This window comes from Anoplopoma fimbria, chromosome 8, assembly GCF_027596085.1.
Source record: "Anoplopoma fimbria isolate UVic2021 breed Golden Eagle Sablefish chromosome 8, Afim_UVic_2022, whole genome shotgun sequence".
NCBI classification, from domain to species: domain Eukaryota; kingdom Metazoa; phylum Chordata; class Actinopteri; order Perciformes; family Anoplopomatidae; genus Anoplopoma; species Anoplopoma fimbria.
Window position 1 is genome coordinate 4,051,826 of NC_072456.1, and position 288,358 is coordinate 4,340,183.

General features: G+C 40.4%; 2 protein-coding genes across 2 annotated transcripts in view; one reads left to right on the forward strand and one right to left on the reverse strand.

Annotated features, from left to right (window-relative positions):
• Positions 1–4,250: 4,250 nt before the first annotated feature.
• brinp2 (bone morphogenetic protein/retinoic acid inducible neural-specific 2) lies at positions 4,251–133,266 on the reverse strand. The gene is made up of 8 exons (XM_054602845.1): positions 132,878–133,266; positions 93,507–93,697; positions 89,293–89,474; positions 74,514–74,619; positions 56,512–56,748; positions 13,082–13,304; positions 6,773–7,079; positions 4,251–5,072 (listed from the first exon to the last, which is right to left on the reverse strand). Exons 1-8 carry the CDS (start codon positions 133,264–133,266, stop codon positions 4,251–4,253), a joined length of 2,457 nt encoding a protein of 818 aa, XP_054458820.1.
• A 131,836-nt stretch (positions 133,267–265,102) lies between these two features.
• astn1 (astrotactin 1) overlaps positions 265,103–288,358 on the forward strand; it is a 407,842-nt gene continuing 384,586 nt past the window's right edge. Inside the window, exon 1 of the mRNA XM_054603250.1 lies at positions 265,103–265,849. Within this exon, the coding sequence (XP_054459225.1) occupies positions 265,522–265,849 (328 nt within the window). The 5' untranslated portion in view covers positions 265,103–265,521. The remainder of the gene's footprint in view (positions 265,850–288,358) is intronic.

Sequence of the window (288,358 nt, forward strand, 5' to 3'; positions counted from 1 at the left end):
AAAAAAAAATGACTCTCAAGATGTCTGTCCATGTCCCTGCTTTATTATACAGTCTCACTGCTGCTAAATATGATGCAGTGTGATGGAAGGGAGTCCTGCAATAAATCCTACCTTTTATTAAGGTTGTAATGAGAATTTTTTTGGGTCACTGTTTAAAAAGAGGTGTTTATTTAACTTTATGGTCCATCCATTACAACACAGATCAACAGCAACACAAATTATAGCCTTTGAAATGGACATATTTGTGTTATTCATATGCACCCAATTAAAAAAAAGCATTTATCTTTTATTATTTTGAGGTAATGTGAAATTGTAGTTATACTACCGTAAAGAACCTCAGAGTTATCTGTCTTTTAACTCTTATATAAAGCAAATTTCAAGGACAGACTTTTTTCATTATGTAACATTTCGAAAAACAGGCAAATCCTGTCTCGATGCAGAAAAACTAGTTCATGCATTTGTTACCTCTAAATTAGATTACTGCAATTCGTTATTATCAGGCTGCTCTAATAAGTCTCTTAAATCTCTCCAGTTGATCCAGAATGCTGCAGCATGTGTTCTGACAAAAACTAAGAAAAGAGATCATATTACTCCGGTATTAGCTTCTCTGCACTGGCTCCCTGTTAAATCAAGAATAGAATTTAAAATTCTTCTACTCACCTACAAAGCTCTAACCGGCCAGGCACTGTCTTATCTTAAGTAACTAATAGTTCCATATTACCCAACTAGAGAGCTGCGCTCCATCAATGCAGGGTTAGTTGTGCTTCCTAGAGTATATAAAAGTAGGATGGGAGCCAGAGCCTTCAGTTATCAAGCTCCTCTTCTATGGAACCAGATTCCAGTTTCAGTCCGGGGGGCAGACACACTCACCACTTTTAAGAGTAGGCTTAAGACCTTTCTTTTTGATAGCACTTATAGTTAGGGCTGGCAAAGGTTCGCCTTGGTCCAGTCCCTAGATATGCTGCCATAGGCCTAGTGCCGGGGGACTACCTAGGATACACTGAGCTCCTCTTCTCTCCCTTCATTTTTATGTATTCATGCACTGACTTTGCTTCTTCCACGGAGTCCTTGTGCTTTCTCGCCTTGCAGGTTTCCAAGAATCGGGGTTATATCTGGACCGTGGTTGTGCCTCCTGCTGTGGCCCTGCTGACACCCACTGCTACTACCATTATTATTATTAGTCACATTACCATTACTATTCCCTGTAGCATTACGCTTATTGGCTTTGATTCTACCCTGGAGTCTTTGTGCTTTTTCACCTCGCAGGTTTCCATGAATCGTTGTGGTACCTGGACCGTGGTCGTGCCTCCTGCTGTGACCCGGCTGACACCCACTGCTACTCCGATTATTATTATTAGTCACATTACTATAACTATTCCCTATATCATTATTATAATTCTACTATAATCATTGCTGCTGTTATTATAAGTAGTCTTCATTTTTTCCTTCGTTACTCTGCTTACTACTCTTACTATATGAATAATTTATGTCATATACATTGAATGTGTTGTAGCTCTGTTATGTTGCTCATTCTGTACACATGACATCTATTGCATTCTGTCCATCCTGGGAGAAGGATCCCTCCTCTGTTGCTCTCCCATAGGTTTCTTCCTTTTTTCTCCCTGTTAAAAGGAGTTTTTTCCTGTGCCGATGTGAGGGTTCCGGGATAGAGGATGTGTACAGATTGTAAAGCCCTCTGAGGCAAATTTGTAATTTGTGATTTTGGGCTATACAAAATAAACTGAATTGAATTGAATTATATGTCTAAGAAAAAAAAGCTAATTGAAATGTACTGTTCTCACATATCTACATACACAAAATCCAATTCCCTCAACACTGACTCAGTTTGTTATGCAGGGATTGAAAGCTATATTAACTGATACTGAATTACATCAATCTGATTTTATTTATTAATGTCAAATGTAAAAAAAACACCCACAAGGTTGTGGATATCTATACGTTTCGGTCCGCTCAGGATATATCCAACAAAAAACAGGACTTTGGTTCAGAAGACTGCTGTGTCCCATGCAAAACTAAAAGTAAAGTACTCTTGTCACCTCACTTGCTAGTCATGTAAGTGGTTAGTCAAAGTTGATGTCAACCACACTCTTTTCCAAAAACGGAGTTGTTTTGATGCCGAAAACCTAACTTTCTGGCGTTTATTTTGAAAAGATACCTGTAAGGAGCATATATTTACACACTCTCATTGACGTCCATGACGTAGAGTGTCATAGTTTGAGGTGTAGGGCCACTGAACAAGCTGTAATAGTTGACGCATTGGTGTGAGATTGTGTGTGCCATTACTGGACTTAAGCATATTAGTTAATATCAATGAATATCAACTTAATTAATCACTAATTATTAAAATACACATCTGTACTTTGAGTTTTTGGGTGATTTTGTGTTAAACTTACAATTTAATTTAATGTTGAATGAACCTTGAACTGCACTATATTCCTAGTAAATCTGGCCCTGTGTCTCATATTACATAGCAAGGACAACAGAAAAAAAATCTGAATATAGGCTGCCAACATAGCACACATGTTTTAACACTGAAGATTGAAAGCAGACAAGAAAGAGGATCCCAAATAGATAAACCACTTTGTTTTTACTTAAGCAAGCTGAGCACAGAATAACTGCTGAAAATGACATACAAGGTTTACTGACTTTCAGTGAGAAATTAGTGAAGTAAATGGAGAATCATATCAAGTATCATCCCGGTAGGTAGGCAGCTCTCAAGAGTACCATCGCTGCACTGCAGAAACCTTGTAGCTCCAGTCGCCGCGGTAACCGGCAGCTGACATTGGACCCACACGTAAAGAAATAAACAAAATGGTTTCATTGAACTGAGACTAAACCAAACCATTAAACATCTTTTTAAAATCCATAATAAGATCCACCAGGTTCAATCAGTTACTGAGAGTTTGTCTAATTAGAGTTAAAAGGATTTTGCAGAACAATTACAGTACGCGAGTACTGGTGTGCACTGTGAATAGTGACTCAAAGTTTCACAACACCAAATCAAAACAAGTAGCTGCAGAAAGTGTGACTGGCATTTACATGGAGAAAAAAAGCTACATTACCACGTATTCTGGAGAATGTGTCTGTTGTTCTGTCTTGGTAGAAATATTGTAATATAAAAAGCAAAATACAGCCTCCGCTGGGAAATCAAACACAGAAACTAAATGTGCTTCTTATCTTAACATTGACTCTCCATATAAGGCATGAGTTTGTTTTTGTTATAAACATTTTTTTGGTCTTTGCACTCGGTTATCTAAAAAGCAATGTGCACTTGTCCACACCTGGGGTTAGATGGAGCGTTATTTACAGCGCTATTTCCTCACACCTTTTTTGTTCCATCAGAAGAAGTTTTTCGCCTCCTCCAAAAAATAACTCAACACTTAAGATAGTTCCCCATTCAGTTTGCCAATGTGTTCACCTTCTTTTGGTATAGACACACCACCAAGGACAGAACATCACTAACAGGCTTCTCACTCGGATGTTAAGCATAGATACTGTACTTACATGTTTTCAAATGCCAGATAAAATGGAAGGCAGGGATTAAAAAGAAATATTCAAAGACAGTAACTGGGTTCAGGATTATCAAATTTTAAACTGTTAAGCATAACATAACTCATTCACCACATATATAATATTATCCCGTTTTTCCCCTTCCCACGAGATTGTTCAGTAGCCAAAGAAAATAGGGTTAGAAAAGGGGATATCTTCTCTTCCATTTACTCGTTTTTGAAGACCCCTTATGAGTTCCTCTTTACATATCAAAACCACCTTTATCTTTGCAAGGCAGATGTCTTAGGTATACTTAATGACGTCGGCGCTCTGAGGTTCCAATCAAAAAAAAAACTGTCTATGTGAGGGAGTCTCTTAACTCAATCCAGTCGCACAGTTTGCCAAAAGCAAGGCAGTAATAGCAAAAGTAAGCCTCCAGGCTTGTACAGTAGAGCTTCTGAAAGAGTCCAAGTATCAGCTGCTCTCTCAAAAGTCCACAACATCACTCCACTGTTCATCAAAGGGATCTGGTAGCAATTTCTGATAGAAGTATGACAACAGAAAATCAGCCAAGAGTAATTGTGAGAAAAACCCAGCAATCAGCCTTCAGTGTTGGATGTTGAATTTATCCAGAGGCTTTGGGTCCACGAGGCTAATTAAGTTGTACCTCCGCTGTTCAGTCTAACAGCAACTCCACTTTCTATCATCACTTCCAGAACCTGACTTGTATGCTAAGCTAGCTAGCTGCAAAGCTGGGCCAGCTCAGGTTCAGGAGTGGCATTGGGAAGCTTGGAGTTGAAGATCTGCAGAGAGTCCTTGATGCGTGCCACCTCTCCAGCAGACAGCTTGAGCCGGTGGCGCAACAGACAAGAGAACAGGTCAAAGGGCTGCGGTGCTGGTGGAGATAACCGGTTGATCCGGTCCCTCATCTCCAACAACATCAGAAAGGCGGCATCCTGCGTACCCTGCGTGTAAGGGTAGTCCAGCTGGAGGATCACATCCTTGATGCCCTCGGGGTCAAAGTGCATGCTGTATCCGAACACTTTCAGCGTGTTGATCTTCATGTACCCGAGGTTGGATGTCTGGTCGTCCAGGTCCAACGGTTCATAGAAGAGAGTTTCGTTCACTGTCGGATCATCTGTGAGTATGCGGCTTCGCAGGTAGATGTGCACTGTTTCAAAGAAGGACTTCCATTTGTTGCCCAGAGTCAGTGTCCAGTTGTAACACTGTGCCGTGACGACGGCGTCCAGTCGAGTTCTCTCCCAGTCGGGGAAGTCAGGCTGGTTCACTGGCATGAACCAGCTCTCTGAGTGACTTCCCCCGAAAGGATTGACATAAATCGCAGGCACGGGCTCCAGTGTAGAATTCTTAGTCAAGCAAATCTGAAAAGAAATGCCCATCAGCATGTGGATGAGGTTGGACTTATTTTTGTTACTCTTAAGCGTTAGCAACATTCTCTTCCTCCAGGCGGGATTGAACCAACTCCCCAGGCGGACGTCGTTGCTGATGTAAATGGCGTGCACCTCGATTCTGCTGTCCAGTCGTTGAAGCAGGTACTTCACCTGGAGAAAGATTGAACAAATGTGTGATCACATTCACTCTTACAGGTAGACAATTAATAATGGACAGATCAATAAAGGAGCAAAACCACCATTTAGTCCATTTCATGGAAACATGGTGTGGCTCGTTTGGGCAGTTGTAAACGCACTAATCATATTCTTGTGCAAACTAAAAAAACAAGTCCAAGAGCCCTTGCAATAGATGGTCTTGGACTGTTTTTTAAGGGAACCCTAGGACGCTTCCATTGCATTGAGAACATAACCCAACCCAATTGCAACAAATGAAACAAAACATGCGTTTATTGGAACGTCTATGGCGTTTTTTTGGGCAGTTGAGAATGCAATAATTATATTCTGATATTGACCAAAAGAAACAGTCCAAACAACTTTTGAGAGCTGGTCTTGGACCACTTTCAAGCGAATCCTTGTGCAATTTGATTTCATTGGGAATATAATCCGACCCAATTGCCGGAAGTGAACCAAAATTTCAGTATTAATGGAACTCTGGTGCGGTTCAAAAATATAGTATCAAAAATACTGGTGCGGTTCAATGCCTGGTGTGGTTTGGTATGGCAGTTGTGAGGCATTAATCATACTCTGGTGCAGACCAAAACAACTGTCCGAGACCGCTTGCAAGAGGTGGTCCCGGATGAGGTCCACAAAAATAGTGCGGTTTATATGAAGTAATTTGAGATAAACTGGAGGAGAAGGGGTTCATGAGCAAGTCAAATTGAGAAAAGTGATTCACTGCAAAGATGGGACAGCTCTCGAGACGAGAAAAATGAATTCACTCCCTGGTACACGCCCTTCAAGCAAATTCAAATGTTTATTTGCTCGCTTTAATTTGTGCAATGTGAAACCAAACCAGACTAAATAGCAAACAAAACCAAAAGTATCGTTTTCACAATAAATTGGACTAGCCAAACTGGACTATGACTTGTAAAGCCCCCTTACACATTTTGTTTGTGTGACCTATTAATGCTACATAAAAATACTGATATCAGCTTTTTAAAGCAAAACATTGAAACCGTTTGATGTTGTTCTGCCCAGCAGTCTATCAGAAGGATGTTGAGTGATTATAAACATGCATGAATGCAAGAATCCGATTAATAAGAAGATCAATAATAATATTTTATGACTCCATTGGTAAATGTCCATATATATTTGCTGCTAGCTGCAGAAAAGCTTCTCTTATCTAACTGCAGACACCGTTAAACAGACACTGAGCCAGATCTAAATTTAAAACTCCCTTCTTGTGTCCCTTAAACTTGTATTTTCTTGACTGAACTTTATTTTTTCTAAGGGACAGTGGACATGCTTTGATTATTGGCTTGTGTGCGTATCTTTGGATGTTTAATATGGTCTGAGACAGTGAGAACTAATGACACAGAAAATGAAATATGGTCTACTTATAGGGCCAATTTATAACGCCATTTTTTTTTTTATTTCAGAGATTGCAGCATTTTTGCAGCAATGTAGCATCAATTTTAGAGCTACAATAATAGCATTTAGTTTGCTACTTTGTTTTTTCTTTTTTGAACATATAGCTCAAAACGCTGTATGTTTTGAGCTATATGTTTTTTTCTAGGCACAAAGAAACCAGTAACAAATTTGCCATGTTTTTGAGTGTTATTGGTGGACTGTATTATTTGAACCAAAGACATTTGAGAACCAAAGAAACACATATTAAAATCTTTGAGAACCTCAGCATCCGGCATGTCCAGGTCAAAGTTCAGATAGTGATCCAGGGATGCGGCAATGCTCGGCCTGCAGGATCCGAGATGGAGGAGGTTGCCGTGGTGACAGGCTCCGCAGCGGGTGGCGTTGTCGGCGGCGCAGGAGGAGCAGGATGTGGAGGAGGTGCCCACCACGCAGGGAACGGCTCCCTGGCAGGTGGGCTGCTCTGCAGGGCAGCTACAGCTCTTCACCTCCTCGGCGAAGGAGCCCAGCACTCCGTGCTCATTGCAGTAGAGCAGAGACTGAGCCCTGCTCCACCAAAACCCGACGGGCCTGCAGAGAGGGGAGAGAAAAAAAACACAATGATGTGTTGTGTATACAGCACAGAATATTCAAAGAGAGAACTCACCAGGATGAAAAAGAGTCTTTCACTGCCCTGTTCGGTTGAATGTTCAAGTCTGTTTAATGTTCTGACCACATGATGTTTAAACGTAAAAAAAACCATAAAGCTTTTATATTACTTTTTACTTTAAATTTTAATAATTTAAACGACCAATATGTAATATATTTACTGTATTTAATTATAAAACGACCATGATATGTCACACCATTCTGGTACAGAAAACCTTTTTTCATGTCTTGGCCTGTGTGAGCCCTCCCACAGCCTATTTCGAGTCCTGGGTGTCCAGATATGAAACAAATTGGCATGCAAACAGGGCATGCTGCAGCAATTGGAGCAAGCACACAGACTGGATTCTAGAGATCAGCCTACATTAGGAAGTGTGTGTCTTTGTTGTCCCGGCAAAGTGTAATGTTGTGAAGGTTCAGGGTCATCAACCTGGCAACCTGCGTGAACTTCCAGTCTGGGGAAGGGGGGGAGGCAGGGGGAAGACAATTCCCTCCAATATTTTGAATTTGGACTGCAGTACCAGTTTTAAACTCTAGCTGTCTGTGTTACATATCATATCCTTTAGCTGAGACTATTGCTGAGTTATATTTGGTGCTTATCCAATTAAATTAAGAATGGGGATGTCACGGCATCCTGGTGGCCTAGAGGTTGTATCAGGCAGCAACCTCCGGTTCTGAGAAGTGAAGTCAATGCAGAAGTGCCTTAACCCTGCATTCTTTCAAATGACCATCAAGGCCGACTCCTCTGGTTGCAAAATAAGTCTGATTGTATAGAAATCTATGAAAAAATACCCTGTTTCTCACTTGATTTATTACCTTAGTTAAACCCAAGATGGAGACGGCTAAAATGCCTAACTCGAAGCCTCATAATGGTAGTCCACAAACCAATCGGTGACGTCACAGTGACTATATCCACTTCGTATATACAGTCTATGGGTTGAAGGCACTGGCAGTGTAGAGAGATGTGGAAATCATCCTCCTGTGCCAGAGCCAGAAAATGAAGTGTTTCTGTAAGTTGACAACAACCTGTACGGCTTAACTTGAAGAGTAATAGTTTCCCTTCTTTCTGAAATGAAATGAAAAGATACCAATCATATGTCTGGAGTTGGGAGGCTACCAGTCCAGCTTATCAAAGACTAGAAGCAGGGGGAAACGTCTAGTTGTATGGCTGTATGTTCAGTTACATGATTTGTGATTACATTTTAAGGGATGGATTGTGCTGCAGTAAGCTGTAAAAACAGATGTGCACAATTCCCAGTAAGTGTTCAAGCTTTGATTGGAAGGTTGACGTATTTTTCTCATTTTGCCATTGACATTTCATCTTTGAAAAGGGATAAACACAAAAATGCAAAACAACCCTTAACTTCTATTTCATGTCACAACAGAAAAACAATTCAGCCTGTTTTTAATGTAATCATGTCACAGTAAATCCATAGATAAAAAGGAAATATACAGTAAACTGTTTTTTCTTCCATAATTTGGTTCCTCACCTCAGCTCTTAATAACTTCTCAATATTTTCTGTACCTCATTGCAAAGTGCTATTTTCATGGTGGTGGAGGGGTGGCGCCTTTTCTCCATTTTACATCCCATGTGCTTCTTCCATTCTCTTATCCTGTCGTGTTTTAGATTCTTCTAAGATGCATAAACTTAGTTAAACACCAAATTTAAAGGGGACGTTTATGAAAAAGCTTGGATAAGAGCCTTAAACAACGATTTGCCTGTAGACCACACTGATGTTCACCCCGTGTGCATCCCATTTTCCATAGGTGTAAATGTAATTTGCAGTCTGCTCAATATTACTTGAAAATTGGATTGTTTATCTGTGGCAATTTGACACCTTTTTTCCCGATTTAGGGTAGGGTGAGTGTTTGGTATGACTGCAGCGAGAGATGAAAATGCAGACATACATAAATTACCATCCACTTTGGCACGGTAACAGCAGCAACAAGTTCAGACTGGAAATTGGCTCTGCAGAGAGATTCTATCCCCGGGCTAAGTTTAGGAAATCACACACAACATTGCCCAAATGCTCGAGCAATTCCTTCCCCTCAGGCCTATGTAAATAGACAAAAAAAAAATGAATAATGATAAAACAAATGGGTTTGTGTAGAAGAAAACTGGAGCCTTTGCGGCTGAGCGGCCCCTGATAACGCCTTGTTGCTTGTACGAACTGGATTATGACTCTTGAGTGACGGGGGTGAGACGGGGAGCGAGAGAAGGAAAAAGGCGACACAAAGGTGACTAAAGACAGAACGTAGAGTGCAGAGTGCAACAAGAGGGAAGAAGGAAAATGACTGTCAGGGAAATTGAAGTCCTCTGTAAACAAGTGCCGGGCTGTCAGTCGGGGTGAGGACTTGATTACAGCGTGTCACGCGTGGTACCGCGTACCTTACCACAAAAATGCCTACACCAACCGGTAACTAGACCCTTCATCCCTCTCCCTCTCTCTTAGTCTCCAACCTGCCTTCACATCTCTCTTCCACATTCTCTTACTTTCCGTCCTTCCTCGTCTCACCTGCCTTTTCCCCCAGAACTTGTCTTCATTTTACCCTGTCTGCGCAGCAACAAACACAGCCAAGTTACGACAGCTGAGTGAAGCTTGCGAGGGTGTTTTGTTCAGTCGAGTCAACCGCAGCTGTAGAATTGACTCTGGCAAAAGGGAGTCAGTCAGCCTGTCAAATTATTAGTAGATGGTGGTTTCAACAACACTGTTTTTTTTGGTCAGTGCCGCTGCAGTAGCAGCCTGGTATGTTTCCAAACACCGGCGCATTTGTGCATTACAGTTTTTCTCAGTTGTTAACACACAAAAAGCGAAAATTCGGCACAATTTGCACAACCTTCACTTCATGTACCAATCGCTCGACCCAATTTGGCACTACTTCACACTCCCTTATCTGCAATAGACTCTGACTTTCCTTCTTTACACTCTGATGTCAATTACACATCACCTTGTTGTCAAAACACTACACACAATGTTCAGTTGTTGCACACACTTCTCAAGTAAAATCTCAAAGCATCAACCTACAACACACAAATATTCAAATCTCTAAACATTCAGGTCTGTTGAGCAATTTGCAATCAGGACTGCAGCATAAAAGTGCCTTGAGCCTCTGTTTTGTTTGGTGAACAATGGAGAACTTTGAAGAGATCGACAACCAGAGAAGGAGAGGGGTAAGAGTGAGAGGAGGAGGAGGAGGAGGAGGAGGAAGAGGAGGACAAGGAGGAGGAAGAGGAGGAGAAGGACAAGGAGAAGAAGGAGGAGGAGGAGGAGAAAGAAGAAGGAGAACGGTCATCTCTAATGAGATTCGGGCCACTGTGGTAGACCATGTGCTCAACCATGGTTTGAGCATGAGGGAGGCTGGCCAGAGGGTCCAACCAAATCTCAGCCGCTTCACAGTTGCTGCCATCATTAGAACCTTCAGGATGGAGAACAGGTATGAAATCTATTTGCCTTGTGTACTGTAATACTGCATATCAATAGAATACAGTGTGCTCACAGTATTTGTATTTTGCAGGACTGAAAGAGAACCACACCGTGGAGGAAGAACACACACTTTCACAGCCGAACAGGAGACTGAAATTGTAAATATGGTTCGTGAGAACAACGCTATCACACTCCGACAAATACAAACTAGGATCCTGGCTGACCACGCTACATTCAGGAACGTCCAGACCGTCAGGCCGGTTTACAGTACTGTACTGTTCTCTGTGTGTACTGAAATAAAACTTTTTTTGCTGCATATTTGTGTGCTGTTTTATGTTTGACTATGAAAAAAGTAAGCCTACACTGAGACATTTTACAAAAGGAGAAATGGCTCATTCTCCAGAGTCGTTGTCATTCATATGATGTGTTCCATTTCTATGATTGTGTTTTCAATTTTGCACTTCAGTGTGCTGTAAATGCTTGGTAGTGTGCAGCAAATGCTTAGTTGTGTGTACTCAATGAATGGTATGTGTGTGTCATTTGAAAATATGGCTGTGTGTACCAAATGAAAACACAAGTTCCATTTTGTGAACAGTTAAGAGATTTGATGGCAAAGAGTCATCTTGCAAAGGGAGTGTCAGGTTTAGCATTTTGTGTGTGAGGTTTTCAGTTTTGTGTGTGCAGTTTTGAGAAAGCCGTTATTGTTTTGAGAAACGTGTGTTAACAATTGTGAAAAACTGTAAAAACGTCTTGCCCAGTATTGCGAGGAATTACAACCAAAATGGATGATTCTGCATGTCACAGTTTACACTATCAACAGTCAGTGCAAAAGTATAGGAAGTAGTGTGCCAGCAACAAATCAAATAAAAAATAAACGTTGTTTGTCCATTGTCTCATGAACAACACATACAGTACCAGTCAAAAGTTTGGACACACCTTCTCATTCAATGGTTTTTCTTTATTTTTATTTTTATTTTTTTCTACATTGTAGATTAATATTGACATAGAATTATGTGGTAAACAAACAAATGCTCAACAAACCAGAATATGTTTTATATTTTAGATTCTTCAAAGTAGTTGAATGAGAAGGTGTGTCCAAACTTTTGACTGGTACTGTAGGAATGCATTCTGTCTTGATGTCCCTGTCAGCGGGACGACATCATCCGTCTGTCTTTCAAAGCTTCAAATCTTTGATGAAAAATCAATTACTTTAATGGATTTACAGTTCTATGGTAACGTTACGTTTTAACATCGTGGTTGGGGTCACAATGACTGCTTCACTAATAGAGCTGCACAAGTAAATGCAGTACGGCCTACTGACATTTTTGGGCAATATTTGTTTAAGGAGTGTGTGTCCAGATACCATTTTAGATAAAAAAAATTGTAATGCTGCATGCTACAGACTTAAGGAAATAACTTAACCCGAACCCTAACTTCGGTACAGATCAAAAGAAAAATCACACTGTAAACTTTTACTATGTTTTTCAATGTGAATGAGAGTACTGATATCCTCTTGTATCACAAATGAAACAAAGGTCTTTCACCCAGGAGACCACTGTTCGTGCCTTGTGTTAAACCTTAAGAAACGTTAAATTATTTAAATTTACATACGTTAGTTAACTAGAAACCCAAACCATAATTTTTCTAAACCTAACCAAGTAGTTTTGTTGCCTAAACCCTAGTGACGCCAAGTAGTTCTGACCAAGTATCTGTATGTTATGAGATGGGAATGAGAACTGGTTTATTTACAGTATCTAACTGACATTGCCTACATAAAATATTGATGGTAATTCCTTTTGCATGAAGCTGTTTCTCGGCCACTCCATCTGGGAATGTTGTGGGTCATTGATACAGATGATTCCCTTCAGGTATATGCAGGCTATAGCTATGTACGTAGTGTTGCTACTACTCTTTCATAACACACAGTTAGACTACTGTACAATCTGTTGACAGCAGCGACAGCCCAAAGCTGAAGCCACAATGCCAGCAATCTACAAATACATGTTATGGATGGGAATCGGCTTAAAGGGAGCAATTGTGTACCCCTCTGGCATGTTTCCCACCTCTCCCATGTGTATCGCTTTTGGGGGTTTTAGCTAAATTCAAAGCTGAGCTCTTTCCAGATAGATGGCTCCCGGTTTCCCCAGTGCGCCCCACTTGAGGTTGGCTGTTAGAGAGCCTACAGCTGTGATGAATCAGCACACGCAGCCCAGAAAACTCACAGTATTCAAAAATCATGTCTTTCTTCAGTTTTGGGATCAGTCCATTGGTTTGTTTGTCTGTTTGTCAACAGGATTAAGGAAGAACTACTGGCCCAATTTTCATTAAACTTGGTGTGTAGCGTGAGCCGAGGACAATTCAATTGAATTTTGGACCGGATCTGAATCGCAGGGCAGATACCCCCTTTATTTTTTTTGTTATGGAGACAGCCTTGGAGGAGGTTGCCCTCTCCGAGTGCCCTTCTAGTTGGATTTGTTTTCTGTCAGTGTATCAGTGAGTTACCTCTCTCTGGGCAGACTGATGCGAGGGTGTTTTGGGCAGCGTTTGCTCAGGGTGAACAGTTTCCTGACGACCTTCTGGGCTTTGCCCAGGACCAAGGCGGTGCTGGACTCCAGCTGGGCGTAGCGCTTCTGGAGGGCCAAGTCAGTCGACCAGAACTTAGCGATCGTAGACACGTTCAAGAACCGGTCAGAGGGCAAGCGCTTCAGCAGGGCTTTGAATTCATCTGCAGGGAGTACAAGGGGGACAGAAAGGGAAGGTGGAGAGAGAAAAAATAGAACAAATTGAGATGAGCTTTAGTCATTTAGATGTTAACAATACTCTTTTTTTTTTTTAGCAGACCTATTTACCACGGTCTATTCTATCCCCAGTGGCATGCAGAGATAATGACTGAGGAGCTGGAGGAGTTTCATCTGTCACTAGGATAAAAATACAAGAAGCTATTATGTTCTAATGAATTGCCAATACAGAGTAAACACCTGTGCCTTAGTCTGCCCTTTTACTCATTCACCTCACCACTAGAAGCTCATCGTATTCACAGTAGTGTCATTTGCATCATTGTCATTTAGAAACACTAGCTGTCTGACGATTATACGGTATGGTAGCACGTACAGATGGGAATTTTTCTTAAAAGACCCAACTAGTTGGGATACAATCCATAATCACAAGCTTGAGAGACCATAAACGGCATGAAATAACATTGCGAGAGTTTAGTGGGGTTCCACCCTGAAGAGCAAATACCCCCAAGAAGAGAAATACAAAAACATAAATAAATGGTTTTAGTTTCAGGCAGAGGTTTTTCATTTTACGCAAACCTCTGCCACCAACCTCCAACAACACGTCAGTCAAAACCATTACTGCATCTGGATCAAATTTATTTGTAATGGCGCTTGAGCATGGGCATGAAATGTAGTAAATTCAATAAAATGCCAAAGTCAAACTGTTGTACAAACATAGAGCATTAGATGACGGGTCTTCACAAGTTAAAGACAGAAAAATAGACAATCATTTTATCACCTTTTATGAGAAATGAATATGTTAAAAGGGGCACACACTTTCATTAGACCTGCCTGGTAAATGCCACCTTACCCAGAACAGTTTCAAATGACAGCACTGTCAGATGGTTCTGTGCAACAAACAATCTGGCGCTTCAGGTTCAGAGACTGCTTAAAATATGGATGATGTCACTGTGACGTCATCCATAGGTTTCTGAAGAGCCGTTGTGAAGCTCAGAGTGGCAGTGACGATACAACCTAACTCTAAAAATGGGCAAATGGCTGGATCTTTGCTAAAGATGAGGAGACAGCTAGCAGCAGGAGACAGACCCCAACATGCCAGTCAAAGCGGCCACGCTCTTAATTATCATAACCTCAAGTTAAAAAAAATGCAACCCTGGTACAGTTGTTAGAAACAAGGATATTAGCTATAAGGGCAAAACTGTTTTCTTATACCAGGCTGTAAACGTGTTTATTCCTGCTGTAAAGTAGGCCATTTTAACAATAAGGTCTTTGGCGATTGACTCTAATTGGAGCCAGCCCCAAGGGGCTATTTGAGTTTTGGCACTTTTCCCCCTTGGCATAATCTTTTTCAGCATCTGAGGTTGACTCTTGGTCAGGTTATGGTAAATGTCCAAACTTTCCTCTCCATGTTTTTTTTTTCAAGAAGAACAGCTAGTGGAATTTTGATGTTAAAACAAAGGACAAGTAAAATGTGTGTTATTGAATTCCATTCACACCAAATGGGTGTGTATAAGGTGCGTTTTGTTTTTCCTACTGTAAGTGAGCTTTAGCTTTTAAAACAGGTGAATATTCCCCGGGATTGAAATGTAAGAGCCCTGAGCTATTATTTGAAAAAGAAGAAAATGTTCCAGGCTTTATTGGCCTCATGCTGTTCTGAAAATGTTTCAAATGTTCTGTTCTAAAACTTTAGAAAGTTATCCCTGATGGGTACCTTAGTCAGATCTGCACTTACTCTGTTGTACCAGACATATGGACATCTACTGGCCCAGCCAAACCGAGGCGAGACATTCAACCGGTGATCAAATCAAAAGGATATGTGTGAGTGTGTGTGTGCTGAATCTCCAACATAAAAAAAGACCATTTGAGTAAATTACACTGAGGATAACACTGGCACAGAAGACACAGCTCGTACCCCACACTGGGTTTGCCAAGAGTGTTCCGGTGTTCAGATCATTGGAGTTCTATTATGAACCAGAGGGCAAATATTATGCCAGTACGAAGCCTCTGGGAAACTCAAAACCTATTATTTCCTTTTCTCCCAAAGCCTGCTAAGTGAGACCTTCTAGGATTGTTCTGGGTCTGCTGGAGAATCCCATTCCCATGTGCTGGCATGTGTTGGCAGGGAGACAGTGAGGGAAATCTGCAGCCAAGCCGACCCGAGCTGAGCCCAACTGATGAGACTCAAGCCTATTACAGTGCTCGGTGATCCCAGATGACATGAGAGTCTGTCTCCCTCCATCCTTCTCTTCGTCAATGTCTACCTCTGTTTCTCTTCTGGACTGAAGCAGGTCGGGGTTGTCTCGTTGTCTCTCTCTCAAGCTGCTTCCTGTCTGTCTTTTTCTGCATGTGTTGTTACTCCCTCATCTCTCTCTCTCTGAAGCCTCTCTGTACGGACCTGAGGCTAAATTAGTACGGCAACATTAACTTTATCACTCTGTTTGCTGGCTTCATTCCTCAGATGGTCCACTTTTACTGTTTGTTTAATGTCACCTCTACTGATCTTCACGAAGCATTAAAAGCTACACTGAGCTGAGCGTGCAGAGTTCATTGTTTGTACACTGTGCTTGTGTTTTTTGTCCCTCAAACACCTCCATTTTCAGGTCAAATGTCCTAATGCAGGCCATGGGAAAGTTGCTGAATACACATTTATGGCCCAGAACAAAAATGTGTCTCTTTTCAACTGCTATAAGAGACGAAAGATTCTTCAGATCTGAGTTGAAATGATGAGGTAAAGAAGTGGAAGAAAAAAAAAAGATCAGCTATGAAAATGATGCACATGAATACGTTTAACTTTCTGACATTGAAGTTTACAAATGTATTTTTGTATTTTGATTGATATAGCTATCATTTTTGGATTCTGAGTTCAAATTAATTTTGTATTGTATACGATTTTCTATCTATATTCACTATTTTGAAAATGGTCTGTGATATTCAGCTTTCATTTAGTTTCCGGTTTTACTTTTATTCCAAGTTTCAACGTCAAATCTAAATCTTCTAGATTTGTTGTGCTGAGATATTTTCCTAAGTTCAGGCTTGCATAAATGGTATCTTTGGAGACATAAAAATAACTTTTGTGGATTTGAGCAGAAGTAGTTCTGGATGATGGCGCCATGGCGGTCGGGGAGACTACGTTTTTATAAAGCAAATAACTCTGTTTAAATCATATCTACCAAAAACTTTTCCTAGACATGTTTTTTTTTTATGTCAAATTGAAGCCTAGAAGGCACTTAAATAAAACACAAGATTTCTGAGCATTTATTCCTTTGAACACATGGGTCATTAAGGCTGCAGTTGTCATAATACACATTATTACCATAAGGTCCATCTCATGTTATACCATTGTGCAAAAACCTCAGATCTACCTCTGTTTGGATGACAGTCTCAACCCAAGGCATCAGGACTTGCTAGATTTGTAACAATATTTCAATACAGAAAATGTACAAATAATCACTGAAAACCTCACGTGTCAGATTTTTTGTTATGGATTTATTTAACAAAGTGTCCCAAACGCAACAGTTAGACTGCGAGCGAGAGACTCACTTTAGCCGAGAAACTACGAGTTATTAAGAATATCTATACGATATACTTTGGCCTGAAGCCTACAATATCATAGGCTACAACTTATATATTAGTGTTGTTGAGTTTTTGCATTGTAAAGCAAATTTATCTGTTTGGACAGGAGACTTGCTGCAGCCCTTAATAAATTTATAACAAAATTTGAATATTATAAATTGGCATGGCACATCGAAAAAGGTTGACAATCATTTCTAGCAACTTCAACAAACAAATGCATTATTGAAGTGCTTGTGAACACAAACGATGGAATTAATTGGGGCGGTTGTAGGGGAGCTAAAACCATGTTGCCATTATTGTTCTTTCCTTTAAATATAGAAATACAACCTGTTATCCACAGCTACTCTGTTCCAATATGGCTGCCCAAACGGCAGATAACCTCATCTGAAACCCTCTTATTGGTAATATAGTTATCTCATTAGAATACCCCATGTGATTTCCGTTTGAAAGTTGTTGTTTTTCCTCAGCAGAGACATGCAGTGGGCCAATGTGACCATTAGCCGGTGAGATCAATGACTCGGTACGCCTCAGCACGCTCTCCTTTCCTCCGTCTTCATCTGTCTTCCTTTTTCCCTCCATCAGTGATTAACAGAGTGGCACATACACATCCACCAACCACCTCCCACCCTATTCCTTGTGCTTTTTAACACTCCCTGCGCATTATTCCGCTCTCTCTCTCTCTCTCTCTCTCTACTCACACACTTTCGGAAGTAATCATTAGCGCTGCCATCATGCTGGAGGAATTTGTCTGTCTGTTTTTCTGCCTCTCCTGACATTTATGACTCTGTGTCCCAAATTTATGGACAATTTGGCTCACTCAAAATCTATCAGGTAAAGAGGCCATTTTTTTCCCCCACGTAGTGAGTGACCACGCCGCCCTAGAATCTCCATCTCTGTGCTCAGTTAGTGATTCATAACATCATCAAGCAGAGGCGACAGCTAAGTGACTGGCTGTTCTGAAGCCTGTTCATTTAACTCCTTACAAGGACGTGGGATATTAGGAAGTCGGGATTTGAAGAGGCATTTACGGTGTAGTGGAGATAGAAGTCCTCCAAACTCAACAACTGTTTGGTTTTAGCCAAGCCAGTAGTGTGGCTCTAGGGATAATAAGGGCGGTCAGTCTGTCCATCTCTTTGGTCAAAAGTTTAACTATTGGACAACTATTCGATGTATTGCTGTAAAACATTGGGACCGCCATTTATGTTTTATGCCAGGTTGTTAAATCCAAGAATTGGACAACTATTGGATGTATTGCTGTAAAAAGTTGGGACTGTCAATCATGTCCCACACCAGGCTGTGAAGTCCAATTTTGGGTGTATTGGCGTTACAAGTTCGGACAGACATTTATGTCCCACACCAGGATGTGAAGTCCAACTGTAGGATGTTTAGGTTAAAAACATTAGTTAAAAACATTTATGTCCCACAGTAGGCTGTTTTCAATCACTGTTGGTACTTAAAAAAAACATATAGCACTGTAATCGTATAAAAAACCCACGTTATCATGAGCCAGAACGTGCAGGTCTGCCTCCAAGGAAGTCAGTTGATCCAGTATAAATAGCAAGGGTGGATGAATGGGTCAAACTAACACAGGACTTTGACTCAGGAGACTGCTGTTCCTGTCCTCAGTTAAACCAAAAACAAAATTAAACTTTCTTTTGTTACTTATTTTAACCCAATCCACTATCTAACCGGTTAGCTTTTTTGCCTCAACAGGCTCAGCCCTGTCGCTCATGTTGGATATTCATAGACACTTGAAAAATGAAAAATAACTTTTCCTAAGAAATTAGACGAACCTTGTACCAGGACACATTGCCCACACACTCTGCGAGTTTATGTCTTACCAGTCATTTCAGTGTATAATTCCTTATTAATTTATTCAGCCCAAGTCAAGCACAGACAGCGCTCTTATCCTATTGAAGGATTTTTCGACTAATTATGGAAGATGTGTCCGGAAAAACTGAAAGTCTTTAGAGGATTACGGGCTAATCTAAAAGAAAAGGCTTACTTTATTAAGAAGCAACTGTAATTAAGAGCGTATTGTGATGAATCACCGACTACTGAAATAAAAAAGAAAATGTTTTTTTTCCCCCATTTTGACTTGATGCTTTTTGTCCGTCTGTTTTGTCACACATTTCAACATGTACGTGTATATGTATGCATATACACACACACACACACACACACACACACACACACACACACACACACACACACACACACACACACACACACACACACACACTCACTAAAATAAACAGGGATTTGGACAGTTGATCATTAATAAAAAAAATGATGTTCTGAATGTTATCCTTTTATTCTGTTATTGTCATCTGTAGGGGTTGTTTGAATAAAAACACACAATTTAAATGATTGAAAATCTTGAATTGTTATTTAAATGTTTGCTTTGATTAAACCTTTTTTGGTGGGGGCATTAGTAATTTTAATGACCAATTATAAGCTGCTTAGAGCTAGTGTTAGGAAGTTAAACAGGTCATAATTCTCTCTCCTATACCTATTTTACATTGCTGCGAAAACATCTCCTTCGAACAACTTGATTTATTCAAAGTTTTGCTCAAATCTACATTTTACAAGATTACGTTTGAACACATCATGACAGCGTTATAACATACCTTTTTGCCCAATACTCATTTTTTACTGAGTAGAACTTGAACGCATCATAACTTGTGTTAACCAATGACCTTATTTCAGGTATCTTAGCAAAAGATTTGAGACGAGGGAACCAGAAATGCTGGGTTTCCGGGTTTAGGACCCATCCTGCAGCACTAAAGCGACGCCATTTAAACGACACAGATAATTCCACCAAACAAAGCTTGTGAAATTTAAATTCAATACATGCCGTTTCCTTCCTGTATCCTTCTCATGCAGCCCACTTCAAAACTATTTCATCAATCGGTCCAGTGATGACAACTTGTTTGAATTGAAAGTCGGTGTCCGTTTGGATCACGAGGGTGGAGGCCTCAGCGGAGATCCTACACTTCGTATGAGCTCCACTGAGGCATTCTGTCTGATCTGAATTCTGAGCTTGTCTTGTCGTAACAACGTTCACCTTCCTTTGTGGGGATAATGTTAATCTCCAAGTGTACATATTGGTTTCCTGCCTGGTGTTTGTGCTTATTTAATCACATTATATTGCAGCATCAGACGCTCTCTCATCCCTGTATTCAGAATGCTTTGAAAAGACATATGTCTACCTTGCAGTTTCTTCTTCTACAATTTTTTATGCTGTGTATAATTAAAATATTCTGTAACATTTACACAAATCAGCTCTAACCCCTTGCATACACTCACTGTCAGCGTCACTGTCACAGCTGAAATTAGAATTGATGGGTTTTACAACTGCCTGTCATATGTAGCGGCGTGAACACCGCTGCCTGGAACATCTCCTCTCTCTTAAGCAGCCTCTTTTCTTTTTCTTCTCTTTTTTTCTGTGCAGTGCCCCTGTCTGCCAGTCACATCTCAGATCCTCTCATTAAATCCCACATGATTCCTCGCAACAACAACTTCAATAATCGCCTTCCTTCCCCCCGCTCCTTTAACTCAGTTGCAAACATGACAGACAATAAGGTTGGAGTTGGGATGTCTGCAGGCGAGCGCCGCAATGCTCCCCCCTCCATTCCGTAGTGACGCCGGCTGGGAGAGACGGAGCGGAAAACAGAGGGTCCAGAGCTGTCGAGTGAGCTGCTATCTCCATCACTTCAAAGTGTCTGCGCCACATTAAACGCACCATCCATCATACGGCGCTGACACCGCTCACACAATAGTTAGCGGGCAAGATTTTGTGTCTGGCAGTCTCTACAGGGTCACTGTATTAAAAAACTAGACTTGGGGAGCTCTTTTGAAGATCTTTCAGAACACTGGCTCAATACTTAAAAAAAAAAAACGTTACTTACCATGAATCCTAAGTATATATATATATTCATTTATATATATTTATACCCTATGGATACGTACAGTATATGCTAGCCATTGTCACACATAAAAAACAAACATACAAGCAAAAATGATATATAAGTATTATTTTTCCATTTTTATATACATATTTCTTTTCTAAATAATTAATATATTTGTAGAAAAAGATTATATTTTACTACCCTATGGAGAGGTACAGTACATGCTAAAAATTGTGTTAATGTTAAAAGCGTCTATTGTCATACATAAACAATTAATAAGTAAATTGATATATCTTTAATATTTTTTGAAATATCATTTTTATTTATTTATATTATTTTTTTAGTACCATACGGATACGAACAGTACATGCTGAAAAGTATAAATGTTCAGAGTGTCCATTGTCACACATATATCTGTAAATCCTGTCAAAAAGCTTAAAGAGAGAGAAAAAGAGTAGAAAATGGTCTTTTTTCATTTAGTCGTGAGTGATTCATCACAATACGCACTTAATTACATTTGCTTCTTAATAAACTAAGCTTTCTGTTTTCGGATTAGCCCATAATCCCCTAAAGGCTTGTAGTTTTTCCAGACACATCTCCCATAATTAGTTGAAAATCCTTCAAGAGGACGAGAGCGCTGTCTGCGCTTGACTTGGGCTGAACTCATAAATTTAAAAGGAACTATACGCTGAACTATTTATTATTGATGGATGAATTGAAGTTGCATTTATCCCTGCAGAGGCGTAGGGGAGACTTATCAAACATGCTAGAGCTGTGTTTTATCATGTGCATTAGAAAGAAGAACATATATATACCCTCATGATAAGAATTCCATCACAGGAAGTGACTTATGTAGTAATGTTCATTTATAAATCCACTCATTTTGTATTTGATAAAACTAAAATTAGACTTCCATTACATTTGAAATTCTAGCAGCACTACTTCAGAGCCTCTACATCAGCATTGCCTCTGAATATGACCCGACTGACTCTTTTTCAGTCATAGATCAAGTGCTGGCCTCGATTTGAGCGTCGTATTTTTAGAACACCATGCTCCAAATGCAAAATGTGGTCAGTGCATTTACATAGAGAACATTAATGGAGGTTGTTGGAGGGAAGCGGTGGGAGTAAAAGTTCATGCCTTCCACAGTAAAGCGTATGCAGTAAAGATGTCTAACTTGACTTTGGGGTTGTATTGATGCGTTTATTACATCCAATGTATTTGCTTTATGACGGATTAAGACACAGTAGCATAGCCTGTTTCAACTTTGAAAGGCTGCAAACATTGTGTTTGACGTTCTATATCTGCAGCAAAAAGTGCACTTTTTGCCTTTTTTAGATAACTTCATAACCCTGAGTTCATATAATATTGGAAGAGGTAGATATGTTTGTTGTTTTGCAAGTCATAACTAAATTATTTCTTTTTTTACTAAAAAAGTTAGAGGGAAGAGAGCTTACTAGACCTCTTGAAGCCCCACTCCTCAGCTCTGCTAGAGGCTACATTAGCCGCTACTATCATCTTTTTTTACGCTACTATCATAATGTACCCCATTCTCCAAACCCAACTGTCGGCCGTCCATTTGCATTGTGGGTAATGCCAGCGCCAGGTCTTGACTAGCTGGAAGAATGCGTGGAATATGGAAGACGATATATCTGGTTCTGCTGCATCAATTTTTTTTATCCTTTTTCTTGTTAAACTGCCCATTGTGAGTCAGACAGTGTTGTTTAGTTTAGTATTAGTTTGACTGATTACATTACTACGTAATGTTGATGACAAAGTTTTTTAACGAGATATGATATATAATACCAACGAAAATAATATTATCAGACATAAAATAAAAGAAAGAAAATGTGATTTTGTGGAGATGCGTATGAGTGTGTGTGTTTGTGAGTGTGCGTACATATGTGTGCATGTGTCCTGTAGGTCTAAAATCTGTGTAGGACTTAAAATGTGTGACTTTGGCATCTCAGAGTGTTAGTATTAAAAAGACACAACTTCTGACAACTGATTAGGCAAAAACAGCCCATTCACTGTTAAGTGGAATCTAGATTGTTTTATTTTACCATGAATAAAATGCTTGCTAGATGCTGTAATCACATAAAAACAGTTACCGGCACACCGTCCACTTAAGTAGCACTACTTCTACCTAAGTAATAAAAGTGTTTATTTGCTGTCCTGCTATGTCAGCCAGTCCCCCTGGTTGAGCCAAGAGGACACCGTGTACCCTCATTCAGATTCTTCACCCGGATCACTAAGCTCCAGCTTTCAGTGGAATACAAATGGACCAAATGACAGCCCAATTCCCTCCACTGTCAGGCGTTGCTGCGGGGGTTGAGGGTCTGGCTCTCGAAAGCTAAGGAATTGTAACTTTGGGCAACTAAAACCCACAAAAGACAACCTACTTTTCACCGGCATGGCATCGTCCTGAATGAAACTGAAGCGTGTCTCGGTAAAGCCTGACATGTCAACATCACACACGGAAAATCCAAGCGTATGTGACATATTCCCACGTCTCAAACACCTCCCCACGGCGTTTCATTCTCATTTCACAGACGTGACACTACACGTCGGGGGGAAGCAATGCTATCAGAGTGTGTGCTCTTATTGGCCTCTTGTGGGTGATTGTAACACGAGAAAAAAAAAATGCTCCAGTGTCGTGCAGCCACAGAGTCATAAAGAAGATCAATCTCAACTAGGAGCGCCGTTTTCCCTTCTCGTTCAAGGTTGGTGAGGGGGCATAAAAAGCCTTGTCTCGACGTAGGAAGGCAGAGAGAAATGTAAAAAATAGTTTAAGAGTGTGAAAGCCAGAGTGAGGATCACACCAGCCAGCGTGGCATCCTTGTGGGGTTTAGAAATCCATAAAACAGGCTGGTTACAGCTCCTCTTTGCTGAGGAATGACTTGATTTGTATGCACATATTAGGGAAAATGTTACTTTCATTACACAAGTTGCATATTTGCAGTCGTTAAGTCGTATAAAACGCCGCTCACACTAAATCACACAAACACACAATTCTTCCGAAAGAGGCGTTGTTATTCAGGTCCCTGTGAAACATCGCTGAGTTAATACTGCTAACGCACTGAATGTGAAGCTCAGTAGAAGCATTCAGAGCCCTACAGCCTGTTTATACAGTTTGTCAAATGTCTACACTGACTGCGAGGCTTATTTCACAATCCCAACCTGATTATGTAAATCTGTCTAGTGCCTTAGATAATTATTGTCAGTGCCAGTGAGTTTTTGCATCTGTGTGAGTTTGCTTGTGACTTTATGAGCATTGTGAGTGCTAGGGTTGAAAATCAACATTAATTCCAAATTTAACAGAAACCTTTTACAAATTTCCCCCCTGGGGATCCGGCGGAAGTATTTCTGATTCTGATTGAGTGGTAAAAAAATACCTTTACTTAAATAATCATCAATTACATATGTGTCCACGCGGCTTCTATCTTTTCTGTCCCTGAAAACGTACTTTGCGCAGCAGATTGTACGAGATTGTGCACAAATCAAGGGATCAAGTGTCACACGAAAATCCGGCCAAGTAATTTGTCTGTGACCAGGTAGCAAACTTTGGTTCTTTAGAGTGAAGCCGATGCGGAAGTGTCTTAAAACTAGCATTCTCTCTACTGACCATCAGGGGCGACTCCTAAAGAAGTCTGATGGTACGGAACTCTATTAGAAAATGACTCTACTTCTGACTTGATTGAGTCCAATAAGAACTCAGCAGCCTCACTGATGCAAATGGCTGAATCATAATTAATTTCGTTACAATCAAAAGTTCAAACATTCTCTTGGTTCAGCAGAGCTCAAACTGTATATGAACATAATTTAAGTCTATTCCCTAAAATGTTTGGAGAAAACTCAGTCCTTCCACAGGCACATGGAACTGCTTTAAGAATGAATAAGGTTCCACTCAGACTCAAGTCAATTTGGGGGTTGAAGTCTTGCATATAAGCCTGTATGAGAGTTGTGATGAGATGAGTGAGCGACTGATTCTGGGTATAGTTTTCTATCTGACAAGCATCAATACCGAACTCAAAAACAGGAATGGCATCTGTTAATGAGGCCCAAACTTACTACCTTAACTAGGTACCCTGCAGAAATAAAAGAAAGAATGTTTAAAGTAAGGTTTTCTTAAAAAAAACAATGTATAGACTCTGTCAATCATCCCTTAGGACCAACTACAAGTGTGTGGCAGTGTCTGTCCACTGCCTGTATTTCCTTATCTTGCTAAGCAACCAATTAAAACCTATTGACCTGGTCCCAAATCGTAATACAAGAGGAGGCTACAACAATTGGTGGAAACAGTGGCGGAAAAATAAAAAATGTAGAGCCGTGGTAGAGGGGCCAACTTTGAGTCGTGTTAACAAGCCGCAACCAACAAATCTTACTCATTCCGCATTTAAAAATCTGTCAATTTAACTGCAAGTATAGGTACAGAAATGAAGTAAATAGCAATATCTCAGCAATATCTAACTAAGTTGCAAATATAAGTGTTAACAGTGTTTGATGATCTTATCCGTCCAAGATGGAACCATTCTAATTGTTAACAAAAGCATTGCAGTAGATCCGCTCCATAACTGCGTAATTCGTTAAATTGATCATTTGTCATTTCTAGCCATTTCTAGCCTTGGTCAGCTTAAGTTACTTATTGGGGCGGCTGTGGCACATGAGGTAGAGCGCTTGTCCCGTAACCACAAGGTTGGTGGTTCAAACCCCTCTACCAGCAACATGCCGAGGTGTCCTTGAGCAAGACACCTAACCCCAAGTTGCTCCCCGGGCGCTTCATTGCAGCCCACTGCTCCTCCGGGATGGGTTAAATGCAGAGAAATAATTTCCCCATTGTGGGACTAATAAAGGCTTAATTATTATTATTATTATTACTTTGGTGTCTCTCTCCCTCCATGACTCACCAATTCTCGTGTATAAACCAAAAATAATCTACTTTCTCATTTCTAGCCCTGGTCAGCTTAAAGTTACTCACTTTGGTGTCTCTCTCCCTCCATGACTCACCAATTCTCTAAACAAAACACAGAGAATAAACCAAAAATAATCTACTTTCTTAAGGATCCTCTACTTTCAACCATTCCACCCTTCAGTGGAACCCAACACAGTAAGCCTCAGGACCCCCGTAACTTCCTTTAACTTCCTGTCTGCATGAGCAAAAATCCCTACTTTTCCTCCTCACCGCGGCGCTGTATTATCCTCGAGGGTCAAATTCGGCTGATCTCAGCTGAAACAAACACCTAAGGAGGTCACCAAGCCTTTAGCATAGCTGTTTGAAGATGAACTACCTTCCCAACTCCCGCCGAGAGATCAGAAATGGATAATGGAGTTAGGCTAACACCGATGGGTCAGGCGTTAATATCTAGCAAGCTATTTTCAAGCTGCTTCCACCTGAGGGAAAAAAACCTTGCTATTTTATTTATCTGTGGAGAGGGCTTGCAGAGCACATATGCTCTTTACAGCAATGTTCTGCTTCACGATTGCACGGTTAGGAGTGGAAAAGGCAGCCTCGCTTGTTTGGCTGCCAGGAGCTGCCCAGTAAAACCACAGCTTTTCTACCGTCGGCCAATAAGCAGCTCCGAGCTCCCGGAGGTTACTCGGGGATGTTCTTACAGCAGTTGCTAAAAGAACGGGCCTTTGGTTCACTTCAAATGACATCAATCGTGATTGAGATATTGACTGTGTTGTTTTTCTGGCAGGCTATAGGGTGTCGCTGCGGCGGGGGGTAAAAAGGAGGCTATTTGGATGAAGGATGTGCGGAATCACTGTCAGGCAACACTGAGTTCTGTGATATGGAAATGTTAACAATTCCATACTTGTCTTCAGCTCCTTTAATGCCACTGCTTCAGACGACGCTGGCATTTTAAAAGACACGTCTTTTATGTGTGCCAGGTTTACATCTTTGATTCAAACTGTATAAATAGTTCCAAAACACAATCAATCTGTATTCCAATCAAGAAATTTAAATGTAACTGTTTTTATCACAAGTCAGCCGCAAGAATGATTTTCAAAGTGCCAAACCTAACATGTCATTTTGTATAGTTTTTTTTGCTTAGTTTCACTTAACAACATTTACAGCCACACGTTTCAAACTGATTCAAACTATGACACTAACCCTTGAGAAAATATGTTTCCCTCGAAAACTTAAGTTAGAATACAGTTTATTTAACACAGGCTGGATATCACGGTGAAACAAACGATCAACCCTATAAATCGCCGGCCTATGTGCTCTGTAAACAGAGGAGACGTATTCATTCATCACTCCCTCGACTCTCTTTACCTGTAGGAGCTTGTGTACCTTCTATTTTATAACTACAGAGACAGACTGCTCTTTTGTTCCATTACCCAATTCATCATCTATTTACTTCCTGTCTCTTATTGTTATTTGCTTGTTTATGTTTGCTCTTTTATGGTTTATTCTTTTTATTCTGCCACCCTTAGCCAACAATACCCAATATTCAATCAGGCATGATTAGTCATCAATTAACATTTTTTATACAGCATGCATTGTGCATCAGTGAATGGCGATCATTTTGCTGCCATGCTCGCCCAAAGGAATCTGGAAATTGCGCCTTAACTTCCTTTTCAGCTGTAATGAGGATTTTTTACCGTAGGTCTGTTGGGTTTGGCTCGTCAGCATGTGAGCAAACCCCGCAGCAGCCTTTCCCATTATTAATAAAGGATAAATGGAGGACAGGTGCACGATGGCGAAACCCCTACTTAACCGGTGTAAGGCATTCCTTAACATGCAGACCTCAGACGTTAAGGGGGAGCCATTCCGGGGTCTGATGGCTTTGCCTAATAAGGGGTGCATTAACCTTCAATGCTCCCAAGGTCTCGGATAGCAAAGGGAACCCAGATGGGCCGGTGCCGCGTTTGCCTGCAGACAGATGGGTTTTAACGGTGCACCCGCTCAGGCTACAAATGATTCCCGAGTTAGAGCAGCGCTCTGTTTATGTTTTTTTTAACACCTTTTACATTATCGCCGAGGTTCCTTTATGTGTGAAGGTTATGAAGCCAAATGGATAAGTAGGCGATTCTGTGTTGTCAGTGTTTTACGGGAACGGCATCACCGAAAATGATTTACAGTTGGAGTCACTTTACATGCTAATATTTAGATTTTACAAACTGCACTTTCAATAATTAAATAAGACCTGCAATATGTTCAGTTAAAGTGACAGGAAAACCATCGTCAAATTCCTCTCCTGCAACAAACAAGAAGACTCCATCCGGCTTTTCTTCACGTAATTTATATTTAATTCAACAATTCGACTGGGCTCTATTGATCGCAATGTCAACTAGTTGGTTTTTCACTTTCTACTTCTGCATGGTTTATTATTCATGGTCCCCAGAAGATGAATTCCCTTATTATTTATCTTGAACCACCGTGAAGTATTTAATGTTTCAAATGGCTCAACATGTGAAATGTCTCAACAACTATTGGTTTGACTGCCATGCAATCTGGTGCACACATTCATGTTCTCCATAGGATGGATTTCTATAAATGCGGTGAACCCTGGCTTCCCATCAAGCAACATAGTCAGGTAAAAATGACGTTGCCAACTCTCTACCTGCATATTTATTGCCATTTTTTTTTCAATATTTATTGGTATTTAGGTGTCCTCTCATCTTGAGGTTTAACTCATGAACAACTCACTATTTAAGTGCTTGTGCACATATGGGTATCTGGAGTGCCTCACCAACCTACAAACTGGGAAATTTGTCAACCCAGTCAGTTTTTTGTGGACTTTCTAGATCAGAAAGCATCGATTCAACAAGCCAATCAGATTTGGCTTCCCCTTCCTGCAGGTTCATTAGAAAATACCGCCCCAAATCTGAGTATCTCCATCCACTGCTTGAGAACGACCGTTGCAAAGGTGCGCTATATTTTTCTCGCAAGCCAATCAGAGCAGACTGTGCCTTTTGGGGAGGGGGTTCTTAAAGAGACAGCCGCTTTATTGGGGCGTTTTAGACAATGCATACAGGTATATTCAGATAGACAGTACAAGACAAACATTTTTAAACATTTAAGCCTGTAGAAACCAGAAATCCAAGTAAGAACCTGAAAATAAGCATCATATGTCCCTGTTAAAAGGAATGATTGAAATATAGAGGGTGTTGCTGTGCAGATTGTAAAGCTCTTTGGACTGTATGAATAAGTACACGTCAGTAGTCTTTTTCACCTAAAACGCTTTTGTGAGTAGTAAGCAAGTCAATCTTGCAACTAAATGAACTCCAAATATTTCATCATGTTTCAATTGTTGCTGCTTTCTTATCGACATCAAGGTCTATACGCAGCATTTCCTTTCCCCCTCCCTTGTGTTTCAAGTGTTCTCTGAAGCATCTTCTTCCCTGAACTGACTCAACACGCCGAATAATACGATTTTCTCCTCGTTCCGCCGAAAGCAGAGCCATTTTGTTTTTTAATCCTTGAGAGCGTTCACCTTGTGATTCCTACAACCTGTGCTTTTTGAAAATTACTATACCTTTGAACGCACAAGGTGAAATCACTCCCTCGCTCGCACTCTGTAGTTTTATATTTGATGTTTTTCTATTAACCTCTATCTGTTGCTTGATAGTAAGGCTTTCACAGAATGCTCTTGAATCCCCAGCAACCCCCCACAGTCAAAGGCGTTGAAGTATCAAAAGACGCTAATGCAGTCACAGTTTGCCTCCGCGAAAAACACTCAAAGGCTGCTTACACAAACCACAATAATCACCCTCTTTATCCTTGATGGTCAATGATATGGCGATGGAAGCGTTGACAGCCTGAATGTGCACATGCAATCCCGAGATGCCAAATTGAGCCTCTGATCAAAGCGAGTCTATTTCCCGCAGTGCTGGCCTTGAGGGTGTTCTGTAGGAAGCCAGTCAGCAATTACAGGTGAGAACGTCTTTCCTCAACGAATTGATTGAATGGGCTAATAAATCTTTGTTCTCTCAGTGCAGCAGGAGCAGCTGAGATGTTTTTGGGGCCCAGGGCAAAGTAAAGGTTGGAGATGTTTACAAGAGGCTTAGGCTGTGCCGAGCTCTCCTGTTCTCAGGCAAAAGGGAGCCGCTTTGTTCCCCGCAGGGGCTGGAGGGGACCATTTAAATAGATTGGCCGAGATAGAGATTGCTGTAAGAGATTTGGCAAGCAGGTCAGTGTCGGTCACTCGGGGGCCGAAACTTGTGCCGTAGGATTGAGACAGACTTTCCTCCCTCCCCACCACGCTTAACCTTTTAACACGGGGAAATAATTAAAAGTTCCAAATGAAGAGGTCCCATTGTGAATTTATGAATAGCAAATTTGGTCCCAATCATCCCCGACCAATAAGGTGTCGACTGCTAAAGGTGAGTGATGAGGGGTCGTAAATGTCTGATGTCATCTGGTATGAAATGAAAAGGTGATCGCCGTCCCATCACGATGACTTGTGGCTGCTGGCTGGCCGGGGCTGAGTTACATGGCTGATGTAAACAGATATAAAGCGTTTAATGAATCGGCTGCTTCGTTAATGAAATCACAGCTTAACTGAGTGGCTGAGACACTAACTGTTTGAGCTGTCTTTATAATGGGTTTCGGCTCGAGATGGAACAGGCATTGAATGTAGATGACTCGTTGGTCTGCTCCTCATGCTAAAGCTACTTTGGGATACTTTTAAACAGTTATGGAACAGTCTTAAAGTGGCCCTATTATGCTTTTCCACTTTTTCCCTCTTCTTTAGTGTGTTATATATTTTTTTTTACATGTAAAAGGTCCGTAGAGTGTAAAACTTGAAGTACACGCCTAAAGGAGTTACCCCCACTAAGGAGTTATTCCACTATAGAAGTGAGTCAAATCAGATCAAGAGTCATAAGAGTGACTATTCTGATCATGGGTTACACTTCCTCCGCAGTTATCTCCTCAACTGTGTTGACAGCTATAGAATTCTGGTCTTAATCATATCTAACAATCAAAATCTTGAACCCTGAAGCTAAATCTTATCAAATTAGTGGTCCTTGACATGAAAAAGGTTGAGAACCACTGCTCTATAGGACCTCACTTTACGTCACATATGTAACGAAGGCCTACTTAACATACAAATGTACCTTAAGTTCCCTAATAAACTTATTTTAACCCAAACCGTGACCTTCAACTAAACTTACCCAAGTAGTTTTGTTGCGTTTTTGTTTTGTTTGTTTTTTTCCTTTCACAATGATGAAAACAAAGTGTTTAAAGCTGCGGGCTTTTTTCCAGTAGAAAATGTCTCGTCCTGCACCTTATGTTAGGTAATTTTGGTAATTGTTTTTAATTGTTTGCCTGATTACCTCACAGATATCCTGTGTACTGAACCTGTTTTATAAGTAAAGACAGTTTTTACTGCACTTTATCCTGCCCTCTGTGTCGTGCTTTTGCGTCCTGTTTTTTCACTGTGGTTCTGCCAGTCATATCAAAAACGTAAAAAATCATTTTTATGATGCAGGATTATACAGGTGCATTACTCACATGGCACGTTAAAAGTAGTTGCTCAGGGAGACTACTACTCACAACTTATCAGGCTACAGGGATACTTTTGTTCTATGAAAACTGTAGATCTGAGCCTTTGTCTCAGAATAAACTGCATCTATTTGAAATATGACTAAAGGTGTATGTTCCCCTGTCTGACTCTCAATCTTTTCACCTCATAAAAGTTCATTCCAGAGAGGACGCACTTTACAAGGCCCTGAAAAGAAAAAGCTGTGGAGGCCCGTTAATGAGCACCTCATTAACTGGGAGGACTGTCTGCATGGCCGCATGCAGCTGTGACTCACACTAACAAACTAACACTCACACACACATGCACGCAGATTCAAAAACGCAATTACACAAGGTTGCAGACACACACACACACGCACACATGCTGTGATGACATTTCATATGATGTGTGTCTGTGTTCTAATTGAGTCTCCAGAGATTTCTGTTGGCACATGGCACCAGAAAAGCCTCGGTCCAGCCGGTCAGGCCAGCAGATAGAAACACACGGCAGCAACGACGAGTGGTGCAACACACCCTCTGCACAAGGTTTGCTTTTCAGAAGAATTCCCCGACCCTACCAGATGGAGTTTTGTCTAATTTGACCTTTGACCTTACACATCTAGCAGCTGACAAAGAGCAACATTTAGACGTGTTTCTAGCCACCCGATCAATATGACTCCAATATCTATTCTCTTTCTGCTCTGAATTGGTCTCCACCAACTCCCGTGGATATGATCTAGTAATTACCCTCTCTAGTAGCTCCGCCCAGGTGTGCTGCATTGCTCAACGAGGTGCACCTGGCCTTGGAAGGAAGTGCTTAAAAGCTGGTGTGAGGACTGCTGGTCTTGCTGCCTCTGAGCTAAGATTTGTGTATTGTCTTAATTGAATGTTTTCAAGGTAATAAGTCCCATGGGTTGGATTGTTTTAAAGATGTTTTCTGTGGTTGGCTTGGGTCAGTCGTGGAGTGTTGCTAGCTAGTTGCTACCTTTTGTTCTCCATCTCTTATTGCTGGGCAGGTGGTGTAAAGTGATTTTTTTGAGCCGGAAATACAACTAAATAATAAGCTAGAAAGGTGCAGTATACCAATGCTGTATTGTGTGATTGCTTGAACACAACCCACACTGTCGAGACACCAATGGGCTGTAAGGCGTCGTGAAACACACGTTTCACGACACGTTTCACGACACGCAACAACACGCGTTTTATGCAGATGGCTTAAAGTCGTCATACAGTCTTGCCAAAAAACTAAATTAAACTCACCATGCTAAATGGTGGTTATGTACTCATGCAGCATTTGTTCTGGTAGTTACGTTAGCTGTTAGCTGATGGCTGATAGGCAAACACACTGTCCAAAACAAAAAACTGAGCAAACAGTTTTCCCACACTCTGGGGGTCAGCCATGCACTCAGCTGTGTTATCATTAGTGGCCCCCACAGGCAGTGGGGGATGGTTCGGAGTGGTGAGTGATAAGTCAGTAGGCTGTCAATGACAGTATAAGCCAGGCAATCAAAGATGTTTTGAGAACGTGTGAGTCAACACAACCACAAGAGGTCCTTGAGCGTGCAACCATAACCAATCTCCCAAACTGTAAAACACCAGATTAGCAGTGGACAGACAGAGAGGTGCACACTCACTAGCAGATTCACACACGCGACCGATCGCATGATCTTCCAGGTGGAGATGATGAATAGAAACGTCTGGAGAGCTGACAGGAACTGCGGGGTTAGGTGATCATTTCTGTGAATTGGTCACTGAGTGGCATTTCTAACATTATACATGTAATTCATTGTTAATATAAAATAATAAATTTGTGCAGCTTTAAGCGCAACATAGAGGCTTCAGTTATGGTGTTAGATGACTCACTTCTTAAGACAAAATCATAACAGTTGAATAAATATCCATTCATAATCCTGTTTACATAACTAGTGCAGCCAAAATTATTATAATTGAGCTCAGAATCCTCTGTCAGCTGTGTTTACTTCTCTTGCCTTACTAAACCCTCACTTTGCTCTCCCAGCATCCCCCAGCAGCGTGAAGTTCAAAGTGCGTGATAACCAGTTATCAACGTCATGATACTCTCCCGGGTTTAGATCTCCGTCCAACTGCGTGGTCGGGTGAGAGATTTCAGCCAACTCGCACCATCGCAAGTCCCCCGACCGCGGCTGTTAAATGATGTATCCCCATGGCACCTCTATACCATCGCCTTAGTTCCGCTCTACCGAGGTCGTCTCCAGAAAGTGAGCCGGGCGAAACGATAAGAGACTGTGCTTTACACCAACCGACAACCCCGCCCCCACTAGAGGAAAGGATGGAGCGTTCTCCTCTTATCTCTATCTTCGTGAGAAGAGTGAGTTTTTCCTCAAGACTTGAGTCGGAGGAGCAGGGGTTAGGGATGAAGAGTAAAAGAATGTTCAGGCTGTGTGCATTCTTGTGGTAGTGGGTGTGTGTCCTACAGCAAAGAGTCTCCTCTTATCCCCTGCTGTGAAAAAAAAAAAAACCTCTCCGAGGCTGCTTTAAAAGAGCTTGATTTACCGTAAAACAAATCTGAAAGTACGGCCCTGTCACTTAAATCTTAAATGAGGAAGAACCTCATATAGCAAGGAATAAAAAAGACTCCACTCTCCTGGGGCGACTGTGGCGTAGTGGAGAGCAGGGTAGTTCTCCAATCAGAGGGTCGGTGGTTCGATACCCGGCTTCGGCAGTCGATGTGTCCTTGGGCAAGACACTTAACCCCAAGTTGCTCCTGAAGGCCATCGGTGTGGACTGGATGATGAATGTTAGTTAGAGTCTGATGGTGGCACCTTGATGGTAGCCTGTCATCAGTGTGTGAATGGGTGAATGATATGTAACATACTACTGACTGTAAGTCGCTTTGGAGAAAAGCGTCTGCTAAATGACTGTAATGTAATGTAATGTAAATGTAATGTCTCTCCTCTATTTGATCATCTCTCTTTTCGCTTGCCATTTCCTCCCCTTCCTTTTTAATATTCCACGCTTTCCTTTAGGTGAAGAAGACTTTTTACTTATTCACCTGCTCTGTCTTCGCATAGCCTCTCTCCTCCTCCCCAATCCTCTTTTTTTTCTGATTTACCCTCCTCCCTCCCCCCCGCTCCGTCCCTATCATCTCATCTCTTTCCTCTCTTTACTTTCATGTCCTCCCTTCTCCTCTCCTCTCTCCACTTTCCTCTCTCTCTCTCTCTCTCTCTCTTCCTTGATTTTAGTCCATCTCATCCGTTTTCTCCTCTACATGTGTTGAAGGATTAATAGCTGCCGGGTTATGCCTCGCAGAGTGACGGTGTCACCACCTCCTCTCACCCGGAGCAACGTCCCGAGACGAACTGCTGGCTGCTGCCTATTTGTCAGCCCGTGGCTCGTGCCCTTGGGCTATTTATAGGCCCGGGGTGCGATAAGTAAGGAAAGGAAAAAGGGGAATATTGAGCGCCACTGATGAGCTGCTCTACTTTTATGGGAAAGTTTCTCGCTTCTGTCCCTCTTCACTTAAGGCTGTTTTGTTTTCGCCCAAAAAAACGACTACCTATCCATGTCCATCACTCCACAGTACATCTTTGCCTCTGTCTTTCTATATAATCCTCCATCCTTCTCCATCCCCTCCTGCCAAAACCTCCTCCACAGACATCTGTGCTGGTTAGCCAGTGCCAGCGGTCAAGTCTTCTGGGGGAATCATCCTTTTTTCCACGGCAGCACACAGACGAAAGAAATGCGACTGCCCACTCTTTCTGTCCTCCTCCTTCTCTTCCTCCTCCTCCTCTTTCCTCCTCAGCCCTTTTTCTTCTATCCCTTCACTTATGTCGCTGCGATGAAGAGCTTTTTATCAGCTGGGAGTTGAGGGAGCTGTTGAGGCAAGACGTTTCGACTACAGATAGATACAACCGCTGACCTCTGAAGTCAGACACAAGGAAAGAGAACATCAAATAAGAAAGATGAAGGGAGGTAGCGTAAATGAGATAACAAAAGCAAAAAGGGAAAATGAAATACACTTTTAGTGGAAAAAAATAAGAATCTTGTACAATCAGTCTGGGATTTTTTTCCACTTGAGAGGTTTTGAGCATATCAATCTTATTACTTTGTTCTTTTTCCAACAGATTTAAATGGCAATTATATCCATTTATAAATATGTATTAGACTAAGGCCACTATTCAGTTGAATCTATGTACTGTACCAACCATATTTCTTTTTTATTCACAGGCTAAATGTCAGCAAACATTTTTGCATTAAAACCCAATTTCAATATTTTTGACAGGCTAGATTTATGTGCGAAACTTCTTTTGTTTATCTGGAAGTCCCTGAATATTAACACTAAGCAAATACTCATTACATTAGAATATTATTATATCAGAAAAAAAGGGTTATCTCCTTTGTTATGGAAGGTATAACTGCTGCTCTACATACAGCTACTCACCAACATGCAGTCACGCCTAGGGCTGTTTTTTTTCTTGATCTGGGCGAAAAAAGTTATGGAATGCATGGTATCGCTTGACAGTTGAAGTTTCTTTCCTACTTTAACTGGGTTATTTGGGTCAATACGTTAAAAATGACAGAACCAATAGTCATTCTTGGGGCAGTTTGCTCGTTATTAACAAATCGTCTCCAGCCACCAGATGCTACTCATAGTTTGTTGCAATTTACAGCTTTTTTTTTAACATGAACTTTGAACATTGAAGTCTGTTTTAAAATGTGAGCAATTTTTGTTAGTTTGTGACTTAAGCTAGGTATAGCAAGTCATTAAGCATACTTAAATGCCCATGCATGCAGCTAAGGTCAAATTTCCTCAGAGAAAGAAATGTTATCCTAATGGGAGTATGGTGCTCTAAGAGTGAGATTGACTTGTCATATGGAAGAGGGATGAATGCTTTTTCTATAACAAATACAGCATGTACTATAAAGGAACAAATAAACAGATGAAAGATGTAATTGTTATGGTTAATGTTTTTTGTCAACAAATTTTAAGTTTTATCAAAAATATATTTTAATTTGCATATCCAAAGCTTTCCTTAATTTATATATATATATATTTTTTATATGTCACTTAATACATTTTCTGGTGGATACATATTCACAGCATGTATTTCTTTAAAAGACGATGTGTGATTTAGACATTTCAAGATTTTCATATTTATTGGTAGTAATAAAACTTTAGGAAAAAGCTGTATGCTATTTTAGTAACTGGTAAAAGTGTGTTGGTAGATGTCACTGTGTGTCCACCATCAAACAGACACGCACATCCACACTCCACTTACTCCTTAATCCTCCACTGACCGGTTCCTTTAAATGCTTTTGCTCTGCTGCCGGTTCCTATCGCAACTCTCCAACAGTGACCAGCAGCTGCTCTCTGTTTAGCAGGAAGGGTCGAAGCAAGTGAGCCACAGAGGGAGAGCAGAGACGCAGGGAAAGGTACTGGCTGAATTTAAGACTGAGATCACAATCATCCGAATAAACTTCTGTTCCACAATAATCAAACCGGTTGTCAGCATCATCAAAACAAAAACAAGACCACATCGCCATTTAAGAGACAGATTTCATGTTCACCAACGAAACATACTGCAATTATGTCTCTCAACTTGCCTAATTAGCTGTGGCAGATAAGCGGTTGAGCATCTGGATTTTAAATGCTTATTAAAGAGATGGTGAAGCAACTGTACATGTAGACTGGCTGCTTCTAACGAATTAATGGAAATGGTCCATTCTCTATAGAAGTATACACAAACAAATGCCATGGCAATACTCGATGACCATGAGATTTAGTTTTTTGTCACGTCCAACTGTACATTTTGCCTTGATGGTGGTGCTATAAGAAATGTCAGGGCGTAACCAAAATATCATGAATCCTCCTCTGAGAGAGAGGAATATACAGAGCAAATGTCATGGAGCATTTTAGATTAGCAGGTACGTTAGAGACTGAAGTGTTGGTTGAAGAGAAACATTGCTTTGAGGGCGTAGCTTGACAAGAGATACAAGGGATCACCAAAATGATTGGCCGTTACCCTCTGGTGACCATGAATATCAGCTTTAATGGCAATGTGGCCTGTAGTGGGATGTTTTGTTTCGGACCAATGGTCTTCTCATTGAAGAGGTACACTTGTCAACAAGTATATTCATCCATATAAAGGTAGCACAGGGTCAGTTTCAGTTTATTACAATTTGGGTCTTGTTTTAATTTCTATAACCAAAGTAATTGGTTAGATCTGGGAACACAGTGACACCTTAAATAGAAGTCTGATGGGGCAAGAAGCATGAGCAGTCCGGTCATATCCAAAGACTGGGTCGGAACCCACAGGGGGGTAGCAGGGGTTTTATTAGGGTAGACAAATATATTTTGGAGAATTTCTTCCATAGTCTTTTATTCAACATTTATATCTGGAGGTAAGCCACATGAGGTAGTCTTGATATCTCTTTGAAATAGCTGTTTTATCTATTCAGGAAAATTTAAGTTGATTTAGAAACGGCAGGAACCTAAATTTATGCACAAATTTGTTCTCGTCAAGATTTATGGATAAGGTCTGTTGTGGATTGGGTCGCGATGGGTGTTTTAAGAGGTTGGTCTCCTGAGGAAAAGTTTGGGAAACACTAGTCCAAACAACTGTGTTTAGAGGTAAAACTGGAAGTGACCATTGATGAAAAGTTAACATTTCTTGATTGTAAAGGAAAACTGTGGGCATACAAACACAGTTAGTAAGGGTGATTTTAGTCCGTCTCAGATTGACCATCTTGTTGATAGTGCTGCATGCTCACTGCGAATGACACTAGACTCTATAGCTCCTCTAAAAAAGAAGCTAATAAAAGAAAGGAGGTTTGCTCCATGGTATAATCCTCAAACCCGCGATTTAAAGCAAATATCGCGAAAACTTGAAAGGATATGGCGTTCCACCAATGTGGATGAAGCGCGGTTAGTCTGGCGAGACAGTCTTAAAATATATAAGAAGGCACTCCGTAATGCTAGAGCAGCCTATTACTCAGCATTAATAGAGAAAAATAAGAACAACCCTAGGGTTCTCTTCAGCACTGTAGCCAGGCTGACAGAGAGTCACAGCTCTGTTGAGCCGTGTATTCCTATAAACCTCAGTAGTAGTGACTTCATGAACTTCTTTAATGATAAGATTCTAACTATTAGAGAAAAAATTTATAATCTACTGCCCTCAACCAGTACCGATCCATAGCTGTAGAACCTGAAATATATTTAGATGGCTTTTCTCCCATCGACCTTCAACAATTGACTTTAACTATTTCTAAGTCTAAACCTTCCACCTGTCTCTTAGACCCGATTCCGACTAGGCTGCTTAAGGAAGTTTTACCTTTAATTAGCAATTCTTTATTAGAAATTATCAATCTGTCTTTACTAACGGGCCATGTACCACAGGCCTTCAAACTAGCTGTAATTAAACCTCTTCTTAAGAAACCTACTCTTGATCCAGAGGTGTTGGCTAACTATAGACCTATATCTAACCTTCCGTTCCTCTCTAAGATCCTTGAGAAAGCAGTAGCAAATCAGCTCTGTGACTTTATGCATAACAATAGTTTATTTGAGGATTTTCAGTCAGGATTTAGAGTGAATCATAGCACAGAGACGGCACTGGTGAAAATTACCAATGACCTTCTAATAGCTTCAGACAAAGGACTTGTCTCTGTACTTGTATTGCTAGACCTTAGTGCTGCATTTGATACCATTGATCACCAAATCCTATTACAGAGATTGGAGCATCTTATAGGCATTAAAGGAACCGCACTTAGCTGGTTTAAGTCGTATTTATCAGACCAATCTCAGTTTGTATATGTAAACAATGAAAGCTCGATGAAAACCAGGGTTAGTCACGGAGTTCCACAGGGGTCTGTTCTTGGACCTATTTTATTTACCTTATATATGCTTCCCTTGGGGAATATTATCAGAAAACACTCAGTAAACTTTCATTGTTATGCAGATGATACCCAGTTATATCTATCAATTAAGCCAGACGAAACTAACCAGTTCTCTAAACTTCAAGCATGTCTTACGGACATAAAAACCTGGATGACCTGTAACTTTTTAATGTTAAACTCTGAAAAAACAGAAGTTATCCTACTAGGCCCAGATCACCTTCGAATTCAATTATCTAACGATATAGTTTCTCTAGATGGCATTGCTCTAGCATCCAGCACTACCGTTAAGAACCTTGGAGTTATCTTTGACCAGGATCTGTCTTTTAACTCTTATATAAAACAGATCTCAAGGACAGCCTTTTTTCATTTACGTAACATTGCGAAAATCAGGCAAATCCTGTCTCAAAGCGATGCAGAAAAACTAGTTCATGCATTTGTTACCTCTAGACTAGATTACTGTAACTCCTTATTATCAGGCTGCTCTAATAGGTCTCTTAGATCTTTACAGTTGATCCAGAATGCTGCAGCACGTGTTCTAACAAAAACTAAGAAAAGAGATCATATTACTCCAGTATTAGCTTCTCTGCACTGGCTCCCTGTTAAATCAAGAATAGAATTTAAAATTATTTTACTTACCTACAAAGCTCTAACTGGTCAGGCACCGTCTTATCTTAAGGAACTTATAGTTCCATATTACCCAACTAGAGAGCTGCGCTCAATCAATGCAGGGTTACTTGTGGTTCCTAGAGTATATAAAAGTAGGATGGGAGCCAGAGCCTTCAGTTATCAGGCTCCTCTTCTGTGGAACCAGGTTCCAGTTTCAGTCCGGGGGCAGACACACTCACCACTTTCAAGAGCAGGCTTAAGACCTTCCTTTTTGATAGCGCTTATAGTTAGGGCTGGTTCAGGTTCGCCTTGGTCCAGCCCCTAGATATGCTGCTATATGCCTAGACAGCCGGGGACTACCTAGGATACGCTGAGCTCCTCTCTCCTCTTCTCTCCCTCCTTCTTTATGTATTAATCTCCTATTTATGCACATTACTGATTTTGCTTCTTCCCCGGAGTTCTTGTGCTTTCTCGCCTCGCAGGTTCCCAGGAATCGGGGTTATATTTGGACTGTCATCGTGCCACCTACTGAGGCCCTGCTGACACCCACTACTACTACCACTATCATTATTAGTCACATTACTATTATTATTGCCTGTACTATTACGCTTATTGACTTGCTTGTACCCTGGAGTCTTTGTGCTTTCTCGCTTCGCAGGCTTCTATAAATCGTGGCTGTACCTGGACCGTGGACGTGCATCCTGCTACGGCCCTGCTGACACCGACTGCTACCACCATTATTATTACTAGTCACATTACTATTACCTGTACCATTAAGCATTTTAGCTTTACTTCCACCCTGAAGCCCTTTTGCTTTCTCGTTCTGCAGGTTTCCATGAATCGTTGTGGTACCTGGACCGTAGTCGTGCCTCCTGCTGTGAGCCGACTGACACCCACTGCTACTTCGATTATTATTATTAGTCACATTACTATCCCTATTTTCATGGCTATAATTCTACTGTAATAATTGCTGCTGTTATTATAAGTAGTCTTATTATATGAATCATTTATGTCATATACATTGAATGTGTTGTATCTCTGTTATGCTGCTCATTCTGTACACATGACATCTATTGCATTCTGTCCATCCTGGGAGAAGGATCCCTCCTCTGTCGTTCTCCCATAGGTTTCTTCCTTTTTTCTCCCTGTTAAAGGGGTTTTTTAGGGGAGTTTTTCCTGTGCCGATGTGAGGGAAGGACAGAGGATGTCGCATGTGCACAGATTGTAAAGCCCTCTGAGGCAAATTTGTAATTTGTGATTCTGGGCTATACAAAATAAACTGAATTGAATTGAATTGAACAGGCAGACTTCTCACTGCCTCCAGAAAACTTTTTTTATATAATTGCTACACTTAAATCCACCCTGGACCCATCAGAAATACCGAGTTCAAGCGCGGTACTGCTTCATCACTGACCCACCCAAAGACTCTGCCGATTAACCGCCAAATGCCATACACACTTAGCAGGCCCCACAACCATAAAATGACATGCACTTTTTTCTCAGTTCGCCAAATCTTTCACCCATGCTTCTATACCCGTTTCTTTTCTTTGTTAGGCCAGAGCTGTCAATAACAGTGTGCGTGCTGTGTGCCAGAGTATTTGATCCAGAAGCACGGTGAGAAAAGTCAGTATCAGCCTGTTGCCATGGGCAACCGCTTTTGAAAGGAACAATCTCTTGATTCTTTGTGCAGTTGTGAGCATAAGAGTGATGTGTTACTGCTACAGTGTGAGTCATGAGATGCCACTTTATTACACTGTGTGTTTTTCATATAAAAGCATAGCAAACTTTGCACTTAACGAAGGATGAAACTAACATGGAGGTGAAAAAAAACGACATGTAGGAAGATTCTTTGAAAAGCCTTGGTTCTTTGATGAACCACTCTGGGAACACGTTGGCATGTCACTCATCAGATACAAACAAATAGATATGATTTGTATCTATGAGAATCACACACAAGTTATTTGTCAAAGAATTGATGGAATCCCCTTGCTGAGCCAATATCGGTCAACAGCGTGCGAAATACCTGGTGGCAAGCAGGGGTCTTGTCCAAGGGGGTCTATTAAGGTCCACAGACATACATGAATACAGAATAGCTTCAGGCAACCTGTCGCGGATCTGATTGGCTGCGTCATTCACGGTGGAAACACGTCGTTCGCCCTAACTAATGAAATTTGTGAATACATGTTTTGTAGTCTGAGTAGTGAAAACTGTTGGGTATTAGTAAGCTATTAAGAGACATTTTAGTGACAATTGCAAGTGACAAATAATTGTCTTATGATTCCAGAGACCCCCCCATTTTGCTATTAAGGCTTTCAGGGGTCTGAAGTGTCAGTCAAGGGGTCTCGGACCCCCCCACCCCATCCATAGCTGACATGTAGCAGACTTCAAAGAGAGAGTGACTTATTGTGCAAACTCCCACACTGTTTGACTATGCTGTTGCATTTTACCTTAAGAAAAGAAATGACTGCATTTTGCAAATGAGGCCTATTATTATAAAATCATGAATCATGTTTCATTTCAATACAGCCTCTGATATATATATATATATATATATATATATATATATATATATATATATATATATATAATGCTTTTAACTTATCTGGATTTTTTCCCTTTCGGTCAGTAATAGCCGGTATTCCTTTGTGATCTCTGATGTGATTCTTCCGCCGCTCAAGCCTGGCAAAAGAAGAAACCTAATCTTTTAGCACTCAGTGTCTGAATAACAACATGATGGGTTGAGGGCGACCTTCACCGAAGGCTTCATGAAAACCATTAGAGGTGAATAAATGTTTGAAACGTGTGTGTGTGTGTGTGTGTGTGTGTGTGTGTGTGTGTGTGTGTGTGTGTGTGTGTGTGTGTGTGTGTGTGTGTGTGTGTGTGTGTGTGTGTGTGTGTTAGCACTGATGCTTTGGTGGGAACTCATCACTCGGAGGTGACCACCAGCGGTATGTTGTCAGAAAATTACAGCTTTTGGAAAAACAATGTTTATTTTGGCAAATGATCTTGCAAACCCTGATTAAAGCTATGTTTGGAAAGAAATGCTACAAATTTGGTTTAATTTCAGTGATATTAAACGGGCTTGCATCTGGTTCGAATGAGCCATTGTGTGGAGGCTGTAGAGTGTAAAACCTGAAGTCCACGCCTAAAAGGAGTTACCCTCCCCCTCAGAATCACTGCTCCTGAGCTGCCAGAAATGGCTCCATTGAATTCTCTCCTTCACTTCCGTAACTTTATGAGGTCATAATGTTACGGAAGTCATGTAAATATCCTTCCGGCTAGTTTGTTCCTCAAACAACAAAAGAGAGAGACGGAGCTGAAGCTCCGGAGGAAGATTTTTTTTTGCGGCCGTCATGTCGAGAAGACGCTGTGCTGTGCTCTGCGAGTGGAAATGTCCTTTGTTTGGACTTCCGAAGGCAGATGAAATGAAGAAAAAGTGGCTACATTTTATTTTTAACACTTGACCAGATCAGTATAACGAAAACTTAATGTTGTGTTCGCTGCATTTCGCAGAGGACAGCTTCAACAGTGTTATGAACCGCTCTGGAAGACTGGGCTGAATTTTGTTTGTAAGGGGCGGGACATTTCCGACGCAATCCAATCACAAAAGAGCGGGCTAGCGGACCAATCAGGGCAGACTTTGCTTTCAGGAGGGAGGAGCAAGCGCTACAATGGAGCATTTCAGAGAGAGGGTGAGAAGGGGTGCTGCCGGACAGCCAGGATGATAAAAACAAGGAGGATTATGAGCATCAATGCATGTAAACATGTTGTAACTGTAACTTGTGCACCCGGAAAATAGCATAATAGGGCCTGTTTAAGTACAATTGACTTATATAACCTTAACTTAAAGGATATAACAGTAAAAACAAAACCATTCGTCAACATCATGGTTGGGCTTAAAATAAGAACATAAACTATGTTAAACAATTATCTTTGCTTTATTAGAGTTACTATTGAATTGTATGAGCGATATTGTCATACATATGTTTTAGAGTGCAACTTACAGTTTAATATATTGTATTTCTAAAATGAAAAATAAATAAAGCCACAACCTCTTCACCTCCATGTATTAAGGCTGATTAGCCCTAGGTCATCATGGTATCTGTTCAGCTTTCAACACACATGTTGCCGCCACCGGCCATTTGTTTGAGAATGATTGCACAGGGACTCTTCCAGCAAATAGCAATTACAGATGTGCAGCCAACCCCAAGAGTCCACTCGCTGTTCAGCCTTTCTCTGCTGAAATGAACCCGAGGCTCTAAGGACCAAAGTTGTCAAGATTTCAATGCTTGAGGAAACTTGGATCTTTTCTTCTTATTTCTGTCTACAGCAATCATACAGAGCATATGACATATGTGTTTATCTTTCCCACACTTTCTGCATTGTCCCAAACATTTGGAAAGATTGGCTCAAATGGTTCCTCTTTATGCAAAAGGTTATAGAGGTGACCTTAAAAACTATCAGCAGTTGATTGGCCGGTCAAAATAGCTGGGATAATCAGCTGAAGACATTCCTCTAAATGTATGAATTCACATCAGTATGTCTGAATTCCTGCAGGTCCTTAAAGAGTATACTGTGTATGTGTCTATTTTGGGGCCTGTCCTCTTTTGTGTATTATTGTGAAATGTAACTTTACGCCGATGATACTATTTTATTCTGCAGACACCCCAGGCAAAAACTTAATTTTTTCATGCACTGGTCGATTAAGAGTTTTTGGGCTATGTTGCATCCCTTATTTTAGACTACTGGAAAGAAAAAAGGTCATGTTTATTCTACCAGACGTTAATATTTTGTGTCAGTAGGCTTATCCCCAATTCACCAAGAAATAGCATTATATGACAAATCAATCCCATATTTAAACATTACGTTTCATAAAACAACCTTATTCACATGTCTTGCAAAACCTAGGGAATTTTACAAGACATATTTTAAGAGGCTTTTTTCTCTCTGACTCTGAGCTAGAAATCTCCACTTCAGTAGCAACTACATACACCAAACTTTCCAGTTGCATATCTATTTATATTCTGAAGGTTTTTATACTGGGGTTTGTTCATATATCATTCAAAGCCTGATTTTCTTTAAATTGTATTCCTAAAAACAAGGCCAAATTTTATTTTTTTATGACTGTAAAAAAAAAAGATATTCATAATTCCCTCAACAAAATGAAAAATGTTTCTTCCAAAAAATATTTTTTAAACAGGCTTTATCCAATGTTCAGATTTCTGGTCTAGAAATTAATGCAAATTACTACATATTTAATAAGATAATGCCTCATTTACATTTTAAAAGAAAACATATATGCAAAAAATAATAGCCTTAATGTAAGTAATGAACTAGGAAAATTTCATGGCAATATCCATTAGTTCAATTTATTACTGTATTCACCTGTAATGTATTCCCTTAACTTGCAAGAAATTACACCACACCTTCAATTGCCTTCAACATGCTCTTGGAACTTTGAATTAGCACATGATACAAATAACTACATCCATGCCCATTCTCAATGCCTACAGTTTCAATTTTGAAAAAGTCACATCAATAAGCTTGGCAACTGGTACAAAAACCTGTTTTTTTAAACAGAAACAGAACCATCTTCCTACTGAGTTACTGGGAGAAATTGGAAGTACCAAGTTCCCTTAAATCTGATTGTATAATATACAGTGGACACCATTTTCCTAAATATATGTGGTTAGTTGGGATGATTAATATGCTATTAAAATCAGTTTTCCAACTCTGAGTTTTCAGACTCTAAAATCTTTTTCTACAGTTTCATAATTTTTTTCACTGCCTCATTAGAAGATTTGGCAAATTGTGTTGCCATGTATTCAAAGTTAATTGCAGAACTTCCCTTAGATCGACAGTGTGACTCATTACTGCAGAAATCTAAGTCATATAATCCTTCCTTGTATGTCAGTCTCACTGGGATTTTTTTTTTTCTGAAAATAGATGAAGTGAGTGATGCTTGGTGCGATATCATCTAAGTGGTGTATCCAGTAAATCTTTCTGTGATTTACATATCTGGACTGTGAAATCACACATTTAAAGGGCAGTGGGAGCTATACAATGCAATCAAGTAAAGGCTTTAACACTGCAGTGTCTGGCAAAATGAACGGGATTAACTGTAATGAAACACTTAATCCAGAGTATAGGTGCATGCTTTCACTCAAAAGCTACTACAAGACATAATGTTAACAACTGCTACATCAAAAGCATGCAGGAAGAAATATTTGGTTCAGGGATTCTTGCTGCAAAAAAAAAGAAACAAGGATGAACAGACAGAGGGAAAGAGAGTAAAAAGACAAAGGAAAAAAAAGAAGACTGTCTGTGCCAAAACACAATCCTTATGTGAAATAAAAGAAGAAAACTAAATGAGAAGGTAGAGGAAGTGTTGCCAAATCTTGAGCCGAGGCGAAATCCATCTCTGGGACGAAAATAATCCCTCCTTTATTTGTTGTTTTGACAAGTCCAAGAAGTGCGTGTGCTACTGAGACGGAGCGCTTCATGACGGCAATAGAGATGGAAATGGGCAGAGATTCAAAGCAGCGGGCTCCTGATAGCGTAGAGGGGAATCCATGACAGGACTATTTGTAGGTGGTAACAAGTATCAAACAGATTATTGTTAGCTCACAGGGATGCATTTTAATTAACACAATGGGGGAAGAGAGACAATTAGACCATTTGTACTGCATCGCTAATCTACATTAGGAGCAATTCAACGCAGTCAGTTGATTAAAGGGCCAGTTCACCCAGAGGGAAAAAAACAACATAATTTCTTACTTAACTTTAATAATATTTTGCTACGCTGGTTTTGAGGAATCCATCTCAGATATTTCCCTTTACCACAATACAATGCAGTTGAATGCAATTTAATAGAGACTATTGGTTCAAAAGAAAGTAGTTGCATTAAAGACTGTTCACTGTGTTCTGTGGATTTCTTTCTGGAATTGATGTCCGTTTTACTCACAACAATATTCTCAATGCCACCAGTGAAATTCCATTGACCTTCATTATATTGGGTTGGAGGCAGAAATCTCAAAGGCAGATATATCAAAACCTTGACGAATAATATTCATACTGTCGGCCTGACTAAATACCATCAGATGAAACTGACAAAATAATTATTTTTTGGTAATCAGGTTGAAGCAACCCTCTAAAGCAATTACTTTACTAAAATTAATTCAATTTAGATTTATTGATCATGAAAATGAACCATGCCCTTGCTTAACCCAGGCACTTGTATTTCTTTTTGGCATTAGGCGTTTTTGGAAAACCACGAGATACGTTGAAGGTCAATGTTTCAAATAACAAAAGGTTTCATAATTAAGTTTCATAGTAGCCTTGTATCACGCGAGTAGAAATGCACAATTTCCGGTGGATAGCATTGGGAAAACATTGGTTAGACTTACTCAGTTCAAGTTTTAAATACATCATGGTTTTGTCTTCAATCATAATGAAAAAATAAACGTTCCTTGGTGACGAGGCTGCCTTGATTATTGTGTATTCATATTTTTATTTGCTAAGGGTGAAAATCGCTACAGGGTTGTAAAGACTTGCTGGTGCCATCAAGTCCTCCGAACTAAATTGCTATATATATATATTAGCGGTTTTCTGTTCTGTTTTCTTATCCTCTTAAGACACATCCTTTAAAAAAACAACCTTAACCTGCCAGTGGGCATGTGGGTTTTAAGAATTTTGGTTTGGTTCAGGCACAAAATCTACTCGGCTGGGATTAAGAAAGATCAATAGGGGCGCCTTAATATTACTTGAGGCCCTGGGGCTACAGATGTTTCGGAGACAACTACAAAAGATCAGTCTTTTAGATAAAATACCCACCAACATTACAGGCATAGAACCAATAGGAATTTGGGGTCAGGGATTGAGGTTGCACCCCCAAAAAAGCAGCTGTGCGTACAGTTGATCGGCTACTGAAAACACTCATTGTTTCGGAATCACAGTCTGTTAAGAATTAGCAATTATTATTATGTCTAGTGAGGCTTGTGGTACTTTGGGCTTACCAACTTTGACTGACCAGCAGTCGCCAGTGTTTCTTGACCTTTGCTTCTGGGAGAAAACACTCGAAATTTAGTATGGACAGGAGGTCCTTCTTAGGTAAACCCTGGTCTTTTGTGCATACTAACCAGCGAACGCTGTTGTATTGTGACAACAGTTCTAAAAGACAGCTCCAGGCCCATATTTTAAATATTCTTCATTCACTCCATCCTCTTCCATGGATGAACAGACGTCCAGTTATGATGAGTGTTATAGTTAATGACTGCCTTTTACACAAATTATTTACTTTTGTTTGTATAGTATTGTATATTGGAGCCCTGGTGAGGAAAATCATGGGATTCTTTTATAATGCCTTCATATTATTTTTGCTGCCATGCAATCATGCAGAGCACTGAACGTAATGATTCCCAGTAGATGCTGTTTGTGCCAATACGGGCTGTAATTAGTTTAAAGTGTCCCCTCTATGCTTATCAATCTTTGACTTGCTTGCATCTTACAGTGACAGCCATATCGGGCTCGACATCTAGGTAAGTGAGTCACAAAAAAACTAGTTTTGTTTGCTTAATCGAATGTTGAACTTTGCTGCCTGGTCTGACCGGCAGGCATAATGGTCACATTATTAACCTGCTTCTTCTTCCTCTGGACATTGATGTTGGAAATTGATTCAGCCAGCAAAACACATCCAATTAAAGCGGTGTTGCTGTTCTTGAGCATTGTGAGGTACAGCAGCTGCCTGAACATCTTCTTAATAATGTTGAGTCGATATTTATAGTGCAAATAATAAGTGTTTCAATATTACTCTGCTAATGAACAGACTGGACAACATGCAGCTGCTCTAGAGCTATTCTACTAGACAAAGAGTCTACAGCTACACAAACAGCTCTCTGAGGCTTTAACACTCATTATAAAGAAAACTTATTTTAAATATGGATAGCAGTTGTGGTTGAAAGTTTATCTACTGTGTATATATATAAATATTACATACTTTAAGAACCACAGTAGTGGCTGTCATGGCAGTGGTTATAGAGACAATTCTAACAAACAGATGCTTACAACGTAATGTTTAACTAGTTAACAATCTTAGATTAGCATGTTAGCATGCTAATATTTGCTTACATGCAAATAAGCACTGAAGATGGAATTTCAGTTAAGCCGTCAAGTACTGTGGATTTTAAATACATATTTTTGTGATTATGCATACAGCGGGTAAAATAAGTATTGAACACGTCACCATTTTTCTCAGTAAATATATTTCTAAAGGTGCTATTGACATGAAATATTCACCAGATGTCGGCAACAACCCAAGTAATCCATACATACAAAGAAAACCAAACAAATAAGTTCAGAAATGAAGTTATGTGTAATAAAATGGAATGACAGGGAAAAAGTATTGAACACGCTTACTGAAATTTATTTAATACTTCGTACAAAAGCCTTTGTTGGTAATGACAGCTTCAAGACGCCTCCTGTATGGAGAAACTAGTCGCATGCATTGCTCAGGTGTGATTTTGGCCCATTCTTCCACACAAACAGTCTTCAAATCTTGAAGGTTCCGTGGGCCTCTTCTATGAACTCTGATCTTTAGTTCTTTCCATAGATTTTCTATTGGATTCAAGTCAGGTGATTGGCTGGGCCATTCTAGCAGCTTTATTTTCTTTCTCTGAAACCAATTGAGAGTTTCCTTGGCTGTGTGTTTGGGATCATTGTCTTGCTGAAATGTCCACCCTCGTTTCATCTTCATCATCCTGGTAGATGGCAGCAGATTTTTATCAAGAATGTCTCGGTACATTTTTCCATTCATCCTTCCTTCAATTATAGGAAGTTTGCCAGTGCCGTATGCTGAAAAACAGCCCCACACCATGATGTTCCCACCTCCAAACTTCACTGTTGGTATGGTGTTTTTGGGGTGATGTGCAGTGCCATTTGACCTCCAAACATGGTGTGAATTATGGCATCCAAAGAGTTCAATTTTGGTCTCATCGGACCAGACTATATTCTCCCAGTATTTCACAGGCTTGTCTAAATGTTGTGCAGCAAACTTTAAACGAGCTTCAACATGCTTTTTCTTTAGCAATGGAGTCTTGCGTGGTGAGCTTGCATACAGGCCACTATAACCAATGCCATCAGTATGTTTTGCAACAATAAGGTTGCGAAGGTCTTGAGAGAGCTCTTTGCTTTTACCCATCATGAGATGTTTCTTGTGTGACACCTTGGTAATGAGACACCTTTTTATAGGCCATCAGTTGGGACTGAACCAGCTGATATTAATTTGCACTGACAAGGGGCAGGATTGCTTTCTAATTACTGATAGATTTCAGCTGGTGTCAGGGCACCACCCTTTCTTCATGTGTTCAATACTTTTCCCCTGTCATTCCATTTTATTACACATAACTTAATTTCTGAACTTATTTGTTTGGTTTTCTTTGTATGTATGGATTACTTGGGTTGTTACCGACAGCTGGTGAACATTTCATGTCAATACAACCTTAATAAAAAATAGAAAAGGGGTTTTATGCAAAAAACTAAAAGCTTTTGTATACTCCATGACACTGCCTTTTTTAAAAAAAAAGATGTTACATTAAGGCAAATGTAATCATCAACAACCATTTAAAAATACACAAACGCAAAAGGATCTAATAAATCGAATAAATAAGGATACAATTGACTAAAATGAAAGCATGTACATGTCTTTACATTTACTGCTAAATCTTTCCCTACCTTGACCAACATGAACCGAACACAGCGGAAGATGAAAGTCTCTCTTTTTCTTGAAAATGTCTCTGGGATTTTTTCCCTCTCTCCTCTCTCTCAGCGGGGAGTTAACGCCGCCTCCTAACCACCCTCGGAGCGGGGAATTGAATCTCAATTACCAAGAAGCTCCGTCTTATGTTTCATGTATGAGTGACCTCATTAGTCACTTACTCACTCTCTCCTCTCCTCACCCTCCGCGACACGTATGTTGGCCGAGAACTCGCATTCCCCACACCAGCCGAGGTATAATATTTCATAGATCCGGCTTCATGGCTTGGTTGTTGGGTGAAATGTGTCATTAATATGGTAATTCTAATTAACCCCTATCGGAATACCATTATACAATTGGCTCTTATATTTGGAACTTCCAACCGCGGGTCAGAGTCGAGTTGCATCACCTTTGATCGCTCAGGGTGGTTAATTAACTTCTGAGGTCTCACTTTGGGAAGAGGACTTAGCACAGGTCATTGCAACGTTGCTGATCAGTTGTAGGTTATTTCAAATGAATGTGACTGACGTATTAATTACTTAAAGTGGCCCTATTATGCTTTTCCACTTTTTCCCTCTTTAGTGTGTTATATATATTTTTGTACATGTAAAAGGTCCGTAGAGTGTAAAACCTGAAGTTCATGCCTAGAAGGAGTTAACCGGGCCTTATAATATCATTATAGGGCCTGTTTAATAAATTAAACAAAGAAAAATGTCTGTGAGTACTTTTAAAGGAGGGAAAATGTGAATAACAGCACTCCATATTAGGAATGAGGAGCTGCAATTTGATATATGCTCTGTAAGGAGCCAGGTAACAGGGAATCCAGTGCTTAGCCTTGAAGCTGGCTGTATTTCCCAATCTCACAAAACCAAAGGTGTGATGTTCCAGACGCCTCTTATTCACACCTTAGAAGGACATCTTGCCTCCCACATGAGATCCATCTGAAAAGACTAGAAAAGAACATCCTCGCAGGGAGAGAGGGCTCTTGTGATTTGTATTTATACATGTGCGTGTTTTTTTAGTGTGTGTGTGTGTGTGTCTATAGCTTTATGTCATTAGTTGAGGAAAAGTGAGTGGCTGAGGTTTGAGGGTGTTATCCTCCTCTTATTTCAAACACACGCTGACACACAAAATTATTTTCACTCTTCCTCGTCCTCTTTCTGTCTCTCTGAGGCTCTTGTGGACAATTTCTCTCATCCACGCACCCTTCGGAGTCCCCCCCGCCACAATAAATTTATCATCTCATCCCAGCAGACGAGATTTAGTCCAACTTCCCCGGCGACCCCAGAAGCCAAAAAAACCCCATTCTTTGAAAAGAGAAAAGATGCATGAGAGGGACAGAGATAGTGGAACAGAGAGAGAAAGAAAAGGGGTGGTCTGAAAGTCAAACATTATTTGCTCTGTAGATTACCTTCCTCTCATCTCTCTGCCTTTTTCTCAACTTCTGTCTGGCTGCCTGTGGGTTAGTGGATTGTGTGCGTTCCTTAACGTGAGATGAAACTTTGATGATGCTGAATGCATGCGTGTGTGCAGACAGTATGTGTGCTCGTCTTGTCCAGGTGTGTGTGTGTGTGTGTGTGTGAGATCGTGACTAACCAAGGAGATATTTTTAGCTCGTCAATCAAACAAACGTGGCTCTAAAAGTACCTAAAGGCCTTTTTTTTTTTTTTTTTTTTTTTTACAACAAACAGCACAAAGTTAAGCTTGGTCAGCAGGACAAGAACCCCCCCCCCTTCTTCAGTACTCTGCCGTCTTTAATATGCGGAATAAAATAAATTTAAAAAAGCAACTTTGCAGAGTCAGGTGCTGTCAAAGTGAATGAACAGAAATGCTGTTTACCCCCTGTAATGTCACTCGCTAAGCAATTTTTCGAACAATGGCGGTGCGCGCGCGGTTTCCTGGAATCTGAAGGGAACACACAAACACACCCACAGCGTTTAAGAGAAGCTGCCAGAAACCTGTCTCCAATTAAATCCTGCCTACACCTTCCAAGTTATTAAGGAGCGAGCTGGTGATGTGTTGAGATTATTGCAACAACACACACGAAAAAAAAAATTGAGGGAGTGACACCTGAATTGTTCTGCATCGTCGCCGCCGCAGCATCACACACCTGTGTCTTTTCTCATCTCTTTGTGATGAATGGTATTGATGGAGCATTCTGGCAAGGTGGAAATCCAGACTGTACACCTGGTGGGGCCTCATCATGGCTCAGCATGCTAACATAAAACTTGCACATTGCTAGTCTCTAAAATCTTCACACAGACTTATGATAAACAATGCAGCAGCTTCAAAAAGTCAGCTGAAAACAGATACAGGCCAAATTCCTCAGAGCAATAATTAAAGTCATAGGTTTTGTGTGTTTGCATAAGTTATGTGTTGAGAACCATGGTGAATCAACATTCAACTTTCCCCAAGCTTTCATGAAACAGCTACTGTCATCTTTTCAATTTAAAATAAATTGGAAAGGTTTCCACACTTGCTTTGCATAATTCCAAGTTGAAATAAAATGGAATAACTATTATTGTTGTTATTCGTATCAAGATTATTATAAAACAATAAATAACATGATCTTTGACTTACAAATGAAAAGTTAAGAGTCTTAAAGTAGCCCTGTTATGCTTTTCCACTTTTTTTCCTCTCCTTTAGTGTGTTATATATATTTTTTTACACGTAAAAGGTCCGTAGAGTGTAAAACCTGAAGTCCACGCCTAAAAGGAGTTACCCTCCCCCTCAGACACACTGCTCCTGAGCTGCCTGAAACGGCTCCCTTGAATTCTCTCCTTCACTTCCGTAACTTTATGAGGTCATAATGTTACGGAAGTCATGTAAATATCCTTCCGGCTAGTTTGTTCCTCAAACAACAAAACAGAAAGCTGAGGACTACATCTACCACGGTGTAGTGGTTAAGACAGCAATCTCTAGCCCAGGAGGCCTGGGTTTGAATCCCATCAAGACCTGTTGTTCATTTGTCATTCTCCAGAGGAAGAGTTTTTTGAAATGTGAAACGTTGACCAATCGCAACAGAGTGGGCTAGCTGACCAATCAGAGCAGACTTTGCTTTCTGGAGGGAGGAGCATTTCGTAGAGAGGGTGAGAAGAGGTGCTGCAGGACAGCCAGGATGAGAAAAACAAGGAGGATTATGAGCATTAACGCATGTAAACATGTTGTAACTGTAACTTGAGATAAAAATATGCACCCGGAAAATAGCATTATAGGGCCTGTTTAAGGAGTCAAATGTCCCCTCACTGCAAAGCTTACCTGAACTGGACAATGAGTGTTTGGCTAACAGCTACCAGTAAACACGCTGCTGAGTACATAGTCACAATTTAACCGCTGCTACGCGGGAAGACACTCCAAGTGAGTTTTCGTTTTTGGAAAGATTGTATGAAATGTATTACATGAAGACTTTGAGCTGCTTGCCTTCGTACATAGCCACTTGCTTTGGAGTTTGAATACGTTTTCAACACATTACGGTCCATTACAGCAGTAGTTGTTGCAGACACACTGGACGGAGAGCTCCACTCTACTGAGTGCACCTCTGTATTTGTAACATCTGGTCATTGTTTATTAAATGCTACATGGTTTTGCTTAAAAAGTTGTATTTTTCTGGAACAGCATAATTTCCAATTCAGCACAAGTAGATGTTTAGTTTGTTTCCCCAAATATGAGAAGATTGTAAAAGTGAGAAGTTTAGCACAATTGGCCACATTTATTATTATTATGGTCATTTCAGCTTCCCCCTTTTACACTTCTATCCCAATCCTTTTATCTTGTATGTACTTGTATTTCTCTTCCTTTCTCACTCGTATCTTTTAGGTATATTTTGGCTACTGTGATTGTAGCCCCTGGTGCTTTCTAAGTTATGTGTGATTTCCTATGTCATTGCAGGTCAGAGTTTCAGTTTAGACGCTGAGTGTGACCAATAGGAGGTGGTCGTGGTCCAGCTAGCCAAATGCTAAAGGTAAATTGGGTGAAGTTGATGTTAAATAAAAGTCATAAACAAACTCGCAGTGGTCGGCAGAGTTTTTAATGCAGCATCCTACACGGCCCAACAACAAGCCCCTCCCACTGGGAATCTTCCCATTTCTCCTGATTAGCCACTCGGTCCTTGTCAACCACGTTTTTAACCAATTTAGCGCTTACTTGACAAATAATCCCAGTCCAAATAAAGAGTATACATTGATAAGACAATGTCCCTCAAGCCTGATTGGGAAATAGACTGTCACTTGAAAATGTAGATAAAGGCGGTGCTTACTCCCATAGAACAACAGCCCTGCCAGAGTTCTCATCATACAACATGAACATCCCCCTTCAGACACTACAGAAAAACATTTCAAATATAGCATATTTATTATTCAAAGCTCATATACCAGGCTTTCATATAACATGTCTTTATGAAGAAAAATCAGCAGCAACTGAGCTGTTATCCAGGTGGGTTATCATAACACTTTATCGATGACTGCACCCTATTCGTCAGTAAATATCACAAGTGATCATGAACGTAGACGGAGGAACAACACTTCACAGGTACACGCTGCATAAACAGAGTTGTGTTAAGAACAAATTGGATCCAGCTCATGGCTATAAATCATCAACAACCCACCCACTACATCTGGAACTTGGACTGGACAGTATCAATCTCCCTCTCCAGCTGTCCAGAGCGTCTCTCTCTTATGTACTGTTACACTGTCAGCACATCCTCAGCTGTCTCAACACTGAGCCAAACAACACTGCCATGATATGATAAGTGTCTTTTTTATCAAATGAGTGCTAGCTCAAAAAACAATTTAAATATGTGTTGATTCAAAAGAAGGGAGACATGTTGATCAAGCAACGCTCAGAGAAGTTATTGATTGTAAGGGGTTTTATTAGAAAAGCTTCTTTTAAAGGTTCAAACCTTTGAGAAAATGTCTACGAACATGTATGTTTACTTAAGTAACAATTTATGTAACCCCAAAACGTATATTAAAATCTTAAAAACGTTCTGGTGGGGTATATAGAGCTATGGGACTGTATCAAACTTTAGCTGATAAAAGTTATTTAATCTGATGAAATGCTAAGGTTTCTTCAGGCTTCTTTGCTCTTGTTTGCATTACTGCTGATATCTACATTTTACGTTCTTAGACCTAGGACCCTTGCCAGGTCTTTTACCGCCTGGAAAACTCAAGGCCTGTCTATCAGGCACTCGGTGTCGTCTCTTGTGCCAGCTTTCAAGGTCTCGAAGCCAGGTTCCGCCTGTTGTTGCCAAACGAACATAACCTGCTAACCGTATCATTGGCCAACATTGTCTTCTCCAAAATTGCAATCCCATACAACTAAACTGCATGCTCGAATACATTAATAGGGAAACTTATTTTCTCCTGGATTACAGCCATAGTTTGAAACATGTGGTTAACATTGTAAATTGAAACATAACAAAACAAAAATGCCACAAAACTACTAAGATAATTTTAGTAAATAACATTCTGGTTTGGCTTAAAATACAAAACTGGAACAAAACAAAGCATGGGAAAGTCATTTTTACGAGTCAGGGCTGCATTGACATCTTACATCTCCATAAGTGTGTATTATAATATTGTCTGTGGGACTGATGGTAAAGCTCTGGGTGGACCTCCAATAAAAGAAAGGCCTACAATGATTGGTTGTTTTTTCGTGATGCACGTTGCTGCATTTTAAAAGTTGCATGCATTTACATTGACAGCATTAGATCTGAGGGTGCAAAAATGTGGCACTAGACCGGCCCTTACTGGTCCGAATATATTAGGACAACCCTCTGGGAGTTGCAGCTCATAACACACTTTATAAGGCAACTTCCCTTTCCCCTTTCCCTTGATTTTTGCCAAAACAATTGCAAATAACAAATTCACACTCTAAACACGATGGCACAAAGTCAAACTTTGTTCCAGTCTGGTTGAATTTGGCCACTATGTAACACACTTAACCAGAAGCTCATTCATAACATCCTCATTACAAGCAGCCCTAGTTTCCCATATCATTCCAGCCCGTACCTGATTCCATGAACTCTTGGTTGAAGCTGTCCCAGGAGTCTCTGCTCTTCTCCAGGTTCTCCTCCATGACCTTGATGTCTGCGAAGGGACAGTTGCACTCTGGGAAGCGGGGCGAGCACCGGCACCAGCAGTCGTTGTTGCGGCAGAGCAGCTCGCCCTCCGAGTTGCACGCAACATAGCTGAGGGCTGCCTCCACAAAACGCCCACGCAGGAATTCGGGCAGGACATCTTGCAAGCCTGGAAAAAAAATAAAAAGAGTAACACATGGTTAGGTATTACTCCAGTTTCAAAATAACGTGGGTTTTTTTTTGGGGGGGGGGGGGGTTTACAAGCTTTTTTCACGTGTTTCACAAGTTATTTTTGGAGGGCAGAAAGGTAGAAATGTTGAGAATATGGACCTGCATTTTTAGCTCTCAAACATAAAATGAAGGACTTTTTTTGATACATTAAAGAATATTGTAAATCTCTTGTATAACACGTTTACTAAGCATAAAAATTGATTTTGAAAAAGTTCTTAAAGGCAACAATCCGCTTTGAATCAACTGTGTGGAAGGGATATCATTTTTTTATAGTATTTATTTTACAAATTGCAACTGAATGTTCCTTTAACGGGCATGCATTTTTATACATATTTTAAAATGTGTTTAAAAATGCATGCCTATTTTAAGTCTTGTTTTCATATTATATAACACTAACAACTTTTTACCATGTTCCAATATATACAGCAGAATACAAGTTTTTGCAATGCTCAGCTGCACAGAGATACTGAGTTCACAGCATATCATGGCTGAGGCCTACTAAAAAGACAACAGCTCCTCAGCTGGCTGTGTTTATTGACATTTGGTTAGGTGAGCGCCACACACGTTAGACTTCAACTCTCTATATGTGTGGCGGTATTATCACAGGGACATGAGAGTAGGTTGTTTCCTCCAGAGCAGCTTAGCTGGTATCATTCTCAGTGGCAGCTCTGGCAGCAGGTACTGTGGGTGAATATACAATAAGTGTAGACGCCTGTCCGAGGCCGTATTTTAGTAGTTTGGGGAGCAATCTGCAGCAACTGTCACCAAGTCTGCAGTCATCACAAACAACCTGCTGTTCCAAACCTGCTGTGCAGATTGTTTCCTATCTACGGGTTTCATTATTTTTACTTCCCGCTGAGTAATAGAGACGCTTAAATCATCATAAGAGGAGCGTAGGTGCTATTGAACTTTGTCAATTTCTTTGTTTAGAAGTATGTAGTAGTTCATCCATCTACTAGTCTTTAGAAGCTGATGGATGTTGTGCCTTGTTTTCATGACCAATGCATATTATTCTGCAGACAGAAATGCAAGACATAAACACTTAACATCATTTTTCTGCTCTCCCATTGAAAATTATTTGAACCGACCCAGAACATTTTTTTTATATTCCTGAATTTACTTTTATCTTTAAAAAAGTCAAAGTGACATGCAACCAGCTGAAGTTGCTGTTCAGACTGATAGCTATGGTTGCATGTTAAGTCTTAACAAAGACATGAAACTACTGTATTTATAGAGGTTTCAACTTGAAATGAGAACAATTTTCACTGCTCCTCAGACTATATGATTCCAAGTCATAAGTGTCAACACATACATGTACAAGAGGAAGATATTTTCTCTTTCTTTAAATGAGTAGAGTCTGAGTAGTCACACAAAAAACACACAAAAGGGCAGTTTCAAAGAAAAGTTTCTTTCAGGTCCAATTCTGTGGCTGGTTCAGATGAGCTTTATTCACTGTGCAGTGGAGACAGAACTCCACAACAAGGTTGTAGAATTATCTCTAACTACACTAGGTTCTGGTCAGCAAGGACAAAGGACCTTGGATCAATCAGCACCCAAGATATGTATTCATTGTCAGGGTCTGAGAACCCAACTCACACTTACGTCCGTAGTAGTGGATTTGCATAGGCTCAATACACGCCTGTTCTACAAAATAAGAGGTGATTGATACATTAAGGTTTAACCTCTTACAGGGCTGGCCTGAGCTCTCTTCACATTACCAAAAGGTTTCACTCACAGAGCTATGTTAATTAATGTAAAATTAATGTAAAAAAAGGGCAGGAATACAAAGGCAATATGAAATAATAAACTTAATACAACTTAAAGATATAAAATGTTCTTCTACAGCAGTCTGTGTGTAGGGGTACTGAAGAGGACAAGCTTCTGCTGTCCTCCTAAGGGACGGATCTCTTCTAGCAATTTAATGTACTTTTTTTTAATGCTGATCTGTTATTGGCCAAAAGACGTAAAATGATGCTCCAAAAGGAGGACATCCTCCCTAATCAATTAACAACCAGAATACAATATTGATATAGTGTTGGCCCAATGAAGATTTCTAAATTTCATCTTTTATTCTGTGACGAACAATAGATAGATTGTTACATTTCCAAATTGGAAAAAAAATGATGACGTGCAAATTGCAAACTACTTTTAAATATTAAAAGTAAAAATGTCCTTTTCCCAGATATACGTTTTCTTTTTTTTAATCAAGTTGTCGCGGGCTACTTGCATCAGCCAACGCACCAGTTAGCTTGTTGTAGCAGCGCTGTAGGACTGTTAGCGAACGATGATGATGGATTTGGACTGGGGGGGTGCGACAGCGACATGTGGCTGGATGTGCGGCGGCACTCCTCATGTCCTCCCCAATTTTATTGAGTATTTAGCTCTGTAAAAATAATTAATTCAACTTATTGAACTTCTTAATGATATTACAATTAGTGGCAGCACCTCACTAGTATCTGTCCATGACATTTCTGTTGATTTGGACCATATTTCTCCCGAGCAGGCCATTTTCACAGCGGATATTTGACACGGTAGCAAAAGAACCGGTGTAAATACTCAATCAAACGAGCTGCTTCGGTTTTCAAGGTCCAGCTATTGTTTATGCTGGCTCGCTGTCTCGCTGTCATGTCACAAAAGAACAGAACCATTGTTGGCGTTGTCAGCAACACCTGTGGTTTTCCTACTCTGCTAAATCCAACATGTCTGCTGTGAAAAAAGGCCTATTGGCTTTGACATTGACCTGCCAATGAGCCAATATGACTACATAGACTGATGGCAAATGGAATCAAATACTGCAAAAACCATGGGTGAATCTAGAGAAATATTCATGGGGTGACAAACGATTGGTATTGAGACTTTAAAGGGGTAGCAGAAATTACTGCACTCCTGACTTATGTGGCTTTTTTGGGGGGGTATGGAACAATTGATTTTAGTGGCTTTTAAACTGCGGGCGTTTTTAATTTTGAACTCGCATGACTGATTAATTTTGGAAACATTTGTTTACAGAATTTTAAGAGATGTGGCAATCAGGAGACACTCTTAATCAGCAGTGAATATTTTGGTTTTGTTAGGTTGAAACCGTCCTTCGACCAATCAAACACTACACTATCCATCTGTATCCGTTCTGTATTTTTACTGGTTGAAAAACAGGAACCCCCTGTCAGAAACTAATGTCCAAGACCACTGTGACTCACAAAAACTCAATAAAATCTATCCTGAGGCAAGTTATATCACTGGTCAGGCTGTTTTCAGACAGCGTTCACAGCTAAACCTACAAAAAATGAATGCACCGTCATTTGTAGATATCAGAATAAATAAAGGATTATGTATTTCAACTAATCATTAAGTAGGAAGACAACAAAAAGTCAAACAGGGCCTGTCGACAGGTCAAACAAATGTCGTTTTTTCCCACAGGAAACAGCTATTAGTGTGATACAAGAAGTCAAGTAACTTCAGTATTTATCTCAACCCATAACGCCAACTAAGTAGTATTGTACCTCAAACCTAAGTATTCAAGTATTTCACAAGTACTTGTGTATCCTAAACATAAGTTGTTCCCTTTGAATATTTAAAAGTTTATTTTGAAAGTACTGTTTGCATGTAATGAACTAAAATTGACACGTGTTGATGGACATTTGCAGGAAAATTCACAAAAAATTAGGAATAACTTTTTCGTGAGTTATCATACGAACTGTTACACTACTACAGGCAAAGTAAACACAATGATCAGTGGACCCCCTGATATATCTTAAATACCCCCATTGGGGGTCACGACCCCCAGGTTGAGAGCCACTGCCTCTTACAGAAGAAAAAAAAAATCTTTTGACATGGAATTTGAGCACAATACTGTTAGAGCACACTGTATCATTTCAGAACTGGTCATTCTATACACTACACACTTAAATGGATTTCGCTATTACATAGTGTATGATATAAGATGTGTAATGTTTGCATTATGAGGAGTCACAGAGTCAAAAGGTAATAAATTCCAAAGCTTGGGAAAACAATGTCCGTCTCCACATCCTCTAACAGCGAAGGGTAACATCCCACTTTTAACTTCACCGCTTTCATGATTTAAATTCTATTAAAAAAAATACAGCTATGCTAAGTGTGGTGCCATTAAACCAAATCAAAAGCCCACATGCGATCTTAAAAGCGCATCGTCATCCTTTCGGAACCAGCAGGCGGCTTTTCACGCTGCTTCTCTGAACCCATCAGTTGGTCTGTGTCCGCCTGTCAGTCTGTCTAATAATCACCAAGAAGCTCCCTCTCTCCTCACTCTGGATGACTTTCAACAGCCAAGTCAATCCAGCTATGAATATATGCACGTCTCTTCTCCGGTGTTTACTCTTTCAATGGCTTGGATAGCGATGTAATTAGTCAATTTTTTTCCTCTTCCATGCTTTGGCAGGTGCTTTGAGAATTTTGTGTGTGTATGTGTGTACGAGTTGGAAACCTGGCAGGGGATTCTTCAGTTTGGGAGACAGCTAAATAACACTGTTCCAAACACCATTCGCCGTCCAACTTTCTCTGTCTCTCTTCCACCTCGCTGTTTGTTGATTCGTCTTTCTACTTTTCTTTTCCTTCGGTTACAATCACTCTGTCACTCTGTGGGAAGTAGATGTGGTAATTTTCCCCGTCAAACGCTTCTAGGTTTGTAAGGGCTTATATCCTCTTTGCTACAGCTGTGGTGGAAGCTGTAGTAGTAAAAGTAGTTTTCAAGTAAGCCTTGTTATTAACTGTCAGATCATTCTGTTCTGAGCTCTGTTTGACTATACAGGGACATTTTTTTTCTTCTTCTTTTTTTTGGTTGTTAACATTTCCACAAGTTCATCTAACATTCAAGTTAACTGTATCTATAAATACTTGGAATACAGCCAAGCTATCGGTCATGCTTCAAGTCACCAGTCAAAAAAAAAAATGTAAAAAATATGATGAATCATTTTTTAATTTTAATTCTGTTTTTTGGCTCTCAACCAAAAGGCATAGCTGTGATGGATTGGGATGATATCATTGAAATGAGCAAGAGGTCACTTATAAGTATTGTGTATATATTTACTTTACTATATATTTATCATTTAGAAAATGGGGAGGTCAAATCAAGCAATCTGATTGGTTCATGGTCATGATACACTATCCACATACCACAGAAATAACTTCTAATTCCTTTGCACTTTCACAATCACTCACCATCTGGTTAAAAAATGTGTGTGTTCTCATGGTTGCTTAGCAGAGTTGGCCTGGGGGGGCATTACTTCCACCAACTGGGAGCGGGTTAAAGATACTAAATAACAATGTAAGCTGCTAAAAACCTGCTACAAAATGGAAACCCTTCAGGTGAACTTCTATGGAGTTTTGCACGCAAATAGGAGGTTCGAAGGTGTTGCCCAGAATGTGCAAACTAGCAGGAGCACAGCAACAAACTAACCACTACCTCCTCAGCACAATGATTCAGAAACCGTTTCAGATCTTGACACAGAAGAGATTATATAGTGAAACCTCTCTCCAGAACTATTGGCAACCTAAACTCATGGTGCAGAATAAGAAGCACAAAATCCTCACGATGCCAGGCAACACACCTCCACCCAAAGTTATCAAAGTCATCCTACTGATGTTGGAAACATTCTCAATAGCTGCACAATAAATGGCAACACACAAATATTGTAAATAAAGAGCCAAAAATAAAATCGTCATAAAGCTAGCCTGCAATGAAAAAAGAAATATGCTAGCCGCTAGCGTACATTCCATAGCAACCGTATGTTCCATAACAACCGCCTCTCTTTGTGCAGGTCAACCAGCACAGAAGATCCTATTTTATTGTAAACATCATTATTTATTTTTTTACATTTATACCATTGCCTGTCTTGAGCTATTCATTTATCATACATATGTCATTGTAAAATGAAATATATAAACAACTATGAGAGTGAAAAGTTTCTGGACCAGCTCTGGTTTGATGTTACAAGGTGTCGTTCGGAACTGTATTCAAGCCCCAGTAGTTAGCATAGCAGTTGTGTCGTTATATTAGATAATTAAGGTGGATGCAATCTGCTCTGTGTGTACATCAAAGTTATTTAACAGGCAGAGCGAAACACTTATCGATGTCTCCTCTTCTCACATTGCTGCTCTCCACTTTCACTTCAAGCTTCACACTGGGTGGGTAAATTGCTAACCCGAGTAAAGTGAAGGTTATTTTTATAGCACATTTAAAAGCAACAGGAGTTGACCCAAAGTGCTTTCCAGCAGAGGCCATCGGGTAATTATCTACCTCAATACAGGTATACACAAAATAAAGAAATAAATGCTATATATATATATCAATAAATAAAAGGTAAAAAAGCAATAACAGGTTGGGATAACATTAGATTAGAAACTGGTAAAAGGACATAACAATAAAGAACCCAAGGAAGTGCAGTGTTGAGTGTGAGCAATTAAGATCTACGGGACACACTTATGAGTAGTGTGATATGTACACACTGTGCAGAGAGGGGGACCCTATTAACTGTGACACCGCTGAAAGGCATGCCGGGTACAACTCTCTCCCCGCCTCTGTTTGTGTGAGCTTTTGCACTCAAATGACGCATATATACTCTGCACTGCACAAGTAGTATTGAAAAAGAAACTGCTTTACTTTGCAAATGTTTTAGGAAGAAAGAAATGCATAATGCATAGAGTCACAGGGTGACTTTAAATCAACTGCATACTCCCTCCCACGGTTCCCAACACTTCTTGTTCCCAACCACCACAACGTATATTAGCTGATATCAGGACTGCCTATGTATTACATAGAATGGAACAAAGATTTACTTGGACAGTATAACAGTATACTGTGGTCAGTAAAATGTGGCCAATGCCCTTTAACCTCCATTGTGAATATCAAAGGAAGTGCTGCACATATAAGGGCATATTGATGAAGGAAACATTCTCCTTAACTCACCAATTATTACACCTCCAGGTTGCTACATTCCATTGCATTCCAGTTTGATTTATAGCCTATTTTAACTTGAATTATAATCAATCCAACATGGGTGTCGTTTTGTTAATTATGTACTGCTCTGTGGAGGCAGAATTAAGACACTCGTTAAATCACCCAATGAATCAATCAATCATTAATCCTCCACGCTGCCACGTTCAAGTGCCGAGGTACGGACGACTCGCAAGCAGGACTTAGATGCGGAGCAGTTCAAAGCGATCGATCGCTTACTTGGTTAGAGTTCCAAGCGGAGCTCGGCGACAGGTGATCCGTCAGTGAGGGCAAAGTAAACAGGAAAAGAGGGGAGGCGGTAGAAATGGAGAACAGGTTGTGGTCAGGGAGATGGGGGCAGGGAATGTGAGGCTGGAATGCTAAGACTGCATTGTGCATTAGATGATCCGGAAAGTGACTGGGGAACGAGGGCCCATATACTGTATGTGTAAGGGAGATAATGAAGGAATAGGGAACAGGTCTAATGGTGTGTAAGTGGATCAGGAGATCTGATGCATGAACCAGGGGAAATAATGGAAGTAAACAAGTCATCGTTACTGGGGTGCCTCATTATGGACACATTTGATTGCAAGCTGTCCTGAGAAGTGTACAATATTCTACTTTTACCTTTTAATTTCTATTTAATGTTTCTTTTGACAACGATGTCTAGGAGTTAGCCTAACATGATGAATAAATAACGTCAGCTAAGATAACACTTTGCTGGCGTGGCTAACGTTAGTGGGCCAAAGACAATGGCCGTTTCTCAATAAGTGAACTTCTCTGTACTTGTGTCCTCCTGAACTTGTGAAACGTCATCTAGCGCGGCCCAAGTACTGTTCCAATACACAAGTTCGCATTCAGCCAAGTACGGTCCAAATGCCCGGAAGTGTCCTTGCTCCACCCATTATATCGGGATGCAACTTGCAAGTTTGCAAGTCCACACTTGACCATACTTGGTATTGAGAAACGGCCAAAGGTTGTTTCTCGAAGTCAAGGATGCTTCCTTGGTAGGACGGGTCCTTCCAAGTCGAGTTGCACGTCACAATTTCTATTATGAATATGGATTCCCCCAAACATTATACAGCGATTCAAAACATAATAAAAAAAGAAATCAAATCAAAAGAGAGTTTTGTAATTCTTATAGCTCCGAAATGAATATGCTCTCCTCAAAGCCACAAGACTCCATTGAAAAATGAAGCGATTTTACTTTGCTGATGACACACTTTATTCAAACTCGGCAGAAACAAAAAAAAACTCCTAAAAACTGTCTTGGTTAGCCTAATCATACTATGTCTAACAATCACCAACTCTGGTTTGGTGGAAATAAAGCCATAATATATTGGGCTGAATGTGAAAATATTCTTGTTCTACCATACCAACTCTCTCTGTTGTGCTGGCCTCAGAGCTATTAGTAGTTCACTTTAGCTGCCAGAAGAAGGTCAGAACAAACTTTTAAATAAGACATTAAATCTTAATCTAATAAAAGTGCAGATTTAGCAACTGGATTGGCAATTTTCTCACTTCAAATTTGTTCGTAAACAATTTTGCATGTAGGTGTCCTGGTAAATTTGAAATACATACCAATCAGTGTTTATTTTCTATCTGAAGGAGAAAGAAAGTTAAGAGATAATGGATAAAATTATAGTTCATGTTTCTGCCTGGCAACAGTCTTTTTTTTCTTGTCTGGCACCTGTTTCCAGTCACTACCATGGATTTCAGGACCTGTCTGTGTCTCCTCCTGATTGGGGCTTTTAGGGTCATTACCCATGAGGCTTTCCTTCCATCCAGCCACCGATTTGGATCACCCCAGTAGACTAGAAATAACAGACCCACGGTCCCCTCTCTTTGTATCTCTCAATTTCCAGCAGAGACCACACTTATTTTTGCATTTTGGGCAATTTGAAGCTCTTAAGCCTCCCTCTTCAATGCCGCCCCTCTGTTATCGGTGTGTGTCCAAAAGTTCGGTCCACTTTGCCGGAATGCGCTCCATGCTGTAGAGGCGATGCTGCTGCTGGTACCCTTGGAGGTTACTTGGCGACGACTCAGCTTCAATACACGGTACAGTAGACGGGCTGGCACCGATGATGCTGTATCACACACTCCGCTCCCTCTCTCTTAATGCTCATCTCCGTGCCTGCCTGTCTCTTATTCTTTCTTTCCATTTGGCTGTCCCTTGAATTTCCTGCAGACTTGCTGCAAAGAAGGAAATGCGCATTTTCTTCAGCCGGGGTTGTTTTGTGCTCTCTTTCGCAAAAGCTTTGTGTTCTTTCATTGGACATTCAGCCACATGGCGTACAAGTGCAAAATGGAGGGCAGTAAGGTTGGGAATAGATAGATTTAAGTGTTAAAAAGGGTAAAATGCCTCCATAGCCCCAAGTGCTCTTTCAAAGGATGAATTTTAATCTGGCACTCTCCCTCTACCTTTCTACATCTCTCCCTTAAACCACCTTTACATTTGATAGCGCCATTTAGGGCTGTGATGTCAGAGGAGGCACCGACAGGGGCATTTGGCGAGCCATTTATATGGCGTGTTACACAGTGACAGGTGGTGTACTGAGAATTTGTTTCAGTGACTGCCCAGAGTCGGGCCCGAGCTGTGGGAGGCACTTGACAGACCTCTCGCCCTGCAGGAGTTCACAAGTGTCGTACAGCATCTGTCCCTAGGCCCTGCTGCTGCTATTGATGGAATTCCAGCAGAGTTCTAAAGGTACGTTTGGGGTGCTGTTGGGGTTGGGGGGGATTTGTTAGAGGTTTTCCTGGTGTCCCTCTGAGAAGGCCACCGAGCAGCTGTCAGCAGGCAATGGTGTCATTTCTGACTTGAAAGCGGGGCCTGCAGATTCATTTCTGGTGCTTTCATTATATAACAATTTCTAGCGAATACACAGAGAAACTCCTTTGACAGTAATACACGTCTATATTTCGTTCCAGGGACATCTATTATACAATCATATTTCCAATCCGGGATCCTGAACAGACTGAGATAGAATTGAAGGTGAATGTTTGCTTGTATTTAAAAACAGACTATGACTTTTGTTGGAAACGCTTTTGCATTCAGGCGATTGTGTTACGGCCCGAGGTCGTGATGGACTGAGTCATCCTTTTGCAGGTTCCCACAGGTTTTCTGTGTTACATTTACTTGACATGCAGAGACTGTCAGAGCCTGTGAGTCATGGTCAAACATAGACAGAGGATTTTTACAATTGTAACAAGTACATTGTGAAGGATGTGCAGGGACGGCGAGAAGCCTTGTGAAGGTCTGTGTGAAAGCGCCTTGTCAATAAGGATGGACAAGGGGGAACATGGGAGGGTGTCCATGAGGCGGTGGACATATTCAAGGATTCTTGCCTTCATAGCTGGTTGTTACAAGAGATGACAGGTGCCATGGAAGTACTTTTACAGGAGAATGCCGAAAAAAGAGATAGGGAGGGAATAAGATTAGATTACAGCCGCGTTGTGAAATGGTCGTGGTTGTTGCTGAAGTCCTTTGAGGGTAGAATCCTTGCAACAAAATAAAGCCACTGCAACTACGCTCCAGCATCACTTCTCAATGTGTGTTATGTTATTTCCAGCTACAGGTGGTATGAGGCTTTTTGATTTAGCTCCATATCTGTGGGCGTCTAATGGCAATGTTCAGTGCCAATGCAGGAAGTGGTGTGCCCTTTATGTATGTAGTAATGTGGACAGTAAGGGTATGAAGGTAGGAGTTTTGGATGGGTATACAGTGAAGTAGACTTTCATGCAGAAAAATATGTTTGCCTCCAGTCAAAGACCTGCAATTGTTCCTCCTCTAGGTTACCATGGAGCCCACATTGTCACTAACGGCACTCCCTGAATAAATATTAACTCTTTTTTTCTTAAACTTAAGGATTTCAGAGAGAAGCAAACAGAAGGGGTCTACAATTTGTGTTTCAAGGATATATCCAGATGTGTTAATAGTGTTTTGATAAATAACTATTAGTGACAGTTATATCTGAAAGTCCTAGGGCGTGTGCACCACGGGGGCTAAGTTAAAATATTCAGAGGTGCACATTCATCACTTTGTACTCATTCAATCTCACCCTTCAGCCCTTCTCATTCCAGTTTCCAACCCTCTTTCATCCCCACTCAGCTTTACTCATTTGCATCTGTTAAAACGACATGGCCTGTGGAAGTGGACAGTGGGCTCAGCAAAGTAATCGCTGAGATATTGAAACCAAGCTACATTGCTGCAAGTCAGACAATCAGGTTATCAAAGGGGGGTGCTGTGGAGGCTGAATCTCTGTGTCCTCTTGTGCTCTCTGAGCAGCAACTAAAACAGGCCATTTTTTGTTCATTTATTTATCCTGATGTAATCATTTTCATGAATGCGTGAGACAGTGACGGTCCCACGTATCCTTTCCTGGGGGCCCTTTAGCGTTTGTATGGGACTTGACAGGCTTTCAGCGAACAACAAAATAAACCCAACAGCTTCATTATTAGATGATGTAGTAGAAAGAGCGCTAAATGCCTCTTAGGGTGGGTGGGGTGGGGAGGTTTGATGGGTAAAACCAACATGAACTGTCAACCAGGAGCCCGCTGATCCGTGTGGAACCATAAGTCAATTACATTTTTTACCATAGTTTTGTTGCGTAACTTCCATTCTTAACTAACTCCAGTAACGTAACGAACATAGCCTACTTATTTTATATAACAAACACACCTATTTTAACCCAAACCACAATCTTTTCTATAACCTTACCAAGTACTTTTGTTGCGTTAGCAAACCTAAAAACTAAGTAAACTAAGTAAAGTTGGAAGTTTATATTAAAAAGCACGAATGTGTTGGCATGACTGAATAATGCCATGTTCTGAAATGGCAATAATTGAATTACAAGCATTCAGAATAGACTAGGGCTAGTGTTCGCAGATTGAATGAATCCTTCAAAAGAAGGGTTCTGTGGAGTCAAGAAAGCTGCTTATTTTCCAACACATTGCCCGGGGAAGGACTTCACTGCAGGTCGTGGTAAACCTTCTGTCAGGAGTAGCCAAGCCGTTCATTCTGACATTTAACCATGGACCACATGTAGGGCACGGATACTGAATTCTCAGAGTCTCTATTTCCATGAGTGCACTTGCCTTGGGGTGTTGTTTGTCCTCTGTAACACTTTGTCCACAAGGGTGCTTTGCAATGAGAGCCAGGGTCGTTTTCTTTGATTTGGTGAGAGAAGATTATGTAAACTGAGAGCTGCTTAATCTAACTGCTGCATTGGTTTCTACATTTTGTTTCTCTTTTTATTAGGCTTTTTTTTAGGGAACTGGATTCTTGATGTGTTGTTAATGCACTCAGACTCAAGCACACCACCCACACTCAAACACACATTCACATTCATAACCCAACTAATAACCGAAGAGGTCCTATTTTGAATGCTAAAACGCCATGCAAAAACTAAAAATTCGACACAAATGATAATGACTTTAGCAACTCCACTTCATAGCACAGCTCTGAAGTCAAGGCTGAGGTCAGGCTGTTTTTTGACAATCAATAATAATGAGAGAAGGATTGGCCACTGTTGGCCCAGTATACGCACACACAAACACTAAGGCGAAGCCTAAAGGTACGCAACACACACAGACACACATGCAATCAGAGTCAGAGATCAGAGCGAGGGAGAACAGTGGAGCGTTGAGGCGTTCAGGGAATATAAAACACAAAGAGACTTTTTCTTCTTGGCTGGAGAATGTACAGCTCCCGAGACTCGGAGTTTCTACCATATCACGGCGAAATGATGTAACACGTTTCTGTCCTATAACTCTGATACGGTAGCTTTTCTTTTCCTACATGATTTATCAGCTGTGGAGTGGCTCAACACATAAAGCGGCTGTGTAGTTAGAGTGGCCCATCCTGTTACAATGGGGGGGTTTACATGCAGGTGTTGAGGCCTTTACAAACTTAATTTGATTGCTATTAATTTGCATGTCAAGATGTATGTGAATACCAAATGTGAATATAAATGTTTTTTGTTTTTTTATTTGAAGTGCGTCGATTTTTCTGAGCTTTCCCACGCAGTAAAGACATCAAGCAATCATGTTGTGCGGCACACACAAAATTTAAAACGTACACTTATATTGCACAACATGTAGGCGCCAAACTTTATAACTTTTTCAACTTTATAAGACCAGATCCGCTCTATTTCACAATAAAAGCCCTAGACATATGCACTGTGTATCAGTTTACCAGAGGGGAATAAACATAAATGTGCTAAAGGCTACTCAATAAAATAGCTTACAGCAGCTACGGCTGTACAAAAATGTAAGCATACAGACTGCCGATGTTAATTTTTCATGCCCAGGATGTGTAAAGGACTTTACTTGGAAGTACTAACAGAGCCAAAATAAACAACAGTTACATTTGAATGTATCCTCCCACAGAGATACCAGTTTTTAAAAATAGCATCACACCCTTTCCTTAATTAATAATTGCACTAGGCACCTAGATTCTGATTTTATTTAGCCCTAAAAATGCCAGAAAAAACTTGCATGACCTAATTGCAAGGATGTGTTTTCTGAAATTCCAGCCAAATGGAACCCATCAGGCTAATTGGCCAAAATTAAAGGATGGAGTTTACCCTTTGACATTGCAGTGGTTCTCAGATCCCATTTCAAAATCAACATACAACAAACGCATCACGCAATATAACCCATATAAAGATGGTGCATATGCATAAAGTGCATTTAAGAAATTAAATTACAGCAAAGTTACAGTTAATCTACAACCAATGCCTTGATGTACCAACAAATATATCTACCTTAAGACTGGAGCTGACAAATGAGATGTCTGAACACATTGTTCTTGAACTACAAATGCAAAATATTGATTATTTATAGAGTGAAACTGAATGCCGTTAAAACCCATTTTCTTAGCCAGCCTCTTAATGAAAGTGGTGGGGACCTACACAAATACACTATTATTTGTCAATTATTTGCACCTATGAGAACTTTGAAACAGAAGAATAGACTGAGCATCCCCTACTGTAGTCTACAACATTATTCCATCTTATATCTCCATGAAAGCCTCTCTTATTAGTCAAGGGCCACTTTGCAACAGGAATATGTTTTTTCACCATCTAACTTCACGTTTAACCGTTCCCTCTTAATGTGTGTCACAGTACAGAGTTCCTTTAATAACACATTGTTGAGAGCTGGGCTATTAATATTTCTCTTATTGTTTTGGGTCCTCCAATATCACTGCTGACACCGCCGTGTGAAATTGCTCTTTTTTCCGCTGGCACTGAACAATCTGTAAGGCTGAGGGGGACTGCCGAGTTGAGAGATAATTTTTTTGTGAGTTTATCTCTACCAGTGCAGCGTATCCTTAGACAACAGTTAGTATCATATCTTACAAAGCTTTATTTTGTTATTTTTCTACAAATATATTTAGCAACAAGTGTGATCCGTGTTTAGGCATCAAAAGTACCTGGTCAGGTTTAGGTAAAAGATTGTGGTTTGGGTTAAAATAACTACGAAAGTGGCGTTACATAAAAACAGAAGTTACGTGAAAAATAAATCAACGCTTGGTTAAACATAACCATAGATATGGCGTTACTTAACTATGGAGGTTTTGTAACAAATTGGTCACAATGGTTTAAAATAACTACGTAAGTGGCATTTCTAAAGTATGGAAGTTATCTGACAAATAAGTCAATGTTTGGGTGAAAATATCAATAGAAATGGGGTTACTTTAGTACAGAAGTTACATGAGATAAAAGTCAAATTTTTAGCTTAACACAACTGCGAAAGTGGCTTTAATTAACTGCGGAAGTTATGTAACAAACTGGGTTGAAATAATTACAGAGTGGAGTTACTTAGTACTGAAGTTACGTGACAAATAATTCAACATTAACTTCTTCTCCTGGTCTCCTAGTTGAATATCTGGTGCTTTTTAGACCCACCCATCCAACCCAGATCTCTATACCTCTTTATACTACGTCACCCTCCCTGGTTCACGTTTATGTAGATTTCATTTAAATTGATTGTGTGGTTTATGTCCCAAATACAGCACAGTACAGTATGAGATCATATAAACATATTTTGACACATTGTTATTACAAACTTGTTGATACATGCAGGTTTAACTTCAGTTTAAAATGTTTTCAGGTGCATCATGGGGGTCTTCAACTCGCCATGTGTATATGTTCTGGGGGTGTCATTACCTTTATATATGTGTTATGACTCATGACTAGTCTAAAATACATTCATACATAGAAAAAAAAAAAGCCTCACAATGCCTTACCCAATACAGGATTTTTACAAAGAGCTGTTATTTTTCTCACTTTGTTAGATGGCACACTGCAGCCAGATCCCATGCTGATAATACTCATCACTTCAGAAGCACAGGGCACGCCGACCGCATTCCAACAACACCATTGCCTGGCCGTACAATGACAAAGCAAATTACACTTCAGCTTTGGAGAAACCTGAAGTGTAGCCACTGTGAAGCGGTGGCTCAATGAAATGTGTGATACCTCACACTTGGGATCCGGACGGTCTCAAGGACAAACTTAAATGATGAGAAAGTCTTGTCCCCCTTTGACTCCTTTTTTTTTGGAGGAGGTTACAGATCAGCGCTAGTGATTATTCTCTTAAAGGAAAGGAAAAGGCTGGGTGGCCAGGGAGCATAATGGTATTTTGATATCCTTTCCTCTTCTTTATGCTCTTTTAATATTTGTGTCCATTAGACATGTCTGCCCACAAGCCTGTGATGCTCCACTACGTGCCAAAATCCATCTTCAAGAAAGTTGCGATCATCATTTTAGAAGTAGTTTAGAAGTAGAAGTATTATCTGCCACTGGATTATTAACACCTGAAGTGATACAATCCACAGATTGCCTTAGTTATTATATTTTCTCTGCTTCATTTAATAGAAAATGGCGTCAAGCTGGTAAGCCTACCATGAAAACTAAAATAGCTGACCGCATTATAAATCCAAGGGAAATGACCCTGTGACCCAGTGACTCTTAAAACACAAGTAAAGAACAGAAAGTTAAAGCTAGCCCAAAATGATACTGGCATGAAGTATGAGCCGGAGGAATGATAAAACCAAACATGAGGGGATACGAGACTGAATCAACCTTAAAATATTGTTTTAACCAGAGGAGTCGCCCCCTGCTGGTCAGTAGAGAGAATGCAAGTTTTAAGACACTTCCGCATTGGCTTCACTCTGAAGAACCGGAGGTTGCGGCCTGGTTTCACGTTAGTTACAGTACAGTGGACTCTTGTAGACTTGTAACACAGTAATATCACTCTTCCAGTGGATAAATGGAACAGATCTTCACTAGTGAATGTGACGCAGACTGACACTGTGACACTGGCTCGTTTGCCACAAAGTAAATTGTTAGGACTATAGTTCTGTATGTATTGCTGAAAAACTGTATACTGCACAATCATCAGAATGTGTGAAGTGTGTTGCAAAGTTGACTGGAAAAGTTCACTCAGTAGAACGCTGATCTCCACCAGGTGTCTCCCTCTCCACTCTCAAACAAAGAAGAGTTCAATCTCACTCAATTGTCCCTCCAGGCTCCCTTTCAGTCAAGATGGCAGCAAAATGTGACAAAAACAAGGACTTATTAATTTTGTATCAGGCCTTTCTTCAATGATTCATGACATATCTGGTATGGAATTAATCTGCAGAAAAAAATGAGACCAAACTTTTATATGGTTGTCAGCTTTTGAGCTACGACAAAGGCCAATGTGTGCTTGTTCTTAGCCTAGCAGAATGCCATTTTAATTTACTTTTCCGATTTCAGTCGAATTATTTTACCTTACTCTTTCTATTTACCTTACTCTTATTGATATTCTGTTTTGCACTGGTGTCAGTGTTTCTTCTTCTATCACACTATTGTTTATATATGTTCATATTTTTACCCCCATCCTTTTCTTATTCCTCTGTTGTAATCTTTTGTCACTTTCAGGCACAGGAATTTCCTACAGGATTAATCAAGTTCTATCTTATCTTATCTTTTCTTACTGTAGCACTTGGTGATCACTTGCGGCCCCTTGACAGCTGGTCAATAAATGTGAATGACTGCAACAATGATGGATACGGTCATAAATGTTCCCGAAAAAAGGCTGATAAGTGCAGTTGTATGTTAGATAAACCGTGGACAGACAGACAGATGCACACACGACCGAACGCATGACCTCCCTACAGGCTTACTCCTTGGTTATTAGTCCAAGAACATTGCCCAGACTTCTTGTTGAGGCCTGATAGAATGTCAACTTTTATTTAACACACAGTGCTGGTCAATGGATTACCACTTCAGCTTTCCTTCCGCGCCAAATGTTCCAGGTGCAGTTGGAAAGGGGGTCAGGGAGGGGTCAGCGTGGCTGGATACGGTCTGTCTACAGCCCGGTAAGATACCAGCTTTTCACCCATGAGACTGAGAGCCGCTCAGGCAGAACAGACATATAAACTACTGCAGCGTAAAGTAAAGGGTCACCCCGGCCAACTACTACACATAGGAGGTCAGAGGCTTGGCAGGGTGGCGGATGGAGGTGGCTGCAATGTGTGTGTGTGTGCTTGTCAAATCCTTCTGTGGACCTTTTTCTACAGGGATGTGTGTTGATGGGTGTGCGTGCAGGGATTTAAGATGAACATATGGGAGAGATGATGTGAGTGTGTGTGTGTGTGTGTGTGTGTGTGTGTGTGTGTGTGTGTGTGTGTGTGTGTGTGTGTGTGTGTGTGTGTGTGTGTGTGTGTGTGTGTGTGTGTTATCGAGCCTTACCCTTTAGGTGGATCTTATTTTCCGGGCTGTGCACCAACACAGAGCTTACTGAATCCAAGCTGTCATAGTTACTGCAGCCGAGAGGGCCCGTCCTCGTCTCGGTTACCTAGGAAACAGAGGAAGGACAGATCTATTTAAAATATATGTTGCTGTTGTATTTTATTTTTTCAATATAATGACACATTAGCGGTAAATGAGGCAGATGTTTGTTTCCTGTTTCTGGCGGTCACACACATGGCTTGTGGCGAGCCGGAGGACTGGATGTGGCGGTGGCCTCTGACAGCAGAGAGAGCGCTAATGCTTTCTTTTGCTTTGCTACCACAGCTGCAGCCGCAGCTGCCGGCAACGCGCCGGCTGCCTCGCGGATAGCGGTGGCAAGGGAGGGAGAGGGAGAAAGAGAGAGATAGCAAGAGCGGGTGTTTGTGAGGCAGAGTTTCAACTTCGAAGAGACACAAAGGGAAGGTTGAGCTGAGTCGAGAGCCTTGGTATGATAATGACCGGCGGTGAATGTGTGTGTGTGTGTGTGTGTGTGTGTGTGTGTGTGTATTGGTAAGCAACCACATTTGTGGGTGAATCAGATGTTAAAGATGACGCATTAAAATTGTTGCTGTTTTGCATAAAGTTCCATTGGTTTTTCAGAAGTACAATTGCCTCTTCTTTAAAAATGTTACATGGCTTTTTGATACAGCATTTAATATTTATTTTTACAGTTCAATAAGAGAGACAATGTAAGTAAAGTACGAAAGTATAGCATCATTTTTTTAAATATATATTTTTTTGTATAAATCGTAACCGTGTAGAAAAAAAACAATAACTTGTTTTTGACCAAAGGACAGATTTAAGCCCCAATGACCTCAGTTCCTCGCACGCTACGTCTTATGTATCCTGCCTTTAAGCAATTATTACGCTCTAGTACCAGATTAAATACAGTATGTGAGGGACAATGTGTTTTCACTGGAATCCCAGAATCGGTTCCGACTAAAAAAGTATTACGTCTACAGTGCCCCAGGTTTGATGTCAGGCAGTTTGTGGTAATTTCATTCTGTATTTAAGACTATGCAGCTAAGCATCTACTGAATCAATAAAGGTTTTGACATCCTTCCATAAGATAGGGTTTAAAGATTAAAAGAAAAAGCAGGATCTATTTCGATTTCAGTTAATATCTTGGTACTTATTACCATATTTGCAAAGCTCTGCTCCACAGTTAAACTCAACAAATTCTCCTTATTTAAAACCAAAATACTTCTTTTGTCCATGCCCTCCTAAAGGACACGAAGATATGTTTACTGATATGACGCCTCGACATTAGAAAATGTATTTTATGATGGTAAAACTCTGGTTAAAGAGGCTGTAATTTAGGTTTTTATAATAAGAAAGCCAGCAAACAAGACAATTTTAGAGAGCTTGTAGTGATGTACTGTACCTACAGATAATAATCACCAAAACCTGCAGTTTCCCTGAAGCTTTACGGCACTTTATAGTCATTTTCAGCTCAGTGTTTAGCTCCAGTTGTTTGCCTGCAGCTTACTGTTTTGGTACACTCTCATAGTGTTGTTTTTCTTAGTAAAAATGCTCTAAAACCCCACTGTACACTACCTGCTCAGCAGTAAGAGACTAGCTGGTGAACACAGTGGATAATTCATCAGCTAAAGAGACGGATACATTGTGTTTAACTAGTCTCAATTTTAGTTCCACACATACATAACAGTCCGTTATTTGTGTCTAACCAACCAATTTTTTTGATAATGCTAAGCCACAACTTCTGGACTCCGACGCAACAAAATCTGACAACAGCGGCAAGCCTCTCTCCAACTCTCACTCACCGTTCACGTACATGTGATCCCCCAACAACAACAAGTCACCTCTTACAAGATTTCCGAAACGAGACTCCTCAGTGAGCAACATTAATCAAGTGATGAATTGCCTGACTGGATTACCGTACATTGCAGAGTGTTTGGCGGCTTCAGCTCTATCACTTAGTGCTGGACAAGTTTAAAAAAATATCTGTCCACATTAGTCACTTAGACACAAAAACATGGGACATGGGGTCCAGGTTAAAATACTGAAGTTACAATTTAATGTTAGAGGATATTTGTTGTCTTGGTGGACTTTGTCGCACCATAATCATGGGCTGAACATAATCACACATCGATTGAGGGCCCATGCTAAAACGACTGACGCTGTTCAAAATTTTGAAACAACAGCAACTGCGAGTCCGCTCCATGCCACGCAGCTCGCTATAACTGGCAACACAGCTTTTTGAACCAATTCACAAAACACCAATGCCATTCCCTCATAATGATCTTATAATCCAACATGACAGTAGTACACTACAGCTAAGGCTAATTCAGAGTGTCTCAATGAGGAATCAATTGATTATATGTCGCAAATAGCATAAGAAGACACTCTTTTTAAGGAAAGGTCTGTTATCCCTCTATCTTGAAACCCATCGGCTATCGGTCTGACAATGATAAGCCTCTGGCCGCTAATATTTCTGGGGTTTAAGCAGATATCCGTGACTTCAAGCTGTCTCTCTTACACACCCATACTAGCCCATACTGTTTTGTCTTTTTGTATGGCGGAAACAAATAAGAGAATCCCTCACTTACAGTTATGTCTCAGTAAAAAAAGAAATTGTGTATTTTCTCCCATAAAAATGAATAAAACCCAGGAGCTGTAGAGACGCCCCTGACATTTCTGCCATTAAGCTCAATTACATACAAATGTTGGTAGTGCTTCTGTAATTCATGCAAAGAAAAATATGATACATTGCTGTGAGAGATGATCCACTGCATGGCTGCTAATTGAGGTGACACAATGACGAGCAAAGCGCAGAGGAAGAGAGACAAAAGTCGAGTATATAAAAAGACAAAGGGCAGACACTTGGGAGGGACTGAGATGTTCAAAGATCAAGACAAAAAAAAAGACAAAAGACCAGAGAAGGAAGGAAGGAAAGAAAAAAGAACATCTAGAATGAATGAGCGGGGATGAAACAAATAGTTAATTTCCAGAGTGAGGCCTGTGGCCAAGCCATTCTCCAGCTCAATTTGGCAAATGACGCCACCTGTGTGAATTTGTGGTCCTCAAAATAGCCTTGTGTACCACATCTTCACACTATGCCTTGCATTAAGATTGCATCTATTATCAAAAGAAATCAAAGTTAGCCTTCAAGGCCTCTCCAAAAAGATACATCTCTCAAATATATCTCTGAGAGAGACATCGCTGAGATGTAGTCAAAGATAAGTGAGACATAAAGGCAAGAAGCAATGGGAGATGAGTGGAAGGGGGAAGGGGTCGTTTTGGGTTGTTTTTGTTGTTGTTCGAGATGTGGGCGCAGATAATCTGTGCATTTAATAATGGAAAAGTCTCAACTGTTGCAACTCATTCATGTTCTTTGTATTGACAGTGGAACAAAATCAGCTCTCTGTTCAAGTTAAATTCAGCCTCTACAATTGTGTTAGACTGAACTAAAAGGGAATTTCTGAGTAAAGCTCAGTCAATGCAAAGATTAATATGAATATTTAACAGGCGTATATTCTCTTTGGGACTTGCTAATTAAAATTAAAATGTAGAAAATGTTTCAACTTGAGTTGAAAATTTGCACATATCCTTAAGATTTATGATTCCTAAACACATGGAGTAAGGAAGAAAATGAGAGCTCTCTGGAGAGAAATATCCCAAACTGTGTGTTACTATCATAGACTGTGTATAAGAAGTAGACGTAGTCACTGTGACGACACCCCATTGGTTTGTGAACTGCCATTTTAAAGCCCTGAGTTGATATTTTATCCATCACCATCTTGGTTTCTGGTCCTCATGAGCTTGGTTTTTTGTCATCACCACCTTTGCTGAGAGGTTGGAGCTGAGTATAACCTAATGCCAATTGTAATCGAATGGTTACAATTAACTTTAATGAACAATAAACAAACTGCGGAAAGATTTTGTAAGGTGAAAACCGGACAATTCTGTGGTATCATCCTGTCAATCACAAGGTAGCCTCGCCCTAAAGCAAACTCAGCTTTATGGTCTATTTGACTCTAAATGGGAACATAATAATAATAATAATAATTAAACCTTTATTAGTCCCACAATGGGGAAATTCGGTTCTCTGCATTTGACCCATCCCGGAGGAGCAGTGGGCTGCAATGTAGCACCCGGGGAGCAATTTTTTGGGGTTAGGTGTCTCGCTCAAGGACACCTCGGCATGTTGCCCAGTAGAGGGGTTCAAACCACTGACCTTGTGGTTGCGGGTCAAGCGCTCTACCTCATGTGCCACAGCCCCATTTACTAAATGAACATCATTTAGTAAATGAACATCATGCTGTATTGAACAAGACTTGAAACTAGAGATTGAGACCATAAAGTCATGTTTACAATGTTTATTGAGGGAATAAATCAAGTAAGAAGTAGGGTAATTTTCTCATAGACTTCTATTTAATCTGATTTCTTTTTACAAGAAGAGGAGTTGCCCCTGCTGGTCAGTGGAGATAATGCAGGTTTAAGGCACTTCTGCATTGGCCTCATTTGTCAGAACTGGAGGTTGCCGTCTGGTTGCTAACTGCCTACAGCTAACATCTTTACATTCAGTTCATTAGGGATCAATGTAGACATGCACTGCAAATTGCAGATTTAATACACCTTAACAGATTAACATCGATCCACGTAACTGTATTTATTTTAAAAACAAACGTCCTTATTTTAATCCAAACCACAATACTTCACAAACCTATCCAAGTACAATTGTTGTTTAAACTTAACAAAGTAATTCAAACATATTTATTTTAACGATAGACTGTATAAAACATGGACTTAAAGTGTCCGGCTTCAGCCGTCTCCATCTTGGCAGTGCCGACAAAGCCTAATCAAAAAATGGTCAAAGAGGTGGAGCGTGATTGAAGCTGAGGCCGGCTAAATAAAGCCTGATTGCTAGAACACGCCCACCTTGCTCGAAGCTACAAAGCTAACTAAGGCAAACCATTCTAATTAGCTAGGCTAACACGCTAGGTTATATACTTCTCTGTTTTGCTAGACTACCAACATTAACGTGGTCCTGTTACTCCCGGTTGCTGTTTCTCCCGGTCCTAACATATAAATGAAATAACGTTTCACTCAAACCAAATCCATGATCTTGTCCTAAACCGAACCAAGTAGTTTGTTACCGAAACAGGTTCACTGGTGTTGCTTGACATTCGTAGGAGAACCCACAAAAAATGAGAAATAACTTTTTGGTAGATATCAAACCAAACATTTTATGAATAAAGTGTGGCCAAAACAACTTTTTTCACAATAGTCATGTCCAAAACTGAACACCAGTTCTCCAGCTTTAAAGCAGCACAGACAGTCTGTCACTGTTTCCTGCTGGGTGTCTGCAGAGATTACTGATAACGCAACTCCAACCACACACTGTGAAGCGCAAAGTTTGTAATTGTACGACATAAGAAGTAACGATCGACATATTTTCAGATAAACTATGTACATCAAACAATTCTCCACCCTAAATAAAGTACAACTTTAACACAAGAATTCCATTTATATGTTTCTGCTATTGTTTGATATTGTTGATTATGATTGTTATCAGAAGTTCCATCCCTGTAGTCTGCACTTTATACTTGACTTTCTTTGTTTGCCGAACCCACAACAGCTTCAGAGCTGAAAGCTTTGAGCTGTGTAACACCGAATACAAGCTGGGCTTGTTTGTAACTCATGCGAGCAACTTCAATGATAACGCGCCTGAGAGCTGCCACCCCCGTCTCTGCCTTTGTTGAAAACTCCCAAGAGCCCTTCACTGAGTGGATCTTTCAACCTGGGCCATTTAGGTTTGTTTTTATGTTTATTCAACAATGTGATTTATTCAAACATGGCAGTGGTTGTGTGTGTTTTCTTATGACCCTAAAATTCAGTTTTTCAGAAGAATTATATAACTGATCTAACAAATTGATATTATTTACATATTTATGCCAAAGTATCCTCTTTATAAATTCAGCATATATCAAAAGATTGCCCTCATCTTGCATTCCCTTTTAAGTTAAAACATAAATGTGGTTTTCATTGGGCTCCTTTATCTGTATCTGAAGGGTTAGCACAACTTAAACTGCTCTATCACATCATTAGGGGTCCAACAGCAGGTTTGTGTGACTGCCTAAAAGGTTAATCCAGCCATGTTTTTATTTGATATAAGGAAAAATTAGTAATGTTACAAGCAGTGAAATTTAAAGAAGGCAGGTGTAAGGTACAACTTTACAATGTATTGCATCCCAATGGCTCTGCTCTACTGAACTCAATTTATAATCTCTTCAAACAGATATACAGTTTATATGGAGAGCAAAGGAGGCGAAACACATTGGCCGAAATTTTATCTCGGAACCCATCGGTTATGTTCTGATGACCATTTAACTTATGATTAGCTTTTTTGTTAAAGTATCTTCATTCATATGCAGATATCTGCTTATAAATATTTGGCGGAAATGTTGGTGTTTATCGCCACAGGGAAGAGGATATCTTGTCCAATTACTGATATTGGCTGTAGACCACAGAGGATTCATTTCTGTGAGACTGATAGCAAATGGGTTCCCTGATTGCTGCTTGTATGATGCCTATAACATTCAGTTTTTTATTCAATTATGTATTTTGCATTGAGGGAATAGATCGTGGTGGTGTTGTATACAGGACTGCATTATATTTAGAGCTGTTTCTAATATTCTGAGCACCTCATGTATTTAGACGAAAAGGACACAAAAACATAATGTACAATACCACCTTTAACTATGACCTCAGTTATAAACATATAATTGAATAAACCCAAGAATGTCAACAAAAACTTATTTATTGCTTAGCAAAAATCCATGTGCAAAACAAAATATGTGCAAAAATAGATTGCACATGTTTCTTATTGTCAACACATGTCTTAAAAAGACATAAACCAACAAACCAACAAGTATGATCTGTGCATCCAAATCCTGGTATATCTTATTCCTAGGCACCTGAAACCTGTTCCATGGACACACAAGTTTATCTTCACTCAATCCCACATACACTGCGGCTGCTGTAAATAATCACTAGTCAAACGTGTATTGATCCACAGCTGAAAATAGTCCTCCCAAACAAACACTTTTTCCTCCTGTTTGAGTAATGTTTGCAAAAAGCAACAATGCCCAGCTGTTTAAGGACATAACTTGCTTATTTGAAATAAAAAACTATACATTGGTGACACAATTTAAAGATAAATGTCTTCAGACAGATGAAATGCGCTTGGGACTGAGTGCCACTGTCGGGGTAAGGATGTCTTCAAGTTCTGAGAGACGGACTAACACATTGTTGGCTGTGGTATTTTCATTGGATAGGCTGACATTAACAAAAAAGATAGGATTATATTTTATCCTTAAGGAAGAGTTAGCAAAACATTTGCACAATCTCACAAATCTACAGTTTTTGTTTTTTAAGCTTTTACGTTTTTCCTCTACCAGAACTCAGTAGAAATATTTTTACATCCAATCACAAACACAAACCCAGATTCACTACCCAGAAGTCACTTCTTTTGTTATATGACATCCTCAAACATCATTTTGACACCACAAAGAATTATGGGACATTTAAGTAGCAGTGAAGGTGTTGAGATTCAGGGCTGAAATCATTTTTCAGTTCTATGAAGCTTTTACTTTATTTTTTAACATCACTGTATGGAGTATATTGGTCAATAATAATAATGTTCATTCGTACAAAATGTTTTTTACGACAACATGGTGAGGTTTTATAGAGGAGAAACGGGCATGGCTGCAGTTTTCCTGCTGATGTTGGCTCTTGAAAGTGGCAGCGCTGCGGTAAAAATACTCTTTGCGTCACACACAGCCATATCCTCTCTCTTTACCGAACGGCAAATTTCACACAGGTGTTACAGAGGCTGTTTTTATTCTTTTTTTTTTTTTTTGTCTCACAAAACTGGAGCCTCAACTAAATGTGTGACTGAGGCTCCTGCACGTTATTCCCAGAGATAAAGATAATGTATTTCGCTCCCACCTCCTACGCGGCGCCGCAGCGACACATAGCCCAGAGGCGTACATGAACACAGGTCAAGTACATCCCACTCAGTGTCGCTTCCTCTTGGGTGATGGGTTGATCTGGCAGAACACGGACGCGGCAGGTGGCTCGCATAGCAGAGATCCCTCATTTAGCAGAGACATGCAAAGTCTCTAAAGTGGGAGTGGTGGTGTGTGTGTGTGTGTGTGTGTGTGTGTGTGTGTGTGTGTGTAGGCGGGCATGCAAAATCACTGGGTGTTTGCTATGCAATTGCTGGAAAATTGGACTCTTTACCTGCCTGTCTTCAAGGAGGGAAGCTGTTTTATTTCTGTCAACATTGACGGTTTATCAGGTTCATATGTGCGTTTTAGTTTTGTGTCATTTGTTAAGGTGATAGCGAATCATTAATGCCCATGAGAGTGAAAAAAATGAGATCCAATAAACATGTTTTTACATATATCTGAATCTAAATGCACATATGGTTGATATGATCTTATCTTAAAGCATTAAGGAGTTGAATTGCTTCATGAAAAATCCTTTTTGTTTCACTACATCAAATCTATGTTGCTACACATTCTACAATTTAGTTAGATTATTTTGTCATAAGGGGAACTGTGGTGTGGGGCAAAAAGGCCTCAGGTCTATAGCATTTTGGACACATTTTTTGTTATACATGCAATATGGGGAAGGTGATATAAAATATGAAAGTAAAAAATCTTGCATGTCCAAGTTTTCCAACAAAAAGATTTGGTGTGATGACAGTTTGACATTATATATATATATATATATATATATATATATATATATATATATATATATTTATAAGGGTATTCTTGGCATGTCCAACTGCTTTAGTGGTTTAGACCCAGAACACGCTGGAGGGCTAATGCTGTGGTTTGGAAATGTGTTGAACTCCTTCAGGAGAGGCTGGAGGTTGTAGCTGGCTAGCTTAGCCTGCTGCCACGGTGACCTGGCCCCAGAGAAGCAGCAGATAATGGATAAATAGATGGAATAACAGATTTTAAAGCCCCTAATATTAAGTATTTCTCTATGACATTAAAATTCATGACAACATTAGCAATAATCATAAATCAAAGCTGACGTTTGGGAAGAAACATCCTTAAGTTTTATTAGTGAAGAGCTTAACTCTCTGATCAGAAACACAGCCCAACCACTGCTTTCTGATTTTGATTCAAATGTTGCTAAATCCTGATTGGACATGACCTTTTTTACAACTAAGGCCCCCTACCTCAAACCAGTCAGAAAAGTGTGGACAAAAACACAAATAAAACAATTTTTCATGTATAATAGGCAACACTTTTTGTGGGGAATTGTATGTTTTATGTATGAGATCTATCACTCGTAGTAAGGAGCTGATTGAGAAAATGGGATTTGTGGGTTTCTGGAATTATTTTCCAGGGATGTACATGGTTGTCATAGGGCAGCGGTTTCCAGCCTTTTCTTTTTCTCTGACATAAAACCACAGCTGGACACTAACTGGCCTGCATCAATAGCCTCAATTTGTACATTTAAAATGGATATTATTATGGTTATAGTTTCATATGAAGCCACTATGGAACTGTCAAGATGTAGCCTTTAGCCTTGGTCCTCAGTCAAGTTTGAGTGTCCAAAGCTGGACTTTCGATCACTTCTCCATCATTTTGCACTGTCGGTTTTGTCTCTTCTGCTCTCTTGTTATGCCCGTGGGGTTCAGGTGTTACAACTGATTATATTTTCACTCTCGGTTTGGTAAAAATGGTAAATGGACTGTACTTGTATATTCATTCATTATTCGTAACCACGCAGGGGGGGGCTGGAACAGATCCCAGCTGACATTGGGCGAAGGCAGGGTTCACCCTGGACAGGTCGCCAGACTATCACAGGGCTGACAATTTAGAGTCTTCAATTAACCTAAGTTGCATGTCTTTGGACTGATGGAGGAAGCTGGAGAACCCGGAGAGAACCCACGCTGACACGGAACATGCAAACTCCACACAGAAGGCCCGTCTAGCCCGGGAATTGAACCTGGACCCCTCTTGCTGTGAGGCGACAGTGGGGACCACTACACCACCGTGCAACTCCTGTAGTGCTTTAACACTACATGTCCCAATTCACCCATTTATATCCATTCATACAACGCAGGAGCAACTTGGGGATAAGTGTCTTGCCCAAGGCCACATCGACATGGACTAGCGGAGCCGGGGATCGAACCGCTGATCCTCTGATTGAAGGACGACAATGCTCTACCACTGAGCCACAGTCGCCCTTGGACTTGTTTCAAATACTACTTTCTGATTCAGATTAAGTTTCACTGATTTAAGCCAGTGGAAGCTTTGTGGACAACAGCAAAGCTCAAACACACTGCATTACCTTCCTAACTGAAGATGCAGTTCTCTTTGTTTTTCAGATAAGGGACACATTTGAATTTCAATTTAGGGTTGATTTTCCTTCCTCTCAGCGTGTCTTGAGCTCTGGCTGTGATCACTTTGTTGTTGTTTTTTCTTCATTGGCAGACGGTACTTCTAGGGTAGCTGTGGTCTCCTGCCTTATGTTCTGCTGTTGCATCTAGCTCTCTCCACTTTGTTGTCACTTTTACTAATGTTGCAAAACTGCTAGAAATGTACGAGGTGGATGTTGGAGGGCTGTCTACTCTTTTAAAAGAGTCGTCTGTGTGTCCTTGCTGCTGACAGCTGGTGTTACTCTAAATCTGCAGCCGAGACGAGGAAAATTAGAGAGGCTGTTGTAGAACTATCCCACCATGCATTTTAGAGCAGTTCCTCCTTTCTTATGTCCTTTTTTGTTTTTTTCCTTGAAAACGAGAATTAAAAAACAGGAAAAGGGCCAAATACATGTATTTACTGAATGTTAAATGCAATGTCTATTGCTACAACACAAAACACAATGATACATAAAAATGTCATGAAACTCTGAAACTAATCACTCTTTAAAAACTATTGGGGCACTTTCACCAGCCAAGATTTAGTCCGTTTTAATCAAACTCTGGTGCGGTTCATTTGCGTAGTTGTGAACCCAGTAATCGCACTGTGGTTCGGACAAAAACAACCGTCCGAAAGAATCCTAGTGTTGTTTTCGATTGCATTGAGAACAAAATCTGATCCGATTGAAGGAAGTAAACCACAACACAGGGCTGCCTACATGGGCGTTAGTTGAGATGGACAGAGGTTAACGAATAACATGAGTGGGAGAGGACTGACTTGGACTTCTGCAGAAGTCCTGTTTGCTTTGACATCTCGGCCCAAGAGAAAAAACACTGAATCTCCTAATAAAGTCCACAAAAATGGTGACGTCCAAAGAGACTTAATGGATTAACTGGAGAAGAAGGGATTTGGTCCATACAGAACTCCGCCTACCTAATCAAAGCGGGAACAAACCTTGATAGCAAGATTTCAAAGTCCGCCATTCCATGAAGATACATTCTTTTTTTATTTGCTCAGTTTTAATTAGCAAACAGTGAAACTGAAACCAGACTCAATAGAAAACAAACCAAAAGTTTTAACTTCACTCAAATTTAGACTAGCCAAACTAGACTATTGCTTGTCAAAGCGCCCTTAATGATCCCAGTCATGATGCATTTTGAGTCCTGTTGGTGAACACACAAACAGAAAGGTTTAGGATATATGACAGGGCACCATTTTTAATTGTGGATGGCAATCTAACATAAAACTTCACCTACAAACCTTGCTCAATGCCCATTAATCTTTGAATTTAAATTATTAACATTTGACAAGGGCAAAGCCTTGGAGGAAAAGTAAACTAGCAGTGCGTGTTGGCAAACACATTTGTATTTAATCAAATTATCACAGTAAGTAATTGGCACAGAGATAAACTTGGGCCATGAAGAGTCCGGGACCCGGGGCTTTGGTCTGTTGGAAGGCTCAATCCAGTCTTTTACAATGAGATGAATATGGATCCAGTCATAACGGCTCAACAAAGCTATACATGTAATTCAAATTCAATAACAATTTCACATAGAAATGATATTGCCTTGGATTTTTCCATCTTGTTTGCAGTTGTCATGGCCCTTTGTTCATTGAGTGTGATTTAAAGCACTTTTACTTATTGCTTATTGAGCAAAGACAAAAGCCAGTTTTTGCAGGCTGCAGACCCCTGGGGTTAACACAAACACAATTTTCATCTGTTAATTTGCTCTTTAACTAAAGCCTAAAACAATGTGCCACACAGGGCCACTTCATTAATTCATAATGCCGGATCCACCTTAACTGTTAAATGAATTGTGTTTAATACTGACGGCTCTATATAACCTACATAAGATAACAAGAACAGCAGAGAGAATATCTATATAGTTATTCTTAATGCTTGTCATAGGTGCCACCAGGTCGGACTCTGAACAAAAACACATGAAATCATGCCAACACCAACACTAAACTGCTGGAGACCCAGGCCGTATTGCTGGGCCCGCTGTAGGGACGGAAGGCACATGACCAGAACCAGGACTAAGTTGGGTTGACTGTCACACCATGCAGAAGTAAAATGAGAAGTTTTCTAAAAGGACTCTTGTGCTCGAAAACCGCAGGGTCGGCCAAAATCAACACAATAAGGTTCCTAAATCCTAAAACTAGATATCAAGTAATAAAGCCAGTTCCCCCTAAACTCAAACATTACTTTTGTAGAGAAAATGTTCAACTATTAAAATTACTATTTGACATATAGTACACCTTGGACTTGGGCCCTTGAGGGTGTTTCTAATGTTTAATTTATATCTTAACTAGATGTATTGTTATTACATGATATGCAATTACTTTAAGTATATCCATTTTTCCCCACTGTTTTAAATATCACTTTTTATGTTGTTTTGCAACTTTTGCATTTGAATTAAATACCATTGATATCATAAATCATTTCAAGTAAACACAGCTCCATGCAGACCAAACTACACAATCGCACAAATTGTGAGAAACTGACTGAAGTCACACTGGTAAATAGGCCCGAGGAGCAGTGTTCGGCTGCATCTGTAAATAGTTTATTTCACAAAATATCACTGGATGGATTGAAACCAGACTAACTGATGCAGAAAACAAATCTTAATGGTCGCTTGCAATTCACTTATATATTTGCAATTGTTGGCTTCCTTGCAAAAGATAAGGCATTGTTTCAGGGCTACTCTCAACCCCCCACAGACACAAATGTATCAAATTGAGCGAAGATTTCAGTTCCTAATTAATTCAGACTTAGCAGATAATGCGTCTCTGTGGCCTCAACGCTGAAGCTGTTATGAGATGCAGCATTCATACTTGAAATGTGTTACTTTTGCTTACACATCGAAGGGGTGGTTTGGTGTGATAAAGCTCGTCAATAGGTATAAAAGACGTCTTTCTCTGAGTATGCAGAAGTCTGTTTTCCTTTTTCTCCAGAGCTGCAACAAACATTTTTTTTTTCAAAATTTTCTCTCCAGGTAAAAAAGCTATTTCCAGAGAGTCCAGGAGGTACTTTTGTCTTTTGACTTTTTCTCTGATTCTCACATGTAGAACCATTCAGAGGCTTTGTGAGAAAATACAGTGTCAAGCAATCAAGTGCTTTGCTGTATTCATATTTGAATTGACTCTCGGCAACAAAAACAGTCAATCTCACCTGTGCACATACAGCGAGCGGGGCGCGTGCGGCGACGGCGGTTTGGAAGAGCGCCAGCTATGCGCACAACGATGACACCCAGAAATCACTCATTTCCATCTGATACTCTATTTAAGTTGAAGCATGGAAGCAGAGTCGGCCCACCCACACACACCTGCTGTCATGGCACGAGCGCCAACAGATATGTTCTGAAAAATTGTATCAGTTGGTTCTGCTTTGCTTCTAGTCGTTGAGAGGAGGGGGGAACTAAACCAAGGTGAATCCAGACTCAGGAGATAATAGGATTTATTTTTTCTATGTTGTTGGAGTAGATTTACGACAAAACCGTTCCCTCTTTGCAATTAACGATGAAAAGAGCTAAAGCTTGCTGATGGGTTTTGGGTGAGTGACGACTCACCGTTTCAAGGCGAGTCGAGTGTCGTGTGCAAGAGGGTATACAGAATGAACCGTGAGTCCTTTTAGCAGAATTGGCTTGAGTGCTTAAAAAAAAAATGTAATTCTAGAATTAGTTCCAGTTTGTGCTATAAATCCAACATCTTTCATCAGAACTGATGTAAATGACCAGGTGTTCTTAACACTCATGTGCGGGGAGAGCGCACACCAGCCTGTAACCCAGTCCAGATGGCAAAAAGTCGAGTATAGTATGCATAATATGCATAAATACACTCTTCACCACTGGGACTTTAAAGAAACTTGACATTTGCCTCACTTTAGTGCCTCAGTGAGTTGCAGTGTGCTTCTAATCCAGCCTGCCATTTAAAAAAATGTATACAAATTTCTGCGCTCTCTCTCTCTCTCTTCTCTCCTGCAGTTTTTGAGCAATGATACCTTAGAAATAATCTTTAAAAAGATTGTTTGTGTGCATACCTTGAGAGCGAGCGGAGCGGGACTATTTCTAACAGGCACAGCGCGGAGGGATACGTCCAGAAGGGATGGTTTTATAGGAGTGTTAAAGTTGGCGCGTATACATTGATGCATGGCTGTACGTGGATCTGGAGAACTGCAAAGTCTACAAACAGCAAATAAACACAGTATTTTTACCGGTGCTCTCCACTGAAACAGACACTTTCCAGCTCTGCTTGACAATATAGAATACGTTTCTGGACATGCTAATGCCAGCAGGCTTAGTCGCTCGGCACGCGCATGTGTACAGTACCTTGATGGCAGAGGTGGCAATCTGGAGGTGGTGCAGTCGCCTCAGGGTGCTCTCTCGATCCGTGAAGTAGGAAGCGGCCAGCTGATGGAGCAGCTCCAGAGACACCACCGAGCTGTTGCTGCTGCCCTCCGACTTCTTGTTCAGCTTCTGCTTGTCCAGGAAAATGGTCAAAGACTCCTCTCCTGTCGAATCAATAATCAGTCAATAAATCTGGTCAGTTTTTAAAGTCACCTAAACCTGTTTTTTATGATTATCTAATTAAAAATTGGACTTATTGTGTCCTCTCGTTAATGTGCTTGCAAAGGGAGAATTACTGAGGGATCATTTATAACAGTTTCTGCAGACATTCTGCTTTTGACATTTCCTTGGCAGACCTAAACCTGTGGGTTTTGTGGTTTGTCTTGTGCAGATCGCTTGCTTTTGCTTCGCTCACTTTCATCGGACACATAGAGACAGCTCATGCTCACATCGACAACTATTGGCAATTTAGAGTAATCAATTAACCTAAGCTGCATGTCTTTGGACTGTGGAAGAAAGCTGGGGAACCTAGAGAGAACCCACGATGACGCAGGGAGAACATGCAAACTCCACACAGAAGGCCGTCTAGCCTGGGAATTGAACCCGGGCCCCTCCTGTTGTGAGGCACGGTGCTACCCACCACACCAAGAATTAACAAGAGGAAACCATTTTTATTTTCTTGTTGTTGTTGTTTTTTTTTACACAGATGAGTACAGATAAGAAGATTATTATGTTCCTCATGAAATCAAGCTAGTATTAAAATAAACACTGACAATTACCTGACAATGAGTAAAGTCTTAAAATAAATACTTTTAAGTGTTTGTGATCAACACCAGTCACTTCACTATAACCTAAACAGCTACTGGCATTTCAAACCCGCCCCCTGAATTATCCAACATGCTCTGTTTACTTGAGTTTCAAAGCAGCATTTGAAAGTGGAGCATTTGACATAGTTAAAGCTAGCATTTTAAGATAGCTGTTGGACATGGCGTTTCGTAATTTAGTTCACATCAGCCAAAATAAGCAGAAGTAGGCTAATGCTAATAAAATAAAGCAAATCATTCCAGAGGTATTTTCATTGTTGGTTGTCTTGCTACCTGTTCGTCAGTTAAAACGGGAATTAAAGATGACCTTTGAATGTGAATCATGCTTACTTCAATTCACCTCACATCGCCGGAGTTTAGTGGAAATATATAGATTATTGTGTTGTCTTGTCTTTAACTATCAGGAAGTTAGCTTGACTTGTGTCCAATCCTGGAAAAGCATGTGTTAGCTTTGTTGATGTGGTTTCCTACACCTGCCACGAGGTCATGCTAAAGGGTAATTATATTGACTGCACCTACTTCAGAAGTGTCTAATCGAGTGAAATTGCCATCGCCAAAGTGTCTTGCTAATCAAAAACAATGAGACTTTTCTTATTCTTTAACAAAGTACACCAATATCTATTGATGTTTAAAGTAACGGCGAGGCAGGGAGACCGATACCCTATAGCCATTCAGAGAACCTTGGCTGAGTTTCAATCACTATTTACAATACAATAACCCTCTCCAATTGTACTTGTATCAAATTACAATCTGAGTATGAGCATATATTTATCCACTAGTATAATCAAAACATTTCATAGTGGAACAAAGAATGTCCATGTACACTACTTCCAGCTAACAAGCCCATATTGTAATTCAAAAGCCTGCTATGGATGAAAAAAATACCATTGATTAGCTCAACAGCTGTCTTTGATGGTACCAAAGTATTATAATTGCAGTCTATGGGCAGTAGTGACTAAGAAAATGAAAGAGGGATTTCGGGTCACAGCCGTGGAAAAGCTGAGTTTGAGAAGAAAAAATTTGTTAAATGATGACAAAAACTAAAATATTATAAATATATAATAATATTTGTGATATTAATACCAGGCATGTTTCATATCATTCCTCTATATAAACTTATTTCTAACTATATTTTATTGTTTTCAGCCATCAAGTCAATTTATCCACTTCAAAACAGATAAATATACTCAACTCAATGTAACCTCAGCTGGTGAGACGGCCGTATGAAAGCAAGCAAAAAAGAACAAAAGAGAAAAGAAAAATGACATTGGGGATGAGTGTGCATTCGCTCAGCCACGGTCTAATTAGCATGCAGACAGGCTCAGCCCATTTAGTCGAGGCCGTTAATTACATATAGAATCTAACTATCAGTCTGCCGCTGCATTCATCCCTCCTCTGTCTCCCATGCTGATGCTCCACTGCATATACATCCAGTGATAAGTGGTGCCACAGTTAGATGGCCGGGGATTACACTTTTTACCTTACACATCACTGTATGAAAGCAGAACTTGTACTCCATGTGTATGAAGGGGGTGGTAGACAACGTGGCCCATTTTGGAAGATAAATGGGTAACATTGGCTTGAAATGCTTCTGCTTTGTCCCAATTTAAAGCCCATAATATCTATTATAAGTGAGTGCACATATTTCCCACAACTTTAAAATTCCATGTGGCGTTTTTCTACAGGCTGTCTTTAAGAAGTGGACAAAGTCACCGTGATGTCACCCATTGGTTTGTTAATGTTTTGAAGCCGCAAGTTCAGAATTTCGTCAATCACGTCTTGTTTTTTGGCCGTCTCATCTTGTTTTTTGCAAACCAAAAGTGATATAAGAGGGGTGAGCTAAGTACAACTGTATGCTAAACCAGACACTTTTGGGGCGACCACATTGTTACAATTAAAGTTTATGAACCTCAAAAACACTATGAAAGGATTAAAACTCTAACACAAAAAAATGGACAACACCCAACGGACAATGCCGTGGTAGCGTCCCTGTCAATCACAAGGTAGTCACGCCCTGAAGCATACCCTGCTTCATGGTCTATTTCACTCTGAATGGACCATAATTTACTAAATAAACATCATATTTTAACAAAGAAGACTTGAAATTACCGAGTGAGACCATAAACTAATGTTAGCAATGTTTACTGAGGTAATAAATCAAGTGAGAGGTAGGATCACTTTCTCATAGACTTCTCTTTAATCTGATTTATTTTTACAACCAGAGGAGTCACCCCCTGCTGGCCAGTAGATAGAATGTGGGTTTAAGGCACTTCTGCATTAGCTTCATTTGTCAGAACAGGAGGTTGCTAACTACCTACAGCTAACATCTTTACATTTGGTTCATTAGGGATCAATGTAGACATGCCCTGCAAATTGCAGACTTAATACATGTTTACAGATTAACATTGATCCATGTAACTGTATTTATTTAAGAAACAAAAGTCCTTTTAATCCACACCACATCTTTTCACAAACCTAACCAAGTACTTTTGTTGTTTAAACCAAGTTATTCAAACATATTTCTTTTAACCATAGTGAGAAGTAGGGTAATTTACTCATAGACTTCTATTCAATCTGACTTCTTTTTGCAACCAGAGGAGTGGCCCCCTGATGGCCATTAGAAAGAATGCAAGTTTAAGGCACTTTCGCATTGGCTTCCCTTTTCAGAACCGGAGGCAGTCGCTTGGTTTTACTGAGTACCCTGGCCTTTTAAATCTCCCCCTGACTATAATGAAAAAAAAGCTTAGATGCTGAAATGTTTATACTCACTATGAATTTTTCCATAAGCCCCATTCTTTATAAAAAAAACAAACCCAGAAGACTGTAAAAAAAAACTGTATTCATGTGTCTGGGCTGCTAAGAGATGGCCAGGATCAGAAGTGTATCAATACTGTATCATGAGGTCGTCACTTTAAACGCAACAAAGGTCTCAGTCCTGTTTTGTGTGGGGCACACGATCGATACGGCTCGCAGTTCTGTTTTGTGAGTTACTTTTCTCCTCGGAGATCGAGGCTAAGAAGGAATCCAATAAAAAGAGACGTATTCTGAGAAATGGGTCAATTTAATCCCTCCTCTGCTTGTGAGGCTCTTGTAGCTGCACATGATGTTCATCAGAGGATAGGATGAATGGAAAATTACTGTGGAAAAAAAACGCCTTGGTTGAATGCTGCAGGTGTAAGGTTGAAATTGCTGCTTTTCATCCTTTTTCTTGGGAAAAAAAAACCAAGCGAGCACATAGATCCCACACTTCTGCAGCAGTGCACTTACATAGGCCATAACTCCTTCGAGACGTTTAAATGAGTAGTTCCTCTATTTTTGTCCCGTCCCGACATTTCCCTAACCCCTAGAATGAAGGCGAGTGTGTCACCTCACCTCCCAGGGTAGCAGAGACGAGGAAGTGGGTCCCGTACTTCTTGATGAGGTTCTCGTTGATTTGCTGCAGGGTCGGCCGTCGCCCCAGTAACCGCAGGTTGCGTAGGAACTCCGGCGCCAAGGGCAGCGGAGATTTGAGGAAATCTCTCTTCTCTGTTGCCAGGCTGTTCACCTTCCAGTGGCTGAACTCCCTGAAATTATGCATACATTAAAAGGTAAGTACACACTTAAGTTCAAATCTCATGTTAGAAGGAGAGTTTAACATCACATAGGGACACATGCAAACACAAAAGTGGTTTAAAAGCTACGCAATCAGGCCGTAATAAAAAGGCTACATTTTTGTCCAATTGATTGTGACTCAAATGTATGACCAAATTTTCCTTATACTCTGGTGATTTATGGTATGAAATGAATGGGCCTGTTTACTCTTGTCATATTCAGTGTCTTGTATTAGGATAAAATCCATATATCCATATTAATGCGCAATCTGTCTTGGTTTTAAATGTGGTAACTTCCAAAAACATCTGAAGAAGAATAACTTATGCAATTTAGCAGTGTAGCTAAGTAGCTAACATACATTAAACGAACAAAAAGTGCATGGATGCCTTGTCTGGATGGGCTACATGGACTACAAGCTATCAAACTAAGTATCCCATTACCATCCAACGAAATAAGTGACTAAATGTAAATGATGTCAATGTCAGGACAGTGCCCCCTACCCTTTTGTGCTGTAAAGATCCCACCCAGTCCAGCCTGAATGCTCACATATATAATTGCAAAGTAAAGGCCACTGGAGCCTATCAGTTTCCTCAGCGGTGGTCTTTTTTGTTCACATGTATTTCAATGACTTCTCAGTGTGATAATAATTAAACAGTTACCAGTGGGACTTGAATAAAGCACTCAAAATTAGATTATATATATTTTTCCTTTTGCTGGTGATATAATTGGTATCAATATCTAGGACCTTTAGATCAGTCACTGTCATGGAAAGTGATAATCAAAATGCCACATTAGACTCAATTTAAGTGAAATGCTTGTAAAAGCAGCACTGTCTGATATTTTTATATGAAAAATTTGTCAAATTACTAATCGTTTTATTGAAAGGTGTTGCTTATCAACAAACCCACAAACAATTTTCAAGTCCTCTGCACTTCTCTTTGGCTCTTTCAGAGCTTTTTAGTGTCTTTGAGCAGGTTGTTTTTGTTTTATAGCTTGCAAATTGTTTTGATCCATTCTCACAGCTGTCTTAAACTGTTTTCCAGTAGCAACATGCAGCTGCTGCAGCACTTGTAAACCCCCCGTGCACTGCCTGCCCAGCACCAAACTAGCTAGTTATGTTGTATCCGCTCCTCACATGATCAAAGACAGACTTGAAATTGGACGACAAGCATATTACCCAGCATTCGTCATTGCAGATCTGTATATGACAAAAATAAAAATAAATTTATTTCATTTGATATCATATTTTTTGTAGGTTAGTATTTCTTTTTAGATTATGATTCATGGATAATGCAGAATAAAAACCCTGACTGAGGCACTCAGTCCATTGAGTTATATGGTGACATTATTCTTGATAAACAGTTTTTCTTTTTTTTTATCGTAATTCTTTCTACAACAATTACTTGGCACTGTCATTTCTAACTCAACAGTGTATTTCCACTCTATGGAATATTTATGGCACCAGCACAGTGTACTGTATGTTGCTCATTAATGTGTTGCCACAGAGAAATAATATAAAACAGGATATAGATACTTGTTAGTAGGATTAATTTGATGTTGGTTTTGGTGTGTTTTCAGAGGATTTGTTGACAATAAGATGCATACAAAACATTAAACAGAAGTGTCCTATCTATGTGAACCAACTGTTCCTGGCCACAGTACGTGATACTGTGGAGCTTAGTGACATTTAAATTACTACACCACTAGTGCACCCGCTTCCTTAGCGGTTTGGACAAATGTCAGGCGATAGCGAGGACCTTATTTCAAATCACCTGGTCAACAGAACACAGTGACAGAGAGAGAGAGAGAAATATGAGTCTGGAAAATGTGTCCATTTTAAGTAGCTAATATTAATTTCCCCACTTTACTCCCACCACAGCGGAACCCCAAGGTATGTGAAGATTATGCAAATACCAACAAAATAAGTGCAGATCCACCTCATGCGCAAAAATTGGCAAAACAAGAGGCGTTAAATATTTGCACATTATGTATGCATTCTCTCTGAGGGAAATACCAGCAGTGACATTGTTTTCCCATGAGTACTCTCCTGACAAACACACTCAGGAAGAAACATACACAGAGGGAGGTACATATACTGGATCATTGTTTCTTACAGTGCCTCTTTGCGGTCAATAGTTTACTATTACCGACAACACAATACTGTAATTATGCTGTTGACTGCGTTATGACAACACAAGGAGACAATAGACCGAGTCCCTTAATAATACACACTAGATATGCATGGGTCATTCAAATGGCACCATTGTAAAGACAAGCAATGGGCTGTAATTAGCTTGTAGTAGCTGCGTTTGGATATTAGTCTTCAAAGGACAGCTAAGATTTCTAAACGTTTCACACAAACCATGACAAAGCTTTCCTCAGAAGGAAGGGCATCCCCTGGGAGCATCTGGTCAAACTAGTGCTTAATTAGGACGTTCATACTCACATTATGCACCAATTAATGTCTGTAGTCTGTGACTGTGTACAGTCACAGTGCAACTTGTACAAGCTATCATTAACTCTGGCCACATTGTGTTTTTTTCTTCATTAAAGCAGAGCCACTCTGGGAAACTGAGTCTGAGGGGACAGGTTGGAGATGTCAGACAAATGTGTAAAAAAAATGATTAGACCGAAAAAGCACAAGAGGGGCTGGAGCGGCGTTTGTTCTCTCAATGCCCATCTGTTTGCTCCTCCGCAGTGTGTGGCCATTAGTTGATCCATGCCTTCTTTCATACTGTAAATATCTATTTAAATGATTATTATATAAGTAGTTCCTGGATTTCAAATGTAATACCACGATACAACAAACACATAATGTTACAAGTAAAAGTACTTCAATCAACATTTTGACATAAAAGTATAGACATATTAACAGCAAAATATACTAAAAGTTACTATGCGTAACTTTTAGAAAATCCTTTATTAGTGACACCGGTGGCCGTAAAGTGAACTGTAGTCAGGATCCAGCTTCTTGCTGACTCTTGAATAACGTTACTATCTGTAATGTTACAATTTTTTTTTATTTGGATAATTTGCTTAAAGATACTATCTAGCCCTGTGATAGGCTGGCGACCTGTCCAGGGTGTACCCTGCCTTCGCCCATTGACAGCTGGGATCGGCTCCAGCACCCCCGCGACCCTTAACTGGATAAGCGGTTACGGAAGATGGATGGATGGATGGATAGATACTATCTAGTTTGCCAAATGCAAATTATTTTCTCAGCTAACGTTAGCTAGCTGGCCGCCGCTTCTTTGCATCGCTCTTGGCTAGCACAATTGTTAGTTACACCTTTGCTTTGGTCCATTATTTATTTGTTAAAATCAACACAGTTTGTCACAATACATACGTTAGTACCATGGTGATCCATAACTGGTGAAGTAATTTGGCAAGCTAGCCAACTAACATAGCCACTCATTGCTAGCAATAACATTAGCAAGAAAGGGAGTTATAATGGGGCTGAGGAGAGGCAAGGCATTCTGGAGAGTGTTTACATTTTGAAATAAGCCTGGAATGTACATTATTATCATAATACCTAAGCTATTATTGTTTATTAATGTTCTATAATGTTGTCAAACCAAGAAAAGAGGGTTGTGCAGACTTTGTAAATATTGTTATTTTTGAAAACTTCAGTAGTAATTATACTTACATTGTGGCTACCACATCTGCATTATTGTACTTGTTGATTCAGTTACATTTTTATTTTATTGGAATACAAAACATCAATTTTTTGTGAATTATGATGCATTAACTTTTACAGGCACATAAGCAGCAATTTAATGTTATACCTGGATGCAGGTGGAAAAACTTTAAACATTATTATGTACTGATTATATTTTATTTGTTGATCATATAGTTCCTGTGTAAAATCCTCAGGCATCTGAAAAGTAACAATAGCTGTTAGAAAAATGTCGTGGGAAGAAAAAGTACAACATTTGCCTGTATATAACAATCAAACCGAAATGTCACAGGCCAAGACGGTCTAGCAGATATAGTCCGAGCACCTGAGTTCAACTGACAATATTTTGTTTTTAGCAAGTAATAATTAATTATTTGCACACTTGAAGGAATTTTGCAATGTATTGTTTTTAATTGTTAGTATTTATTTCTCTTTCAATGGTTAATGTATATTGTGTATGCCATGTGTTCTTGCAATAACCTAACACAAGTTGTGAACATATGTTGGTGGTGGACACCTTTGGGGAGGATTCATTGTAATACACATTTACTAGTGCAGTGGACCAAAATTATATTTGCTGCTGACCCACGTTCCATTTAGCTTTAAAACATACATTGATGAAAAGTATTATACACATACACAAAATACTGTGAGTGCAAGTGCACATTCCTGTATTACCTTGAAACAAGAGCGGCTTAATTCTTCTGTTTACCTTCAATCACTGTGACGGAGGATAAAATGATTGACTTTGTGATAACTTTGTGATAAAACCATGTCTCATATTGTAAACTGCTGAGTAGTATTTGGTGTTTGACAAGCCTTCAAACTCATGGATCTCCTAATTAAACTGCACTTCCTGCATTATATTTCCTCATCTCACATAAACCTTAAACAAAATTCCCACACACAAACAGCTAATTGCCTTTTTGTTTTTAACAATGTTTTAAAAGAGAGCATTATAATAATTATTAAAACTCCCTTAACCCATTCACTAACCCATTTTTTCAGGTGAGTTTGTGCTAACGAACAGTATATGCACCTTGTGTTTAGAATGCATAGAGAAATTAAAACTCAACTGAGGGAAAACATCTGAAAAGCTCGACATAAATAAATACATGACATTAAAATGAACAAATATTTGTGTAACCAAATGATGCCAGTAACATACTCCCTCTTTCTTGAGCTTCTGAGTTCAATCTTCATTGGGAGCTTGAATATGACTCACTCATGTCGCAGGCAGTGGAGAACACTACCTTCTGAACACCCACTCTCACTATATGAGTAATAACTGTGATGTTTTCCAGAGACACCTCCTCTATCTGCAGTTTAATGCACTTTTTATCCACCTGTCTGTTTACCCTTTTATTACAGTCAATCCAGGAAATCTTTCTCTATCCAGGCAGAAAACTTTATCATCTCTCTCACGATTGTCTATCTGAGCGTAGGACAGGTTTGTTCCTTGCCTCTTTATCTGTCACGCCGACCCTGATGATTGCTGCAGACATACATCTGCTTGTTTTTCAACCATATAGTTTGCACACAATAGCAGGGAGATGATTGCCATCTGTTGTGGTATCTTAGAAACCAGTGCAATGGGTCTGAAAGAAATAGCACCTTTATGAAGCTAAGACTATGTCAGTCAGTTTTCAGCGGTGTTTGTATTGTGCTGTATTAAATTGAAAGGGAATTATAGCAACCCTGATCACCAGCATTCTAAGTGTTGATTCAACAATTGAGTTTTGGATATATATAATGTAGTGAGGACTTGATAAAGGCAGATATTAAGAACAATGATCAGATCAATGTTGCACAGGTATCCTGATTTTTAGTCTCTAGTATTGTCAAGGTCAAAAAATCCTATCTCCTACACTCCCATGATGCAACTTAATCGTTTCTCTTGTTTATGCAAAACCCTAGTTTTTCAGAGGTACAAGATTAACATCTGTATAGAGCATAACGTGAATATTATTCTGCTAAAAAGTCTTGTCATTTTCTCTTCTGAGAACAACAGCAATTTTTCTGAGCTTTTCGCACTGCGATTAAAGGCGTCAACCAATCACTTTGTGCGGTTTGGGTGGAGTTGCGCCTATATTTACGAAACAACAATTAGGAGGCTCCAGAGTCTGATCAACGGAAAACTTTATTAGTCATTTCAACCTTAACCAGAGCCACTTCTGTTCTTACCTTTCACAATAAAAGCCAGAGACCGGTGTGTTAAGGCCTTAAGTGTCTTAATCCTCTCTAACTAGTTATGAAATTGCACAGTACCACTCACATTTTTTGTTGAGGTCATTTAGAATCAAGAGCAAAAGACAGCACCACCATAGTCAACACCTATTTCCATGTGTTGTTTAGAGACTCCAGTGTTATGAAAGCACCAACACTATCATTTTACTGACTCAATATCTCATCCTACACTATCCCCATCCTACTTCTCAGACATCAGCACACCAAATCCCTCAGCAGTGTCTGCAACACAGCTATAATTCTATCTGTTCACGATTTTAGTCAGTACAAAACACCAGGCAAGCAGCGTGAGAAACAAGACCGACATTTATTTATTTATTTTACGAGTGAAACAAAACCAGCCAAAGTCAATCCAATCGCGCTGCTTTGACCAGATATAGCTATTCTAATTCCAGGAGCAGTTGCATGACAAATATCCCCAGGAAAAGGTCAATCTCATTTGAATGTGGCAAACTACAACAATTAGTCTGCAGCTATCACACGCTTCGGCAGGCATTAGTTTTTAGCTGAGCATGTAGTCCAGAGAGTCACGGGACGGCGGCCCCGTAGCTGCGCACTGATTAACTGGAGCGGATTTAGACTGATGTGTTTTTTCTGAGCCGCTCCACGGTGACTGAACACGGCCGAGGAGAGCTGGCAGCGATGGGGGCATAGGACGGTGAGACTGTCGGCTGACTATTCGGCTAATGATGATAGATGGCGTTAATTAAAAGGTTTTAGCACTGCGCTGATTGCACCTGCAGCTCCTGCGCTTGGTTTCACTGAAGCAGAGGGAATTTAGTGTTATTTATATTTCATTTTATTTTATATTTTAGGCAAAAAAAAACCTGCCTATGCAGAATTTTCCCTGGGATGTTCCTCCTGGCAGCATGTTGGAGAAATAACACCTCGACGTTATTAGCTGTCAGATTCAGGCAGAGCAGTGGACGGCTCTCAGGGAGAACGTATTTACCAAACCCTTCACATCGGTGCAGCTGTGAGCAGAGGGGATCCACTAAAAGGGCTTCTTCTGGTGTTTTACTGCATGTGTGCAAGCATAGATTCTGTATTCCTTTACATATAACATTCAGTATACAATGTGACATTGATCTATGTAACACTGGTCCTCATCTATGAAACATGCATATGCAGAGCATTGATCTTAACATATTTAGCAAAACATTTACTTTTTTTTTATTCATCAATGTTTTCTTCTTTTCAAAATATTTATATCTACAATAAGCACTAACTATTATTATTATATTATATTCCTTTATTGATCCCCATGGGGGAAATTCAAGTGTTGCAGCAGCTCAACTACACAGACACAGACAATAAATACATATACTATACAACTACACAGACACAGACAGCTGCCAGCTGTCCAGCACACACTTTCAGCAACCTAGGGCTGATGTCATCAGGTCCACTGGCAGCTTATCTGAAGCCTGGAGAGCTGATGCTGTACCTGGATGGTGGTGAAGGTGGGGCTGCCTGGTCAGCATGATGACAGACTGTGGTCTCCTGGCTGTGGGTGTACAGTCTAGGGGGGATGGGGGAGTGATGGGTGTCCTGGTCCACATCTGTGGAGATGTTGGTCTGAAGAGGGCTAGTGGGTGAGGGGGGGCATCCTCTGGTCCTAACAGTCTGCTGAGAGAGGGGAGGTGGCAGAGGTGTAGATGGAAGGGGGAGCAGAGACCCCAGCAGAGGTGTGGATGGGGGAAGAGGTGTTAGGTGGAGACCTAGCCTCACTATCGGAGCACACCGGGGTGGGGGTAGTGTCGAACCTATTGAAGAATAGGTTGAGCTCCGATGCGAGTGCTAGGTCACCCTGTACTCTAGATGAAGGCAGACTGCATCATCATTTTCATCCCATTCCACACCTCTTTAGTGTTGTTCTGTCCCATCTTAGCCTCAATCTTCTCCCTGTAGCTGTTCTTAGCCTCTCTCAGCTTTCTCTTCAGCTCCTTCTGAACAGCCCGAAGTTCCCCTCTGTCCTTAGCCATGAAGGCCCTCTTCTTCCTGTTGAGAAGGCCCTTCAACTCTTTGCTGATCCACGGCTTGTTGTTGTGGTAGCAGCAGACCTTCTTTGTTGGCACAATGGTGTCCTCACAGAAGTGAATGTAGTCTGTGATGCAACGAGAGAGGCCCTCGATGTCCTCCCCGTAGTCCTCCTGGAACAGTTCCCAGTTTGTGACCTGAACACACTCCTGGAGGGTCTCCTCGGCGTCCTCCGACCAAACCTTCACAGTCCTTGTGCTGGCCGCCTGTTGCATAGCCAGTGGCTTGTAGGTGGCCACAAGTTCTATTAGGTTATGGTCAGATTCACCAAGGGGGGAGGGCAGATGAGCTGTAGGCCCCCTTTACATTCACGTAAAAGAGGTCCAGGATCTTGTTCTCTCTCGTTGCAACACTGACATACTGTTTAAAGTTGGTCAGGACAGGAGAGAGGGAGACATGGTTAAAGTCCCCGCTGATCATTATGAGTGAGTTGGGATGTTTAGTCTGAAGCCCCGCTGTAACAGAGTGGATGACGTCACTCGCGCTCCTCGCTGCAGCTGATGGTGGGATGTAAACAACAACAACAATGGCGTGTGAGTACTCCCGCGGTAGATAGTAGGGTCTCAAACCCACCGCCAGGAGCTCAATGTCGGGAGTGCAGATACACTCCTTCACAGTTACATGGCCGGGATTACACCATTTAGAGTTGACAAAGACGGCAAGACCTCCTCCTCTCTTCTTACCGCTCTGTTTCCCTCTGTCCGCCCGAACCAGCGTGAAGCCGGCTAGTTCGAGCAGACTGTCCGGTATCTTCCCGTGCAGCCATGTCTCCGTGAAGCAGAGCAGACTACACTCCCTGTAGGCCCGCTGGTTGCTCACCAATGCTGACAGTTCATCCACTTTGTTAGCGAGGGACCTCACATTCCCCATAATGACCGTGGGGAGAAAAGGTTTAACTCTCCTGTCCCCCTCCATCCTCTCCCGGACCTTCACTCCGGCTCTTTTTCCACGACGGGGTTGTCTCCATATCGCGTCGGGTATGCGGGCGGAGGGAACGCCGGCTCCGCTCCGGTAGCGCAGAAGCTCGTCGCGGGTGTAGGTCAGCATGATTAAAAGTTCCAGTTGTGTGCAGAGAAAGGGGAAAAAAACGCTACAACTAAAACGCTGAAGCAGGAACATACAATTACCAAAAAAAAGAAGACAACAACGAATAAAAATAGTAGAAAAAATACAAAAGTAGCAAAGCTGGTAGAGAGCTGCTGCGACAGGCTGCCGACCTCTGGCGCCATTTTAATATTATACTAACTGTACTTCAGTCAGTACTTGTGTACTCACACATACACATCCTGGGCCATAAATAGGGATTCAGAGACCTGGAGATTCTTTGAAATCACAAAAAAAACTTATTAATAATTCCAGTACATCCATTTATTTGCAACATTTCTAATCATTATTCATGTTATGCTTTTTTATTTTCTCTTATGTGGGGTATATTATTTCCACTTTCATTTGTATTGTTATAATTCTCTGAGTTTATTTCATAGCATACCTCAATGTTTTGTTTCTGTCTTAACCATGTAAAGCACTTTGTAACTTTATTTTGAGTGCTGTTTGAATAAATAAATAACTAAATAATATCCATGTTAATAATTAGTTTTATTATTGTTTTTGTTGGTGTTGTTGTTGAGAAAGTTCCAGATATTAAATATATGACTTGCTCTTTTTTTCATAATTTTTGATTTGTTCCTGCTTAGCACAAAAACAATGTTTATTTACCCGCACCTACAGTAAAATTTGTAAGGGATGTATTTACTGCTGTGGGTGTCTCTTCAGTCACACCCAATCGCTATATTAACTTAAACCTGAAAAAAACTAGTTTTTTGGGCACATGGGTGAATCAGAAACAACAACTTTAACGTATCATCACCTTTTTTCTTACATAGCGAACTCAGGGTTGTCCATTTACACAATGAACAGAAAACCAAATAGCATGAGTCTAAGACAAGTTTATTCTGTTATCTCTTTTATCCTTGTTTTTGGTCTCCACCGACCAATGAAAATTTATTTTTCTTGAGTTGCTGAATACTCCATGGTATTCACCCGTATAAAGCTCCTACAGCTGAAGATTCTGTTGATGATTCATAGCCACATTGTTGATATTAAATCAGGTTTGCTTCTATTTCAGCTTCCACACATGTGATGTAAGTGTGGATTCAGTAGTCCCTGTGGTACACCAATGCCTACCTGCCAGGCTGTGGGCACTGCGGCTCTATACACCAGTCAACCTGCTGCTCACTCATCCATCCAACTAAACATCCACGCACAATCCTTTTCTCAGCAGCTTTATTTCATAATTGTTAAATAAAGAGAAAAATAAAACTGGCTTTCGGGGAAGACAGAAAAGTTAAATGAGGTTGAGTGTTTCATAAAAAAAAAAAAATAGGAGACAAACAGAAGGTGAGAGAAACAGAGTTCAGTTGCACTCCTGCTCTCTTCCCCACCGGCACACCACAAGCATATTTGTTCTGAGCTCGGAGTCATGATGAGAGGGTTTGTTATGTTGAAAGAGAGCAGAGCTGCAACTTTATAATGAGAAGTTTCACCTGAATCAAGTACAGTCTAACCTGGTAATGACAAGTGGCCCACATACTATTTTCCGACGAGTCGGCGGGGTTAGCTGAGAACACAACCCTTCAAGATTCTCTGAGAAAATCGTGCTTTGGTGCTCTCAACCTAATCCTTGGTGGAAATGAACCTTGTTTCGCAAGGGGTGATATTTTCTAACCGATTCATTCAAAGTATTTTTTTGTGTAATGCTCAGGGGGAACCCAGGTTACTGCAGCACAGAGGATACAGAAAAATACAAGAAGTAGGAGGTGACAAGGAGACTATTGCAAGTGATTGCAACATACTGATACAAAACAATTATTGTCAACCTAAACCCACAGTAATAAGGGATGTTTGCTGCTGTCTCCTTGGTAGGTATATCTTTTCACGCGGTGTTTATCATTGAGAGGGGGATTGCGATAGTGTTCACTTGAATTATGAATAAATAATAAATGTAATAATAATAATATTAAAATAACAACAATACAATAATACAAATAGTAACAATAATAATAATATCAACAATAAAATAAAAATAATAACAAAAATCATGATAACAATAATACATAATAGTAATAATAATAATAGACTTCCTCTTCAGCTCCAGAATTTCAAAATTCCGCAGCAGCATCATAAAATTTAATTGGGTTGAGTCTGTCCTCAACTTTCGTCCATCTTAAAAAAGGCAGACAAGTTTAGGTTTAAAGTGAAACACTGGGTCACATTTTAAATTAGAGTTTAAGTGCAAAAGAGTTTAAATTCAATCCAGGTTCAGAGTAAAAACTTAACGTTTAAAGAGAGGTTTGAACTGAATCTTTCCCAATCGTAAGCTAGTTTGAAAGCTTGATGCAACATAATTTAAATTGAAACCATGATTTAAACTGGATTAAAGATGAAAGCATGGCGGGGTTGTTTCTATGAAGGACGTGCTTTGTTGGTTGGTAGCAAACTTTACTTTACCCTTTTGTTAAATGTCAAAGTATACCAGAATGTTACGGTATATTCACTTCATTGTCATAGCTGCCATCAGAACCCCATTATTGTGTTTATGCTCTCATAATATTTTCCTCATTGACAAACAGCTCTTCAAAACTTCTTGGATGGTACAGTACATGACCCATTTGGATATATATAATTCACATCTGTCATGTCACGCAGCTTTAATCTGAAAATCTAGAAGAAGCCTGACGGATTACGACTTTTTTAGAGCTTGATGTCACTTTTTGTATCCCCATTTTCGTCACGGATGTGGGAGCCGGTTGAAGCGCTAAAATGTGAACTGCTCTTAAGAGGAAATCATTCCTAACAGACGGACTGACGTACCCACTTTTAGGACTCTGTGTTGATGAGCATGGCCCCTGAACCTCAAAATGCCACGTACCATTTGTCAAACTGTCATGTCAAACACTTAACCAATGGTTATTTCTCCCCGATGGTCTAAATAAATTAAGTTCTGGTGCTCCGCAACCAGGGCTGCTTTACTTTTTCAGCCCCGGGAGCCGGAGTCCATTCTCTTGTCCTGGGATCTGAGTTCATTAAAAACTCCCTCCTGTCTTTTGGGAGCCCACTAGAAATAGACCCTCCACCAAGGCTGGAGGTTGGAAGCCAGCGCCATGATTTTTTAATGATGTCTGAGTTGCTCCCACCAGAGTCATTATACGTCTCCTGAAAGGGATTAAACTGGATTCTGACTGCAAGGGACCCTTAACGGGGATCCCGTTATGACAGCTAATGGGAGTTGTGACATGAAGGGAAAGCTACAGATTATTTTACCGCTTTATGATTGATTCAGTCGTTTTTTCAGGTGAGCGCAGTAAAGTTTGTTGAGTGAGTTTCTAGTTGGAGTTTTATATCACGCAGGGGAAGTCAATCCAATTTGAATGTGTGGTAATGTTAAATTTGCACGGTGTGTCCTAAATCTGTACGCGGCATCACCTGCCTACTTACCAGGCTGGCGTATCTAGGTTGAGTGTCTCTGTCAGCTATTTTTACAATTTGTCACGCTTCAGCTGATTCTTGTTGGCTTAAGACACCACACTTTATACAATATATTATGTCAATGACGCTGCTGGGATTTGACATGATTGCAGGAAATTGGAGGAGCCGCTTTTACTTCGGGGCTCCAGGAAGTGCGATGTATATAACTTTATGAGGCTTTTTAGTTGAAACTTTCATTTGAAAGTTGAGAAGTAATGAAGCTGTAATTATAAGTAAGTGATAACACTGATCAAATGTACTGGAAATGGTTCCAGAGGGAAATGTTCTACTTTTTATATTATAATGATCTGACAGATGGATTTATTTGTTGTTTCTATTGCATAAAGTATATATTATATTAGCATATAAAGTATGGTGCAATGTTGCACAGTAAAACAGTAAACATCCAAAATGATCTATACGAGTCAAGGTCTTGGGTTTGGTTTAGTTTGTGTCCCATTTTATTTTCAAGATCCTTGCTTCCTGTGTTTGGTTTGACTTCCGGTCTTTGTCTTTTTCCCGCCTGTTTTCTTCCTCACCTGTGTTTCATTAGTTGATTAGCTTAGTTGATTATTAGATTTCAGGGCTCACTGGACTTAGTCCAGCATTTCAACCAGCAGCAGGCCTTTCCAGGCCACAGCTCATTGACTGCAGTGCAGTTTTGCTGCTGGATTCTGGATTTACTAACATTACACCCAAACTTTTCTTCACATTCATTCTGAACATCCACTCCCTGAACTTGCCCTAGCAATAATACAATACTGACAGCTTGTGTATTGGAACAGTACTTGGGCGCGCTACAGCATTTCAACCAGCAGCAGCCTTTCCAGGCCACAGCTCATTGACTGCAGTGCAGTTTTGCTGCTGGATTCTGGCACATTCATTCTGCTGAACTTTAGCAATAATACAATACTGACAGGGGCTACTCTTCTTACATTGAGAGTACTTTACTACTTGAATTTTCTACCGGGTAACACTTTACTTTGCAGGTCAGTAAATTCCAACCCACTTGCTAATTTGTTGCTTGGAAAGAGTCCGAATTTGGCATTAATTATGAGCAAAAAATGTTCAAATGAGGACCCAGATGCAGAAGACTAGGTAGACAGTCAGAATGAAACAAACAAGAGGCTTTAATAATAAATAAGATGGTATCACAAACCAACAGGAAACAAAAATCGTACCGGAGAAGATAATCACAAGGGCTGGAAACACACAAAGGCAGGAAGTAGAAACAAGACAAGAAACAAGAGAAGACAACTTTGAAACTGAAACCGGAAACAAACTATAACAAAAACTCCAGGACCAAGACTTCAACATACAAAAAAACCTGTTCAATTTGTCAGCAGGCAGCTGTTTTCTCTAAATTAGCTCTAAAACATTCAAACTGTGATGAGATATCAAAGTTGTGTTCACAACTTGCCTCTTCTGCAGCCTTAAACTTAGGTGGAAAAAAATAACCATTTCTATAAAAACCCTCTCAATGTTCAGTCATTTTATTACACGTTCAACACAACCTCATATTTATAGGTTGTTTGCCAATTACTTTATATCTAATGATGTGGCTTACGTTGTAATCGGATTGACTTGGTTATATTTAGGCAACAAAAGTACTTGGTTTGGTTTGGACAAAGATCATGATTTGGTTTTTAAATAAGTGTTTGTTATGTAATGTAGTTCCTTGGTTACATCTGTGATATAGTATGTGACATGGTTACATACTGCATAGTTACGTATGGAACCTAAAAAAGTCTGTGACTATGACTCTTTATACCTTTCCTACAGTCATAATTACTACAGCCATTAGAGGTTGCTGACTAACAAAAAATGTGATATGGGCCATAATTATCTACTTGCACAGGCGGCTTATACAGCTGGATTTGCAGTGAGGACATCTTGACACCATCAATTGATGCTTGTCCAATTTCATAGTGTTACAACAGTAAAAAACTTCCTCCGTCCAGAATAAATCTAGTAATTTTGTGCACATGACCCCCCAAAAGAACAATGAAAAATAAGAGACATATCCTGGGTGAATGAGTTCCAATGCGTTTCATTGAATTTGTGAGAAGGTTGTGTTAAGTGCTATTTCAGTAAAGGAGCTTAGTACTTATTCCACAACCAACATAACCTTTGGAATTACATGTTGAGGTACATACACTAATCTAAATGGTTGGTATTATAGGTGAATGTGACATAATAGTAAAAATGGGGCATTTCAAAAAACTTTAAGTTTATAAGTTTAACAGTATAACATGCACTGGGATATGTTGAGGTCGAGTTCATGAGCACAGAACAGATAGAAGAAGTTAGATGGCGATGTTAAGGAACATATGTCCATAATTCAAACATGTATCCTTTCTCCTTGTCAAAATGTATATGTTGTATACAAGAATAACCGTTTAATCCAAAAATAAGTTCACTAAAAGTGTGTAAAAGCAGTTGAGGTTCAAGTTTATTGTATCGGCTGAAAAGGCAGTTTATTTTTGAAAGAATTTAATAGACTGCAGCAGTGTGGTCTTGTACACTGGCTTCATTTGTTTTTGATTCATCGTGAAACAATAAAGGCTTGACATGGTGTTGATTCAATAGTGCCGAACTTATTCCAGCGTTGCTTTAAGAGAGGCTTTTTTCAACACATTCTGCAGAGGAGGACTTAAAAAAACAAGTTAACCCCAGGGATGCGTGACGTGCTCCGACTCCGCCAACCTACCTGCCTTCCTGTATTAGTATCATACCGGAGAAATCAAGGAGCTGAACGCCTCACTTTCCCTGTTAAATTTCTCGTAGCTATTTCGGAGCCGCAGCCAATCTCCCCGTGCATGTGTGTGTGTGCTTGTGACAGGAGGCTGATGTGTCCTATATCCCTTCAAAACAAAAAACAAACAAACTAGGTTTTGGGTTTATTAATATATCTGTATCCACTTCTCCAGCCCCCAAAAGAGAGACGAGGTCTATCGCTTCAGCATGAGATACCCTTGTCTGCATTGAAATGGATTCATTTCAAATGAGAAGGCTTCAATTTCATTGTTTCTCAGGCTGAATAATTGCTCTGAAAGAAACTGAGATTAAATATCTCGGGTGTCTTTGACATAAAAAAGTGCCCTGCCACTGTTAATTTGTTGAGATACGCTCTGTCTGTCACCGTGTGTTACTTTTCTGCGGCTTTCCAGTGGCACATTTCTAAAAGAGGCACAGCTACGTATATGGGTAGTTGCATTATTCATAACTCCTACTGCAAGGAGAGATTACTTATTGATGTGCATAGGTATCCCCAAATCACAAGGTGAGAAAGTTTCGGAAAGTTCTTAAAGTCATGGCATGAATGTAGTACTAGTTTGCGGGCACATGCATGTGCACATGCACATTGATGAAATATTTAGAGATAAGACATGGCCAATTAGCATCACATTCCTTTTCCTATGTGCTCAATAGCTTTAAGAATGAACTGGTAAAATACTCACTGGGATATATTTGAAAAGCAGCTCTCAGCGCCTTTTTCAGGTTGCTCTTCATCACTTTCTTTGTTCCTCTCTGGCTGCTTTATTTTTCAAGGTTTGTTATTTAATTTATAGTAATTTAAGGTTTAAATATATATCTGAAGCTTACATTAGGTTACAAGCACGGTTGTTTGGCCATTGGTAAGTTCGGAAAGAGTTCGGAAAGAGTTCGGGAAGAGTCCTGAAAGGCCGATCAAATGAAGTCCAAACCGGTGGATGGTCATGGAGTTTTTTATTTTTCATTTTCTGATGTCAGTATCTTTATGTTCCTCACCCATGGCGTGGGCCACAGCTCAGAGTAGATCGCTGCCTGTCAGACTGTGCAAAACCTAATACACTCAATATTGAAGGGGGGGGGGGGGGACGACTAGCCTCAGTCCCCAATTTGGACTGAAGCTAGTTTTTGTTTTGTTCTTTTTTTTTTCATCTTGTACTTGACGAACTGTGACTTTTTTTTTCATCTTGTACTTGACGAACTGTGACTGGTGGTTAAGCTTACCTAGGCTTGTCCAGCCGGTCTGGTTTCATTTCAGTGCAGTGGTGACATGCATATACAAGCTGAAGAGCCAGTTGTCAGCAAGACATCCTCAAGTGTCCTGAACTTTAGCGATCTTTTTGAGTGTTAAAAAATACTTATATTTATATAAGTAATATATTTTTTGCTCATAAAAGCCTCTTAAAGTCTCTCAGTCGCAGTATGTCCCTAATTACAAACCCACTTAGTTCAAACCAAACCATGATGTTTTTTCTAACCCAACCCGAGTTGTTCAGTTGGCTGATCCTAAAAAAATGTCGCTTCACAATGCTAACCCCATGTTAAAATGTTGACAGTGACCATTTCACAACGGTTATCCCGACAAACCCTTCAGTGTTGAGAAACTACGAAGATTACAAAATATGATGATTAGTCAATGGTGACACCTTGTCTTCTGTGGTGGCCCACAAGGGTCCATCCCTGGCCCCTTGTTGATCCGTATATTAGAGCTATGATTAGTGCCAAATATAAAGCATCATAGTTTCTCAAGGGCTCCTACCTAAGCAGTACAGAATAGTTCACATTGGCCATTTACACTACTCATGCAAATGTGTAGGTTTAACTTCCAAGCCAATATTTTAACCATGTAGCTGATTTAATCAAATAACCCCACCACAAAAACAAAGAAAATATCTTCTAAATCAAACCTGTAATTGCTAATGTAGTAAGTAAGTTCTAACATTAGGGAAATACAAGTCAGAACTGAATTGGGCCTCACTAAATAATAAACACTGGAGGTTGTGTATACTGTATATTGTCAGAAAACCAAATTCAAAACCTCATACAAAAAATATTAGTGACAAGGAACTATCACCCAAATCCAAAGGCTAGGGCACAAACATAAATTGTGAACTGCACAATGGACAATGAATTGGGAGAGATGTTATAGATAACACTGAGAGCACCCAGGGGAAATTCCTGGGTATATGGGTACATTTTCAGTTTCAGAGCTGAGAACACTGCAATGGAATAAAGCTAAATTGGGTTGAATAAATAAATGTTCTGTTGGTCCATAAAACCAGCCTCCTATTCATGTCTATGGAGCAACTTTAAGTTTATAACCTACTTCTCTGGTTTTTGGCTTCTTGCAGAGAGAAGCTCATGTTCTTTCCAGGGCCATGGAAATAACATATTGTAATTGTTAATTCAAGTGGTGCTCCCCTTCAGCAAACAACATTTCCCATAAGCCCTAGAGACGTTTCAATAGCTAGAGTCAGATGAATGTATAGTGGGTCTGAAATGTATATGATTAAAAAATTAGAAAAACATAAAAAAAAAAAAAATGGAAATTATAATTATTGGCTCATATTGCAGACTTTTTATTGCATCAAAAAAAGACATGGACAAAACATATGTATGGCCACCAATGTGACCTCCACCACCAGCACCAATTCCCAACTCCCCAACACCCACCATTTAGTGAATAGAGACTGGACCTCGGAATTATACTTCAAATTGACTGATGATAAATGAAAATAGAGAGTGCACAAGTAGCAAGCATACAAATGCATGTTTTTCCATTTCCTACTGTATTACCCCAGAGGCTTTTCCCCACAGACAATATGCAGAATCAAAAGGAATGACTTTGTGTTTGTGTTTTTTTATTTATTTCCCAGCTGGGATAAAATAATTGACTACGAGTTAAAACACAGATCCATCGGCACTTATTATAGCTGTGAGCTGTTGACTATGTCCTGGTGTGATACCACTTTGCTTGCACATTCACATAGGGCACGCATGTCTTGTGCACACATGTGGGCATGAGGACCAATTACAATCCAATCAGGCGCACGAGTATGGGGTGAAGATTGACTGCTGCCCCTTCGTCGCAAAAGGTCTCACGAAATGTAATGGTTATTAGAAGCAGATGATGGCAGCCCTGGAGAATACAGCCCTTTTCCAACAGGAGGAAACTGCTCTTATATTACTTCCAATTTGACACAGTGCTCGCTGCAATATATTGTGTAAAGCAACCAACCAGGTTCAGAGTGAGATCCATTGATGCTTGGTAATGCTTTAGTGAAGAAAAAGCAATGAATTGTATAAATGTATTGTCCAAAGTACTTTAAAGCTGCACTACTCAATATTATTTTACTCCACCAATGAAAAAAGGACAAATGAAAATTAATTATCACCCAACTCTGCTATTATACAGACCTCATCAAAGCTCCTTAAGCTTACGGTTTTGGTTTACATCTTGTTTCCAGCAGCGTAAGGCAGCTGTTTTCAACAAAACAAATCTCTAATAAACCCAAGTACACACAACAGTAGCTAGCTAGTGAAGAAAGTTGTCTTAGCAGCTGAAGAGCCAGATCTTTTATCTTAGAACTTTGGGTAACAAAACAAGAGACAGTGAATAATAGACTTACAAGTGACCTGAAACACGTGTCTCCAAAAATAACAATTGTTGCTAGCATGTTAGCCAAAAGTCGTTGGTTTACTAACTAGCTTTGTAGACGTACACATGTAACTGTCATACATGGAAACACTCAAGAAATCTCTTAAAGATCTGCAATATAAAAAAAAAACTTTGGACAGCAATACATTATTACCTTGTAAAGGTGTAAGCACATTAGCAAACAGTGATTTATTTAGTCAGGGGTGAGTATCTTGCTGCCTTACGTCCAATATTCACTCTCTTTTTAGCGCTGTTTTGGTCTCCACCAACTCCTGAGAAGTATACATTTGTTTCGCTGTATTCACCAACAAAGTTGATGAGATTGCATACACTTAACCAATACAGTGACTTAACACCTAAACAACACAAAAATGAAAAATACTCGCCTGCGAATATTTCGCATCACAACTTTTAACATACATTTTTCACAGTTGCAACCCATTTTTTTAATAAATTGCAAAAAAAACTACAGTATTTAGCAGTGTTTCTGGTAATTACTGTATAGCCTTAGCTACTGTAAGCTACTTCATTGAGTTTCCTTTTAGCTAAATGCTCCGATTGAATCCAAGTTCCCTCTGGCAAACAGTTACAAAGTGTATATCGCTAGGGCTTTTATTGTGAAAGCTCAGAATAGAGGAAGTGGATCTGGTTTGCAATGGTTGGAAAATTGCCTTAAGGGTTGAAAAAGTACTTCCACTTTCTCTACTTGAAAAATAATAATTTTAACTGTATTTTCAGTTCTTATCTTAATTAAGACATTATTGACTTTCTAGTGTTTAGGATTGTAGTTTTTCTGTGTATAGTTTAATACTTGGATATCATGTATTGTGACCAAATGATGTATAAAACATTCTGTTAGTTTTTAGAATGCAATCCATTTTATTTCTTTGGCTACATTTGAATGTATGAAACTCCAACGGACCCCGTCAGACGACTGCAAATCAACACTGACCACACTTCAACAGTATCTATATTTGTGTTGGCATCGCCGCGTAGCATTTTTACTTAATTACATTATCATACTGCATTTGCATGCAGCCATTGCTCTGCAGCTCTCAAATCTGTGCCAGGAAGTGCACCTAGCAGCGTCCTAGAAGCCTTAAAAAGTCTGTGCCGTGGCAGTTTTGCTTGTTTCCATTAGTTTGCCAGTTCCCAGTGTGCTAAACATTAGGCCTACTGCCAAACAACACAATGTGGTAGAACTAACTGGTTCTTAGCACAACCCTGGCCACCGTCTGCTATTATCCATATGGTCAATTTGTCTTCCGCTCTCACACCGAAGGGAAAACAAATGAGCGCACACACACACACACACACACACACACACACACACACACACACACACACACACACACACACACACACACACACACACACACACACACACACACACACACACACACACACACACACACACACACACACACACACAAACACACTTCCGTTGCTCTATACCCCTTTCCAGAAACAACACTCCCCTCCTACCTCCTCTATTTTTTCTTGTTCTCACCAATCACTCTTTTCTTGTTAATTCTCATCCTGCCTGTCTTTTATCTATTTACCTTTTTTTCTTGCTCCCCATCTCTCTCTGTCTCTCTCTTGTGCAGGCAATATTTTGTATTGCGTTCAGTCCTTCGGTTGCCTCCGTGTCTCGCTGTGTGGAGAAACTCTTTTGTCTGCTGTTTCACAGTCAGTTGCTAAGTAAGCTGTTTGGCTTCCGCAATCTCCACCGGGGAGTTTATTCCGCCCGGAGATTTGTCCGTGGATCATGGGAGCGATGGATATGCTTGAACAAAGCAAACAGAATGCTGTGAAAAGCATGATCTCAGCAATAAGTTAAGGCCATACATGAAAGGGAAATGGGGAGAGGAGTCAGGGTTTTCTTTTTCTGGACAGTGAAAGCAGACACAGTGCTTGTTGAGAGGGTAACTTCAGAAAAATAGGACAATTACAGTGGATTCCGGACTAATTGTATAGAAATCATTACCATAATTGGTTTTATTTAGCATACTTGCCAAATATTACATCCAAGTTTGTGTAAAAGCTGATGTCAGAGGAATTGTGCCTTGATGTATTTTTTCCTGTTAGTCAGATCATGAGTCATTCTGCCTCAAGACACAGCAGGGAGTAGAAACTTGTCAACCTGCTTGTATAACACTGCTAAAATAACATCAGATGCCAACAAACATGGCAACAATGTGCAATACCCAACTGGGGTTTGTCATGAGTTTCTTCAGACTATGGTTGTCAATGGTTACATTGATCACGCAGCCAAAGACTGCAGCGTTTTACTTTTGTTTTCTTTGGGGATAAAACAGCAAGAAGAGCATAATTCTGCTGAACTAAACAGTGCTGCAATCAATCTTGTTAAAGGCCATGGCAGACATTTTTGAGCTTATACATGTTCTGCAGGGTTTTCAAAATGTGTGAGTTAAGAAAATGAGGAAAATGTTGCTGGATTTGAGACAAAAATTGATTTTTTGGACGGCCAAATCAAAACTGGCGATTGACCATGTGAAAAGATAACTTTAGTGGTTAATGATGCGTGCAGACTCGACATGTACTGAAACCTTCACCTCCAACTTATCAACGGCAGGAAGAACAGAACATTGGCATTTAGTTTTTCTTGGCTTTCTCAAATGGACAGCTCTACAAAATTCTTAATGTGGGTTCCTAGTGCAGTCATGCGTAGTGGGAAACTCTTTTGTTTAGACTGTGATGGACAATGAATGATAACCCTCATACTTGAAATGAACTAAAACAAACGCTGAGTTGTGAAAGCTGTTCCCATCCACTGTTTGTATTATACCTATATATAAAGGTCCTAATCGCACAATACACAATGGCCTGACCCCCGTCCCTCGAGGTGATTTTGCGTTTGGTGGCAATAATCATTACAAGATGGGGATAGAAGCAGACACTTTACGACAAACTCTCCTGATGCCATTCATAAAGATTCTATTTTTACTGTCTCCCCTCTCACCAGAAGTTGGTGTGAAAGTTGGATTGTCAGTTTCGGAGAGATAAAGAGTTTGTCTGATGCAGCCACCTCCCATGCTCCAATGTCAGAAATGAAGATGTGGTGGACCTTTAGTCACTATCTGGCTTTATCCTTGGTTTTTCGTCCTCTCCAGTGTGGTAATTAATCAGTTGAGCACATCAAGACCTTCATCCCGTAAAGAATAAACATACCCCACTGATTTACATTACAGGACAGTGCTACTAATGGCATTTACTACAGCCAAACTCTATGTCAGTGATACATAAACTAGGCAAGATATTTGTCCCATAAATTACTGAGGGAACGCAGCATTCCTGTCCGGCTCCAAAATGCCGTATGTCCACTGGCATTAAGATTTGAATTTATAAATCAGATAAATGGATCTTAGCAAAAGTTAAATCAGGAAGACTCATTACAGCTCTGCCTCTTGGCTTTCCTCCAATCTACATGTTTCCTCACTTCCCCTCAATTTGAAATTCATGAGGGGACTCCCCTCTGGTTCAAACCACCTTCCCAAACTCTAACACCCACTGCATGGTGCCAATCACTAATCAGCAGGCCGTTTATTAAGCCAGTTAGCTGCGGCTACCCTCCTCTGCCTGCTGCTTCAGTGCCGCCAACTTTTCACCACCACCAGGTTTCCGAGGAGTTTTTGAACCTGGAATAATTGAAGCGTTTGAATACTTGAAGAGTTCTTGTCCTGACCTGAGGCTGTTTGACCCAAGAGAAGGCCTCTATGGTATATCTGATCAAGGTTTGAAGGTTATTCAGGAGAAGGCAGACACCTCTACAGTCGATGTCTCCAACACTCACCAACTCGCACCCAAACAATGTAGATGAAAAGCAATACTGGTAAAATATGTATTTTAGATTTTTGGATGAACTGTCTGCACACAACTCAAACAACTTTCGAACAACCAACCTCCAAGGGGCCGTTCACATGTTGAAAAAAATGCCAGCGGTGCAGCTTTCATCACTTTATCAGAGGTGCTTTAAGGGTTTCAATCCTGCCGCACCTGCCTTTAATGAGCAACCAAAACCTGCATGCTGCGATGGAGATGAAGTCGCGTTAACTTAGCTGTAAGCCTTACGGACTAAACTTAACTAAGTCAGAACAAAGATAAATTAATTTCTTGCACCTTGAATCCCACTTTAACTCTACTGCTCAATTTCTCTTTGTCAGTTCAGATGACCTTTCAACTGGACGCTGTGACGTTGTTGGACAAAAAGGGTGAAGCAAGTAAAATAGTCCCGGGAGGGATCCTTAATCTCTGGGTAGCTCTGCAGTAAAATAATAATTTCTCCTCAATATATTTACTGTAGACTGATATTTACAGAAAAAAAAAAAAAAATCTGCCAGCTATGATTTGAATATTCATCGTCACATGACATGCGCTGCACAATGCAGCGTTCTAAAAAGCAAAACAGTTTTTTATCTCACGCCAGAGTTCAACTGTCTCTGAATGCCGACACGGACACCCAAAATGCAAAAAATGACAACAGTATAATTATCAAATTATATAAAAATATGCTTTCTACTTAGTTGCCTGTAAACAAAGCCCCTCGCATGGCTAAAAAAAGAAATGTAGCCTGTTAAGTAAATTATAATACTATGTCATTTGTCTCAAGTGTTTAAAATCCGTCCCATCCAACCTCATTGTTTTTACAAGTGCTGCATGTTGCACTTAATACCACTCTGAGCATATTTTTACAGTACACTTGTCTCTGATATATTGTAGCCCTGCTATTATAAGAAATAGTCTATGAGAAAACCCATTATCTCCATGTTGTTCGTGAGCTCGCTCAAAATTTGATTCATGCCTGCCGCACAGCTGCATTTCTCCCATTACGAGGATGTCGGTCTCTGCAGTAACAGCATGGGTTCACCTCTCTTGAAATATAACAGTAGAGATAGGAGTAATTTCCTAAATTAAGAAAGTTGATAAAATAGGTTTACTCCTAGTCCTAAAATTAGGACGAAAAATGCTTCACTCTGACAGATTTTGGGCAGTTCGGGCTCATTTCTGACTCTGAGACTCTTGATAAATGAACCTCTTTACTTTAAACTGCAGGGAGCAGCATCTTTCCGAGATCTGATCAGGAGCTGATCAGATCGGCTGATTCTTTGAAACACGTCGCCTCTCCCGGGCGATGTGTTTGTTGGAGAAAGGTGCACAGAGAGAAGACACGGGGAGAGAAGTCGATTGTGTGCTGCTGTGGTTATCTGAGTTAGTGTGTGTGTTTGTGTGTGTGTGTGTGTGTGTGTGTGTGTGTGTGTGTGTGAGGGTGTTGGGGGTTGGGGGTTTTATTCAGAAAACCTAATCTTCTGATGATGAAAAAAGAGGAAAATATTGCCTGGATTTCCATCCCATCAGTGTTGTATCTAACTTAATCTTCTCTGACGGAAAGCTCTTTTTGAAGTTTTATTGTCTGTGTGTCTCCGAGTTCTTTTCCTCCACATCCCTCCCCCTCTCTCTCTCAGGCATACACACACACACACACACAGCGGGAAGCTGAGAATGGAAATGTGTGTGTGTGTGTGTGTGTGTGTGTGTGTGTGTGTGTGTGTGTGTGTGTGTGTGTGTGTGTGTGGCCTGATTGTTCTCAAAGGGACTTGTTAAAGGAAGTCTTCACATTTCACACTAGTCACTCCTGGGGATCTCTGCATCAAAACTAGGAAATGCAGTATCCACTACTCTCTTTCGCCTCGCTCTCACTCACTAATACGATCTGTGCACCTTCTGGTTAGTCAGTGTGCAGTTTAACGCGGGGGCGTGAGGTGTTTGCAAAGCAGGCAAGTAGCAGGCCTCTTCCAATTTTCCATATTGGCTCACGAGCAGCAACGTTGGTTAGGGGGAAACAAAGAATGCATTTAAGGAAGATTATAGCACATTTAAATACAGTTGCAGTTCTTGGGGAAGCAGAAACTCACAACAATGTTGGATTTGGTAACGTTCAAGCAGCTGCCAACCAGTGTATTTTATCCATTGTCATTCTAGTACTTACTGTTAAATATTATGCAGTAAAACGTATACATTTTCCTCTAAGAAATAGTGGAGTAGAAGTATAAAGTAGCAAAAATAGAAAATTCTCAAGTAAAAACAGGAATCTTAAAAGTGTACCATACTTGAGTGAATGTACTTAGTTTTTCTCCAAAACTGCTGTTGATTAATGTCAGCCCTAAAATCAGCTTTTAATAAATCTAAGTTAAATCTTATAATCCATTCTAAGACTTACTGGTAGCCAGTGAAGAGAGTCTAAAACAGGAGTGATGCGATCTTATCCTCTAGTGTTTGTTCAAAGCCAGGGTGCTGCTGCGTTTTGTACTAGCTGAAGGTGTGAGATGGTCTTTTGGCTGAAGCCTGAATACAATGCACTGCATTTAATCTAACAGAGATGAAATAAAAAGTATGAATGACCTTCTCAAGATCAAGTCGAATGAGAAAAGGACCTGAATATGAAAGGTCACAACCAGGATCCTGGCTGCAGGTTTAACATTTGTAGAAAGGAAAGCCAAGATGGTAGAATAGGGATTGACTTTTGGGAACCGAAGAGAAATATTTCTAATGTTAAGTGGACTTGTACTTGTATAATGCTTTTCTTTTCTTCTGACCACTCAAGGCGATTTAACACTACATGTTCATTCACCGAGTCAGACCCATTTATACACGGATGGCAGGGGCTACCATGCAAGGTGCCACCTGCCCTTCAGGACTCTAACTATTCATTCATACCCATTCACAGGAGCAATTTGGGGTTAAGTGTCTTGTCCAAGGACACATCGACATGGACTTGCCAAACTGCCCATCCTCTGTTTGAAGGACTGGTTTAGGTATAGGCAACAAAACCACTAGGTCAGAGTTCGGAAGTAATAGGCTTATAACATACTGTAAACTGTGGACGTGGTGTCATGTGATTCAGTGGCTTAGCACCAAGTAATTTCACTCAAAATGTCAGACCAGGGTCAGGTCTGGTGCGGTGCAGAAGACACACACTTAGCTCTGTATACCGCTTTTCAGCGATCTTAAGAGAAGTGTGGGTACTGGGACAAACCCTTGGTATATGGAGAATTCAAATTGTTGTGAGACATGTAGCCGTCAGAGATGTGTTAGGACTGGAGTGATGTTATCATGGTAACGGGAGCCAGTAAGGAGGCAAGTTCTGGACATACTGAAGTTTATTTAAGACTCTGGAGGATGTCCTATTGGAAGCCTACAGCAGTAGTTGGGTGTGCATGAACATACGGATCAGCAGTAGGGAAGTGGGCTATGCTGTAGCAGTGGTTTAAAAAGGTAACCTGAGTTCATTGATACATACTGACATGTTTTAAGACTGACATTAACTGGTAACTTGTAATTGCAGTGTCATCTGCAAAGAAGCGAGCGACAAACTTTTCAAAGGCACCTTTTGAGTTTTTAATGATCAATAGGTTTTCAGTGGGATGTTTCTTTTAATTTTGCAGCTCTTTGTGAACTTTGTTAGCCGAAAAACTCAAGGCAGTTTTTCAGTGAAGACTTTTACTGCAAGTTATTTCTTGATTTTGAATTGGATAGAGGCCAAATGGAAAGGCACAACGATTCATGCATACAGACACACACCCACACACTCATCTCTCACTCAGTCTTCCAGAAACATTTTTGTTTTGACAGATTTGGCTTTGCATTCCATTTTTAAAAGCCAAGCCTCTGCTTGATAGCTTATATTAAAGGTTAATGTGAAATCTCTCTCTAAGAGAGCCCTAAATCAATTTGTAGTTATTAACTTTTCTAAGGACAGGACAAGGTCTCTTTTATATTCTCCTGCTGCTTTACAGACACTTTAGTTCACACAGTCACTGTTCATTTCAAAAAAGTCATTACTCATTACGCCCTGGGCGCAACATGTTATGACACAAGTCCCTGTTGTAGCACTGATTTCCTTTTTCTGAACTGTTACTTCTGGGGATGAACAGTTGTTGATAATCTTGTCATGTTTCTTTGTATAAAATCAAAACCGTGCATGGAGGAAGTTTAACTGTAATAAAGAATACAGAATTATTCGGTTGTTAAAAACTAAACATAAACTAGTAACATTCTGCCCTATCGTCTAGTTCTTTCAAGTTCTTTCTCTCTCTCTCTCTGTTTAGGCTACAGTAAGGGATTTTTTTTCTGTGATCTCTTTATATCGCACCCTCTGCTGGTGTTTTAAGGGACTATATATATATATATATATATATATATATATATATATATACAGTACCAGTCAAAAGTTTGGACACACCTTCTCATTCAACTACTTTGAAGAATCTAAAATATAAAATATTCTGGTTTGTTGAGCATTTGTTTGTTTACCACATAATTCCATATGTGTTCCTTCGTAGTTTGGATGTCTTCAATATTAATCGACAATGAAGAAAAAAAAAGAAAAGAAAAAAAAAACATTGAATGAAAAGGTGTGTCCAAACTTTTCACTGGTACTGTATATATGTATTTGTGCTAACTGCGCCAACTTCTAACAATGGTAATGTTGCTGACAGAGCTAACAGTGTTAACCTGGGGAGGAGGGGCCTCACGTGACAGTGTTAACGGTGGCAATCAGTATCAGTTCATTTCTAGAGTAAAAGTTTGGGGGGGATGGTTCGGACTTTCACTTAAAGAAATTCCCTGTTATTGAGATATTGCTTTACGAGAATGGACCTGATGGATGGACAGACGACCTTATAACATAATATGCAAAGGCTAAAAATGTGGATCTTTATTCCGACTTCGTGTGAAAAGACCCCAAGACCAATACATGCAGCAGTAGGTGTTGCTTTTGTTGCACACGTTTAGTAAATAGAGAGATTACCTTATTAAATAGCGATTGCAAAAACACTTTGTGTGTGTGGCAGGGCAGTGTGTGACCCACATTTGTGCTTTGTCAGTTATGTTGGTCAGCCACCACACACACAGACACACACATTAACACACACACACACAGACACAAACACAGTGCGCCCAACAGCCAAGTGTTTCCTGCTACACAGGCTGTTGCCTCCTGACTGTTTCCATCACAGAGCCACAGGCCTGTTTCTAACCCGCTGCTCTCTTCACGCTAAGCGTTCTGTGTCTCTTATGTTGTTGACCAGTAGTGCGAAGTAGCCCGCAGAAAAAGCCACCGACACCCCTCTCGCCCACATCCTGTGTCTCATCAGCAGCCAATCTTCCTCAAGTCCCCCATAAGTAGAGGTGGAAATTAGGCAGAGCCCCCGTTTCTGTCGCCATAAGACCTGCTTGACGGGTCGTCTTTGTTGTTTCAGAAAGATGAAAATTCAAAAGAGTGTGATTATTCCGCGCTGTGCGATGTTCTTCCACATCCAAATCCACCCAGAGGAGGCTCTTCACTCTTCCATGCGGGGTATGAGGTGATATCATGTTTGATTGGGGGAGCAACAACTACTTTGGTGAAAGTTGAAGGATTCGTTGGGGTAATATGGTCCATCGAACTGATTGCATTTTTCAAGATGTTATGCAGTCACATATCACAATATAAATTCATAAAATATATTAGCATGTCTTTAGTTAACAGATTGTTTGGTTTCTGGGATGTTTGAAGCACAGGGATTACAGTGATGGACGCCCTCATACATACAGTAGAGGATGGAACCCCATATGAGAAATTTACTCTTTAGGGAGTCTTGCACTCAGGTGATAATAGCTACACTCATTTTCATTCTTTAATAGTATAGACTATATATTTCTCATAAAATATATTTCTCATTTGTCTTTGAATTATGATATAAAACAGAGCAAAGCAGCAAATAAAACAGAGCAAAGTAACAAATCCTCATATTTAAGACACTTAAAGAAACAAATTTAGCCTTTTTTGCTTGATAATTGCTGATTCATTTTTTGTCAGTCAACTGATTAATCGTCAATCTAATTATCAACTATTATTTCAGCTCTACTAAGGATAATGTGCGTAATATGGAAGACCACTTGGTCTGAACTCTTGGTCTCATTTATCTCACTTAAAGAAAGAGGTAAAGACTAATCTTCCTCTGCTTGTAGACCCCATAGAGTCCTGATGGATGCATAACTCCAGTTTGAAAAACAACTGAGCTAGGTTAGTTGGGGCGGCTGTGGCACATGAGGTAGAGCGCTTGTCCCGTAACCGCAAGGTTGGTGGTTCAAACCCCTCTACCGGCAACATGCCGAGGTGTCCTTGAGCAAGACACCTAACCCCAAGTTGCTCCCCGGGCGCTTCATTGCAGCCCACTGCTCCTCTGGGATGGGTTAAATGCAGAGAAATAATTTCCCCATTGTGGGACTAATAAAGGCTTAATTATTATTATTATTATTAGTTATTCTTGTTAGTTAGATGCAAATTATCACAGATTTGATACAAGAATAAGTCTAAGAGGCTTTATCACGGTATTTGATGATGTAATTGGTAAACTGAGGAGTGTATTAAATCATGCCTAATAAGTATTTATTTCGGTCATAAAAGTTATTCTTCTGACGCAACAAAAATTTCTGAGCAAAATGTTTTACGTGTTTCCATCTGTTTTCTTTTCTTCTTTTTTTTTTACCACAGCACAGCTTTGATAACCAGATGTGACAATCACACCGTCTTTGTGCTGGTCTTGCACTACCAAACACACCTCCCCCTTCCTGCTCAAGCAATATTATTGGCTCCAGTCTCATGTTGTAAAAAGATATCCATTTGTTAAAAATGTGAAAAATGCATTCGCTGCACACTTTTTTTTAATGTCATCGTTTTGTCTGCACGGTGGTGTGGTGGTTAGCACTGTCGCCTCACAGCAAGAGGAGCCAGGGTTCAATTCCCGGACCAGACGGCCTTCTGTGTGGAGTTTGCATGTTCTCCCCGTGTCAGCGTGGGTTCTCTCTGGGTTCTCCGGCTTCCTCCCACAGTCCAAAGACATGCACTTTAGGTTATTCGATGACTCTAAATTGCCCCTAGGTGTGAGCGTGAGTGGTTGTTTGTCTCTATATGTCTGCCCTGTGATAGGCTGGCGAACTGTCCAGGGTGAACCCTGCCTTCGCCCATTGACAGCTGAGATCGGCTCCAGCATCCTCGCGACCCTTAACTGGATAAGCGGTTATGGAAGATGAATGTTTTGTCTGTGGGGCTTGGGGAGGACATCAAGTCATCCACTGTGCTTTGAAGTCAGCTAAACAATAAATATGTAGGGGTGAGCTCACATTTATGTCATTGCTTAACAAATGTACTACTTCCCAACATTCCCTCTAACTTTGAGTTCTACACAGCCTTTAGCCATGGGAGAGAAGATGGAAGGGCATCCATGTGTAATTCTCCAGCTTATTTGAGGCTGACATCAACGAGGAGATTAAATAATTGAACGGATCGGAGTTAGCACAGGCAAATGTGGCTAACATGCACTCCCATCTCCATTACCCCTTATTAAAAAAGCTAATGAGAACAGCCAATTTTGCTGCTTTCACTCTGCGGAAAGCTAATTTAGAGAAGAGACTGCCGGTGCTTATTTTCCCCCTAATGATAATCACATATCAATAAAGTCACAGGAGTGCAATTAGAAACACAAGGGAGATGCTTTTCACATGTGAAGGAGTCATTGTTTTTTTGCTCCTCAGCGGCTATGCGACATCGCCGTATTCGCCTCCTGCCCGAGATTTCCACGATATGCAAAAATAAGTATGATTATAATTACTGTCTAATTGCAACATTATGGGTTTGATCCGGACTGCCAGTCCCTTTATTCAACCAGCCGTTGTTCTATCGTGTATTCTATCTTCACCATCCTTTGATCAGACATTGGAAATGTACGTGAAATTATGTTCGACCACATTAGTCCACCCAGAATTACACTGATTATCATTTCTGCTTTAGCATGGAAATGTTGAATATTTCATATTGTAAGTCACAACCAATTTTGGATCTTTTATAATAAAAATAAAAATATATTTGAAAAACTACACTGAATTGAAAAGCTTTTAAAAAATTGACTCAATGTAGAGTATGACTATCTGGATCCGAAGCTTTAAACAGGATTTTTGATTTTTTGTCTTGTGAAAAAGTAGTAATTTCATTCTGGTCTGGCACTGTGTCCTTGAAGCCCATGTTGTCAAGCCCCCTGCTGACCTTGTTTCACTGCCACTGTCATTGTTTTCATACAAATTGGAAGGAAGTTTGCCAGTTTCTTTTCTTGAGAAATACTTTGAGTGGGATGCGTTGGCTGAAATGTACAAGTGCTTTGTTGTTGTGGGTAGCGGGGGATGCAGCAATCAAATCAGAAACAAAAAAAAGCAATCCCAGAATATTAGGAATGCACTTACGGAGCACAAACACGAAGAGGGCGGCCATGTATCGCTGATGGTGAGGGAGGAAGAGATGAGAGGCAGCGGCCGTTTCTGACATAACAGGAAACTGTTAAATACGGCTTAGTCATGACCTGAGCGTACCTCAAATGGATGCACTCTCTTTTGCTTTTAGAACTGAGGGACTTCATTCAGCATCCATTCTAAAGTTACATCTGTTGTGTTTGTTACTAAGGAACCGAGAGCAACTTTATTTCCAGGACTAACCAGTTGCTTAAGGAAACCGAAGTCTGCATGAACATGACAATAGCAAGAAAGGGCCTTAGTGCACAAAGACTTATGAAAGTAGCAGAAAAATTATGTTCCCATAAAACAAAACTACATTGTCAATTATGTTTCGGGGCAAATGTATTTTTGCCCTGGATTATGTTTGTTTGCAATAATGGTCTGCAGAGTCCACATAGAGCGGAGGTCGAGATGGATGAGTCCAAGAAACACATGACTTTGACCCAGGAGAATGGTGTTCATGTTCCATGTGAGACCAGATGTCAACATTAAACCTATTGTAAATTGATGTCCCTAACTTAAAAAGCATAACAGATTTACCCATTTTGAGCCGAACCAAGTGGTTTTGTTGCTTTTGTGTTCTGCTTAGTTTTAACTTACAACCACAGACAGTAAATGAAGAGGTGGACGTAGTCATCGAAATGCTGTGTAAGACATTTCTAGTTGTGCAAAAATGTTTCAATTCACTTTTATGGACTGAAAACATGAAATAAGCATGAAAGTCTTCCTAGGGGGGTTACGTTTATTCAAAGTTGCTCACTTTGAAATATTGTTGGAAATAAAATGGTTGCTATGTTCCTCTTAGGACCAGGTTTCATAGGGGATTCCCTTTACTGGTGTACCTCAGCCCCCATGCAGTGGTTCCGTCCAATTAGGGTGAGGCTAGGTGGGGTAAATAAAGCCACTTAGCGTAGAGTGGTTGTTGCCTCGCAGCTTGCTATGAGGCTGTGATACTGCTGTTAGTTTTCCATCTTATTTGCTGTTTGTTAATATTCCCAGGACTTTTGTTCTTCTCCTCTGTTTCATTGTGTTTATTGGTTAATTTAAATCACCGTCTTTTTTGTGCACAGACTTCTGCCTTCTGAGCCATTCTTTAACTCAACATCTGTGTTTCTATTCACCTTCAGGGCCAGACAGCCTCCGTATAATCCCTTATTTATGTAGAAAGAAATGCTGCAATACTAAATCTATTGTAGATTTTTGTGTAACTTATATATAATAACAGCTGTACTTGTTGTTCCTAGTTTTGTTGTGATGCTTGCATCGGATCAATAAAGTTCATCTTATTTAACGTGAGAAGCATTAAAACTGGGTTTTAATTACAATCTTCAGAAAAATTAAGATTGAGGACTATCATATAAACCACCCTGATATGACAATACGTCATCAATTCGGAACTTTTGCTAATCTCTTCTTTCCGGCTGCATGCAAACATTCACATAGAGAATTGATCAAGTGGAGGTTGCATTAAATGAGCATTTAAACCAACAAAGGGTTAAAGCTGAACCTGATGACTCACACACTGCCTTTGGAGGGAGGAAGCATTATAATGCTAAAGCAGAGCAAATTCAGCCACAGCTCTATGACACAAATACAAATGGTCCATGTCAGTGGTACCTCACAATATCCCAGCGAGTAAATTGCATTTTTGTTTTCTGGCTGTAAGTATAAACAAGAGTGGGTTTTTTTTTCTTTTGGATTTATAAGGAGAAAGAAAAGAGGAAGTGTCTGCCATGTTTTCTCAGTTCGCAGTGATCGCTGGAAGTGTCCTGCAGCTAAAAGCAGACTCCTATGACAATCTGTCCCACTTGTGTCACGGAACCTTCACCTGTCACTTCACACTACACCCTCCCCACCCCCAAGAAAGAAGGGGGAGTTTTTTTTTTTAAGTGAAAGAAACACTTCAAGTTAGAGAATGAACAGCACTGCAAGAAGAAGAAAACGGTCATTTTTGTCAAGTAAGTAACCGTTACAAGAGACCAGAGGAGCAGCGGCAGTGAAGTGAGACAGCCACCAGCAGAAAGTACAATCTTCGAAACAGACCACCAGCTGACATTTGTTTCCCCTGAATATAAGTTAACAAAAGGCAGAGACAAAAAAAACCCGTCCCAGATAATTAGAGCATATAGTTCTCTACATTTCTGACAGTACAAACGCCTGGCGACAACTTTCAAGAGAATCTATTTTTAAAGCGCTCATAGTAGGAGCGGAAGGGGGAAAGCTAACACCGATTATATATGTATTTCCAAGTAGAGGAAATGGAAAATTCAAATTGCAGCCTCAGCCAACGCGGCGTATATCTATCAAATTTTTGGGTATTCAATTTGGGATAATGATAATGGTGATAAGGACCGGCATGAACTCTGGACCTGGCTGCATTATTTATACGCCACACGGCTAACGGCCTGCCGACACACAGAGAAAGTACCCACTGTCCTCTTTCCAGCAGGGAAAGTGTTTTGGCCCAAAAAAATTAAAACCCTGCTGTAGGTTCCAGACCCAGAATTGCATTATTATTATTATCAATAACTTAAAAGTAATATCAGCTGGTTTCATTTCCTCTGTGACGTAATCGGAAAAGATGTCAGTAAATGAATAAATCCAGATTATTTTCCGAATATTCCTTAATAACAGCTAAAAAGAAGAAGGCTGGTTTCGCTTTCTTCTTTTTTAACTAAAAAACGTCCAAACAGTGCTTTCAGAGTCACACGGATACGTACACTTGAAATTACATTGTTAACTTTCCATATTTGGTCATCTGTCCGCACTTCGCCGGAATTGAGTTTTTCATAGCGCTCTGCAGAGTGAATGTTTTATCTTGTTCAAAGGCTGTGGGTCAGAAAACGTCGGATCAAACTGACTTTTACTCAGTTATCAGAAACATATACATGGAAATTGTGAATTGAGCTGTACAGGTGATCCCAGTGTGCATGGAGAGGACAGAATGGCTGTTAAACCAGTTGGGACTCACCAGAATACTGCTGATCAGATGTTTTTTAAGTTTGACGACCATGTTGTCTATGAATCTTTTTTTGCTTTTTGATTTATCGACTCTTTCCAACCAAACAAGTATTTTTCTCCGTGATTCAAACAAGACAAATAAACGTGCCATCAATAAAGCACCATGTATAAATGGAGTACCAGTAGTTTTTGTGAGGGGAAAAACAAGAAAGAAAATGAATGAAATTGATAAATAAATATTAATACTCCCTGGTGGTGAGAGACTGCCATGCAATGTGCCAACCTGCTCATGGGGAGCGGTTAGGGGTTCAGAGTCAAGGTTGAGGACACTTTGACTCTCTCTCTGGAGGAGCCGGGGGGTTGATTATCATTACTAGAATGCCGCTTCCCTCTGGAGCCATGCCCCCCACCCTTTACCACCCAATGCTACCAATGTTCAGTACATAACACTTCTTCTGAGCAGGGTCTAACTGCTAACACTGTCCCAGTTCTAATGAGTATGTTAGTGGCGGGGGCTTATTTTTTTTACTTCCTACCCTCCTTCTTCCGATGTGCTTGCTCAGACCACACCTCGATCTTCATTTTGATCACAACTACACACCTGTAGTTCTTCAAGTTTCCTGGATGCTACCTGAGGGTTGAGATAATATCGCTGTAACAAAATTGAAAAAACGTTTCAGCGGCAGTTCCTGCTATAGCTGGTGTCTCCGGGAGCACATTTTAAGACTTATAACAAGAAAACAATACCAGCGTCCTGGTATTTATCATAAATCCTTGTTAAACTACTACAGTACCAGTCAAAAGTTTGGACACACCTTCTCATTCAACTACTTTGAAGAATGTAAAATATAAAACATATTCTGATTTGTTGAGCATTTGTTTGTTTACCACATAATTCCATATGTGTTCCTTCATAGTTTGGATGTCTTCAATATTAATTTACATTGTAGAATTTTTTTTAAAGAAAAATAAAGAAAAACCATTGAATGAGAAGGTGTGTCCAAACTTTCGACTGGTTCTGTATATTATTCATCTCTTTAGGCCATAAGCGCTGGGTAGTTTTACATTTCCTCACTAACTTCACCCTCCTGTACGTATATAAAAGAGTGTCCTTTAACTTTATCTCCTTTATTATAATTTTTTGAGAGTTGTAAATGGTTTCCATCGCAAAGTCCACATGAACAGCTGTCAAGCAAATGTGAGTTTCACTGTAGAGACAGATCTTTTTAGTGAAAATTAATAAAATGTAAAAGACTTTGAACAGTCAGGCATCTTTGAAGTTGCCTGAGACTAGTGAAAGCTGAATGTATGGACAGTCATGTTTGTCTGACTGCCATAAATATCTACTTCATACATATTTTACATCAGAAGTTGTAATGCTTATCATAAAATGCTCTTTAAACGTGTTCAGGCCGGCACTACATCTCCCCCGTCACAACTCACAGAAAGTCTAAGGGCTTGCAGGAAAAAATATGACAGAATCACATCCTACACTAATTTCATAGCTCTACTATGCGCACGCTGCTCCAAATGAACGAGTGCTCCTCTTTTATCTATTCACAGATTTAAAGCATTTAAAGCTCTGTCTTTAATCTCCCAGACAAAATACATTCAGCGTTTCCTCTGATCCTTCTTCATTCGCTCTTTATTTTAAGGCCCTTAACTCTCAACATATTTATGTTGTTAAATTAGCAAGAGTATTGTGAATCGCAGTAGCAGTATAAGCTAACTGTAAAATTAATAAAAAAATTCTTAAAATCCTTTTAATTTATTAACTTGTTTATTCCATTAATATACTACTACATGATACAAACTCATTTCTTCAAACAAATGTAAATATAAATACAACTATACTAGTATTGTTAATGGGGGGAAAATGAAGGTTCAAACAAATATCATTTATTATTATTATTAGTAGTAGTATAATAATATCAAAAATAATGATATAAAAAAAGGATATTAATAATGCTAATAATAATAATCAGTAATTTAAAAAATGTATTCATCAATATACTAATCATAATCAAAGTAGGCAAAATAAATAATCTTATCAAATAATTAAGCATTTTCAAATTAAAAGATGAAATTCAAGCTGATGCGAAACAGTAATAGAAAAAAGACACTATAGAGTATGTCATCATAATAGTTTGCTTTACTCTACTTAATGGAGAAAAAAGGAAAGTACAATGAAAAAAAAGGAAAGTACAATACATTTCTACCCCAAATTAAGATACAGAATCAGTCACAAACAATTCCATTAATTAGCTAATGGAATCTCCAGACCAAAGTTTCACTTCTTCCCTCCCATTGTCCTTAAGGACTGGAAACAAAGGACCCTCCTAGAATGGGGAAAAAAGGGGATGTTGCTGTCCCGTAAGTCCTTCCTCCACTCTTTCACACAACATTATTCAGCTGCTTGAATTGGATTTCAACCGAACCAGAAAATTTTTATCCAGACGAGCTGTTTGACAATAATGCATGTTTGGAGTAAAAGTGATCCATCTTTTCTTTACACGCTCTCATAGACAAACAGGGCTTGATGGAATTCTAATGTTAGTGCTGCATTATTGAGAACCCCCCCCCCCCAAAAAAAAAACCCAGATCTCTATGTATTTACAAAGGCAAAGCTAAGAAGATAAATATCATCATATGACCTCGTTTGTCACTGCGTTTGTTTCGGTGCGTGTTTATCATTTGTTATGATGTGGTATTTGCTCTCCTTTATTGGTTCGGAATTTGTGTTTGGCTAAAAGCTGACAGCTGAAGAATAACCCAGCTGACTGCATCACCACGGCCTAGCCGTTGCTCTTCCTCCAGGACAGTAATTTGGTGCCTTTTCACTGGGCATCAACCTTGTTTATACAGTACCAGTCAAAAGTTTGGACACACCTTCTCATTCAACTACTTTGAAGAATCTAAAATATAAAACATAGTCTGGTTTATTGAGCATTTGTTTGTTTACCACATAATTCCATATGTGTTTGTTCATAGTTTGGATGTCTTCAATTTTAATCTACAATGTAGAAAAAAAAAATAAAATAAAGAAAAACCATTGAATGAGAAGGTGTGTCCAAACTTTTGACTGGTACTGTATAAGCGTATTGTAGATTTACTTGAAGACTAAATAAATGCTGCAAGCGAAGGTAACATCCATTAAACAGAGCTGAGATGTGAACCTTCGTGGAGCCAATGCAGACATCTGCAAAGATTCAAATGAGAGCATATCTGTTGTGTGAGACGTGCGAGTGAAAAAACACTTCTGATAAACTTGCAGTCTAGAAGGGTGGGTTGTGTTTGTGTGGACGTTGCAAACACACCTGGCGGAAATCAACATTCGTCACATCATACAGTCTTTTTTTTCAAAATAAACTTCAAACGTAGGTTTACTTAGTTCGAAGGTTTACTCAAGCAAAAAAATCTACATGGTTTAAGAAAATATCGTGGTTTGGGTTTAAATAAGTACGTTCGTTACGCAAAATAACTGTGCTTTTTAAATAAGCGGTGTTTGTCTGTTAGTTAAGTAAAACTATGGTAGAATTGGTCATCGTTGACTTGGTTTTACATTGGACATGTATAGAGGTCTTCTGGGTGAAAGTCCTTGTATGTTTGACCATTCATGCTAGCCCCCCCCCCCCCCCCCCATATCAGCTATACTCTAACTTTATCGCTATATTAACTACGCCCGTTGCTCTGACCGTCTCATATTTGGCAAATGGGTTTACATTGGAGTTGGTTGAAAGCCCAGTACGTCCTATACAAACATTAAAGGATGCCTCGGTATCCAACAACAAGGGCCGCTGACCAAGCTGACCAAGGCTGACCAAGGCTGACCAAGGCTGACCAAGGCTGACCAAGGCTGCTGCTCTTCCAGGTTGGCAGAGCATAACATTTTCTACACTCTGACAGTGAATGCATCCGTGACAACTTTCAAGAGAATCTATTTTTAAGACCTCTTGGAGGGAAGGGGAGGGGTAGCGAAGTTAAAACTCTGAATACATATATTCCAAGAAGAGGAAATGAAAATTCAAATTGCAGCCTCAGCGGAGGCAGCGTATATCTATCACATCTCATATTAAATTTGGAATATTGATAATGGTGACAGGGGCCAGCATGAACTCTGGACTTTGGACTGCAGCTGACGAGATGGACACTGATTACGAATCTGTGACTTATCTATGTGGGAAGTCTTCCTGCACAGAGTACACCACTACACCACCAAAAAGGGGTCTATTTTACTCTTCTTCTATCTAATCTACCCTTCCTTTCTTTTTTACTTGTTGAATACTGTAGAGTTTAACCTCTTCAGGCCTTTAAGAACCATTGAAACTAAACAAGAGAAGAGAAAAATCCAGCTCAATTCACGTTCAATGTGCGACAAAAGGTTGCAGTTAGACATTTCTCGATACTCAATTTTAAACATGAAGGTTAGTTTATTCATCACCAGGAGTACTACTCAGCCTGGTAAGAAAGGCTCTACAATCTCTTCTGTGTGTGTCAAAAAACATTTTATTATCACATCAGCATAATCTGTGTTTGATCTTTAAGGCTACACTTTTTTACCAAATAAATGGAGGCATGGAGTTTGAAAGATGTGGACATTTTTTTGGGCATGGAAGGTCTTTTTTTGAAATACAGGATTACATTTATTTTTTGAATCTGATCTTTTGAATCCTGCCACACATAGTTTCCTTATGTCTTCTTCTCTAGGACACACATATACATTCCTATATAGCCAACATTGGACCACCAAGGTACTCCAACCAAGTGTGGACCTCTTGTTTCTGGTCATTTTAAAGAAACAAAAATAGAATAAAACATTTACTTTTAAGGTCTTTTCATGCACACACACACACACACACACACACACACACACACACACACACACACACACACACACACACACACACACACACACACACACACCCTTACCTGTAAATCTTGTATCTGGTAGAAAATCCCTGCTGGAACCTCTCTCTGAACTCTGTGTACTCCGGACATCTGTGGAAAGGTCCCTTCTCCGACAGCAGCCAGTCCAGCTGTCCACCGCTCTGCCTCGTGTTGAAGCCCCACGCTGAAGAGCTTGACGGGGACGAGGAGGACGAGGAGGAAGATGAGGAGGACGAGGGGGACGACAGGGAACCGTGGAGCACCTTCCCACCGTGCACCCCGCCACCCACTGGTTCAGCTCGGGCGGTCCACGGCAGCCATAGCAACACCCACGGCAACCATAGGAGCATCAAGGAGGACGCCGACCATCTAGCAAGGCAGGCGGAGCCATGGGAGCACCTCTCTTTTCTCATTGGCCAAGGAGTCGCCATGGTCCAGGTGGTGATGTACTAGGGCACCTAGGACCGGCATTTCTCACCTCCTAATGGCCTGAACAACAAGAAACAAAAAAAATTGGCTTAACCTCCATGATGAAACATTGAATTTGAGTCACAGTCATTGATAGAAACTTCTGTCCACATATTTTGATTACAGTCATGAATAATAAAGCCACCACAATGTTCAAAGTGGTATTTATCAAAATAACATCAATCATGGCATCTTGATGTCTGTGCAGATGAACAGTATTCTATCTGCATGCCAGAGATGCACATAATTGTTATCAACCTTTGAGCATTAATTAAATGTACAAATCAGACGAGCGTTACTTTCATTTCTCCAAAGGAATTACATTTTTACTAATGAGGGCACTGCCTCTCATTAGGGTGCAATCCTAGGCTTACCATTTAGAGTGTCTCATATCTGGATTAATCCAGAGTGGATTTCATTTACTTTTTGTTTGCACTCCACTTAGTCACATGTATCTGTTAGAGTTGGGTCGATTTGGGCCGGTGTACGAGCTTAAGCAGGTTTGATTTTACGCAAACTGGCTGAAGCAGCAGTCATTACAACACGTTCTGGCATATTAAAGGAGCAGTTGATTGTGAGGGCTTTTAACATGAAGGTTTCTGTTCCACTTCAGACTATATCTATCCACCTGATAGTTAATCCTTAAATACAATCCCTCATGAGCCGCTACAATTCCAAGGTGTAAGAACCATGCACGGGCTGGAGGAAAATCAGAAGATGTCTTCTCTTCAACAATGATCTTCATACCAGACATAAGTGCCGTGTGGATTCAGTCCGCCAAAGGTGTAGGCAGGTTGTTTAGCGGCAATGAACCACAAGTACATAGATTAGGTGTGTAAGGAATATCTCAGCCTATGATCAGCCTTTTATTTTCATGAAAAGCACACCATAAAGTCTGTAATTTTGGATATTCTCATAAGAAATGAATAAGTGTAACACGACCATCTGCCCATCTCCAGCTAAGCACCGTGAATTGCACATCACTTTCGGCCGCTATCTGCCCCAACTCAAGGTCCCATTCACAAAAGATATTGTACTAATGTTATTACAGCGCAAACACAGCTTTGTAGCTGAGTGCAAATTGCCCCGTTTTTTGGTGTCTGATTGTAATTATCAATGTGGCACAATATCATTGTTTGCTTTGAGCCCAGAACACCGTAGGCAGAACAATTTATAGGGAAAATAATAATTCAATGTTCAGACTGGCTGCACGGTGGTGTAGTGGTTAGCACTGTCGCCTCACAGCAAGAGGGGCCCGGGTTCAATTCCCGGGCCAGACAACCTTCTGTGTGGAGTTTGCATGTTCTCTCCGTGTCAGCGTGGGTTCTCTCCGGGTTCTCCGGCTTCCTCCCACAGTCCAAAGACATGCAGGTTAGGTTAATTGATGACTCTGAAATTGCCCGTAGGTGTGGATGTGAGTGTGAGTGGTTGTCTGTCTCTATATGTCTGCCAAATGCTTATTTTACAAATTCACAGGAGCATGATAGGCTGTCCAGGGTGTAGGTCCTCAGACGAGCTTCCATCGGAGTCTCCATGTCCAGGGTGTACCCTGCCTTCGCCCATTGACAGCTGGGATCGGCTCCAGCACCCCCGCGACCCTTAACTGGATAAGCGGTTACGGAAGATGGATGTTCAGACTGTTGGCCGCAGGTCTTGACCGACGAGGTGCAGAGGCATTGGTCTAAACTTTAGTTAAGGATTTAAACGTGACAGAGAGAAAACGTATTTGGGATTACCTTCGAACTGTAAAAGAAGGTGGCATGATTTGAGGCGGAGGACAAAAGAAAACATTCAATGCTGCCATGATCACACCAGTAACAAATGTGCTTCAGGTACCAGCAACCCTCTGAAGAGGCTAAACATTTCCCTGCAACTGTGTGTGGCTTCTCACGCTGATCTTTGTGTATTGGCCTATTTTTGCAATGATGCTTATTTGCATAGAAAGGGGCCATTTTTGCGACAAATGTCTACATATTACCTTATTTACATATGTGCAAATATCACAGGAGCACAGAGATCCTATTTGCCTCGTATGGCAGTTGGAGGTGCATTTCACTGTTTTCTTATTTTTGTAGGTTTAACGGTTCACCAGTGGTGAATTCGACCACCAGAATAAGACGTGCGCCACAGCGACAAGACAGACTGCTTTCAGTTTCTTGATGCTTTGTGTGTTTGGACAGGGATGTCATCACCGCCTCCATTCTGATCCGGGGTGTCAGCAGCGCACACGCCAAACACGTCAGCACAAATCACACCCCGTGAATCCTCCGCATCCAACACACAAACTTCCAGCTGCCTGTATTTAGTGGATGCAGACAAACACTGACTGTATTAACACTTTCCTTGAGGTGACACTTGGATTCAAGACTTTACAGTGCCCTTCAGAAAAGTGGAGGCTTGCCTGTCATTTTGCAGGATTGCTGGTTTGAGTCTTGGGGGGCTAGTCAGCATATCAGAACGGATATGTAAAGCAGCGCACAGAATGCTTTAAGTGGATTGGGAACCAGAGTATTCCCTGTTTATCGTACAAACAAATTAGAGAATTAATTTCAGGTGGATAAATGCAGGCTCAGACATGAAAAAACAATACTCAGGGCACTGCATTTTTAATTTTCGCTCGCTGCACCAAGAGATTACTGCAGTTTGAACAGGCAATTAGCGGAGTCATCTGTCAATCGAATGTATTTATGCAGCTAAAAGCCAGATGAGAACTTGATGAATGGGACGGTGTGCTGATGCAGTGTCTGTGTACTGTACTGGCCCAAAGGTGAAGCTGGTGCAAATTCAAAATGTGCTGCCTGGTGGATATCTAATTTCTCTGTTTGTTATGCCCTTGGAGGAGGGGCCACAATCAGATATTATGGAATAAAAAGGGCCTTGCTGCTATAAAAAAAGAAGAAAATGTTCAAAATCTTCTCTATTTTATTTTCTAAACATTATGTAATCCCTAAAAATGTGTCCTATGATACTTAAAAGAGTGTTTACAGGTTATAGTACACAAACTTAACATATAAACGTACATTTGGATTTGCAAAAATGAACAAATTTACAAGCGCTGCATATAGACAATTCAGAAAAGCTGCTGCTCAGCGCAATTTTTTTAGGCCAAAAGAGTCCCTTGAGAAAAAATGAATAAAATTGACCAGTGTTATCTCCCTGGACTTTTTATTTGAATTAATGGATAATAGTATTTTTATGTCACTTGGGATAATTTGCCCTATTACTTCTACAATTGGGGCAGTTGGCACCAACAAAAAGTATATATTGCAATGAATTGACTCTAACTTACATCCTGGAATGATTGAGATTGAGAGGGCACTGATAATAGGCTCACCCGAAAGTACACTGATTGAAAAACAAAAGTCTGTTATGATCATTACGACAGATTATTATAAGTTTACACCTGACTGTAAGCTTCTTTGGAAGGCTTGTATTTTATGACTTCTGTTGTTTGAGATTTGTTTTCATTAATGTATAAAAATGTATGATTTATTTTCCTTCATTTTTTATTCTTGCTTGTATTCAACTACATTGTCTGTGAGTGGGTGTATATATATTTTTTATATATATTTTTTTTTTCATTTTTGTAAAACAGCAAAAAATGTATATATATAGGGCAACCTTTCAGATTACTGAGCTAGTTTTTGTCAGTCCAATCTGGCAACGCTGTCACAAAGAAAAAAGGAGAGCAGCGAGTTGTTTGCAACCTGACCTCATTGTCTCGAGGCCGTATAAGAGAGTTCGCGACGGAGCTGAAATGAGACTAAATGTAATGTTGTACTGCACCAATGAAGCTCACTTAAACAATAAATGACGACTCTGCCAATGCTTTTGGAAGGAAAAAACATGGAGGTGAGATGAACAATAGAAGTAATGGAAATAAAGGTTAGGATATTGAATGCACAGAAGGTACAAAAGAAAGCATATGAAGGAAAAGTTAATAGTGCTACAGAAAGGAAAATAATGACGGTATGGAACAATGACAGGTAGTAGAAAATCTATAGGAGAGGAAAATGTTTGTCTCAAAGACCTTCAGTGTGTGCCCATACTGTTCTTTCACTTATTTCAACTCTCTTCATTCTTGCTCTCCTTTATATCTTATTTGTACCAGACCAGTCACTCCTCTCCACCCTAGTTTTTTTACTCTCTCTCTCTCAGGTATGTCACCTTTATGTTTCTTGCCTCTTCTCCAACCTTTCATTCTGTATGTTCTTTCTCTGATCCACCATAAAACATGATTCAAAACATGGAAATCTGTTTTTTTCTTTCCTCCTTTTTACAAATACTAGTGCGGTGCCCGTCTCGGGGCTGATTGCTTGGCCCCCAGGAGTGTAGCTTGCAGCATTATGGCTGCTTGCATCCCACCAAGTTTGAAGTGGATTGGATGGACGATGGTCGAGGTATGCGAAAGACAGTCATACATAGGTGGCCATTCCTTCTTTAAATAGTTATCTGATACTGCTACAGCGCCACCTCTTTGCCAAAAGCCACCACATTTATCATGGTCCCAAATCATGCCTTCAAATGTCCACCAAATGTGGTAACAATAGCACAAAGCGTTCAGAAGATATGACATAAGTAACATAAGCCCTTTCCACAGCATTTTAGCAAACGTTGAGGGCCAGCTGTATGGAATATCAGAAATCTGAAAAAGTGCTTTTAGTATGGTTAATTTGACTCTAAACGGACCATAATTTACTAAATGAACATCATGCTGTATTGAAGAAGACTTGAAACTAGATATTGAGATCAAAAACGTTTACAATGTTTACTGAGGGAATAAATCAAGTGACAAGTAGAGTCATTTTCTTATAGACTTCTATACAATCAGAATATTTTTTGCAACCAGAGGAGTCGCCCCCTGCTGATCTGTAAAGATAATGATAGTTTTGAGACACTTCCGCATTGGCTTTTAACCTGTTAGAATAGGAGGTTGCCGCCTGGTCTGGACCCACAAAAAATCAGGACAAAAATGTTGTTACCAAGACAAACAGTTCAAATTGTTACAGGCCAAAGCTTTAAGTTCATTGCTATAGCACCACCATCTAGCAAAATGACCATCTGGGTCCTGAGCAATACAGCCACGTAGTGAAAGTCAATTAGATGATCGGTTCTCGAGATATTCATAGGACATAAGCACATACTCACAGACAGAAAGATTCCTTGCTCTATATATAGGAGCAGTATATATGTATATGTGAGGCAGTTTAAACACGTTGGAAGTGGTATTGATTCCGAGGAGAATTCCTGCCACGATTTTTTCCACTCCACGGAGCTGTGATATTTGCCTTTCAAATGACGCTCTGCAACTCCTTTAAAAAAAACACCACCCCTCTCAGAAATAAGTGATCCCCCCCATAACTGCCATGCCTCCCTCTCCCCGAGTCCCTCCCCCCGCTAATTATAAAATGCATAAAACATGCGGCGAATGCCAGTGAGACAATGGGGGGGGGATTGTGAATACTTAGACCTGACATTTAATGTTCGCCTTGCATTATTCACACACCCTTTGCGTATTTACCCTTATCCTTTCTCTCTCTCTCTCTCTCTCTCTCCCAACTTGGGGGAAGCAGGAGGGGAGGTGAAAAAAAAAAGGACATGAACATCTCAAATCCATATTGGTAGAAGGAGAGGAAGGGGGGGTGAGGTCGTCCAGGTGGAATGGAAAAATCGACCACATGTCGCGTTTACACAACATCTCGGGGAGTCAAGGGGGAGCAGCGGCTCATGTTTTATTGGATTTTTTTTTTTTTTTCCTCCGTCGCCTTCGCCCGGGCTTCAGCGGGCAAAGAGCGAGTTGTTGTACTCTGTTTGCACAAAGAGGGAGAAGGGTGGCTGGGGGGAATGAGAAACATGGAAAGCTTGGTGCGGTGATAAAAAGACAGCTGAGGATGGGAGAGAGGGGAGGGAGGGACACAGATTGACAGCATGTTAAGCTGGAGAAAACAGGCCTCTTGTAAGAATGCAACTTCCCAACCTGGCCCGCTAGGTGACCGAAAGAGACCGAGGTGAAGGCGGTTCCGCCTACTGACTCGTGGGGACACCGGTGTCCTACCTTTTTTTTTTTTTTATCTTTCTCCGAGTCAAAATGACTTAGGAACACGTGACACCTACAGCAGAATCCATCAGCTTGCTATCCAAGTAGTGCAATTACAGCAGCTGAGAATCCTTTAGTAGATCTGACACGCTTATGTGTTTCACGTCACTGTGATTCTGTGTGTGTGTGTGTGTGTGTGTGTGTGTGTGTGTGTGTGTGTGTGTGTGTGTGTGTGTGTGTGTGTGTGTGTGTGTGTGCATATGCTGCCGAGGCACCTGGCCGGGCCCTTGGCAAACATCCGACCAGGGTGCGGGGGGGCATCAGCATTAGAGGCCAGCTGTATTCCTCAACCCCGGCGTGCTCACTTGCTCACCTCTCGGCGATTATGCAAGTCAGCATGCAGCAATAGCCGGCCAGCTGAACACCTGCTATTGCCCTGTAATTCAGGATCACCGCACACTGAGGCCGAGGGGTGGGAGGGAGGGAGGGGGGAGGGAGGTAGGGAGCGGGGAAATGGAAAGCAGGGAGAGCTGGACGAAAGTGAGGAGGAGGGGGATTGATGCTAACGGGACAGGATGACAGTCGAAGAGAGACAAACAGGGAGGTTAAGAGGGAGAGACGGATGAATCCAGAGGCAGGGACAAAGGAGACAGGGATAGAACGGCTGAGAGGAAGAGGAGATCACATCTACATTTTGATATGGGCTTCAGTTGGGGGGGTGAAGAGCCAACGCTGGCTGTAGGGCATAAAGTGGAAGCCAGAATTCTCTTTTTGGACCCGTTGCTCCTTAACCACTTTATTCCTCGACACCACAGGGGAATAGGGTAAACATTTGAATAGGTATCGCCATTAAAATTCCCCAAGAATACTTATATTAACACAAATATTTTTTGTACAACAGGTTTTAAGATATCTAATGTTTTTTAATTATGCAAATGAGGCATTATCTATACAAACCTTTGCAGAATTAAGGAGATATCTACAAGAAAATCCCCTTAATGTACTCTCTGATCATCCTGTTTAATAAAACCTCCCTATTATCTTTACTCTATCTACTACAGTAGATAGAGTAAAGAGAATAAAGGTAGATCTACAGTAGATAGAGTACGGAGTACTACACTACTACAATTCAACAATTTATTAGTAATGTTAATTGACTGGAAATAAATATATTTTGTTAATTATTTCATCATTTCAGTAATTTTCCAGACAACTGAATATCTTAAGGCTTTGGAATGTTGGTTGGATAAAACAACTTTTTTTTTTACATTTCTTAGATGAAACGAATTAATCAGTTAATCGAGTTAATCTTGTGAGGAAATCCAACCACAACGCCAGATCTGACCCGGGGCATAAAGTAAATGTTCCCCACTACTGTTCCCCAAACCTCACACCCATGTTAGAACTCATTTTCATTTTGATCACAACTACATACCTAAAAAGTTTCATAACTGCATTTTGAACAGTTGATAATACATATCAACCTCTTGAAAAGTACTCAAAACCTTCTCTATGGTAGTTCCAGCTACAGTAGGTGTCTCTAGGACCACATGTTGCCATGACAACACAAACACACGCAGTCACTAGGTTAAAACAATTCTAGCCACACGCTGTCACAGCTGGTAGAGACTTACTTTCAAGGCCCTTTTTAAGTGTAAAAATCAACTTATTTCCATCCCAGTAGAAAGGCAGGGAAGGACCTCTAAATGTGGGCGGCATTCTTTCTTTGAGCCACCCAGAAAGGAAGATGGCTGATGGGTGTTGACCTGCATGTGTGTCTGTGTGCACGTGTGGACCTATTTTCTGGCTCTTAATATCTTAAAACCATGCCACATCCTCGCTCTTGGCTACCGTGTACTCCAGCTACCATAAGCAATGTAGTCATAAATGTAAAGTGATATTTTGCAAGCTTTTCAAGAAGTCATCCGCTGAATTATTAGAAGAATAAAACAAGGCTTGTGCTCCGATGTGTTTGTTCAAATGAGTCTCATAATTATAAATAGTGAAGCCAACAACATTATCTCTCAGTGCGAAGAGATAATTTGACTGTAAATATTCTGAAATAAAATGTTCGGATGGAACGTCTTGCCACACACTGGAGGCTAACGGCCAAATGTAACACCACTCAGCGTCTCTTTACAGACCTCTGCATCAAATTAAGCCACTTCAGCTTCAGTCTTTAATTGCTTGCAGTGTGTTTTTTTGGTTATGGCTGGCGGAGACTTTTCATAGCTTCTTGTTGACGAATCCCACAGCAAAGAAAGAGGAAAAACTCCATGATTAAAGCAGGGAAAGGATAACTTGGAGCCCTTAATATTTCATGAGCCCCTTGTCCAATCTCCAAATCCTCGGAGACGATTAGAAAGCCACGGCTCTGCCCACGGCTCCGCCCACTGAGCTGGCCTCGAGAAGAAAAAAAAATGTGTTAACAATCCAGCGGAAGGGGAAGATTAAGTATGTAAAAAAAAAATTGTGTACCGCAATTAAAAAGTGTGACTGGATTAATCAGCCGAGGACAATAGAAAGGGGCACGAAAGGGCATCTGATAAAAAAGAAAAAGAGAAACATGTAATTGTCTTTCTCTCAGCCTCGGAAATGCCTACAGGCTGAATTAATTTTTAAACAAGCAGGTGGAGGAAAACCCACCCATCTCAAAAACACACACACACACACACACACACACACACACACACACACACACACACACACACACACACACACACACACACACACACACACACACACACACACACACACACACACACACACACACACACACACACACACACACACACACACACACACACACACGCATGACTGTGAAGTAGGAGAGTATCAGCATAATGGCGATAATGTCGGGAGACACACTCTGATGTGTTTGTGGTTGGGAGCAATTTATATGCTCTGTGTGTGTGTGTGTGTGTGTGTGTGTGTGTGTGTGTGTGTGTGTGTGTGTGTGTGTGTGTGTCTCTGTGTGTGTGTGTTTGTGTGTTCACGCCCCCTGTGCAGCACATGCTACGTCCATGTGCGGTACTATCTCATCAGTGTGCTCTCTGGTCATCCTCCAGCTAGACAAACAAGCAGCCATATGGTCAATTAAGGCCCATCAATACCTCTGCTAACATCTTCACCAGCTGATAATTAAGAAAAGTGCAGCCTGTCAGCAGCTGAATATTATATTCTCCCACCTCACGTACGTCGCCCGTTGATTTCTGTAGACCTTGCATGACGTATCACACAGTATGTCATTGTTTGTGCATCATTAGCTGTGTTACAATTATGTTTTTATTATCTCAAATGAGCAGATTTAAGTGCATTAAGTGTACTTTTTGAATAAACTCACCAGGAGAAATAATGACACAAAAACAAGAATTTATAATGTGAAACAGGAACTGATTTGTAGTTTGGGTTTTGATCTGAACTTGTTCTCGAGCCGAGACGCACTTAATTGGTTTTGACAACAAACCTCATGCTACTACTGCAGATAAAACATTTTTTTTAAGAATCTAGAAATTATATAATCCCTTATAACAAATGCTATCTTCTTATCTAAAACTACTGTGAGGAACTTTCATTTTCTGTTGATTTTGTCTGTCCCTGTAGACAAAACCGATAGTGTTTCCAAAGCACCATATTCCCTTAAGAAAAGCTGTAATTTTACTGCAGCAGGTTCTCTCAGTATGCCTTGCTCCCCCCAGGGTGCCCTGAAATATGGCCTTGGGCTCCAGCAGCATAACGTCAGCAGTGGCTCCAAGTGGGGACCAACGGAGCGGCGAGGTAAAGCTTTGCTCCTAGACGGAGGCGGATACGCTGCTGCCGAGTTCTCCTCCTCCCTCGAGGCTCCAACACCAGGTCAGAGGCGGCAGCAAAGCAGTATCTGGGTAGATCTGCATCGAGCTGGTCCCCTATTGGAGGCCCCACCATTCTTACATCGGTGTCGCTTTGGAGCCAGCCTAGCCAATACGTGTATAAACTATTGTTAGTACAAATAGATCCAATAATAAATTGCTACTCACAGGAGACACAAACATTTAAATAAAAAGGACTTTGGGGCATTTGGGAATCTGTAACCAGTCACTCAACATACTTTAAATGCACCATACAATGCATGATCTTTGACCCAAAGCATGGTTTGAGTTCCACTGAAATTTAGAGACTTTTTGATAAGCTTATTAATCCTGCTCCTGTCATTGGCAGCAATGCTATTATTGCAACAGTACAAATCAAGGCGTTGGTCACAATCCATATTTCATAAATAGACTGTAACGTATGACGTCCCTATGTTGCACAATGTAGGTTATAAGCTGGAGTGAGACAGAAGCAGAGGCACAACCACAGACAAGCACTCCCCAATGACTCGCATGTTACAGCCTCATTCATTCAATCCTCTGGAAAGTTGTTGACAGGTACTGACGTAAAGCTTCAATAATTAATGAAAAACTAGTCAGCTGGGAGCTTAGAAATGCAATCAGTTGCAGGTTGCTTATTACCTGCCTCAAACTAGTAATAGGAGTCAGGGAAACAACCTGGTATAAAGATATCAGTGATATCAGTTGATATCAGTTATGTCAAGAATAACTGGCCTATAAATGCACTTCTTGTATCTCGAGGCATTGCACACATAGCATTACTTCAGGATCAGCTTTGGTAAAACAGCACTTTCATGTACATGTGGTCGTGTTATTTCAAATTTCAGGAAAGGGACAGGTTTTTTTTCCTGAGGTGTCAATGCAGAATCAAAGTGTCTTTACTACTACTACTACTACTCTTATAATCCTGATTTCTTTTCTTTTGAAATTTTCTTCTGAAATCTTAAATTGTGAATGAATTCAGTGGACAAGCAACCTTTTCAATGGTTTCCCTCTTGGTTAGAGTTTTACCAGATGGTTTTACCTAGCGAGGGTTTCCTTTCTACATCGTAATTGCTGATGCCAGATGTTTTAGTGGTGACAGTCACATGATTGTGTTCCCTTGGAAATCACTTTTCTGTTTTAAAGAAAGAAATACATATTTTACAACTCTACATTTGGGCTCAAAGACACATAAAAAAGTCCTGTAGTGTTTTTATATTATTTTAGAGGAGCCAAGGTTAAGCACTGAACCATGTTGTGTGCAGGCTTAATTACCGATTTCTTAAAATAAATCAGTTAGTCCTATTCACTCTATAACGTTACTCTCCATAAAAGAACCCTTGTTTATTCGACTACCGTATCTTCTTCCTTTAGATCCCTATGATCTTTCCTTTATAACCTCCCTCCTCCTTCCTTAACAGCACTATTCTGCCGTCTCCCTCTTTTCCCTCCCACTCTCCTCCTCCTCCTCCTCCTCCCCTCTCCGTCGTTCATTTTTCTCCATCCTTGAGTCCAATAATTACACAAGCTGCTCACTACTTAGCCAAGCAGCCCCATGCAGTCCCTATATGTGCCCACTGCACCATCCCTTTTATTAGTTGCTAGTTTAATTCCTTCCAAATAGGTCCACACAGAATCAGCTGGGCCTCAGTTGATATTCTGAAAGCAGCAGCAGAAAGGACCTTAGGGGGATGGTGGGGAACTCAAATTACACCGTACCATACAGCTATATGGGCTCACCTGATGCTCTGTTTGGAATATACATGAGATTCACTTAAGCCGATCTAACCATTTGCATTGACAATCTGCTTTCCTGAAGTCATGGCAATGATGCAGAGTGGTCACTCATGACACATTTTAGAAACCACTTAAGTCTGGTTGCTAGGGGGAAATTGCCTGGAGGAATGAAAAAGTAAATAAAACCCCAACGAGATGCAAAATGTGAATGAGAGCTGGCAAAAACTTTATGTCAAGTACTCAAAAAATACATTAATGCTTAATTTGAGTTCAAACTTAGAGGTGCACTAATACATTTTTATTTATTTATGTGAAGGAGTCAATTGTAGAAACAAACCCACAGAATTATAACTTTATTTTTAAGTTACCCCTAGCTTTAGCATTTTTCAAGTATTTGTTTTGGTTTTCCAGTCTGCAAACTATACTCTTTTTGATCTCATTTGAGCTTGAATGCACAAAGACTTGGACAAAAGCATCTCGCACATGAACAGGCAGATTCTAGTTCCCTGTCCTGTGCTGGAGAGAGACAAAGTTAGCCATTTGCTAACCATAGTTTAGCATTTAGCAGCTAAAGGGGCAGTGAATATTTGTCAGCTGGCCAGACACACGTCTCAACATGGATGCTATATTGCTATGTGTCTGCCTATGTGTAAATAGCCCAAACAACTTTACAATATGAAGTTAGCCTATTGGCGTTGTTTGTTTTTGTTCCTAATTTAAAGTGTATGTTAGCTAACAAGCTTTGCTAGCTAACTTGAAGTTGGCTGAAAGAGACCTCAGTATGCTAACTGACAGAGAGGATAAGTTTCTAGACTACTTCCCAGTGCACAGTCTCACAGAACAGAAATATAATGAAGCAAAATTCAAATGTCATGACATACATAGCAATATCATAGCAGCTAATTACGGATGCTAAATATAATCAGGGCTGTTTGCATCCACACAACAGACAGTGAGCTCACAAACAATGTTAACAAGCTTTTAGAGGAACCGTCCACAGCTGTGTAAAGTCTTTACAAACAGTTGGCGCATGATTGAGCGAGAAACGGGGCCCCTTGTGGAACTATTAGATGCTTACTAGTCTGGCCACGTAGGTGAAGAGGGCAGCCATGCAATTAGCACTGGTCCAAATGTAGTTGTAATGATTATTCCCACTATTACACAGACAAAAAGGCTTTCACCGAAAACACAAACTAACCACAATGTCAGTGTGAAAATAGCTGGACTAAGCAACGTTATGCTGGACAAGCTGATTCCAAACATTATCAGTGCCGCAAATAGAAACCACATTGTCAACTGTACACATCCATTAATGAGCTTATGGTAGCTTTTGTGGACACACGGCTGTTTGAGTGAGTGAATATTGGCTGCAGGTTCTAGTTGTAGGCCGGGAGGTGCTTCTTCTCGGCAAATTTCCCCGCTGCGGGACTAATAAAGGATTATCTTATCTTATCTTATCTTATCTCTTTGAGAGATACAAATTAATTCCTTCTAACTAGGCAGCCATTGCATAATGAAATTAGTATTAAGGGGTTGGTTTTCAATCCGTAGATTAATTTGCTGATCGATTTTGTGCAATCATTTGCTTTTGTAATTGTTATTGCACTGCTGATTGGTAAGTCTCATGTCAGTTTGAAGGTGGATTGATTTTGGTGGTGCTTCAAATTCCTGTTAATATAAATTCCCTTATGTTGTTCCAAAGCCTCAGTGATAGTGTCAATCGAATAATATTTTGAGCTGCCTCTGATACTGCATTTCCTGAAAAGCAGCAGCAGCCGAGGTGGTGAAGTTGACAATAGAAACCATTAATGAGTAAAATTAAGCCATAGCCAAGAGCCCATCACATTTTAAAGGAAATCCGTCACCAACCAAACAGCTGGATATTTACCGCTGGATGGTCCCTTTGAGCGATCAGAAGCTTCCAAATAGTCTGACAAACGTAAACAACAAGCCAAACCAACGACCACAGGACAACAGTGCTGGATCATTTTGCTACTCAAACAAATCCACGCCTCATGCTTCGTCATTCCACACTATGAAAATAGTATAAAGCTCCTCTGGTAGTCGTTTACCCGATAAATGATGATGCTCACATTCGATCCCTGTGCTTTTTGTGGAAGTATTTTTCAGGCCAGCCACAACTAAAGGCTGCCAAAGCAATGTTCATTAACAAATCCATTAAGCTATTTATACAATCGGTACAAATGTTTCAATTAATAGGACCGATGGAACAGTTAGCACTACCAACTGGGTATCTTGGTTCATGTCAAAGGAATAGTCTAAAAGGAACAGTTGGCTGATAATTGAGCTGACTTAAGCTCTGATAGCCTATCAGAGCATTGCCAGGCAGGCCATATATAGGCTAATGGGCCAACCATGGTGTTACAATGAGTCCAGTGATAAAGGTAGTCAATGTTCCCACTTGCCAAATTGCTCTGATCCACATAGACAAACCTGGAAACGGAGGTTGACTAATTCTAATTCCAACAGCCCATTTTGTATCAGCTCTCCATAACCTTATCTCAATTTCTTTGGAAAGCAGTCATTTTGGGCTGCTGTGCCCAGACACTGGACACATGCAGCCAATACTTGATATGAATAAAAATGAGGAGCTGATAAAGAGGGAGAGATTTGCATGATTTAGGGGAACGTGACTTTCCCCAATCAAATTGGGATTAATGTGTTTTTAAAGAAAAGGCTAGGATTTAAGTAAACCCAACCTACAGGGAGCCGCAGCTAGTGGTGGAAGTACATTTACTCAAATACTGTAGCTTTAAATAAAATGTTGAGGTACTTGAGTATGTGGATTTTTTGCTACTTCATATTTCTAATGCATTATATTTGAGTAGAAATCATTGTAATTTTAAGGGGTGGTTCTGGGGATGACAATGTTGGTGTGACAGCTAGTTGGTCGGTCCATTACTTTGGTCCAGACTGAAATATCTTGATAGCTATTAGATGGATTCGGATAAGAATTTGACACTGATACCTAACAATGTACTGACTATGGTAATAGCCTAACTTTTCTTCTAGTGCCACAATTAGGTTGACTGTATTGTCATGAGATTTACTTTACTTTAATTTACAAAAAATGTTTTCCCCTTTAGTGCCATCTTTGGGTAACATTTTAATTAGTCTGATACTTTGATGAAAAACCAAATACCAGCCAAAAAAATATAATTCCCATCATTCTCAGCAGCTCATGTTTTCTGCCTATTAGCATATGTTACAATACTAACATGCTGTACTGTAAGATGTTTTAGCATTCAGAACAAAGTACGAGACGTGTTATTGCACTACATCTGATAGCTATAAACATTTTATAACAAATACTTTGTACTTAAGTACATTCAAATAATTTAACTTTTGTACTTTTAGAAAGTAATATTTACATAGAATTTACTTTGATATTGCAGTATTGTTATGTAAACTTTAGTGAAGAACGCGAATACAATGTAGACCTCTGGGTCTGCAAGAATCTTTTTGCATATTTATTTTAAAAATCATTTTATTTATTGGGATTATTAAATGTCTTGCTACGCACATGAACTTGCAAGAAGATTTATTAAAATGTACACAGGCACATTTTTTTATCATTCACTTAAAAACTTAAAAACCTAACAAAAAACAACAACTATGAGGCACTTTATACCTGACCTTTTAAATGCTCAGCTGCATGATTGGAACCTGTTTATTATTTACTGCTGGATCTAAAGTGCATTATCAGCTGACATTTCCTTACACATAATGGATCTGTTTTTAAATAAGCTTGACTTTATGGTGTTTTGGTCACACTTGCGCTGACAGGGGCTATGCCATCCCTTTTTAAGGCCATTTCACAAGGTAAGTAATTGCCAACCTGGAACTCATTCATCTTCAATAAGTGGTGACCAGGCAGGTGGAGAGCCACGGGCCGTCTGGCAGCCTACACATGCAAGCAAGTTTGTTCTAAAACTGTCATGTTTATGCTCATTCAGCGCGCGACCACACAGCTGCTAAGCAGAGTTTAATCTTACAGTTTCTTTGTTTGACCTATGAAACGACACTCAATCACGGATAAGGTGAATAAACATATAATAGCCCTGTTTAGCTGTGCTCTGTGTTTTTATTCAATTATATAAGCTTAATTGTCCTCTCACATATGGCAATGAGTTAAAGAGCAAAGCAGAGCAAGCATGGAAGAGTGGGTGATTAACATCAAAACTTTATTCCCATATCAAGGTATTAAAAGAACATACTTCAGTTAATTCTATTGGTCATGTTTTAAATGCTGTACCTGCTATTGTAAATTTCAGCCAAAGTAGCATATGGGCTTGAAACAGTGTCCAATCATGCTGAAATTCACCCCCGCCCAAATGACATTTTTGTGTCAATATGAACACTGGGAATAAGACAGATGATGCATGGAATTAAAAAGGTGTACATTTTTAAGGGTCAATGTGTAGGAAATAGGTAGCATCTACAACATGGTTAGGGTTACAGTAAAGACCGATGTGAAAGCAGAAATCCAGGAAGTTATTGCACCTCACAATATATCATTTTTACACTTTGGTCTTTACACAAATCAAACATTAGGATATAATTTGAAGTTTTTAAGTCAAGCTAAACCAAACAGCTGGTGGCTAGTGCTCCATATTCAATGTACAGACATGAGTGTATTTAAAAAAATGTATTAAAGCATTACTCTCTCGGAGCCTGATAAGAAGTTAAAGGAATACAATGACTGAGTTTAAGATATTTTTTTTCCAGAATCTCTCCCATTCAGTGATTTAAAAAAATAACATAAAATCAAAAAAATAAATAACTATACAATATATAATCTCTTGTACACTACAGGAACAGAATGATTTATGTTGCATATGTTGTTAATGAGCAATGCATAATACATTTGTATTATTGCTATACAAAAATGACAGACGGTTGTATTTTGAAAGCGTGATAAAGCAACAGAACTAAACAGCAACGAAGCACCTTGTAACTACAGCATCAGATTGGTTTGAATGGTCCCTTCGTTGGTTGAACATAAAGCTAAGTACTTAAGGTCCAAACATTTAGGATGTTCGGTCAGGAAAAAAATGAATACCGAACTGGTCAATGATGAGATGTATAGCCGCATGTCATCATTCCGCCGCTGGCTGTCGAGGTGGTGTCCTGCAAACAATGTGGGCTTCGTAGACAATTGGAATACTTTCTGGGGAAAACCTGGTCTGATTAGGAGAGACGGCATCCATCCTACTTTGGATGGAGCGGATCTCATCTCTAGAAATCTGACCCAGTTCATTAGTGGACCTAATCCATGACCCAGAGTTCAGACCAGGAAGCAGAAGCAGAGTCGCAGTCTTTCACACTTCTCTGCGCTTCCTTTGGAGCAGTTACCCACCCAGTTACCCACCCAAAACCCTATAGAGACTGTGTCTGCCCCACGGCCACTTCAATTATTTAAAGTCAACAGAAGAGGAGTTATACAAAATAACTTAATAAAAGTTAAGGCAACCGATGCAACAGTGCATCAAAACAGGACAGTTAAATGTGGACTCTTAAATATTAGATCTCTGTCATCTAAGGGTGTACTTGTAAATGATTTAATATCAGATAATCATATTGATTTATTTTGTCTTACTGAAACCTGGCTGTGTCATGAAGAGTACGTTAGCCTTAATGAATCAACTCCTCCAAGTTATATTAATACTCATATTCCTCGAGGCACAGGCCGAGGAGGTGGAGTAGCAGCTATCTTTGACTCAAGCCTATTAATAAACCCTAAACCTAAATTAAATTACAACTCATTTGAAAGCCTTGTTCTTAGTCTTTCAAACCCGAGCGGGAAAGCATTAAAGTCAATTTTATTTGTTATAGTGTATCGTGCACCAGGTGCGTATTCTGAATTCCTATCTGAATTCTCAGAGTTTTTATCTAGTTTAGTCCTTAAGACAGATAAAGTTATTATTGTAGGGGATTTTAATATTCATGTGGATGTGTATAATGATAGCCTTAGTACTGCGTTTAGTTCATTATTAGATTCTATTGGCTTCTGTCAGTGTGTACATAAACCGACTCACTGTTTTAACCATACCCTCGACCTTGTTCTGGTTTATGGTATTGAAATAGAAAATGTAATTGTCTCTCAACAGAACTCTCTTTTATCGGACCATTATCTAATAACCTTTGAATTTTTTCTACCAGAGTGTACGCCATTAGGCAAAAGTTTCTACACTAGATGTCTATCTGATAATGCTGTAGCTAAATTTAAAGAAGCGATTTCTTCAGGGTTTTATTCAGTACCATTGCTCAATATAACAGAGGACTCCTACGCTAGCTTTAGTCCGTCTCAGATTGACCATCTTGTTGATAGTGCTGCATGCTCACTGCGAATGACACTAGACTCTATAGCTCCTCTAAAAAAGAAGCTAATAAAAGAAAGGAGGTTTGCTCCATGGTATAATCCTCAAACCCGCGATTTAAAGCAAATATCGCGAAAACTTGAAAGGATATGGCGTTCCACCAATGTGGATGAAGCGCGGTTAGTCTGGCGAGACAGTCTTAAAATATATAAGAAGGCACTCCGTAATGCTAGAGCAGCCTATTACTCAGCATTAATAGAGAAAAATAAGAACAACCCTAGGGTTCTCTTCAGCACTGAAGCCAGGCTGACAGAGAGTCACAGCTCTGTTGAGCCGTGTATTCCTATAAACCTCAGTAGTAGTGACTTCATGAACTTCTTTAATGATAAGATTCTAACTATTAGAGAAAAAATTTATAATCTACTGCCCTCAACCAGTACGATCGATCCATAGCTGTAGAACCTGAAATATATTTAGATGGCTTTTCTCCCATCGACCTTCAACAATTGACTTTAACTATTTCTAAGTCTAAACCTTCCACCTGTCTCTTAGACCCGATTCCGACTAGGCTGCTTAAGGAAGTTTTACCTTTAATTAGCAATTCTTTATTAGAAATTATCAATCTGTCTTTACTAACGGGCCATGTACCACAGGCCTTCAAACTAGCTGTAATTAAACCTACTCTTGATCCAGAGGTGTTGGCTAACTATAGACCTATATCTAACCTTCCGTTCCTCTCTAAGATCCTTGAGAAAGCAGTAGCAAATCAGCTCTGTGACTTTATGCATAACAATAGTTTATTTGAGGATTTTCAGTCAGGATTTAGAGTGAATCATAGCACAGAGACGGCACTGGTGAAAATTACCAATGACCTTCTAATAGCTTCAGACAAAGGACTTGTCTCTGTACTTGTATTGCTAGACCTTAGTGCTGCATTTGATACCATTGATCACCAAATCCTATTACAGAGATTGGAGCATCTTATAGGCATTAAAGGAACCGCACTTAGCTGGTTTAAGTCGTATTTATCAGACCGATCTCAGTTTGTATATGTAAACAATGAAAGCTCGATGAAAACCAGGGTCAGTCACGGAGTTCCACAGGGGTCTGTTCTTGGACCTATTTTATTTACCTTATATATGCTTCCCTTGGGGAATATTATCAGAAAACACTCAGTAAACTTTCATTGTTATGCAGATGATACCCAGTTATATCTATCAATTAAGCCAGACGAAACTAACCAGTTCTCTAAACTTCAAGCATGTCTTACGGACATAAAAACCTGGATGACCTGTAACTTTTTAATGTTAAACTCTGAAAAAACAGAAGTTATCCTACTAGGCCCAGATCACCTTCGAATTCAATTATCTAACGATATAGTTTCTCTAGATGGCATTGCTCTAGCATCCAGCACTACCGTTAAGAACCTTGGAGTTATCTTTGACCAGGATCTGTCTTTTAACTCTTATATAAAACAGATCTCAAGGACAGCCTTTTTTCATTTACGTAACATTGCGAAAATCAGGCAAATCCTGTCTCAAAGCGATGCAGAAAAACTAGTTCATGCATTTGTTACCTCTAGACTAGATTACTGTAACTCCTTATTATCATGCTGCTCTAATAGGTCTCTTAGATCTTAACAGTTGATCCAGAATGCTGCAGCACGTGTTCTAACAAAAACTAAGAAAAGAGATCATATTACTCCAGTATTAGCTTCTCTGCACTGGCTCCCTGTTAAATCAAGAATAGAATTTAAAATTCTTTTACTTACCTACAAAGCTCTAACTGGCCAGGCACCGTCTTATCTTAAGGAACTTATAGTTCCATATTACCCAACTAGAGAGCTGCGCTCAATCAATGCAGGGTTACTTGTGGTTCCTAGAGTATATAAAAGTAGGATGGGAGCCAGAGCCTTCAGTTATCAGGCTCCTCTTCTGTGGAACCAGGTTCCAGTTTCAGTCCGGGGGGCAGACACACTCACCACTTTCAAGAGCAGGCTTAAGACCTTCCTTTTTGATAGCGCTTATAGTTAGGGCTGGTTCAGGTTCGCCTTGGTCCAGCCCCTAGATATGCTGCTATATGCCTAGACAGCCGGGGACTACCTAGGATACGTTGAGCTCCTCTCTCCTCTTCTCTCCCTCCATCTTTATGTATTAATCTCCTATTTATGCACATTACTGATTTTGCTTCTTCCCCGGAGTTCTTGTGCTTTCTCGCCTCGCAGGTTCCCAGGAATCGGGGTTATATTTGGACTGTCATCGTGCCACCTACTGAGGCCCTGCTGACACCCACTACTACTACCACTATCATTATTAGTCACATTACTATTATTATTGCCTGTACTATTACGCTTATTGACTTGCTTGTACCCTGGAGTCTTTGTGCTTTCTCGCTTCGCAGGCTTCTATAAATCGTGGCTGTACCTGGACCGTGGACGTGCATCCTGCTACGGCCCTGCTGACACCGACTGCTACCACCATTATTATTACTAGTCACATTACTATTACTATTACCTGTACCATTAAGCATTTTAGCTTTACTTCCACCCTGAAGCCCTTTTGCTTTCTCGTTCTGCAGGTTTCCATGAATCGTTGTGGTACCTGGACCGTAGTCGTGCCTCCTGCTGTGAGCCGACTGACACCCACTGCTACTTCGATTATTATTATTAATCACATTACTATCCCTATTTTCATAATTATAATTCTACTGTAATAATTGCTGCTGTTATTATAAGTAGTCTTATTATATGAATCATTTATGTCATATACATTGAATGTGTTGTATCTCTGTTATGCTGTTCATTCTGTACACATGACATCTATTGCATTCTGTCCATCCTGGGAGAAGGATCCCTCCTCTGTCGTTCTCCCATAGGTTTCTTCCTTTTTTCTCCCTGTTAAAGGGTTTTTTAGGGGAGTTTTTCCTGTGCCGATGTGAGGGAAGGACAGAGGATGTCGCATGTGCACAGATTGTAAAGCCCTCTGAGGCAAATTTGTAATTTGTGATTCTGGGCTATACAAAATAAACTGAATTGAATTGAATTGAATATTCTGACAATTGCTGAACTAGATGTACATGTCACCTAACTACCTGTTTATTGAATGCACAGACAACTGGTAATGCACTTTTACTTAAAGATTTTTGTTTAACTAAATGTCTGTTAGTCAATATCTATCGCCAAAGGCGGTAACACAGTTATGTTTGAGCATATGGCCATCTGAGCAAAGTATTGCAATATTTATATATTTGTACTATATATTTGTACAATATTATGAACTAGGGGCCCGTGGTAACATTCCCTGAAAAATATTCTGTATTATAGTTTTCCTCCATTCTTTACATATAAAAAATGGAGCTGTGCACCCAATTCTGAAAGAGTTAATATGGAATTTTGAATGTCGCTTAAGACTCTAGCCCGCACAATTCTCTGTTTTCACTCAAATAGAAACTCTAAATCAACCAGGAATAAAATCTCAAGGATTAACAGTTTCTGCAATTCTGCAAGATAATTCCATAAGACTAGGCCAAAGAAAAGAAAACCATGGAAAAAGAACAAGGTCTGAACAGCAAACCAAACGGGCAGTGAGGTTCTGCTCAGACTACGGTAAGCAAAGTAGAGTGTCGACATTGACAGTATCTGACTGTTTGCTAACTGATGAGGCTGCACGAACAATGCCCGCCTCATTAAACACTGTTTACAGCTTTCTGAGGAGTGCAAAACTACAAGTGGATTATGGTCGGAATAGACAAAGAGAGTGTGAGAGAAAGTGTCCCAGGGCTGACATAAACATCAAAAAGCTGAAGAACAAAAATGAATGCCAGGGATATTCTTAATCACTAAACCATAAGATATGTGCTTTTGTAAAGGACCTCACTGGTTTATGTACCTTCATCTTAAACATTTGCATTGACACGGCACCGGCATCACAATACCTGCTTAAAAGCTGGTGGATTGGGCAAACAAACACAGCACTTACACCCAGCAGACAACTGTCCATGTAAAACCAAATTTAGATGTTGAGCTTACGCTTGTTGTTTACATTTTTACCCTTGTTACGTCACCTTATGTAGGAAGTCTAGTAAGGGCGGTTGCTATTTATTCATGGTTGTTACTGTTGTAACATCACATTGTGGACTTATCATTTTTAGACAAACCCCTGAATTTTATTGTTAAACTTGTTACTGTATTGTAACATAAGAAATTATGTTACAATACAGTAATATTATGTAAGAACCTTGTACCTTGTCATGCTACATTGTAACGTTGCTATTTTAACCTTAAAAAATAGGTTGGTTGCCTAAACCTTACCAACGGTTTTACAAGGTTAACCATTGAAAAAACTAATTTATGATAAGGATATTTAGTTCCAAAATATCGACTTTCAATGTATCCTGAAGAAACCTAAAATGCTACATTTTTTGTGATCGATCTCTTGCACTTTAACCACAAGCTAGGACACTCTCCAGTGTCCAACCCCTGTCAAGTTTTAACTGCTTCATACCAATTTGATCATGGCTAAGACAGCATGGTTCTACAGATGGCATAATATTCATGTCTTTATCCATCCTCCCAGTAACACAGTGATAAATCCTAGTTTTGAGACTATGATCATTGCCTTCTATATCCAATAGTTTCTGGGCCCAGACAGTGTGGAGTGTTCTTCTTACTAAGCACGTGGGGCCAAACCAGTCACCACGGGTAAACATTACATTCTGTTTTCATTACTTTGGTATTTTCTGAAGACATTTCTTATTTACTTCCTCTAGTTTCATGTGGACGGACAAATATCTGATCCTTTCATGGTACTCATAAGGGCCACATAGCATTCATTCTCGTACTCCTTCTAGTTATTTTATCATTAGGGAAAAAACATCTCAACAAACATCTTTTTCTCCACTCCATACTCTCAAATAACCTCTACATCCGAGTGCTTTTGATAAACAGTGGAGCATTTGCTGCATAATTCAGAGGTCCTAAAACTTCCGCTCTGGACGAAAATGAAAAATTTAATCCAATCCCTCAGGGCCGATGCAGCCTCATTATTCATTGCCACTAGGTGTCATGTGGGAACCCCAGCAGAGCGTAGGGCCATGAAATATTGTATGCCCCTGCACATAGTTTAAGAGAGAATAGGGCAGTATCCAGTGCATGTGTGGGCAGTGTTGTTTTAATTCTGTGTGGGCCGTGCCAGTCTCCAGGGGCATGCATTGTGCTAGCCGCTTCGTCACCATGGGGGGATGAGTGTGACAGGGCAGGAACCCTCATGACCCTGTCATCACAGAAACATGTTCCCTCGTTGCTACTGTATCGCTTCCGGTGGTGACGGGTAATCAAGGCCAATTGCGAGGCCAACTTCTCATCTCTCCGGCAGGGCAGCGCATGTTGACACATGTGTCACTCACGCTTTAAGTCGAGCGCCTCAGCCGTAATGCAATCAGCTGGTGTTTGCACAACGAGCCGACACGAAAGAAAAAATGAAATAAATTTACAACCTTGGACCGCTTTCAATCCACTGGAATATCTCAGGGGACCCTGTGTTTCTATTTGGACCTTATTAAAACGGCGCAAATTGAATCTGGTGAGCCACAACCAGTGGAATTTGAATTCCTATGACAAGCATTTTGGTGAATCAATAAAAAAAGCAACTCAAGGCCTTTACACAGGGTGGCTCAATTTGTACAAGATGCATCAGAAATACACAAAAAAAAGAGAGAGACGCTCTTGGCCCACAGTGAAAGAGAGGGCTCGATTGAAGGCTTATTCCCCCTTTCAACATAATGAGCAGCAACTTGCCTCCATTTACAGGAACACATTAGCAGCTAAGCGTCAGTTCATTGAAATGTATTTAAGAAGTCTCCTCATCTGTAACAGATGTACTCTACAGTCTCCTGGGTCTCAGTGGGTATGGATACCTAACCATACACACACCCACGCAGGGAGTGTATCTCCCACTGCATCACAGATAGATTGAGAGCTATTTCTTAATGATCCCTTCCCCCGGGATTTCTATAGAAAAACCATTTAGTTAGCAGCGGCGATCCTCAATAAAGCCAGAAGAGGTCTTGTAATTGCTTCACCAGGCCACAGCGGTAATGCTTCATTTGACTGAACGGGAAACTGCAGAAGAAGCATCATAGAAATGGCCCATCGTGCATCTGCGCTGTATTTAACCTCCACTGGAACAACGTTGGTCGTTTTTAACCTTTCCCGTCTAGCATCTCAGCAATGTAATCAGGTCAATTGAAACACAAAAGTGTCAGTCAAGTGTTTCCCTGATCATCAGTAACTACAGAAAAATTGATAACTACATGTGCAAGGCCGTTATTAACTATGTCAGCCATAATAGACATAATGTAATTCCACAGCCCCATGCAATTCTTTGGCCTATCCATTCTATCCAAGCTTGATTTGCCACACAGTTCATTATCTCTCCTGGCAGACAATCATTCAGTTTGGCCCTTGTGAATATGGAGCGTTATCTTTCTGGGATCTTCACCTTGAGGAGAATCTAAAGTAAACCATTTAGCAGCACTGCTCTGTTCTTCAAGCATGGTTGGATTAACGCTGGGGAGCCCCAGTAACATCTGAGCCCCAAGCAGCGCCCAATTATCAGAGGATGAGCGACACACAGGGCTAAGAATGAGCACAAAGCTGAGAGTCATTGTTTATGGCAAAATGCATGATTGAAAAGCCTGATAGCAGCCTGTTCAGTCAAGATTTGTGATAATGACCGAACATCTCCTAAAGCAAGCGCAGAGGAGGTATGAATCCAGGGGCTTCTAAAATGACACTTTAAGATAATAGCTGATAACAGCGCAGGCTGGTTCCAGCATTCATGGCTATACTTACAAAAAATAAGGCCCCGTAAATCCCCCGTAGATATCGCATAAAATCGTATTGTATGTTATCCACGTAATCATAAACAAGGAGACCACCACAGCCCACTCATAGTTACGTTAACCCAAAATCTGATATTTTCCTAAACATAACCAAGTAGTTTTGTTGCCTAAACCTAACTAAGTAGTTTCCTGTGAAGACAGAAGTTAGTCTTGAAAAGAGTATGCATGTAACGCACAAAAGATCTGCTGTATTTTGTTCTTGAGATATCATACAAAACCCATCAGCGCTGTTGCTACTGTTAGCACAGTAAGCAATGCTGCCCGCTCAGCTGTCGCCATGTTAAGATGCGATAGATTTTACGCTTAGCTCCTTTACTAAAGTATTACAGCACTCCTGAAGTCACAAATCTGTCTCAAGTGAACAGTCAATGCTGAAGAGCTAGATGTCCCTGTTCAGTACCATTTGCTGGGAGTTTTGGTTTCTGTCATTTTTACTTTTTGGGGACTACATGAATGTTGTTTGTGGCCTGGTCCATTTCAGTGAAATCCATAAAGAATTGAAGTCCTTCTAAACTTTCAAACTGTAAGAAGATGGAGCAGAACTGTAAACTGTTGAGTAGATTTACTCAAGTTCTGAATTTGAATAGCAATTTGAGGTACTTGTACCTTACTTCACTACAGTATTTCCATTTAATGCTACTTCATACCTCTACTTTACTATTTCCTATTTTGTGATAAACTGAATGATGAGGTGTTCCTTCTTAGGTTAATAAACTCTTTATGAAGCGTCTTGGATTAGCTTGAAGATGCACCGTCTCAAAGCTAAAAATAGGTTTTTCTGAGCTCATGAAAAGTTGTCTTATAGAGATTTGTGGTTTTTGCAAATTAATATGATGCATTGCTATAGATTAAACTACTCGTACATAACAGTATACAGGTGCATCTCAATAAATTAGAATATCATGGAAAAGTTTGTTTATTTCGATAATTCAATTCAAAAAGTGAAACTTATATATTATATAGATTCATTACACACAGAGTGAAATATTTCAAGCGTTTATTTCTTTTAATTTTGATGATTATGGCTTATAGTTAATGAAAACCCAAAATTCAGTATCTCAGAAAATTAGAATATTACATAAGACCAATAATACAAAGGATTTTTAAAACAGAAATGTCAGCCTACTGAAAAGTATGTTCATATATATATGCACTCCATACTTGGTCGGAGCTCCTTTTGCATGAATTACTGCATCAATGCGGCGTGGCATGGAGGCGATCAGCCTGTGGCACTGCTGAGGTGTTATGGAAGCCCAGGTTGCTTCGATAGCGGCCTTCAGCTCATGTGCATTGTTGGGTCTGGTGTCTCTCATCTTCCTCTTGACAATACCCAATAGATTCTCTATGGGGTTCAGGTCAGGCGAGTTTGCTGGCCAATCAAGCACAGTGATACCATGGTCATTAAACCAGGCAGTGTGGGCAGGTGCCAAGTCCTGCTGGAAAATGAAATCAGCATCTCCATAAAGCTTGTCAGCGGAAGGAAGCATAAAGTGCTCTAAAATTTCCTGGTAGACGGCTGCGTTGACTTTGGACTTGATAAAACACAGTGGACCAACACCAGCAGATGACATGGCTCCCCAAATCATCACTGACTGTGGAAACTTCACACTGGACTTCAAGCATCTTGGATTATGTGCCTCTCCACTCTTCCTCCAGACTCTGGGACCTTGATTTCCAAATGAAATGCAAAATTTACTTTCATCGGAAAAGAGGACCACTTTGGACCACTGAGCAACAGTCCAGTCCTTTTTCTCCTTAGCCCAGGTAAGACACTTCTGACGTTGTCTCTGGTTCAGGAGTGGCTTGACACGAGGAATGCGACAGTTGTAGCCCATGTCCTGGATACGTGGTGGCTCTGTGCGTGGTGGCTCTTGATGCACTGACTCCAGCCTCAGTCCACTCCTTGTGAATCTCCCCCAAATTCTTGAATGGCCGTTGCTTCACAATCCTCTCAAGGCTGCAGTTATCCCTGTTGCTTGTGCACCTTTTTCTACCACACTTTTTCCTTCCACTCAACTTTCTATGAATATGCTTGGATACAGCACTCTGTGAACAGCCAGCGTCTTTAGCAATGACCTTTTGTGGCTTACCCTCCTTGTGGAGGGTGTCAATGACTGTCTTCTGGACAACTGTCATGTCAGCAGTCTTCCCCATGATTGTGTAGCCTACTGAACCAGCCTTAGAGACCATTTAAAGGTTCAGGAAACCTTTGCAGGTGTTTTGAGTTAATTAGCTGATTAGAGTGGGACATCGTGAGTCTACAATATTGAACTTTTTCACAATATTCTAATTTTCTGAGATACTGAATTTTGGGTTTTCATTAGCTGTAAGCCATAATCATCAAAATTAAAAGAAATAAACGCTTGAAATATTTCACTCTGTGTGTAATGAATCTATATAATATATGAGTTTCAATTTTTGAATTGAATTATCGAAATAAACGAACTTTTCCATGATATTCTAATTTATTGAGATGCACCTGTATAATAAATCCACAGTAGTAAAATAAAACAAACACATTAATGCAGCAGTAATATTTACACTATAAGTACACTAATACTTCCATACTTTTACATACCTAAAGGTTTGAATGCTGGACTCTTACGCGTAGTGGTGTAATCAGCACTTTTACCCAAGTAAATGATCTGAATAATTCTTCCACCACTGCATTATGCTAAACATACATTTTAAACATCCATACACTACTCCTATGTTGTAAAAAATTCATGCATATCAATGCGTTACAAGATAGATTAATCTAATTGGAATTTCTAACGAGGCTCATTTTTTTAAAGTTTTGTATTTCCATTGCACACTATGTACATTATTAAAGTGGTACCACCCAGGAGGATAGTCTGTTATTTCTGTTTCCCGTAGTTAAAACAGATGCAGCACCAAAGTACTCATAATGACAAGTGCAGAACATCCTCAAGGATATAAAAGGCATATATACATTGGCTCTTTGTGTGAAAGCAAAGCAAAAGGCCCGCAGTAAACAAGCTAACAACGTGTAAAAGCAACAAAAATATTGCATCACTTAATTGCCATTTTCTGCAAGAGATAGAAAATTACCAAATGAAGGCAGGTCGCAATACCTTGTGAGAATAACCAGCGCCCTGATTGGACTATAATGTACTTTAAGCGCTCAATAACAAGCATTAGTGCTTATGATGCCTCATGAGCAACTCTTAAAGCGAGTGGTTTTCTACGTGACCCCGTCAGACCACTATTAGTGTAATGAGGATAAACCCTTACTGAAACGTTCATAAACCTAAGCAGCTGTCCCAGAGAAGCGCTGCGGCTCTCAACTTTCTGCTGGGCCCAAGAAAAATTATTAGCACATTGAGAAGTTTTCACTTTGAGCTGCTGTCGGCTGCAAACACAAAAATCCATGTGATGAGCAAGATTTTAGGGAGAAATACCAAACTTGTAAATGGTCTAAAGCTGCAGTGAGACCGAAATAATCCAGATTAGATGTACACATGAGGTGTGGACAAAAGCAGGGTGGACAGGAAACGGAGTGGGTAGGGTTGTAAACATGACCTGCAGGAGCTGGTAAAGGCTAGCGAGCTAACAACACAACATATCCAACAACGGTTCTCATGACTTCTTAAGAAAAGTAGCTACTCAGTTTCCGTGCTATTTTCTACAAAGGACAGCAACACATGTTAATTTATGCTAGTTACATACGTATGGTCTTTTTGAAAATAAACTTCTGTCATCATAAACTGGAACTACCTAGTTAGGTCTAGGCAACAGAACTACTTGGTTAGGTTTAGGGAAAGGTCATGGTTTGGGTTAAAATAACTATGGAAGTGCTGTTATTGAAGTATATAAATTACGTGTTAAATAAATGAATGTCGACTTCTTTCACGTGGGGAACGAACAGCGGCCTCCTGGCTGAAAGATCGCTGTTTATTGGACCCATCCACCACGTTAATGATTATGCGCATAACATACAAAGTCATTTTGTGAGAATTACATCGCTTTTTTTTTTGTTCATAGCTACAAATGCTAGATGATACCAGCCTGAACATCAGAAATCCAGATTATCAAAATGTGTATTCCCGCCTCCTTGATTCCCCACACCTGCCGTCATTTCCTCACCTGCCCCTGACTTTGCCATTAGTCAACCCCATTTATATACTCCCCTTGTTTTCCCCATCCCCCTGTTTTCCCCAGATGTTCTTTGCTCGTCCTCGTTAGTTTGCCGCTTTCCAGGTTTTCCTACTGTTGGTTTCTGATTTGGCCTTGTTCCCTGGTTATTGGATTTGGCCTACTCCCTGCATGGATTGGTTTGCAAACTGTGCCTGTCTCTTCAGTCAAGACTTTGCCTCTTAGACCTTTACCTCGTTCCATTTGTCTGTCTCTGTGTTTAAGGCACTGTTAAGCACAGAATTGTAGACCACAAAGTTAATTACACAACATTTTATCAAACATTTTCTGTCCTTAAACCCCACTGCAGCCAACCAGCCCTTCATCTCCTGCTCGCTTGTATTATTTCACCTGCAAGTTCTGAAACAAGGAGTTGTGTTCATTAAGAATGGCTATTTATTTGGATCAAGTAAAATAAATTAAGTTTGCTATAAATTCATGAGGAATTGTGATTGGTTTATAATTCTTTAATTATAATTTATATATAATTGTGGTACAGAATTGCAATTTTTTTGCATGTTTATGTGGATACAATTAGTGTGTGGACTCCAGGAAGAAAAGCCTATGCTGGTGATAATGTGGATCCCAATTAAGAAAAGAAAACAAGAATATTTTTATTTTTATATATATATATACAGCGGGTCAAATAAGTATTGAACATGTCGCCTTTTTTCTCAGTAAATATATTTCTAACGGTGCTATTGACATGACATTTTCACCAGATGTCGGTAACAACCCAAGTAATCCATACATACAAAGAAAACCAAACAAATAAGTTCAGAAATTAAGTTATATGTCATCAAATGGAATGACACAGGGGAAAAGTATTGAACGCACTCACTGAAATTTATTTAATCCTTCGTACAAAAGCCTTTGTTGGTAATGACAGCTTCAAGATGCCTCCTGTATGGAGAAACTAGTCGCATGCATTGCTCAGGTGTGATTTTGGCCCATTCTTCCACACAAACAAAATCTTGAAGGTTCCGTGGGCCTCCACTTGGGTGTCACCGGGAGGAAATGACAAGACCAGCTGGGTGTCATCGGCATAACAATGGTAAGAGAAGTCATGCGAGCGAATAACAGAACCCAGAGATGTTGTGTAGAGCAAGAAGAGAAGGGGACCCAGACGGTGCAAACCAAGAGGAAATAATAATAGACAGCATCCATTCACCCTGACGCTGTGTTCATGTCAGCCATTTTCTTGTTAGTGAGGGGTTATTAAAGTTCCCTCATCCCTGAACGATGGCCGTTTCTCAATACCAAGTATGGTCAAGTATGGACTTGCAAACTTGCAAGTTCAGACTTGGATAGTTCGACTCGGGAGTACAAACTCCCGAGGATGGGAGGACGCAGTACGGTCATTTTGCAATTGGAACAGCAGCGAACTTGATGACGTCACCAACGTCACGACGTCACCAACTCAGCTCGTCGGTCCCGCCTACTCCGGTTATCTTCAGTCATATATATTGACAATAAAACGAAATATGATATAAAACACAACCCTGCCTTTTTTCATTTTCATTTAGAAAATATTAATATGTATATGTTTTGTGTTACATCTGCAACCACAACCACAGAGACACCGGAGCCAGCGGCACATCTGGAGGAGCCTTGCTGAGATCAGGCTGCTGTCAGCGGGCTGCATGAGCACCACCGCCCGGTCTCCTCTCTGGTCCTCTCATATCTCCGACAAACGTCGGCGCTTTTTTCAAACAGGCTCTATCTTGATAAATTGACCGCATATTTTAAGTCTTAACAACTACATTCTCGCTTAAAAAAATGTTAAAACTAAATTCCGTTACACAACAACAGCAGTTATAACTGACAGTTGTGAGCCGTCTCCGCTACTGTCATCTCTTGTTTGCTGGTGAAATGCATTCTGGGATACTTGGCTGTCCAAAGTCCACACAAGTCTACTCCGATGCATCCTCGATATAATGGGCGGAGCGAGGACACATCCGGGTATCTGGACCGTACTTGGCTGGATGCGAACTTGTGTATTGGAACAGTACTTGGGCCGCGCTAGATGACGTTTCACAAGTTCACGAGGACACAAGTACAGAGAAGTTCACTTATTGAGAAACGGCCAATGAGTGCCGTTTTCAGTCAGCACAGGAACTAAATGTTTATCGCATTGATCGAATAATTATAATCACTGTAATGAGAGTAGCCTGTTGTTCAGTCCGCACCAAACTCTGATTCAAAGCTTTGACACCAGGCCTAAATGAACCAAGCTCAACAGCTTGGGCGTGGAAGCAACCTGACAGAGCCTAAGCAGTGGGGATGTGAGGCCTATGCATGAATCACAACCACACGCATGCAGCTATTCTAGTTCTACTTGGGCTTGGCAAAAAAACTCTAATGGCCCAGATACTAATGACTAGAACTGACACCAAGTGGAGAAAAACGTCAGACGGACTGAACATGCAAGCCACAAACTGCTGTTTGTACGCGCCTCCCTGTTGAGTTTATCAGAAAAAAATTCATATATTTAAAAAGTATTTAGTGCTTTGCTTGTATCTTGAATACATATAATGGAATTAACACAAAGAAATTAAGTTTGTAAAAAGTTTGTCCTTCATTTGTGACGTATTAAGATCCACTGAAGCCTTCCCTTAGAGCCAGAGCAAAACTCTGAAGGTTAAACTAAATATTCTATACTACTGGGGTGCTTAAAAAAAAAGAGCCATATTTCTAAACAACCTTGCCTGTCTGTGTCATTTCTTTCCCATAATTTCACCATTCATGTGTGCCAGACTGTCATTGTTTCGGAACGTCTTGTGCATTTTCTAATGTGATGGCACCCGGGAGACATAATGATTCCCGAGGTGTTCTTTACCGTGATTGCAGGCAAGACGGTGACAAGGTTAGACACGAAAACAGTGTCATTAGAGATCTTTTCAGTGTTTCAAGAATCAGGCGATTGGGCTGCAGCTACGAGTCGGACTACGGACTTTGAAATGAGTGTCTAAACTCAACAACGGCACACACTCACACAGCCATAATGCACGAGTGCACTCTTTCACCCTCACTTTACCACTTTGATGTATGAGCTTTAGATGGAGCGAGGTGGGAGGATGGGTGGGTGAGAGGTAAAGGTCAACCGAGGGGATCAATGACCACACTCAACACACACTCAAAGTGGCTGCGCTCATTGACTCTCTACTTGTATGTAGGTGAGTGTGTACAGGCATGTTCATTTTTAATTGGCGGGCCCATCCTGCTAGAGCTCCCTACCGCTTCTCCAACAATTAGTTTAATGGAGCGTTACTCCAGTTTCTGGGTTGAAAGAGTCAATACATCGACGTCCCGCGGACATTAAGCGTCAGTGCGGCCACTCATATCGCCATGGAAACTCTGCGACACGCTTTGAATCACTCGGAGCGTAAACAAAAATCCACTATTGGCGCTAGGGTGCTGCCTGGGAGCTAGCACTGTGGGGAGAAAGATTTATGAGTTGTGGGGATAAACAAGACTCTCCAAAGTAGGAGACGCAACACATGCAAGTGATCAAAAAACAGGACACAACTGCTGCCTTATACTGATGTATACATCAACAAATCTAAAGGTTCAAAGCTTATATTGAGTCTGGATCAGTCTCCTTTTTTTTCATTTATTTCTTTACTTAATTCAGGGGTAAAAATATTTAAAATATTAAATTGCAATGGTGTTTTTAAGGGATGACAGAGCCTATTTTGTTTAAATATCTAAAATTTGTATTAAGCTCTTAAGTATGCGTGAATAAATCGACATGTAGACAAAATGCCTTAACACACCAAGGATGTCAAATAAACAACACTATATTGCAAATATTGTGACACAATGCCTGCATCAACAGTAACACAGTGTAAATGTCTAGGGATTGTGAAAGGTAAAAACGGTCGGAATGGATGTGTTATACGTGCCGTGGTCAAAGTTGAAAAAGGTAACACAGATTAAGTCGTGGTTTCAGACTACGGATCCTTCGTGTTTTTGCACTATCCAAATTGGCTGGACCATTGGAGCAGTATCATCAACTGCACAAACACACTACACAGCACACACAGCACGACTCATTATTCTGAAGCAACAGCTAAGCCATAGTCACATTTACCTTATGTATGTACAATTTTCGATTGTTACATGAAGCTGAAACAGAGGAGGATCAATGGGCAAAATAAAAGGAAAGTACACAATAGGCAATCAGATTCCATTATTTAAATAGTTAACTTTTCTTTCCTTTTTCTAACTATAAAAGTAGTGGTTAATCAATTTCCTCATACATTACGTCAAATTTGATGGAAAAGCATGTCATTTCTTTGTCTCTTGACAAAAATGGATTTTGCAGCAAAATCGATGTAAATTACACAAAAGACAATAACTGTCTTCCTGCAAATAACCTATTAAACAATTTATGAAGCAGTGTCTGCGCATAGCATCCCTGAGTAAAGTTGCCACATTGGGAACCATCTAGCCTGCACACAGACGAAAACCTTTACCCAATGACTGTAACTCGCTACTAGAGTGAATAGATAAATAGTTATTTGTTGATACACTGTTACAGTCCATTACTTTGGAAAGAGTTGGGCTAGCTATTCACCATTAAACCTGCTTTTCAAATAAAGCTAAAACAGTTTAATTAAGGTCAATTAGAAAAACAAAATCAATTACAAGACTAAATTCTCACAGGAATGACAATCTCAATGCCGGAACCTAACTGCCGACCAGTCCAGATACTCTAATTCAAATAAGAGCATCTTCCTTATGGGGAGGCATTGAGTGTAAATCCAACAAAATGGCCTGATAATTGAGATGAGCAATCATATGATATATGAAAAGCACACTCTTTCAATCTTTGGTACAAAACCTTGAGAGGCAGGTGCAGCTGAAAGTGATTGCGGGAGAAAAATGACCCTCTACACTCCAAAGGTAGTGAAAAGAATATTTTACAAACAGGACGACAAAAGACAAGGATCTATTTTAAGAGGAGACAATCACACATAAGGGGAAAACTTAAGCCTTTTAAGCAATTTCAGCTATAAAAGTAAATACAATATATTTATCTATGTTCAATTGAATGAACCATTGATTGTATTTTCTTACTTCCTTTTCTAATTGCTACAGAAAAGATGTAAAACATCAAAGCAATCTTGCTTAAAAGTGCCCTTGGCAAATATTTCTTCATCTGAATGCTCAGCACTTTTCCAGTTTAGAAAGATTACCCCGAAGCAACCTGAGATACTGTCAACAGAAGACATCTGTGAAGAGGCACCTTATCTAACCCTTCTTCTTCCTGTCAGAAATGAACGTTTACGAAAGTGTGCGCCGCAGTTTTCACATCACATCTCAGCAGCAACGCGGGAAGAGTTTGGAGTTTCGCGACCCGATCTCCAAACTAACGCTAAAAAGACAGGTGTGGGGGGGGACTACATTGAGATTTCCTTTAATCTTGCCACTCACATTGGTGCTCTTATTCCTACAAGCGCTTTAGAAAACTGACATGCAAGCAAGTTTATTTACCCATTCAGCATGGCTGCCTCACTTCTTCGCCTCTGATGTCTGGGGTGCGGGTTCACATGAGGTGTGTGTGCAAGCTTTTGTTACGGTTTTGTTCCTCTCAGCCCTCAGGTTACAATGTGCATCCACAGTCCTGCTGCTGCTGCAGATGCTGCTTCTGAGGTCTGTTAAAGGTTTGTTTTTTACATATCTGTCTAACACACACACAAGATGGATAATTTAGGTCGCCAGCAAAGTAGATTTGGGGCACCCATCCATCCATTATCTTTTGGATCCATCCATTGAATCCTGGATTTTCTAGCTCTTCCTGGGGAACCCCAAGGCTTTCCCAGACCAGATGAGGTATATAATCTCTCCATCTTATTCTGGGTCTACCCTAAAGCCTCTTTCCAGTTGGAAGTGCCTGGAAAACCTCTAAAGGGAGGAGTCCAGGAGGCATCCTTATCAAATGCCCGAACCACCTCAGCTGGCCCACTTTGACGCAAAGGAGTAGCGACTCTACTCCGAGCTCCCCATGGATGACCGAGCTCCTCAGCCAATCCCTAAGGCTGAGCCCAGTCACCCTACGAAGGAAGCCCATTTTGGACGCTTGTACCTGCAATCTTGTTCTTTCGGTGAACCCAAAGTTCCTGACCATAGGTGAGGGTCTGAATACATTTTCCCTTCACTCCTGAATAATACCCCAATCTTTACTTTGTGTCTGCTGGATGCTGGAATTAGCAACTGTTTGCAAACATGTTCCTCATAGCAACTTTATAAGTGGTAGTATGTCAGCGTCATGGTAATTGCTTGTTGTGCTGCCTCGAATTGTCCTAAAAAATAATTAAATGTAGGTTTTAAATTGTTGTGTATTTGGCAACTGTGGTTACATGTGGGAGTGAGTTTTAAGAATACAAAAGTCTTATCAATTTCCACCAAACGACAATTTTTCCACCACTTGGGAAAGCAAACATGCAGTGCAGACATAGTACATTGTCCGAAAAGCAAAAGATAATATTCACTCATGAACACCTTCTTTATGATTATGAAGCGTAACTGCAATCTCCAGAGGTAAAAAGTTAACGTTTGGCTAAAAACAAACTGAACCACGGTCGCATGACTTCACATCGTCACCACTAAGCTGGACGTGTTAGCCGTTGACGTTTCAGGTCCCTGAACACCACTGTAGTTTAATTTTGCGTGTTAGAAACTTATTTTTAAAGATACGTAAAAGCTTCATAATCGACAAGTGGGGAATTTACTGACTTGTTTTATGATGTAGAACAAAATGTTAAAATCTTTAAAGCTTGTATTAACCAGAGATCTTTAAGGGATCTAACCAAAATCCAAAAAAGAAAACTTTTTTGAGACGAGGGAAGCGGAGGTGCAAGGATGCTGACTCATTCCATAATTTAGCACTCATTCCTGCAGCACTCTATTATCTTGTCTTTTTAACCTCAACACCTATTGAGAGCAGGAGAGCATTATCGGTTAGACAACTTTGTGGCGAGCACATTAATAGCAAAAGGCTTTTGTATCTCTATGTGATAGCCTTGATAATGAAACAAATTTGTCAAACACATTACTTGCACATTACTGCTCTGTTGCTGATTTGATTCCTGCCGGTACAAAGAGAAAGAGTCTCACTTGGAAATATTGAAATGTTGTTAATGGTTTAAATTAGATGCAAATTGCTCTAATTTAGCCTCAGTCCATTTATAGCTATGAGGAATATGGCAGAGTGTCTCTATGGGTTAGAAGGGAAATCAAGGTTTGCATATTGGAGGTGACGTTAAATCTATCACTCTGTGTCCCATTGTGAGTGCAGTGTTTTAGTGGATTAAGTTGTCTTCTTTCACTGTTAATGCTGATATATGCATACGGTATATGTGCTGTGGATTTGAGCAATTACTGGAAACTAACTAGTCCTACTTGGCCTTTTAACTCAAATGGTTTCGTGGTTTTAGTAAGACGCAGGGGGTTTTCCATGAAGGGGCATATAGAGTCACACTGTCCTTCATTAAAGTTTAATTTGCCACCATAGTTCCCAACTATTTTCTTTCTAGAAAATGTTTTATTTGGACAGACAAATGCACCTTTGTGCAATGGTAACTAATGGTAGGAAATTGTCAGCAAAAATCTTGACTCAATCTTGACTTACTAGCTATTTTTCAGACATTTTCAGTTCCAGTTTTTTTTTGCTCAGCAAACTATATGCAAAGCTTGACCATGACATGCGGTTGAAAGCTTGAGAAACATTTAGTAAGGCAACCTTGAGTTACGAATAATTTTGCTATTTTGTTGTTTAGCATGAAAAAAAACCCCAACCTATTCCAAGGTCAAGAATGAAGGTACATCCTCCATGATAGCAAACATCATTGGAATTTAATGTCCATGCGAATTGTCATGGCAATACATCCAATATTTGTTGAGTCTGGACTAAAGTGGTGGACTTACCAACATACTGACCGACACTGCCATCCCTAAATGCTAGCATGGCTACATTTTTTGTTGGTGACCCCTATTGGCTGCCAATAGATTAGCTTTTCAAATGTTGATGTTTGCAAAGGAGAAGTCCAAGAGTAGGCCTCGAGAGTTTTTGGAGTCAGCCAATGGAAAGGGATAACTTAGCTCACAGCCTAATTAGAAATGCATCATGTTTTATGATAATTTAACCTATCAGCATATTGGTTAACCCACAAAAATGTACTCAATGCGTGCTCCTCTCATCACAGTATCAGCTGCACGGAGATCTGCATTGGGGGAACCGATTGAAATAATGCTGAGTTCAAAGAATCCAATTTTAAATGTAACAGTTCTCCAAGGTCCAATGTTTATATTTATGGTCATTTTCTTTCTGTCTTACCTTGTCAAAATAGACTATTGAACTGATTCTAATACACTGCATACATGGGGAATTTGAACTGAACCAAAATAAAGATACATAGAATGATGGTAAACCAGTGACAAGTTTGGGCAAGAAGTTATTGCATTGCAACAATTTAAACCAACAAAACTGAAAATACAAATGGGCCCTTAATATATCTTCTCAGAAATGACCAATGATAACTGATGAAACCACCAAAATTCCCAACAGATGATCACATCTGGAGTCCTGTGGTCCCTAATCAACTGGTGTGGGCACATCATTGGTGGTCCATGCTGATGTTACTATTAGCAGTACTGGTTTGACCTCATTCACTTGCATTAAGGAACAGAATGAGTCACTTATATAATTAACTTCCACTCTGGCCTGAGCAGTATGTACCAAGTTCCCAGAGTCCTTTTCTTCTGGGGTTGCACTTCATCCATATAACAATACTTCTGCATGGTGCTCTGAATTAATAACACGAAGGCTGGTATGCGTGACTACAGTGAAGATGTAAGGCTGTAAATGCTTCTTTAGGGAAGTCATTTATTACTTTGGTCTGTAAAAAGTTGCACGATTCTGCCTGTTAGGACCGTTGACGCCTCTGCAGTGTTTGCATGTGTGTGGCGAGTGCACAATGCCTTATCCCCTCTGCATCTTTTGAGGAGGAAAACTATTGTGCGGCTGCTCATGGGGGCCTTATCAGAAATCGTTGAGAGGCTGCTTTTCTGCATCTCAGGCAAGAGGAAGGGAGAAATTGATCTCCTAAACTATTCCCAGGCCCCAGTTTTTTTATTTATTTTTGTCATAGCTGCTTATTTCCCACTATACAAACATCGGAACTTCTCCCCAAGGCTCTTTAGAATTGCCGGATCCATTCGACGATTCATTTTCTCCAAAGTGATACGGTTGTAAAGTGGCTGTGTACATGGGCTTTCATTCCAGCCCTAATAACACAGAGCTGAGCTGAACCAAGCAGAGATGAGATGAGAAAAACAGATTGGGACCCATCGAGCTTGGTGATGGCCTCACAGATAACATGGATGCAATGTTGGGAGGGGGGGAGGCAAAAGGTAAAAACAGGTCATTCAGACTATTAAGGACAAAAACAATGTTCCAGTTAAGTTATGGAGCTGTTAGCTGTATCTACTGCACACATGGTTAATTTGTCTTACATCTCAGATCATGTGCATGAAATAAAGATGTCACTCAATCACAGACTGTATATAAGAAGTGAACATAGTCATTATGACGTCACCCATTGGTTTGTGGAGTGCCGTTTTGAAGACTCGAGTTTGGCGATTTGGCAGTTGCCAACTTGGTTTTTTTGCAACCAGTGAGCGGAAGTGACCATATTTGGACTGGCAAGGAGTGACGCAGTGACACCGTATACGATCTGGTGGATGCAGCGACCTTTCAATCACAGTAAGCCACCCTAAAGCAACTCTGCTTTATAGTCTATTTGATTCTAAATGGACCATAATTTACAAAATGAACATCATGCTTTATTGAAGAAGACTTCAAACTAGTGATAGAGTTCATACACTCATGTTTACAATGTTTGCTGAGGTAATAAATCAAGTGAGAAGTAGGGTAGGAAGTAGGCTCTTAGACTTCCATACAATTTGACTAAATTTTTACACAAATGTGTTGGAGCTTGCAGTCAACCTGCTGTTTGGCCAAAAAGCCATTTTTGGAGATTTACAAAAACAGCATATTCTTATCCTAAATCTCTTTTTTTTTCTTCTTATGTTTTCTTTCTTGATCAAGTGTGCCAAGACGGATTCAATAAACCCTCTCTACTGCACAGAATTGTTGTGAACTCTTTATTTTAACTTGATGAATGCGTGTTGTGAGTAGGTGTGCATTCATGAGATTTGATCATTAGAGTACTAGACAGCGTCAAATATAAGGCTGCCATTTCTGTTCCCATGGTGGGGATCATCATCACAAGGTCCTTTTTATCGGTGGCTTAAATGAGCTTTATCTGCCATCGTGAAAGGAGTTAGCTGCCGCCTGATTTACAGATAAAAGCCAGGAGAAAAAGTAAATGGCAATCTCACCAGCCAGCTTTTACTTGATACAGCTCTCTTGCTTTAGCTGTCTAGTTGGCTGTATATCTATAGAGAAGACAGTTGTTTTCTGTCTTTGGTTTTTAGTTCTGTCTTGTGGAGGCTGCAAATTTTGTGTACTGGTTTTGGGGGGATTTGGTACACAACGTGCCTTATCCAACAAGTTTGGACCACTCTTGAATTTTTGAATTTTCTCAGTTCTATGAGTTATTCTGACAACTTACTTCCCCTTTAAAAAAGTTTTCAGAATCGATAAGCTGTTTTTGTGTGTCACACAATTCCCTTGAACTGCTCCAAACCTTTTATGTTTAATTGTTTCTGGTGCATTTTAGGAGCTTGAGATTGCTGTGCTCCCAAGATTTCCATTTTTCTCAACCTCTTTTTCTCGCACTCTCAGTTTTATTTTATTTTACTGTGGAAATCCCTCTCAAACTTGGTCCAACTCTCCTGCCCTCTCCCCTATCTCTTTCTCCCATCACCCCCTCCCACTCTCCCTTTTTTGTTGGCAACTCTGATAACAACACATGGGGCAGCTGAATTCTGACCGTACACTATCCTCTACCTCTCCTCCCACTTCAATTCCACCTCTGGGGGAAGAGGCTGTAGAGGCCATTTAAACCTCTTAGGTTAGACGGATCAATACAGAGTCAGAGAGCTTTGCTGGTATTTTGCCCCAAAAGACAGAGCAAGCACAGGTGTGTGACAAAGGTAGGAGAGGTTGAGAGAGGCTGCTTCTGGATAAAAGAGACTTTCAACACAAAGTTTAGATAGAGATTGACGGCAGAGGTTGCCTCTGAATTTAGCTTTTGATTGGTATCTATCATCATGCGCTCCAGGGAAATTAAACTTGTTCAGCACATACAGTGCTTGACCTCATGAGTTCAAAGCAAATAGTGATGTGAACGTAGAAGGATGTGGAAGATGGCACTTCAAGAGCGGCATTCATTTTCTCCTTATTTCAGGTAGCAAATGCTTTCTTTTGTTATTCATTAGTATCGTTTTACCAAGAAAACACTCAATGACGGCAAAAGGCAAAATAGCTGATTTGGATAGGAAAACAATGAAATTAATTGCAAGGAAATTATCAGAATCTCTTCAGTTGACCACTGCTCACAACTTTCTGCTCTGCAGACAGGTTGCACGCTCCTCAAACCTTCAAAATTGAAATATTTTTTTCAGTTGAGCAGCAGTGGCATTTCATCTACAAGACAAGGTGATTCCTATTTATGTATGCAGTGGCTGGGGAATTCCCTTAACCGCTCTCTTAATTGTACCATTTTTTTGTCCTGCAAAGACCCTCACTATCTCCCTGCACTGCTTGTTAATAGCTTTTTTTAAGTAACACATTTGATGGAATATTTTGTTATTATTGGGGGCAAATAAAGCCCTGTGTGTAGACATTTGTACCTCATCATAGCATCTTTAGAGTTATTCTGTTGACATATAAAACAATATGCCGATGATAATTTTATCTATTGCTCTTCCCCATATTTTTTTGAAATACCTGAATTCTTGAAGTCTGTTTTTTTATGTTGCCCTGTCAAATATAAACAAAAATACTAGGATATTTTATTTTGTGAGGTCTGTCCGCGGTGGGCTGGTCACTGACGAAGGACTCCCTGGAGTCTGAACTGAAGGAGTTTCTGGTGGACCTGCATGATTTCATCTGCTTTTGCAAGGAATCCAACCCGCTGGCAATGGTGAAAAGAATTAAGAATAGCTTCATAGAAATAGCAAATCTTCTCGCTGACGGTCTTGTTTACTTATGCAGGGCATATAGAGTCATCAGTATTAAATTGAGACTGTTTCATAACCAATTAAAAAGTTCCTCACAGTAAATGAGCAGTTAAAGTAGATATATGTATGCTCTGTTATGCCATGAGTTACTTTTTCTTCACTCTTTATGATCTATATCTGTATTGTAGTTATTGTCTTGACAGTGTTGTGTTTTAATGCGGCCTCTTGAGAAGCATTCAATATCTAAGAGACTTTTACCTGGTTAGATAAAGTAAACACAAGAGAAGAAAGAGGAAAGTAGTTCCTGCTGTTTATCAATGTTGCATAAAGCGCAGCACATTCATTACTTATTTTGGATTCATACAAGCACAAATGCATTTTGGATGTTTTCTAGGGCTTGGGCGTGCACTATTTCCAGCGTTGTCAAACTGTGGTGTTAAATAATTATGAGCAGGTGGGTTGGGTGCCGAACCTTTGAGCGCAGTGCAGAGCAGCACTGTCATGCCAACTACTGGCCCCCAGGGCAAGAGACCAAAAAGGAGGCAATGCAGAGAGGACACAGGCTAAGAGAGAAGGTCAGTCACTTTATAATATAAAGAAATATTGAGTCACTTGGTGGTGTCTCGAATGATCTTTACACAAAATATAAAGATGCAAAAAACCATGTCGGACAGACCAGAGAAGAGGTGATTATATTAATTACAGCCAGGGGGGACTTTAAGGTGAAAATGTTGAGCATTTTTTTGGGCCACTGTCACTTCTCCCAGTGTAGGAACGGCTCTGGGATGCTGGGAGCACAGCGCCCCTGGCAACGCTGCCATGCCAACTCCAATCATGTGTCCCGCTTCGCTACAAAACAGCTGAGTCCCCCGGGAGGATGAAGCCAGCAGCTAACGAGAAACAAACACCTCTCTGTTCTTGATGCTCGGTGAGGGTTGGCCACAGAGAGCGAGAGAGAGGGTCACAATGAGAGAGAGGGAGAGAGATGACTGAGAGAAAGGCAGGGGGGGGTAACGAGAGAGCAAACAGAAAAAGGGCTTAATTTGCTGGCTGCTGCCTCTGTGAAGCAATAGGCCAGGGATACAACTAGCCCGCTGTAGTTGTTAGATGCATTGTACTTTATTCCGCGTGTCTTATTATCTGCTTTTTGCTTGTTACCTCTCCACAGGGTCTCTTTAAATGTGACAGAACATATTAAGGAAGCCACTGATTTTCTGAAAAATTATTGTAAGATGTTTGGGTTAATGATTTTAACTCCTGAAATCAAATTAAAACAAAATAATAATTTTAAGTCCTGAAATCAAATTAAAACAAAATAATAAATTTGTCATACTATTGTTTAAGCTGCATTACTAACAGATAACAGATTAAGTGACTTTGTGTAATGTAAAATTTGTCATTAAATCCCACAGTTAATTGTCACCCTACTCTGCAGAGCCTAAGCTCTCTTTCAGCTCAATGTTTTGTTTTTCTGGACTGCAGCTCCGTTCTCATTAGCATTTCACAAGCAGGATTGGGCAGCTGTCAGCAGCAAAAATAAAAAAACAAGGGAAAAAGGGAAACAAACTGTGATAAATTCAGCAACATAGCTGTTGAACATGGTCGAACATCTAACAGCTAATGCAGATGCAGATGCTTTTCTCAGCCGTTGGTGGAGACCAAGCTAGAGCTAAAAAGGAAGTGAACAAAACTCCCTATAATACTAATGCGACCCAAGGGCTCTTTGGACGTTTACATCTAGGAGCTTCAGCTGCCCCAAAGTGCCCATTGGAATATAGACTTCCATTATAAAATAGACATTTGTAAAATTGTTCATAGGTCATCAAGACTGCTATCAAAGTCAACAACTCTTTGTATTATACATTTACAAACCATGATGGTGTAGTACTGTAGCAGGAACACTTTTTTGTATTCGAGTGACGTCATCTCAATGTAAAGGCATTTGGCAGATGAGGCCTGGGAGAAAGACACTAATGCTCAACTGATATCCATATTGGACTCATGTATCGAATTCTCTTAATACATCATAAGTATAGCCTAAATGAGCAGCCTGATCTCACATGCATGTGAAATAAAAAATATATCCTAACAGTGCATTAAATGGTGGTGGCACATGATGTGTTCAAATTGTGTTTCTGCACAAAGGAAAAAAATGCAAATGGGAGGTCAATGAGGATCCTTAGTCATGGTGGACACACAAATTCCCAGGTTCAACAGAAAAACCTTTAATCAAACTGGGTGTAAGGAGGAGGTCGGGCTAGATGGATGGTCAAACAGACATGGGGCTTTCAATCGGGAGACCGCTGTTAGTGTCCTAGTTGAAACAAAAAGTCAGCGTCAACATATTTTAAATTACGAAGGGAACTTGAGAAGTACCACAAGAAACTTTGTTATTTTAACCAAAACCATGATCTTATTTCATTGTGTAAGCTACGTAAGAAGTAAGGTTACAAACAACAAACAAGTTACGTATCAAACGTAGTTCTTTTAAACCAGACTATGATCTTTTTGAATAACTTAAGAAACGTAAGAAGTTACATAAAAGGGTAGTTATTTGAACCAATTCATGATCTTTTCATTCCTAAACCTAACCAAATTGATTTATTACTTATCCGTGAAATATTTTCTATGGTGGCAGCACATCATTTTAACGTATCATGTGTATCTTGTTTTTCTGTGAGATTACGTTGTACATGAGTGCTTTGCAGAAATACCACAATTGGTGCAAAGCTTAAATCTTCAAAGACAAAAACATATATCTCCATTATTATCAAATGAATCCAATAACAGTGAGTAGCAATCAATGGTTTTTAAAAAGTATTACTCTACTAAAAGCTTTATTTCTACATCAGCCCTCTATTCCTCTAACACAATCACGTTCATCAGATTATTATTAATTCCTATGACAGATAGATTTCTAACATAGTTCACACATCTATAGACTGGCTAAACCTAAAAAAAGTTGAAAACTTTTCTCAAAGAGCATTAACGGCTGCAGTGATTACTGAACTGCCCTTTAATGAAAGCTTTTACTCTCCAGCTCTGCTCCACAGCACAGAGGCCATGATTAGACACGGAAGTTAGTGAAGAGGAAATGGCCTCCGCTCCTTCTTCTGTGGCCGAGGCACTGTTTAATGTGGCTCCCGAGGGGCAGAAGTTTGAAATTAATTTTCTAAATAGTAATAAAAATAAAATATGAAAAAAATGTATCAGAAGATAATGAAGGCAACGGCCACATCCCGTCTTTTCTGTATGTCAGTCGCCTTGGTCGCGCTTACTCTCTTTGTATTCCTCTTTTCCCTTTATTCTCTCTGTTCTGTCTAGCTCCGGATTTCTCTCTCATTCCCTTTTTCTCACAAAAGTCATTTCCCTCTCGCCCTCTGAATCTATATCCACGGGCATTCTGGGTATCGTCATTTGAGCTTCACAGCAAATGGAGGAGCGACATCATTTTCAGGCTCATATTCAGCCTCCTAGCTTCATCTGCCTGCTTAGCTATCAACATGAATAAAAAAATAATTTAAAATCAGGGAGAGGAAGAGAAAAAGCTCAACCGAGGACATTTAATATGCAGTCTTCATGTTAAATGAGCTGAACACAAGTGAGGACTCTTTATGCAGCTTAATGTAATGACTATGTCTTAACCTTCCCACCTTGCTGATAGGAATATGTGTTTATTCTAGCTTTGCAAGTAGGAAGTACAAGAGGTTAAAACTGCAGTTTCAGATCAGCCTCAGTGAGCGAACTTGTGTTATAAGTTGAGAACAAGCCTGAAGGCTCTGTGGGAACCTGTGAGGGGGTTAAAAGGGTTATCCATTTTTGTAGCGCTAAAAGGCAAAGACCGTCTCGTCTATCATGGTAGTCAGTGTCTGACGGTAATGTTTTTTGAAGGATAAGATGAGCTAAACTAAACACGTATGACAGTTTTATAGTTTATCTTTTGTTATACTGTTTTTACATGGTCAGCATTATTCATAAAAGGAGGTCGAGTTGGGTTTCCAACTGTTCATTTTCATATTTCTTCCCTCTCTGCTTTGTGACACCACAAGATATAAAAAAGCGCGGCCTTCAGTCTGTCACATATGTTTTGATTTCCCGTTATGGGTGCTGATGATGCCGAGTGACAGTCCGAAAAACTGCCCAAACAATAAGTTGTCAATATGTATGCACTATCAGTTTGTTTACATTTGCCGTCGTGCACCTGGAATGCTGGGAGGTTGGAATTTGGAAATTTCATCTTCCTAAATTACGAGATAAAGATGCAGCATTAGACCTTAACCATAGACCTGGCTGATCAGATAATGCCCAGCTGAATTTCGGAAACCTCATAGGGTTATTTTAGACATTTGGACATTCAATTTTGTCGTCAAGGACTGTTGGAGGGTCCCGCGGAGAAGCCAAAAAACTTCCATATGCAGCAGTTTGATGCATACCATGATTTTTGGGGTATTTGATACAACTTTCACAACCAAAAAAACACATATTTGTATCGCTTGTGGTACAAATACAAAGTATGTACAACGATTATTTTCCTTTTCTCTAAGGAACTAAAGTTAGAAGGTCAAATAAATGTGATAATCAACAACCTTTGATTATATAAAACATGTCAAGGACAGAGTTCATTGTTCCAAGTTGATATTGACATTAAAACAAGGGAGCTCGCTTGTTTCTTTTTGCATTTATGCATTTTGACCTATTTTTCAAATCAAACACAATGACACAATTATGATAGCAACATTTTCTTTTCTAGTTTACCTTGGTACAAAGAATGCATTTTTTTATTACATGTAAATGGTAATGGTAAATGGACTGTACTTGTATAGCGCTTTTCTAGTCTTCCGACCACTCAAAGCGCTTTTACATTACTAATCAATCAACCATTCACACCCATTCATACACTGATGACAGGAGCTACCATGCAAGGTGCCACCTGCCCATCTATCTATCTAATCATTCACACCCATTCATACACCGATGGCACAGCCTTCGGGAGCAACTCGGGGTTAAGTGTCTTGCCCAAGGACACATCGTCATGGACTGCCGGAGCCAGGGATCGAACCACCGATCCTCTGATTGGGGGACGACCCTGCTCTCCACTGAGCCACAGTCACCCATCATGTATAGCACCTTCAATAAATCTGAGCCAACACAGGAGAACAAGCCTATAACAAGATCCTTACTGGAAATATTTATTTATTTTACCCATTGTAATATTTTTTTTTCTTCTTGCCCGAAGTCCTTGGGCTAAGCTGCATTGCGACTGTGTGCAACAAGGTCTTGGAAAAGTGTTCACTTACATGACAAAGAAAACTATTGACACCACTTTTCAGAGGCCAACAGACGCATCCATCCATCCGTCTGTGTATGTATCTGACAATCCAAAGAAACAGACCTCCGTATCGACCAAACTGATACAGTTAACACAATTTGGATGCTGGCAGTTAAATAATGTTTTAACTAAAGATCATAAACTGTTATATAGTATACAAAGGGCTGCTACATTAGAATGGAACCATTATTTTTAACGTGCAATGTCTGGCCTGGTTTTCTCACCAGGGGCTGCTGCCTTTCCAATTACATATTTTACTACAATGAATCAATTAGTTCAGTGTTGTGTTTAATTTGTATGCCAAACAATGGTGCAAATGGAGAGGAAAATGGAACATGATTCATAAAAAATGGGATTAAACGAGAAGAGTCATCACATGAAAATTAAAAATTGAAATGGTGCTAAAGGCCATAGTCAGGATAATGACACGTCATGAGACATTAACCTTAAGATTATGGTGAAATACTTTATGCACCATAAATAATAAGAAATTAGTTAACAGACTGGTATATAGTCTTTAGAAGTAAAAAAAAAAAGAAATAACAAAAAAAGAAATAAGGACCAATAAACAAACAGTAAATCTGGGCCATCTGGCTGCAGGTGCTCAGCTTTGATGGGCGAGCTCTAGTAGGAGAACCAGTTTACCAGAAAACCAATTTACAATCCCAGTATCAGAGTGCCTTGCTTTGTTACAGGTGTGTTCACAAACAAGATGGAACAACAGGAATGGTAATGAGCGGTAGATATTAGGACCACCTGGCTTTTGGCCCGCTGCTGATGTCTTTACACTGGTGATTTCAAAATACGCTGAATGGTTTATGTCTGATATTCTGCTACATTAAGAACCATCCAGACCTCTCAGGTGGTCTGGGACAGGTCTCCTTTCAGTCCCTAGGGTCAAAACTAAACACAGACTCAAAACTGCAGGTCGGTTACAACTCTCTGTTCTTTCACTGCCCTGTGACTTTTATTCTTGTATTTTATATATATAGCTTTTTGTTGATTTTTTTTATTGTATTCAAATGTCCTTTTATGTGTTTATTTTGCACTTTGTCTTTCGATTTGTAAAGCTCTTTGATTTGCCTTGATGCTAAAATGTGATTTATAAATAAACTTGCCCTGCCTGTGTCTCTTCTGAATTGTCGTCACATCTGTATTCGTTCATATGGCTGTCTGACAGATCACTTTCTATCGCTCCCTAATTTTAATGTATTTTGAAGTTGCTGATTAATGATGCTTGCTGTCCTTAAATCTTCTGTTATACAATGTACAAGTTGTCATACATGGCAGCTTGGTATATATCCCTACGCTTCAAACTATGACGCTCTATGTGGCGGTAGTTAGAAGTATAAGAGGAAGTCATAAGGAAGTATTGAAAGCGACAAAGTATGCATATGGGGAGGGGGTCGGGCTGAATGGTTGGGTCAAAACACAGGACTTTCACACAGGAGACTCTGGGTGAAAGTCATCTTTAGCAAAACAGTCGCTAGAGGGTAACGTAGAGCGACATTTTTATAGTGTAGGACCACTGACCAGCTGCCGTATTTGAAAAGTTGGGAGTGAAAATGTGATGAAATAATTTATATAATATGTGTTCTGCAGTTTTACAAAAATATATGTACCCTAAATACTATTCCCATCTTGTAAAAGTCTAATAGAAAAACCAAAAACAACTATGAAGGAAAAAACATTGATGTACTGATCCCTCCCTGAGGTGATGATGACCCTTGGAATGACTACCATAGAAACATCAAGAAAAATAAATCACAGTTTTTGCACTTTTTATTTAGTCTTTCCGAATATTGACGCTTGTCTCAATATCAAGCAGTAATCCCTGTAATTATCAATATTCAGTTAGTGCTGTCCACAGCACTCAAATCCAAAACTTATTCTCATAATCATCACAATTTCAGCCATTAGGGCCCATATGAATAGAAAAGCCAGAATCAATATGACCATATTATGCGCTGACACAAATGAACATGCCTTATGCAACCAAAAAATAAAAGTTCCCACAGTTTATGGTCTACCCTGGAACACCATATCCAGCTCCCATCATGCATCCAGGCCTGGGCCCTGTTGTGGACCAGCTGCTCATTCCAGAGTGCTGTATCTGTATATGATCCCATTATATTTCTGTGCCACTTAAGCTGATAGGGAAATATGTTTTGAAAAGACGTTCATTATTTTAGGTGGCCCTTAGCGAAGCGGTAGAGTTATTACGTTGGATAGTCGTTTCCAGGGATGATGGGCATCAGCAGTATATAACCCGGCTCATCAGGGAGGGTTTTCAGCGCAGGACTGCTGACAAAGCCTCCGCTAGAAATAGCTTATGACTTGCAATTCAGACCGGACGAGAGCCGAGATCATTTCAGAATAACATGATGTGACTCTCTCTCTCCGATGTCAGAGAGATATGGACCTGTGCAGCCTGATGATGAGACACGACCAAGCCCAGTGGACCTGAATTTTGATGAGTTAACATGTTATATTCAAGCGGGTTCCTTCACTGACATGTCTTTTTTTTTTTTTTTTTTTTGCTTTTGTAGGATATTTCAGGTGGACAAAGACTGAATAACCAGGGAGAGGATAGAGTTCTGTTAATTTGAATACTCCATCTTCAAAATGCAATTCAAACCCAAGTAGTTGCTACTACTCAATTTATTATCTGCGTCCTTTTTTATAGACCGAAACCAAGAGCAATGACAGAGAGTTCCCCTTGGTCTCCACCTTCGCTGACGGTCCAATGCGTGACAATGTCCCGGACCTCTACTTGACCAGCTGGCTTATCTTAAATTAGGGAGGGATATTTTACAGACTTTTGGGGAGTCTAGACATAATTATTGATTTATTTCCTCGGAAAAAGGCCAATACCTATGGTAGCCCTGAGAGGCCTGTGCTCATGACTTAAAAAAGAAATGTTTTGCCAGAAAAAACTTTCCAAATTCTTTTGAGTTTTGCCAGGAAAAAAAAAACTTTTGGACAGGATTTCTTTTATTTCGTCAGGATAATACATTTTTTAAGTTGTAATACTCATTTCGCCACAAGAGGATGAAGCACACCACCACACTTAGGACTAAAATCATTCCAATTTTCCTCCAGGTGAAATTTATTTTTACATGCACTCTGTACACAAAGCACATATATTGCACGTTGGCAAGTTATGTAAAGGAATATGAAAGGTTATCCTGACCAAAACTTCTTTTTTTCCTGACATCAAATCAGAAACTTAGGAGAGAAGATTTACAAGATGGATCACCAGCATAGTTATTCTTTTCTCACAGTTCATCCTTTAATATATTATGATTAAATAGTGTTCTTCTTTAAGAATAACAGTCAAACATATATCATTGGTATGTTCATGGCAGCACCAGACAGCTGTTTTCCCTCACAGGGTTATATTAAAATCTCCATAACAGTCTGTGTCAGGATCTCTGTTAATTTGTCATGGTGTTTAGGGTTAAGTTGAGCGTGGCAATGCTGTCACATCTTATTAAAAGTGTGTGCCAGTTTTGTCAGATAGGAATTCAGATATTAGGCATATTCTGATCCAAACAAGTCTGTCTGATATGATATATATGCAAAAGAAATTCTCACAATTTATTCATTCATGTGTTACCGCCGTAATTATATTTAGTATATGAAGGTTGCAACTTTGTTTTCCACAGAAAATAAATTGTTTTCAAAAAAAACATAGGAATCAACAGGGAGTGATTTTTTTATGTTTATAACACCAGCTCCTGTCTTTGCTTTTCATGCCCATTTTGATGCGCTCAAGCTCCAGCAGCATCGTGCAGCCGAATGAGTTGTCAGGGTGAAATAAACACACGAAAGATAGATCCCGAGAGTGTTTGTTCAGCCCGTCACATGTACTCAGCCTGGTGTTCAGAACTGTGGGGTTGATAGGTCCCCTGTTATCTATCCATCCTTCATTGTACAGCAGCATCTGCCACTGTAGCCTATCTTTCCCAGAAGTCCTCTGTGACAGTCGACTCTCAGGTATTTGGATTTTATTTGCTTCGGGTAACATGATTCTGACACTGAGTTTACATTTTTGGGGAGTTATGAGGTGTCAGGCTTGACAACTTCATTGCAAGTGTAAAATAAATATATTTTTTCCATTAGAATGTGAGGTGGGAACAACAAAAACAACCCAAAATAACCATCAGTTAAGTAGAATAACCATGTTTATAATGTTGTTCTGGAGTAAACTCAAGGTATGTTCATAGATGTGCTTATTGCTGGAAAGCTATATATATATATATATATATATACCTCAAGAGCACTCGGAGAGCGCAGACCTTTGCTAAGGTCAATCCCCTTAACGGGTCATCTTTCCATCAAGTCTCATGAAAATCGGACAAGTAGTTTTTCCGCAATCAAGCTGACAAACAGACAAACCAACAAACCCTTAGGAAGGGTGGTTGGATAACCTGCTTAGGGGAGGTTATTCAACCACCCTTCCTAATCTCAATGGATGTTGTAAATTTCTTGAGCATTTCATCTGCTGAAAGCTCAACCAAATCAAATCAAAGTAGAAACTTAAAGGGCTCTTGAAGAGCACTGGCCTCCACCAAGGCCAGGCCCTATCTTGCAAATGTTAACAAAAGTAAAAATAAGAATTTGTGTAACCACCCAATTGATTTGATTTGCTGTGAAATATGATAGGTTCTTCCTTGGCCCATGGTACACACTTTCAACCACTTTCATTAAAATCAAGCCAGTATGTTTTCTGTAATTCTGCTGATAAATAGACAAACAAACCAAACCACAATTATAACATCCTTGGCGGAGATAATTGAACCTCCCTTAGGATTTTAATTGAATGTTGTTAATGATAGTAACGATTCTTTCCGCTAACATTTTTACATTTCTTGAGCCTTTCATCAGGTGAAAGCTCAACCAAATCAAATTAAACTAGAAACTAAAAGGGTGTTTTTGAAAAGCGAGTACCTCGAACCAAGGCAATGCCTTATCTCGCAATGTTAACGAAAGTGAAAAATGATTTGTGTATTTTTGTCCCGTGATTTGGATCTGCTCCAAAATGTAATGGGTTCTACCTTGACCCGTGCCACACCCCTTCACCTAGTTTCATGAAAACCAGGCAAGTCGTTTTTTTTCTGTAATCCTGCAGACAAACAAACTGGAAACATTACCTCTTTGGCAGATATAAAGAAAGAAGAGTTTGCTATATTGCTTGCTGCCTGTAAGCAATACTGGGTTCAATAAAAACTTACCCTTACAGGGAATATAGAGTATAAGAAACAGGAGACCAACATATCCTCTAGACATTCACTCTCAGGATGCCAATTTGATGCATTGATTATCTTTGTGCTATTTTACTATCACAACTCGACATGAGAGTATACAGTTGCGGAGGAAAGTGCAGGGAAAGCATTGAGGTTGTAGCTGTGTAACATTAGACATATTGATCATGGTGGAAGGAAAACACATGAACCGTTTCTGGCTTTTGGTTTATGTATCACCCCTAAAGTGCTTGATGTGCACTGCAGAACGATATGTCAAGCGCTTCAGCCTTCTACAGGCTGCAAAGATGAAACGATGAAATGATTATTTGTGAAAGTCATGTGCTGAATTCTTAATGTGCAACTTTCCCCATTGGTTACCTTTTAATAAGAAGTGCACTAGTAACAAAATCACCTCTATGCAAACCCTCTCATAAAAAAGACATTGTTATACTATGAATTGCCTTAGCCCAATACGTTTAGGAGATATTTCCTCCCATTAAGTGTGAGGTTTGGACTGGGCATGCATCCTGCATCCCCTTTGTTTTCTATTTGGGAATCAACGCCTGGTTCTGGAAAGATCAGGGCTTTGGATAGTAAATGAAAAATAATCTTGTAATGCACAATAAATCAGCATTGATATTTTTAATTATTAACTAAGACCACAATCTTTTCCCCAACAAAATTAACAAATGTTTTGAGTTGCCTCCACATAACCGCATTTGTTTTGATGTTTATTGAATGAATCTGATAAATTGTCAAATGTTGAAAGTGAATGAATGCATTAGTAAAATGTCAACAGTGCGATACAAATTCTGCTCATAGCAACTACACCAGGATACAACTATTGATGCTGTATAAATGTAAATAAACTACCAACGTATGTTTATTTAGTTTTTAGGTTTAGTTGGTGAAGGCAACAAGCCTAAGGCCTAAACCAAACCAAGTAATTGGTTTGTTTTAGGCAACAAAAGTGATTGGTTAGGTTTAGACAACAAAACTACTTGGTTATGTTAAGCCTACAAATCTACTTGTTTGGATTTAGGCAACAAAACTCCTTGGTGATATTTAGGCTACAAAACTTCTGGTAATATTTTGGCTACTTAGGTTAAGGAAAATATTGTGGTTCTGGTTAAAATAGCTATGTTTTCTACATAAAATAAGTACGCTTGTTATGCAACATACACGTGGCGTGAGTTAAGTACTAACTAACGTAAGAAATGTAAGGTAAAATAAGTCAACAATGACCATCAGTTTTACTCGGACCATCTAATAATTTTACAGATGTGGGTACGTTGGAAATAGTTGAAAGCCCAGTGCGTCTATTACATTACATAAAGGGTGTCTTGGTATGTCTGTATCAGACAAAAAGGGCCACTGATCAAACCCTCTGCATTTGAAGAGCTGGGAGTGACAACTGGTTGGAAATGTATGTTTTTACAAATAAAGTGTGGTATTTCACCAGTCTAGAAAATTGACATGTTAATTCCACAGATATGAAAAACTGTTTTACATGAGATAAACCACAAGCTTCACATTTGTCTTTCATTTCACATTTAAAATTAATACATATGCTCATATCATGTAAATGCATCCCTTTCATAAAATGTAAATACATGTGTATGCAAAACACACAGGAGAAAGGGATGCTGCATGTCACTGATAATCCATAAAATATGTCAACTGATCATAAGTGATTTTTCAGCAGATCTAGAATACTGGTTATTTAATTTTAATGATGCTACTATATCTCCGCAGGGACTTAAATGGCAGCAGATAGATCCAGCTTTAGATTAAAAGGTTCACCTTCATACTTGGAGTCATGTTAGCTGGCTAATTTTCAAGGGCTAGTTTATTACCGGTCTCAACGTTATATATTGTGTGAGGTGACCAGTGTAACACAATAAATCGTACTAGTCCAGTATCCGCATATTTCTTGCGTCGGCCTTTGCCAAGGACAATAAATTGGCCCAGTATAGTTTTAATAAAAAGATAATATCCTAAAAGAGTGTTTGGTCCTCACAGCACCGCTAGGCAACTACAGAATGTGTTGGGTTAAGATATCAAACTATCTCTTCTCTCATCTAGGCTCACAAGGTTCCACGCAGTATTTCTTTGCCACAAAAAAATGCAGTGATATGCAGAGTACACACCACTGCAGATGTCAAGAAGCGCGTGGGTGTGTGTAGGTGCATTATAAAGCCGCCTCATCTCTTTCCTTATCTTAAATGCACTTCTGAAAGAGGCTTTTTACATTTAGCCCCCGGGTGTTATCTTACATCTGTCCGTCTCATCTTAGAGTCAGATATGCACTCAGATGTATTCACACATCTCAAGTTAAAACACTGCACGTATATACACATCTTATACCTGACAGGCAGGGTGCACGTGACATCTTTTTTTGAGTATCTGGTCTCTCAGAGTGCACTGGTGGGGAAAACGTGATAGATGGCAGCGGCCCCTCTACGACGGGGAAAGGTGATGGATGACCGCGATGACAGCAGCCACGCCTTTTTGGGTTTCGCCCCGAGAACGGCACCAAAAGTGTGGTGATGGATGGTTTTACTTCATGGAAGTTGATGGGGCGCTACAGTCAAAATGTTACATAGAAGAAAAAGTTATTCTTTGGTATCAATGTGAGGTGGATTCCCTAAGCACCGCACTGCGTCATCTCTGTCCAGCTGAGAGGAAAGCAAAAATAAAAAGAATAATTCTTTATTATTATTATTATTATTAGATATTTTCTTTTCATGCAAAAGACCCCCTATATCTATCACAGTTTGCGATGTCTTGACAGGGACTGATGGGCTCTCAAGGTCTAACAAGCTTCCTGTTTTGCAGGTCTGGGAGTATGAAATGCAGGGTTTTGGTTTTGACTGGAAGTGTGAAGTATGGGCTGGCATCACCTCTTTGTCACAAAATGTAGGCCCAGTTTTTCGGACTACATTTCAATGACCATAGATAGCACTTGATATATATATATATATATATATATATAGCATACTAACATTAACATTTAGCACATAACAGGTTTTTAGTAATTTGTTTAAAGGGATACACACCCGATTTCGCATCTCATACCGCTACATGATTTGAATGCTTTAGACAAAAGGGTCTGCTAAATTAATGTAATGTAAAATCTAGTGTTCATACTACTTGACATACAATATATGTGATGCTATTTACAGTACATATGGAGGCGTATGCATGCTTTGAATTTTTGTCGTGAGGGGATTAAGCACAAGGATGTAGTAGAATTGTTTTAAATGTGCAGTTTAAAGTACTTCCCTTTAGTTGATGAAGCAGCTTGAAATTAATTTCTCAAACTAAAGCAATCATATTGACAGAAAAACACTTTGACTTTAATGCAAAATTAAGATAATCCTTTATTAGTTAGGCAGCGGGGAAATTTACAAATCTTGGTATTTATTCCAACGTTGTAGTATAACTACACCTTGCCATAAGTTTATGTTACTTGTTTTCATATATACTTGTACTGTGTGTATCTATGGTTATAAATGTATAGATATAGTGTATTATAATTCCCATAGTTAAAATTCATTATATTTCTTAAGTGCATTATAGTGACTGTTATAATGCATTAAAATGTGATTTTGGTTTTTCTCATTGTTTGCTTCAAGTAAAGTATAAACTAATTTTACAATGTTTTATGTGTTGTTCTTGCGTAGATTTGATGATATGTGGACCACATAGAGTAATTTATAAATCACATTACACATTATTACACATGCCTCCTTAAACATTTTTAACATGTTATCAAAAAATGTGTAATCTTGTTTATCTTTTTTTTGTTGCAAAAAATTAAAGTGAATACCTCCATACTAACAAAAATGTAATATATGAGCATATATATCTACTAATATGATTGGATATGTGTCATTTTTTATTATTTTCTATTAATATATATATATATTTTATTAATATATATATATATTCTAATGTTAATTTTTTGTTAATAAGTTACCGCTGTAAAATTTGTACAAATTATTCCCCGAAAAAAAGGAGAACACGTCAACAAAAACAGTAGGAACACAGAACATATGAGGTTTCTGCTTCGGCAGCCCAGTGCATCTTGAGCACAGTGAGTTTCCTCATGGCTGCCTGTCTCCCCTCCAGAAGCAGATTCTCTCACATTCTGGCCGGCCTTCGATAACAGGCCATCTTGTACAAAACACATGGCAGAGTTTGCTCCCGGCCAAAACTGACAGATTTTAAAAAAAACAAAAAAACAAATTTCAATGCGTAGAACAATAACACCGTCCATGTTTGACACTTTCTGTTCGCACTCCGTCTCCCTCCATCTGCTGATCTGACTCTAGGTTACCTCGGATGTGCAGTACACCCTCGAAAACCATGAAAGGAAACATCACGCACCTCCCAAAATGCTAAACCGCATAAATGCTTACACATATCTTCCGCGCTCCTGCTTCCCCTGCCATCTGATTTATTCATGGGGGCTGATTAGGCTGCAAGGCCAACGTAAGCCGGTTGCATCATTGTGTGGGTAAATTGCTGTTAGTCGGAGCTGCTTCCCAGATTTACAGCTCCTTAATGGGGCGAAATTGGAGGAGCGATGGTCGGTTTAATTAAGGAAGCTGAAAGAGCTGAGGAGCAGCTTCCAGGGCGCTGATGTGTGCATGCAGAGGGAGCAGGACGGGGCTGACTGATGAAGGGTGGCTAGGTGTGTGTTTACATGTGTTAACCATTATTTATTCTGGAAGTGTGTACTGAGCACTTTTCTCCTTTTTACGGCGTGCTTTTGTCACAGTCACACAGAGTCACATATCCCCACCATGAGAGCCACCGGGACATCGCAGTTTTCTACTAAGCCTCGGCTAGAGAAATTGGGCAATATGGCAATATTATACTGCAAGCCATGCTTGTTATAGCAAATATTTTAACATCATTCTTCTCAGGAATACATACATACAAAGTGAATGTACTGGGATCTGACTTCTTAAGCCACTTGGGGGCAGCAGAAACAAGTTGTGAACGAGTGCAAGTCCAATTTTCACTCATTTTTAGCTCTGTTTTGGGTCCCCACCACCTCCTGAAGGACATATCTGGATCTTTAGCTGCTTAATACTCCACTATGTTTACCAGGTAGTCGCTTACTGTGTCTGTGTTACGTTTGATGCTGGGCATGTAGTGCACATTTTTTTTAAACTTCTTCCTCAGGAAACAAATGCCTGTGCGGCCGAAAACAACGCCACAAGAGCTGTAAGAGTCAATCGGCACAATAAAACTGCAGCCGGAAGAGCTAAAAAATGAGCTGAGACTCACTATGAAGCTCTATAAAGCCGAGTGTAGCTGCAGAATCAGGTGATGGTTCTGTGTGGGTTCATCACTACAAGCGGCCCCTTTGACACTGCAACAGTGATTCCAATAATCTGCCTAAAATGTTTGTCCACAAGGCCTACGATTGTGTGGCCACTTGGTTCTTGCCTCTTAAGACTTTACTGCAGCAAAGCAAACAGTTAGAAAAATACTAAGTGAGAATGTACTCTTCTCAGTTCATAACTGGTAGAAATGATGGCCAGAACTATTAAAATGACAAAACTGAAAAGAAACTGGAATTATCTACTCAGAATAGCCCTATGTGAAGAGGAAAAAAGCTACCTATAGCTATGTGAACAATGAAGTAACTACACTCATCTTTATTCTATCTGCAGGCCTTCGACTGTAATTGTCTTTACTTCCTGAACTGCACCTAAATCAAAGTTGACGTGCATGTGTGCGTGCGTCTCCCCGTGAGTGCACGTGTGCCTGCATTTTAACCCAGCCATTACATAATTCCCTGACCAGCTACTTTGCTTTTATTTTCCTGGAAGTTTCTGGAGCCATCCTGCTGTGTGTCTTCTGTGAAAAGAAGAGGGCAAAGGCACCCTGAGGAGCTCAGCTGCCTATTAAAGAAGCTGGGACACTGGTGGCATAATGAGCCAAGACCTATAGAGTATACCCAGAATAAGCGATACATACCATTCAATAGCATTATTGGAATATATTGGCTGCAATCATTTCCTGTTTGACGCTCAACAACTTCTCTGAATTGTCCTCACGTATGGAAAAAAATATCACTTTGGCCCTTTGGAAGCAGTCAACCAACATAAAGTTGATACATGCAAATAAGTTGTATTTTATTGTAGAGCTTCCAGCTGCGAGTCAGAAATCATATTTATTTTCTGGCTTTAATCAAATATCACTTATTACAAATCCATCTCAGAGGACTCACTTTTTTGTCACTGCTGGGCAGCAACCAAAGCTGCCGTACAAAAATTACACATTTTGGCCACTTCTTTTTCAATCAATGTTGAAAAAGAGGTTTTATTCATTAGATTGAATAACCACAGGCAAGATAACAGAATGTACCAAAGAAACAGAATACAATACAAGTGTTGTTTTTTTAAAAGCGCCCGTTGCAAATATCTAAAGACGAGACAAATCGACTACCATCTTGCCCCATCTGTGCTCATCCTTCTCCTGCAGGTCAATGAAAAGCCCAGCGATTCCGATAGAATCAGCCCGTCCCCCATTTCATTTTCAGCCTTGATTTCAAAATGAATCTGCATCTGCTTTGTGCTCCTTTGTGAGGTTACAAAAGACGGGATTTATTAGTCTGACACGCACCCTGGCTGCTTCAGGACTCCGAATACGCCTCCTTTATCTTTCCCCGCTTTAAAGCCCTGAAATTGCAATCAGAGAAACACAGACACACCCAGAGCGGTGAGAGCGAAGGCGCAAAGCATTGTACAATAATTTATATTTCATCTCTCATTAACTTACTCAACCTTAGATTTAGAACCTCATCAATCCCAGTTTTTACACGCTTTACGTGGGGCTGTGTTTTTCCGTCTGCATATGTGAGTAAGTATGTGTGTGTATGTAAGTCCATAGGAGAGAAAAAAGAGGCCAGTGTGACATGAACCCATTAAGGCCATGGGGCTTATCTATTAGTCGAGAACAATCTCAATGACCTTTCTGTCTTCGCTAATTTCACACAATGGCCTGACCTTTAAGCAAGTCCGTCGCAGACATGCTGGCTAGTTAAGGATCTTTACCACGACAATGGCACTTTATCCCGCCACGCCGACAGCATAAAGGGCCGTAATTATCTCCTCTATTATTACAGAGTCATTTGCTGCGAAAGTTGGTATTGAAATTATTCATTTTTATGCTTTTGCGCATTTGTAAATAATCTATATGGAGTTCTTTGCTGATCAAAATCAAGCCTCAGTTGTATTGTAGCTTTGCCCTTTTTCATCATGAAAGGATTCTGCTCAAATGCCGGGGGGGTGTGCTTATCAACACTTGAACAATTTGCATTGTTAGTTTTTTTGTTTTTTTTTAATCCGTAAAAAAAGAAAAAAAGTCTTTAAACGACAAGTAGCAGCTTTTATGCTAAGCTAGGCTAACGACTGATGACTGCTGTCGATGTTCTCATTTAACTTTCATTACTTTGTAGTTCTGTAGTTTGGTCCCGTTTCAAAGATAAATCTAGACGGCCTTGAGATGACTATTGGGGTATTAAAGAAAAGTATATATATTTCTTTACTATTATCTAATCAAAAAGTAAATGTTTCACCACACTCTTTCTTTAATTTAGGAGGTGTTTGTGAACTATTGTCTGAAGAATGGTAAAAAGTTATTTCTTTCAATTTGTGGCATTACACAGAGTTTGTTCGAGCATGTCGGCACGCCACGTTTGTCGCTTTCACTTTCCCCCCAACAATCTGGTCATTTGTTTTCCCTCAGCGGCTTCTTTAGGGCAACAGAATGGAGGCTTAAGGAAGACTGAGCCTATTTTTCCTCCATGGCTTCATTTAATTGACTAATCTGGTCTGCCCTGCCCATGAGCGCAGTAAGCCAGTTGTCGACTCAAAGAGGACCCCTCACTTCAGATAAATGAGAGAAAAAAATAAAACATCCAGAGACCGGAGCCGGATTTTCGCCCCGAACAGAGAGAGGGGAGAGGCTTGTGAATTCTATTAAGATGTATGAGAAGACAGTTTGCCAAAGCCATTTAATCGTGCTTCCGTTCTGCTTAATCCAAGCCCCGATAGATGTGCGCCTGTAGGTGAAGCAGGACGGGGAGATGATGAGTCATGTAGCGAGCCAGAGGAGAAAACTGGAAAACAATATATATATATTCTCCTGAAAATGAAAACAAATATAAATCAGGTGACAAGAGCATGAGTTGATCTCCATGTAAAAAACGCTCTCTTTCTTTGTGGGTTGTCGTGTGAAATATGTGCGCGGGCACAAAGGTTGTGTTAGTGGGTGTTGGACATGGGGGGGGGGCCCTAAATTTAGATGCTGAACCCTTCTGTCACCTCTCTAACACACTTTCTCTTTTTTTACCATCTCACTCTCTCTTTTTTTTCCACAGGCTTATCTGTCTTCTCTGCCTTCACTCGCTATCATCGGCAACATAAAACAGGGCCACATAAATCGCGCTACAGGCTTTTTAGAGTGGAAATGCGTGTAGCCATAAATTTGCATGATGGACAAGGGAGGAATTCTTCATGTAGTGCAAAATGCAAAAAAATGTAATGTTATTCATGACAGGTTTGTGCTCCTGTATGTTTTCGGTATTGATTTGGTGGGAGTACTTACTAGATTTATCACACACGTATCCTGCTGCCTTCACATGAGTGCAGGATTGAATTAACTGCAGGCTTCACACAGTATTAAGCTTAGTATTAAACACACAGTATCAAGCTTAGTATTAAACTGGTTGTACATGGTCAATTATACATTTTGATTTCCATTTTTTTGCAGCATTTATCAATATTTTCATATTAACAATGAATCAAATGACTCATGCGGGAGTTGTCACTCATAAACAAATGGTTTCCCTAAACTCTACAGCATTGGAGTGTCATTATTTTGGTTGTACAGCAGGCAAGGTTCCTCTTTTAGTTCGTTGCCTTTCAAATATATACATTCAACTCAATCTTATTGGAATTTTTACCAGCAACTGTGGTCTTGTTTTCCCCTTGTGAGTCTGTGTTATTCATCATGGCATCATGTGGTCCAGGAGACAGGAACTACCATAGGACTTCTGTCCTCTTGGGACAGATTACAGTCATGAAACTTTACAGGTGCGTAATCAAGATTTAAATGAAGGCCAGACTTAAAACCCGTCGTCATCCATTTCTTTTTTTCACTAATATTCTCACTCAGCAAACTGACAAAGTTAGCGTCTAGCTAGTGATGAAAGCGGTGCATTTAGCAGCTAAAACATACTCTCAGCAAGCAAGAAACTTCACATGAATGCTGCTCTGTGTCTGCTGGATGTGTGAATAGGTTTTCTAAAACATTAGCAACTTTTGAGCATGCTCCACTACCCTTAAGAGGCCAAAATGTCAGTAATGCTTTGCTAAGTGCCATTCCAGAACTGCTGAAAAGATTCCTGCACATATTTAGTTTTTTAAGCTTGTTGATAGAATCATAAAATCATCAGTTGAGTGATTTTGCACCAGAATAAGACGCAGTTCTGCCACCTATTTGCTCTCCACCGTCATGCTGTGCATGCTGGGAACAAGGTACCTACAAACAAAGTACTTTTATAGGCATGTTTGTAAAAATTAAAAACTCTTGACTGTGATAAAAGTACAAAATCCAGCATGTTGTTCATTTGTTCGCACTTTATCAATGACGTTTAAGTCCTCAGGTCCTTTTAATTTGGATAACCACGTTGGCACCATATAAATAAATATATAGCTAGGGAGGATATCTCAAGGTCAGGCAAATACCAGAAATAGAGCCCCAGAGGCTGCAAATAATAATTATTTCATTATCAGATCATAATAGTTTTTTGTTAATCTACTAATCATTTGATCTATATGTTTCTCCACAAGTGTTAAAACAATAGCAAAAAAAATGAATAAAAAAGTGTCGGCTCTGCTCTCCATATACAGGCTACACACTGTGTCCTTGTCCTTCTGTAACATGATAATCCCTGACATGAGGCCTCGGTAAACAGACTCACTGCCACATGGACTAGAAGTGATCGCTGTAACTGCGGCTCCGTCGTGCTCAGCCAGTCTACTGTTAAACACAGTGAAGCAGACAGAACAGCGTGGGCACGTCACTGTCACTGTCAATATGCTCCCGTTATTAATACACAATAACCAGCAGTCTGCTTTGTGAATAAGTAAGAATGTGTGGGAAGGTTAAACCGTACAAATCTGCTTTAGAAATGTTTTTATTTTAAAGTTACTGGAGATGTGTCTTTCATCTCTGGTTCTTCTATCAGCTGGGGTAATTATTTCATCCCTGCTTTTATTCCTGCATCAATAGGTTATTGAAAGTTATTCTGTGAAAGTAAAACCTATCTGGGGTGTCCGGTACAATGGTTGGCTGAATTTGAGTGCAGTGGCCAAAAAAAGTTAGAGAGAAAAAAAACGCGAAATCAATAGGAATAATCACAAATAGGAGATATGATACAGCATGATTAAATTACTTTGTGGGAGGTGTCATTTTATAGTATTGAGCTAACAAATAACTGTCTGTTCTGCATATCCACGGAGCTCTATTAAGCATCTTATCTTATCTTATGTTTCGTAACTTCCCTGGTCAGGTTCAGTCTCATAATTTTGGGTTTAGCGGCAGTAGGCAGCTGTTTGCAGCATAACGATCTGATTAATCCACTTTGCGCTACCTGCTCAGCACCAAACAGCACACGAACAAAGTTAGCTAAGTAGCTGGTGAACATAGTAAGACATTAGCGGCTAAAGAGACAGCTATTTTTGTTCAGGCTTGGTGGAAACAGCCCAGAAAAAGAAGCATATATACTTTAGGACAGGTGGCCAGAAGCACAACTTCTAACAAATGCTAATTGGGCTCCAGGGCCGGCTGAATGTGTACAAAAGCAACAGTCTGCAAATTAGCCATATTTACATTTGTAATATTAAAGTTGTGTGGGATGTTCAGCTTGGCCAAAACATCAACAACAAAACAAAGTTACTGATGCGGCTTTAAGATTATTATAATTTATGCTCAAGTATATAATAATGTAAATGTATTAATTTGCTTTAAGAAGAGTTGGCAAAGTGCTTTGACAGACAAAGTAAAGCAAAGGCAGAATACAAGGCAATATAACAGAAAGACAAACAGCGAGGTCAAACGAAAGCAATACATAACAAATGCAAATTTCCCCGCTGCGGGACTAATAAAGGATTATCTTATCTTAACTATGGTGAAATTTAAACACAAATAAAGCAGGGAAATAGACATATTGATACAATAAATATAAAAAAAAATCTATAAACAGACTAAAATACAAAAAAGCCCTAAAAAGACGACATCAGATAAAAGCCAGTCTAAAAAAAATGAGTTTTCAGTAGTGATTTTCATTCTGCGAGCCGCATCTCCTCAGAAAGGTCGTTCCACAGCCAAGCTGCCCTGTTGCCTTTAGTTTGAGCCTCGGCTTTGGAACAGCCAGAAGGACCCCGCTTAAGGATCTAAGGCGGGGAGCTGGCTCATAAGGGGGCCAACATTTCTGCTACATAGCTTGGGGACAGACCTAGACGTGCTTTAAAAGTGATCAGTGAAATCTTGAAATCAATTCTAAAACAAACATTGAGCCATGGAGAGAAGCCAGACTGGGGTGAAGTGATGTCATCCTTTTAAAGCAGTGAGAGTGGAATATGGACAATGCTCTGCTAGCGAGCAAGCAAGCCCTCTGCAATTAAATGTACAGTAATAGTCGTACTATAGTACCAAAAGTACCAAAGTTATTTTCAATTCGAAGGCAGAAATCCTCAAGGGGTCCCAAAAAGACAACCAGATGATTCTTCCCAGAGGAAGTCATCTATGAGGTTTACAGGGGAAAACAGACTCCGCTCCAATTCAAGGAGCATTTATGTAACGATGTCGTGAATTAAAAATGTGTGGTTCTTTTTTTAAAGAGATGGGAACACAGAGAGTAATGAATAACAGAAACATGTTGGTCCACATTACTGTCTATTAGTTCAGTTTAGTTGTGCGTTTCCTGTTTTATTTACCCCCTCACCTCTCGTCTTGTTTCCGATCACTTCACTTCCTGCCTTTGGTGTGTTTTTCCTCCAGTTCTGATTGGCTGCCCCACCCAAATAAGTTTCATTTGTCCTTGTTTAGCCCTGCTACAGACCTCCTGCTCACCTGCTTCCACTTTCCTGTCAGTCAGTCTATATTTCTACCAGTTCGTCTTCGTTGCTGCACGGCGTTTCGTTTGCCTGCAATCTGCCTGTTGTTTGGACCCTGAGTGTGTTAGCTTTACATTGAAGTCTCCTCACTGGATCTGACAGTCTCTGAGTCTGCATGTGGTCCTTCCTTCCTGCTTTGCATCAATCATCTGCGACATTTAAAATAGCATCAACAGTTGCACTAATTGTGCAAAAACCCATGTCAACAAATTCGCATGACATCCATCTTCAAAGATGCATCTGTTTTTTTTAAGACCAGACTCAATGAGGTGTCAATGAGGTTAACAAAAAGTGTATGCAGTAAAATAGTGAGAAACTTTTGTTTGACTCTAGAAGCTACAAGCTTCCAGAATCTATTTGTTTTCCGGCTTTCCTAATTATCTATTTGTAATCTTGTTATATTGTATAATGGTTCTATTTAAGTGGGGACAGTGATGGTTGGATTGTATCTGCTAAAATAAAAAGATCTAATAAACCAGTGTGACATTGATTTGTGTGTTGATTAAATTGTTTTAATATTTTTTGTTAATGATGTTGCAGTTGTATTTGTTAATGTCTCAGTGTCATCATTATAAAGATGATTCAATTGAAAATAAGTCACTATGAAACAAATAGAATTTTAATCATGAAAATATATATTTGTTAACTTTTTCAGGCACTCTAGCAAAAGATTTAAAGAAAAAAAACATAATAGTACAGATTTCCCTTCACCTTCTTGGGACTGGGGATTTAGAGTGTATCAGTGTATCTCTAAAGCGCTTGCCAGCAGTCTGGGCACATCTCCCTCAGACTGAGGAAGGACATCTAATCGGTGGAGGATTTCCATACCTGCCCGCCCGCCTCCAGTAATCTGAAGTACATCACACATCTGACCGAGCTTTATTTCAAGAGTCTAGAAAAAAGATAAGCGAGTGACAGAGATGGAGATAACGCTAATCCCAGAGTGGCGTCGGGTCGAAATGAGTGGCCACTGCACAACGACAAAGTAACGAAAGGGGCCCGGGGGCCACTGCAAAGCCGAACTGAAATAGAAGAGGGAGGGAGAGAGAGGAGGGGATTGGAGAAAAGGGGGGACAGGGAGGGAGATAAAAAAAAAGAGAAGTGGCTGTGGATGTGTCCGCCATTGTTACAGCCATATAATATACTGTACTGCCATGTTACACCCACCATGGGCATCCTTAACTTCTCCAAGTGTCTTCATGAATACTCGCTACTGTAATACAAATACTGCAAAAATAATATGTCCTCCAAACTATATATCAAATAAGTAATATGTCACTGCCCTGAGAAATTACATATATTCTGGTCCAAGGCTGATTCTGACAAGACATCATTATTTGTCCTAAAATGCATATATCAATGGTTGTATGGTTAAGGTTTGGCTAGGTTTAAGCAAAAGATTACTATATTTACATTCAGGAAAGATTGTCTTTGGGTAAAATCTGCGTGAACAGATTTTTTTGCGCATTGCGGGCAGCACTACGAGATGAAAACACAATATCTTATAAAGCAAATGATTCAAAGGGGCACGCTACGGCCACTGTGGTGCCGTTTAAGCTGTTTCACATAAATTTTAAGGGCCATTGTGGGACGATGGCACGGCACGATATTGCTTTGTTTGACTTTTTCTCGAACGTATCAGCAAACAGTTGTCCATTTACACAATACGCATTGAGAATGCATTATCTCCTTTTTCTTTCATAGTCCTATGATAAAAGAGCGGAAAAAAACAGAAAGGAAGCACTGAAGTACCTTTCCTTAGTATTTGAACAGTTCTTATCATGGCTATCACTTGATACTTGAGTGTTATATCCTTAACAAAGACCCGGCCTTAGTGTGTGGCTGCTTTTTTTCTGCAGGTATGGAGATGAGCATGGAAGAGGCTCATCAGCAAAATGACAACACCTGGGCTCATCAGCAGCAGTGGCAGCACCTGGGCCCATGAGCAAGTGCTGCTTTAAAAACCCTGTTGGAGCTCACATGCTGGCTCTTATTTGGTTTTGTGGTTGAAGTTTGGCTTTTGTTAGCGGCATCATTAAACGTTGCACAATGTACTCACTGATTGTACATGCCTGTTTAATATAAGTTTTTAAATTAATAAATTATTTTTTACATTGGGCTTAGTCGTGTGCATCTCCTTCTTTTGACACGACTATGCTGCCTTGTTTGTACCAGATTCAACCATCTCGTGAGGACAATGTCTCTTTAACTGCTTAATGCTATGTTCACCAGCTAGTCGCTAACTTTGACTTTGTGTCATTGGTTGCTGGACAGGTAGTGTTCACCATGTGATAACTATATTTAGATTTGTCACTTCTAGTGACATCTTTTACACAACATAGACATTTGACCCATTGTTGATATAAAAAAAAAAGTACAATAATATAGATTAGTTCAGATTTTAATATTTTAACACACATCGGGTCAAGGTTAAAACCAAACAACATAGACTGTTGTTGGTAGTAACCTTGCTGCTCAGAAAGGTCTCCTTCCAAAAGCCCTAATTTTGCTAACCAAACCATCCAACGTGACTACCTTCAGATGAGGATATGCGGCATTATAATAACAACAATAAACATTATTTTTATTTCATGCTATTGTTTTGTATTTTTGAACCCAATCCAAAATGATCCTCCCTTAGGTGCACAACCTAACGCAGCAAAGACAAACCAGCACAATACAATTTACACAACGCATAAGATAACTTGAGAATGGGGACCAATGACAAAGAAAACAATGCCCACATTAATTGCTTTAAGAACAGCCATAACAGTAAGCTGATTTTCCCATTACATTTTAATATCCCTGCCAAGCATGTCATGATAATAAAATCCACTTATGCCCTAACGCAATTTCATACTAGGTGAGAACATTTAAGTTTCCAATTACAAGAACATCGTAGATAAACAGGAATTATAATGAGATTGTTTTCCAGGGGGGGGATGCTAAATGATATAGAAAACACAATTTAGTGGTTGTTGCCTTTTATCATAGCAACAGTGCTTCTCCGCCCACCATATTGTGAGTGCAGCCCCAGTCACAGCAGTCTGGCTGCGATGACAAGGACGAGGAATGACAAATTTCTTCACGGCGACATCTCGTTGACAGACCTGAATAAAATGTTTGACTAAAGTGTCAAATATTTGAACTCCTCGAACCGCCTGACGTGCTCTTGATCCCTCTCAGCAGACAGTCTCCAAAGTGTACACGACACCCTGGTAGAAAGATAATGGAAGAAAAGAGATTTTTTTTCTTTTTCTTTCACCATCTATCTCGCTGTTATGTGGAAGCAGCTATGAATTCATTGAGTAACGCAGCAAGCCAATACATTTCACTTTTCGGCGTTCTTTCACGCATTACCTTGTATATAATGAAATGATACCAAACACAAGACAGACACCCCCCCCGAATTTTATCAAATTGTTTGTAGGGATCTCACAAAAAAAATAACAAAATCAAAATCAGCAAAATCAGCATGAGGACAGCTAGTTAGAATGAGCTGTTAGCAACCAGTGTGGGGCGCGGTCCCACTTAACGGCTGACGTACGGAGGTTGCATTGAGTTACGTTATGATGCGTTCAAGCTCCATTTAGCCAAATAGTATCGGGTGAACGTAAGTTTCAACTTTATCATGATGTGTTACAATGTTATAGGTAAAATGTCATTTTTGGCGAGAACCTTCAGGCTGATCACTGGTATTGGTATGGACTACTAAAATACTGGTATCATGAGGTGCCTAACTGTACAGTAGGTAAAAAATATTTTGATCTTAGGTCGATGGACTGATTGTGACATCAAGAGGAATCAGTTGACTCTGAAAGAAATCGGCACTCATGATCATCCACCAACACTGCTTTTGTTGTTGTTTTCCACAAACCAGCTGCATTTACATCATCCATTTTCAGCACCTGCTGCTTGGAGAGAGAGGAGTCTCAGTTCTCTGTCTTTGGATTACTTACGAGACAAAATCATCTTCTCTTGTGTGTTTTGGTGCCGTAATTAAAGTCACTTCCAAATCGCCCCTCGCCCTGTATCATTTCTTCACCAAGGAATTGTCTTGTGCTTTCTTTGTTCCAGAGTTCAGTATATTTCAGGAGCTACTACCAACCGCAACTTATAAACTCAACCTTCTGTTTATGAATCGGCTCCTCCTATTGAAGCATTTGCAACGAGCGCCCTATTTAAGAACCTTTTGAGACTGGTTAGATCCTGACTTGTTCTTAATTAGCTTTGGCACACACAGATTTTTGATATTAAAGAATTATTTTTTTTCTCATTATGGTTTAATCAGCCCATCTGTATTTTTCGACATTTAGGATGTAAAAATTGTGATCAGCGCTTGTATTAAATGGAACACGATTGAAAAATGAATTGTTTGTGCTCATGGGGAAAATATTGTTGTTGGGCCCCTATTGACACCTATTACACACTGCATTACTTTTGATAAAGAGAAATAATTGAAAATTAATCAATTGCGTCATACAACAGGACATTATTAAAATTATTTTTGAAACTTTTTCAGTTGGATAATCGCTTAAGTCGTTATAAAAGCAAAAATTATCTAAATTGACTGAATCCAGCTTCCCAGATGTGTATAATTGCTGATTTTCTTGGTCTATCATAGTAAACACAATTGGCATCATTCAATAATATTTGCATAGACACCCTCTAACTATAAGTGTGCACCTAAATTTATCATCAGACTCATGGCACATGGCCAATATTTTTCTTACCACTGTGCGTATGGCCAATGCATTAGTAAATAAATGGTTTTGACTATTGTCAAAGTCTTTTTTATTGAAAGTGGTTTTAATATGAGATGCATCTTTGATTATTTACATTTTTTAAGACAGCTGAGTTTGAACAAATTCATGTAATAGAAATTTGATGAAATGTTGTACGTTGAAATATTCGTTCAAACCGTTGTAGCCCAGATTTTTGCAAAGAGAAAGAGGCTCAGTGTCATTGGGTTGTACTCCAGACAATTAAGTAATTTAGTTACTGGGATGGGCCTTTTTTTTTTAACCTTTATGATTTTATGCACTCAATTTATTGATTAACCAATCACCAAAGAAAAAAAAGGCAGACTTACTGATCAATAGAGAATCATTAGTTGCACATTTTGGCCAACATGAAAGAAACTACACCCAGCATTCTGTACTTTCGGCAGCGTTACTAATACGACGAATCCATCAACTTCCATCGGTAATTTATGATGCCTTACCAGCCCCGCACAACCACATAGATCAAAACTCAATTTTTAATTAGGACTGAATGGCTTGTGTCACAATGACAGACAAGCGGTTGGGAATATTAATGGGTTGGTGGTGGCGGCAGCCATGGAGCTGTCCAACCCCCCCGACCCCCAATGCATCAATTCACCATCCAACCTCCATTAGTGCTGCAGCCACTCTTCCTTCCTCGCTTTCTATCAACTTGCATGCACTTCATGATTGTCTGCAAAATGCAGAACAAGTATTAATTGAACTTCAAGCTCACGTCTTGTATATACATATTTTTTTCCCACCTTCACTACTTGGCATTCAACATTGTCCGCCAGAATTCGTGACCCTGGGACCAAACTACTGAATATGGATTCTTTTTTTTAAACTGTCAAAAATGCCACGGACTCCTTTTATGAAAAGATTACTTTTTTCAGAGATACAAGGAATCGGCGGGTTATTCATGTAATATTTACGAGGTGAAAGCACAATAGAGGGAGAGGTTTACAAAGGTGTCAACAGCTTAGCAGCCTGTTGCATAAGCCTGTACGTGCACACATCAGAGCACAACTTGATAGCTCAATTATCGAGCCAAGCTCACTTCCAGCAGCGTTATCGAAGCGTGGAAATGCAGGAGAAGAAAGCGAAAGGTTTTTGGGCATATTTGTCAGTAAAAGGAAGCCACACCATTTCACCTATTTTGTTTAGCTGTAGAAAAAAAAAAAAAAGCAAGTAATTAAAAAGAAGTTTCGAGATGTTCAGGGCTCTGCCGAAAAAAAGTGTGTCATCACTGCTGCATCAGCCCAAATCCAATGGGAGCCTCTGCTTCTTTTAAAAAAAAAAAAAATGTTTTTCCTCTACTCTCTCAACCCTGGGATTTTCCAAGAACATCAGAATGCTAATGACATTACCTTGTGGATGTGGATGTGAGAATGCGAACGAGTACAGAAGGACAAGGAGGAATATGCCTGGTGTGTGTGTGTGTGTGTGTGTGTGTGTGTGTGTGTGTGTGTGTGTGTGTGTGTGTGTGTGTGTGTGTGTGTGTGTGTGTGTGTGTGTGTGTGTGTGTGTGTGTGTGTGTGTGTGTGCCAAAGTCAGTGTGCTTTAATACAATATTCAAACGCTCCCATGGTGCTTTTACATCAGGGAAATATTAAAAGCTCCTCCATAACCGCTGGTCCCTGGCTTCACCGACTGTTCCGGCTTACGTAGACTGAGAACTGGGCTTAATCATCAGACGAGGAGAGATTCCCTTCAGAGCTCCCAAGTGAACTGAAACCCCAGCGTCGTATTTTCCATCCCTGCCCCTCAAGCGAGGCTTGATATTTAATGCATAGGTGCGCCGGCTGGCAGTGATGGACGGCGGGGAGAGCTGAAGTTGACGTTCGGCTGCCGAAAATGCAAAGACGTCAAAACAGAGACACGTTTGAGACATGTCACGTGAGGAGAGAGAGAGAGAGAGAGAGAGAGAGAGAGAGAGAGTTGGATGGAGAAAGGTGATGGCGCTAAGAGAGTGAAGAGAGGCGCAAAGGGGAGGTGTCAGTTTCAGGAAAAGATCTTGGATTGGTTCAAAGTAAATATGTTTATTTCATAAAATGAATATGTAGAGATACAGGACACTAACAGGGGTCTCCTGGGTGAAAGTCCTGTGTACCTGTGCCCACTGTAAGGGCTAAAGTGAACTCCTTTTGCCAGAGAGTTAACCGCAAACCATAACCAACAGCTGACATACTGTACAATCATCTCATGCCTTTGTGAAGCCTCTGCTGCTCCAGTAGAATAAAGTTGAATAAAAGCTGTAAAGTAAAACAATATTAGGCAATACTATACCTTTCTGTTTTGGACTCTTTGTATCTGTATCAAAAATCTTCATCATAAAGAGAGTTAGTTATTGGCCAGTGTCCCAAATCCATGTGTCTAAGTACAACAAAGGTATTCCTCTAAAATGAATTAATGTTGCAGTGAATTCTTGCTATTTTAAATGTGTAAAAAATAAATTGAATACAGAGGCACAATGGAACTAATTGATAAATCCATTCATTCAACCTAATTACAGTATTCAGTATATCTCAGTGTGTAACTTCATTTATCTGATGACTTATCTGGTATGTTTAGCTGTCAAGTGATACCCTATGGACTTTATACCTGTCTGACATTTGTATTTGTCAGTACAAAAGGTTGCATATTTTTTTCTTTGATCCGCCTGGGAGAGATTACTTTTCTTATCAGTCTCTCTGCTGTGGCGTTGAGGGGCAGGTGACTCTGATAGCTCATAGCCTGCAAGTAAGTTCAGTCAGAGAGACTTAATGTGAGCTACGGACCAAATTAAGTGAACATGATTTGAAATAATATGAACTCATTGTAACATTGAGCTTACAATGTGACTCTCAAGGGGAGACACCCCTGGTGAATTGGGAAAAGAATTGAACTATAAGAAGATATAATCACCATGAAAGTTAACCATTCAATTACTTGCATTAACACAACAATTTTTTGTATTACAAGTTTTCGCAATATGTATTTTTTAATATGCAAATAAGGCACGGTCTTACCAAATATGTGCTCATTTGCATACATTATTATAACATAAATCTGAACATTGGATTAAGCCAGGTTCAAAAATGCTGTTTTTCATTTTGTTCACATATTAGAGTCTAATGTTTTAACAGAGGGGATTTTGGATATCTCTCTGTATCACTCCATAAATAAGAAATGAGTGTAAACAGCCATAAAAAATACATTTTGGGCATGTTTTAAGGGAATAAAATGTTCTATAAATCAGGCAATGAATGATATATGGAAAGAAAAAAACTCAGCAAAAACAGAATATAGATAGGAATGAAACTGATGAAATGAAAACTCTTTTTAGAGTAAACTGCCTTTTTAAGATATGTAATGTAAAATTATGTATATTTTCTGCAACAAAAAAGTCAGCATGAAACTTGCCCAGTTATAGTATTTTTTTTGTATCACAAGTTTTCTGAAACGTCATGTTTAAATAGGCAGAGGCATTATCTTACTTTAGGTGAATTTAGGAGAAGTCTACAGAAGCAAATAAGTGTTAAATAAACACCTGAATGTATATTTTGAATGTTATCTGAAAGACACATGCTATAGCATAAGCAAAATAGCCCAAAATCTCAAAATTAACCAGTGCAGGAAAACTGAGGTTTTTATAGTGTCTTGCCTTAAACCATTATTTGCATGTATTTTCTTTTACTTACAGCTTTACAACAGATGACATCTACTCACACAAACTAGGTATATAACACACCCCTTCTGTTCTCTGAAGTCCATGCAGCTTATTCAGATGATGTAGGTGGTGGATGAATATTTAGCAGTAATAGCACAACCATAAATCTCATCCATTTGTCAAGGCCTTTACACAGGAGGATGCGCTCAGCGAGTTATTCATCACTATAGACATCTTGTTGTGGAACCTGTAATGTATATGTTTCTCTAACAAGCACGGGAGCTGTGACACGTTTGCCCAATGAAACCTATACAGTGTTTCCTCGATGTCGACACCGGCCGTATCTCATTCCAGACAGGCTTGTGGTGTCCTGTATTTTTTTTGGGGGGGGGTACATGCTGCAATATCTGTTCTGGAAACGTATTGTCTGAGAGTGTTGCTGATGTCGCGACATGGCTGCGTCGCGTCACGTCTCACCCGAAACGTTGCCTTCGCCAGACTCATAATGTTTCAAAGCCTCATTCGGCAGAATGCTACTTTGCGCTCTGCCTCAGGGTACAGAAGTATGCCGAGACATGTTGCAATCCAGCCTTTGAAGCTTGCTTTTTCTTTCTTACTCTCGCCCCTTTTGTTAACAATATTGCATTCTGGGCACATTTTTTAGAACTTTACTAAAAAATCATCAGAAAAAAATATTGAATTCACCTGTTTGACTTAATTTTTTTTTTTGAAAAGACCAGGAATTTAGGTGGGTTGCAGCCTTTGCTTTCATCCAATACATTTTGTTTGATCCTGTAGCACCCTTATTCATAGGGTCATTTTTATTGATTTTCATCTCATACACTGAATTCCTTGAATGAACCTGTAATGCAAACAGGCATTCTTATCCAATTTGGCCACATTAGGGTAAACTGCAGGGTTTGCAGAAGTGGGTCGGCTAAAAAAGGTGTTTCTCATTCATCTGATGAAAGCTCTCAGAGACGAAAAGCGTCCGCTGGATAAAGACGCCTCCTTGTTTTGAGTTTTTTGAAAGCTGGCGTTTGAAGCAACAGCCCGTTGTTGTCCATCAGTCTTCGGCCGGCACCGACAAGCGCCAAAAAGCAGCGGTGACAAATATTGGCCGATCCCACCGAACCTGACAAAGACATGGAAGTTGCCAAATGAAGTAGAATGGATGAAATGTTTCAACTAATCGTTTGTTCTCTGTGAGGAAAGACATAACATGCAATGGTAGATCCAGGGTACATACAGGCCTTACTGAGGCAAATGTGGCGTAGAGCTACTCCTGATGTACATTTTCAGGAAGTTTGATAAGAAAAAAACCTTCTGGGCTGCTTTTAAATGTTACACTTTCAAAGCAAATAGGCCTCTTAAATTGACAGCATTTTGAAGTCAATCTAGCTCGGTGAGCCTTCGGCGGGAACAACAGTGGGATGTATGAAACGGGCCTCATGTGCTGCCAGACTGGAGCAATGCCAAAATCAATTAAGACTGTGACATATGAATGAGGAGTAGCTAAGAGACAGTCAGTCTGAGCGGCTCCACTCTGACAGTATTAGTGATTTACAGTTCTATTCTGCTAAGGATGACCTTACAATTTAGTAAAAACACCCGGTTAGGGCGTCTTTGGCTATGTAGTAGAGTAGGTCGTCCTCCACTCTGAAAGTTTGATTTGAGGTTTGATTCCCGGCTCCTCTAGTCCATGTTGATGTGTCCTTGGGCAAGACACTTAACCCCAAAATTGCTTCCACAGGCTGAATATTAGTTGGTCTGATGGCAGGTGGCACCTTGCATAGTAGCCCCAGCACTCTGTGTATGAATAGGTGAAGTTTTGAGTGGTCGTAGGACTAGAAAGGAACGATACAAGTCCTCCAACCATTAACCATTCTATACATAGACTGTATATAAGAAGTGGACGTAGTCATCATGACGTCACTCATTGGTTTGTGGACTGATGTTTTGAAGCCTCGGATTTGGCAATTATGTAGTCGCCATCTTGTTTTTTCGCAACCAGAAGTTAAACAAGAAGGTGGAGCTTAATACAACCGAGCGCTAAATACGATCTTTATAGGCGACCAAAAAAGTACAATTCACTTTCAATAAGTGAAAACAAACTGTGGAAGGCCAAAAGTTTCGAAAGACGAAAACATGGACAACTAGGGACCTGTTAATCACAAGGTAGCCCCGCCCTAAAGCATACCCTGCTTTGTGGTTTATTTGACTCTAAAGCATTTACTAAATGAACATCATGCTGTATTGAAAAAGACTTGAAGAGATTGAGACCATAAACTCATGTCTGAGGTAATAAAGTGAGAAGGGTCATTTTCTCATTGACTTCTATACAATCAGATTTATTTTTGCCACCATAGGAGTTGCCACATGATGGCCATGTTCCATATCAGAAATGCTCTTGTTTCTAAATAAAAATGCCATGAAGAACCCTTTTCTCAAATATACTGTATAATACTATTTATGGATGCATGTATTGCTTTAAATTAATCATTTTAAAAAAGCACCGTAGACCTCTTTTACGTGGGTGCGTAGGCAACTTGAGTGTGAACTGCAACCAAGCTGCAAAATCTTTGTGACGCATATATCCATTTTAAAAAAGTTACCCCACCTAGCACCTGAAGACATGCGTTTCCTGGGAACTTTTGGGGGATTTTTTCAAACAGGCGGCTTCACCGCTTGTGCACTCTGCTTCTCATAGATTAATTGTCAATCAAATCTTTAAATCCAATGCGATCCCTTCCTTTTTTTGTGATTTTTCAGTTGATTAGTATTGATAGTTTCTCAATTTCTTCTCCCTGCAACCAATCTATTTACTCCGCAAACTCGCTCCGCTGCCTCATGTATTGAACGCATCGCCTCCTGTGCAGCGGTGTGTTAACGGAATCGTTCCTGAGCCAGAGGTTAAATCACTTTTACGTTTTACCAATATGCAATAGGGAGGGGGAGGGGGTCACTCGGGTAAGGGGAAAGCACTGAAGACATGGCGGGCCAAACAACATCTCTGCGTGACACTGACGACGCCGTAATGTCAATTGTTATGGCGAATATGAAAGTCCGTATTTTAATCGGGATGGTCGAGATTTGTGTGTCGACGGCAGCCATTGTTGAAGCCCCGTTTCCCAAGCACTCTCCGCACTGCTGCTTAACTCCTTGATAAACGGCATCGTTCATCATTCGTCCAATATAGAGTTCTGATGGAGGGCTACCTATGATTGACCCTGGAGAGATCAAATTACAGCTCAATATACAGAAAACCAGTAAAAGCCTGACAGAGTGCATGAATCAGAGCAGCGACATACATTTCCCATCAATCAAACTTCGGTGTCCTCTTTAAAATAAGAACATTCCTGTTTGTGTGTGTGTGGGTGCATTTGTGTCCCATTGTTCAGCCCATTGGTCACGTTGCTCGCTTTAAATCACCTCATCAACTTTAACACCCCTTCTGTGAGTTGATTCGCCCATCGCCCTGGTCAAGGAGACACACTTGCACATTTGATTCGCTCATTACTTCGGTCAAGGAGATGCACAAGTACCCTTGCACGTGCAAATCTCAACCGATCACAAATGCAAAACCTCGCTCTGCTGGCGACGCCCTTCAAAGGACGCACGCATCTTCACGTTTTCAACAAGATCCCCCTACGCTGGAGCGTTTGATCGATAGGTAATCCCTGATGGAGATGGCCCCAAAAGAAGGTCACTGGATCCCAGCCAGACGCCAAGGGGAGGGCAGGTAATGATAAACATCCGTCTTGGAGTTCAGGGGGAAAAAACGAGTGGACAGAAAACCACCAGGTATCTATGATGATGCTGCTATCCAATTCTTATTACCTCCTCAGATGGCAAGACCAGCTGTGCTGCGAGTGTTTTCTTTTCGTTCACAGTGTTTCTCAGTGTAGGGTCGCAAGTCAAATGTTGTCAAGAATTGTGTTTTAATGGATCAGTGCATCATTGTCAGAGGGATTGTAATAGCACTTTGGTGTCATGACCAATAAAAGCCAAATGACAAATGAGGCAGCTATCCTACATGGACAATATCTGGCTTTTGCCTTCATTGGGAAAGGTCACAATCGGAATTCAGTTCCCGGGGCGAATGACTGCAGTAGTCCCCGGTATTATCGGTTCCAGCTTCTATGAATAGGGATGGGAAAGATGACACCTGGGCTGACGAGCTACTGCCCTCTCCTTTACCAGCTCTTTCTCTGTCATCTCGGCCACAAATTACATTTTTCTCCATCCTATCAGCGATCAAACATCGTTCTAAATCAGTTGGCACCAAGTTTGAAAGAGCGACTGAGTAAGTAACAAGTATATAAAAAAAGTAACCACCGTGATATTTTCACTGGCCTGCTTCCTTGCTGCCTTCTACTGTTTACTAAACCTGTTTTCCGGCCAGTTCGTCATGTTGAATGACACACCAGAAAAAAAATCCTTGCCTGGCAATAGGAAATCAGCCTATTGCCTATTGTTAGTGAGAATCCCTTTATTTGAAAAACCTGCATTGGTGGTAAAAGGATATAACCGAACCATAGTTGATGTGACTGGAAGCTTTTTCCTCCTATCGGCAATACTCAGTTCAAAAAATAAAAAACACAGATCCTGTATAAACTTTGCTCCATCATCTGCCATTGCTAGAATCTACCGCTTAAACATGGCTCAACTTGGGACCCAAGTCAGACAGGGTCTAAATAATACGAAGACTAATTTGGTCCCAGGAGAATCCCATTGTATTGCAGAATTTCTCGGCTATGTGTGCCAATATGTCTAATATAGGATCTGAGCGGACTCAGTTACAGCTCTTGACAAATAATGCCATGAATGCAGGAGAAAATGTTTCTGTAGAGCTTGGTGTGAACTGTGACGTGCAGTCACATTGGTGGCTCTTTCTGAACGCGGCTTCTTGTAGATGGGCCATCGTCCTTCTGCCATTGTTGGTGTTATCTCCCTATTTGGGTGTGTTCGATTCAATGGCGCTTTGGAATTGTCCTCAAAACTGTTTCTATCAGATTTGATTGGTCTCGAGTCTCTTTTGTTAGAAAATGACTCCGGCAGATTGTTTTTGAATAGGTTTACTCTGAGTAGGTTTTACTGTTTTCCAATTTCACCAATAAACAATCTGGTCTGAAACGTTAGACCCCCTTCCTGTATTGTGCTGTACAGCTATCGTGATTAAGTCCTGTTGTCTATTTTCAAAATTTTGTTAAAGGAAAATTGGATTGTGCACACAATTGTGGGCCCTTTTCCTCTTACTGTTTAGTTCTGTAAAGCAATCTATCAGAACTTCTGTTTTCAAGTAGTTGCAAACAACCAGATATAGTCAAACCTTTTGTGCCGTATTATGTTTTTGTGTGGTTTAGCATTCCAGGGGTTTTTACTTTTCTTCAATTTCTTGATTTAGTGGCAAACAATGGGATCAGGTTGAAAATGCTGTACCCTCTAATTGTTTTGCTCGGTAAAGCAATTTGGTAAAAAAAAAAAAAAAAAAAAATCAGACCCTCATCCTGTTTTCTTACTACAGCAAATTTTGTGGAAAACAGTCAGATTTCCCATTTTGTGTTGTAAATCAATGCAGTAGGTTTCCTATTTTATAATTTCCCAATTTAGTAGAACACACTGATTTGTGAAAAAGCATCTGCCAAATGAATAAGTATAAAAGAATCAGATGTGCTGTAAAGCAATCCAGCAGATTCCGTTTCCCTTTTAGTGAAAACGATATAAAATCCATCAATGTAGAAATTAGTCTTCTGTAAAAGCCTGACTTGGCTGAGCTATAACATTTCATGATTTATTAGGTTAGAATCAATTACTGGTAAAAGGCTTCTCTTGTTTTCCATATTTAGTTAACTCGAAACACATTATTCTCACATCGACACTTGATCTTTTAACTGTTGTTATAAATTATTATTGTCCATTTTCCCCCATGGCTTGAACAGATTTTCTTATGACATTATTTGACCTTTTATTATGGGTAGTCACAATTGGATTCACAAAGGGACAGAAAATCAGAATTTTAGCTTGAAGTTGCCACTTTTAATGGATTGTTTGATGTCAATGTAAATCAATTTGTTTAGTAGAAAATGACTTCCTCGATTGCTTACTGAATAACGCTTTCACTTCCAATTTGAATCTACTGTTGAGTTGAAGATAAGTCTGGCTGCAATTACCAAATGTTGGTGTTTAACAAGTTAGTATTGTAACAGACCAATGTTCTGAATTTTTTTCAGTTTATTTTTGGAATGAGTGCAGGCTTTAAAGTAAAAGCAAATGAAACATCACATCAGAACTGGATGACTCAGGGCTTTACCAAGTCGCAGCTGACAACGGCTCCCACTTTTCCAATTACATGAAGGAACTTCTATAATACAGTGCAGAGATCACGAGATGGTCACACTCTGCTTCACTGTACTATGGAACCGGCCAGTGGTGGGAAATTGAATCTATAAGGAACATTTCAATTTTCCAACTATTAGTTTTCCGGAGATTTTAATTAAGCATAAGCCATTAATCTCCATTTTTGCCCATTTCTCTGCTGTCCCTCTTCACACTCAGGAAAACACACTCACAGCTCAAGTCAGTGTGCCGCATGAAAACCAGCGTGCAGAGGATATGCAAACAGAATCTTTTGCTGCATTAGTTTCAGTGCTCACATCTGATTTAGTGTTAATATTATGGGTGGCGTGGTTTCACTGCAGTAAATATACTACACCATTGTGAGCTGTGAATGCCCGCACAACAGGGATTTCCATTATTTTTCACTCCGTGATAAGACAAAAAAAGATGGTTAATAATGATGCAAAGCCTGACTGCTTAAGGAGTGAATTACTAAATTATTGATGATTTTATTTGCATATCTGGCCCTTTACATGACCCATGTTAGTGGGATAGGTCACAGGATTATTTTGATGCATTAATATACAATAAATCAATAATATTATTCAGCCACATCTAACATAAAAAAAAAAAAAAAAAAAAAAGAGTTAACCGGAGTGAAACGGGAACATCTGTATCGTGTTCAAGATTTAAAAATGTACTAATACAAATTCCCATTGACATTTGTGAAAACGCTATAAGGAAGACATTCTACTAAGACACCATACTGTGAATATTCTCCACAGTATGTGGTCTGGTCATATGGTCAGATAAGGATAGTATTGTTTTTAATCATCACTGTTTATCCAATATTTTAGTTTTCCGTGGCATTTAATAAATCCCATTTCCCATAAGCCCTAGACATTCAGGGGTTACACATCACGGCCAAAAAGTAGATATAAATATTTCCAATTAGGAAGATCATTCTCGTATAAATGCTTCTGAAATAAATATAATGTTTCAGATGCCCATTTGCTTCCAAATAGGAAAATCCATAAAGATCCCCCTGATACCCTTTATGGTTGGTAAATCTAACAAACCTATTCCTTAAACCCACCATGTTAGTCCCACCTCCATATCCTCATTACTGGATAAAACATACTGAATACGTAAAAATACTGAATACGTAAAAATACTGAACGTGTTTGTAAACTCGCAAAAAATGTGTAATATGATGCTGTTAGGAATATATGGGGTTATAAAATTTTCCTGACACATAAAAATCTGAAAAATAATATTCCAGTATTGAAATTTAGTGCTATAACCAGGAAGTGAAGGGAAGATAAACCCATTTTATAGCTCAGGTTGGCTTATATGATAAACTTTTAAGACTGAACCACATGTATACCATATTGTACTAAGTATTGTCAAATTGATGCACAGTAGATTAAGATTTCTTTGAGTCCTCTTGGATAAATGGGCATCAAACTTTTATTGAACTTGTATTTCACGTCATGATGACTATTAATTCAAATGTCAGCTTTCCCGTTTTACGGCCTCATTCCTCTTTGTAACAATACCAGGACGCCGTCTCGTGAATACCGAGCCTTCGCTATGCTGATGTTTTTTTCCAGTTATCTCACAAGCTGTAATTCTCCAGTGCTGCAGTTCGGGCTGGAAGTTATAAAAAAAAAACTAAAAAAAGCATGGGAGGGAGGGGGAGGGGTTTGCTTCAGAGGCTTTATTTTCTCATTCTGGGCCAGTAACAGAGTTTAATATGATATTGCTTTCAATCTTGGGAGCAAATCTTCTATCTCATAAAAAATCAATACCACGCTAGTTTTTTTTTCCTCTTTCTTTCGCCACTCTTTTAATTCGCTTGCCTTCTGTTTCTCAGTCGCAACCTCTTGCTGCTCCTCTCCTCCATCCTGTTGCCCTCTTTCCGTCTCTGAAGAGAGGGGGAGTAATCGCCATGGCACTTCAACGGGAACTACTATCTCTCGGCAGTGTAATAAGTGTTCCGCGGCCCTCCACACGAGCTGACCCCTTCCTATCTCCTCCCTGAGTAATGTGGTCCAGCCTGAGCTCTCTGGTGACCTGCAGGGCCATCTCAGCCCTCCATTTCCCCCTCCACCTCCTCACACCTCTCTCTCTCTCTCTCTCTCTTGGCGGTCAATTAAAAAGCGGCGACAGTGGTGACGGCGGGCCCCGCTGGCGCCAGTGATTGGACGAGCCCCGGCGTCGCGAGTCGGAGGCTCGTCCGTCTCCTTTGATCCCCGCCGACTTCCCCGTGTCCAATAAATCATTTTCTCAGCAAGCGGGGGGCTCTTTGACCGAGGCAATCAAGAAATTCCACTTTATCTGCTGCCGATATCAAAGCCAGCTTTGCCGTTAAACATTAAACGGTGATTTTGAGATGACCCCGGGATAGGTTTCGGCCGTTTGGTGAGCAAACGTGATTTATCGGTTTGTGTGTGTGTGTGTGTGTGTGTGTGTGTGTGTGTGTGTGTGTGTGTGTGTGTGTGTGTGTGTGTGTGTGTGAGAGAGATCCACAGGACAGCGCAATCACACAGAGGGAAACACATCCAGCCACACCTGCGCTGCTGAGATTAGTTGTCATTTTACAGCATTTTCAGGGAATTCTAGATTACACCCTTCCATACATAGAGCAATGCAGCTGGATGTATCCAGACCAGAAAAGGGTCTTTAGATCCAACAGAGGGAGCAGCTGGCCCGGGAAGATTACAACATGTTGACATGATTATTGTTCAAAAAATACAACTTTAATGTACCTGTGTTCAGCATCTGTCTGAAATGCGCATTTTTAGCCAAAATCTCTTTAACCCACCCATGGATGGATTACCAAAGAAAAGGAGGGGACTAGAAATGACACATAACTCGTCTACGAAGAGACAGGAAAAGACTACAAATAGACCAAAGCAACGACGAAGACATGCAAAACAGATGCAAAGAAACAGGGACACAGAATGACCACAAAGAGACACAAAACTAAAATTGGAAAAAGAACCACGTAAAAAAAAATAACTACAAAGAGACGCAAAATGATCACAAAGAGACTCAAAACCACAGAGACATGCATCACGACTACAAAGATGCACAAAAACAATGAGGCTAAATAACTATAAATTCTGTGTCTTATTCTTACGGAGAAGAGGCAGTGGGGACTTTTGTTTGTCTCCAAGGACCCATTGTCTCGTAATCCAGCCATGTAAAGCCCCCATTACAAAAAATCCCAATATTGGCTTGCAAGAAAATGGTCTTATTTTCCTGATCTTAATGTATTTTCTACTCTAGGAGTGTTTTTGTATCTGGAAATAGTGAAGAACACCTATTATAAATTGAGTCCGAGTTGTTGTCTTCAAATTCCTTGTGTTGTGTGCTATTCCACTACTGGCAGAGCCAGATATTATAGTAGCATATACTGTAGTATGCCATTAAATGTTAATCCCCTTTTCCTATAAAATTACTGAAACACTTAATTAACCAATTTTAATCTACATATTTGGCAATTTATGTTCTGATGATCCACTCATCAATTTAACAGCTAATCATTTCAGCCCTGTCCACCTCTAAGGCCACAGATCAATTAGTTTTACTTGTCCAAGTTTTGAGATAAATGCTTGGAAAAACTTTCTACTGAAAACATAATCCAGACAAATACATGTCTGGTTATGTGGATCATTCCAATCATTCCATCATTTCAAAAAAAGTATTGGAGTAGTTTTTGGGTCATTTATAATTTGAACACTTAACTAAACCATATACATGCTTAGATACTCTTGCAATGCTGTATTTTGAGAGTTGACAACTTTATTACTGTGATGCATGTAGTAGTAGTATCAGTAGTATGTCTAATGAGAAATCACTATGTTTGATGGGAAAGGAAGATAATAAAAAAATCTGCGATACCTTTATCAGTTTATGTAAACAAATACAGAGGCACTGCTTTTCATAAAAAAACACTGATAGGAAAACCCCAAAGAGCACATCTAGTTGTATGCGACTGTGTAGGAAAAGAGAGAAGTGAATTTAAATTAATTTCATGTGACCTTTCTTTTTACATGCAGACAGAAAAACATTGGGAGAAAAGAGGTTTTTGATATTCAATGAAAGCCCCCAACCACAATGGAGTAGAGAAATTGCGGTTATGTGGTAGGTGTCTCAAAACAGGACACCTGATGACCATAACATGATACATGAAAACTTATCCTAATGACTTATGATGCTGCTCATTATGTTTTGTGCTATGAATTTGCCATATGAAGATTGTTGGCTTTACAAAGGTTGCTTTTTCTTTTCCCGTAAATAGAAACGTTTTTCTTCATAAAGGTTTTTTCCATTAACATTCCTCTCTTTGAGTCCTGGCTGGAATGACAACTGACCTCCAGGGACCTGTGATGCTCAGTGACGTGGTGAAACTTTTCATAGCTCCTTGTGCATCTCTTGGTAATTGTTAGATGCCCTTTCAGAAAACCTCCTTTGGACAAAAATGTTTCTCTGTTCACTGTAGAAATCTCCCACTCTTACACTCTGCTCTCATGCTTTGTTCACGCTAAGAGCGACAAAAGCAACAAAACATCCTAGCGTTTGACAGCTGCATTGTCGGCGAGTCGCCGTTAAAGCGTGGCTCAAGGTCTCACTGATGCAGGTGTGTCTTTAAAAGCAATAGGGAACTGGCTGATGTTTTTTTTTTCAGATGGAACTGACCAGGGTGAAACAAATGCATAAGATTGGTTGACGGTCGCCAAAATAGACAGCTCAACTTTTTTTGCACCAGCTTGCATTGATAATGCCTTGTAGAATGTAATATACAGTGGGGCAAAAAAGTATTTAGTCAGCCACCAATTGTGCAAATTCTCCCATCATTCCATTTTCTAATAATTGCTCCCACAGTTGATTTCTTCACACCAAGCTGCTTACCTATTGCAGATTCAGTCTTCCCAGCCTGGTGCAGGTCTACAATTTTCTTTCTGGTGTCCTTTGACAGCTCTTTGGTCTTGGCCATAGTGGAGTTTGGAGTGTGACTGTTTGAGGTTGTGCACAGGTGTCTTTTATACTGATAACAAGTTCAAACAGGTGCCATTAATACAGGTAACGAGTGGAGGACAGAGGAGCCTCTTAAAGAAGAAGTTACAGGTCTGTGAGAGCCAGAAATCTTGCTTGTTTGTAGGTGACCAAATACTTATTTTACCGAGGAATTTACCAATTAATTCATTAAAAATCCTACAATGTGATTTCCTGTCTCTCATAGTTGAAGTGTACCTATGATGAAAATTACAGGCGTCTCTCATCTTTTTAAGTGGGAGAACTTGCAGAATTGGTGGCTGACTAAATACTTTTTTGCCCCACTGTACATATACTATTATATGTTATGATTATTATTTTCGCCAGGACATATTGAGATCGTACGTGTGTGTGTGAGTGTGTGCATCTATGTGTCTGTCCAGTGAAAACCTTGTATACTACTGCATTAAACTGAATAAAGAAAATGGATGCATACTCAAGGACATTACGTGGTAGCAGAGACTCACTTTCTCAGAACATCTTTTACGACCTGTTTGACACTGCCAGTCATTGACTGCTTACTCCTCACTCGCTGCTCTTGACCGGCCCAGAGTGAGACAAAGTGGGATGAAAACAGTTTTGGATGTTGTGTTTGGCTATTGGCTATTATCTGACAGCTAACAGCTAACGTAACAACCAGTACACATTAAGCCTTTTTATTGGGAATCTACCTCATGTTCACAGTATTTTTGAAAACATATACTTGACTCTTCAAGTCACGGCAACGCCAGTGAGATGGAGCTGTTATGCAGATATCTGCTTAAATAAAACTGTGACCGTATCTGTTACAAAAAACATGTCTGATACACTTGCAGACTGGAGGGGGGATAAGTATTCATATTCATATGGCGGCACATCTTGGGACATGTGTTGCACACTATGTTATGTAGTATGTGGCACTGGTGATTGGTGTGTACCTGTAATATTTAAAAAAAATTGGAACTTGGAACTTTTTTAAAAACCTATCCAAAAACATATCATCCAATGGAAAAAACTTTTTATTTTTATCCTAGGATGACCAGGCCAACATAAATCCCACAAAGGTGAAACATATCTTCCATTATAGAGACCCTCTGATGGAAAAGTACATTGCATGAAAACCGAGCCAAAAGCCCCATCGCTTCAGATCACTGAGAGCCAGCACCACGACAGACGCAAACACAACACTCTGCTTTCATCAGCTCGTCTAACACGGGTTCCGTGACCTCTCTATCCGTCACACTGAATTTACCATGCATACACACACACACAAACACACACACACAGCCTTTATCCACACACTTTAAAGTTGATTATTTGGCCACTAGGCACAGATGAATGCACATATACACACAAGCATTTATGAGCCACATTTGCCCCCACCGGTGCTTACAGATGTAAACACATGTACACAAATCACACATTCACACGATTAAACGAGCACCCAAACATGAGAGCTACATCAGCCCCCCCCCCCTGTGCTTGGATCTCACCCAGTCAATAGCAGCAAATCCCCCACACAGTTTTTAATCAGATGGCCGACTATTGGAGTTTAGCTAATGAATGCACTGGGATAATATAATCTCAATAATCTCTATGAAGCCTCTAATTGAACCATATGCTAAATGTGATGTATGACTCCATCAGGAGCTGATGTCTCCTTTTATGCGATGCCGTTAGTGACCTTGACTGGCTTAGCGTGTCACTGCCAAGGCGAGGGTCCAATCCTGTTAAAGCTATTCAGCGGAGCTGGCAAGGCGCAGTCGACTGCATCATCAGCAGAGGCGCCAAGTTGAAAGTGACGCGTCAAACTTGGACCGGTGTCCGATACCCCGGAGGAAGGCAAGTACGGAGCTGAGATTTCCTAGTGTGGTGGGTCCACCGTGATGTCTTAAACACAGCACTTAATGTGATTAACCTGCATTTGCCATAAGGCTTTTTTGACCTATTTATTCTATAATTAAAATGTATTCAATCAACTTCAAAGTAAACTTCCAGTAAAATCTTTGAAGATTTAGGAACTTTGTTGACTTTATACTATTGGCAAACTTTTTTTTACCTAACCTTGAAAAACATTCGGTGTTTCTGATTTATAACTGGGACTGAGACTATATTTTTACATTCATATTTTACATTCCAAAAATAAAAGCATGTGTGAGAAGGTGGCCTTTTCATGTGGCCCTGTTAACAATCTTTTTGTTTTTGTGTCTGCTTAATTATTTATTTAAGTCAAATGAAGGGCTGGGAAATCGGACTTGAGAACAATACATATCATTTTTTTGCACATTTGAACTAAGAAATGTTAATATACAGTGTGATGAAGTCTTTTGTCAAAACAAAACCTAAAATGATATTACCTTTAAAATATTTCACAATTTATTACAATTTAGAGGACGTAATTGTCATTTTGAATTGAATTACTACCCAGCCCTTTATTCATCATTTCCCCATTAGAAGGGGTGGTGAAGCTACAGCATGCAAGTAGAAAAAATCTATTTTTCCATTTTATGAAAATAAAAAATAAATAATCAACGTTATTATAAATACCATTTATTAATCATTCCTCTCGCCTTGGACATACCTGTACATGCCTCTGGTCGAAGCTAGTCACACACAGCAATAAGACTTACACAAGACACCTTCATACACGCACAGAAACACTTACCACACTAACAAAAGCAACCCAATAACTGTAGCATATTGGAATCATAGCATTTGTTTCATGTACATATCTGTGTAATTCATGTCACAACTTTGTCTGAATAATAACACACCTGTTTGTTTAACAAAAAGCTGAAGAAAAAAAAAACATGAAGCAAAATATAAAATGTCCAACCTCTAAAATGACATTTTTTTCACTGACGGCAAAGGAACTGGTTTCAGATTTGGGTATAATTATAAAAAAAAAAATGAGTTGTCATGCTTTCTATAGATATTTCAAACTTGACAACATTCTAAATGGGGCCCTTTGTGTTTCCTGTTGCATTGTTTGCTAAAGCAGTAGCTGACAGTAAGTGTACTTGGACCAAAGAACGTCAATAAAAATGTTCTGTAATATTGGCAGAATAAGAAAACCTATTTTCCAGCGGTTTACGCTGTTTTTGCCCTGCGCTCTGCCGTCTTATTTTTGACTGACGTTCAATTCCAGCATCCTTTCTAGGACAAAATAAATATACTGGCTCTTCCTCTTGGTCTACACACTGCCCCACCAACCAGCTTGAGAGGCTAAAACCCAGGGCAGCTCTGTACATGTTGAGTTCTGAAGACAGCTTCTTGTGTTCTATATAATATAACATTTCCTTTGACATAGGAGACGTGTTTCTTTAATAGTCCCCATCCTTCCTGTAGCTGAGCTTTGCTCTCTAGTTCTGGAGCTGCTCTGCTTTTCAGCCGCACACATCTCAAGTATCTGCCTGTATTTCTTCCCTCAACTGCTTTATTATTTCTACATATTGATTGAGATCCCCCCCACCACCACCACCACCAATTAAAACATATGCATGAGTAATTTCAAAGGCGCACATTGGATTAGTCAGCCAAAACGAGGGGGGGCGGAGCACTAACTTCTGAATGTTTTCTCATGAATTAAATATGTAATCAGGCATGCAAACTGAGCCAGACAAATTTGGGAGTTTAAACTTGGCTGAAACTGAGCCAAGAAAAAAAAAAAAAAAAAGGAAAAATGCTTCTTCAACAAATAAATTAGCATTATTTAAGGCACGCTTATTTAGGGAACGTATTTCCTTCTTTTCACTTGACTCACAGTTCAGTTAAGTGTCACATTCTCCTGTAACAACAACAGAGAGGCTGATAAACTATTTGCTGAGGTTCCGTTTTCAACAGGGATTATGATGAACACAAAACCTCTGCTGCATTGTGCACAAACACATCCTGCTCTAAAATGGCCTGGCTGATCGTTTTTTTATAATCATTGTGATTCACATAAAGCCAAACAAATGCTTTCAAAATACAATTTAACACTAATATGTATCAACACACTCATATTGTGAATACATTAAAAAGTTAATGTAAAGCTGTACTAGGCTTGTATGAAAAGACATTATAATAATAATAATAATAATAATAATAAATGTATTAGGAAGATTGGTCGCATACAATGCCACATATAAAAGGTTGTTAGACTATGTCCATTTCCCTTTCCGCCCAAGATTGTTGATGTCACAACACATGATCTCTAGGTGAAGTCTTTCCCAAAGATTGCCTCAACTTATATTTTGGCCACAAGAGGCAAAATAACGCCACAAGTGAAAATATAGCTACCATCTTAGCAAACAATTTTACCAATCCGTTCTTAATGTACCCTTGCAGGCATTTTTTTTTTTGCACCTGATACCCTTTGGCAGTTTTCTTTTGGCAACAAAACTATTTGGATAGGTTTTGTTAAAGAATGCGTTGGTTGGGTTTTAATAACAATAATTACTTAAGTAACGTACATAACATAGATGACGTAACTGAAGTTAAGTTTAGAACTTTACGTAACGTACATAAAAACTTAGGATAGGTCAAAGCTGACTTTTGGTTGCACATGGGACACAAATAGCAGTCTCCTGGGTGAAAGTCCTGTGTTAGTCTGACACGGACTTTGTTGCTCTTTTTACTTTTTTTCAACTGACTTCATATGGACGCTAGAGTTGGCCTTGTGCGTAGGCATTAAACACCAAGGGCTGTGTCAAATGTTTGGCCTTTGAAGTCCTGGAAATGTAACTAACTGGCCTGATAAAACACTCGGTAGATATAGATTGAAATAAGAGTTTATTTTAAGTTGTATTGTGTTGGTCACATAGGCACAGTAGGGTTTGAATTATTCTGGTAACATAGTGGGCATAAAGTGAGTTTATCAGGGCACCCCCTGCCATTGCTGAAAATGGAGCTGATGAGAGTGGTGTGACTAAAACATACAGTAAATGTGCCATTCAACAATAAGCTAAAAGGTTAAATAAACTTGGTAAAGTTACAAAGTTGTGTCATAATTCTCTGTGGGTACTGCACTGCAAGGGATCCCCTGGGCTTAATGTTAAAGAGGCATTATTCTCTGAAAACCTCTGGACTTTCTACTGCCTCCTGATGGCATTATAACACCCATGAAAGTAGGCGATCTCTTCTCTTCAGATTCTCACATATGTAACCACGATTGCAGTGAATGAATGGGCCATCTCGCCGTCTTCCCAGATGTTCTCCGCAAAGCCGACAGAGTGATTCCGCATCCTGCCGTTCCACTTCATCCCACTCTGAAGCGACCCACTCGATCCGAAGGGAATGAGGCCGATGTTTCGCTGCAAAATGTATTCCAGGGGACTACGAGTATCTTACTGATGTGCGAGACCAGGTGAGGCAGTGATCCGTTTCTTCCCACGATTGGCAAATTCTCTGCCCGCCATGCATGATGTGAAACAGCATGAATATAAAGTAATGCATATGCGGCCATCCTCCCACTTCTTCACTTCCATCTCTCTCCACCCCTTCCTCCTCCTCATGGAACTCTCTCTCGCACCGAAGAAAACTGACTGAATGCTTGCACAAGCACCGAGCACCTGAATCCTAATAAAGTGGGTCAGGAAAACTATACAATTGGTACGTTTCTGCAGCATAACCTGTTTAAGGCTCTAGGCGGGGTGTGAGTGAGTGAGTGAGAGAGAGAGAGAGAGAGAGAGAGAGAGAGAGAGAGAGACTGGGTGGTGGTGGGTAAATCTCCTTCAGTGGCAACAGTAAAAAACATTGGCAGAAGGGGGTTTGGATGTCAGATCCAATGACTCTGGATGGTTTAGTTCAATACGCAGATCAACGCCGCAACTGATAATCATTGTATTTCTTGCCACTAAATGTCCTTCCCCATCATCGTCAGGAAGTGGAGGAGAGGCAGGAGAATAGGTGAGAGAGGGAGACTTGCATGCAGTCATCAGACGTCGTAGTGCGTGGATGAGGCATGAATAATGGACCGCTCGGGTGCTGAGAGAGTTTGGTGTTCCTTAATGTTCCTTCTTCCAGCGTCTGACGGGGACCTGGATGACAAGTTTTTTAGACCTCAACATCACTTATGCATGACTCCAAAACAACAGTGCACTGCAGTATCATGCAGGATTTTCAACCACAGGAAAACAGTGAACGTGGCTGAATGGTATTGTGTGTCTTTTCTGCACAGAGAATGTGTTTGCTGCTTTGCATCGACGGCAGTTTACTCATCGGGGACGGCTGGGAGAATTGGGTGGTGTAAAATAGCAAAACCTTGAGACAGTTTCATCAAAGGAAAAAGACAAGGAAAAGAGCATCTGTTCTATTTCTGGGAAGTATAGTTAGGCAGACTGCTCAAATGAAGTGTTTGCAGCTTTACCTACTAAAAGTAATGCACTATAATTCGCATTTTAACCTATGTGAGTGAGGACAGGTGATTTAAAGTCTGCATAGAGAATGTCCTATGTGAAACCAAAAGTAACCCAGAAGTTATTTGTCACGTAACTTACCTACTTAAGAATGTCTACTTACAGTTATTTCAACCCAAACGTTTAAATTTCACGTAACCTCTGTTCTTAAGTGACGTCACTTCCATAGTTATTTAAAGCCTAACCTTGACTCATTTGTCACGTAATTTCTGTAGTTTCCTAATCCCAACCAAGTAGTGTTGTCACCTAAACCCCACAGTGGCTTGGGCAGGCACACTAATTGCTCATGTTGCTGTTCATTCGTAGGTAAGCGTAGCAAAAAACCTACGCCGACAATGACGTAATGCATGAAACAAAGACATTATGAGTTATCTTTGTATACACTGAGTAGAACAATCTCAGTCGGGTAGTAAATTTCTTTCATCTCATTGTATAAATCGAAGGGGTATAAAAGTTGAATTCAAACAGATGTGGGGGGGCCAGAAGTTGGACAAGCTGAAAAGAAAATAGGTATGGGTTTATTTTTTATTGATCTGAAACCTGCAACAATTCTCATTAAGCCCACGATAATCTAATCGGGAGATTCTAAAACTCCAATTTACTGGCAGTTCGATGTTGCAACTTTCCGTGACCAGACCTCATTTTTTGTTTTTGACCTTCCCGAAACAATTTCCTGGTGGGAAAGATTGACCAATCCCTACACGGATTGTCCAAAGTAAAACTCATTAATGAGACAGACGTTTTACTACACAACTCAACAGCTTAGTCCATAAGAATATTCGGAAGCCGCTTGAAAATAAAATCCTCAATGGATTAAATAAAAAGGAAATCTGTTGGGGGTTTTTTCTATTCAGTGGTAAAAAGGGTATTAAACCCACCCAACCCACATGCACAACACACACACATCATTTGTGTCCACCCCATTTAGATTGAAATGTCAGAAACCGCTACAGTCCGTGTTGGAGCCCAGCTGAGGATTAATGTACATATGGGAAACAATGGAGCATTCCCACCGCTCACTCGGGCCGATCCTCCTCATCCCCTCCTACTACAGCTGCAGTGGGGATGCATGTGGCTTCTCCTTAAGAAGGGGCACACGCTTTGATGTACAAAGAGAAAAGGAGATGGGGCAGAGAGGAGAGAAAGAAGGAGTTTGCACTGCCTTTCATGTCGCTCCCTCCCCACACTTTTTGCCTGGAACAAGCCACTGAAGACGGGCACATCTCCAAGGTTTCCATTGCCTGTCGTGGCGGCGATGGAGTTGGTGGTTAGGGCTATTGTTTCATCTTTTTTTTTTTTTTTTTTTTTTTTTTTTTTTTTTAACCAGAAGCTTTTCTAATGACTCTATCTTTTCTGTTTTTTGTGCCAATCTCTTGGATAAGAAGTTCAGAGAGCTCAGTGTAGCAGCTGATTAATAAGTCACCGCTACTAAAAAAGACGCATGCATTGACAGTACAGCCACCTATAATTGGAGTTTATGTCTAACTATATCAAAGAATAGGGATGGGCAGCTGCTGAAATCATTAGATTAATGAATACGTTCATCCTCATGAAGGTGATTGAGAACCATTTGCGATAATTGGATTTCATGGATACATAGTTTCAGCCATTTATAATGCATTAATGTCAAACTTTATCCGGTTCCAGATTCTTCAATCTGATCATTTGCAGCTTTTGAATGTTTAACGTGACTGGCAACTGAAGACATGTGACTGTTGGTCAAATAGTTGTGTGTGTGTTTCAGACTAACTAAGCAAAGTGACAATGCCGACTTGGGTTCCGGAAACTTCTGATGGCTATTTCGCTTTTCAAAGTTTTAAATAGTGAGTGTTTTTAGTCAGTTCAACCAAATTATAAAAAATAATGTATATATTATTTTTTATAATTTGGGGGACAGTACGGATCTTATCTCGTTTTAAATAAATAAATAAAAACAATACCCAACCAACAACGTAGCCTGACGTGTGAGATTAAACGTCTGACTGTCCATCAAAATTCAAGTTATGAGGATGTTCCCTCCGGACAGCGACCGTGACGCACCTTGTGCAGAACGTGATGAAAGCTCCAGCTGTAAAGCAGGAGGCTGCTAGGCTACGCTACCGTAGGATGATCCTCCCAAAGTCTTCTTCCACCTTTATGACAACCTGGACTTTATGTGACATCAGTGTCAAGTCTTCAGTTCAACAATGCAGGAAACCTCCAGCCAGAAAGGCTTCATTTTTCTTACTGTGAATTTGTTAAATTCCAATGTGCATTAGAAGAGGTGTATAGTGGCTGTTTACTATACTCTGAGTTCCGAGGACACTTAGGTTTTAAATTCATTGGAACACAAGCCAGAACTCAACCACGTTGCACACTATTATGTGAAGACCCAATGTACTCACAGAAGCCAGGGAAAACTTGAACAAGGGTTTATTAGAGATTGATCATAACGTGACGGCAGGTGATTCCATCCAAATTACATCTTGCCCGGTTCAGTACCAACTTCATGTTTCTAGATAAATATATTGGTTATCACTCTTTTCCCTGTACATCCACGCTAATCACACCGTAAAAAAACGTTTCGCGATCCAAACCTTAACAGACTTAATTTTCCATTTGTGTGACTGCTTTCCAACCCTACTTCACCATGTGCACCAAAAAGTGAAAATTACAGCACCATTACCTGTTGTAAATAACAAAATATCTAGTCTCGCAACAACAAACACACACATATATATATATATATATATATATATATTCATACAAAAACAAAACTGTGTTACACACATTAAAAATTATGTAATATGCCATGCCAACATAGACAATTTCACCCAATATAAATTAATTGGCTTTTACAAGGTGGACTTATTTTGTATTGACTGAATGATAACTATGGTAATATTAACTAATCCCCTGATGGGAAATCCAGATGCTAATAGCCACCAAACTAGGCCGGTTAATTCATTTCCCGAACTATGAGGGCTACGGTCCAGTCTGCTTCCTGTGAGTGCTGCTTTTTGATGCAGAGGATCTTTGACAGAGCAGACACATTATTTCTCGGATGCTAATGTTTGGGTTAAATTACATTTAAAATGGATTTGCATTCCAGTCTTGACTAATGGCATTCCCCACATAACATCATCAGATACGGGATCTGATGCCGTTGCCTGAGATTATGCGTCTGACCGTCCACAATAACTAAATTAATTAGGCCACAAGAATCTAAGTTGCATAACCAGAAAAGGTCAGAGGATGTCAAAACTGTCCCTGTCAGTAAATGGTTAAAATCACTGCTCACAAAACAGTAAACAGCCACAGTCAATGTGTTTCATTGTACGAGTCAAAATAATAAATGGGAATGTGTAATCCTGAACATGCATCATATTAAACGCTGAACCACAAATCTAACTTTAGTAAAGATCAGATTTCTGTTATTGACTTTTTTTTCTCCCATTAAAGGGGTTTGTTTTGGGGTTTAGACCTTTTTACCCTTGAGAGGGTTGAAAAGGACACAGGGTCTTCTATGCTGTACAGATTGTAAAGCCCCCTGAGGCAAATATGTGATGTTCAGCCATATAAATAAAATTGACTTGACATGGCTTGACTGACTCTAGCGACCCCACAAAGCAATATAAAAAATAATGGGAAATCAATGGTCACTAACCAAAATGCATCTACCGTGATGCACTGTGTATGATCCACGGACCTTCACTGTGAACAGTTTCCATCCACCTCAAAGAACAGATGTTTTTTTGTTTTTTTTACTGTAATTTTTCAATTACGTGGGTTTCACAAACAAAATTCCATTCAGCTTCACAATACTGATGTCAGGCGGAAATGACAGAGATAAATATCTGTCAAAAAGACTGGACAGATAAAACGAACTATTACTAGAAAACCTATCAGCATTGTTAGATATAAATAGTGAAGAAAAGGGATCAAAAATTATTTGAATAAACCCTGTAACTGATTAATCATGACAATAGGTGACAGATGAATTAAAGAACTACAATAATCATTAGACGCAGCATTGGAGATCATTTTACTTTAGTTTACCCACACTTGATCAATTTATACGACAACATCGTCATTTAACATAACAGGTTAATTATTTTATGGAATAATTAGATCCGTTAATTATTTTATGGAATAATTAGATCCGTTTTTATATTGGTTGTTATTACTGCAACCTGTTATCTGACAGGCTTTCTCATATCACAGGAGGTAACCTCCAGATATAAAAAGTGAAGCCAATGCTGAAGTGCCTTAAATTTGCATTCTTTCTAAAGACTATCAGCGGGCGACTCCTACTTCTCACTTGATGTATTCCCTCAGTAAACATTGTAAACATGAGTTTATGGTCTCACTCTCCAGGCTCAAGTCATCTTCAATACAACATGATGTTTATTAAGTAAATTATGGTCCCATTTAGAGTCAAATAGACCATAAAGCATGGCTTGCTTTAAGGTGGGGCTTCCTTGTGATTGACAGGTCACTACCAAGTTGGTTACCGGTGTGGGAGTTTTCCTTGTTTTGGGCTCAGAACTTTAATGAATTGAGAACTCACTCTGAAAGGTGAAAAGTTAATTGTAACATTTTGGTAACATTAGTAGAGTGTTCGGCTGAACTAAGCTCCACCGTCTCTCATCACTTCTGACCCCCAAAAACCAAGATGGCAATGGCCAAAACCAAGATGGCAACCATTAATAAAACAAGATGGGGACGCCTAAAACGAAATTACATACATTTGGTACAACTTGACAGGTTAGGTCCACTCAGTCAGTGTGGGTAAAGTATGTGTCAGAACCGGCAGTAGTCACGACACAGTAAAGAGAAGATACCTACTGTCTATATCTAACAGGAGTGTGGGCTGACATCAGTTCTGTCATCGACGGCTTCAACAAACCATATATTTCTGCACAGAGATACAACAGTACTGTCCCTCCGTCAATCAATAATCAATTTCTCTAGTTGCACATTGAACGGGAAGCCTTCCTGATCCAGCTTGAGGATATTGCTTAAAGATTTTTCACCACCACATTTAAATACTGTACGTAAAAACATCACGTGTGCCAATCAATACCTTTACATTGGCTGGTGAGCGTAACTACACGGTATAAGTAAATTAAACTAACATTTGTGAATTGATTGAATTAAATTAAATTAAACGATTATTACTGTCAAGGTTTTTCCAATAACCACTTTTAGGTCAATATCACCAATCTCCGCCAATCTGATACCATTTGGGCTATATAATGCTGTGGGACCCAGTAAAAGGCTGCAAAAATGTGTATTTCCGTTTTTAGATAATTTGTTGACTATTTCTACATTAAATTGGTCAGGGAATAGTCAGTGGGAACTGCGGGATGGGCAATTTTGAGTCCTCATCTTTATAGTGCATTTTTGTAGAAAATTGGATTGCCAAATACAAACAGTGTCTGTCTGTTTTTGTTACACTGAAACCCACAGAGACTCACCGACTTGATGTATTTGTTAAAGAATAAAAGCTCAAGGTGGTCTGATTTTAAATATCTTGAAATCACCTTTTAAAAGAGACTGCAATGATCTTTCAATGTTCAAATCAGAAATTAAAACTCACCTCTTCAAAACTGCTTTTAATGTCTGACTAACGCTGTGTGTTTTAAGTTTTAAGTTTTTAGTGTAGCTCTTAATGATAATTTTAAACGTCTGTAAAGTGTCTGTGAGTACTCTGAAAAGCGCTCTATAAATAAAATGTATTATTATTATTATTATTATTATTATTATTATTATTATTAAAAGCATGTTAAAAAAGGTGACCAGTATTATCAAATTCAACCTAACTTAAGACCAAACCTAACAACAGACACAGCCAATCTCTGCATGCCATGATATCCTCCCACATAACACACATTATTTTTAACCGGGTCACAAACAAGCATAACAACTCTGAAAACCAACTGACAAAAACCCTTGACCCAAAGGCCAACAGCCATCACCATTGCCATGTAATACAAAAGTACAATTTAATAATACAATTTTGACTCGCTGGCACTTCCCACACAGAGTCAGTTCTCCATGCGGAAGGATGGCAGCTGTAGGGCAGCAAGGGCAAATACCAGCGGGGGCTGTGTTTAACAATGCAGACGTAGCAAGTTTGGGCAAACAGTCTTATCAGTCAGAGCCACCTACTACTGGATAAATCTTATTATCTAATTAAGAGAGAGCAGTAATTACATAACCTTTAAACATAAATAAAGAGATGGCTTAAAGCAAACTAAACATTATGAGTCATACATTATACCACCTCATCTCTGGCACTGCTGTTACAAGCTCTCATTGGTTTTATATACTGTATAACTGCTACTTTGTATTGTATTGTATTGTGCTGTACTGCAGTGCTTGCTGAAGCATCACACTGATGGCATTAGGCCACTAATTTGTTATAACCTGCCCAGGGACCACAGATGAAAATTAGCTCATTAGCTAACTCAGGCACATTTATATTGAGGCGGAAACTGAAATGTTGATTAATGGGCACTGTTCCTGGTTAATGAATGAATTGCTAAACAGATTCAATCACATAATTAAAACAGGAGAGAAAGATTTTTATTTCTTTTTGCTTAATAAATGCCTCAAGAGATCAAAGGAGTAGTTGGACATTTTGGAAAATATGCTAATCTGCTTCCTTGCCAAGAGTGAGATGATACCACTGCCTTGTATGTGTGTTAAATATAAAGGGCTAACGCCAGCAGTCCGTTAGCTTAGCACTAACACTGGAAACTAGGGAAAAACAACTAGCATGGCTCTGTCCAAAAGTCACAAAGGTTTTCAACAAGTTGCGTTTTCTTGGCCTTGTCTTGTCTTTTAAAGCAAAGTTAACCAGTGTCAGCTTTATCTTCAGCACACAAGCATGAGAGCGCTGTCAATCTTCTTATCTCAATCTTGTCAACAGAGCAAACGATTTTTATTTCCCAAAACACATTGAACAATTTCTTTAAGCAAGTCGATTCGTTTTCAGCCACAGATTGAGTGCAACATTTTTTCAGTACTGCTTAAAACTACCTTGATTCTGAATCCCAGAACCTCCAAAGCAACATGGTTGCACAGTTACTGATGAGATGGATATTCTATCAACCCGCCCTCGAAAATAAAACCCATTGTTAACCACTGCAGGCTGACAGATGGACTGTATAGCCACCTACCCACACGCCATAGACAGAGCACTCTGTATGTTTGTGAATAACTTCAATTATGCGGCGATGGTTCCACAGCCTAACTTGAACTTTAAAAGCCTGTACACAGTTTATCTTGAAAAGCACAGCCTGCATGCTGAGGAATGAGACTGCTGGCGAATCTGAAAGCCCCCCCTATTATGTATCAATCGTTGAAAGGGCTGCATTTTCAATAACTCTCCGTGTCCTTGCAGTGTGAAGGGCACAGCCGTATCGTATAGCACTAGTCAATCTCTAAAGAGCACACACGCAGAGAGCACGCATTTACATTTATATACACACATTTAGCTGATGCGCTTTCCTGCAGAGTGACTCACAATGAAGACTAATGTTGGAATAAGCTTTTCGAATGCTGCGTTGTAAGAAGCGGGGCAAAGGTCGGCAGACGGAGCACCCTGAAAATGCGTGACCTTTGGAGATGCTGTTTGTGTGGGGGAAATAAGTGGGAAAATGAGAGCTAATAAGAGAGGTTGAATGGAGTTCTCTTTTTTTAGAAAATGACAATACTGAAGCCGGGATATTAGCTTTTCTGTCACTGTGTGTGCTTTCACTGGTACTATGTGATTGTACGCCGTGTGACTGTATTATTGGGACGGGAGAATATTCCAGAAAGAGCAGCTGCTTCCAGAAGACAGCAGAAATTCAGCCACCTTTTCTTTTCATTTTCGGGAATTCATTAAACCTGAAGCCACATTCTTGGGGAAGGGGATAAAAAAAGTCTTCAGCAAAACACAGATGCCGCCTTGCTTTGAAAACATTTTTTAAGTGAGAGCGCCGGAAATGTTATACTACATCACTGAGAATAATGAAACTGACATCTTTAAGAGGTCCATTCTGGAGTCGTTAGCCATGAAATGTGTCTGTTGAGGCCCATCTACTTCAGCTGAGGGATACTAGCATATAAAGTCATTTTCATACGGAGGAATGTACTTTTGCATATCTATATTAATGGTTCCAAAAATACAGACTGGGGACCACCCAGGGCCTTTTACTTGGAATTCCACGGGGCCCTGAGCAAAATGAGAAGTGGTTTAAATTTTGATCCTATTTCACTCCTTTGACAAGATGTTCCTGGGCTGAGAGAATGCGTAAAAATCAGCGGTGAATTATGGGTTTTATTCTTCCTACTGTGGTTATCATCCCAGAAACTGACAGCTTTACGAGTCTGAACCAAGACAACAAGCAGCAACAAAAGCTACATTAGAACTCATCTTCCCTCCTACTCAGTGTTGTCTAGCGCTGTCTGCGGTCTCATGTAGGGATGGGCAATAATCTAATAAACATGCCAGGCGTGATGTAAGTGCACTGTGATGCATTTTTATTGAGGGAGGCTGGAAAGATGTGGGGATTATTTAAAAAGTGTGAAACTTTCCAGATTTATTTCCTCTCCAAATAGTCTGTTAGGACTAAATTAATTAGCCGTTCTGTAAACTTCTCATTTGTAACTTCTTTTCCCAACAAGTATTAAAACGTTTATTGTCTAGGTGAAAGCTGCTGGGCACTGCAGTTTTTAGCAAATGCTGTCCAAACAGCAGGAAATAGAGAATTTGTAGGGGACTATTTTAAACGGTGAATGAATACACATTTGGTGATCTAGTGAGTATTTGGGGCAGCACGACGGTGTATAGTGGGATTGAGTCTGAATACACTGAAGTGCGTTTGCATTTGTGTTCATGCTAATGAAGGAACATGTCACCCAGTGAGGCTCATTGATGTGTTTTTGGGACAACAACAAGCTCTGTGACACAGATAAATAAGATATATCTCATGTATTGTTCATATATAATATTATTTATTTAAAAAACAATTTTGATTAAAATATGTGAATAGCTTTGTTGAATGTAAAAAATCTAATTAAAAGGGCACATGTTTATGTCTTGTGTGGAAAATAAATTGAGCAACATAACCGGGAATATCTCGTTTTCAGTTTGTAGGGAAGACTACGTGCTTTTAACAGAAAGCCTGTGTTACCCACTGGGGGCATGAGGTTTGAAAGACAGGCCAGACAAAGAGGATCAAACATGGAAACATTGAATTTTGGGGGAGTTTGACAAATACAAGGTAAGAAAAGGCAGGATATCTTGGCCTTTGCTGCATCGATTTTACCACTCTTTTTTTTAAACTGTTTCTCTCAGGTCCCCCCAACTGTAGAATGGAAATACTAAATCACTGGTGTACCCTTTAATATCCTGATATTGATTTCAGACATATCGCCCGGCCCTAGTCCCATGCATATGTACTTCACAGAGGAGGCTTGATGTGGAAAAGTTTGGGAGGCCCCGCTTTAGCCAAAGAACAAAAACACAGTTTGCAGTATCAACAGCTGCAGTATTATGCATTTTGTGTATTTGACAGTTGTCAAAATCCATCTTATAATGGACATCATCAACACCAAACACTCAGTGGTTCAGGCCTAAAATATTCCCTTTCTCCTGGACAGGACCCTGTGAAGGCGCATATGTATAACTGGGGAACATAGCATCCTTTGTCATGTTTCCATTATGTTCCATATAAAACTGGATAACATAGGACACTGGATGCACAGTAAGGACCCCGGACAGTGTTGTCATACTCTCCAGGTGCATGTGCATGTACGATTGAAGTTGGGTTTTCCACTCTTTTCTTCTTCCCCTCCTTCCTCCATTGTGATTTGTTTGACAGGACCTCTCTCCCACCCCGGGTCTCCAGCGATGGCGGCTGGGGTGTTGAGTGTAAATCTAAAGGCAGCAGCTCCTCCTCTCTCAGGATTTCTTCTGGCCACATACAGTAGTCTCCCGACAAAAAGTAGCTGACAGGTAAATGTTGTGCTTACATGGTTGAGTGAATTTGTGAGAAATTGCGCCGTGCGTAGCCGGCATTCTGGGTGACTGATGGAGCAACAATATCACACACACACACACACACACACACACACACACACACACACAGTCGAACAGAGACACACGGAGAGGAAATATATCCATTGGTGAGGAAAGACTGCAGGAGCACACACGTTGGTAAGATAATAATAATAATTAAGCCTTTATTAGTCCCACAATGGGGAAATTATTTCTCTGCATTTAACCCATCCCAGAGGAGCAGTGGGCTGCAATGAAGCGCCCGGGGAGCAACTTGGGGTTAGGTGTCTTGCTCAAGGACACCTCGGCATGTTGCCGGTAGAGGGGTTTGAACCACCAACCTTGTGGTTACGGGACAAGCGCTCTACCTCATGTGCCACAAGATGAAGCAAAGCGGAGGTTGAAGGACAAGTCAGATTCAGATGGTTTCTATTCTGAAATGATGGGTATGTGTTTTCACACACACACACACACACACACACACACACACACACACACACACACACACACACACACAGGGTTACAAAGTTACAGTATGCATAGACTGAACAATTCAGCACACGCACACAGATTTCCAGGGCTGCCAATACAGCATTTGTACTGCTATTTAAAAAAAAAAAAAAAAAAAAAAAAAAAAACTTGCACATACATAATATGCACAATAAAAAACACCTGCGTGAAATGATGCTTCCGTTTTAACGACGCACATGTGACCCCCCCCCCCCCGATATGTATTTGCACACCGGTGAAAACGGACCGACCCGACCCACACCCCGGAGCTCATCCATCATGCGTCACGACTTGTTGTGCGCCGCCACACTGCGAGAACCCTCATATGTGCGTAAATACAAAACGTGCGCGTAAAAACAACGCACAGCAGCGCACTCTTTGCACACACCATTTTACATTGAATCCCCCCCACACACACGCAAACTCACCCAGGGTGCGATCGCAGGTCCTCCCCGTGCGTCTCCTGGTGTGTGTGTGTCCGTGTATCCAGTACCAAAAAAAAAAAAAGAGGTTGGAGAGGACGAGGAAACGGCTCTAATGAACAAGTGGACAGCAGCCAAGCGTCTTCTCTTCACCTCTCCACCCTCCTCTCTCTCTCTCTCTCTCTCTCTCTGCTTCCCTCACTCTTCCCCTCTTCTCCGGGGCTGGTTGGGCAGTAATAATCCAGACATTGTCCTCTTCATCGGCACACAGATGGGGATGGAGTTTGGAGGAATTCTCCTCTCCGGCCGGAGACTCGGCGTAATCCCGCGTCCAGAAGTCTCTCTGAGAGAACCAAGTCCGAATCAAGATGTTGAGTCAAACCTGGGGTTGAAATGTGGCTTAGAAGGTTTGCTTTTCAGGGTGACTGAGGAAAAAAAAGATAAATAAATCCCCGGAAGATGTGTTCTTCTCTCACTTCCTTCAACACAGAAAACTCTCCCTTCAGAGGGATAGAAGCTCACCTGCGGCAGGAAGGGATGCGCGCAGGTATCCACACACTGTGCACCCTCCTCCTCCTCCTCCTCCTCCTCCTCCTCCTCTCACTATGTGTGTTTTTATTCCGCCGTTTTTATTCCCGGTCCGCTGGGTCTCTCCGGTCATCACTCAAGTGTCAAGCCTGGCGTTTTGTTCTCTCCAAGTAGCTCAGGGAAGCGTCTCCTTTCCAACAAGCGCTCTCCTCTACTCTCCCTCTCTCTCCCTCTCTCCCTCCTCAACATCCTCAACCAGCACCGTCCATCCTCCTGGTGCTAAGCCACGCCCCCACCCTGGGCAGCGATTGGCTGAAAACCGCAGAGGAGGAGGAGAGGGAGAGGGAGAGGGCGAGAGGGAGGAAAGGAGGTGCGCGCTGCGATGATGCGCGCTGAGGAGATTGAAGGGAGAGAGAGAGAGGTGGGTGGGGGGGGGGAAGGAGGATGGAGGGAGGATGGAGGGAGATAAACCTGAGATGAGACAGAGGATGGGGATGGAGAGGGAGATGAGGGAAGTGGTATGAAAGAGGTGCTAAAGAGAGGGGGAGAGATGATGAAGGAGGCAGAGAAACAATGAGGGTGTGTAAAATGGAGGGGGGGGGGGGCACCGAGCTATATGTGTTTAAGCCCAAAGGGACTGGCCGGCTAATGAAAGTGAAAACGCTTCTCTCCTTTTTTTCTTTCTTTCTTTTTCTTTTTTTAACCCTCTCATTCACTCCCAGTGCTTTAGCCAAATTCTGTTCACTTTGACACCCGGCAAAACTGAATTCATACCGACAATGTCCCCAATTACAGGGCAGAGTCTTTCGCCTCTGTGCGTCTGTCTGCTTTTCTTTAGAAGGATCCGGTATGTCGGTGTATGTCAGTTAAGCAGCTTCCACAGAGAGCCTGTGATGAATAAGTAAGCGGACGGAGGCCCAGGGGCGTCGGGAAGGGAAAGTAAGTAACCACCCCGTAATGGGAGCAAATGAGGTGGGCCTCGGATACTGCGATTCGTCGCGGCTCTACCGCACACGTTAGCGGAATGGAGGTGGGGGAGGGAGGTTACAGGAAGTCACTTAGCAGGCTTTTGATTGATGGCGATGCTCCGGGGAGTGTTTCAATATGAACTTTGTTAACTCAGGAGACATGTGAAGCATTCATCACCAGTTACCGTGCAGGAGAGTGAGATGCTTATTTAGAGAGGTGCCCGGGGAACGTCTTCCGCCGGGCGCAGCAGATACCTATTAGCAGCTTTTTTAGGGCTTGCATCACTCCCTCAAATCAGCAACCTGACTGCAGCTAGTCGCTCCTAGAGGGTGTAAAGGTTTTAAGGGTGTAGAATGTTGTCCACATTGCCATATGGGGAAAAAATAGGTAATTTTTACAATATATGAATAGAAACGACATTGGAATCAGACTGCACGGTGGTGTAGTGGCTAGCACTGTCCCATCACAGCAAGAGGGACCCAGTATCAATCCTAGGGTGTGGAGTTTCCTTTCTCCCTGTGTAAGCGTGGGTTCTGTCCAGGTTCTCCAGCTTCCTCCCACAATCCAAAGACCTAAAGCTTAGGTTAATTGATTACTTTAAATCACCCGTAGGTGTAAAAGTTAGCGTGAATGGTTTTTTTTCTCTATATGACAGGTTGTCAGCCCTCTGCAATAGCCTTTCACCCAATGTCATTAAGGATCCTATTCAGCCCCCACGACCCGGAACAGGATAAACGGTTCAGATAATGGAATGGAAGACATTGGAAATCATTGGACTCACAGCACATTCATATTAATGTTTGCATCCATATGTCATGACACTATAAGAGGGTTTATAGAACAGGAAGCTCAAGCCAAGCAATCTGATTGGTTACATAACAAACCACTCTAATTCCTTTGGACTTTGGGAATCACTCTGAGAAAAACACGTAAGACTAATGTGTTGTCCTGGTTGCTTAACGACAGGGCAACGGGGGAGAATCACTTCCGCTAATCAAGGGAGCAAGTTGCAGATACAAAGTCACAAAGTAAGCTGCTAAAATCTGCTATAAAATGGAAACATTTAAGGTTAACGTCAATGTAGGAGTGGATTGAAAAAATCTCTAGAAAAAAGTGCTTCGTAAAGACACGCTTTGAGTATGTTGCCCAGAATATGCAAGCAATCAGGAACCCAGCAGAAATACACTAACCAGTGCCTCTTCAGTACAAGGATTCAGAAATCTGATTCAGGTAAAAAAAAAGAAAGTTCATGGCTGCAAGTGGTCGCCAGGTGGCAACCTTCGGTTCTGAATGTAGAAGTACCTTAAACCTGCATTCTTTCTAATGGCCATCAGGGAACGACTTCTCTGGTTGCAAAAATAATTCTGATTTGATGGTAGTCTATGGGAAAATGACCCTACGTCTTACTTGATTTATTAAACTCAGTAAACATTGTAAGCATGAGTCCATTAAGTAAATGATGGTCCATTTAGAGTCAAATAGACCATTAAGCAGGGTATGCTTTATCACCTTGTAATTGACAGGGTGCTAGTAACATTTTGGTTGGTGGAAGTTGTCTAATTCAGCTTTTGGTTTTACTTAGCTCCAACCTCTGGTGTCCTCTCTTGGTTGCTAAAAAAAAAAAACAAGATGGCGGCGGCCAAAATGCTGACATCAAGGTTTCAAAAAGGTTTCACAAACTAATCGGTGACATCCACTTCATATATACAGTCTATGTTTTGCAACGAGTTTCATAATGCCACCGTTGAAGATGTTTTATAAAATAGATAATGAACATTATTTATATCGTGGCACATATCTTGATGCTCACCATCAGTTAGGAATGTAAGATAAGTACATTTTTCAGCGTATTAACCAATTAGCAGACATTTTGACTGTGTAAGAAAAGCACAGGTGTTACCAATGATGGCTGTTCCCGATAGTCAGCATGCATGAGGCAGGACTGTTTAATCAATCACACCTGTGCTTTGCTTGCTGTGAAGTGTCAAAATGACAGGTGTGGAAAGGCTCTATTGTAGCAAACTTTGAGGCCGTAACTCACAAATTACATTTTACTCCTTCGTCGATTCAGTTACTTTATATTCATAACACTTTATTCATGTCAACTGCAGAAACCAACATTCATTTTAACCAGGCTTGTATCTGAGACGGAAATATGTTCCTAATTCCCTCTTTTTCTAATTGATCATGTTCCTTAGTTTCTGATCTGCTCCCGTTTTAATTTGCCTTTAATGCAAACCCGACACTTTCACACCTTCTTCCACCTTGCAGTTTTTTCATTTGCCGTTGAGCCGCCCTTACTCCTTCCTGCACACATGTCTCACATTAGTTTGACATAGTTAATCCCTCCAAAGTAGGGTAAAAGCTTTTGTGATTAATTAGTGACTTAAAACCACATGTCCATAAACAGAGAAACAGCAAATTGGTAAGTATATAACGTACGTGTTGTTATACTGATTTAATTGTTGCTATGGAAATCTACATAAACCTGCATTTACCATGTCGAGTAGCAATGACACCTGATTCCAACCCCTGCATTTGACATTTAAAAAACAGCTTTTATTTATTTATTAAACCTAACTCAGTGCTTTTGTTGCCTCACTCTAACAGTAAAATGTTTCAATGGGGATTGCACATACAATGTAAAAATACGAGCCACCCCCATGCAATGAGCTGTAAAGACTTTGTGGTAATTTCACATATTTCTGTGAGATCAAGTTGCCCACATAGGGAGAGTGACTTCATTCTCTAGTCAGGTAGACATTACTCCACTACATCTTTCATAGTAACTAGTTGTTTAATGCTATAATACTGCTCAGAATAGCATATAGTGAGAACTCATCGGGTTTTACTCTTCTAGTTTCACACAGGACATATACAGTGGTCTCCTGGGTAAAAGTCCTTTGCATGGTTTCAACACATGGTTAATGTTGTGAAATGGAACAATGTACTGCATTAGGCTTTAGGAAACAAAACTACTGTGTTAGGTTAAGAAGAAGATTGTGGTTTGGGTTGGAATAAGTTTGTTTGTTAGAAAACATAGTAGCTTATGAATGAAGACTTGCTGCCACAGCATGCGGCCAGCAGAAGGGAAGTTAGTTATATATGGACTGACATCAGAGGAGCAGTTCAGGCCAGTTTGGCAGAGCAATAAACAAATGGATGCCTTGCAGTTTTGAAAGCTTCAGAGGGGCTAAGATATTGGATGGAGTCTCAAGCTTGAACGGGATCAGATGAGCAGAGAAAAGCAATGTAAATTTAAATTTTTGTTTCTGTCAAAACATTCACAGCTCAAAAGGAGAGGAACCATCCAGGCGTTGTTTTTTTGCGTCTGATTGCATGTATGCAGGTGCACACACACACACACACACACACACACACACACACACACACACACACACACACACACACACACACACACACACACACACACACACACACACACTAGTTCTTGGCAACTTCTGCAAAAACATGTTTTTTGTGTTTTTTTTGCCTCTTACTATTCGCCTGCTTTGTTCTTCTTGATGCGTTGGCGATGAATCTGTTCATTAAAAGCACTTTAAATATAGATTCGACTGAGCAAACAGAATTTTAAAAGTACACCCCTAACCCCGGTTCATGTGCACACACACCAGAGCCAAGCCCTTGTTGCTGACAGCTATAGGGGAACATTTTATTGGCAGGACGAGCCAGGTTAGAGCTGAACCATTTACATTTTGTAACACTGTGAATCTTTTTTTGTGTCTCCTGAATCGGAGTATGCTAGTGTGGGATCCCTCACTCCTGCTCTTGTCACACCTCCACCCGTCTCGAAACAAATGAGGGATTAAAGCAGCGACGTCTAGAACAGAAGACGGTGATGGGAGAAGAGCAAGAGGATGACAGGAGCTCACTGAAATCCACAGAATATTTATTTATTTTGTCTCAGGGCTTAGAAAGTACGACACCCACTCAGTGGCTCAGCTTGATCTCTCTTCTTTATTATTATTTGCCTTTTTCTTTTTTCTTCGTCTGCTGTGTGCCATGATGTTAAATGCTGGACAGCATGGACCATTTTTAAATGCACTAAATATTAATCTCAGCTGAAGGATCTCCCATGTGTCTTTTCTTCACACATGAACATGCAGCTCTTTCTGATGGCCGTTATCTCATATGATTACGAAGACGGATGCCCTTCTGTGCTAAATGCCAAAACACGAATTGTAACAGAGATTAAAGTGTGATATACACGATCAGATAGGCGCCAATTTTTTTATGTGTTAATGGGAAAATCTGAAAATGTCTCCAAAGATGGAGGAAGATTGGCAAGTCAAGTCAAACACCTAATTTTAACTCAAATCTGACAAATCTGAAAATCAGACACCTGTGTGAAAATAAAATATTCGATGGACGTTATGACATGTTTGAGCTCCCAAGAAATACCCAAACAAAAAAGCTGATTCCATGAGCACATCACAGAGTAGGAGTTGGCCATATTGGAAGAATAGCAAAATCTTCCTGGAACGAACACTACGTGTCAAAGTGGTGAGTTGTACCTAGAACTTACACAAATCCATTTTTAACTCCCTTGATTTGTCTGACAGCCCCCCTAGAAGTCTTGACCATTCAGTGGTTTCCTACATTGACATTAAGTGGTCATTTGGATCCACATCAAGAACAAGATGAAGCTGTGGCAACTTAAAGTAATCAATCACGTTGCTGGTAATTTCAGACTGTCGAGACCGGTGGTGAGCTAAATGTATGTCAGGATCGAATGCGCTTCCTGGCTTTTTTATTTTTTATTTAACTTTATTGTTTAAAATAGCTTTAATGTACTAGTCCTGTGTCTGAGCATGGATGGATGTGATCAGCTGTTTCCTATGATATCAGCCAAATGAATGGGCTTTGTAAGTGGTTATCAGTCTCATAGATATTAGTTGCAAGGGGCCTGCTACACCTACTATTAGTATAAGAAGGCCGTTATCATCTATTCCCTTGGTTGATGAAGATATGAATGGAAGAAGATGACTCTGACCTCTTGTCAACAATTTATAGCAGGAGCAAACGAGTTAGTCAGATGACTTGGTATAAAGATGGAAAAAGTCTACATAGGGAGTAGATCGTGGTGGATGCAAACCAGGACTTTCACCCAGGAGACCGCTGTTCGTGTGTTTCACATATTGCCAAAACTCGTAGGTTTCTGGCCATCACCATCTTGGTTTTTTTCCGTTGCCATCTTGTTTTATTGGAACCAGAAGGACACGAGAGGGAGGAGACAAGTACAACAGATTTCTGAATAGGACATTTATAGGTGACAGAGTTGATACTACTTTACCCATTTTACATGAAAGTTAATTGTAAGACTAAAACACTGACAATACCCAGCCAGGAAAACGCCTTGATAGCGTCTTGTCAATCACAAGGTAGCCCCGCCCTATAGCATACCCTTATTTATGGTCTGTTTACTCTAAATGGGACAATAATTTACTAAATGATGATCATGCTGGAATGAAGAAGACTTGAACCTATTGACAATCTTACTGACATTTACTTACGCATCTTTCTTTCGCATTGGCTTCACTTTTCAGAACTAAAAGTTGCGGCCTGGTCCAAACACAGCTTCTCAAAAAGTGCTTGGTCAGCTTGGAAAGTTCCTGCGTTGGACACCCTGTTTGTTTGTTGTTCATAGTTTTTAGGTAGTGACTAATGTTTTTTGATCTCCCAAGGAAAATAATACATTTGGCGCCTATGCATCCAGATTTATTACTTGTGCAAGTCCACTAGATTGTGGTAAAACGATTAGTTGATTAATTGATATGCCAATTGACTAAATCCATTGATTAATCATTTGAGAGGGTTATTAAAAATGGCATACACTTTTTGCTTAGCTTCTCAAATGTAATGATTTGCAGTATTTCACTGTTTCATTTCATTGCAAATATAAAATCTTTGGGTTTTGGAGATCAAAGGGCTCTCAGAGATTCTACAGCAAAAAAATATTAAAAAAAGAAGTAACAGCCCAACACAAGCAAAAATTCTGCCATACAACCATATCTACATAAGATACTTTCCAATAGAAATATACAACAAAGCACAGACATCCAAAGAAATTAGTAAAAACAGCAATGGTAACAATAACCTGAATTTGATAATAGACAGAAAAAGTCAGCTCCTATGAAATGTAATAAAAGAAAAGTGGTGAGTCTGTGAATCTTTGAGCCGCAGGCAAATCATCTTTTCACCGTGGGGCTCTGATAGCAAAGACCCGTGAAGTCACCTTTGCAGCCTGGGCCTGCGGGCTATGAAATATTTTCACACAGTTGGGAAAACTTTGTGGCACTCAAATAGACACAGACATGCAACAATAACATGATTCATTATATATATTTTCTTAAAATGATGGTAATATTTACTGAAACAAACTTGTAACCTTGCTCCACTGATGGCTGTCACTGAATATGTTTGCAAAATCAGTGAACAACAATCTGTGTCCCATTGAAACCAACCAATGTCCCAGGATTCTGCACGTAAAAAACAGCTCAAGGCAACAGTCAAGGTTCCTGAGGAAAAAATAATGAAAAATAACACTGACATTTGTAGAAAACGTACTACCTTTATACATTGTGTGTGAAGGAGTTTTCCTTATTGTATGTTAAAGGTAACTGTCTGTTGGTCAGGTCAACTGTCTGTCTCTCTTCGCCTGTCTCACTCTATGTGCCTGATAAAGCCGAGCTGGTTATGGCAGCTGGTAGGCCAAGGTTAGCTAGAAACCTTCTGTATTCGATTTAGACTCAACAGGCTGGCGCCTGGTTGGATACGCTGGAAAAGAGAGACTGTGCAGAGGCTATGTTGTTGCTAGCACAGCAAAGGTAGAGGTATTTCCTTGTTAGATCTTATATCCAATATAATCCTCACACATGTCAGGCTGATGTAGAACTAACCCTATTTGGATATAGCGGAACTTAGCTGGTCTGGGGAAGGTTAAATACTGTACTCAAGGACACCATCTTGAGAATTGGGTAGCAGTACGCTGTGATTCACACGTGGTGTTTCCCCATTCTCCTCGATCGAGAAACAATAAATGTTACTGCTTAAGACATCCGGGTCTGCCCAAACTTCTTCTGTCTCGAAGGAACTAGCTCGAAGATTTCCATCACAGTGTGTATTACCACTGGGGGTAAAACATCACCAGACTGGTGAAAATCAAGAGGTGAGCAATCTCGGAACTTATCGACTATCAACGAGGACTTTGACCAATATTTCTAAGGTTCAGAGTGATTCTCTTCACCCAATGCATTCCACTTCGTTTGCTCTCCAATTGGACTTAGCCAAAGCCCAACCACAAATCTATTGATTCAACCAACCGCTTCCACCTCTTCCTCTTATCCGGCATATAAGGCGGCAGGCTTCGCATGGTATTTCAGACGTCTCTTTCCCTAACAACGCTTTCCAGCTCTTCATGGGGAACCCTAAGGCGTTCCCAGGCCAGAAGAGATACACAAACTCTGCAGTGTGTTCTGTATCTTCCCCAAGGGCCTCTTACCAGTCCAACGTGCCCGGTAAACCTCTAAGGGGAGGCGTCCAGGAGGCATCCTGATCAGATGCCTGAACCACGTCAGCTGGCCCCTTACAACACGAGGGAGCTGCGACTCTACTCCCAATTACCTCTTGATGTCCAAGCTCATATCCTGTCTCTAAGGCTGATCCAAGCCACCATACGTAGGAAGCCCATTTTTTCGCTTGTATCTGATCTGATCTTTCAGTCAAAACCCAAAGAGCATAGGTGAGGGTTGGAATGTAGATGGAGTGGTAAATAGAGGATTTTGCCTTCCGTCTCAGCTTCCTCCTCGGCCTTGAAATCCTGTTGAAAAAACACATTTTGACCACTCACACTTGATTGGTCAACACTAATCAAATCTTATCCCGATGCCTATTTACTTTTTTGATGAGAGCTTTATACTGAGATACGTAAGCTAATGAAACAGCAGCTAGCAGTTCGACTAGCTTCCTCTGGCTCTATGGGTGCAGTGCTTCACTATCGCGATTGTGGGAGCCAGCAACAGGCTAGTTTTCCATGCACTATAATTGATGGAGAGCTAAAATTTGTCTGATTGGTTGGGTCGTCTCCAGGCTTATATTTATTTATTGCTGATTGGGAGGCGTAACTACAGGGTAGTGTTCATTAATTTGGATTAGTGGATCTACATGGTCTTACATCACCTACTAATCTGATAAGGAGAGGATACAGCACTCTGGCAGCAAAAGAAACAAAAACAGACATGGTACCAAAAAAAAAGGCTCGAAGCTGGATGAACAGCAGAAGCTACTATTTCCATTGTGTATCAGAGTTATCACCTCATCAAAAATTAGCAGTTGAAACAGGTAGAGTATATACACATAAGAATCACCTGCAAGGAGTAATTTAAGCCCTTGTTTTCACTGCCATCTCTCTAGGCTCAACACAATACAAGTGTGATTCTACCACAGTGAATACTCTGTAAAGGCACTGAAGACATTTCTCCTCTAATTACACCAGGAATAGAACATGATGGCGCACCTGGTTTTTTCTCACCCTCTACCCCCCTCTGAAGGCAGCGGCCCATTAAAAACTAAAGGAGAATAAGAAACAAGAACAAAATAATATTTGATATCTATGTTAATAAAAATATTATGTATAGTCTAAAAAACTTACACAGAGTGATTTTTTAAATAGTTTAAATTTTCTAATAATTGTAAGGCAGTCAAAAATGTCTTTGGAGATGTATCAGAAATTCAGTTTGAGCCTACAAACTGCTGAGTGGGCGTACCAGCATACATGTTGAAGGACAGAGTTGAGTTTAGTTTGAGTCTTGTTCGAATTAGTTAAAGGCTTCTTCAAAAACATTTTTCATATTTTTTGTTGAAATTTTTATAACAGGTAGACAGCATTCAATCAATCAAATGCTCTGACAAAATAAAAGCGAGTTTCTCGCTTGCTTTCGCGACTTTTTGAGCTAGTGCTGCTAGCTACTTTATTGGAAAAGAGTTTGCTACACTGTTTTTGGTTGGATAACTTTTACCATCTAGCATACTCTTGCTGCTCTCTCAAAATCACCAACTCTGTCTTTAAGATTAGCTTGATTGAATTTTCTTTGTTTTGTTTTTTTAATCTTATATACTTGGGTATTAGCGTGTGACTTAAGCTACTTTCCGATGAAAATAGTTGGCAACACTGGCCTGCTCAACTTTTTGGTGTCATTTATTGCTCTGTGTGTTCTTCAGGACAGGCTATGCTACTAAAGATTCTGGGAAATGTAGTTTAACCAGTGACGTCGCCACCGGTGTAGCCCCAACACCGGCTGTCAAATATATCAACTTATCAAAATTATGCCTGCTGCTTACTGTTTTTCTTCTATAGAGATAACAGGAGGTGTAGTTAATAGAGCACGGTAGCACTAAAATCATTCAGTATAATTTCAGATGAAAACAAATAAGTTGGCATCATGTCTATAATGCAGGCATATAAAAATGCACACTATCGAACATTTAGAAAAGATATGTTCTGTTAATTTCTGAGCTGGTTGCATATTTCTGCCTTTTGTTTATCTTTCTTTCTTTGCTCAGAGATGATTTTCGTTGATTTAATTTCACTTTGGAGCTAAATTTGATTTGACTGCGTGTAACACTCTGTACTCCACTTCCCCCCCTCCCTCACGCTAAACTCGGGCTGCCTCAATGTCACGGCAGCGAGGCAAAGACAATTAAGGTGTATAAATATGTAAATACGGTCGCGGCGGCTCAGCGGGGGGAGCGGCGTAATGACATTTCCTGCCCTCGTTTGGCTATTCCCCAAGACACCTCCAAATTAGAAACCTTAATGACAACCAATAACGCACAGATGGTCAAGCTCTGGGGGCGCACGGCCCTTCTGATGCTGCCCGGGCTCCTTGTGGCATTGCTCTTCATGCCAACACCACACACACACACACACACACACACACACACACACACACACAAAAGGGGACATGCGGAAAAACACATGCAAACAGGTACGCCGGGCACTAGCATGCAGAGAAGCAGGGACACAAGCACGCGTGAAGCCGAACACACACAGCATGCACACACACACACGTACATCACCTAGCCAGATGCCACCCGTGCCCATGGGGGTGATCACGGTCGTAACTAGAAGGTCAGGTCTTGGCAGGCCGTTTAAGGCCAGGCGTGGCTCTGCTTCCGTGTGTTTCTTTTTCGGTCTTGTGTGTGTGTGTGTGTGTTCAGGGGTTATTGTTTGGTGTCTCAGGTAATATGTCCGGCGAGGCTTTGTGGCAGATGTCGACCATCCGTCTTGCAGGCCTGACATATAGAAACACTCCCTGCGGTCACATCTCAGGAGAGAGAGGGAGAGCGTACGCGAGGAGAAGGAGTGTTTGTGTGGAGTTTACACAGAGAAGAGACCAAAGACAGAGCGAGATGCTTTGGCTGGTTTCCTACAGTAATTAGTTCGACCCAGCTATTTGTTCTTCCTGCCTCTATTAGATGGGAAAATGTTTCTTCTGGGAGTAAGCAAGTTTTTTAACAGAGGGCAAAGCCGTGCAAAGGAAGTAGAAAGATTTGTGACGGTTGCTGGTCAAAGAAGTCTAGAATCTGGACGCATAATGAGTCAGTTTGCATGCTGTGTTATATGTTTTACCCGTTTGATGCATGGATAATTAATTTTTTCGCAAGTGCAGTTTACTTTTTTTTCCATATGCAAAATAGGCATGTGTTGAATGTGATTAAAAGATGGATAAGAAGATGCATGTGTCCTTTTTGGAATTTACCAACTAAACGTTTTCACTTGATGTAGTATCTAAATCCTCACTGCTGTGTAATTTATTCAGTTGTGCCCCGGCTTGATAGAGGTTCCAGTGTCCACTGGTGTGTATCAGAAGCCGAGCGTTTTCAAGCAGCAACATTCCCAAGATAGCTCTGTGTTGTTTTGCAAGCATTTTATGCGCTTTATAAGCATATTGAAAGAAGTTTGCAGCTCATTTATGATCAGTGTGGTAGCACATACTTTGAGCATGACAGCCACACCCCACAGACATATGGAGTTACAAGGAAGATTTGTAGGGAAGAAATATAAATAATAATAATGATAATTGTGTCATTGAGTCCTCGTGACATATCCTGGAGTACACTTACAGACTGTATATATTTTTTTGTAGCCAGAAATTATCAAATTTGAAAAAAAGGCTGGAGCAGCAGCTGGGTTACAAAATGCTCCACCTCTTTTCTGATTAAGAGGACTCTACCGAGGTAGCCCCGCCCGCTTAAGCATTGCCTGCTTCAGGTCTATTTGACTCTAAATGGACCATAATTTGATAAATGAACATCATGCTGTATTAAAGAAGACTTGAAACTAGAGATTGAGATCATAAGACAATGAGGTGGCTTCCATTGGCTACCTGGCAGGTAGGGAAAGACTCATGTGCAGTCCACTCCGGTGTCGAACCTCTTTAACCAGATATATCTATCTATTATAATTGAGAGAGCAGGTAAGTGTGCAGAATCTTTCAGTCTGTAAGAGTCAGCTAGCCACATAGAGTCGGTAGAATTTTGGAACCAAGACAGTCCTGTAAGCAGCAGGTGTGCATATGCTAATGTTGCTAATGTTAGGTCTGTACCCAACTGAGAATTTACATCGGCAGGACTTGACCAATCTGATTTGGCTATCGTGTTTTTGTGGTGTTTTTCCTTTATTGATCCATATTCTCATTTGTGACACTGGCTTCCATTTTTATCCACACAAGACAAAAGAGCTGAAAGACCCAATTAAACTATTTGTCTTCTTGACTTGGCATAAGAACGTATTTTATAATAGGACGTGTTCCATCCATTTCCTCTATTGGTTGAAATAATGTTAATCTGCTGCATCTGAGAGCCTAATTCTGAACACAATCTTCAAGAGGCCAATTACAACCCCATTTCTCCATTAATCGCCAGCAAACACAAAGGAGGAGTCTCCAGGTGCCCCATTTAATTTCCTCATGCTTCGTTTTGCATTTTCAAGTCGGTGGCACGAAAAACCACTTTGTGCTTTACGGGAGCTCCAGTAAAACCAAACCTCAAACCTTGTTAGCATGTGTGCCAGTTGTGATAGGGAGTGATACAGAGACAGTAGCCTCTACCACTCAGCCGTCAGGGACTCTGTTACCCATCTACCCCTCCCCCACACAAACACAAACGGCCGTATCATATTATTCTTGCAAAGACTATCTGACTAATGATAAATTATCAACAGTCTTTGCAAATTAGTATAAATTATTATAGATGTTTCGACTTTTCCCGCACTATGATATGGATCATCGCCGCTCATTACTCGGCCTACCTGGGCAACGAATCACAAGGTTTGGTTCCAATAAGAAAGTTGCAATGGCATACTTGTCGATGGCTGAATGACGAAGGAACCACTGTAAAGATTATAAAACACATTTAATTGGCCTGTTAGATCAAAGCTTTCTGACAAATACAAGAGAGCGGGATTACCAACTGTATTTTTTGCACAGCAGTCATTGGTTTTAGGGTTGAAATATCAAATTAGTGCTGTACAGAAAGCCGGCCGTGTAAGTCCAACGAGCGATCCTTTTCATCTGTCTATTTCATTTATCCTGATGAAAGTCCTTCTCTTTTAATAACTAAATCCCCTTTAATAAGTTGAACAGTGGGAGTCATACGTTTTGTTTGGCGAATGAATAGTATTTAAATAAATAAATAAATTTAAGCTTACAAAGCTTGAAGCCTTGTTTGTCTTAAAATGTGTCATGCGAGGACTCCAGTAATTCTTGAAAAGGTTGCTGATGACAATTTATGTATTCAGAGACAGCAGCGTGAGGGTACATCCATCAGTCTTTCCTGGTGTAAAGCTATATAAGCATAATTAAAGTTATACAGCATTATTGTAACTCCAGTCTACAATGTGCACTGTTTACAGTAATAAGATGATTCTATACTAAATTTCAAAGTATCTGTCATTAGCTCAATGCTTTTAAAAAAAAAAGGAAGCTTGTCATTCTGGCTATGTGGAGGTGGTACGGTTTCTTGTTACCACAGCAACATAAGTCATATGTCATAAATCAAATAAAACCAAAAACAGACAAAAGGTCAAGACAGCAGTCTAAACAGAGTATAACTCCATTATGTCTGCCAAAACTGGATAGGCAGCACAGCTGAAGGGTCCCAAATATTGATTTCGTCTTTTATAATTGAAGTCAGGGAACACTTTGTTCATTTAATGCACAAGACAGTGCTGCATTCAGACTTCACAATGCCTCCAGTGATTTCAGCTTAAAAACATCCGTCTGTCTGTTTTTGCCGGCGTATCCTGATCCAAGTCATGGTGGTAACAGGATAAGCAAAATAGTCCAAATGTCTCTAGCAATGTCCTCCAGCTCCTCCTGAGGGATACCAAGGTGTTCTCAAAACCCCCTCTGGTGTGTTTTAGAGCTGACCAGGGGTCTTTCCCCAATTGGATACAAACATAATACCCATTCTCTCTCAGTTTCTGGGCAATGACATGCATACAGTCTCTTTTCAAAACAAACTTCCAGCTTGGGTTTACTTGGTTTAAAGCTTAATCTAGGGGGAAGAAAATACTCAGCTATAGGTAAAGGCAACAATTCTACTTGGTTAGGCTCAGGAAAATATGGTGGTTTGGTTTAATTTCAGCATGTTTGTCACGTAAGATAAGTAGGTTTGTTATGTCACGACGGAAGTTTGGCGAAGAAACTATGGCAAACAAGAAGAGCGGTCTCCTTGGTGAAAGTCCTTTGTTTGTTTTACCCACCCAACCATCCCTATCTACTTTCCCACATGTTCTTTCTTGCTGTTGGGCGCTCTGACTGTCTACTTTTAATGTCGATGGGTTTATTTTGGAGTTAGTTGAAAACCCAATATGTGTCATAGAGATGCTGAATGGTGCCTCGATTTGTTGGCATCAGACACCTAGGGGGCACTGACCAAGCGGGGGTATTTTAGTTAGCAGTAGAAACGGTTTGCCCACAGAGAGGCATCCAGGAGGCGTTCTAATCAAACATCCAAAGCACCTCTGTTGGTTCCTATTAATGCAATACAATAGGCTTCTGGCGGCCCAAGCTCTTGACTCTACTCCCAAGGTCATGTTCAGACTGACACTAGAGCTGCACATTCGTTCATTTAATTCTCCTAAAGTTGCAGAAGGGACAGATAGACAATGAGCTCACTGTGAAGTCGAGGGGAGCTGCAGATTCAGTTGATTAATTTCTGTAGCTTGACTAACAGCTGCCTCTTTCACATTGTCCCATTGTTTTCCCATTTTCATTTGACACATTGTTACCAAAACATTGATTGCAACCATAGAATATATGAAAGAAGTAGACGTAGCCGATGTGACGTCACTCATTGGTTTGTGGACTACCGTTTGAAGCCTCAGGTTTAGCATTTAGGGCCATCGCCACTTTGTTTTTTGAGCCAGAAGTGACCACATTTGGCAAGGGTGAAGCTTGGGAGAATCAAGGCTGGCATAGAAAATGGTGAGATACCAGCTACCGCTAGCGCTAGCTAGCTTGGTTGGCAAGATGCATTGGAGACACCATAACAGCTATTAAAGCTATTTTCAATTTGCACAGTGTCCTTTTTTATTTTTTTCAACCATGGAATCAAACATGCATTGGGGTCGGGTGCAATGTGAGCTGGGCGGCAGGCTGGGGCGGAAACCTGGGCATGCTGACCCCCGGCATCACAGACTAGCTCTAGGGACGTGGAATGTCACCTCTCTGGCGGGGAAGGAACCGGAGCTGGTGCGGGAGGTGGAACGCTACCAGCTAGATATAGTTGGGCTCACCTCCACGCATAGCACCGGTTCTGGAACCAAACTCCTGGAGAGGGGCCGGACTTTATTCCTTTTCCGGAGTTGCCCAGGGTGAGAGGCGCCGGGCGGGTGTGGGGATACTCACAAGCCCCCGGCTGAGCGCCGCTGTTCTGGAGTTCTCCCCGGAGAACGAGAGGGTCGCCTCTCTGCGACTGGGAATCGCAGGAGGAAAGTCTCTGACTGTTGTTTGTGCCTATGCACCAAACGGCAGTTCGGAGTACGCGGCCTTCTTGGAGTCCTTGGGTGGTGTTCTGGAAAGGGCGCCGACTGGGGACTCCATAGTTCTTCTGGGAGACTTCAACGCTCACGTGGGTAACGATGGAGAAACCTGGAGGGGTGTGATTGGGAGGAACGGCCTGCCCGATCTGAACCCGAGTGGTGCTTTGTTGTTGGACTTCTGTGCTAGTCATGGACTGTCCATAACAAACACCATGTTTGAGCATAGGGAGGTTCATAAGTGTACTTGGTACCAGAACACCCTAGGCCAAAGGTCTATGATCGACTTTGTAGTTGTGTCATCAGACCTGCGGCCGTATGTCTTGGACACTCTGGTGAAGAGAGGAGCAGAGCTGTCAACTGATCACCACCTGGTGGTGAGTTGGATCAGGTGGCGGGGAGGCTGCCGGACAGACCCGGTAAACCCAAACGTGTAGTGAGGGTGAACTGGGAACGTCTGGCTGAGGATCCTGTCCGCAAGGTCTTCAACTCCCACCTCCGGAATAATTTCTCGTGCATCCCGGGGAGGCTGGGGACATGGAATCCGAGTGGGCCATGTTCAAATCCTCCATTGTGGAAGCTGCTGCTAGGAGTTGTGGTCGGAAGGCGATCGGTGCCTGTCGTGGCGGCAATCCAAGAACCCGCTGGTGGACACCAGCGGTGAAGGAGGCCGTCAAGCTGAAAAAGGAGGCCTTTCGGGCTTGGTTGGCCGAGGGTCTCCTGAATCAGCAGGCAGGTACCGGTTGGCCAGAAGGGCTGCAGCTGCGGCGGTTGCTGAGGCAAAACCCGGGTGTGGGAGGAGTTTGGCGAGGCCATGGAGAAGGACTTTCGAATGGCCTCAAGGAAGTTCTGGCAAACCGTGAGACGACTCAGAAAGGGGAAACAGGGCTTTTCTCAGGCTGTGCTCAGCAGGGGGAGAACTGCAGACCCGGACTGGGGATATTGTCGAGCGGTGGAAAGAACACTTTGAGGAACTCCTGAACCCGACCAACACGTCCTCTGTGGAAGAGGCAGAGTCTGAAGACTCAGGGGAAGTCTCGTCCATATGCCTGGCGGAGGTCGTTGAGGTAGTTAAAAAGCTCTTCAGCGGCAAAGCGCCAGGAGTGGATGAGATTCGACCGGAGATGCTAAAGGCTCTGGACATTGTTGGGCTGTCTTGGTTGACACGTCTCTTCACTGTCGCGTGGAAGTCGGGTACAGTGCCTGTGGAGTGGCAGACCGGGGTGGTGGTTCCCATTTTCAAAAGGGGGACCGGAGAGTGTGCTCCAATTATAGGGGTATCACACTGCTCAGCCTCCCCGGGAAAGTTTACTCCAGGGTGCTGGAAAGGAGGCTCCGTCCGATTGTCGAACCTCAGATTCAGGAGGAGCAATGCGGATTCCGTCCTGGACGTGGAACAGCGGACCAACTCTTTACCCTTGCAGGTCTGTTGGAGGGTGCATGGGAGTTTGCTCATCCAGTCTACATGTGTTTTGTAGACTTGGAGAAGGCCTTCGACCGTGTCCCTCGGGGAGTCCTGTGGGGGTACTGCGGGAATATGGGGTACCTGGTTCGTTACTACGAGCCATTCGGTCCTTGTATGACCAAAGTGAGAGCTGTGTCCGGATACTCGGCACAAAGTCGAGCTTGTTCCCAGTGCGTGTTGGCCTCCGCCAGGGCTGCCCATTGTCACCAATCCTGTTTGTGATTTTCATGGACAGGATTTCAAGGCGCAGCCGGGGGAGGAGAGTTTCCGGTTTGGGGACCTCAGAATCGCATCCCTGCTTTTTGCAGATGATGTGGTTCTGTTGGCTTCTTCAGAACGTGACCTTCAGCACGCACTGGGGCGGTTCACAGCCGAGTGTGAAGCGGTCGGGATGAGAGTCAGTACCTCCAAGTCTGAGGCCATGGTTCTCTTCCGGAAAACGGTGGATTGCACCCTCTGGGTTGGGAGTGAGTCACTGCCCCAAGCGAGGGAGTTCAAGTATCTCGGGATCTTATTCACGAGTGAGGGTAAAATGGAGCGGGAGATGGACAGGCGGTTCGGTGCAGCGTCAGCAGTGATGCGGACGTTGTACCGGACCGTTTTGGTGAAGAAGGAGCTGAGCCGAAAGGCAAAGCTCTCGATTTACCAGTCCATCTACGTTCCAACCCTCACCTATGGTCATGAGCTTTGGGTAGTGACCGAAAGAATGAGATCGCGAATACAAGCGGCCGAAATGAGCTTCCTTCGTAGGGTGGCTGGGCTCAGCCTTAGAGATAGGGTGAGGAGCTCAGACATCCGGAGGGAGCTCGGAGTAGAGCCGCTGCTCCTTCGCGTCGAAAAGGGCCAGCTGAGGTGGCTCGGGCATCTGATCAGGATGCCTCCTGGACGCCTCCCTTTAGAGGTTTTCCAGGCACGTCCAACTGGTAAGAGGCCCCGGGGTAGACCCAGAACATGCTGGAGAGATTATATATCTCGTCTGGCCAGGGAACGCCTCGGGGTTCCCCAGGAGGAGCTGGAAAGTGTTGCTGGGGAGAAGGACGTCTGGAGGACCCTCCTTAGCTTGCTGCCCCCGCGACCCGGCCCCGGATAAGCGGAAGGAGATGGATGGATGGATGGATGGAATCAAACTTATTTTAGTTGCTTGTACATAAAATAAAAAGCTCCTGACCATAGTTGAGTGTTGGAACAGGTCGACCTAGAGCTTGTCTTTCATATTGACTCCCTCTTCATACAATAATACTGTGTAAATGCTTGGTCAAACCAACATTTTAAACATTAACAAATGAGAGATGATCATTCATGGGGGTCTGAGCGACTGATCTTAATGGTGCTGACCTCTGACCGAACAGAAAGCCAGAGAGCTTAAACAGGAGGAGGCTTTTCTAGCTTATTAGCTGTGCTGCCCCATCAACTTTTATTTGACCCCTTCTGACGGAGTGTAAATTGCTTCATAAAAGAGGAATGGTTGCAGGCAGTTAATTGACAGGGATCCATTACACACATCCTTTGAATAAACTGTGTGAACTTATTGTTCTGATAGCTAATGACCACATCCCACAACCAACCTTCTTCAATAACCCTTTATTGAACTACATTTCAGTACATTCCTGACAACAATATGTCAGGGATAGTAAATGCCAAAATACAAGAGAAAACAGTAAGAAGCTCTGGGAGCGGTAGAGAGCTGAAGTAAAAGAAGCGAAAGCCGAAAGAAAACCCCAGAAACAAGCTCAACTTCTTAAAGAAATGTTGATTGACAGATTGGATTGAGTCACAGAAGTAATTTGAACGAAGGATAGATAGGAAGTGAAGACAAGACTTTTTGAGTGAAAAGTGTTAGCATGCTGGCTAGCGTTGGTGCTCAAAAGTTTGCCAGGTTGCCAACTAGCCCTGTGAGTAGTCTGAAAGTCATGTTTACCTTTAATATCGTCAGAGGACATTAGGCATTTCGATGATCTCACCCTCTGGTCCAAACTATTCTGTCACTATTAGATATTTGGCAGTGATAAGCTGATTTAAAGTCTTCACTACAACCTGTGGTCCCTAGATGTTTTCCCAAACTACAAAACAAATCAGTCAGTGTCAGATATTTACATTTCATCAATAGCTCTCTACACACTTTGTCCCCCATGAAGGAATTGGGGGAGGTGTCTTTTGTCCCCCTGGCTTGATTGCATATCGACGCTGTTGGGGCAGAAACATTGTATGTCCAAAACCGTTACTTTTAATTATTTTAATAAATTGAACACTGTATCGTACAAGCTGGTATTGCGTTTTATTGATACTTAATGTCTCAATATATAACTAAAATTCAAGCTCAAATATTGTCACGAGGTGGTTCATCAATGATTAGAATGGCCACATCTGAGGCACTGCGTCGAATCACATTAGTTAGCTAGCTAGCTAGTTCATTTCAACAGAGTGGCGAGGTCCTGTGAGGGGTTCTGCAAACATAGATAAGGAGATGTGCTCGACGACGGCCAGCCAGCGGGTGAGGTCTCACAAGAGGATCCTCCCATATCGAGTGGCCATCCCTGACCAGCCAAGTTGAATCCCCGCGGGCCTACTTCTCTCGGGAATCATAAAAAAAATGTTTTATGGTTTATTCTGAAACTTTAGGAAACAATGCCTCAGACAAATTCAGATGATATCGTTCTCATTGCAGTTTACATTCAGCTCTGCTATGAGCGCCACTTTATCCAAGAAGGAGGAGGGGTGAAGATTTAAGGTTTTTAAGACAGTTTGAGGATCTGATGGAGTTCGAGATTCAGTCACAAGCTCTTTTTGATAGTTTTCATTGGTTAAATATTTGTAAAACAGATGATCACAGCCCCCCATTGGAAATAAGAATTTTTCCGAAATGAAAATAAAAATGTATTTCTGAAAATGATAAAAAGATTTCCAAATATGGAGGTATGAGTTTTCTGCATGAAAACGACAATATGTGAATTATTATAAATGCTATATGGGTCACCTAGCATCGTTATTTGTACAATAACATTCTTGGAGGGGATTTTGTGTCTGTGCCCTCAAAAAAAGGTGATTCATGTTCTCTTCAGGTATAGAATGCTGCTCAAAAATAAAATACCCCCTGCTCCCTGCTCATGTCTTCATCAAAGTCTGGTTCCGCTTGGATGAGTACCAGCATAGGAGCTGGGAGCATCACTGCTGCTTCCCCCAACCTGGATGCAAGAGATAGAACAAAAGTGGGAACGTCCCTGGAGGGGATCTACGTCGCTTGACAAAGGTCTAATTTAGGCCATGAGAGGGAACGTGACCTTGGCAGAAGAATGGAATGGTTTGCAGCCTTGTTGTTCCTCAGGTTCTGGATTCTGAGGGGTTTGTCCGGAGCAAAGATTCCTTTTGATGCTTTATGAAACCTCTGACACACAAGAGCGTCTTTCCTGTATCCACTGTGCTCTGGGTCTTCTTCCATCTCAATTCATCTTTTGAACAGCTTTTGTTTGCCACGCTTAAAGCGTTTCTCTCAGTTTTGTCTCCCAATGACGCAATCTTTGGTATGTTAGACATCGTTCTTTCAAGTATGGGATCAGCTTTTTTTCAACTGACCTTTTCCTGTCACTACCGGATGTTGTCTGGGAAGTGCAAAGGGCCTTTTTCGCTGCTAAAACTCGAGTGGATACATTTGTTGTGTACCGCTGTGGGGGGAGTCAGATCATTATCAGTCTTGTTGAAGCACGGTACATGCAGTTGTTACGCTGGCATCGGGTAGCCTTACCGATTTAATTTGGTGACTGGTGCCATATTTGGTGGCCTTTATATTCAAAGTGAAGACCGCTGTTTCAACTGAGGGGTCAGCACAAGTGAATCAATAGATTTCCAAACAGAAATCTGAAACATTAGATAAAGCCCTGATCAGAATTCTTGTTTCATTTTGATGACATATTAGTTTTCACAGAGGGAAGACTGGTTATCTTTGGGTTTTTTCATCACTCCATAAATCACAAAAAATCAATTTTCTCTGTGTTTTAAGGAATAAAACGCTCTTTAAATCAGGCTATGAATGATATATGAACAAACCCCTCTGTAAAAATCTTCAGAATATAGATAGGAATGAAACTGGAAAGTTTGGTGTATGTAAGTGCCACTGAAGTTGAGATTTCTGGCTCGGAGTCTGAGAAAAAAGACAGAGTAAATAATAATAATAATAATAATAATAATAATAATAATAATAATAACAATAATAATAATAGATATCACCATGAAACTTCCACAGTTGATTCCTGAAATAAGACAATATTTTTTTGTTTTACAAGTTTTCTGATATGTCATGTTTAAATGTAAATAAGGGGTTGTCTAATGGTAACTTTGGCAAATGTAGGAAAAATCTACAGACGCAAATAAACAAAGTAGTAAAATAAACACTTAAATGTTTTCTTTAGGACAATCAATCAATGAGGCTCACCCAACGGGATTCTCACATGTTCTATAACCAAGTGCTCTGATCTGGCTTAAATCCAACCTCTCAATTAAAGATTAATCTGCTTAATGAGTATTTGATGCGCCCCTGTCTGCTACCATGTGGTCTGCCAGTGTCAACCAGACAATTTTCAAATAGATGTTGCATTTTTGCAACTGTGGGCCTAAAAGGGGCCTCGTTGGATGCAAAGCGAAGCTCTCATAAAGAAGGACTCAAGACGGAAGAAGCTTCTAGATGTCACCGGATCAAGACCGCCAGCGGCAGCGGCAGCGGCGATGCAAGTGCTCCTCTGCATGAATACTTCAAGTGTTCTTGTTGATGAGGAGAAGCTCTCCAAATATTCCCCCCGCCATGGGGTTTACACAGTATCTGCTTCTTATGGTAATTTCTCCAGTCAACCAGTCTCTGGTTACCATGGTGATCGCTCACTCTCTGCAGGCATTGGTTGGTTGGGGAAGTTTAGGTAACAGTGATCGGCTGACACTGCAAATGACTTGCACTGTGTGTATTAATCAAAGATGATGTGTTAAGCAGGAAGCACATGTCGCACATTGGAAACGAGCTTTGTTTTTTTATAGTCCAAAGCTACCTCGACATTAAGCTAATGTGTGAATGGTGCCTTTCATGTTTAAGAGGCACAAAATGCCTGCTTGTCCTTGTTAGTGCTGTTGATGGGAGACGTCCATTTAGTCAGGCACAAGCAGCCCTACTGTTCAGCAGGACCAGGCCCTGTGACTCGTGTAAAAAATAATAATAAAAAAAGCTCCACTGGTTCGGTGCTTTTACAAAACTGCAGAGCGCAGCAATAACTTACTCATCTGCAGTGTCACATTCAAACCTAATTTTGAAAGATCTGCTGACTACAGGCTAATTCCTACATCACAAAGCTCTGGTTCACTGTCAAGAGAGAAGAAGAGAAAAGGCTGGCAGTTTTATTTTTTGTCTTATTTTCGTGATTCTTTTCAGATTTATTACTTTATTCACTTGCCTCATAAATATATAGTCATAATGCTATGGGCTATTTCTTTATTCAGTAGTGGAAATTGTTTTATCACATTTACTTAAGTACAATTTTGAGGTATACTCTACTTGAGTATTTCCATTTTCAGCCACTTGATACTTCTACTCCACTATATTTCTTTATTGACCTTAATTACCAGTTACCTCGCAGATTCATATTAGTACAACATATAATCAAAAAATGATGGTGTATTATTTTAGGCCAAGATAAAACTTCACAAGCTGCCCGGCAGATAAAGTATTACAAATGGATTAGAGTCATTGATGTGTCAATGTGTGATGCACACATTGACACACCAATGACTGTGTTCCAATAATATCATATACCTAGAAAAAATAATCCAGTGTAATTTTTGTTTATGAGCCACGTACTGAATATGTACATGATCAACTAAATCTAGAGCCAGGACAGGGGATGTGATATCGATAGTGTCAAATCCTGCTTAGAGGTGGAGGTCTTGGTCAAAAAAACATGGGACGTTAACTCAAAGTCAACTTTTAAGCCAGGGTTGTTAATCTTCTTAAAAAAATATGGATGTTTTTTGTAGAAATTTTCATTAACAAATTGACAGCAATCAGTGAATAAATTGCTCTGACAAAAAAAAGAAAAGAAATCTGCCGCAGAACTGTTAAAACTCTGTCCAAACAAGCTGCTAGTTTAACAGCTGTGAGTACTGACAATAGCTATGTTTCGTTGTTTACTTTCATATTGATATGTTTATGTTCATAATGATAATTCTGGGGGAGTGGCTTTAGAGGGAGGCCTTAAGGGACGGACTGTCAGCGTTGACGACTTGGCGACTTTCTCGCTGAATTTAGCACCTTTTGGAGCTAGTGCTGCTAGCTACTTCCATTGGAGAAGAGTTGGCAACACTGGGCTGGGTGTTTATCAGTTGGTTGCATTTTTTTAATCTAGCATGCTCTCGCTTGTTTTCTCAAGATAACCAACCCTGTCTTTAATTTATTTGTCACAAATCTTTAGTACTAAAGAAACCCAATTTCCTGTCCATATTCAAACAGTCCCTAATCTTTTCTTAAACCTAACCTAAGAAGTGTTGTTACCAAAACAGGTTTTGCACTGCAGGGGGCTTGCTAGCTTCTGTTGATGGATAATCTTAGGAAAATGCAACATATACAATTGTTGTATGAGGATACTTTGAACAAATTCCCACCACAAAGGAACAGAAACACTAAACCATTTTCTTTTTTCTTCTTCAAAAAGGCTGAAGAAGATTGCAATTGAATTTGTAGCAGCCAACATCTCTTAATAACAGCCTTTATGATGAAGACAGCTTTGAGAGATTGCTACAGATTGCGGCAAACAACAGCATAAGAGGATTGTGGAGAAAACTAAGCTTGACGTGAACTCTATATTGTTTTAAATCCATAGGTAAGCTTCAGATTTAGCTTTCTGTGATGAATTTTTATTATTATTATTATTATTTCTGACAGATTCCCACCACGTGCATCATGGCAAACGCTTGGACACAGTCGAAAAGAACCCATGGCTTTCATCCAACCGCTGCACCCAATTTCATGCCGTTGCAATCCTCCAGCGGTGGGTTAAAAGGCTCCGCGTAATCCAGCCCCGGTTTGTCTGAAGTGGCCTGTTTGTACAGCGCGCCGGGCGTTTGAAGAGGGTTGTGACTGAAACCGCTGCGGGATGATTCTGAACCAGTTATCGGAGCTCCAGCGGCATGATGACAAAGGCCTTTTTTTGAGGCGGTAATCAACTTTGCAGCCCATGCAGAGGCTGAGGGGCGAGAGAGCTGAGCTGAAAAGCGATGTATCTGTTTCACCTCCGATCTCAGAGCGATCCATAGAGTGGACCACAGCCTTGCTATAGTTCGGCAACAGGGAAGAAGTCTCAAGATTAAAACAGTGAGATCTTTCTCTTGATTAGGCCTTCGGTTGCCCCCACCCCCGCCACTGCTGCACCTGCTAGCCACAGCCCCTGATATATGTGCTCCCTTCTTCCCCTCCCTCCCTTTCTCTCTCTCTCCCTGTCTCTGCTTTCACTGACTGTCTTTCTTCTCCCCCCCTCTCTCCCTCCCTCCCTCCACGCTTTCCACTGCTTTTGATTATCGGCAGCGACCAAGAAGTTGTGCTAGCGAATCTATCGGAATTTCATCTCCTGCCTGGCTCGCAATCACTTTTGCGCGCTCGCGCATACCCTGTGCATGTTCACCAAAAATCTATTTTGTTATTCTCTCTCCAAGTCTCTTCCTCTCCCCTTTGATCACAAACACCGGATCCCTGCATAATCCAGGCGAGAGTTGAGCTGCTCGCTCATTTTCTCTGTTTATCACTGTAAAATGCACTGAGGAAACGCTTTCACGATTCCGGAGCGAGGGTTCGACGATAGAATCGTTCTCGCTGAATTTAGTGAGTTTTGGTTGAGTCGTCATATGTGGTCTTACGACTTAATTAGTGCTAAAACACCTGTAAAGTAATTGGGGAGACAGAATAGGATGTTTTAGGGATCCCTGCAGGGGAGTTCTCTGCAGCTGAGCGCTCTGACAGAGAGATCGGAGGTCCCCGTGAGGTGCAGGACAGTGCAGGTAAAGATTCAAGGACACTGCAGATGAGTGACACCGGGGCTTTGACCTGAGCCCTGAGATGAGGGACAGTTTGTCAAAAAGCAAAGCCACCTTACTGCCTGCAATAAATAAATAAAATGAAAAGGCTAAGGCTGGCATTATTACTAATTTTTCTGAATGTCAACATCAATGCGTCAATGCTTTCCGACTTTCCTACATACTCTGTGACACCAACTCACCAGCCCATTTTTTATTGCTGATGTCAGCAAAAATAAGAGTGCAATTGAGGAGGATTCGCCCATTCCTGATTAAAAATAACCTTACTGCCCAAATGCAGCATCAGGGAGGGTCCAGGTGGGTGATGTAGCTGCACCTAGGATAGCCATAGCTATCCCCCTAGCAACCCTGAAAAAATCCCTGTTTTTTAAGAAACTCTGCTTCAGAAGAAGGATTAAAGTCAATAAAAGAACGGCAAGGACAAACATGGATGGCCGTTGGCGTAGCTCATCCAAAATCCATGTTCCTAAGGAACATGGATTTTGCATTACTGCTCTTGGACATGTTGGTATTTGTAAAACACTATAGCGCAGTGACCTTTCAAAACGTGCCTTTATTTTTACAATTAGAGAGGGGTGGGCGAGATGCGGTAAACTCACCTGCATGCGTATGGCATGGGCACACGTCAACAGTGTTTCTGTAATAACCCACTCTGCAAGAGCGGGGGAGGTAAAAGTTTCAGACTCCATTGTTCATTGTTACTTGGTCTTTTCATGGGATTTTGTTGACATGAAGAAACATATAGAACATCGCCAGCCTTATCCTTTAAACTGCACAGAGAAATAACATTTCAGTTCATGCTGACACAGTAAAAATCTTCCAAATGATCATTTAAGCGTTTCTCTGGGACCTTAAGGCAATGTACCAGAAAAGTTCCACTCTGTCCTTATCTTTGCTGTCACTTATTTTCTTCTGGACTGTCCAAGTCTTTTTTTTTTTAAAGGAAAAAAAGGGCGAACACATCCCAAAACTTTATGAGTACGCTTGATCTTATTTGAATACTGATGAATTTTCCTTCACCGTGCAGTGTCTTTAAAACAACCATCAATAATGAATGTGTGATAGTCTGGGCACTGTTTGCTCCACTTATTCTCTTCAATCACAGTTAACTTTTTAATATTTCACTGCGGGTGGCTGAGGCCAATCCACTTCCCTCTCTTGGTCCTTTTTTTTTTTCTTTAGCTCAGAACCCAAACATTGCCCTATTTTGGAGTTCAAAAATATTCCCGATGAGGAAAGAAAGAGAGAAATGGCAGTTAATAGGAGACCACAGAGCTGCTTAAATATTAAACTGATGGACGCTGGTGACACAGAAAACACAATCTTCTTTTCCTACAGCTTTGCATCCAAATCCAAATGGCAATTGTCTGGTCAACAAAACAGTCATGGGATTTAGAGTCTTAAAGCCCTCAGCATATTTGTGTCAGGGTGCTCGTCTGTATGTGCTCGTTGTCAGTTTTCTTGGTGTTGTCATTGTAAAAAATTCAAAGTCAAGTCCACATAGTACAAGCAGAAAGTGCAGTTTAACTTAAGTTCTTAAAGCTCATATTTCTATATCAACAATGGATCAAATTAGTAAGTGTAATGGGACAGCCTGGTCTCCACGAAATCACGTCCCAATACAACTATAGTGCATTGTTAATAGCCTTTAGAGGGATGTCTCCTGGATTACAATTGTTTTTTACGTATCACGATTATGTTTCTAATCAAAGTCTGTAGAAGTCTGCGTAGGGAGAAGGATGGGTGGGTTATTGGAATGGATGGGTTAAACAAAAGCATAGCTGTTCGTGTGTGATAAGAAAAGTCAACTTTGACTAATATTATGTTGTGTTGAATGTTTAACATTACTTTAGTCATGTAACAAACTTACTACTTTAAGCCAAATCATGTTCTTTTACGAACACTAATCAAGTAAGTTTTTTGGCGTTTTAGTTTTTAATGTTTCCATTGAGACGTAATTGAGAAATGCAGTTGTATGGGGATGTTGTTTTTTAAGAGACGGAGGGGAATGGTAAAGAGGTTGCTCATAGTCGTGAAAACGAAGACAGTTATCACCCAACTCTACAGTACCCTTCAGCTCTACAAGGTGTTTAGCGTCTTTTGCTAATTCTTGCTAAAGTGGCCAATTGCTCTAGGAATATTGGCCACATTCTGCCCTATACTTATTGATTTACTAGTTTATGACGTAATACATGGGGCATTCTGTCATGAATCACTTTATGCCTCAGCCCTTTTGATTTAATCATTATTTTTTACATGTTAACCTATATGAGTGTTAGAACGTGGTTTGATTTACCAGAATAACCAACCACTCAGGAGACAGGAGGCCTCAAAGCTTGCCCATATTGGACGCCCCACCTCCCTTAAAACACAGATAAAAAACTGAGTCATTGGGAAGCTACACACAATGTTTATTTCAATAGTTTTGGTCCCCCCAAAAAATACAAATAGGGTGATGTTTTGCCTTTTAATCTTAATTTTCTACTCAGCTTTCTAGACTATATTACAGTGTTTTTCTACCAGAGTATTGGTTGAAAACATCATTGCCACATCTAGATGTACAAAGCTGAACTTCCATATTTCCATGTTTGTGACATCACATGCACATTGCATGTTTTCAGCTGTGGGTTTTTACTGCCGGGCGTTTAAACGCTCAAACCAATCAGCACATGAGTCATGACAGGGACATTGGGAGCCGCTGCGTTGGGCTATAAACAGCGTTACAAAGCTCAGCAGCAATATCTGGATATGACTTGACTTCAGCTCTTTTTAATACGCCATAGATGATTGCACGTTCCAGTGAGCCACCATCAATCCTGATCACAAATAGAAATACTGACAGTCACACCAAGATGCATGGCCATGATGCACAGTTTTGCTCATTTCTGTTGCTTAATGAGAGGAACTGTCATGACCATGGCCATGTCTCTGTTTATTCCTTGTGTTTCATGTGTTTTCCCTTGTTTGGTTATCTCTGTGTGTGTGTCTCTGAGGTGGGTGTGTCACCCCTCCCACTCTCTCACCACACTCTTCCCTCACTCACCTAATCACCTCATCAGCACAAGCATACTCACCTGCTCCAAGCCACACACCTGCCTTCTATCTACTCATCAACTCTGCAGTATTTAAACACCAGTCTCACACACACTCACTGCCAGATCGTTCTCCGCATTATGCCAGACCTTCCAGCGTTATTCCCCGGACTGATTTCCCGTTGCCGACCCTGCCTGTCTGGACTTACCTGCCTTGCCTGTGCCCCAGTCAACGACTCAGCCTTCTGTCCCCGACCCCGAGTTTAACCTCCGCTTCCTCTGATTTCCGTCTGCCTGATCCCCTGCCTGTTTCCCTCTGAGTCTTATCCTGCCTGTCTGTATGCTGAGTTCTCTGCTTTAAATAAAGCGCCAGAACTGTATCCGTCTCCTGGTCGTCCTGCTTTTTGGGTCCACACCACATTCCGTAACAGGAACTAACAGAGAGAAAACAGGGCATACTGGGTTCTTTCACATGTGATATGTGGTTCATGTTGTAGCAGTTTATGTTCATGTCCTGTCTCATGTTCATTCACATCATTTATTAAAAAAAAAAGAGAAGAGAGCAAAAAATATTTAAAGATTACTTTTCAGAAAATTTGTAATACAAAAATAAATGGTTTAGTCTAAGTATCAAAATGAGTTTTTTCTCAGACTCTGCGCCAGAAATCTCAACTTAAGTAGCACTAACATCCACCAAACGTTCCAGTTTCACTCCTATCTATATTCTGAAGGTTTCTACAGAGTGGGTTGTTTATACATCATTCATAGCCTGATTTACACATTTTATTCCCACAAACATGGCCAAAAATGTATTTTTATGGCTGTTTACAGCATTTTTTGATTCATGGAGTGATACAAATTCCCTCAGTAAATCCCCATTTGACTCTTATTTGTCAACAAAATGAATGAGAATTTTGAACCTGGCTTTGTCTATTTATTCTGTTCAGGAAATGTATCAAAATTAGCACATATTTAATAAGATAATGCCTCATTTACATAGGTAAAATTAAAATGTCATACAACGGGCAATACAAAAAACAATCGTCGTGATGCAAGTAATGGACTAGGTCAGTTTGGTGAAATCGATAAGTTAAAAATACTATCCTATTCCGCTTGGGTGTCTCCCCTTGTATGCATATTGATAAACTGATTGTCAAAGGGTTTGATCAGCATGTGCTTAGTAGATGATAGGTTGCAGAAAAATGCCAATCAGTGGTCTACAGAATATTGGTTTTTCATTGGCCTTTTCTTCACTTTTAACAAGCTCTTGTAGATCATCATGGGGATTAAGTTAAATTCACTTTCATTTAAACAAAACAAAACAAATATATATATATATATATATATATATATATATATATATATATATATATATATATATATATATATATATATATTTCTGCATGGAATCTTGCCTATAGCTCTTTCTCCAACATCCCTTTGTATCTGCGGTGCTGACACCTCGAACACCGACAGTTGAGCTTTTTACATTCAGCTTGTGGATCTTCCCCATCAATCATGCAATTATGCATTGAGTGTCCACCCAATCACAGAGGTCAGGTTGAGCGACTGAAGATGCTTCAGTAGGGATGACATGCAAATGTTTGCGAGGGGGCACGTGTACAATCCAATTAGAAATGATGCTTTTTTGGGGTCGGGACCCACAGGGCATTCTGGGTGCATGTCCTTTGGGAATCTATGCTCGGCCATTACAGAGCCATTTGGACAGTTTATCGATCAATTACAGTAAAGGGGGTCATCGACAACCACACAGTCAATGTTCGGTGTTGTACATACAAAGACAAATAAGAATACTCTAAAATGTGAGAAACAAGGAGCGCTTGTTCTATACGCCGTGAGAGCCCGCCGGTATTTCTCACATACACACACACACCTCCCTCGCTCGCTCTGCCTCCTCTCTCTCATCCAGCCGGGTGGAGGATCCAGCGAGGAGGGATAGAGAGGCAAACGGAGCGACGGAGAGATGGCGAGCGTCAACATGGGGCCGAGACCGCCGCTTCTGCTGCCGCTGCCGCTGCTGCTGCTGGAGCTCGCGTTGGTCCTCCTGGTCGTCGTCGCGCCCGGCGTCCGAGGTCTAAACGGCGACGACGACCAGAGCCAAGACACCGAGTGCAAGATGAAGAGCGTCACCGTGTCGGCGCTGCCGTTTCTGCGGGAGAACGACCTGAGCATCATGCACAGCCCGTCGGCCTCCGAGCCCAAGCTGCTGTTCTCCGTCAGGAACGATTTCCCCGGGGACGTCGTGGTGGTGGACGACCTGGAAAACACCGAGCTCCCCTTCTTCGTCTTAGGTGAGTTCTTGGAAAACACGACCGCGTGTGTCCGCCGTCCATTAGCCGTCAATTGAGCTGATTAAAACCCCTCTCACTCTTCTTTTTTTTTACACCCGAAGCACCTGTGTTGTTAGCTTAGGCCTGGTTCCATGCCATGTTTCCACTGCTTCGAAAAACACTGTCGGCTATATAACGGCAAGAATATACAACTGACGCCATTAAGCTGCGTTTATATGAGGTAATTAGTCAGTCAACGGCTGCTAATTAGTTTAGCGACTGTTATTGATAGCGCTGTGGTGAGCTAAATCAACACTTAGCACTTCCTATTGCAATAATAGGCCGCATAGCATTCTTATGCTAACAAAATAGTATTTTATTCCCCCATACAACTATAGTTAGCAACACATACATTTGTAACACTGTATGTATTCTCCCTTGCGTTAGCATACACGCGGTTAGCTACCTGTGTTGCCAACTACTTGCTAGTTAACACACTAGCAGGTATGCAGCCAAACTCCTGTCACTTTTTATACAACTTTAGACGCTTTTGGGTTTTTTTTTTGTTGGTACGTGGTCACTTTGTGCTGTCAGCGTCCTATGTGTTTTGTAATTGCTTCAGAGCGACAGTTCAACCGGTGTTGTTAGGTTTCAGGCTTTATAAAACCAAACTTATCCAAGTTGAGACGGAAGGAAGTCCGTTTTCACCTGGTGTTAAGGTATGGATGAACCAGACCGCGGCCAAAGTTTGCCTTGTGGAAGTTGGCTGGCCGCTGTCCATGGTGCTGAATGGCCGCTGCTGCTGCTGTTGTGGGGGATCTCCCTCTGCTTCTGCTAGCACTGAGGCACACTGTGTGGCTCTGTATGGTTTGCAATATTACAGTTGTACACACAGTTTTTGTCAACTTTGTCTTTTTTTTTTTTATGTTTTTGTGGCAATTAAGTGTTGTTATCGCTGGCTACTGGCCCTGATGGTACAATTATTTCGTAGTCTTATTGGCCCCAAGGCAGCAAACGTGTGTGTGTGTTGGATGTTAAATGTACTCAGCTGTTTTATCTTTCCATGTGTCTTTGTTGTCACTTTTCAAAGCAGTTGCCTGTTTTCAAAAATACCTTTTTCTAACTTTTGTCTTTTTATCCATGGATATAGAAGTTTCTCTCTCATGGCATATATGCTTTTGCACTTCGCACTTCGTGGTTGAGGAAATAAGCAATGGATTGTTACATAGAATATTTTAAAAACCAAGAGACCTTACATATAGGCTTTAGAAAACCTAAAGATATCACCAATCAGCATTATTTCCTCTTATCTTTGTCAGCACACAGTAAAAGGCTGACAGGGAACGAGAGGGGTGAGGGAAAAAGGGTGACGTGCCACCGGATTTGTACTGATTAAATGTCCAGCATCTTAATCTCCTGGACCACTATGACAATCATGGACATTTGACTTTTCAGCCTGCACACAGTATTACCAATTCAATACTGTAATACTTAAAGCATTAAGAACTCAGAAGAGTTTGCTACCAGCTTAGCTTTAAATCACCCTCATTCAGATTTTTTTTGTCCAACGGGCTAAAACAACACATGCAAACTGCAATAATTTATGTTTTCCTTTGACTAATGGTGGAGACTCCAAAGTAATTACTGTTAACGGTTAAACATGACAATTTGCTTTTTTGTTATTTGATTACCGCAAATAAATAAAACGATGTGTGTAGGGGCAAGTAAAAACTGATTTTGGGCAAGTAGATTTCTGACCCACTTGCCTGGACAAAATCTGAAAGGGTTGGCCTTTTTTTTGGGACCAAACTGAAACCTTCTGATGGTTGATGCTACAGACACATTTGGTTTGGAACTCTAAAGGTATAGATGTTCCATTTTTTTCCTTGTCAATACCGATTCAGGTACCTGAACTTGCATATCTGTCGATACGATCATCTGGTGTGACAGATTTTCCAGTGTTAAATATTGCTAGGTTGCTGCCTTATTGGTACTGAGCATGTGCAACTCTTAACAGAAATGAGACAGAGGGAGATCCAGAAGTAGACAGTGGAGAAGTATCACTATTTGCAGGTTCCGCAAACACAAGTCATATTTTTTGTTGTTGTATTTCTCAGTACTTCAGAAAGCACTGCAGTGTATATATTATAATTTCTATGTGTGTTTTTATTAACAGGCATATGGATTCTGGGGAATAACCCCATGATTTTCTCTAATGATGTTTGCAGTACTATTTGAGTGTTTACGCCATGAGATCACGCTGACTCTTTTGAATAGTTTGTGTAAAGGCCTGATTTAGACAGCAGTTAATTCATTATGGGGTGGAGGAAATAAGCTGAGATAAAAGTGCAGCACAAGCGATCTCTCATGAGTGGCTTTGCATATTAACGAGTCCGAATTCCTGTCTGACATTTCCTTAACGTAGCACTCTACACCAGTACGGAACACTTTTTAATCAAAAGTCACATCTGGGAGGCCTGAAACAATTCGTGCTGCAGGTATAGCATCACTGCGACCCAAGTTCAAACACTGGAGCAGCTGCAGCCTTTCATTTATCTATTTCTTTCCCCCTCTTTTGTCTATCGCTTGATTTCCTCTGCTGTCTAACAAAACCTCCTCTGTGAAATACAGGCTGCAGGCTCTGAATCACAAACCAGAACTTTCCCCCGTTGTGTAAACGTCTTCTCAGGAAACAAAATCAATTTAACATTGTGCGTTCGTATCGATAACAAGCAGTAATTACATATTAACCGGTGTTTCAGCAGCACTGTGATAAGACGCCTGCCGGATGCTGTTAGTGTAAGCCCCAAACTCTTTCTGGCTGCCCAGTTGTTGTTGCCTCACCCTAGTCGTCTCCTGGGCTGAATGAGTCTGCCACAGCCACGTTGTGATCAATGGAGGACATGGTTCCTACACAGTGTAGGGTAGGCCAAGTCAGCAGCAATGACCACAGTTTTCTATTGAGTTGCAGGATTAGATTTTAGAGCACTTGATTGTATTTGCACGCAGCTTCATAAGGAAAGACATTCCTTAGGTTTGAGGATCTTACTGGATACAGCACAGATCTGGGTTTATCAAAGATCTGTGTAAACCATAAAAATTCTAAATGTTATCTTTACTTTGTTATTGTGATCTATAGAGGTTATTTGCAGAAAACACGCAATTCAAATTCATAGGAAATACATGACAAATGGAATTTATTTAACTATTTGCTTTGATAAAAATAATCATTGTCATTAACAGTTCAAATGATGTAATAAGTTTCTTAGAGCTTTCGTAAGGAAGGTAATCGGGTCATAATTCCCTCTGTGTTATCTTTTCTGAGAAGCTCTGAAAACATAACCTTCAAACAACTGGATTTATTCAAGTTTATCGCCAAAAACTACATCTTATAGTTATTACATAGGAATTGGATCATGATACTGTTCAGAACTACCTTCGCCTAACTCTCATTTTTACAGAATAGAGCTTGAACGCACTGTGGGAGTCAAAGAGACCTCCATTATCGTTAGCTGTTTAAAAGCTGTATGAAAGTCCTAATGACAAAAACAACAGTTCAAAAAAATAAAGCCCTTACGGGTTTATGTAATTAGCTAGGAGTCTCTTACCTAAGCAATGCAACAAAGTCCTTCTTCCAATGGACTGTTTATTTTCTCCTGATACTCTACAATAGTCTGTCAAAACATAGAATTCAACTGTAATTTGCTCAAAGTGCTTCATCCCTGCTGTAAAGCTCCTTCATGTGCTTTATGGTTTTGTAGTTTCTTTGGAGCCATACTTACATATTTTCGTTTGTTCTTCTTGTTAACATGCCAATTGTAACAGTTGGCAGAAGGTATCAAAAGATCCGCAGAAAGTTCTCAGAACACTTCTGGAGCATAATTCGCTTCATCGTCCCACCATATGCTCAACGTACGCAAACGTAATGCTCTCAGTCATGGTGGTGTACTCGGTCAGCCTTAGTCTTTGGAACATACAGTATGGAAAGTATATATGGAAAATGGAGTAGGTTGTGCTTTAGAAGTGCTTTCAGAAGTTTCTGTGCACATGTTAATACTTTCTTCTGCATATGACAGAAAGTCAGCCTTCCTTTCAACGCTACAGGCGAGGAGCGTTTGACAGTAAAAAAGACTGAGCGTCACTTTATGCAGGTTTTGACTTTGGACCCTGACCACTTCAATCAGTTTAATACACAGTGCTGTACCCTCGCACCAGCAGCACTGAGTCCCCTATCCTCTCCCAAGTCTCATCAGGACACCTCATCCAACCCACAGTAATTATGTGAGCGTTTGAAGACCTCAGAGAGACACAGATCAGACGATTTTTTTTTACAGGGAAGGTCTCAATGTTCTAGTCGAAGGCGGAACCATGAAGCTGAAAGCCTTATTTTGGGAGGAGGAAAAAAAAGGAAGCTTGTCATGAGGCATGCTGAGATTCTTTTATTTTCCTTAGCCCATCAACCTCTTTTGAAGTAACATCATTTAAAAAGTGTATCTGCTTTTATGTGTGTGTGTGTGCAAGCGGTGGGTTGGGTGCCATTTAAATTCAACCCCCCCCCCCCAACCCTTTTACAGCGGCTCGCATTTTTCTCGCCAAATTGCTTCTCTGTGAAGCAGCTTAGAAGCAATTTGAAAAGGGGATATTCTGTGACTGACAGTAAATTTTAGCCGCAGGACCCACAGCCACTCGTTAGTGTCAGAGAAGCCCGGGCGCCTTATTAGGAATTTACCCTTTTCGGTGTTATGCCATAAATTGTGCGGGAGGTGAGGTAATAAAGTCGCTCTGCAGGACGGACTGGAGCTGTATTTGCTCCAGCAGTGATTTGCACATCTGGGCCGGGAGGCACGGAAGGTAGTCAGCTCTCAACTGACTCGCATTCAAATCAGCTTTCTGGATCAATAATTTGGCTGCTACAATTCCCATCCACTCCAGAGAAATTTTTTACGTTGTTGCCGGGTACATTGGCATTAAACGCTGTTGGTGTTTGACTTTACATGTCACCTTGGTTACCTGAGCACAGTGTGCTCTTCTTAAAACTGGTATTTTTCTACATTTCAAATTACAGCAAATATGGCGGGACATCTAGACCTGCAAGTTGTGTCACCTTTTTTATTGGTAGTACAGTGAAATGTCACTGACTAGGTGTCTAACAGATCATGTGGTGGTTTTGAGTCACGAATTGTATCAGCAGAAAAAAAGGTGTAAATCAAACTTTTAGGCTTGATTTACCTGAGAACGTCATTGGTACCCATCTACCCAGCATCAGTGATATTGGTGACAAGAGATGCCTGCAATGAGCCCAAAGGATATTAAAATACAAAAGTATCTGCTGCCCTACCACCAGACTTCAGAACAGCTACTTTCCTTAGTTTGTGAGAATTTTGAAATTCATCCTCCACACTCCACAATATAATTTTGTTTTCTTTTTTTTTTGAGAGTTTTTTAATTTAGCAAAATGGATATAAAAACTGCATTATGTGGCATAACCCTGTTGTACAATTACAAGACTTAGAACTAGCACAATGTTTCAGAGCTCATGGTGCTCCTCAAAATACTTGTTTTGTCCAATCAGCAATCCAGAACACAGAACTTGGGAGATGTACTAACAAATAAAAACAAAGAAGAAGCAAAGATTCCCACATTTGAGAAGCTTTTCTGCCATTTTAGTAATTAATCAATCAACTCATTATTTCGTCTCTGAACATGAACATTCATTACTGACAGCAACAGTAAATGCTTGAAACAAGCTCAATCATACAATATGCTCTCTGTTTGAGTGAATACTGACCAGCTGCTCTCTGGCCCCAGGCCGAAATGAATGAAAAATTAAAAATGTGGCTATTGTTTTTCATTATCAATAATCCTTGGGAGGAGATCCATAACTCAAATAGGAGCAGTTACTACTGTCAAGAAGCGCATTTCAGCATTGGATTAGACAACAGGCTGTGGCTGCGTTCCCACAAGCAATTCAAACCCTAATACGCTTGGTCATAATGAATATCGAACAGGGAAATCTCAAATTCCCTACGCGTTGGGTGTCTGAGACATCTTGCTGAGCTAAATGAAAACACAATTTATTTATTAATTGGATTTTTCTTTGTGGCAAATTTTGCCACATGCCAAAATATAAACGGCTTCATACCGTACAACCCCTAATTTATAGTGGATTATTGGATAGTTTAACCTCTCCAGGACTCTTAAAAAAAACAAAAAAGTATGACTTTGTTAAGTTGTAATTTTTTATATCTTACACTTCTTTATTTTAACCTTTCTGCTGACTGCAGCTCTTGTCTATACCGTGTGCACAATCAATAAAGACAGATAATTAATCAGTGATTTTTATTTGTTGTTGGAGACATAAATACATCCCCTCTTTTTAAAATTTTAAATCTAAACTTTTATAATGACGCTGAAAAAATCTATACATCTCACTTAACGGGACCTTTCTGCTCTTTCACATGTCAATAGAGCACAGCTGTTGATTACATTGATTATAGCACATCCCTGACAGGTCAGCACATTCTGTAATGTTCTGTCATTAACGGTTTGCATGTTGAGGGTTTTTAACAGTTGCTAGTTGTAAGTGACTTGTAGCCCGGTCATAAAATGTGCTAATTAGCAGGCTCATGAATAAACTGCTGCCTCAGACGTTTCCTTTGCCTTTCATCCTACTCTCTGTGACTAAAGTAATAGCGCCACAGCACACAGGCTTTGTTTGACTGAAGCTGATCTCCAGCAGAAGTAGTGCGACTGTGGCTGCTTTGGGGGCCGATCAGTTACTTTACGGTGTTTTGGACTATTTTCGTGGCTCAGTTGGTGCCGTTCCATCCACAACCCACGCATTAATCTTTACGTTTGCTGGTATTGCCTCTTTAGTGCTGGCATAAATCCCTCAAGTAGGAGACACATTTATATGCAGCTAAAAAACTACATTTATGTGATCAAGGCAATGATGTGAATGTGTGTTAGCAGCATATGTCATCCACTTGTGGTATAACTCGTGTCCCATTTCCATACTGAATGCAAATATTATGCTGGAATGACATGTTCACTATTTGAGTTGTATAAAAATGTAGTATATTAAAATGACATATAATTATTCATGTGCTGTGCTGGTGGACATTACTCAGAGAGGAAGAATGGTACTGCCTATTTCAAATTTTCAAACAAATTTGGATTTTCCAAGAATTTATGGCTTACTTTTTGGCTCTGCTCAGCTGTAACCAACAAGCCCTGATTAGCTCTTTCATTTCCGTTGTCCTGTGTTGCTTCGTAGGACATTTCTTCCATCCACACTACAGTTCAGTGTTTTCCACCTTGCTTTGGAGGCACGCTAGTCACCAATATTAGCTTAAGTGTATAGCAAATTAACTGTGTATTGCATGAATTTGCCTAGTGGCTAGAAAACTTGTCCTTGCTCATAGCACTTTTCTCTTATGTGTTTAAAGTCACTGCTTTTCCAGACAGAAAACCACTATTGAATGCCAGGCTAACATTGTTGAAACAGAGCAGCTATTATTGTTAGCGAGAGCAACAAGTCAGTGGCCCAATGTTTGACACAAACTAATTTGACTGATTAGTCTGCATAAATTAGGTAGATTCAATATTTTGTTTCTCTTTTTCAGGGGGGTCCGGCTGGATTGTTTGAAGATAATATTTAATATTTATTAGTTCAAATATTTGTCTGTCACTTTGTCGAAATCCACATTTCAAATTGGCTTAAATTAGATTCACCGCAGAGCATTTTTTAAAAAGAAAATACTTCACCTTTAAAGCTGGTTTGCCTGTTGCTGCCATAATTTCCTTCTTCTAAAACAAACGCTGAATAACACCTGGAGCAAACACAAGGATTTGAGTTTTAATTAAAACAAAATGATGACTGGTGTTAACTGCATTGCCAAATTAATTAGAGCACACAAGGAAGGGATGCTCATAACTAACCGTTGGACCAATAACCAACAATAAAGATTGAGACCAATGAATGCTATCAGTTAAAACACTTAAAAATAAATATTAAAGATAAATAAAACTAAGCTGAATGGAGAATAGCAGGTGCACCTTAAAGGTATGTGTCCGCGACAAAGCACTCAACTGCAAGGCTTTTGCCTCTCCGGGATGGGTGAACTTAGTTTCCTGTTTAGCACAAACACTGCACCTGGTGACTAAGTGATGGATTCAACCTGTTTGTGCATCCGTCATTGTTGCAGCTGGGCGGCTTCTTATGCACCTCAACCTCTGCAGCTCTGCATGCTGGGCACTAATCCTGTAAATTACCAATTAATGAGGGTCAACTAACAGTCAGAAAAAAAAAGAAAAACACAATTATCATCCCTAGCACAAGGCCAGATTGCATCCTCAATCAGCAAATGACCGGTTGGTGACAAGCAATTTAGCATTTAAAAGGCTGCTTTTGGAACTGAATCCAGGGCAGAGAAAGGGAGTTCATTTTATTTGGGGATATTTTCATTTTAACCCTGGCCTTGCTTCAGCACACCAGAATCCTCACTTCCTTCATCGCCCCTGCTCTGCCTATGTTGAGGATAGTCTGCTATTAACATCAAGCGGAGATCAAGGGTTGTTTTGGTGTTTGTGCAAGGCGAGGACAGAGGACCATGGAGGAGAACACAGCAGGCAGGAGAACGAGGGAGAGCAGGGAGATATAGACTGAATGGAGAGAGAGAGAGAGAGAGAGAGACACACTGTGAGGCGCATTGCTGCCGGTGAATGGTTTCCATGGCAACATGATCGGGTGCTTAGACAGGAGTTTTAAAAAAGGTGGCATATCCCCGCGGCAGGAGGAGACGGGAAGAAAGGAGAGGCATTTTAGTTGGCACTTTAAACTCCACATTCTGCTTCTATCTGAGTAGTGATTATCAGAAAAAAGAACACTCAGTTATCAAATATTGTTTATCTCAGGGGCAATTTAGTCTCAGTTTCTGCTTTTCTCCCTCATTCTAGACTTTCTCTCCGGAATGTCACAATCAAGTCGACTGTGTGTTTGGAAGAACAGAAAACCATGCCGCTACAGAACAAATCTGTCAAAATTCCTGATGAACCATTCATAAAAAAAGCCTTTAATTCATTGTTTTGATTATTATTCTTTCTCACAGAATGCTTATTGGTTCTCCTGTTTTCGTTATTATTATAATTATTGTCATAGGACTGGGGGTGGAACCCAAATACTAAAATGGAATTATGTTGGATTTGGTCATCCTGCTTATGTATTCTCTGATTACAAACATCATCATTCTTCTTCTAATATTAAGGTAGAGTTATTTCACTGTTGATTGTGTTTAGACATTTAAAATTTGAGAAATTAAAGTGTTTTGTAGAAAAAAGCAAGATTATACTCTCAAAATAAGGTATATATAAAATAAGGCTGGAAATCACTCCATTTGAATCCCTCATTGAAAAAGAGTTTTCTAATTAGTTTTTGCTTTTAACGTTTGCATGCATGAAAAGCTATAAATCACTAAAATTCAAAGACCGGCGGTCTCCGTCTGGCAGCTGAGAAAGCAGAAAGGGATTTGAGTGGCAGCCTAATTAATGTTCACAATTTATTGCTACAACTTGAAAAACAGGTAAACAACATGAGGTATGAAGTGTTGATTAAATCTGTCAGACACATTAGAAAACTGTGGAAACCACTCATAGTAATCAAAAAATCTTTTACTATACAAATGCTCTTAAAATAATTCACTTATAGTAATCATGTAGTCGCTTAAAACAGGGGTTCTCAAACATTTTGGGACCGTGGACCCCCTACAAGGAAAACATTTTCCAAGGATCCCCACATAATATTAACACAGGCTTAGTATAGGCAAAGTATAACAAAAACAACAACAAAAAAAAGCCACTAGCCAAAACAGGTAGAGTGGTTGTCACACACCTAATACAACATTGAACGAGAAACACATGAATGTTTTTTTTACATATGTAAGACAGGTTCATCTTTAATCTTGTTTTTTTTATGATATATGAACTTGCAATATCAATGGGTGCGTCAGTACCTGTAAGCTTTAATAGTGTTGGTGAAAGACAGTTTTAGGGCTAAAGCAGAGCACAGTACAAGTTAGACATTTAATCATGAGGAATAGAATGTCTTATAAAAGCATTCCTGTGGTCCTAGGTGAAACGATGAAACTTGGCCCACAACTCTTGGTGGAAAAGTTCATCCAATTTCGGTATGTCGCTCTACTGTATAGTGTACCATACAGTTTTCTCAGTAAAATAAATGTTTTGCATGTTTTTATACAATTTACAGGGGTCATACTTTAATCAACTCCCCTAGATGGGCAGTCAGATTCATCTCAAACTTAAATTAGAAAGCTGTGTAAATCCTTAGTTTTTGTTAAATAACGTGGCATTCGTGGCAAAGCAAATTTTCGTGTAATGCCATGAAACTAAAAGTTGTAACTTAAGTGGACATTATCAAATCTGTCCAAAGTCAAACATTTCATCAGAAACTTCTTAAAGCAGGGAAAAAGTACTCTCCCTCCCTCTCACACTTTAAATCTCCAGCTTTCAGTGAAGTTGAAAATATTAAAGCTGTACAGGTTTGACAGTTTCCAGTCTTTTCATAATCATACCTGGGTTATGGGTACCATGATGCTCTTGATCTTTCTCCCTTGAACACCACCTTTCTTGCCAAACACCCTGATCAGGTTTGAAGAGTGAGCATCCAGCTCGGAGAAGAACTTCGACTGCAAACTGACTGTTGTAATCCTCTTGAATTCGGCAGTCACCTTAACACAAAAAAAGGGTACAATAAGTTTGAAAACAAGAAAATAAGTTTGCCTATTTAAGCATTTAAACAACCAATCAATTAATTAAAGCTAATTCGAGTGATCATATCATCATTTCAAAAGTCAAACTACGGGTGAATTTATTTAATTTATGTCTTCGTAGGACTTAGCAGCGACAGGAAGTAAACAACTTCGGCAGCTCCCATGATATGTCATTACAAACTACAACTACCGGCCTGGCATGCATGCTACAGCGTAGTCGGTTGTTCGTGGAGACGCAGGCTTTTTAAAAAACGCTATGGAAGGACTTTACCATTTTTAGTAGGGCTGCTCTCGTCTAAACGTGGCCTTAGTCATTTCAATTAAAATACAGCTAAATACGTTGATAACACTAGCTTGCGGGGCATAGTTAGCTATGCACATGGTGACAGTCGGCTATATAAATCCACTTAAATATGACAGTTAATAACTAAATAAATCATCCAAAACGTTAAAGAGCACAAGAACTAATGGTTGATGACATTTCTAAACAGTCATTTGTTTTAATTTTGATGGATGATACAGATTCAGCTTACCTTCATCCACAGGTGATGGTTCTTCTTTGCCAGGGGCTCACTCTACCTTAAAATGAACTGAAGAATATGAAAAAGGGAGGGGCACTCCTTCGTAGGATCTGAGTTATTTGCGCATTACTGCCACCTTATGCTCTGGAGTGGTAATCAAACGTTTTGCTATCTTAACCCCTTAGTATTAGGTTGTGTAAACATAAATTAATGTAATAATTAATTAATCTGCTTTTTTGGAGTGTAGCTCTGTCTTTCTAATGAAGGCAGCGATTTTGTTGCTGACCTCCAGAGTAGACGAATAGCCTCCTTGGATAGAGAGGTTAAGCGAGTTGCCTATGTCGGTAAATATAAGCCAATTTAGCCACACACTCGAGGTTGGACATAAAAATCATCTCTTAAACAGGCAGCAGCCTCCAGTTCCGAAAGGTAAAGCCAATGCGGAATTGTCTAAAACCTGCATTATCTCTATTTGCCATCAGGGGGTGACTCCTCATGGTTACCAAAAGAAGTCCGATTGTATAGAAGTCTGAGAAAATTAGCCTACTTTTCACTGGATTTATTACATCAGTAAACTTTGTAAACACGAGTTCATGGTCTTAATATCTAGTTTCTTCAATACAGCATGATGTTCATTTGGTAAGTTATGATGCCATTTAGAGTCAAATAAACCATAAAGCAGGGTGTGCTTTAGGGCGGAGTTACCTTGTGATTGACAGGTTGCTACCAGAGCCATATACGTTGTCTCTAACACAACGTCACTCCTCCACAGTCCAAATATGGTCACTTCTGTTTACTGGTTGCAATAAACCAATATGGCAACGGCCAAAATCTCAAAAACTCAAGGTTTCATAACGGCAATCCACAAACCAATGGGTGACGTCACTCTGTCCACTTCATATACAGTCTATGCTCTGACTATCTCACTGCGTAGCTCAAACACACTCTTGTGTTCGAACAGGATAGGTATCACACTTCACAGTGATGTAGCAGTCATGCCGTGCCCAGCATCCATCTTCCTACAAAGTTGTCCAAACAAACCTGACTGCAGTGCCCTTCACTCCACACAATAACCCCACTCTTTTCGGCTTCTTGTTGCAGGTGCACCATCCTTACAAAAGGGCCACTCATTTCTCCCAGGTCCCGCTTCAGTCATGAAGGCATCCAGTAGTTTGAATACTTCCCCATCCTTTGTCCTCCCAGCACTTCCTTGGAGAACAGAAAGTCCTTAACAATGTTCCCTTCAAAAATATACAATTAACTGAGCAGCACTAGAAATGTCTGTTGATTCGTCCAACTAAATAGAGAGTAGCTCACAGGAACTCAATCTGTCCAGTAGCTGTGACAGAATGTCAGCCCACAGTTCTTAAATTCTCCTCCTCGAGTCGGACAGCTTTCAGTTCATTAGCTGCATCTGTCCCAAGCACTATTTCACTCATTTTAAGTATAAGTTCTTGTGCAATTTTGTAAGGCTTTTCATTTTTAGTTATCCTTTGGGCCACAAAATCAGCCTTCTGTGCACCCTCTGAAGCTGTGGACAGGTGAACCACCTGTGTTCTCTGGCGAGTTGATTCCTCGCTGTTTATATAAGAAGAAAATATTTTGTTTTGCCCTGATATTCCAGGTGCTTTGTGATCGGGCTTCATGGCTTTGTTTGCTGCCAAATAAAGACACATGACACATTTTTCCCTTCCGTCACTTTTATCAATAAAACCAAATTCTATAAAACTTATATTTTTTCTCAATTTAGCAAGTTTTAACTTAGCATACCTCTCGCCCGCTAGCTCTTTGGCTAAGGCCAACCCGCTGCATGAATGGTTCGTTGCGCCCTGAGTAAAGTGACTGATTCATGACTGATGGACGTGACGTGTCACAACCATATCAGAGTTTCTATTGCCCTACAGCTAACATGGGAGGGAGAATTGGACTCTGTGCTTTATTTATTGGTGCAAATGTCCCCCATCTGTAGATAATGCACATTATAATGGTATAGCTTAATTATATATTTATTTCTCATATTTGAAGCAAAAATATTTTGCAAACCCCCAGCAACTTTCTTTGAGAATCACTGATTTATAGTGTCAATTTTGGGTCTATTCATACAAAAACCAGAAAAGCAATTTTAAAATTCAAAACAACGGAATCCCAATTTAAAGGGTTTCCAATTTGCGGGTCGGTTATTATTTTCTGTTTGTTAAAATCAGATGTGAAGTGTTCCTCAACATTACATCTTTTATCGACCGACACGCTCGCACCGCAAATGTGACGCACGCATTTGTCAGTTAAGTTTGTGAAAGTAAATCTATTACCCATTCCTCATGAAAATAGTATATTTTTTGCGTTTTATTGGCCTGGCTTTTGTCAAGTCTGGTCTGAGCTTGGTAGCTTGCAAAAATTGCCTGATGTTCCGGCTTCCTTGATGTGACCAAACTTGAAAGTGGCCTAACGCGTTTGATTGACAGCTGATTAGAAGATAAAAAATTTGAGTCAGAAGGCCAGAAGTCTTCGAATTTTATTATATAGAAATTTAAACAGGTTTTCAAAGTGACTTTGTCATTTAAATGTATGTACATATTCTTTAAACCTTTAGCGAGTCTCAGGAACAGCTTGCGAGCTAATTGATCCAGAGACAACGTGGAGATTTTCTTTGGTTGACTATGGTAGAATCCTCTAAATCTAGCGATCTGAAAGGTAATATAAATCCAAGATTAATCTGATTCCCAAGGAAGCCCCACAAACGGAGTAAAAAACAAAAGCCAACCAATAAATCAGAACACGGCAGAAAGTCCCTCTTAACTACATACTATTTTCGCCGTCTACCTCACAGCTCGTTGATATACTTTTCAGAAATGGTACGGCTGCCCACATGTGTTTTATTAGGCTGTCGAGCCGATGGAGATCAAGGGAGAGAGAGAAACTGTAATCTGTATGCAGGCTCACAGAGGCCAGTGGGAGAAGGCTGGGAGCTGGACAAACAATCCGCCGCTGCCTAGAAATATTTTTTCCATCCTTGCTTTAAGATTAAGGTGTAGCAATTTATGGCGACCCATGAACAGGCAGCCCTTCGAGACCTCTTAGAGCAAATAAAATGAAAGATTGAAAAATCTTATCATTACATGCACACACACACACACAAAAGTGTGGGGCAAATTCAGGAATACAAAAAAGAATGGAAAACAGATTCCACAGAGGTGCTCAGATTAGCTTCCGTCAGAGGAAGCACGCGGGGGAAGATCTTGCGGTGAGAGCGGCAGACCGGTTTCTCGGTTTCCCCCTCTGATGTCCTGATTTCATCACCCCGGCAGAAGCAATACATCTTAATTTGCTACTGTCATCACAGGCTGGCCTCGATCTGTCAGCTTTCAACCTGGGAGGAAGGTGTTACACACAAGAAGGACATCGGTTCAAAGGCAGTACGACATCCTTTTTTTTTTTTTTTTTTTTTTTTTTTAGGGCTGGTTAGTTTGAGGTTTGATTGAACTCCGGACAGCCAGTTTTGATTCTCCTGATGAATATTTTTGCAGTACAAACTCTTTAAGTGTTCAATCAAACTAAACTTTGAAATCATTGATAGCCAAACACACTTTGATAATTAGCTGAGCCATCAAAATCGTGAAAAGAATTATACATTCAATCAATTTATCTGAATAAGATACATATCATATTCTTTGATGTGATAGCTGCCTATTAATCAATGCTAACTTAATTCTCAGTGCTTTACTTGATTTTCTTTAATAGGAATATATAAGATAACTTAAACTGACCAGATGTTAAAGGTTATCAGACGAGACGGAAATGTAACTTAATTCACAAACTGACATTATTTGACCTTATAAAAATACACATAAAAAGAGAAATATATATAGCTTCATTCTTGTCCTTTAATCTCAAGACAGTTGGTATAAAAATAACCATAAATTGACACATTACACTAAAACTTGATTTCTTTTTTTTTTTTTTTTTTTTTTTTTTTTTTTTTTTACAAATGTATTGATGTTTACCAGTCAATTAAGCTTTTGGGTTCTTGTTCACTTTAAATCATTTACGTTTTGAATGGAAGCATTTAGATAGCTGGACACAGTCAGCCTTGCTGCCATTTTGTCCAAGTGGCTACTTGCGGTATTTCATTACAGAAATCCTTTGAGGCACAAGCGGGAGAAACACTACTGCTCTCAGACAGCAGCCTCTGTTTCTGAAAAGTGCAGCCCATGTGGAAGTGTCTTAAACTTGCATTTTCTCTACTAGCCATCAAGGGGCTAAAAATCTGTTTGCAAAAAGAAGTCTGATTGTATTGAAGTCTATGAGAGAAATTGTAAACATGACAACCTGGCAACCCTCACTGTCGAGCCCCCGTAAATATTAGTTTTTTAGTACCCAATGAATGCAATCAGCGCCACCGCAAACCTGCGCCCAGTTGTTGATGTGGTCGGCACACACGCACAAACTCCTGCTCCCTCCTGGTGTTTCACATAATTGACAATTATTTCAGTCAGACAGGCTAACTGTCTCTAGAATTAAAATGGTTGCATCTGGAGCCCTGTTTGTTAGAGTCTAGAGTATACCACTGATGATCATCTTTGTCGTCTCACTTATACATTATCGGCTCAGCAAGTCGTCTGACATTTTTAAGCTCTATTTTTGTGTTTAGTTTACTTGCTTGATATTGCTTGATATTTGCAGCCATACCTACTGGCACATCTCAATCTCCCCATGGCATCTCCTGACCTTGTTATGTCAGTCTCTCAGTCTGAACCGCGGATATCAATCAGTCACTACCCAAACTAGGGCACAGACACAGTAAAAATAAATAAATAGAAATGTTCATCGGATTACGGGTCAGGGGTGAAAGACGAACATTTTCATTCGTTCCTTTTTCGTTTTTCTAGAAGGCCAGTTTAGCAGCTCTCAGAAAATATTTTAGAGGACTGATCCACTGTAAGTTATCATCCCTCATAGTAGCCCTGATAGGGTCTGGCACCTTTTGTTTCAATTGGCTTGTGAGTTCCTCGTTAAGCCCTTCATATGTGAATGGAGTGAATGTGCCACCTTGTAAAAGTCAATGGAGAAGTTGGCAGTGGACAGGGGGGGGGGTTTGAATATTCTCGGAGGGCTCTGCTGTATTTTAACGAGCGAGGCACAATGATTAGAGATGATTCCATTTCTGACTCAGTATCAGCGCTTTGTACTTTTCACAGGAAACCTCTTCCCACTCCTGTATCTGGCCTTCTTCCTGGCCTTTTACATTGAGTCCATTCCCAGTGAGATGTCTCATGAAGTCCCCTGGTCGACTGTGTCAAAGGCGATATAGCATCTGGAAATAAGAAAGCATGTGGATTTATGGGGGAATGAATTATTTTTGTCATGACCAGCCCGAGGCCGGGTCTGGGGCTGCCAGTGTGGCGATGCATGCCAGCCGTGCCGTGTTAGTGAAATATTTACATGGTCATGAATTTTCAATTTGTCAGCCATTGCTCCCTTGGGGAGCTTAGCACCTATAAACCATGCATTTTGGGAAAAAATAGAGGCAGTTTATTACAAAATGGACAGTGACACAAGGGTTTGGGGATAAAGACGGTAACAAGTTTCACAAGAACCTGTTAGTAGCACTGCCACGAGCTACAGTTTAAAAATACATATCAATACATTTTGCTAAAGTCAATGGAGACAGGAGTTATTATCCCGTTTCACTGTGGCCAAGTTTGCGCACTTCTTAGGCTTTCTAGACTTATTTTGAAAATAAAAAGATCATGTGTGGAATTTTAATGTTTTAGCAGGACATTGGTACATACATTTTTTGCTAATTACTCTTACCAAAGAAGAAGTATTAACAACCTTTGGCAGTAATAAAATATTGCAATGCAATGTTTCTCACTTGGTTTACCCAATGTCATAAAACATTTGCTACTGATGCTCAGTGGAATTAAATGGAATTAAAAATGAATTTCATTCAAAAGACATAAATCGTGCCCAGTGGGCCATAAGAATTCAATAGACAAACTGCCTCAGGTACGAGGCAACTCTTCTCCTATTTGTTTTAATACTTGGACAGCACAAATGTCTCCCGGAGGGGGAGCCACTTGAAGGCTTTGGATAAGATATTTGGGGTCAGGGAAGACTTTGCTGGCCTTCTGAAGAGAACAGCCACAGATATAAAAGGGGGAGCTTGGAACACACACTTGACGACATTGTGTGAGCTCCTCTTGTTCTAATTAAGTGATATTAGTACCATCAAATCGTTTTCAAAATGATAATACTGCTCCATTGAGCAGTTGTAAAACGGTAACATGACGTTGGCACTAGACCCAAATGAAATGTTTTGATGATCAATTAATTACTTAAACCTTTAGTTTCAACTTGACAAATACACATTTGTTGCTTTTCTTTGTCACACGCGATGGTAAATTTAATTTGAACACAACTGCCTCGGATAAATGTCAGCCAGGCGCGATCAAGTGAACGGCGTGGGACCGCCAGCAGGAACGTGCATCACGTCGCACGTTGTTTGCATGAACATTAAATACGCAAAACCACGGAACCACTCATTGCCCCATAGCGCTACTAGTGGTCAAAAGCACCACAGGGTACCTTTTTAAATGTGGGTAAAAACTGAGAAGAGATGTCTTTTCTAGTCCATTAGCTGCTTACTGATCTCCCAACCTGCCGTGACTATGGTTACGGGAATGGAAGTATCTGTTTGCCTTTTAATCCAGATACTGTTTTTCTCTGTTTCTTTTCATTACGATTGATCAATTAGGACGATTTGTTCCTTCCCTTCCAGGCAGCTCTGCCTCTGAGAAATGACTGTACGACTCCTCCTCTGAGCCTCCCTGTTATCCCCCATTCCTTCTGCCTGTCAGTCCCGGTGCTAACTGATGGCAGAGCTGCCTCTGTTGTTTCAAAATACAAGTTAAGCATCAGCTTCACATCTGTCCGCCGTTCATCATAGCATCTGTGTACTCAAAGATATGTTTATCACGTACTACATCGAGGATGTAACGTATGCAAACAGAGCTCAGCAGTAAGCGCGTGGGAGGCCTCCGTCTCGTCGAGCACGCCTCTCAAGTTGCCTACTTGCAAAAAAAAACGAGAGTTATAGCTGGAGCTCGCTGAACGTTCCCTTAAATAGGGTGTGACGTTAAGCTGATGATTAAACCCCTCGAGGGCGACAGGTAGAGGGAAGCGGGAGACAGCTGAAGTGAGAGAGAGAGGGGTGAAGGCGACAGGGAAGGAGACTGAGGACAGGAAAAGAGGGGGGTAGGAAAGACGAGGTCAACACGAGAGAGAGAGTTGGGGGAGGGTGTATGAAAAGAATAAGCATCGGGAGGAGCCAGTGGATCTATTAGATGAGTGGCATACATTGTCGGCGAGTCGGGAGGCCCGAGGAGCTGCTGCTGATGAAGCTCGGCTTTGTTTGCTCTGCAGTAATGTCATCAGCCTCAAGATTAGTAATGTAACTGTTGGCGTGTGATCCGTACCGGTCCCACCTCCACGGATTAATCACAGAGTTTAACCATCACTTTGGGAAATAATGTTTTACTGACGATCGTTGAGAGACGATATTCAGTTAAAACATGCAATCAGAACATTAGCATTAATGCTTTCTCGAAGACAGCTAGTAACCGTGGCTCCGCTCAGTTACATTATGTAAAATTATCAATGATCGGCGTACAGCGTCGGTGGCAAAGAAGCGTGATCGGGATTGGAGCCGTGAGTTTTATGATCTGTTGCACCCCTACTGAAGATACAGTCATTCTCGATATTCAAACGCTGAAAAACTCCTATTATTTACTGCTGCTGCGTCCATGAGCACCAAACTTATAGCTTATAGCAGCTGTCTGGAGGTGCAGTAGGCCTATTGACACAAGCATTTCACCATCGTCTTCACTGATAAATCGCACACACTATTTTGCAATACAAGAGAATGCTGACCGCCAGAAACTAGTGAATTCCTGTCCTGCCTCAAAAAACACAATGGAAGCAGGACATCGAATCATGCTGTAAAAGAAGGGCCTACTGTACACAAAGACCCGGCAAGAACACCTCATTCCCCCAAACGTACTCTGAACTTTGTTGTTTAAAAAAAAGTGACAGGCATGATGCATTTCTGTAGCTGTCAGAGGATTGGAGGATTTGGTGGTGGGAGCCGGGGCACATTTTTATTTCATTTCTAGCTCTCCTCATGCTTTCTGCACACCTTCCCTTTGTTCTCTGCAGGGCCTTCGCTGTGCTGATCGCAAGTGGGCATCTTTCCCTTTCGCAACAGGAAAATTTGCACCGGCCACCAGCCAAGCGCTGCTGTACTTTGGCAGCGGTTGGACATTTTATTTTTCCACTTATTTATTTATAAAAAAAATTCCCTTCTTCTCTGCTTGCAACAGCCAGTGTGAAAACACAAATGGAATATGAATCATCATCGTCCAAATACAATGATCCTGCAAAGATCAGACAGCAGAGATACAGTGTGGACATAGTGTGCATTAACAAACTCATGCGCTCATTTATGAAGTGGAACTCCACTTCTGAATTACAGTTCTTTGGGTGTCTACAAACCGGCTCTTCGCACTGGATGGAGTCTAGAAATCTGTTTTATTTTCGTTAGAATAAAGTAATTCCGGTGTAAACCGCTTGTAGCGGCGGGGGGGAATCACCAAAGTTCCCAACGATACGATATCATCACAATACCTAAGTCACGATACAATATTATTAGGATTTTGTTATATGCTGAGTATTGCTATATCAAACATGAAGAAATATTAATGTCAACATCTGTTTTATCTAGTAACGTAAAGTTGCCACTCAGTTCCTCTAACCTCAGTCCATTTCTAATAGGCCTATAGCCAATGAACTCAAACGTTTATTGTCATCATCAGCTATTTTCTTGTACTTTAAGTTCATAGTTGTAATTTGCAAACGCAAATAAACCCACAAATTTTGAATGATTGTTAAATAAAATATTGTATTAATGATATAAAAGTCTTAAAATGTGTTGTTTTAATGATGTATTGTATGCTGCTTAGAGCTAGTGTTAGATAAAGGGTCATAATTCACTCTTTAATATCTTATTTTATATTGCTGTGAAAACATCTCCTTCAAACAAACTGAGCACAAGTTTCTCACCAAAAACTTCATTTTATAAGACTACATTTGAAGACATCTTGATGACCTCAAAATGTACTTTTGTCCAATACTCATTTTTACTGAATGGAGTTGAACGCATCAGAATGTAACTCAATTGACCCTTCATACTTCTCTGCGTTGTAATTAATAACAACAGCTGTTGCTGCCTATTATAACATGGATTGATAAAGATTCTATGCTGAAACGATCCCCCCCCCACCATCCCCAGTTCATAGTGACTTTTGTGGATAATTTATACTTTTTGCGTGACTCGATACTACTAGCTGTGCCACTTTTGGGACGAACCAACCCTTCAAACAAACTCAAATCACGTTTCGTGCTCCGTCCTCAGCCGTCAGGACGCTCAGAAGTGTTTTCTTTCTTTCTTTTTATTTATTTATTTTCCTCCATCTACCGTTCGCTGCAGTGGACCTGATGCAGTGTGTCTGTCACCTTCACACACTTGCCTTACTTACTGATTGAATCCTGTAATGTGTTTCTGCTCAAGTTGCACACTGTGAAATAGCAGATTATGCTTAATCAAAATTAGCTCAGGTTGCCAGTATTTCACCAAGTTGTTTTTACTTGCATATTTGCAAACCGAGGCCCTCACTTGTGGTGCAAAATCTAATAATATGAGCCTGCTGGAATATTTAATACATGAGGATCAAGTGGTAAAACCATAAAAAAAAGATGTACAAAAAATATATTAAATTATTAAAATATTAAATTAAATACAATTAATATAAGGCATAAACCATTTTGATTAACTTGCTATTATGCTAAAACATTTTTTAACTTCTAACAGAATTATTCTGCAGATGGAGCTCAGAGGCAGTTGAGGGCGGATTTTCTTTAGAAAAGTGAAAATAACTTCTGTTGCGATGAACCCGATAAAATGGGATCAGGATCAATAGATGGTGTAATAAAGTGACTGCACATTTCATTTATTAACTCCAAAAGTGGATGTTACTTCTTTCCAAGTATAAAAAGGAATGTTTGAGGAGTATGTCACGATCTGATGATCTGATTGATTCATTTGTGTTCTGATTTAATTTTATATGATAGCAATACCACTACTGGAGTGAATAAAGAAATACTTCTAATTCTACAAATTCTTGTAAGAACTGTATGTAGCTATACAGCTGTACATGCAATGTAAAACATAAATGCAGAACAGCACAAGAATGGAAGACGATTGATTTCATTTACTTTAAAGAACCCTTATAAGTAAACAGATTCCTTTTCAACAGACAGGCAGACAATATATTTCAAGATGGCTGACTTTGTATTGGTTGTTGGTCGCAGCAGACCTTCAGCCAGATACTGTCAACAGCAGTGAATTGATGTGCTGATCATCCACAATGGCAAGAAACAGAGTGCCTGGCTTCAGAACTAACAATAACACATATTTATGTTCATCCTCCATACCGTGGTCTGTTTCCTGTCACTCACCCCCTGATCTGATACAAATGGAATGCTTCAAACCTTTTGTTATGATAGAAAACTAGTGACGATCCTCTCTTTTCAACAACTGTACAGAATTTATTTTTGTACTCGCAGGCAAAAACCCGGAGTTTTTACAATGCCAGTGTCATTTCTCAACTGCATCATGCACAAGCAGACTTGTCATAAATTATCTGTGGGGAAAAGCAGGACATAACAACACTAATAAGATTGGAAAATAACAATACATCAGGTTTTCTTTGCCAAATGGAGCCACACATCACCTTCAGCTTCCATTCTTTTCACACTGGCACACTCTCAGACCCTTCTCTTGCAAGCTAACACCATCTCCCCACATTGTCAGGGCGTGGGGTGAATCAGGGGTGAATTTGTTATTATCCAAACAGAGCCAATGGGATAATACCACTGCAATTTATATTCCTATCACTAATGTTCATGGAATTCCCAAATAACCAATACGCAATATTTTCCACAATTAGAAGCTCTGACTATATGACTGATAATGCCCAGTTAATTGGCTCCCATTGCTTTGAAAGAACTGTTTGTTGGTATTACCACTGACTCATGTGATCCATTATTATAAATTACCTCTATTTTTGTTTTTTTCAATCATGACATTTGGACAAAAAACTAAAGTG

Coding starts and splice junctions, on each gene's coding strand:
- brinp2 (XM_054602845.1), bottom strand. CDS start 133,266: ATGGCGACTCCTTGGCCAATGAGAAAAGAGAGGTGCTCCCATGGCTCC. Junction 56,749..74,513: donor AAATAAGATCCACCTAAAGG/GTAAGGCTCGAT, acceptor TTTTTTTTCCAG/GCTTGCAAGATGTCCTGCCC. Junction 13,305..56,511: donor CCAAGAGTTCATGGAATCAG/GTACGGGCTGGA, acceptor TACTCCCTGCAG/ATGAATTCAAAGCCCTGCTG.